Source organism: Aethina tumida, chromosome 7, assembly GCF_024364675.1.
Source record: "Aethina tumida isolate Nest 87 chromosome 7, icAetTumi1.1, whole genome shotgun sequence".
NCBI lineage: Eukaryota > Metazoa > Arthropoda > Insecta > Coleoptera > Nitidulidae > Aethina > Aethina tumida.
In genome coordinates, this window is record NC_065441.1 from 14,153,579 (window position 1) to 14,410,931 (window position 257,353).

Sequence of the window (257,353 nt, forward strand, 5' to 3'; positions counted from 1 at the left end):
GGAGGCAACATGTTGATTAAGTTTATCGCGAAAAGTAATTGTATAGATCCGAAAATGTATGTTTTAGATTGCAGCAATAATATATTTGTAAATTTGTAAAAAACGCCTAATTTACTTTCTTTCAAAATTGCTTGTGACTATTGTTTATATTAAACATAATCAAGCAAATTTGTGTATTATTAAGACCTAAGAATGTACATGGGGAAACCAAATAAATAAAACCACAATATAAAGTAATTTTTATATTTAAAAATTATTAAATATTAACTAACAGTTAAGTGACAAAATTGACATGTTTGAAAAGAATTGATGAGATGGAACAAATTAAATAAAAATTGTTCATTTTACAGGCGCCACCTGAGATATTTTCTTATTGACTAACCATCGGTAATTTTAAAAATATACCCTACAACTTTAAAAGACTCGCTTCACTGAAATTCATAGCCGTGATACGCAGCAATAGCTGTACACCAAAGTAATAAGTTAAAATTAAATAGTTCTGCATTAATACTAAAAAACACATGGAACCAAGTTACACAGGACAATTTACGACGTGACTACATCTTGACCCAAAACCCCGCTTTCTTTTTCTTTTTCTCCCCACCGCCCGATCCGTCATGTTTTCTTTTGTGAGAGCTTTTGTGTGAAACCTGTGTGGGAGTTCCGGAGGCTGACGACGACTTAGGATTTTTCTTTTTCTTTTCGCTCTTCTCCTTCTCTTCCAGTTCCGCGTTTTCCCTTTCAATTAAAGTAATCAGAGTGTTGCAACGTCTTTGCAATTCCATGGCAGTTCTGGACTTCAAAAACCAGTCGAATCTGAATTGTGGTGATGCCCTTACTGCAGCTCTCAGCTCCTCATATACGTTTTCCCTGTCAAAGCCCAATTTGTGAAGCATACATACCAAGAATCGGTCTTCATCTTCCATGTAGTTTTTGCCTTTGTTCGTTCCGTAAGCGATTCTTAGTTGATGGAAGGGAGCACGATATCTGGCCATTTTCGCATCCAAAGCCCGTTTAATGCTGGCTCTTCTCTGTATTTTAGCCTCTCCACGTTCTATTTGCGTCATTATTCTGTCGATGTCCTGTAATTCGTGGCACCTCTCCCAGAAAACGGCCGAATATTCAACCACTTCCTCAGGTGTTTTGCCCTCGACTTCTTTAGCGATGTTTTCAATGTCGTCCCGACCATATTTCTCATTAGCCTTTATGAACTGATTAAAATCCCTTTTACTCCAATTAGTGAAACCTTGATTAAGGAGATTGTCTTTTTCTGATTGTTCTTGTTCGGTCAACGGTTCGGACTCATCGATCTTCCTTTGTTCTTCCTTTTGTTGCTTGGTGGCGTCCGGTCCTAATTCAGGATTTTTCGGCACCTTGTAACCCAGAGTTTTACGATAGTGATAGATTTCCTGGTCAAGCAGTTCAAACAACCTAGGAGGGAAAAACTGAAAATCTTGAACGATTGGTTGTTTTGGTGGTCTTGGAGCCTATAAACAGAAACAGATATTAATCAATGTAAAAAACATTTTCTAACAATAATCTTACGTTAATCTTCGGTGCTTTAGGTTCGGACACTCTTAACGCCTCCCTAAAATACGCGTCCACAGCATAATTAGCCTTCCTCTCTCTTTTCGGAGGCTCGATCCACGAACTCAAACCCATAGTCTTTTGCTTCTCTCTGTAATCCTCGCCTTCAAACTTGTACACCGATTGTGTAGGCGTGTCCATCGTGAAGTTACGCAACGAGGATTCACCGAGTGCTTCGTATTTTTTGGTTAATTCGGCAGTTTTAGCCTCGCCCCTTTCAAGAATAGTGTCTATGTCGTCGTCGGTGATTTCGGAGTCTTTGGAAGCGAAAACGTGATTCGCACCGTGTCTAATCATGTTTAACATTTCGTCTTTGTTTAAAGCTTGTTGTTTTGAATCCACCAGTCTACCCTGTTGTATGACCAACTTGTCAAGCCTCAATTTAACCTCAGCCCTTTCAACAATTTTTTCCTCAACAGTATTTTCAGTGATAAATCTGAACACTCTCACTTGCTTCTTTTGACCAATTCTGTGCGCTCGGTCCATCGCTTGTAAGTCCATCTGGGGATTCCAATCCGAATCGTATATTATAACTACATCGGCCGTTGCCAAGTTGATACCCAAACCTCCAGCTCTTGTCGATAACATGAAAATAAACTTCTTGCTGTTCTCTTCATTGTATTCATTAATTTGCCGTTGACGGTCCTCGTGCGGTGTCTGACCGTCCAAACGACAGTACTGGAACTGCCGCCAATGACAGTAATCCTCCAGAATATCCAACATACGAGTCATCTGGGAGAAAATAAGAACACGCGACTGTTGCTCCTTGAGTTTGGGCAACAATTTGTCGAGAAGTACCATTTTTCCGCAGTTGTACACAAGATGTTCGTCTGTGGTGTAGGGCGGGCCGGGCTCGGCCCCGTCGAACAGATACGGGTGGTTTGTGCACTTGCGCAGTTGCATGAGGATGTTCTGTAGTCTCATTTTTTCCACCTGTAATTAATATGCGATGTTAGTACGTCTGGAGGACAATTACATCCCACAAATTAACAAATTTAATAGTTATTACCTTTCCAGCACCGTTGACAATGTCGATGTCCTTCATGAGCACCTTGGTGTACCATTCCCGCTGCATTTTGCTCAGTCCCACGTACACTTTGACCTCCTTTTTCGGCAACAGCCTCTTCTCCACCTCGCTCTTGAGACGTCTCAACAGGAACGGCTTAAGCACCGCATGCAATCTCTCCACCAGCTGATTGTCGCCGAGACACTGATTCGTGTTGAACCACTCGTCGAAGTCGTCTGATGAATTGAACACATCAGGCAGCAGGAAATTGAGCAACGCCCACAATTCGTGCAGGTTATTCTGGAGCGGCGTGCCGGTCAATAACAGTCTGTTCGATGTTTTGAATTCACGTAGGATTTCGGACAGTTTCGATTTTTCGTTTTTGATACGGTGAGCCTCGTCGATCACCATGTAGCGCCAGTTGAATTTTTTGAATACGGACTTTTCTTTTATGCACATCTCGTAGGATGTGATGCATACATCCCATTCGCCAGGCATCATCACGTCTCGTATAAATGCGCTCTGAAACAAAAGCATTTATGAAAAACACTAATTAGTAGATGGGATTATAGTATACCCTAGCTTCCTGGTCACCAATCAAACAGACTGCCCTCAAAGAAGGACACCATTTCTGAAACTCATTCAGCCAGTTGGCCAGAGTAGATTTGGGCACAATAACAATGTGTGGTCCATTAATGTTTTTATAGTGCTTCATAAAACCTAACAATGAGATGGTCTGCAAGGTTTTACCCAGACCCATCTCATCAGCAAGAATTCCATTAATTCCATTTTCATATAAAGAAATCATCCAGTTAAGACCTCGAACTTGATAGTCTCTAAGTTCACCTCCTTTGATGTAAAATGGGGAGGCGTCAAATCGTATTGTTGGTTTTGTCTTGACATTGGTCTCAGCCAGTAGTTCCTCATCTTCTTCCTGTTCTGTTTTACGGTGTCTGTGACTAAAACAATCAACAGTTTGTTAGTTTTTTTAATCATAACACAGTATTGAGACTTACTCTGCAATGTCTTCCTTTTTTTCTTTTTTGGGACGTCCAGATTTGGGCTTGACGCCGGATTTTGATTGGTTCATAAAATGTGAAAATATCTCGGTTTGTTTCAACAGATAATCGAACCTTTTGCTGCGATCCGTTTCTAGTTTCGCCTCGAACTCCTCACCTTTCGACATCGTGTCAGAGGTGGATTCATTCTAAAACACAAACAAATCAATGTTGCCGCAAAACGTGCCATAAACAATGGGTTAACGAATAAAGGTTAAAATTGTATACACACGGTACTCACGGAATTTTCACCGGTGTCGCCAGTTTCCGTGCTGTCTTCCGGCTTGGACATTTTCGGGCAGGTGTTTTAGTATTGTATTAGCCGAAAAGCCGAATACAAACGCGAAAAACACGTATTCAGTTTGTATGCGTCTATCAGAACGTCAATGGCCAAACGTTAATGCTTCGCCAGCGGAGGCGCGAACTTTTTAGGGGAGTTTTGAATTTGAACGTTGGTTGAAGATGGCATGTATTACGGAGAGTATATGTAGGTGTAAACACGGCGAGTTCAATCGGGGCGCATAGTTCGGTTGAGATTCATAAGAAGCGGGAACGTTTGTTCAATTTAAAATTTTAAAAATATAAAACTTGTTCTTTATATATTCAATATATTCAAGGAGTTTCTAAAATAAGTGGTCAAAGTTGGGGAACAAGTAAAATACGTCCAACAATGAAGAAAATCTAAATAATTCTTTTTCTAAAATTTCTCTAATAGTTACGGAAATATACAAAAAAAAAACAATTTTTGAAATTTAAATTTGAGGGGCTGTATTTTCATTAGGAGAAACCTTTGAAAAAATCTTCTGACATATACTTCTTACTCCCAAATTTTGGCCACCTATTTTATAAATGATAGAAACAATTAGTAATAAATACATTATTCCCAAATAAGGAAGATATGATTAGTGTTTTAATCAAATAATTAATGTCAAAATTATAACTTCTTACCTAAAAAAGTCCATGTAACTATTGTCTCTTTTATGGTAACCATGCGACTGTAATGTTCAAAACTTCAGAAAAAACATTTGAGAAACTCCACTGTCAATCACGGATATGTCTGATAATGAAAACAATGTCATCAAAATAAATTAAATATATTAAGAATTACCAACTAGAAAACGGTTTACATTTATTTAAAATAAGATTTTTCTCTTTAAAATATGATAATATGTTAATTAAAGCAAGATATTCAAATTTGTTTGATAACTACTAGGCATGCGTAACGTTTATTCCATCACAGCTACAGTAACGCTACTGCGGTTGAACTATCATATTATTTCATAAACTTGTTGTTATACATATATCTTTTTTCGTGAAATTTCTAGTGATATTAAACTATGTTGATGTTTGATTTAAAGTTAGTATTTATCGACAACAATATGCAAAAAATAAGTAACTAATATAAAATTCACTGGTGAATATTTCTTAAACAATATTAACAAATTATATTCGAAATCTATATGACAGTAATTTTATGACAGAAGCTGTCAAGTTTATCGTTTGAAATATCGACAAAACAATTCTTATTATAAGGAAACCAGAAATGGTAAGCTAAATTTTTATTACTTTTTTCAATTACCCAATTTGACTTATACAAAATTTTTACTACTAAATAGTTTATTCCTCCAAATTAAGAATTTATTCTCTTATTCCTGTGTTATTTCAGGCAACCAAACCAAGTAGTGGCCCAACAAGGAAAAAATCCGGTCCAAAATTCGAACTAACAACAGATCAAAAGAACGACATTAAAGAAGCGTTCGACCTATTCGATACCGAACATTGCGGGAAAATAGACACCAAAGACCTGAAAGTGGCCATCCGCGCCTTAGGATTCGAACCGAAGAAAGAGGAAATTAAAAAAATGATCGCCGACATGGACAAAAATGCGACTGGCAAACTGACATTCGACGACTTTCTCCAACTGATGTCCACGAAAATGGCCGAGAAGGATTCGAAAGAGGAAATACTGAAAGCGTTCAGGTTGTTCGATGAGGAGGACAAGGGCAAAATCACTTTTCGAGATCTGAAAAGAGTGTCACAGGAATTGGGCGAGAACTTAACCAACCAGGAGCTCCAGGAAATGATTGATGAAGCTGACAGAGATGGTGATGGTGAAATTGATCAGGAAGAGTTTTTAAGAATCATGAAAAAGACTAGTTTATATTAATTTAAAAACATATCCAATTTTAGGTGTGGTTTTTTGTATTTGTCTGCACAGTAAGATATTTATATTTTTTTATACAAATCAACAGGAATTGTGTTAGAACATACTACAATTCAATGTATATATTATCACATTCGTATTATATTCTAGTCATTTAATGTTAAAGAGTTTTTTATTGTTTATGAAATCTCAATAAACAGCTGATTAATTTAATAAGTGTTATTCTTCCAGTAAAACACCAAATTGCAAAAAATAAATGTATTAATTCAAAATAATTAACAAAGATACATCAGTTAACAATTTGTTCTTTTATTGTGCCATCGGCCATTCCAAAATAAGCCTTGCAAGCCAAATTAATGAACAAACCAGTTTCCACAACACCAGGTATTGAAATAATGTCAGCATTAACTTTCTTCCAGTCAAGATTTTGATCATAATCAACCCAATCCAAAATAAAATTGCCATTGTCAGTGACAACAGGACCAGCCTTGTTTACAGCCATTCTTAGTGTCAGTCTTCCTCCATAGAGATTATGAATTTTTTGCTGAATAGGAGCATATGCCATTGATGATACTTCAATAGGAATCCCCTTTTTATACTGTTCACCTAGTTTTTGTGAGTTTTTGGTATAGTCAGCAATGACAACCATTTTCTTTGAGCAACTGGCGACAATTTTCTCTTGCAACAAGCAACCTCCACCACCTTTAATCAAAGACAAATTGGAATCCACCTCGTCAGCTCCATCAATGGTAATATCCACTTCGGGATGCACTTCCAAATCAGACAGAGTCAAATTGTTGCTGATTATTAGTTGGCGTGCTTGAAAAGATGTAGGAATGCAGATGACTTGCAGATTTTCTTTGGATACTCGTTCTGCCAGTCTGTCCACGGCATAAACGACTGTTGAACCGCTACCAATTCCGACGACGTCTCCGTTTGAAACATGATTGTCTACGGCTTTGTACGCCGCTAATCTCTTTGCACTTTCCACAGTCATGCTGAATTTTCGTGTTGGTAGAATTAAAAATTTTCTTACAACTTGAGTAATTATCATAGAAAATATAAATCTGATTTTTTCCTCAGACCATATATACCATACATATATCTAAAGTTCGTCAAGAACAACAAGATAGGTTAGTTTATGAAATTTGAACTGGCGCATGAGCAGTGGCTATCACTATTGATTAAATATTTCCTTTATAAACAATTTCTATCAATTAATTGATAAAATTAATTTTATACATATATTTTTTATTTTATCTTTATCAGTATTTCTATTTCATAACCAAATAAATAATGACATGCAAATAGTACTATAAAAACTACGTACTACCAAAGATAAAAAATAAATATCTTTGTAGATGTAATATGTATTAATATAATAAATAATGTATTTACTAATTTATGGTACATATAAGTATACATTCAACATGTATAATTAATTTGTTTATTCATAATTCCAAATTAAAATAGAAAAACATTTAAAAATGTTTACATGTCAAATCATATATCATATCATATCATCATATCAACTTATATCATATATCGCATCTTAGCATATTTAATTATATTTAATTATATTAAATTATGTTATATTATATCATAATAATAATATTTAAATTATTTACATAATACATGCATGTTTGTTTTTAAACAGTATAAAATAACATTAGTAAATACATAATGAGTAGTTATTATTCTTTGTAAAAACATAATTTAACAAATATTTAGGTTAATTGACTTGACAAAAACAATGGGAAATTTGAGGAAAAATTCACGAGCTGAAAATTATAATCATGCAACAACTTGTGTTTTATAATTCAGGGAAATCATGTAATAGTCCAATAAAGTGAATTGGATTGGTGAAAGTTTGAACGGATTGCGCCAAAACGCCTTGTTGAAACAATTTTGCGACCGCAAATTTGATGCACTGATCACTCAAGTGGTAACTGTAGTGGTGTATCGTAACAATAATTGTACGAGACAAATTGATTAAAATAACTAATAGATCGGCTGTTTTTACGCGATCGGATATTATATGGATCATAATGGTGCAGTGGCGTCAATCGAAATCTCTCTAAAGGCTTAAAAATTATGTACACATACTATTGTATATACATCAATTCAATTATAAACGAAAGAGAAAATATTTTAAATAATTCCTTCTTTTTACGTTCATTGAACAAACAATTTTATATTTTCAATTAGATAAAGAACTATTCGAAATACGTTTTTTAATTTAGAACATAATATATTTGGCAGTTATATATTTAACTTTTTTTAAATTAATTAAATTGCATATTTTAATTAATTTGAAATCATTTTCTTAATCCAATACAAATTTTTATGTTTTACTGATAAATATAACATAACGTAACTTAACTTTTTGCGTTTCCTTTAACAAAAACTCTTAAATGTGTCCTTTGAACCGCCACTGTTGTCCAATAGGTGAAACCAGCAGTATATATACCAAAACCAATAAAATTTAAATCACAGTAGTCGTGAAATTGTGTAGTGCATAGACCAAAAACTCGATCTAATATTTAATGTGGTCTCCGATCATTCGCAGCATCTTGCTGCAAATCTCCTTCCTATTGCTCGCCGAACACATCGACGGTGGCATCATCCATAAATACGACAGTGCGGTCGATCTGCAACCGGAAGCTGCGGAACCCAGACCCATATACGCTTATCTGGAAACAAAACCTGAACCTTTACCATTGACAAGCGATTCATCCGATGAGGGGAGTCAAAAAGTCGAGAAGTATCTAAGGAGGCCGATAGCTTTTTCGTATAATCAACCAGAGGACAAAAAGGATGATAACGTAAAAAGTGAAACAATAATATATCCGGAAAAACAGCAATTTGAAGACAAAGAAGAGCTTAATCAAGAGGAGAGTGAAAAACTGGAGGAGGAAGAGCATCCTTCGGAAGATATACAAGAATCTCATGAGGAAGATGAAGCGCACTCAGCTGATTTACAGGAAGACAAAGCGGAACACAAAAAGAAGTCTGATGGAGGTGGGGGTGGTAAAAAGAAACAAGCGAAACCACATAAAGAAAAACATGCCAAAGGTGGCGGAAAAAGTCATCATTCCGATCATCATAGTAGTCATGGTGAAAAGGGGGACAAAGGTTATAAGGGACATCATCATCATGAAAAGGGTGAAAAGGGTCACCACAATAAAGAAGGACATAAAAAAAGTTACAGTAATAAACAGGGAAAGAAATCAGAACATCATCATGACGATGGATATTCCGCTGAACATCACCATGGAGAGAAAGGGGAGAAATCACATAAGGTAATTTTTATTTTAATTATCATTTCTTCATTGTCATTGTATTGTTTCGAAATATTTAGTACAGTGAATCTGGAGAACACAAAAAAGGTCACAGTACCAAAGGTGAACACAATATTCACAAGAAGGATGAATATGAAAAGAAACAAATCTTCTTCGATGAAGACCATGAAGATGGGGAAGAAGAAAAACACGGAGGATTTAGCATAGAGCACGAATTTAAAAAGGTTTGTAATAAAAAACATAATTTTATATGAATTTAAATTTTGTGGTGTTTAGGGAGGGTTCAAAAAAGGTGGACACAAACAAGGTGGTAAACATGAGGATCATTATGGAAAGAAAGGTTATTCTGAAAAAGGTGGACATTTCAAGGATGAAAAGGGACACAAAAAAGCTAGTGGTCACGATGAACATTATCATCATGGGTCTAAATATGGCAAAAAAGGAGAAAAAGAAGGTGGCAAGAAATGGACTTTTAAAAAAGGATCAGGAGGCGGTGAAGGAGGACATAGTGGCGGAGGAGGTCACGGAGGACACGGAGGCCATGGTGGTGGTGGAGGAGGACATGGCAGCCACGGAGGTCACGGTGGTGGTGGAGGACAACACAGTGGCCATGGAGATCACGGAGGCCATAGTGGTGACGGAGGGGGACATGGAGGCCACAATGGTGGAGGAGGGGGACATGGAGGCCACAGTGGTGGAGGTGGAGGACATGGAGGCCATGGTGGCGGAGGTGGAGGACATGGAGGCCATGGTGGCGGAGGAGGACATGGAGGCCACGGTAGCGGAGGAGAACACGGAGGTCATGGAGGACATAACGGTGGTGGAAGCGAACATGGGGGCCACGGTGGTGGCGGAGGAGGACACGGAGGCCATGGTGGTAACGGCGGAGGCCACGGTGGAGGGGGACATGGCAGCCATGGAGGTCACGGAGGCCACAGTGGTGGTGGAGCAGGTCATGAAGCCCACAGTGATCACGATGACGGTAGCGGCCTAGGAGGTTATGGAGACCACGGACACGGAGGTCATATTCAAGAACAGTATCAGGTTGTCGAAAATCCTTCTAATTCTGAAGAAGAGCATTCAGGATTTATTCAGAAAGAAGCTTTGTCCAAGTTAGAATACCAGGATGAAGAAAATCCTGTAACCCAAGAAGAAGATTCAGGGCACATTACAGAGGACTCGTTGTCAAATTTGGAGCACAGAGATGAGAGTCCAGTAAGTGGCGCCGGTCATCAAGATGTAATTCAGTCTAGTCCATTTATTCTATACGATGAACATATAAAGAATGTTCCTTCCAAAATACATTTAGGACTTCTTCAAGATGATTTAGGTAAGAAGGAACATTTCGACAATAATAAAAACAGTAATCAAGAATTAAAAGAAATCTCCGAAGTAAAAAGTAAAGATAGTAATGAAGGAATTCCATTTGAATCTTATATAGATAAAGCAAAGGATGGAAAGGAAACTGAAGAACAAGCTTCCTATAATGAAGCTGAGGAAAAAGATGAGTACGAAGAAGAAGAAAAAGCAGATTTGGAAGCGCCAGAGGACGAAGCTGAAAATCAGGAGGAAGTACCAAAATCTGTAAATGAATATGAAAGAGAATATGTGGGAAATGTAAAAATTGTGAGTAATCCCGAAGAAGATGATGATAAATTGTTAATTGTTACCGAAGATATTCCAGAAAATGGAAATATAAAAGAAGAGGAAAGAGAGGAGGATTATGAAGACTAATTATTTAATAATTTATTATTTGTTGATTTTAAATAAATACTCAAAATTATTAATTGTTTTAATTCGGCAAAATGTGATTCATACTTTCTTTTTTTGTTTCTCTAATTTACGATATTTAATCAAAATTTTGTAAATAATTAATTTAATTGATTCTTTATACAAACTAATTAAAAATTAAATATTATATTGTGGAAAGTTATTGTTGATTCTCTATTAAAATTTTAACGGCGGTCCTTCAATTACGTCATACCCCACAGTAACTCCTAATCCCTAATCTTTGAATAAGCTGCGTTGCCATTTTATCATTTTTAATTTTTTTACTTAAAATAATTTGTAGAATATTTGGAATTATATACTGGGCTTCTTAATATATAAATTTGAAATAAAAAAATAATTAATAATTAATTTTATTTAATTTAAAATTCAATACGTGACCAATTTGTACAACGTTGAACGAACGAGAGGCTTCGGGCGGTGAAATTGCGGCGCCTGCGCATAAGATTTGTGTCACGGTATTGTCAAATTGTATGTTTACAAATTCAACTGAAAATATTATGTTTTTATATAAGATTGACGTTATGTTATTGAACTGATTGTCTTAGTTCATAAGATGAAGTATTGAATCACATGAAAATAGTAAAACTGCAATGGATCATTTAGCTCAAGACTTGTCTGTGGCTCTGGAAGAGTCAGAGTCCTGTGGTCCGATGAACATTGAGAACTACAGGAAATGTGGCATGAGAAGGAGGACCAGATCAGCTGGAAATTTGCGTTAGTACAAGTTATTAATATACGTTTTTCTTGTACAATTTCATTAATGTTGTAGATCTCTGTATAAATAAGTCTGGCGATAATCCGACAGATGAAAGTTCAAGCAGTAACTCCGAGGGTAGAAATAAAGTTCATAGTAAAATTTCGAGTTTTCATCAGTCCGATTCTGACGATGTGTCTTTCAATTTTACAGTGTCCAAGGTGATTAATCAGAGGACTTCTCTCAGAATGAAGCATCCCATCAACAACTTTCTCCGAGGTACATTAACAAGCTTCAAACACAAACACTAAGTTTATAGAATTTGACATTTTTTAGGGGTTAGTCACAGTTTGGAAAGTGACTCTTTGAATGAACACTCTCCGGCCCGTCCAAATTTGAGGAGAAAAAGAAAATTGAAGAGGATGAGTATAGATGAGACTCCTATACCACCATGTGGCAAAAGAAAGAGGTCTCAAAGAATGGAATTTGTTGAAAATTCCAGAGGTTTAAAGCACTACAACAAAATTAAACCATTGCATCAAAGTATAGTTGACAAAATTGAGAAGTTCTGCCATCCTAGTAATGAAGAAGTAAGCTATATTTTTCGTTATTTTGCCAGATATCTCAGTGAGATATATAAAATTATTGCTCTGATTATTCTTTGATAAAAAAATTATAATTCTCAGGTGAACAAAATGGAAATAGTCGACGATAGCTGTGAAGTGGCTAGCGAAAGCAGTATTAGCTGGAGTGGCGGAGAAGGACACGAAGGAGACGACGAACTAACAGACTGGGCGCCCACAATGGACAATTCCAATGTCAGCGATCCTCTTCCATGGAACGAAACCGATCCAAGAGAAATACGTGCAGGTAATTCCGATATCTCAGTTGCAATTTTGTTTATCTGAACATAATAAAACCATTGCAGGTTGTCGTCGTATAGGTAGCGAACGGCCGGGCTTTAGCATAAGCACGGGCGCTAACGAACGTGTCGCCAAGTTCCTGCAGGACCAGAGCAAGGCGGAGGTGCGGGTGTTCGGGGCCGAGCGCGAGAAACTCTGCCAGTTAGCCGCCCTGTATTCACTGGAGCTGTGGTTCGAGGGTCCGAGCGCGGTGCTGCGCAAAACGTCACGTACGCCCTCGATGCAGCCCGCCCAGCGGCACCACACGGGACACAGCGCCATCCACAAACGCATACGGACGCACCACGTGCTCTCGTAGACGGTGTGAGTGCTGTGAATCGGTGGCGATGATTTTGATTGGATCCGTTGATGGTGGGGCGGTCATACTCTTCATGGTTGTGTTTTTGTTAATTTTAAGGGGTTGATTAAAATCATGGTAGCTCTTTTTAAACTTAAGGGTGTCATAATTAATTAGTAGTAATCATTTGTTATTTATAAAATGACAAGACATTTCAAAAATTTGTTCATATCATGAAAGATTTAGATTTAGATTTTATTCAACCAAATTTTAATATTTCTAATTCCGCTGTTTAGATCCTGGTACTGTTATTGTACTAATTTTTTACATTACTTTAAACAATTTTATCTATTCAACTTTAATTAAAGCTAAAGTGTCATATTTTTTTTAGATTCCAAAGAGCATTTAAGTAATTTATTAAATTCCATGGTCATATTAAGAGGATTTAATTTTTATTCATGAGAAACACTTTTAATTTACTTATTATTTTATTAATCAGCAAGATATGTTAATTTATACTTTAGATTTTAACATTTAAAAGTTATGAACCGCTCCATTTTTTAACAAATTTTCCTCTACTGGAGTAGTTCTCAATTTCATTCAAGTGATTTTTCTTCCATATTTCACTATCATCTGTCACTTATTATTAAACATCTTGTTAGTTCTTTGTACATAATTAATAGTATATATGTATGTAAAAGATCTCGCAAACGCGTTTCAAAAATTAATAAAAATGTATCATAATTGTGAAACGAGTTTGTGAATTATATTCGAGCACAATTTATTGTATTTAAAAAGCAACCCACAATGTACAATATAAAAATATAATTATTTATATTTTTTAAACGATTCTGTCCTTAAAGTGACCTGAGAGCTGCTTATAAATACATTGTAGTACTGTTTTTGTTGCGTCACACTTGCCCATTTTAAAATATTTCATAATATGTCTTAATATTTCATTATTTAAATTACGTTAGTAATTGGCGAGCATTGGTAGAAGTGGGTTTTGAGAAAAAAACTACCTCTCTATACTTTGTGTTATATTGAGTTATCTTTATATCAGTTATCTGTTCTTCCAGGCTCTTCCACGTTTTTTGACTTAAACCACTTTTCGCCAACGTCAATCATTATACCAAATTATTGGCATAAATCTATTTCTGTTGGTTAAACTTTTGAATCTGAATTTCAAGTTGACCATTGATTTGCAAATAATGGTTTGGTTTATGTTAATAGATTCAAATGTACTGGAGTCTTGTTCCTGTCTATATTTCATTGGATGACTTGTAAATTTAGTTTATAAAATAGGATATGTAGTATTTTTTGCCATTATATTTCTCTTTATTACACGTTCATGTATTTAAGACAGTAGAAACTAGCTAGTGTTTTGTTATTTGTATTTATTTTAAAACCAAGGTTGTTTATTTTTATTAAAAATTATGGAGAAAATTTGCCGTTTTCTTCCCACGAAACTCCCCCGACATCTCTAGTGAGACTTGCTAATTAATACAAGCGTATAGCCAATCAGTTAATCATTGAAATAAATTGTTTTATGACCCAATTTAATCTACATATATATTTATTGGTAACAAAACATAAGCAAAGATAAATTACTAATCGCAGTTCAACAGTGCGTGCTTTGTCTCGAACGAATTCAAGTATGTACTAATTCTATTAAATATACATAAAATTTAGCAAATTATTTAATTTTTAGATATTCTACTCAATGAAGACTTATCTGATTTTCATTTTCTTAATATATAGAGCGTTTGCATCTGAGCTTAACACATGCGAATTGGATGAAACGAAACGACGTATAATTTGTAAGAATATACTGGGCCAGTTTCCTTCCTATCCTCAACCATTTTTCGGCGGCGTACTAGAATGTGCCAGTTGTGATTTAAGTGTATTTTCACAAAAAACGTTCCCTTACGAAAACCGGATATCAGCAGTTAACCTTTCGTCGAGCGGAATAGAATTTGTCAGGAGTAAATCGTTTTCGGTGTTCAAAAATGCACATTTCTTTTATTTGCAAGACAACAAAATTACGAACGTTTCCAAATCCGCTTTTTCCGGTTTGAGGCAGGTGTATGAGTTGCATTTAGAGAACAATTACATAACTTATTTGCAAGATGGATTTTTGGACGATTTTGAAGTGTCTTCGGTGGCTCTCAGTCACAATAAGTTGAAAGTGTTGCCGTCGAACATATTTAAGGGCGTTCTGGGTTTGCTTTCCTTAGAACTACAAAACAACATGATCAAAACTCTTCATCCTGAAACATTTTCCGGCTTGGAAAGCCTTGAATATTTAATTCTGGAAAACAATCAACTGTGTTACATTCCTTTGGGAACCTTCAGTCACGTTAAAACTTTGAAGCATTTGAACCTATCAGGGAACAAATTTACAAGATTCCCTATTGGTGTATTCAGCGGTCTGAAGTATTTGGAGAGTTTGTCGTTGGCCCGTAATAACTTGGCGGATTTTGATGGATCATTTTTGGTACCATTTAATCATCTGTCCAAACTGGATGTTACTGAAAACGGTATTTATTTTTTTGATGCGGTTAATGTATACAAAAATGTGCCAACCATCAGGAATATTCATTTAGGAGGAAACATATTTTCTTGCAGCGTTCTAATGAACGTTATGCAATATTTTAAAAAGTATAATGTTGAAGTCGTGAACGATGCTGAGAGGTTTGATATTCAGAATATTAATGGTATCGTGTGCATAGATAATATTATAACTACTCCAATTTCATATGAATACTTTTTGAATGTGGCAAAGGAGGAAACCAAAAATGGTATTTTATATTGTTAATATTTAGTACTGGTGTAGTTTATATAAATTATATTACATATGTAGAAGTAATTTGTTTAATGAAATAATTGAAAATATATTTTTTAAAGTTTAATATTTATAGGCACGTCAAATTTCCCCATTTCCTGCCTAAATGGCACCTCTCAAATAAACTAGCAAATTACTACATAATATTCATTCTATTAAATATATAAGTAGTAAGTGCACATAAAATAATTAAAGTGCCTGTCGCACTGTGTCTGGTGGTAAGTAATTATGTTTATAAAATGTATAAATACTTCACAATTTCAAGTTGTATCAAATGATAAAGTTTTTAGATATTCTACAAAATCAATCAATCAATAATCAATTAATTGATTTAGTGGATGTGACTTCCGTGAGGATAGGAATTTAGTTTGCAAGAATATATCATCACAATTTCCCTTTTTGGGAAATGCTTCTTCCTTTTATTGTTTAAAGTGAGTCGGTTGTCAAATAAATGTTTTTTCAAACAAAATATTTCCCTATCAAAACCAGATACCTGTTGTTGTTGTTTCCTCGAAGGAAATAGAATTTTCTGGGCGATTGTGGAGTGAAGTACATGGATCTTAGTCGTAATAATATGGAAGAGTTGCTGTTAAATATATTTAAGTATATTAACGGTATTAAGATTAGCAAATAACAGTATTGAAACACGATTCATTGTGATTCATTTTCTGGTTTCGAAAGTTTGGAATATTTAACTCTATTTCCTTTAGAAACCTTCAGTTACATTGATAGATTGGACTAGTATTAAGATTATTTTAAATATATAGCTTAATAATTATTAACAGATCAGTTTAGAGTTGAAATAAATTTTGATGTTACGAATACTTTAGGTCCAAATCAGTTTGGCAACAATGTTGTTTAGGACAGTATGGTAAATTATCAGTAAACTGCTCTATTGGTCACATTCGTAAAGGCATTCGATTGGTACCACTCTTTTAAGTCAAAGTTTATAAATTTGACAATTTTTAGTATTTTCATTTGATTTTATCTGAGATTTTCACGAAGATATTCTGTCCTTTTATATTCAGTAATTTCCTAATTGTTGTCTCTGTGTTCTTTAGTTTGTAAGTGTTATTTATTTCTATAAGTCTTTAATTTTCATCTGGATTATTTTATTCAAAAATCAACCTTTTTGTCAAATTTAGTTAATATTGCTGATGATGTGGTGTGTATAAATATATTTATTAAAAATAATCATAATATTATAAATAAAGGAGGAAAAACTATCTACTCTAACAGATAAATTATAAAAAAATGTTTCAAAATATTTTATTTAATATTAAAATTAATCATTAAAAACGTCTTCACTAATATTAATTTTACTAGTTGCTGAAGTCTTGATGTTGGCTGGAGGACGCAGCTCAGAGTGCAGGATTAAACGATTGATTAAAGTTTCCAAGTGGAAATATAAAGGTAGGTAATTGTGGGGCGTCACCGTAGATGTATAAGTACTTATGAATAATCCATTGCAGCCTACTTGAATGTGCTCTTACGCCCGACTGGAGGACGCAATATTCTTTATATTCACGTCTCCTTTTGTGGTTAAACTTATATTACGGACAAAACAATAAAAACACGCCACCCCGAGTGGGTATGGCGCTTTTGATATTACAAACTTGTAACCATAAGCATTTGAATTTTACACGGCATTGTGTGCCACTGGATTTTGAACGCTCGAATTATTTTGAAATTTAACGGGACGCTAAAAAGTTAAGTAATTAATTCGACCATTTGAAGCGTTCCATCGTGTACGTCATAGATGTTCTTCATGTGTTGCAATAACGTCCGCAGATAAATGTGTATCGCTTGCAACGATTTCCCGAGCCAGGCATTTTAAATTAAATTTACAACCGAAGCTCGATGCACAGGGTCTCCTTAGGATTGGGAATCGGGTCAAGGGAGTCTTGGAAGACACTGTTCCAGTCCAGTCCAATGTTTGCGGAGTGAATTGGTTTTGGTCTCGGCGATATAAATTTTCCCTCTTCTTCGGGTTCTTGAATTAATTGCGTTGATTGGCTACGAGCTAAAAAATTCAAATCAATCGATAAACACTGTTACAATAAAAACAGAGTTCCATAGTTTTTAATCAGACGTCCTTTGTTGGCGCACATTCAGATAATTGCTCTCAAACGTATCCGTTTCGCAACCTTTCCCGGTCCTTTGTCTGTTTACTTTTAATATGTCGCGAATAAAGAGCGGGACCGCAGATCGATTAAAATTTGAATGCGAAATTACAAAAGAATGCAATCGCTGTGACGTTATTGTACTTGCTGTATAAGTACTCATGAATAATTACGGTCCTCTTTCAGCGGGGGTGTTGCGCCGCCCTCGTGCTCAACAATAATTTCGCCAGTTACGTTCCGGGAAGCAATTTCCGAATTAAAAGTGCGCATTCATTGTTGCGGAACAATGCGTTATTGGTCTTTCGTGTTCTGATAGATTTCGATTTTCGGCGGTGTGATAATTAACAAAAAACTGTGGATGTAATGAATCGAGAATGGTTTGCGGAGTAAATTTATTAACAAGTAAACAATTATGTTAATCTGTGCGATGCATCCTGATATAGTTAATACAATGTAAGATAGTTGGTTTTGAGTTCCCCGACTGAAATTTCACTAAATACTTGCAACTAAATATTATTAGATATGTCTAATATTGCAGTTCCTTAAAATATTCGGGCCATTATCGCAATAAAGCTAAATAGTTAGGCTAATTGTAGAAAGTTGCGGTTCTGCAAGGAGATAATAATAAAGCAATTCCGCATAGTGTAGCTACTTCTAGGACGAGAGGTTCGGGATTGCATTCAAATGGATATCTTATCTGTCAGTTTAACATTTCGCTCGTTCTACTCGGATCCCGGTCTCTATTAAAACGCTCGGCTAATTAAAACCAATTAAATTATTCTTTATGACACCAACAAGAAATACAGGAAGCCGTTTAATCTTACGCCGAATACTAAAAGAAAATAGTCCGACCCAGTTTTTAGCACTGATGTGTCCAAACAACTATCTGTTAGTTGTCTTTTTGTTTTCCAAGAAAGTCATAGAAGTTTTTATGCATTAAATATGGATGAATACCAAATCAATATCTATGCTATGAGGGAACTTATTTTACCCCCATTGATAATGTTGAAGCCTCAAAATTTTGGGTTAAACTACACTAACGCTCATATGTGGATCTTTTTTTAAAAGAACAATTCTTTTTAATTAACTAAATTAATTTAATTAAACTACACTAATGCTCATATGTGGATCTTTTTTTAAAAGAATAATTCTTTTTAATTAACTAAATTAATTTAATTAATTATATTAATTGAATTTTATAATTAGTGTCGAAACATTTTGTACCTCCTTTTATATATAGATATCTTTATTTAATTAGTTTTTATAAAACTATTTATTTCGAGCAGTATTCATTCATAAGCAACATAAAGCAACCAAACCGTATATTCAATTCAATAGTTTATTTTAATTTTATAGTTTATTTATGTGTCCGACATCATTCCTTGAAGCCCAAAAAGCTTAGAGGTGTCCATTTATTGATTTATTGAAGCAGAGTACATATGAACAATTGGGCAATGGAAAATAATTTTGTTTTCTGATGAAAGTCGGTTCCAATTATTCAAATCTTTCAACATTTCAATGGGTGAGAAAACAAATTAATGAAAGGTATAACCCTAAGTATATTAGATCTACTGTGAAGCATCGTGGAGGAGGCGTTATGGTTTGGGGATGTCTTTCTGAGTTTGGTATGGTTAAGATAGACGGGTAAATGGATCATTTCGTTTACCGTGACATTCTGGAGAGTCATATGTTTCCATTTGCCTAATATGACATAAGTTTAAGGTGACCTTCTAGCACGACAACAATCTAAGTTAGTTAAACAATGGCTCACTTCTCAAGGAGTACGTGTAATGTCTTGGCCAGCACAAAACTCAGACCTCAATCCAATTGAAAACCTTTGGGATGAAACTCTACGAAGAAGTTCAAAATCAGAAATATCAAACGATTATTTTGAAAAGCTATACTGAAATCGATGAAAAAAGGTGTTCAGAAGTTATTATAAACAATGGATATGCTCTTAGATATTAAATAAAGGAAGGCTAAAGTTCATAAGGTTTTTTTTTTATTTTATATATATTTATATATTGAACTTTTTTCAAAATTTTAATAAATACTAAAAAACTAAACCCATTAATAAACAATTATATTGCCGTATTGTTGTCATCAAACATACTGCACAACTGATAATAATATGGATATTTAGACGTACACTTTTATCAAGACAAGTGAAAATTTCTAAATTGCTCTACATATGAATGACTGGATATGTATCGACCTTGATCGAATTTTGGTTATCACTTGACATTTTCAAAATATTCCGTTAAATCAGATCAGAATATGTTTGATGAAATTCTAAGTAGAGCTTAAGTGAAAAGGTTAAATGGCATCGTTTAAAATTGACCTGGTCATCTGTAAACAACAACGACTCATTTAACTAAGACGATATATGTACAATATATAAATTATAAAAGTCATACCACTTTATGTAAATTTTATTATACTTATTATTCTATTTAAACAAAACAAGACAATTAAAATTATAAACAAACATTCTTGGCCTCTTATATATGTCCAAGGTCACCTGCAACAAAATAAAATAGGTTAAGTACAATACGTGTGGCATTAAATAAATAAAAAACACACTTTCATACCAATTTATGTTAGATGGTACGTTCTGTATCCACTTCCGTAAAAGTTGTTGTAGGTGTTGTAGATTGGTGTCTGTAACATGGATCTTTGCCTGGTTCATGTTGGTGTTCACTAACTAAACTTTTCAACTTGTGAAAACCACAATGAATCTCATCTTTGGCTACTTTCAATCCAGTTTTAATGTCCTCTAATACCTCAGCCTTGGAAATCACAATAAAAATTGCAAAAATTGCGAATATTCTAAGACGACGAGACATTTTGAATTGTTTCTCAAGACTGAAGTAAGAATGAGATCATTTGCTGTTTATATTGACCCAGAAGAGATAGCCATGAAATTCCTGTTTTTTTATTTGAATGACAATGAGAAAAATAATTACACATGTAGAAAATTTTAATTTTAATTCTGGTAATCTCGTTAAAAAAAATATTAAACAGCTTATTATAATTTAAATTCAGAGATTACATAAAATTAATCTCTTGAATCCGTCGATTACTGACCATTTTACAATTTGCGTTCATACCAAACTACAATTAAATCGGGCTGTATTTTAATCCATTTAAATCATTTCAAAAATCCACTAAAATCGCTGTAAAATAATCAAACGATTTATTCAGCAGTTTCGTTCCATTTGAAATACATTTGTTTAGCAAACACACATTTAATCAGTTAATTAATTTAAATCAAAGCTTGCAAACGCTGCAACAATACACCCTGCATTTCTGCATTGTTTCTCACGGCAATTTTATTTAATTTACTGAATTTCCGGACCCAACCACACCAATATTTATAAATACGTACCTTTTTATCTTCATAACGGTGCTATATATTCTAAAGGTTTATGGCATGGGTCATCACCAAAGCCGTGCTCGTGTTTGTACACCCAGTTCTTCACTTTGTGCAGTCCGCAGTGTATTTCGTCCTTTGCCTTCTTCAGTCCCGATTTAACATCATCCCCCAAGTCCGGACGGATTTCGGTCACCAGCAGCAGGATTGCCACGAAAACGAACAGAAATTTTGCTGCCATTTTGTTATTAACATAAAAATGCTTGAATACTATGTCAAAACAACTTATTTATAAGAAATTAAGTTTGATAACATTGAACCGGAACAAGTGGAGCAGATAATACGTAGTAATAAATATGCGTTTTAATAAATTATTATGAATAAGTGTTATTTACAGAACCCGCAGGCGAAATCAATCGACTAACCATAAAATAATTGCAGTTGTTTCCCATGACAGTTTTTTTAATTGAATGTTTTTATAATCCTTACATTAACAGCAATCATCTGAAATTGTTACTGGTTTAGTTCTATTGATAATCAGGGTTTATCTAGAATTCTGTGTAATTTAAATAAACTATTTAAATCGTTGTTGAAATTCGTTAGCTTCACATTCGTTGTTATTGTTAAGATGAAGTTATACGCCGGTATAATTTTGTGTTGTTTTGTTGTTATACAAAATTCCGATTGTTTGATACTCAAAAAAGTGAAGGAGGAATTGAGTAATTCCGCTCAGTTTGTAGGCTGTAAGTTTCACAATTTAAGGGAACATTTCAGACATGGAAGTAACTATGAAAATTGTACGAGGAGGAGGGAGAATCCTACCGAAAGTCCGGCAACAGAAAAATCAGGTATTTAATTTTGCTTATTTGGTTCATAATAAAAGCACGTCAGTTTCAGTGAAAACTGAAATTGAAAACGCAGTTAAGTTGGTTAAATGCAAACTTCACAATATAAAAGAAGAAATCTTACGTGACCATAAAGAAAATTGCACTGAGGAAGTATCGGCTACTTCCACGGAAGTAAATGAATCCAAACAATTAGGTTGGAATTTATTGATAAACTGCCTACAGACAATAAAATTATTGTTTTAGAAAATTTAAATGTTGACCTAAGGGAATATCCACAAATAGACATAAGACTAGGAGTACCAGATTCTCCTTCAGTAGATGCACAACCGAAAGGGACGGCAGAATCGGTTACAACACAAAGACCAATGACAAATCAAACTTTTAGGATGGAAGGAAAACGAGTCATTTCTGTAAAAGCTAATTGTCCTTCGGGACAACAGGATGATGGCACTGGAATTTGTAGAGAAATATTTTAATAGACTGTTTAATAATAATTAAACTGTAATTTATAAGATTGTTGTTTGATTAACCTAGTAATAATATTTATGAAAATGAATAGATACAAATTTGCGACCATTTTGCTAAGAATTGGAGAATATTCTTTCTGCAAAAATGTTATTTGTAACACAAGACTGTTGATAACATAAGCCCCAACAGAATGAGTGATAACACTTTGATGTATTATTATTTAAAAGGAATGCAAGCAGCTAACATTAATGTAAACACAGTTTCAGTGTGTTTTTACTTCAGTTTTTTATGTCTTCCATTGGCAACATTTACAAAGTCTACATTTGTTTGTTATATTGTCACGAGTGTACTTGGAAACTGCTTTGATAAATTTACTAGATCTAAAATTTTGTGCTCATTCAAGATATTTATATAATGAAGTTAGTTTCAAGTTTATTTTTGTTTTGTTTTGTGGGTATACACAATTCCGATTGTCTGACTTTGGACAGAGTGAAAACTGGATTGAGTAATTCTGCTCAATTTGTGGGCTGTAAGTTTCACAATTTAAAGGAACGTTTAAACCATGGAGGTGATTATGAAAATTGTACAATGCCTGAAAAAGCAGCAACAGAGAAATCAGGTAGAAAATTTCATGAATTTAATTATATTTCTTATCTGAATAAAAATAATTTTAGGAGTGAAGGTCAAGATTAATAATGCAGTAATGTTTGTTAAATGTAAAATCCACAAATTGCATGAAGGAATTTTCCATCACGACTCAAAAGATTGCATTGAAGATGTTTCCAATACTACTGAAGGTGTAAATGAAGCCAGACAGAGTGATAATGGTTAACTTATTGTATAGATGTTAGAAAAAATGTAAACATTTCTTATTTTAGACGATTCACATGTTGTCACAAGTGAATATCCATTAATAGATATTAGATCAAATTTTTCTCCCGAAGACGCACAACAAAATGCAATCATAGAACCAGTTACCAAACCCAAATAATTGTAATAATAACAAATTTGATTAAGAAAGTTTTAATATGAAAACCGTCCACCTGGACACTATGACTATGGTACTTGTAAAGATTATTTAAAAGCTGTATTTGAATAAAAAAATAACAATATTGATATTGTTTAATTTTTATTTTTTGTAATCTTATTGTTTTAACCTAATGTAAATAAAATACACAACGACAATATATTTTAATAACATAAAATCAGTAGTATAATAATTTTAAAGTAACCAAGAGTTTATATTATTGGGTTCTTCGCTCTCTGCCGTTGTTGATGGTGCTTCGGTGCTTGTGGTTATTTGTTCAGTGGTAGGTGGTTCAGTCACTTCGACCCCGTTCACGATATTTAATTTGTAATTTATGGGCTTTTGGGGGTCGTAATTGTCGTTTTTAAATTGCCTGACAATTGTGGTTGTGAGTGGTTTAGTCTGGTAGACACTCTTCTTGGTGTACTTTTGGGGGGTTGAAGAATACGACGATGTATTACTGACTTTTATTATGTAATTAGGTTCGTTAGCAGTTGGCAAGACAACTGGGATGTTTCCTGTTAGCGAGTACCTTTGAAGGTAAGCGTTCATTACCTCTGGAGACACTTGTATGTAATTAGCTTTAACAAATGCATAAGGGTCGGACTGCTGTTGTACCGATTGTGGTTGTTGTACTTGTGGTTGCTCCTTTTGCTGTTCGGTTGGTTGAACTTGGTTTTTTGATTGTTGTACCTGTTGTTGTTGAACCTGTTCCTGTGGTTGTTGTGCTTGCCCCTGTTGTTGTGTTTGTCCCTGTGATTGTGGCCACGGTTGGGGTCCAGGATTTAGTCGCACAAATTGTGAACCTGATGGTTGAACAGGTGGTACGGAATACGGATATTGTGCGGGATATCTGATGGGACCTCCTAGATTAGAAGGAAATCCGGGAATCATTCCTTGATAGTAAGGTTGGAAATTGTATGGTGCATATGGGTATGGTGCTGGTTGCACATACTGCTGTTGGTAATACTGGGCACTCACTAACACGAGGAGAAAACAGCAACACACGAATTTTATGTAGCTCTTGACCGTCATTTTGAAACTTGTACCAAGCTTTAGCTTATGTAACTGAATGTTAAAATTAGAATTTATCTTTTATATAGGCTTTTTCAATTTAACTTTGATAAGATGTCGTTGTACTTGCAACATAAAACACATAAACTGGGACGTTTAAAAATTTTAGTCAACATCTTGGTGCAGTACTGACAAAGACTTAAAAATGCACGTGTTCAGTGATTAAATATTAGAATTTCTTTCATTATACGTAATGTTTATAATATTAATTCATAAATATTTGTTAGATATATTTATCAAAGTCTCTATAATATTGATTGTGACAAATTCTTTTGATACATGTATCTAATTTTTGACCTACATTTTAAAATCAAACAAAAAAATTATTAACAACTAAATAAATGACAATTTCAAATATCTATAATTATAAATTATTATAACAATTGAGATATAAAATTAAATTTTCTATCATTTAGATAATATTAATTAAAATTTTAATGCAAAATATTATATAGTACATCCCTGTATTGTTCGTGTTTACAGAAATAAGAAAGTTATCATTTCTAGTAAATTCCCCTAATCATATATGATTATAATTATGAAATACATATGATACTATAAGCAGACAATTATTGCAAGATGAACTTCATAGTGTGTTTTTTCATCATTTTTCTCTTAGGTAATTGTTTTGCGAACAAAAATGGGAGAAGGATGTTTGATGTTCCAGAGGGTTGTGGTGAAGGAAGTGCCTCTATCGGTAATGAATGTGTTTCGTTCTTCAGGGCATCTATATCATCGAATGCTACAACTCAAAGGTTAGTTATAAATTCTTATGTTTAAAAATGTCTATATATCCATGAAGAGTTCAATAATAAAAAGTCTAAGAATGGGACATATCAAGCTACCATATGAATATCTCCTAAGCAGTCAGCATTTTCTTTTATCGAATCCTTTACTAGTGATGTGCTATAAACTTTTTACCTTCGTAATACCTCAATGATCATTGTAATAATATTTAATGACCCTTAGTAGTTCTTAAATAACTCTACGAAAACAAATTACATATTTAAATATAAAAAATATCAGATGTTTGTTAATTTTAAAATAGGCAACCCATCATACACATGCAATATTTAAATAAATTATTTGTTATATTTTATTGTATAATTAATATAAGAAATATACTGGTGGATAAGTTAAAGTAAAATATAGATATTTTTAGGATGACTATATTTTAAATTGTTGGCAACATATTGTATTTATAAAAAAAGAAACATATTTCTAAAGGTTTGACAAAAACAAAAACAGTAATTTTAATTAACAATACAAAAAATATCAATATTTTTACACTAACAAAAATAAAGATATAGTTTTTTGTTTATTTGAAAATTGAACGGAAGTATTCAAATCTAAACGTTTTTGTAAATTAAATATCGTAAGACTTTAAATATTAATAGATTAGATATTAATTTTTATGTTTAAAATCGTAGAACAGAGTACATTTTTTAAACTCAAATTCAAATGTTATTAATAAATAATTATGATTTGTGGTAGCACTTTAATTTTTTTAATAAATATTTAATGAAAACATTAACAACATTAATACTGAAATTAATATTAACACACTATAGGCGGGTAGCAAAATAGTCCAAACTAAGTTGTTGAAAGATAACAAAAAATAAGAGATAATTCTTTCAATTCCGTATGTAAACCAATAGAGTAAAATTATCTCACCCCGCTTATAGTGTGTTAATATCAACGTATTTTTAACGTTCTTATATAAACTAATATCAATTCTAAAATTATACATATAGGCAGACATTTCAAATTATTATTTTATTTTAATATTTATTAGTTTTATTATATAATATTCATCTATTCAATATAATTATCATTTATTGATGGATAGATAAAGATGAAATCAGTCACAATTATGAGGAGTTATCTTTTCACGTCACTATTACAAAATATTTTTGCATATTAGTCGAATCATCTCTATTTTCATCACCGGTATATTTTGGATTTCAAAGAAACCGTATAGAATATCTTAAATCAACAAAACTGTTTTTTTTTATTCAATTTTCAAATAATTGTCATGATAAAAACACCTTTTTAAGGTATAGTTGTGTGGGATTACCCATGAATTATATCACAATAGATAACGTCGAGATAAGAAAAATATTTGCCATCAATTGTTACTACAGTCTATCACCTACATCAACACGTTCTTTTAAAATGTACAAGGCAATTTTTGTGGTAATCGTTTGTTTATGTCTGATGTCAGTCAATTGTGAATGGATATTGTTTGAAAAGTATTTTGATAAGTTCTCAGAAGCTAACATCATTAATACTAAGCCCAATTGTGGACACAGTGAGGTTCAATTGTTACCAGGTCTTTGCCGAAGCATATATAGACGAAGTAAGAATATTTGTTTTATTATTATTTATTTCCAATATGTTTGATATCACTCATATTAATGGAATAATAAAAACTAAAATTTTATTTTGCTTTAGTTTTAAGTTTTAATTTGATGCAGTTTAGCAGTAAATAAAGTCATAAATTTGGCAATCGAATTTAATAACATACGATAATTCAATTAGTAACACAAAATTATATAAATATAAATTGTAGAGCCCTAATAATTTAATTTAAATTTAGTTACTATTTTTTAATTTTTGGTTGGTTAGAAGAAACTTTTTTGAATTAATTATTTGGTTTAAAAAATTGAGTAATAACAGAATATGTATCTTGAGCAAAAAATAGAAATTTAATTTAAATATCTAATCAGATTTGATGAACATAGTTAGGTAATACTTATTTAATTATGTAACTGTATCTAGAACATTTGGTACAAATTCTCTCTTGAGACAAAGAGGGACAAATTAACAATAACATAAGAAAATATCACAAAAATATTTTCACAAAAGATCCAGACACGTGCTAATTCCGTTTCCGATATTTAAAATTAATAGCTCTGTTTACTTCTTGTTTTGGTACATTGAACTGCAATATCAAAACTCAATAATAATATTGTTGTTTTATATATAATATTATTGGCTCCTTAAGGATAGCGCCTTTCCTCTATGTTTACAACTCAAAATCAAAACATGACTTATCAAAACTGGAAGTACATAAATACCTAAACTTTAAACTGAGAAACCAGTCAAATTATTTATAAACATCATGAAGCTACTTTTCATTTGTCTTTGTGTATTTCTTCTGATATTGTCTAGTCGAGGGGATAATACGGAAAAATCGTTTTTCATTCAAGCCGGATGTAAATTTGGATACGTGAAATTTGGAAAACTTTGTTTGAGAAGTGGAGGTATGATTTGTGTTTTAATTCGAATTATTTTTAGTTGTTGATAATAATGTCTTTTGTAGATGTAATCTGATCGAGTCTGAATTTTTCTTTCACCTCAACATTTTATTATGTACCTGATATTTTATTTATATTGAGTTATGTATTATTTTATTTTGTAAAGAAAATATATGTAGTCTAATTTGCTTTTTAATTCGCTGTTTTCTTTCAAAATGATTTTATTTTGGTGTATTTTCAGTGAGACTCACAAATGATCTAAATATCTCTTGCTGAGATTGAGATTTGACCTCATGATTTTTATTCAAAAAGGAGTTTGAATTAAATAATCCACATTGTGTAAATTATTTGAAATTTGTATTGTTGTAATATTTTTTCATAAATTTTACACTATATTTAGTTCCACATTTAATATTAATAATTATTATTGATGTATTCTATTTGGTGTTGGTGTCTGGTACGAAAATTGATGTGTTTTCATTGATGGACTCCGAAGGGTATTTATGAAAGTAATGGAAACTATTTAAATATTTTGATCATTAAACTTCTGAATTATTGTTTATGGTTAATTATGAAAATTAGAGTACGCAATTTTTACTTCTTAAAAATTGATGAAATTTGATTAGAAAAAAATTACAAAATCTCGTATACATTTGAAAATTACGTAGACGGCCTTTAAACCGTTTTAATCTCTCTTTATCGTGACCTTTCGTAGATAGTCTCTCTTAAACAGAGTGTTGTTTAGCATTGAACAGCCATTTTGAAAATGGTGCTTAAATTCTGGTGTCTCATTTGTTGTTTAGTACTTGTAATAACGACAGTGGATATATTTGCCAAAAGTACAGAGAACCCCCTAACGAAAATGGCATGTGTAATATGCCCCTCCAAATGTATGCCAGGTTACAAACGGATTGGGGGGACCTGTCGTAGAGTGTTTAATTTTAATAAATTTGGTTAGTTCTGTGACATTTCCTGGAACAATATAACCAAGTTAGTATCTTTTTTAATTTTAATTTAATATTGAATTTGCATTGATTAAATTTTTATCTAATAAATGGAAGGGGTAAGCATAAATGATATGCATTGTTTACAAATATTGTGAAATTAGTATTATGTTGATTTTTCGACAATAGACTTTCTCATTTAAATTGTTTGTTGAACCACTTTGAAAATGTTTCCAAAATTCTGGTATCTAATTTGTTCTTTTTTATTTATTTTAACGATAGTGGATGTATCTGTCGGAATACGAATTGGGGAGTTTCCTTGGGAAATGTAACGAAGTAGTTTTTTAAATTTTAATGGATTTATCGATTTATTTTACTGTTGCATTATTTATATTTTATTCAAAAGCAAATATTTAAGTTATAAAGTTAAAATGTCAGCTAACTTATATTAATTTAAGTAATGATAGTATGAAAACAATTGAAATGGTAAGTTGGGTTTTAATTTGGTGCCCACATTAGCCAAATGCTTATAAACGATAGTTTAAGAAATATTCAATTAAAATACACAATTATCATATAAGAAGATCTATTTTTTAAACAATAACCTAAGAAAGTTGATATTTATACATCTAAAGATGAAGGACCCACTAATTTGAAAATTAATGAATGTAATAATTTATTTGGCATATTTTCTGCACTAAAAAAAATTGTGGAGTATACGTATTGATTTTAAAGGTAAATTTCATCTATCTAAAAACTTAAACAATGGATTCTACAAGGTTTTTTTATGGGAGTTCCAATAAGTTCCAAGAGTATTGAAATATTTCTTATATCATAAAATCGATTTCAGAATTAGGGTTGACAATGGAGTTTCTCCACTACTTTTTTCCTTCATGTCATGTACAAAAGATTACTACAAAAATTAGAAATTAAGTAAATTTAAATTGAGTTATATCAAAATAAATCAGGTTTCAAATAGACATTATGATTAACATCTTTGATGTAGTTGAATAAAATCAGTTGGAAATACATTTGCTAACGTGTAAAAATAAATTTAAATTTCAAAGTCACGTTGTAATTATGTTTAATGAATATTAAGTAAGAAAATCATTTTATTTTTCATTGTCTGTTTATTTGCGGTTTATTAATATGACCGTATTTTTAATGACATCATCCCATGCTTCATTAAGATTTCAATTAGAAAACTTTAAATTATATTTAACAGAGTTGCCGACATTTTTAAATTAGAAAGTGTATGTGAAAATTAAGAGATAAGCGTTTATATATCAATAGTATTCTATAAATCATATTTATCATACTTATCTCTTTTGAAAAATACCTGAATTTAATTTATCTATTATATAAGTGACGGTTAAAATACGTTTATGAGAAAATTGGCAACCATGATATCAGTAACTTTAATATAGTCATGAAATAGATTGTACATTGTTTTACTGTTGTTTCGTTAAATATGTGGTCCTATGTAGTGTTCCTTTTGATAATCGGTGCATGTTTTGATCTGTCTTACGGGAAAATTATTACTTTTGAAGACTACTTTGACCAAAACAAAATCCGCGAGGCAAATATCATAACGGTACCCTGCAATAAGGGTTTTGTTAAAATAAGTGGTGTTTGCAGAAAAAAGTTCACATTTGGAGGTAAATTTTAATTCCTTAATTTTGAAGATACGACATTCTTTGATAGTTGACATTTATGCTTATTCTTAATATTATCTTACAATTAGTGAAGGAAATGTGTTGTTTTTAATTATATGGCTAAAGATATTATTTAAATTTGAAACAATTTGATTAATAAATAGAGATGTAGATCTTATTGTTTGTTTAGAACGAGAGATTTAACACAATAATAATGAGAAAATTTGTCATAAGTGAATCATGTTTCTATTTTACATATATGAGTAATTTGGCAATTACAATAGCATTTTTTTTTGTTTCAGGGCAATAAGTTCCACAACAGCGAAAAACTTTCCAACCATAATGAGAAAACTAAAACCCTCGAATCATTAGTGATATAATTGAGAGAGTTAAAACTCTCTAAAATATAGGATAAACTAGTAATTGTAACTACAACTGTAATGTCTGTCTTTATGTGGTAGTTTTAAGAAATATTTATAAATAAACTAGATCATAATATTATTGAAATGGTGTTTCATTTACCTTAAGACACTTTATTTGTTACTAAGTAAATTTATTTTGATCAAATAAATATGTAAACTGTGTTTTATATGTTTAGTCGACATTATTATAGAAATAATTAAGTTTATCTTTATGTTGATTCAGAACCGGTTTATAAAGAACATTTTAACCGTGGAATCAATATCCAGTTGAATTAAAATTTAGCAGCAAAGGTTATCGGAAGGATGTGGTCAACATTCTGGTTGGTGTTGGTGATCTTTGCAACTATCAATGGGGCACCTCAAGTTCTTACTTATGAAGAGTACCATTCGCCTAATAATTTACCTGTACATGGAGCCTCAATCGTTCATTCAAAGAATTGCATGAAGGGGCATGTTTATGTCAATGGAGGGTGTAGATTAACATTCAAACTTAGAGGTAAGGTTTCAATTAATTATTTATTTGAATATATTGGTTATAAAGTATTATCTTGAAATGAAAGATTATCATGAGAATTAAGCAATGACTTTAAATTATAAACATTTACATATCGAATAGTGTTGTTCAACATGTGGACCTTTATAGTAATATTATTTCTATTAAGTGCGAATTTTGATCTGTCTCAAGAGAAGTGTATAACATTTAAGGAGTACTTCAACAGTACTGAGGTGCATGAGTCCAATATTGTTAAAGTTAAATGTAATGTAGGATATGTTAGTGTTAATGGTGAATGTAGAAAAAAATTTACATTTAAATTTACAAAAAATAAACAGGGGTAAATATATTTGATGTCGTTGTTGTTGTCGAACATTTTTATTAATATAATTTTTTTTAATTTCAGGTAAATAAGCCCACTACGAAAATGGCATAAGCAACTGTTTTAATTTTTTTAAATGTAATTTAATAATAAATTAATAAACAATTTAATATATTATTTGTATTTGTATTTCCTTCGTTTAGATAAATTTAATATATAATTTTAGAACGCAGAGAAAAAAAAACAATAATTAAGATATCGTTCAAAATATATTGTTAATAATTTGCGACATCTGTTAAAGGGAAGCTTTGGTTGTAAATATTTTATCTTCTCAATATTAGCAAGTATTTATAAATAATAATATTTCCGCTTTTTTATTAATAGATGGTGCTAATACCATAAACTATTTAATTTCTAATTATGTGCCCATATGTTTAGATCTTTGAATCGTTAATCCTGAATTTATATTAAAAATATAAAAATATGCTTAATGTACAAAAGCCGTTAATTGACCCGTCAGTTAATTAAGTGAGTTAATTATGCTTTTAAATTCATATTATTTATCTTAATGCACCCAATCTTAAATGTTAATAATAGGGTAAGGATGAATGACAAACACTTATAAATCATTTAATTCAAAAATAACTATAAAAATAATACAATGTATATTCATTGTATAAACAAAAGCAAATTAACATACTTTTTTCCCATTCATAATATCAGTATTTTGTGTTTTTTACAGTTGTTTAAGGTCAGAAAACGATTATAATCCATTATCGTCGGCCGTTTTTTTCCATTGGACGTCAGTACGTCAGATGAAATAATAAATAGAGCTCTAGTTTTTTTTTAATTGGAAAGGAAGAATCCATTTCAAATGATAAAAGTGCTATTATGAATGCACATTCCATTGAAATCTTCCGTTAAAAATCCGGAAATTTTAAAAATTTGAATTAAGAGTTCTTGGTTTTTTCAAACTCCGGGGTGATGTAATTATAATGTAACAATGATTATTCTCAGAACAGATTCATTTTTATCTTAATTTAATATGTGATTTAAACATATTAGATATCTAAATGTGTTTGTTATAATAACATGTTGTGTAAAAAAGTGTTAATAGATTGATAAAACCACGTTTCTCTTTGTATGTATTATTACTGATGATCTAATTCAACATTGATTGATAATAAAATTTGTACGCTTTAGTTGGCTGGTACCACACTTAAACTGTTACAAGATAATAGGCTTTAAAAAATTAATGCGTGTCATGTAAGCAGCTGAAAAATTTCGAGTCAATCAGGAGAATCAGAAGTTTTAAAAATATGCAAAATGAAACGAAACATGTGTTTTAAATAATGTCACATTTATGTGTTGCGAAATTAGTCGCCTATGCTAGAAATAATACTGCGAAGAATCACGTCGATTCATAAATATTTGGGAAATTGTGTCACGACCTAATAAAGAAAATAAAGCATTTTTGTGTCTGTTATCGTTCGAAAGTGTCATTAAATCATTGCACTAATGAAAATAGATGACGATCATCGAATAATATTTTGTTATCTTTCATTAAAATGCATAATAAACATGTGTGTGTGTGAGTAATTTTTCATTTGACTTATCTGCGTATTAAAATTTTGTGTTTATGGTATTTCTAAGTACACTTTTGTGTTGTGATCAACATCGTGGTGTATGACTAATATTTAATTAGCCTGACTGATATTTATTTTTGTTTGACTGTTGCTAATAGTTATTTTATTTTTTATTTTAATTAATCAAGTTCCTTGTAAATCGGCGTCAAATGTTTGCTTGATAATTATGCAAAATCTCCATTACTTAAAATATTGTTTAAACTTGTATTTAGGTCATAATATGTAAATAATAAACATACCTACCTTTATTATATATAAACAAAGTCATTAAAATAATAACAATTAGTTGCATATAGGACAGCTTAAAATATTTATAATTATATTTTATTTCATAATTTTTACATTTTTAATGATCAAAATATTAATTAATTAGACAAAATTAAGTAAAATAAAATTTACAAAAAATAAAATTAGGTTTTAAAAAATCAAAAATAATCAATCAATTGTCTAATTAATAATTTCTCATGTATGAAAAAATATATATTTAAAATTATGTAATTATAAATTTTAAAAATACCTATGTTATTTGATAACAGTTAATTATTGTTGGAAAGGAAATATTAAAAAATTTAAATAAATTTTTAATATGTCCAATTTTACCTAATAACAACAAATTTATGCAATTTTTTAATTAGTTAATTTGAAACTCTTAATTTATGTCCTGTAAATTCCATAAATATTTTATAATATTTAATTAACTGGTGCAAAAAATACATTTTGTGTTTAAAAATATGTTGTTTAAGAGGCTTGTTTAATATGAAAACTGAAATAAAAAGTGAACTAAATTTATTATGAATTATTAGAATTTTTTTTAGAATTTATATTTTATTTAGAATTATCGAAATAAATAATTTCTATTAATTCATTAGTGTTCAAATTTAGTTAATAACACAATAAAATTTTTATTAATTAATTATAAATTTGAAATAAGAAATTGGCATTTTGTTAATTAAATTTGTTCATACCATTATTCAAATAAAAATACAATTATTAACAAATATTACATTTTTTGTGTGTAGTTATCGCAAATATTTAAAAATATATTTTTTTCTGTAAACGTATATATTTAATCTTTGGTTATAGTGAAATTGAATGAAATATATTTGGTTTATATACTTTGTAAATACTGAAATCTGAAATGAAAAAGTAAATTAACATATATTATGTATGATAAAAATATTATTTGAAATTATAAAATTGTCATTTTAGAATTATTTGAAAAATACATAATTTATTATCTTCAAAAATCACAGAAATTATTTCCTAGTAGTAATTATTAATGTTTTTAAGAGTATGTTTAATTAAAACTCAGCAAATTATTTAATTTTTTATTTATAAATTCACAACTTATGAATTGTAAATTTTGAAATAAAAATGTTTTGTAGTATTTAGTTTCTTAAATTTTTAAATATTCATATTCAAATAAAAATACAATTATTAAAAAATCAATTTTTAGTCTGAAACGTATATATTTATATATTTTATAAATATTAAAAGTTGAATTGTAAATTAAATTTGATAAGAAATTAAACATATCTTTTGCATAATAAAAATATTTTTTGAAATTATAAAATTGTTATTTTAGAAATATTTGAAAAATTCGTTACAAATCTTTTTGTTATTTATGTAATTGATTATTTAATTTCAGTATACTGTTATTATAATTTATTGTATTAATAATAATATATAATCTATTTATTATAAAGCACAGACATTATTTGATAGTATTATTTATTAATGTTTTTAAGAATATGCTTATTTAAATCAAATAAAAATACAATTATTAACAAGAATACAATTTTTGTGGGTAGTTTTAGCAAAGATTATTTATATTTAGTCTAAAACGTGTATATTTAATTTTGGGTTATAGTGAAACTGAATGAAAGACATTTGGTTTATATACTTTATAAATATAAAAATTTTAAATGAAAAAGTAAATTAAATTTAATAAAAAATTAAACATATCTTTTATGATTAAAATATTATTAGAAATTATAAAATTGTTATTTTAGAAATATTTTAAAAATACACAACAAATGTAATTTATCTAATTGATTATATAATTTCACTATACTGTTATTTAAATATCAATTCATAGTCTTCAGAAATATCAGAAATTATTTATTAGTACTATTTATTAATGTTTTTAAGAGTATGTTTATTGAAAACTCAGCAAATTATTTAATTAATTATTTGTACATTCATAATTTATGTGTTGTAAATTCTAAAACAGAAATATTTGATAGTGTTTATTTAATTAAATTTGTATTTAACATTAATCAATTAATTAATTAGTGGGACAAAGATAAAAATGATAAGAACTAATGTATGAAACATCAAAAATAAATATTGAGCCGTCCTTTAACTTAAATATTTTAATTATACTTGTGTATTTTTCTTACGTGAAATACTGTGTCTTTGATTGTCTAATAAAATATATGAAGTCTATGAATGATTTTGGGGGAGTGTGTCCCCTAAAAGCTCGTATGTCTGGCAGATAATTACATCACATTGCAGTATTAATTTATATGTTTATAAAAAATATTTGTAATTGTATCCTAACATGCGTGTGTAATTCAGCGTTAATTATCATTAATGGCCGAAACTCGAGTTCGATCACATGGTCGGATACGTATGCATTTAATGTGTTCAAGGAAACCGTTTGATTATCAATTTGGCAAACCTGACATAAGCGTTATAATAATACTGTTTGTAAATATTGACATGTCCAACCATCTGGCAGCCATAAAGCTATCTCGTAAAAAAAAAAATTATACTAGTTGGCACGTCGCGGCGGAGAGCGGCTGCAAGCCACGTTATTTCATATCAGACAGATTGCCTTCAAAATAAGATTAATGAAACTTTGATCCCGTGACCTCGGGATAAATTATTTAATTGGTAGAATCGGCCACATCGTATTTCTTTTGTTTCAATAGTCGAGTTAGCAGTAACTATGGGTAGCGTGGTGAAGTTGTTGGCGTTGTTTGTGCTGTTACACGTTGGATTACTGCTCGCACTGCCTTTCGAACAGGTCAACTCCACGCGAACGGAGAACGTTGTCGTTACGAACAACACATGCATCTACGGATTCGAGCTGGTCAATGGCAAATGCACGGAAATTTTCTAGGATGGTGAGTTACCACTTACTCTCTATAAAAAATCAAAAATTATATAATATATAAATATTTTTTCACATGTTAAAATGTGACTTCAAAAATGGGGTCTAATATTTTTTAAATGCCTATTAAATGCATAAATTTTTACTTTAAACAAAAATTACAATTTTCATTAAAAAAAAAAAAAAATTAAGCTATACTTACTTATACTCTTAAAAAATACTTAGAACTATTGAAAATTTTATCATAAATGAAATAAATGAAACATTTTTATTTAAAGTATATTTATAATTTTAAATAAAATTATTTCTATACAGAAATTTAATTAATATGGTTTTAATATTTTAATCAATGTTAAACAAATATTTTTTTTTTCAAGATAAATAGAGTTTAAATGTTTTTACTGATTTTTTTATTAAAAAACTTAAAAATGTGTTTCCATCGATAATTTTATGATTAAGAAATATTAAATTAAAAATTGTGGTCGTCTAAATATTTATAATTTTGTTAATATCATTGCGCAAAAATTTTTGAATAATTCAAAATGATTTTAAATTAAAATTTCTTTATTAAAAAATGATTTAAAAATTTTAAAATAATCATTTTTAGTAGATATTGTATTTAAATTAAACATTGTTGTTAGATGGCCAATGACAAATTCACAGAAATTTTGTATTTTGTTAAATTAACTGTTATTGTCTATAAAAAGTACTAAATCAGTGATAATATTTTATTTTATTTCTAAATTTTTTTCAAATTTGAAGTTAGAAAAATTAGGCTACAAAAATGAAATATTATTTAAAATATTAAATGGACTTCATAAAAGGGATGTTAGTTTTTTATTTAAAGTAATGAATTTAATTTTTAAAATCTATATTTCTTTGTACAATCTGTAGTTTTAATATTTTAGTACATGTAAAATTATTTTTTTAATAAATTTAAAGTTTAAATGTGATTTTTTATTACAAAGCATAAAAATGGATTTTCATAGATAATTTTAAGATTTATTAGATACATTTAAAACTGATATTTAATTAAAAATTGTGGTCGTTTAAATATTAATAGATTTTTTAATATTATTCCTGTAAAATTTGAATAATTCTATTGGTTTATGATTATAAATCAATATTTACGAGTGATTATAAAAATTATTTTAAATTAATATTTTTTATTATTAAATGACTTGAAAAACTTGAAAATGGATTTACATAGGTAATTTAAAAATTTATTAGATATTGTATTTAAATTAAAATTTGTGGTCATTTAAATATTAATGAAATGTTTAATATCTCTGCTTAATTTTTGAATAATTTCACAATAATTACATATTAATATTTATGATTGATTATAAAATTGATTTAAATCTAAATAATAAAAAATACTTTTATGGAAAGAATCATTTTTAACCAGTTTTTTATATTTATATTATAAAATAAATAATTAATATATTCTACAAAAAAAATTAAAATCTGGATTATTGTTTTATTCGTATAATTTGTATTTTATTAAAAAAATCTGTCGATATATTAAATTTAAATTTTTCTTTACAATGTTGTTTCTTTTATTTTAGTTCAAAATTTAATAAGTAAAATAAAAAATATATTCTGAAAAATAGTATATTAAAATTTATTTTTATTTTTTAATTAATTATTTAAATTATGTTAATATACTTCAGTTTTTAAATAATATTATATAATTCTGCAATTCACGTATCTATATATCTTGGAGATATATTTTGGATAAAATTACTTGTTCAGTATTTAATGTGATTTTTTAATAAAACACATACATTTAAAAATTAATAAATATTAATTATAAAATTTAACATATCATGAATTTAGGTCAGCAGACACATTTTATTCCACTAAAACAACACGTGTGTCAATTTGACATATTTACCCCAAATTATTTAGGACAAGTTTCGACGGAACACATTTTTTTTCGAATAGCTGATAACACAATACAAAGAATCGCTATGACGGCGTTTTACACAAGAAATGTTTTGACGTACAGTTCAATATATCAATATTTTTATTTTGTCGAATTACGTCGTTCGTGCTCATTAATTTCGGTTCTGTTGCAATCCGTGGAAAACTTATCGAACCCGACCGAAAACGCGAATTATGTTTGTTTACGATTTACGCATCTCACGAATTTAATTTAGAGTAAAATCTTATACAAATGTTGCATCATTTCATTTGTTATAATTTGATAATCCATACTTCCTATTCTTTGTATCTAAATGGATAGTACACGATGTTTCATCTATTGGAAAATAGAGGTCATTACCTTAGATGGAACAATATTAGGCAATTACTTTTACACGTAGTACTATTACTGATATTCAAATTTTGATTATAACAAATTTTATCATATCTAATGCAACATTTTATCATGTGAGTGCCTATTCGTTTATTTTTAATAAACTGATGTCACTCTGCATCTTCTCCGGAGAACTTTCCATTCATAGAGGTCATTTTTTTAGTGATAATATTCATAAAAAATTTATCAATCAATTCATAATTAAAATAAAACAATTTCAGCCTTGAACTGCTATGATATCAAGCCTTAGATTTCCGTGACATTAATGAAGACGTACATGCCATAATCATTATTACAAAACAATGATATCCTATTCTTTATTTTTAGGTGTCAAACCAGAGAGCTCAATTATGTACCATCGAATGGAGGAAAGCACGATGAAACAAGACTGAAAACGCAAAGCTTTCCGTAATCTCAAAAATCATCAAACATTTTATACAATTTCGGAGGAGCCAAAAATTACGGGGGCCACATACAAACATTTTGTGGAGTGTGAAAGTTGCTTTTTAATGTATGTATGATGCGGGAACGAAGAAAAAGGGGACTTTGAAGAATTTATAATTGTCTGGTGACTGTACTTACCTAAAATATGTAGCCTTTTCCTTGGAGATTTTAAAATCACAGTTTAAATAATTTTGATTTAAAATTCATTATGTATTAACTATTGATTATTATATTTTATCAAACACATATATATTTTAAACGTATTTTAGAAACATACAATCTAATTTATGCCACTTAATAAATTCTATTTTAATCATAAAACTAGAAAATATGTTCCAGACATGTTTATTTTTGTTTAGTCTATTTTGAATTATACATTGTGATATAAATCTCGAATAAAATTAAATTGCGCTGAAAGATATACAGATACGATCTGTCTGGAAATTGTTTGAAAAACGAGGAAATAAATATGTTTAAAATAGTTTAGATCAAAGATTCACAGGAACTAAAATATAAATAAACACACACTAAAATATATAGCAGTTTTACACTTGACATTTGTACGATTTGGAAAATTTACAATTATTTTATTTTTGTGCAGTATTCAGGTTCAACCAATTTTCGTTAACGAATAAATCGTGTTATATTACGCATTAGTTTATTTTATTATGTTAGTTGTAGCTGTTGTAAATATGTATTCTATATTATTTATTGAATTATTTATTTTAGATTTGTAATTAACATTTTTGTTTTAGTTGCAGTGTACTTTTTTAATGTTAGTATGTATTGTTAGTTTTTTATACAAATTGTTTTTGTAAATTAGTATTAGTGTAGTATTTTGAAATTAAAATTATTTAAAATGTTTTTTAGTGTTGTTTATACACCCCCTCACGAAATCCAGATAATTATAAAGAAACTACAACGATAGGTAACCAAAAACTTAAATTACAATGATTCACTACAATACTTATTTGTAGAGCTGGCCCAAACGTGTAGGTAGAGTTCATTCATCTCTTGAGTGTCCAGGCAAGGAAATTAAAACGTGACTAAGTATAACTATTGTAGACACGAGTCATTAAAATCTTGTACTAGCAAATTGAATCAAATTTTGACGTCACATCGAATGATTTGGAAATACACCGCAACCGTTGTGGTCTGGTGCGTGTGTAAGGATGATTCGTCAATTAAGGTATATTCCATTGTTAAATCGAGATGAATTATTTCGTTTGGTTTTTATTGGTAAATTACTACCGTTGGATGGACAGAGCACGTTGAATTAGCTTCGAGTACACTTGGAGTTCTGGTGAGACGCGGCAAGTGCCGGATGGAATTAGACAATATTATAATATTGGTGCAATTTGTGGGTTTTAATTAAATGAGTTGGTATTTATTTAGGATTGGATTGTTTCTAGGTAACGATTTAACTTTCAGCATTCCATTTAACAATGGCATTAATCATTTTAGTCCTATAGATTCAATTCAAATATTTTCTGATATTTTAAGTAGATTTTATATTAATAATAAATAACCTTAATCAAATAACTTTATTTTCATATTTTAAATTCTTTTCATTTAAGTTAATAATTTAGATTTTTTTATCAATTAATATTTCTTTTTTTAATTAATTTGTAAAAATATTTAATATTAATAAAGTCGAATAACATTTATTAATGAATATTAATTGTCAAAGATCGATTTTCTCTTTTATAATATTAGTCTCTTTAACTACCGAAAAATAGAGGGCAACACCTTCTTAAGTACAGTATTATGCAATTAAGGTAACAACATTGCAATTTCTTATCTTTTACAATTTTTTTCTTACTTTAGATAGGGTGATACACGTAATTTATTCACTTGAAATTTATAGACAATGGGAAAAAATATTGATTTGATATTTTATAGCACTTTTAACTTGACCTAAAACTACTTTTCTAATTTTATTTGAACAAATTTTCATATCTGATTTCATGTCCCATATCTAAATCCAATAGTTTTTGAATTATTAATATTTAATAATATTAATATGTTCTAATTAAAATAACTGTAAAATCATCAATTTTTATAGTGGAAAGTTCAATTTTGGCATACATGGTAACAAGGACCTTTAGGTGATATTATTACCAAGATATATACACAGTGTTAGATATGTACGGTTAATTGTTTGGTAAATTCTCTGTTACTATTAATTTGATGTATAAGAAATGCTTATATCAATCAAAAGGTTTCTTAATATTCAATACAATAAATGTCAAAACTTTTTGAAAAAAATTAATAACTAAAAAATTATTGAGTTTTTATTTGTTTTTATATATATAAATTTTAAAAATTTATAAATATACAGGGTGATCTATTGAAAATAACGAAGTTGTAGCCACTTCCGGCAAAACGGGAAATGAAATTTTGTTCAAAATAAATTAGAAAAGTTGTATAATTATCATACAAATTTCAAATCAGTATCTTTTTCCGTTCTCCATACTTCCAATGTATAAGTTAGGTGAATCACCCTGTGTATATTATATATTTTTTATAAATGAGAATTAATTACATAACAAAATATTATAAAACATTACTACACAAACACAAGTCGTATTACAATTTAAGTTAAATATACTTACCTAAAAATAACAATCTCTAAATTCAGGGGGTAGTTTTGAGAATTTTTGTGGGTCTACCCGTTCGCAAATTGGTGAGCACGGACCGAAATATTTTCGAAACAAACTTGCAAAACGGGAAGCGTCGCAAATTGGAAGTCGAGGGTGGGATTATGTCGGGCATTTATCGCCGGCAAAACTTCCAACGCGTTGATTTCATTAAGTGCTAGGTAAGCTAATATTGTAAACAGATATAAATTACTAAATACACAACATTAACTATTTACTCGCCCACTGAGTTTTACTTCTTATTGTTATCCCATTTCTCGTGCTCCCACCGAACACGGCTAATTATTAGTTTTACCTAAGGGCGAAATTTACTTTATGTGAACAATAATAAACCGACAGATATTAAAGTATCACATTCAGCTTGTAACCGTATATTAGATGGGGCGTAACTGGTTGAGGGGCTGATCCGATTTCGCGACTGATCATTTTGCATTTCATCTAAATAATAAATATAATGGGGATGGATTTTTCGTTGTACGATCGTTAGGGGCAGATTGATTTAGTTTTCGTCGAGGATCGCGGCCCCCGATTCGTCAGAATTAAAAGAAAAAGACTGCTTTATGCCGGCCGAATGGGACAAGTTTGAAATTGGTTTCAGACGAGCCAATGTTGCGAAATCAACCGGAAATGACTAGTGGACGGAATCAATCGCACAATGACGTCAAATCCGAATATACACAAACTTTAATGGGATCACAAAACAGGAAATTAAAGTACGACCGAACGTATATACGAGTATGCACATGTCTATAAAACCGCTAATAATGATTTAATGTAACCAAACTATTGCGTGTCATAGTTGTGGTTGGATTATATTTGAATTGATTTAATTGCAACGGGGTTATTTCATCAATTAACACCAGGAATTATATTGTATTGTGGTTTGGCTGATCGGGTTAATTGATTAATTAAGAATTTATGTCCCGAAAATGGTTGTTAACGTGTTTTATTAATTTTATACTGTTCATTTTGTGTATTTGTGTGTTTAATACAAAAATTATTTAAATTAACATAAAATTTTTCACAACAAATAGTTCAAAACCTTTTTTAACAAAGGTTATAAATGTAAGTTGTTCCAAGAAACTAACACACCACACCAATAATAATAATTATTAATATTTTCTGAAAGTGTACACACTTTTTGTATTTAAAAATAGGTTTTATTTATAATTGTTACAAAAATGTTTATAAAAAATAAAAATTTGAACTTAATATTGGGTATTTCCATTTCTATTATGGATCAAAGCCTCACATTTTCTGTTCATATGAAAAATCTGGGTTTGAATTTCATTTTAGTCCAAATTCTTCCAAATTTTGGGTTAATTTCTTGGAACAGTGTATTTGAAAATGACATCAATGAATAATTTATGGAAACCTTGAATTTTTATTTAATAGATGGAAACATATTAATAAACTATATAATAAAACTGAATTTTATTTTTTTGAAAAAATTTATTATAGGTTTTTGTTTCAATTTTAACTTTAATCATTTTATAAACATATTAAATATAAAATATATTATGATAATAAATAAAATGAAATTAACATTAGGTAGTACGAAAGGATTAAACATTACCCCATTTAGATTTGAAATTTATTTTTCAGTGTTTTAAGTAAAAACAATTATAAAATATGTACAAACTTGTGTACTGACTCGAGGCCACCACTAAATTCCTTAAAATATATTTTATAACATTATATAAAAGTAACTTAAGGCGATTAATCAAATTTTTAAGCTTTATAATAACACTAAAATATTCTTAAAAAGCGTTTAATATAAACTTAATGCTAGTAAAATTAAACCCTTATAAAATTCGATGGATTAATTCGAAAGAAAATAGCACTCCACCGTCGTCCCATAATGTTTTTAATTTCGCCTTTTATTGCATTTGTTCGGGAAGTAAATTAAAATAATAATTATATTTGAATAATGGCGCAGTAGTAAAATTTGATATCCTCCGAAAAGAAATTTATGTGACAGATTTTTTCCTTCGAGAACGAAAACTAACATCTGTGCGACATTAAAATTTTCAGGCTGTAAATAAAGTTGGCAGGATTGTAATCCTGAATTATGATAGAAATATACCCTTATATATACGATCTTCAGATCTGTATTTGGAGATAAAGCTTTCCTTTCACGTCTATATAAAATCCCCTGGAAATCTGGCCTACATTTTTTAATACGTGTTAGCCTAAAGACAAGATTTTTTTCTGTTTCATCATAAATTGTAACAAATGATGGACAAATCACGTTCTGTTTTTTAATTCACCTTTAAAGGTTAAAATAACCTTTTTATTTTAAATTAAATCCAACACGATTAGAACACCCCCTGAAAAAAAAAACTCATTTTTAATGCATTCCCTGGACTGAGACTAGTTGCTTTTAATTTAAACCATGGCATAAAGTTAAATGAAGTCGAATTAAAGAAAGCTCGCGAATAAATCTAAGGTAATAAACACCACGTTTAGTAAGCTTATAAAGCTTCTTCATTTGGAAGAAATTTAAGCTTGCGTTGGTGTGATCTCGACTCGGGGAAACTTATTAGTAATTATCACAGTTTCCATGACAATTTAAATTTCAAATTTAAGGCTGGATGTTACTTCATTAACTTGGTAGAAATTGTATATACAACTAGTTTTTATTATGTTAATCTGTGTGCTAAAAAAACTGAAAAAACAGTTACATCGAATTGTTACAGTAAATGGAGAAAATGTTTTTGCATCACTAGTAGCCTGTAAATGGACTACAAACCTACATCAGAATGCATGTAATTGATTATCGATTGATACATATATTAGTTTGAGCGTGGGGAACGAATGATTGACTTGATTGAATTTATGTAGTTAATTCAATGATTTAATAATGATGTTGATTCATGCGCGTTTCCAAAATTGTATCGCATTCCTCTGTGGATTACTGATAAGGTTGTTTTAATTACCGGGGTTTTCTTTTTAAATTATCTCACCGTTATGGAAATTTAAATGAGTCATTAAGAAGTAATAAATCATAAACCCTGATACTTATACAAAGAAAAATCAACTTAGTTTTAAGTCTAAATTAATGCACTTTTAGTTCATTCAAAATTATTTATTGAATACAAAATACATTTCAGTTCTTGCAAGTCATTCCTTTGTAAGTCACTGGATTTTTACTTGTCCCTCCTGGAACTTCGACATTCTTCTTTTCAAAACCCTCCACAATTTTCCTCAAATCGCCACACTTGAATGAATTTATATTTAACCTGATTACTTTCAAGGACTTCAAATCTGTTGTCAGTGATTGGGTGTCCAAAGAAGACAAATAGTTAGCTCTCAAATCCAAATCTTCTAGCTTGATCAGATTTTGGAGACTGTGACTGTGTAAGTTCGTTATGCCATTATTGTTCAGCCTCAGATTTAGCAACTTTCCAAGATTTCCAAAACTGTTAGCCGACAGAGTGACAATTTTATTTTCATCCAGTCTCAATTTCTCCAACTTGCTCAAAGATTTAATTGCCTCTGGCACTGCTGTAAGTTTATTGAAGGACAGATCTAACTCCAAAAGGTTTTGTAAAGTTACAAAAGCGGCTGAGTCAATTTGTCTGATCTTATTCAAGGACAAACTTAACTCCTTCAATGTTGGACAAGTGAAGACGTTGTTTTGTATCGTTTCCAATTGATTAGACTGCAAACTGATAGTTGTTATCTTGGACAAACCGTTCAATGCTCCAGGTTGTATTGTCCGAATTTTATTTGCTCCTAAATACAAACTTAAAATATTTGGAACTTTTTTGAATGTGTCCACTTTGATTTCTTCTATGGAGCCTTTGCTGAAATCCAGTAAATTATTGTAGTCCTTCACAGTGATTGGGGCACTTAGTTTTTCATGTTTGCAGGTCGTGACGCCAGGGGTGTTGATACATTCTTGTTGTGAGTGTATTATTAATAATATTAACAAGAAAATTGTAGGCTTGATCATTTTGGCTGGATAGTTTATTTGAAACTGACTGGTAAACATTGACTTGACATGTATCTTATCGTTGTTTGTATAAAAGCCCCAATTAAATTTGTTTTTAAATGTTTAGGTTATCATATTAATATAATATGGAGGTCATTATACCGTCTACTAAATTACAATTGCCATTTTTTATTAAAATAATTCGAAAGTGTGTTTTAGTAAGCTTCATTTGGAAGAAATTTAAGTTTGCGTTGGTGTGATTTTGACTCGGGGAAACTTGTTAGTAATTATCACAGTTTCCATGACAATTTAAACTTCAAATTTATGTCTGGATGTATATTTATTTATAACTTGGTAGAAATTGTATATACAAGTAGTTTTTATTATATTAATCAGTGTGATAAAACATTTTCGATAACTCTTCATTGATTTTTTCCTTAACGTGTTCAGTGAACTGAAAAAGCAGTTACATCGAATTGTTAGAAAGAATGGTGAAAATGTTTTTTGCCTGTAAATGGACTACAAACCTACATCAGAATGCATGTAATTGATTATCGATTGATACATATATTAGTTTGAGCGTGGAGAACGAATGATTGACTTGATTGAATTTATGAAGTTAATTCAATGATTTAATAATGATGTCGATACAATTTCCAAAATTGTATCGCATTCCTCTGCGAATTACTGATAAGATTGTTTTAATTACCACGGTTTTCTTTTTAAATTATCTCATCGCTATGGAAATTTAAATGAGTCATTAAGAAGTGATGAATTATAAAGTTTAAGCTGATACATATATAAAGAAAAAATAACTTAGTTTAAACTCTAAATTAATGCACTTTTAGTTCATTCAAAATTATTTATTAAATACAATATTTTGTACTCTATTGAGTTCAATTTTTGTAAATCATTCCATTGTGACCCAATGGATTTTTACGTTTTACTGCTGGAAGTCCATCACAATTCTTTTCAAAGCATCACACTCGAATGAATTTATATCTAATCTGATTTTTTTCAAGGACTTCAAATCTGTTGTTATTGATTGGGTGTCCAAAGAAGACAAATAGTTACCACTTAAATCCATCTCTTTTAGTTTGACCAGATTTTGAAAACTGTGACTGTGTAAGTTCGTTATGCCATTAATGTCCACATTTAGATACAGCAATTTTCCAAGGTTTCCAAAACTGTTAACTGACAGAGTGACAATTTTATTATTATTCAGTCTCAATTTCTTCAACTTCCTCAAAGATTTAATTGCCTTTGGCACTACTGTGAGATCATTGAAGGACAGATTTAATTCCAAAAGGTTTCGTAAAGATTCAAAAGCGTTTGAGTCAATTTGTCTGATTTTATTCGAGAACAATCTTAAGAACTTCAATGTTAGACAAGTGATTGTCCGAATTTGATTTCCTCCTAATGCAAAATTATAATATTTGGAACTTTGAATGTGTCCACCTTGATTTCTTCCATAAAGCCTTCGCTGAAATACAGAATGGTTTTGTAGTCCTTCACAGATATTGGAGCACTTAGATTTTCATTTTTGCAGCATCGTGATGACATGGATGTTGATACATTTTTGTTGTGAGTGTATTATTAACAATATTAACAAGAAAATTGTCGGTTTGATCATTTTGGCTGGATAGTTTATTTAAAACTGACTGGTAATCATTGATTTTACATGTATCTTATAGTTTGTACAAAATTATAAGGAAATTTATTTTTAAATGTTTAGATTATCATATATTCGATAACCTTTCATTGATTTTTTCCTTAACAGTTGCATCGAGTTGTTACAATGAATGGTGAAAATGTTAGTTGCATCACTAGTAGCCTGTAAATGCCATTATTGTTCACTCTTAGATATAGCAATTTCCCAAGGTTTCCAAAATTGTTAGCCGATAGAGTGACAATTTCATTATTATTCAGTCTCAATTTCTTCAACTTCCTCAAAGATTTAATTACCTCTGGCACTACAATAAGTTTATTGAAGGACAGATTTAATTCTAAAAGGTTTCGTAAAGATACAAGAGCGTTTGAGTCAATTTATCTGATTTTATTCGAGGACAATCTTAAGTCCTTCTATGTTAGACAAGTGAAGACGTTGTTTGGTATCGTTTCCAGTTTATTAGTGTACAAACCGATAGTTGTTATCCTGGATAAACCGTTAAATGCTCCAGGTTCAATTGTCCGAATTTTATTTCCTCCTAAATGCAAACTTAAAATACTTGGAACTTGTTTGAATGTGTCCATCTTGACCTCTTCTATAGAGCCTTCGCTGAAATCCAGAAAGGTATTGTAGTCCTTCTCAGTTATTGGAGCACTTAGATTTTCATTTTTACAGGTCGTGATGCCAGAGGTGTTGATACATTCTTGTTGTGAGTGTACTATTAATAATATTAACAAGAAAATTGTCGGTTTGATTGAAAATTTTGGGTGGATAGTTTTTTTAAAACTGACTGGTAATCATTGATTTGACATGTATTATATCGTTGTCTGTACAAAATTATAACGAAATTTATTTTTAAATGTTTAGATTATCTTACTAATATAATGTGGAGGTCAATATACCCTTTACTAAATTACAATAGTAATTTCAAAAATGTATCTTTAACAAATATTATAATTTTTGAGGTGTTATACAATCTGAGGAAAATTCAACATGTATACAGTAATTGAATTTGAAATTAAATTAGGTGTTTTATTGGTGCGCCTCCATTTCCACAATAAAACTGAAATTCGGTTCATAACGATGCAATAACAGAAACAGGCAATGGAAAAATTTCCCGCCAGTTGTTTTATAATCGCGAGCAAGCACCGAAGAAAAAAAAAACATAATTTATGATCACCCGCTGGTCTGGATATTAAATCTTGGCAAGTTTGAAATAAGGAAATAAATTCGGAATTCCTTAAAAAACATTACACATCATATAAAATTCCATTCATGTTCACGGCAACGAGTTTCACAAATGAGCTTTTGATTTCCAACTGCTGAGGGATTCAAAAAATAAACGCTTTATACCCAGCAGGAAAATCCATCAGAGAGCCGGTAATTACCCTTAGGTTCTCTTATTACGGAAGATTCCCTTTTTGATAATAAAACAGCCCGCGCGTCCTCTAAATTTCTTTTCACCTATCAACAATCTTATGTGTGTAGTCAATTTTTCCATTCAGTCTGCGCGACTTACGGCTCTCTGGGGCATGTACACAGGCCGTGGAAGACTGTAAAACTAAATAGGCTTTCTCCAGATTATAACACTTTTTTTGCTTATATATTTTTCCTCCACACTGTATCGGAAAAACATTCCCCCGCCTCCCATTTTAATAAAAATGACGGAGGGCATTTTCTATTGAATTTTTTCTACACAATCACAGTGCTAGCTAATTTATTTTACTGGCGCAGTGCTTCAGGAAACTGGAATTGAGTTCCCATCTTTATTGACAATAATGTTTTGTATACACAGAATATTTTATATTAATAATATTTTTATTTGTTAATTTTTATCAATTTTAATTCGAATATACACTTTTCCAAGAAATTAAAGTACTACTCCAATAATAATTGATTATTATTAATATTTTCTGAAAACGGAAAAATTAGCGTATACACTCTTCGCATATTTATTTAAAAATAGGTTTTTATTTATAATTGATACACAAAACCTTGAAAAATATTCTTTTTTACTAAAAAAAAATTATAAAAATTAAAAATTTGGACTTAATATAGAGTATTTCCATCTCTACTATGTCTGTTCCTACTCAAAATCTAGGTTCGAATCTCATTTTGTTCCAAATTTTCCCAAATTTCGAGTATAAGACGCTCCAGATCCTCTAAGTTATTCGGATGGTTTGAATGGTCCCTTAAATGTCTCCCAAAAATGTCCCAGATTTGTTCTCTTGGGTTTAGGTCTGGGCTGCGTGCTGTCCAGGTCATAGCATTTACCCCAACTTCAGAAAGATAATTTCAGACAACATGGGATGCATGTGGTCATGTATTATCCTGCATTGGTAAAAAATTTAGACCTTTAAAAGGAGTATAGGACACGACATGTTCTTCTAGAATATCTAAAATGTAATGCTCAGCATTAAGGTTCCCATTAGTTATCACCACCAGTCGGTAGGTACTGTTGAAGAAATGACTCTCTACATCATAATTGAGTCTTAATCAAATAAAGTGACGATAGTTGTACTAATTTACAAGAGTTGATATATTTTAAATAACAAAAAAACTTGTAAAAACATTTACACATCTTTTTAAAAGTCAGAATCGGGAGTGTTTCAAATTTAGTACAATGTATTATTTATTTAAATAGAAAAATTTATTATAAAATTATAGGTGGCGCGTTAATTTCTTCGAGCAGTGTATTTTAAATTTTGTTTTAATCTATAAGATCTTTAAATAAGCTAGAAAATCTGAAAAAAATAATAATAATGTAAATATAATTGCCTAGCACTATTCAATATGAGTTGCTGCCATCTATTTTTCAATAGCTTAATTATTAAAATATGATTTATGAGAAAACTTATTAAATAAAATATTTGCGTTAATACGAAATTCAATAATAAAACATTAACACAATTAAATTTTAACTAAACAATGAAAACAGTGGTAGTAATAAAATAAACGTGTGTTACAAAATGTAAGTAAATATGAGTAACCGCCGGCGTTTAATCCGGCACGTATCATTGTCCCCGGACTCCACGAACTTCCCAGGGACATTAGAACAGAAAAAAGTCTTCCCGCAGGAGACACCCGTCCCGGTCGTTTTATTCCCGCAAATAAATAGAATAACAAATGGCCGTATAAACAATGCGGGGACGAGGACAGCTGAGGTGGCCGGAATACTTCCAGCCGTCGTGACGTTAAGCATAAGTTATGACAACAGTGAACCTTAAGACGGCGGGCTTAGGCCCCGGTTATTATAACAAGTGAGATGTTCCGGTCCAAGGACGTATAAACAATACCGTAACCGCAACGGATTACCGTGTCAGCAACTAATAGATAAACGGACAATAATTATTACTAACTGCCGTCTTTCCGGTGCCGCGACTTTCATTCCGTCCGGACCGTCCGGAGAAAATCCGATGCTGTGCGTTATGGTGACACTTATTAAGTTATTTTCCGGACGGAGTTTTTTAATGAAACGATGTCTTTCTTAATTTCTACCAATGCTGCTCCGGCGAAGGATTTGGAATTGAATCTTTTTGGAAATATTCTATTTCTCATCCCCTGCGTACGTACGCCAGATTTCCACTTTATATAAAATAAATTTACGCAGACGTCTACTCAACATATATTCTTAAACATATTTTTTCCGCTATTCACTTTCATGTGCCTCCCTTCAGACTCTTGTCACTCCTCACTCGGCTTTTAATATCGTTTTAAAATATCGCGAAAATGGCTTTTCGGTTTTTTATAATGTGCGCATAAAAAGCCGCGTATTGAAACGTTTTAATAACCGGTAATGAAGCCAAACAGTATTTTTTATATGTTGAAAGAAAATCACACATTTTATTTGGGCAATAAACCCGCCCTAAACATAGGTGTGGACAGTATTCCGATAATGAAAACGTCTACTATATTTTTTCATGACCATTTTGATTTATTCCGGGGCATAAAAAACTTTATTACGGTCACGGTTCTCTCCAGCTTTATGAATTAGTTTCTTGCTCATACTTATCTGTGACATTTACAGCGTAAATAACGACTCCATATATAGTAAATTACGTCTTCAAGACGTCCTGCGAACGAAAATGCTATCTAACTTTAATTAATTTGTTATAAACATCAATATATATGCGACAGTTAAGTGCAAAAGTATATTTGAACATTTAATATTATGGTGGTTTTATTTTATTTACACATTACCAGCAGTCAAGCTTGCTACACTTTCATGAATAATAAAAATGAATAAAACTTTTCTCACCTATCTTAAGTTTGTTGGGTGAAAGTCACATTTATCACACCATATTAACTATAATTAAAGATGTTTTATGTTGTGTAAAATGCATGTATTTTTAATTACTTGGAGTAACACTTTAATTAAAAACTGTTTGAATCCCAAATAGGCGAGAAGAAAGTATGTTTTATAATTTCAAAAAAAAAGATATTAATGGTCGATCAATATTTATACACATTCATTCGTTCACAGAATGGAAATAGGGCAGCCGATTTGGTTTTGAAATCGGCACCTAAACACAAAAGCACATAAATTAAACGAAAAATAATTATATAACCGACGGCGGCGTCCTATTGAAAATATAATAAATCAAGGGAAGTCACATACACAAATCGAAGAATTCAATAAAATCCAATACATTGAACGGGATGGGAGAGCCGGTGACACCCATATCTCATAACTCATGGCCTGAATGCATTTTCATTTCTAAATCATTTACACTCTGTTGAGTCTTCTAAACCATTGTCATATTTCGCCCTCTAAACTAGTCACATTATTTCATTTCAGGAAACTTTATATTTTATTATTGTAAATCGAATGAGAAAGACTGTCGAAACGGCTCGCAGGAATTTCATTTTTCATCAGACAATCCTCCTTTGTTAGCGTATATGAAGGAAATAGTTTTCTTAACTGGCATTTTAATTGAATCGGTCCCATTAAAGTTCCGGTTACGTTTTACGTCCTCATGTACAGACATCTAAAGGAAATATATTTTTATAATTAATAGTACTACCCCAAATTACTTTTGTTTTATTACCCAAAACGAAAAATATTATAATTGAAGGATTACAATTATTGTCCAATAAAAATGATTTTATTTGACATCTTAGTTTTTATTAAATACTTAAATCTTCGTTATTTTTATGTTTCTCCTGTATAATTAAAAAATGAATATTTTACAACCCAATCAAACATAATATTGGTTAAATTAAAATTTTAATTTGAAATGTTGGACTTGGAAGTTTTAAAATCATTCAAATATTTTTTATTTATCTTTAATTTTATTCAATATTTAAAGAGGTTTTGGCTTATTTTTTGTGTAAATTATGTTATTCCATATTTTTAAAGTTTAATTGATATATTCTTAATTTATTTACATTTCTATTCCAATATTTTCAGATTATTATCAAAGGGTTATCATTTTTTGTAATATTATAGTTTAATATATTTAAAAATACTTTTAATATATATTTTTTTGATAAAACATCTTTTTGAATGTCAATGACATAGTTAAGAATCATCTGATCTAACCTATTCTAACCTATCCTATGCTAAAATAGGATAATATATTTTTATATCAATAATACGCTGCAGTTCTTATTAAACACTTTAATCTTCGTTATTTTTATATTTCTCCTATGAAATTAATAAATAAATATTTTACAACTTTTTAAAAATTAAAATATTTTATAACTTTTTAAAAATTATTATTTTTTTAATCTGTATATATTATATTATATAAATTTTGGATTACGTAGAAATTTTAAAAACAATATTATACTATTTAACAATTTAAATTATTGAAACTGAGAATACATAATAAATTATATTTTTTATTTAATAAAATATACTTTTTATTAAATATTCGAAGAGGTTCCGATAATTATTAAAAAAAAAAAAATTAAATATATATATATATATATATATATATATATATATATATATATATCTTTAATATATTTTAAATAATTATGTATGTGCGTATGTACTATTAATTAATGGTTTATTCTTTGTATAAATTATGTTATTTCATATTGTTAAAAATCATCGATCTAACCTATTCTAATCTTCCCAATGCAAAATTGAATTATGTATTTCATAAAAAATGTGTTTTATATCAATAATATTTAACGTTCTGGATTATTGGAAATAAGGTTATTGAACAATGAGAAATATTACTTAATATAATGTATTATTATTCTTTTGATAACCTCAATATAATCAACACTCTGCTAAATTGGCATATTTTAATATATATAAATGTGGTAATGTGTTTAGTAACAATAATATTTAATTGTTTCGATTATCATCATCAATAAAATGTATTTTTTAATTAATTTCTTTGTTTTTCTTAAGATATTTGAAGTTAAACTTCTATTTATAAGTTTTGACAATTTTTAATATTATTTAAAAATATTTTTTAAAAGTATTATTTCATTATGATTAATTAATATGTTTAATTAACTTATTTTTTACTTTTTTGTGTATATTTTATTGATGTATTTATTTTAATAATTAGTTCCAAATATTCCAATTTATTTTTCAAGATTAGAATCAGATGTTTTTAATACTCTCATTGCTGTAACAAAAAAATTCAATACGTCCAATATCAAATGAAAAAACTGTACAACTTGCCGATCAGTTTATATTCGGAATTGAAAAATAGGAGCATCAGATCGAGCTTCATTAAAATTAAACAACAGACAAAAAATGTTTACGTTAATCAGCGGCGAATGTATGTAAAATACGCCGATATGTAAATGTCGTTGGGTCCGAAATGTAGTGCGAATGTAGATTTGCGAAAATAAAACGCGAGAGAATCACCTTTCCTATCGGAAATCCATTCGTTGGGATTCGGTCTTGGATTTTGCACATAATTTTCAATATGGTCCAATTACGTAGCTACGTATCGTATTAGGCATATTGCGGACTGTCTTTTTGGCGGCTTGAATAAGAGACGGTGTATAGAATAAAATTTTTTATTGAAAAACCATTGAACAAAAATAAATTACAAATTTTAAGCATCGTTTTCCATATCGTTTTAACGGTTACATAAATCATATATAAAAACGCTATGCTAAGTTACATAGGTTATACTAAAATATTCTAACAGGAATCAGTTTATGAAAATTAGCGTCATTTAGGCCTTAAACGAAACCATTTCATTTAATCGTTTAACAAAAAGAAACATGACTCTATCTAGAGTTTCACTATTCTAAATTAAAGCATCTCTATTTTAGCTGTCAGAGTGAGAAAAATTAATAATGATCTGGTTTTTATTTACACTTTTATTACGTACATAGAATCCACTATACTTATGATTCAACTATTTTATATTTTTCTTAAATATAATGATTATGGAAAAAAAGTTGGATGAGACAGATTCACAATTTTATCCAGTTCACTATCATTTCTCCCCCATCGACTCCCATTATTAATATACACATTATTTATAATTCAGTCATACATCATATGTATATTTATTTGCAAAATACGATGATATGTTTTAATTTTTATATTTCCCTTTAAAAATTTTCACTAGAACAGTTTTGGTCGCACCATTACTTTGATATATCAACGATATGCAATTAAAGTTTTGTACACTTTTTTTTTGGAAATGTTCGATCTCACACTGCACACTCAATCACCAACTTCAATGCTGTTTCCAACTGTTCGCCTTGTAGTAGACGTCCTTGTACATGCTTGGACACTGCTTGCCAGCCTGGAACAAAAATGTTTTTAATTATGGTAGTTCGAAGACAATCCATAACTGTTAACAATGGAAGAAAACTGGTAAAGTTGAACAGTAGTTGCTTATTAATTATATGAAATTGTGTACAAAGACAATCATTAAATTGGTTACATATAACTTGCAATGTTCCTCATCAATGAATTTTAATTAATTGTTCGAAGTGCTTTGTTAACAACGTTACTTAAGTTCGTGGGGGTGCATTGCACTATTGGGAATTCCCTAAATAGTTTAACATACGAATACATACATACGACATTAGCTTACAATTCCCGTCAAGGTAATACATTAGTATGGTATTGTTGTCATAGCGGCGCACAAATTTGATCGTCAGTCAGTTAGTTAATCAATTGTGGTCTGTGTATGGTTTCAGTGCTGATTATATAAAAAAATTAGCTGTAACCACAAGTCGAATAATAATTTCGTTGCAATCATCATAAAAAGATTTGAATTTTTTAAACGATTTTGGGTTAAAGGTAGATGCGTTGATTTTTGCATACATAATAGTATAAATATTTATGTTATGTAAAGTAATTTAATCACCGATTCATATTATATGGTAATTGGAATTTGCAAAATACGGAATCTCTAGCGCTGTTAATTCGAATAATCAATCATTGACGTGCAAATAATTCCCAAGTAGAATTGATTTATTGGTCATTAATTAACAATACAATTGAATGAGCAACACTAATATAATAATATCGTCAAGCCCGAACATACAGGTAATTTCACATTTGAGAAAAGCAAATGTCTAACGACCTATAAAATGTTCATGTGAATTCATCAATTATTTAGTTTAAGCGTTTGTTTACCAATCAAATATCATTTATAAAATTGTTTATCGACTTTTAATGAACAGCACTATTTAATAATTCACAAATTTTTGATATTTAAGCCAAACATATCAGAGACTGAACATCATAATATCAATTTTGTAATAATAATATTACTAGTTTTTTAATAGGAAAACATTAAATATTTTAGTAACTTTTAATTAGTAACTAGTTGGTTAAATTAGTCCAGACAATTTGAACTAAATTAACCCAACCTAAATTATTATAATATTTATATAAAAAACGTACTACGTATATATATATATATATATAAAATATATATATATATATAATATATATATATATATATATATATATATATATATATATATAGTATAATACATAATAATAAATTTTTTATTGGTACAAGTACAAAATAATAGCATATTTTGTACTAAGTTTATCTAAATAATTTAAGTTAATCTTTGGATTTTAATTAAAAAAGTTGTAATTAAACAGAAAAATCAGTAATGTCAATGAACTATTAATTGGTTAAGTTGTATTTTTGTATAATTAAAATAATTCTATGTTATTACCACAGTGAAGTTCATTCATTCATTAATCTATGTTAATGTAATTTATACCACTATATTTTTATAATTATGATTTTATTATCATAGTGAAGTTACATGTTGCATATACCTACGTTACTTAATGATAAAAATAAGATTCTTAATAATAATTCTAATAATAATACTAGGTTTTATACATAATAAATATTTTAGTAACTTAAAATTGTAGATAAATTAAATTAAAATTGTAGATAATCTAAAGTAAATTATTATAATATTTTTAAAAAAATATTGCTATGTATTGATACTTATGCATATTAATACTTAATAATAATAAACTTTCAATTGGAAGTATAAAATATGCTAAATTAGAGTAAATTTATCTAAATAATCTAAGTTAACCTTTGGATTTTTAGTAAAAATGTAATTAAAAAGAAAAATTAGTAATATTAATGAGTTATTGATTGGTTAAATTGTATTTTTCTATAACTAAAATAATATAATTCCGTGTTACTACAGTGAAGTTCATTCATTAACCTAATATAACCTAACCCATTATTTTCATAATTAATTTCTTATTTTTTCTTTTTATATTATTTTAAATAATTTTATGATTCTGATTTTATTTTATCAGAGTGAAGTTACATATTATATATATTTATGATACTTAATGTTAAAAATAATACTCTTAATATCAATTCTAATAGTAATATCAGATTTCCAATTGAAAACATAATAAACATTTTACCAAATTTAATTAGTTCTTAAAATTGCAGATAATCTAGGCTAAATTATACTAATCTAAAATTTGAATTTCAATATAAAATGTTATATTTTTTAAAAATTACGCTGGTTTTTGTATTTATACGACCTATATACAGTAGGAAAAGAATTTGACCCGTCTGAATGTAGAGAAATACATCATGGACGACAGAGACAGTATAACTCTGTCTGGGAGACCGATTGTCTCTCGTACAAGATATCTCTCTCAAGATTCAGATGGATCAAACACTTTTCATACTGTATATAATATTGTTAATAATAATAATAATAATAATTTAGTTACTTTTTAATAACCACAGAAGTTTCTTAAGTAAATTTAAATAATTTAAGATAAATTAATATAACCTTTCGATATCAATATAAAAAAGTTGGTGTTTGTAGAAAAATTTAAATTAACACTCTGGGAATTATTATGTAACAAAACTTTATCATTTAATAGTTTTATTTATGTTGAATACTTATAATACTATCTTTAAATATAAATAAATTGATAGTGTCGTTAAATTACAGATTTTATATAAAATATTGAATTTCTTAAAAATTATATTGTGTATATACGTACGTACTACTTATATACAGTACGAAAAATACTCTCCGTGTCTAGATATTGTAAGAGATGGATGCACGACAAAGAGAGTAAAATTTTGCCCGGTAGTAGGAATCCCCACTCTAAGAGAAAATGCGCCGTGCTAGTGCGCGCTTGCGCACAATATAAATTTGCGAATGCATTTAGTAACTCTCCATATCCGTAGGTTAGGTATATCAAAAACAAAAATAAGTATTCTAAAAATAAACTTCTTTTTTCAAAATAAAAATGTATCCCAAAAATTAAATAAAATAAATAAATGCATAAATAAAAAAACTAAAAACAATTAAATAAAGTGTTCAAAGACACCGTCTCGTCTGCGGAGACGAACTGCATGCTAAACGCAGCAAAACCAAATGATCCCCTCCAGTCAGTCCGGCCCGCCCACATAATTGCATGTATATCTTTCTTTTTTGTTTACAAAGGGGTATTGATGTTCCGTCTCAATACGCGAGTAGACACGTTCATCATTTTTGATACTGTATAATAATACAATACTTTTTTAACAACAAAGTAATATTTTATTACTTAATCTAATACTTCAATTGGAAGAATACAAAATATTTTATTAACAAATTTCTTCCTGTGAATTATTATTTAACATAATGGCTTTCTTATTTAACAGTGTCATGTTGAATACTTTTAGCACAACCTTTAATTATAAATAAACTGATGGCGCCGTTTTTATAAATATATAAATATTTTTAATTTTTAATGTTGCTTAAAATATAAGCTGTCTTAATGTTATCTATTTTATTTATACTCAGTTTAATGTCATTTTTATTCCAATTTATTTTTATAGATTATTGTCAAATATTAATAAGTTTTTTATAACTTTTTATTATAATAAATTTGACACAAGTTTTTTGTAATTTGCTACATTTATTTCTTAGATTACGTACTTACATACACGTTAATCTGTTATTCAATGATCATTAATTTAATATAACTTAATCATGTTTATGATTTTCATATTTGGTAATATTCTTTGTGTAATTCCCTTTGACAATATTTGAGAAACTTAATTTCTAATTTCCAATTTATTTCTTACATTAGGATCAAATAATGTCAAAATTTTATTCAATCAATTACAAATCATTAAACAAATTTATCTTAGCATAACCTAAGCAAAATTAATGTAACATCTAAATTTTAATGTAAAATGCTGTAGCAGGTAAATATTTTAATAATCTTAATATTTAACATCCTGAACTATATCCGCATGGATTATTGGCCCGAACAGTGTTTGCGTATTTATTCAACCCTCCACCGAATTCCCGCTCAATATTTGCTAAGGCCACTTTGATGGATGCTGGCCATAAACGTAACACCGACTTAGCTATGTGTTTGAAGTCTGCGGATCGTAGATACGGTTTGATGAAGACTGTAATAATTATTGACGAGCCGGCATTATATTATGGCGGCAGTTTACACGGCAATATATTAATCGCGTCTTGCGTTATCAAGCTCGCATAATCGCGCTTGTTACTCGACAATAAGATTATCGTAAATCATGGTAAGCCAGCTGTCTAAACATTACTATTACCACAACAAACAACTTATTATGCACATGTATGCAACTCGTCTTCCAACCCTCAAACTGTCACATTAACTTACCAACATTGTTCGCCTCCTTGTTGCGTTCATAATTAAATGTTCTTCGTAATATCATTCTCTTAATAAACTTAACTCGTCTGGTTATTCTGTATAATGAGTCCAAATGGCTGAAGCTACGGACTGGAGAGGCATTCATCAAGATACTTTTACGACATACCCATTGTTAGTAGAAAATAATATTAATAATAATATTTTACAATACCTTATAAGAAAGTTTTGAAACGTGTATCTCTAATAAAAGAGAATTGAGGAGGCTCTTTGGAGCTGCATTCATAAAGATACTTTTACCACACACCCATTGTTAGTAGAAAATAATATTAATAATTACAATATCACTATTATTTTATAAAAGTGTTTTGAGGTGTGTACCTCTAATAAAAGAGGCCGACTAGTTGTTGGTTCACGCGTTATTAATTCTTCACCCCGGCCCATGATACAAAACTAGCGATTTGTTCGTGAATAGCGGGCAGAACTTTTAATCTGGAAATGTCAAATCAATTTCAATAATCGCAGTTAATGCAGTGCGGAGCGCCGTATTCCCGGACGTTGGTTTTCAAAAGTCATCCCACTCGAAATCGTTTCATGTCGTCGTTGTGTTGTAATGCCGTCGGATTATATTTTTAGAATACCGCGTAATTGGAACTTTTATTATTCATGTTTTTATCTATTTTGAATGTTGGCTATAATCATTCGTCGATTCGTGATCGGTTTGTGGAAAATTGCTCCAATTTCCTGTTTTTGTGCATCTATAGGCCATTATCAGATTTTTCTAATTATGCTTAACCTTTTCAACTGTTTTTTCTTTAAGTAATAAGTTTTCGTCATTGTTTTATAATAAGAAACGGTTGAAATAAGTAATGTAACTAATCTAACTTTATTTAGACAACATTATCTAACTTGACCTAACCTAACCTAACTAATTTTAACCACCCATCAACATATACTGGATATTGTATATAGTCATGCGAAAAATGGTCCTAGAAGGATAATTTTATATAACAACAAAACCTAATTTTATTAACCCAGTCTCAACTCCACTCAATTTAACCTAATTTAATCTTACATGACATAACCTAATCTAATGTAAATTAACCCTCCGTTAACGTAAATTTATAATAAAAACGTACATACATATTAGAAGAAGAAAACTGTTTTTAGAAGTTTAAATTTATATTACTAACTTAATCTAAGTTCTAATTAATTCTAACTAATGCAATTTAATGTTCCGTTAATATTAACCCATCTAATTCGATCTAACCTAACGAATATTTAGTTTCCATTCACTTATACTGATGCAAAACTAGAAGTAAAAATAAGTATATACTCAAATATAAAAAAATAATTTAGAAGGATAATTTTATATCATAACTCTATTTTACTAACCTAACCTAACCCAATATAACTTAACCTAATGTAATCTTACTTTACATAACCTAATCTAATGTAATTTAACCTCCTATTAACGTGAATTTTTAATAAAAACGTAGATACATATTAGAATAAATTAGTTTAAATTTATATTACTAACCTAAACCTAGTTCTAACCAATTCTATCTAATGCAATTAAATATTTTGTTAATAATAACCTAATCTAATTCGACCTAACCTAACCTAACAAATTTTTAGTTTCCATTCATTTAGTACAAAAGAAGAAGCAAAAACAACTCTAATTTTACTAACCTAACCTAACCTAACCCAATATAGCTTAACTTAATCTAATCTTACATTATATAAGCTAATCTAATGTAATTTAAGCTTCCATTCCAATAAAAAGGTATATAGTAGGAGAATAAACATAAATTTACGTAATCTAATGTAATCTAAATTAATTTAGTGAGTTACAACTAAATAACTAAGGCAATTTCATTAATATTAACCTAATCTAACCTCATCTAACTTGACCTAATTTAACCTAACTTATCCTAATGAATTGTAAGTTTCCATACACGTATACTAATACAAAAGTAGAAGCTAAAATAAGCACATATTGAAATAGAAAAAATTATTTTAAGGATAATTATTAATTAAATTAACCTAATATTAAGTAATTTTTATTTTTCCTTCATATAAATTTGTATTTTGTACAATAATACAAACAAAACATAGCCTAATCTAACCTAACTAACTTAACCTAATGTTCTATTTTCCATTAATGTAAATTGAAATAAAAACTACAGTATCTACATATTGTAATAAAAAAAAATGTAATCTAACTTTACCTAAGTACCATAATGTATACTAGTACTAAAAGTAGAAGCAAAATATTGTACTAAATACATTTTGTAATAAATAATGAATGATTTTAGAAGAATAATTTTGTATGACAAAATAATATAATTTAATTAATATAACGTAACTCAGTCTAATTTTACAACATCTAGCCTAAACTAACTTAACTAATTTAGGATTGTGTAATTTAATCTTCCATTCCATTTATGTTGATTTGAGGCTGTATTACTTACATACTGTAACAATTTTTTGGTAAGATAATTGTATATTAGAAACTTAAGTACATGATTTAATGTATTAATAATATTAACTGGGAAAAAAAGGAATAGTACTTATATTATACAATTTAAAAACTTAATTTTAGATATTTTTACATAACACAACCAAATTTCGTTTATGTCACCTAACCTATTTTATCGAATCTAATATAACCTAAGCTAACATAAATTAACCATTTGTTAATATAAACCGGTACTAAAAACAACAGAATGTGGAAATTGATTTTAGAAGGGTATTTTAATATTTGATTGTTGAAACACCAGCAATGTTTAAAATAGTTAAAGGTTGCAAATTATATACCTACCCATTAATAGATTAATGCTTTATTGTTGACGTCGATAATTAATATTAGATAGTACATCAATTTAATTATTATTATTAATTTTACTACAGCTTATAATTAGGTTCGAAGTTAACAAGTCACATCGGCTATTGTGGTCCTAAGCCGTGGAGTAAGCTGCAGTTAATTACAATATATTGGTGTTTGTAATGTATTCAGTGCATATTAATTAATTTCAAGGGAATGTCCAATAATTAATCGCGTAATAATTAGAGTTATTTATTTAAAAAATAATCATCACATCATGAAGCTGTAATTTGAGTTCACATTTGCATTGATGTAGCCAGCCGTAACTAAATAGAGCGAAAAAAGGGAAATGGATAATTGTAAAAATGTTATTTTATAATCATGTCCTGAAATGGATTCATATTTTGCATGTCATATTAGATGAGCTGGTTCGCTCAAGGCGCTGCGTTCAGTTCAAAGTAATTTGCTATTTCATTATCTACCTCTTTTGTCTGAGTTAGGAAGGGCCACATTATCTTTAATATTATGAAAATACAATCTTGTGTGTGAGGATTTAAATTATTCACCGCAACAAATTGAATAACGTGTTTGTACCGGTGTTTAGTTTAATGGAAATACTGCAACTGACGTCCTTTGCTTTAAGAAAGTTACTTATACTATTTTAATTAGTAATTCGCTGTAGGTGCTAACTAAGGAAAAACCATCAAAATCTCCTTTGGTGTGAAACCTCAACTGTTTATTCACCAGTCAATCCCCGCTTATGGTGGCAGCCAGTCAGAAATTCATTTAAAAGGCGATTAGCACAATTGGCTTTGACATTTCGACGCGAAAATTTAATCCCAATTCCGTGGACAAACAGCCAAAGAGAACGGAGAGCGACGAAATACTTACATCAGCACGCTGCTTAACATTGAAGTCAATATTTGTCCTCACTGGTCGGTGATGAAGCGGCTGCGGCGGTCTAAAATTGTTTCCCAATGGCGCTTTGGGATGTTTGGCATCTCCCTGCATTAGCCTCCTCAGGCTGTGCATCTGCAAAGAAAGCAAACAATGAGAAAGACCCTTCGCAACCCCTCCTCGCGCCTACATGTTCGTCAGCGTTTTAATTCCCCGAACCTCGTGAACAATTACAGTGGGTCAACATTATGCGGCCCGAGTGATTAATATCAATCCGGATCTGCGATTTTGGTGGTCTCGTGTTGATCCTCGGAGCGAGTGCCGTCGTATCACGCCATAAACATGCTAATTGTGTCGATGGTGTCTTGAAATTAATTGCGATTTGTCTGGCTGAAACGTTGCCAGATTCAATTTTAGACAAGGGTTGATTAGGTGATAATATTCGAAGGGTAACCATGTTCTGGAGTGAAAAAACCTCCTTTGAATTGAAAGTAACTTAGGACAATAACATTTTCAATCTAAATAATGATCTAGATTAGAAATTGTTATAACAACAGCCACAAATAGACTTGAAAATTTTGTAATTAATGAACATGTTCGATAAATGAATGGTATAGGTAGGTTTTGTCAAATATTAAATGATACATATGATTTCATTAAAATCCCACGTAATTATTTGACAATTTGGCGAGCCTGACTAAACTTAATTAGCATAAACATTTGAAACACCTTTATGCAATTATTATGATCAATAATTTCGTTTCAACGTCAGACTGTTGGTTTGTTCATTTGGTTAAAGTGACATTTGTAACATGTAAAATAAAGTAGAATCTATAATATAACAAGTATAATTTTGCTTATTTAAAATATTATACAAGGTTTGTATATCCTCAGGGAACATTCTTGATGCATATACAGGGGCATATGCAGTGGTAATGAAAATATTGTAGTTTTAATAGCAGAAGAGTTAGATGTTTTTAAAGTTGATCAATAGAATACATCTTTGGTAATATTAAAAATTTTTGTAGACAAATTGTTGTCTAATTGTTTTCTTGAAAGTTCATCAGAAATAAAGATGATCCTGAAAAATAGAGTCCGATTCGATCAAATCCGGCCATTGGAGAATTTTTTGAAATTTGAAAAAAGTCAATTTTTTAGTTAATTTTAAACATTTTTATATGGATTTGTAATATTTTGACTTATAAATTGACAATCATCGTCATAAGAATTACGATAAGATTATTAATGATAATTGAGGTGTTCCAAAATAAACCCTTATTGGGATAAAAAGCAACTAAGAAATGAACAGGGTTAAATATTAAAAATGAACTTCCATTCGATGTGACCCCATTGAACTAAACTGGCACGTTTCGGCGTTCGTCTCAATCCACGTCCAAATATTGGGTTTATTACATCTAAGGCCGTCATAAAAAGATGAAATGGAGATTTCGAAATTATGTAAACAGTCTCTTGGTCCCCGTTAAAATTCCAGGCGGCGCAAGAAAGTAAAAGTTACACGGTAACTTATTGTTTAGCCGGTCCCCGTTTTCGCAATCCGGATCGGATATCGGAGCAGTCGTAACAATAAATACGCTAATCCGACCTCGTCCGCAAATCGTACCACTGTGATCGTAATCCGCTATTCAAGAGAGGGCAGACTTTTATGCGGTCTCTCCACGGTACCGCTGCTTCTTCTCCCCCGGCTCCATAAACTCATCTCTTTTATTCACATTCGCTCGTGCGTGAGGCGTTTTTAAGACCTTGTTTTGCGCCTGGTTAACTGTATTGTGATTATATTAAACACGAATTATACTCTACTTATTCATTATCTCAAATAAATTCTTCCCCCTTTAAGGCGATTAGATAAGTTTCGCTTCAGTGCCATTTGTCCTTTTTTTATGTTTTGCTGTTCTTTAAACTTATATAGGAAATTTTTAGATATAAAAATGATTTCAATAAAATTAATACTATATACATTGAGTGACCCATTTAAGATGTAAGACATTTTTGCAAAAGGTATACGTGAGTAAAATCTTGTTTTATGACCTCTATATGTACATTATAGAGGTTAGGATATTACTTTATTTTGATTTTTTATATTTTCTAGATATTAAACAATTGAAAAATATGTTAATTGATTGAAGACAATTTTAAAATAGTAATTTTTTTAATTAATTTTGTATACTGTTTGAAACGCCTTTTTTAAAAGAGATGTACGTGCTAAAAATTTATTGCTCTTATTTGTTGGCACACTATATTCTATATAGGTTGAAACATTCTAGCTTACTTTTACTTTTTTTATAAATTTTCTAGATGTTAAAAAATTTATTAGTATTTTAAGTAACAAGATACTGAGTGAGTCATTTAAGAGGGAAACACTATTGTAATTTTTTTATTCGTAACGTTTTGCCATTGAGGTATATGTGATAAAAATTTATTGCACTTATTTGTCGACACATTGTATATTATATAGGTTGGAACACTAATTGATTTTGACTTTTTTTAGCGGTTTTCTAGACGTTAAAAAATTGATTGATTGATATTATATTAAAATTAATTTGTAATTATCATGTATTCAGTATGTATGCTTAAAATTTGATATACTTATTTAGTAACTTTAAAGGTTGAAACATTCTAGTTTATTTTTTTTTTTTAATTTTCTAGACGTTAAAAAATTATTAATATATTAAGTAAAAAGATAATATTAAAATAATAAAATTTATTTCTAATTACCATCTATACTAGGTGACCCATTTAAGATGGGCACACTATTATATATTTGTTTGTTTGTAACGTTTTGACATTTTTAAAGAGGAGTCCTTAAAATTTGTTACATTTATTTGTTAACACACTGTATATTATATAGGTGAGACACTAATTGATTTTGACTCTTTAAAAAACTGATTATTATATTAATTAATACGATAATGGTAAAATTAATTTGTAATTACCATATATACAGTATATATTCTTAAAATTTGAAACATTTATTTAGTGACACATTGTATACTATGAAGGTAGAAATATTCTAGCTTATTTTTACTTTTTTTTACATTTCTAACACATATTAACATATTACGTAAAAAATAATTTTTAAATGATAAAATTAATTTCTAATTACTATGTATACTGAGTGACCCATTTAATATGAAAACACTATTGTATTTTTTTATTTCTAATGTTTTGCCTTTTTTAAAAAGGGTATACGTGTAAAATTTGTTCCAATTATTTAGTGACACAGTGTATACTAAATATGTGGGGACACTAACTGATTTTGACTTTTTTAGAGGTTTTCTAGATGTTAAAAGATTGATTAGTATATTAGTTAATAAAATAATTTTAAAATGGTAAAATTACCATATATTGGGTGATACATTTAAGATGGAAACATCCTAAATAACTTTTTTATTTGTAACAGTTTGTGTTTTTGAAAGGGGTATATAAGTTTATATACGTTGGGACGTTTTAGCTCATTTGGACATTTTCTAGATGTTATGTAGTATATTAATTAATAAAATACATTTAAAATATATACAGAGTGATTTTTAATTAAAAAAAAACTAAATAAAAGACAATATAAATCTTATTAAAATTTATTCATTATCCGTCTACTAAATATAATTTTTAGTAGTATATTTTAGTTTCATGAAAAAAAAAAAAACAATTTCATCTATAAATAAAAAGTTTCAGGAGTGTTTTCACTTTAAGTATTCTATAATAATAAATATTTATAAAGTAGTTTGTTAAATTGATTCCTTGATTGTGATTATTAGAACAGAGTGGAAAAAATGTCAGTGTAGCAAAAAGTAACCAAAAAGTAAGTTATCAATAAAAACAGGTGGCATAAGAAACAGTACCATTAGCCAAGTAAAAGCCAACAAGAGATGTATTAAATAAAAATACATACAAATAAATGGTTGTGGGTAAACTTAAATGCATTTTTAAAAGACTCGAGCTACCCGAGGGCAGGATAAATCTAATGATATGGTGGTTTATAATTACTTCTGAAAATCTCTTAAATTTACGCCAGAGTGCGACGGCGAACGGGACGCTCCTGCAAACATAAATCCTGCCGCTGTTCAGGAAACGGAAAGGAAGCCTAACTAAGAATTACATTTATAACTTTTGCTGTTTCTGGCAAAATATGAAGTGACTCATTTTATTTGAATTAAATTAAAATTTCATAACTTTAAGCGCATTACTGCTGTATAATTCATCGTACTTACCGGCGGAGGAACGTGAAACAATTTGGTAACAATGCTTCGTACAATGTTATTAATAATTGTGGGCGAAATAAAAAATGTGGCATAGGAATAACGGAATGGAAGGAAAACAGAACAATTTATCGATGAATAAGAAATGAAACACTTGGCTTGGCAAGCGTTCCATCAATTATGAACGGTGCAGGTAAAAATATCGTGGCGTGTAACGAGGGATGGCGATTTTCCCGATAATCAACTCCCATTACATTATCGATGCCGTCCGTTCTCTATTCCGTCGGAATTCACGCGTCGCCGTCGCGAACGAAATCTCGCACGGGGCGCCCCCGTTATCATAACTATAACTCAATCTCTCATAACAGATTCCAGCAGGAAGCGATAAAAAGGCAAGATAAAGTGTACATGTTAATCCAACGCGGTCGTTCGCTTCGATCTACCGTGCCACGTTCTACGTGATTCATTGGTTACGGGAAATAAATTATCTTAGCTCATGACGAGTCGGCACGCAGCTACCAGGAAGCACTAATAAAAGCTTCATTTGCACAACAATGGCGGGCAAAATTATTCTACTCTATTGACGCTGCATTGTGGCCGGTTTCGGAGTGACGATTGATTCGGAATTTTCCAGTCGGCAACACGTAAAAAATAAATATCAATTGTCGTGCGAATTTATTATATAACCGATGGGAACGCTCGACTCGGTGCGTTTGCACAATGTTCACGTTTTGTTCGTGCGACTGCAGCTGAAAACCAAATATCCTAGCCTTTTTTCGGTTCCGTCGAGCACGATTTATAATCCGATGACTCACAAAATGCCATTTGGTAGATCAAATACACGATTACTAACAACAAACATCTCTCACATTTACTAGTTGCATTTTGTGGCCTTTTTTGTTATCGACTTTTGATATAAAGCCAATAAATTATCAAATAAAATAATCAATTAATTTTAATTAACTTTGAAATTGTTTTATTTCCAAGATATAGAGTGTCAAAATCGACATTTTTTTTTTCTTATTTATATCGAAAATCTTGTTGGAAATGGTAAAAAATACTGTGAAAGTTACAGCTCTTAATATTAATATTAAGAGGTGTCGCATCGTAAATTTTAATTTCCCATTTAAATAACACGGGAACAGTGTTCTCTTGGATTTTGAAGTTTTTTAACTCTCGTTGGAGATAATATTTCAAAATGATCAAAACAGATTTTTATAGAAAATTTAACGCTTTACAAAAAATGTCTCTTACAGTTTTTTGATGAAAGATGTAAATTCTTGGGCTAGTGATGAAAGTTTTGAAGAATGTGTGCAATTTTTTACGAAATTAACGGTCGTAAATGATGTGGTGGAGCGTGGTGTTGCATTGATTGAACAATACAATAAGTGTTTCACGAAAAATGAAGAACAATTATAATACTTATTGCTAGTTATAAGTGAATACAGAAAAAAATTGCCAAATTGTAGTAACAATATACTACTTTGATTATAATAAACAATCAATTTCTGTAGTAAAAATCTATTTATTTAAATAAAATGCTTAATTTTAAGCAGTAAAGTAACATTTATTTAATAAAATTTTTAGTTTTCAGCAGGTAACTTATGATCTGTAAAAAATATCAAAAAGTTTTTCGGAGACAAATTATAGGAAATTGAATTCTCTACAAAAAATATCATATAAAATTTTCCCATAAAGTTGATGGTTGAGTCAGGAAATGAGAAAAATATCAAAATTTTAAATCAATCCAACTTTAATGTTAAATAACTTTTGAAAAAATGAATATATCAAAAAACTGTAAGAGACAATTTTTGTGGAGCGTTAAATTTTCTATAAACATCTGTTTTGATCATTTTGAAATATTATCCCCAACGAGAGTTAAAAAATTTCAAAATCCAAGAGAACACCGTTCCCGTGTTATTTAAACGGAAATTAAAATTTACGATGCGGCACCTTTTAATATTAATATTAAGAGCTGTAACTTTCACAGTATTTTTTTTACCATTTCCAACAAGATTTTCGATATAAGGTGAACAAAACTTGGAAGTACCTAAAATACGTCTAATAATGAAGAAATTTAAATAATCTATTAAGATTTTCATATTTTTTGTATAATTTAGAAAATGGTACTCCTGATTATGTTTAATGTGTATTTTATTCAAATATTAAAACTAAAATATCTGAAAAATCTATAGTTTTAGAAAATATTCAGTGGTGTATAAAAGAGGCCGAGAAAGAAAAGAAATTCCAAGAAACTATGCTGCTGTATCATTATAGATTTATTACATTGAATGGTAGATATATATTAGGAAAGTAATGTTGCTTTCTTACATTAAATTCAAACGAATAAAGTTTTATAGTCTTAATTTATAATCAATAATAAACATGGTATGTAACTTCTTTCATACAATTTTGATATATTTTTAGATCAACAAATCAAAAATATAGTTTTTTGACTTTTATCATTGTTCTTATTCAATTCAAATAACATAATAAGATTAATTATGATTAACATTCACTCCTTAGCAAAACCACATCGAAATATTCCAAGAATTTAATCATTATAAGTTGCAAAACCATAATTACCTAATTACCAGCGACAACAAAGAATATAATACGTCGCGAGCTCCGGCAATTTGTTAAGTGCCCCTCCATATGAGATAAACATCGCGCTAATAAAGTATAATTATGCAAGCAAACCTTTCATTAGTTAAAAGCATCTTATTTAAGTTTAAATTAAGTCCGGGGATGATTTACGCGCGTTCCATTCCGATTTTTTGCAATTAGCCGTCCCCGGTTTTTAGAACGGGCCGGTTTGTCGACCGTAATTCCCAACAATTGCTACTTTAAATCAGTCATTACGCGAAATTTATACGGCCGGGGCTCGAGAGGCGGACAACGCACCCGAAAATTAATATCAATGGGTCTGGTAGTATTCCAGAGAGGATGAGGGTCACTTAAAAAAAATATAGGGAAGAGGAATGAAATAAGAGTGATTCATACATAATTTATTTAATTATTCCTTATAGGAGTTAAGCTATGTGATGAAGAACTTCATAATTAAAAATAGGAACAAAAAAATTAAGAATAAAAGACCCTAAAAAATTTGAATAACCAAAAAAATCTGGAGTACATATGGAAACTATAGAAACAATATAAAGAACCTAAAAAATAAGCTCAGAATTAACTAACATATAAAAAGTATGAAAAAATCTAAGGTATCTAATATAATCTTACTTCAGGGAATTTAATGAATATAGAAAATTGAAAGACTTTAAATTTAATAGTTCTAGAAGAGAAATAGTAGAAGAAAAATACAAAAAACGGAGAGATAAGCCGTGTATAAAAAGTTTTAGACAATTTAAAGTATCTATAAAATTGAGAGACTCTAAAATATTTAAGGAATTTAGAAGACAAGTATTAGAAGGACTAAATTATTACATAACCTAATCTAACCTAGAAAATTGAAATATATAACAAATTTAGAAAAATAATAGAAGAAAATACAAAAAATCGAAAGAATTTAACTAACCTATGAAATGCATGAAATAATCTAAATTTTCTAACTTAATCTAACCTAACCTCAGAGATGTTAAAGTATTTAAAAAATTGGAATACTTTAAAATAAATAAAATAGAAATAATTGAAGAAAATACAAAAAACATAAAATAGTTAACTAACACATAAAAATCATAAGAGGTTTTAATTTAATATAATTTAATTTTAAAGAATTATAAAGCAAAGAAATCAACTAATAAGCAAATCTGAAGAATCAAGAATTTGAAAAACTCAACTAAAAAATCTAGTAGTGAAGTAGTTCAAGATAATTCCACCTAGATAATTCAAATATACTAATTAAATTAAACAATCCAGTAAAAAAGTATTAAAGGGAATTCAAAAAACTTAAGAAGTATAAAGAGACTAAAAAATTTGAAAGATAACTAAAGAGCCTTAGACAATTTAAAGTATCTATAAAAGACTTTAAAACCCAAAGAAGTTAACTGACATCCAACCTTAGAGAAGTTGAAGTTTTTGGAAAATTGAATGATTCAGAAATATATAACGAATTTAGAAAAATAATAACAGAAAATACAAAAAATTTTACTAATCTATAATCACATTAACATAAAAAGAACTGAAATTAATAAACCTATAAAAAACACTAATCTAAAATATCTAACCATTACATATTTTACCTCAACCTAACCTTAAAGTTAAAGTTTCTAGAAAATTGAGACTAAAATAATTAACGAATCTAGAGTATTAGAATAATAATACAAAAATCTGAAGGAACTCAACTAACCTGTATCCTAAAGTATCTAACCTAATATAACCTCAGAGCCTTTAAAGTATCTGGAAAACTGAAAGACTCTAAAATAAATAAAATAGAAATAATTAATAAATTCAAAAAACCTAAAATAGTTACCTAACATAAAAAGCATGAGAGGATCTAACTTAATCTAATCTCAAAACATTACAAATGAAAGAAATCAACTAGTAAGTGAACATAAAATATCTAAAATGAAAAAAAAAAAAAAAACATTTGATAAATTTAGTAATCTAGAAGTAATTAATTCTAAAGATAAAGATAATTGTATCTAGGTAATTGATCTAAATTATTTAAAGACTCTGGTAGAAAAATTTTAGATAGAATTTTAAAGAAAAAAAAAACTAATAGTTAAGAATGAGTAAGAAATAATAATTGAAATGTTTAACAAAATTGTAATAATATATAAGTAAATATATTACTGGATTTCGAATAAAATGTGTTTCACCCACGGTGCGACAAGTGAGATGGTAAAGCCGACGTCGTTTGTCGAGTTCCATACCTGTTGCACGATGTAAATTGGTTTGTTCGAGATCGGGCGTCGCGACGTAGTCTCGCTCTATACGTACGTCAACCTCACCAAGTGCGTTGCCTTAATTTAATAGCAACACAAGGGGGTTAATCCTGACGAAGGTTTAAACGCATTCTTGATGCTTGTGGTTAAATATTAAGGGCCTAAGAAAAGCCGTATTTTCAATAGGTGGTGTCGTCATCTCGTCATGATTTTAGACCAGTAGATTTTTTAACAAACCCTTGGACATCTAAAAGAACTTAAAGGTTTAAAGACGAAGTCTACGGAAGATAATTTCAGAAGTTTTAATGCCAACAACTCCAAGTTATCGAGTTTAAACGTTGCAGATAGTTTGAATTATCTAAAGCGAACAAAAAATATTAGAACATCAGTTATTCTGAAAGTTTCTAGAGAGATCAACTCCCGAACGTTCGACGTCAGTTCATTGAACCGCATGAAACATCCATTAAAACGTGTCTGAGTTAAACAATCAAACAAAACGTTCTGTTGTTAAACCTGTGCCAATAATACCTCTTCCGCATCGTGCAATTACACTCAGCTTTTAGTTATACGGCATCACCCCCTTACATAAACAACGGGGCACAAAAGAGGAAGACGTCTCGAGTGGCTGTTGCCCTGAGAGTTCTATCCCCCTAGTCGCTAAATTGACCGGTCTCCATAACAAGCATTGCGGAGGGTAGAACCAAGACACTCCGACGAGATCATGTGTAAATCTACGTGCTAATAATCACGTTTCCGTCCCAGACCCGCCGCGACGAAACCGTGTGAAACGTGGCAATGCCATTCGCTGTGTATGCGAACAGTGGGGAAAATTACTTTGTGCTTGAGGGGGGGGGTTATGATCATCAGCTTCGCCTCCTAAAGTTAACGTGAGACGTTTAAACTTTTACAAGGATACCTAGAGACCAGACATTGATGAAAATTGTAAATTGAGTATCAAAAAATTAAGACAATACGAGCCATAAAACAATTCATTCAGTGACCCTCAAGGTTATTAAAATGAATGAACGTTACCTGTTGTTTGGTGATGTAGATGGGTTTGTTGAGGATCATCCAAGTGACAGTTTCATGACAGGCGGGCATGGTGGTTGAGCCGTCGTAGGTCATATAATAATCCGTTTCGGGAAGCAGCCCCCTGACCGATAACCTCTTCACTTCCACTTCATCCCCTTTAAAAAAACAACAAAACAAAACGTTCGGGTAAAGTGAATTGTGAAATTTATCGCAAATTACTTACCTCCGTAACGTATTTTGTCCAATTGATCCGTTAATATCCGCAGTTCCGGATTTGATAAATCTCCCAGCTGAAACAGAAGGAGGCGACGATGAAGGAAAAATTGTGTTAATTAAAAATGTATTAGGGCCATTTTCCAATTATATTCAATCGCTTTATTTTTCATTCGAGGCTTTGCCGCTCTGTCTTAATTAATAATTTACTCGTCAAGTTTTCCTTAAGTTATATTTAATAGTTTTGCATGGAGTTTAAAAACTATTCAAGAATAAATGAGTTCCAGATTAAAGAAAAATTATTAAAATTAAATAATTTTTTATTCATTTAAATTTATACAATAGAACAATTTATGAATTTAAATTGGCAATTTATAATAATAAACTTTTTAAAATATTTTATATATACAGAGTGATTGACTTAGGTTATTGATTATAACTTTATGTAGTTTTTGAATTTTTAAATTTTGCATCTTTTTGCAAATAAAATGGTTATACCATGTCATAATCTAAACAAATAAGTTTTTAAATTTTCTTTATTTAATTTTTGACAGATTGATGGTTTAATTAAAATATCTGTGAAGTTACCAATTATGATGATAGAAGAAATTTCTGGCATATTTGCTCCTATAAGAAGCTATTATTAGTATTCCCAAATCGTATACGTAATTTACGTTTATATTTGTGTACACCAAAATATCCATAACTTTGTTTTTTTAACACAATCTTACATTTATAAAATCCACCTAATAAAAATTTTTAATCAAACATTTTATTGCTTTACTAAATTTAATTTTCTTAATTAAATAATTCGTAGTTACACGCACGGAACACAAATTGTAAATTTAATTTATTTATTGGTAATGTGTATATATACATTTTGTATACATCTCACCGACGTTGTGGCAGGGCTGTTTCGTAGATATACAACCTACGCAAGGTTGCCAATGTACTCGCTTCGGCGGTACATATACTAAAATTGGAACGATACAGAGAAGATTAGCATGGCCCCTGCGCAAGGATGACACGCAAAATCGTGAAGCGTTCCACATTTTTTTGACGAATTAAATTTAAATTTATAAAATTAATTTTTAAATGTTCTTTAATTATAAAATAAATTAATAATTTTCATGTTTAAATATATAATTAGTATATTTTTGTGAACGTGATTTGTTAATTTAGTACACGATATAAAAGTATCTGCTTAAACAAAAAAAAAAAAAAATAATTTATTATTGTGGCTACAATATACACTCCTGGACAAAAGTTTGGAAAAATATATATTGAGTGGTCAAGAAAATGGTGCCAGAAAAATAGGAAATACTTGTTTACAATAATAATGTTAACAATGTAATAGATATAATTGTTGTATTTTATTATTTAGCTTACCTAGTGTTGAGCTAAATATGTAAACTCAATTCAAAACACAATTAAAACAGTTAAAACATTAAAAGTCGCCCTCATTAAAAAGGCAGTTGTATGAACTCGTTCAGCGTTAATTATAAACGAAAAAGGCAAACAAAGAAAATAAAGTGTTCATTTGCTCGAATCCCGACTGGAAGATTTTTCTTCGTTGCTTACACACACATCAGAGGACCAAATGGACTTTGGCCTTTGTGTTCCATTCAACCCGTGCTGATACAGAATACGTAAAAAATTCATACAATTACAATTGCAACGTAAAAGACCTGGACCGGAATCGAAACATTAAACACGGTTCGCAGCCGCCGGAGGATGAGGGCGAAGAAAAAAAAAACTAATTTCGGAATTAATTAAGTAATTTTAATTAGTTTCACTTCTGACACCCTGATGAATCTGTAACTACGGGAAAGTTCATTAAATATATAGTATAAGCGACTCTCGATGTTTCTTTGTCCCGTACCGGTGTAAACCGCCAGCAAAATACACAACAGCAAACTTATAATTAAATCCAACGGATACAACCTGAATTATTACCAGTGACACTCAACGCCGATTGTTCGCAGCTACTACTTGAAATTTATTGTGTAAATTATATGCAATGTACAATTTTAAACAATAAACTTTTTTATAAATATGTAATTAGAAAATGGGAGTTCATAACTTTAAACGGAGTGCTGCAAATTATAATATTTAAATTGTGTGTTTACTCACAAACTGTGTAATTACACAGTTAACATAAATACATTTATTTATGTTAAACGGATAAACCGATTTCCTATCAGGGGTTCATGTTATTACAATCATAACTTAAATAAACAAAAATTAAATATCCACATATCCACAAATAATTTTAAATCATTTGAATTATTAATAGTATATTTAGAAAACATTTTCCAGCTATGTGACATCCATTAAATTTCTCAAGTGAACGAACCGTAAGTACCAGCATTACAATTGAATAATTTATTTTCCTGTTTTCTTTAGATTTCTATGAGTAAGCACTAAACAAACATAAAAGACCTTTTGCAAAACCAGTAATTCCAAATGTGAAATTCGATTCCCTGGGTATCTTTTGATCTACATTCGGAGATAAAATATATGGGTTTTATCTCTTTTATTCGATTAATTAAAACGTTTTAAAACGCCAACCACTTGTCAATAAATCGTTTCAATATACATATATTTGGTTTAAATGTGAGGTTTTATTAAATACTTAATTAGAATGCGAACAGAATTTATTGAATTACTTTTAACCCAGGTTTATATACGAATGTATTTTACATACTAAATTTAAACACGACTGAAAAACTGTAGAAAACTGAGATTTTCTTCATTATTATTATTTCTTTAGAAACACCTTGTATAGAATGTATCAAAATTTAAAAATAATATTTAACATTTTATATTTAAACTGAATTTTTGTCTTTTCCTGTTGTATTGATAATTTTGGGTATTTTGTTGTAGGAATGTATTAAAAATAATTTTTAAAATTTTATATTTAAACAGAATATTGTATCTCTACTTTATTGATAAATTTGGGTATTTTGCTATAGAAATGTATTTTAGGATAATACATATCAAATTTAAATAGGTTATTATTGTACAAAAATCTAAAAAAAAAAAATAATTTTGGAAATTAAATTTGAACATCTGTATTGTTTTCAGGAAATATTTTTGCATTATTGGATATGTTCTAACTCTCGCTCAAATTTTGACCTACTATAGAATGTATTAAAATTTAAAAATGTTTAAACTATTATATATAAACAAAACTTTCGATTTTCTCTGTTATTTTGATAAAAAAATAATTTTTTTGACAATTTTTTTCCTTGAATAGAAGCATTAAAATTTAAAAATATTTTTTAAAATTTTATATTTGAACAGAATTATTGTCTTTCCCCGTTGTATTGATAACTTTGGATATTTTGTTGTAGGAATGTATTTTAGGATAGTAACATATCTAATTTAAACACGATTGGACCAAAGGTTATTACAGAATCTGAAAAAAGAAATTTTGGAAATTAAATTTGAAGACCTGTATTGTTTTCAGGAAAAACTTTAGAAAACTTAGATTTACTTCATTATTGGACATGTTCTACCTGCTCTAAAATTTTGACCATCTACTATAGATACACCTCGAGTAGAATGTATTAAAATTTAAAAATATTGTTTAAATTATTATTCATAAACAAAACTTAATTTAATTTTCTTTGTTATGTTGAAAAAAAAATTATTTTTATTCTCAAAAAAATTAATGTCTTTTTACAATTATAAATTCTTTTCCTTTTAATGAGTATTAAATACATCACATCTATAAATTCTATAAAAAAACTGTTGTATATAGAAGAAGATACTTTAAAAATCATTCATCTTAAAATAACGTCAGACGTCAAGATTTGCCGCAATTGTGAAACAATATGACTGTTTAAATTTAGCGACGACTTCCGTTACTTTTATGATTGATGCTGGTGTCGCACACATTCCGAGGATATTCTTATTGTTTTCGCGATGCAACATACAAAATGGAATCAAGCCAATTTTATAAAACTCAAATATATAACGTTTTGGTGTGGGAAAATAAGAAAAAGTTATAATGGAAAAACTTATAGATTTTTTCTTAACCAGAAACCTAGTTTTACGTTCTAGATTTATTTATGAATCAAATATGAAACGTTCACCTTTTAAAATCACAATACACAAACCCGCCGAACGGATGGAAGCAACTCGAGTGCAAACTTGCAATGCACAAGTTCCGCACGAACATTTCGGATTAGTATTGGTAATTTACGAAGTTAAATCGGGCGTGAAATTGAAAACTAAGCGTTAATATTACTAAGTAGATATTAGGCGACTAATTTGGATTAATTCTGCTTTGTATTATGCTCGTTTTCACAAAATTCCGGCCTAATTATGTTCAACTATAAAGAACCGACGATAAAATCGCGTCGCATGTTAATCTAATTAATTAAAACTTGTTTTGTGTGTTTAATAATTGTAAGTTGTAAAAATTCATGTCATAGATAAAAAAATCAGAGATGAAGGCGTGTAATCTGTCTTGAAGAAAGAGGAAAACGTGGTACATAAGTAAATTACAATGTATAATGTATAAGGGAAGTAGGTAAGATCGTCGTCTGGGAGTCTGGGTACAGGCAGCTGTAATGAAAAACACAATTATAATAATGACGGCGGGAGACACGGGCGTAATTTGCATGATTACTTGGCGGCTTAAAGAGTGTTTTAAAAGTTGGACTACAATACAATTTGCATAACAAGAGGATTTCGCCCTACCTCCAGCCACTTTCGTTTATGTCTCTCTAGCCACTTGAACTCGGGAAGATATGGCAAATTGTATCGTAATTTTATGGCGATTTTTGGCTGAAAGTGGATTACAAATTATCCTATGCATATTTACTATGCTTTTAGCTTCTGCAAGGATCGTAGGAAAGCTTTTAAAAACAGTGCATATTTATGAGCAATTACAACCTGCTTTTTACTACACATTAAGTGACTTTTATAATAAACGTCAACTTGTAATTAAAAACAGGATGCGGAAGTATCTATCTATGCGGGAAACCATTACGCGATTTTTCAATATTAACGACTACTTTTCTTAGATATGACATGACTTACACTTTTTTACGCCCTTATATTTTATATCGGTTTTATGTTGCAGAAACATGTTACATTTTTTATAAAGAAATAAATTAGTCATTAGCTTATGAAACAAAATTTAAAAAATATTTCATTATCTCAAAAATAAGTTTTCTTAATAATAATAATAATAATAATAATATTCTAGGTAATTTATTGAACTATTGTAATTTTTTTGAAATTTAATTAGCATATTTTAAGCAAATAAATTTACGGCGCATCCGCCAAAATTTTAACAAGGTCAATGCGATACATCAATATTATTAAAAATTATTATTATTATTAAAAATTATTATCTATATTAAATATCATTATTATTTAATAGTATACTATTTATTTTTTAAATTTAATTAAAATTTCTGTGGTAAAAATGATATTTATATTTAGCAGGTGCATTCGCCAAAATTTTAATAAGAATGTGATAAATATTCTTTATATTATTAAATAAATATTCATTTAGTACAATAGATTTATGTCAATAATATTTGGCTACAATTTTACTAAAAATATAATTAAAAATTTGAATATTGCAAAAGAAAAACCAATACCACACAATTTAGCCTGAAAACTATGTAATATTAATGAATGTGTCTAGAGAATTTTATTATTTTTAACTAAATTGTATTATTAAAAAAATTCGAAGAAAATATTTGAATCAATAAAAAATTCCATAAAATTTGTTTTAAAAATCAAATTCAACAAATAAGTGATATTTGAAATAAAAAAAGATGCTAAAATATTGGCAATATTATATTATTTTAAACCAAATAAATGTTAAACCATAAAAATAAAATGAAAAGTAATTCAATAACATTAAAACTTTAGTATTACAAAAATTAAAACATTGAGCTATATATAATTTATAGAAATTAGGCACAACAAAAAATTTCCTTATATTAATTAAATTCAATATTAAAAACTACAAACAAATTGGTTTAAAAGAATTAATGTACAAAGATTCATAATTATATAAGAAATATTAGTTCAATAAATATTTAAAATAAAATTAACCAAAAATAAATTCATTAATATCATAAATTGTAAAATTTAAAAAATTGAAAACTTTTTATAAATGTAAAGATTGTACTCAAATAATTTCGTTATTCTAGAGCTAAATGATCAAAGAAAAAGAAATTAAATGGTTTGATAAATTTCAATATTATAATTTAATTTAATATTTAATATTAAAATTTCAATAAAATCTTCCTCAACTTCAATACACTTATTCCTACGATGCAATCCAATTTGTGGAGTCCATCTCTAAATTGGTTTGGTTACAAAGCACTCCTCTACAATATGTATTACCTTTTCGTTTGATGAAATTTGTTTTCTATGAAGACTTGAGGTGTGAGAAGAGTCAGGAGTCAGAGAAAGCTAAATGTTGAGTGTTATTTTGAATTTTTCTTCTGTAAAGAGTGTCATGAATTTTTACATTAATTTGATACAAAAGACTACTATAATAATCTCAGATTATTGTTTTACTAGTTTGATAATAACATACCCAACATCACAAAATAACTGACGTTAACAAGTTTTTAGATAATTTTTTAACACTCCCTTTGAAGCTGAAAAGCAGTTCACTCCTTAGATACTTGTTTCAGGATTCAAGTTTTAGATCAAATTCTCATCCGCAGTGATAAAACGATGCACAAAGTCCCTTTTATATTTTCAAAAATGACCCAAATGTTACTGAGAATGTCATTGGAATCTCTTGTCACTTTGCGCAGTGCTTTTGGAGCATAAAAACTTTATTTAAACTGTTTAATAGTGTTTCAATTAATCCTCTCTCTGTTAATCTTTCAAAACTTATCCTATAATATCTTTTCGAGACGATTTCTCATGTGGATGCAGCCTTTGTTCTCTATGTCAGGCACGTTAAGTGCCTGTGTGACGACTTTTAAACAAATCAGTCCACTTACCAACCATTGTTTTTGAAGGAAAATATTCTTCTAATATTAAGCCTTTTTTGTAAATAACTTAATTACTGTAGGATGTTCAGTTTATTTCATTGAAAAATTACTTAGAAAGGTCTTATTAAAGTTTAGACGTTTACTAATTAAATATTTAAATGACGTCAAATTTATTTAACAATTTTGTATAACAATTACTTATTATTCATATTATTTTAACGATTATAATGGCAAAAATTGCACATTTTGGTGCTTATATTTATTCATAATGTATATTGTTTGTTTATTTTTAATTGATAACTAATTAAAAATAAATAAATAAAATCCCAATGGAAAAGTAAACTTGAACATAAAACCATGTACGTAGTAAAAACGGTTTATGAATTTAATTTAAACACGGACAACCACATAAATTTATTCCTGCATAAAACGAAATTGATTTTAAACGGCATTAAGATAGATAATTTGGAGGATGTAATTTTTCTCTAATAGAATTTCACGGCAGTGCATAATGTTAAATCGATATTCATATCGGAGCAACAAATTGGTTGGTACGGTTCGAAAACACCTGTCTCGACAATCAAAGTGTTGTAATTCAATCAAATCAATAGTTCGGGGCGTAAGAAAAGCCCACCCTCAACTTTAATTTCCGCATATTATTTTTCCCTCCGCCTGCGCCAGACCGCCGTCTGCGAACGCGAATTTAAACATTTAGAACGTGGCCCGGTGATTTGGCACGTCATGCACTTAACTTACCCTTCATGATTCCGCCCTTCCAAATAAATGTTTGGAATGAAATTGAATAAAATTGTTTAAAAAACATTAAAATTTCGGTGATATAAAATTCTGCGGAGATGATGTGGCTCCACACATTAAAATATTTTTGGCGTTGTCCGGTGATTTGTGTCGTCACATATTTAATTTTAATTTTAAAATGCGGAATTATCAGCTAAAAGCTTCGGTGCGATTACGAATTTGTTGCGCACATACTTTGTTTGTTATATGTGTGATATAAATTTCGTTTTAATGTCCGAAGTTTAGTTTATTTTGTAATTTTGCTAAATATAGTTTCGCCCCTTTAAAGCCGGCATTTAATTATAACTGCCTAATAAATAAAATTTATTAAATTAAAGCCTGAAATATGTAACTTCAAATGAAAATTATGGCTCGTGCAGAATCTAATGTACTAGACATGGGATTTTTAAAATACAATGAAACGTTTTATGGCAAGTTGGGACATAATTTAAGAGAGTCGCTTCAAGATAACGCGGTCATATTTCGGTTTGGTCCAACATGCCCCCGCAATAATGCAATTTTTAAAAACAAAACGATTATAACGTGCTCACTTTACTGGTTGTGTTTTATGTTAAAAAATGAAGTCAATGGTTTTAAATAGCTGCCCTCAAAATAACAACAATTATTATCTGAATTTTTGTAAATAATTTCTTTTAAATGTATAATCTAATGACTACTGTTGAAATTAACTTATTTTTCAATTATGAATAAATTTAATTTTATTTTGTTAATTAATATAATGAATTTAATAAATTATCTATTTAAATTATTTAATTAAAAATTATTTTATGTATCTATATATTTATTTAATAAAATACTATTGAGAATTTATATAATTGATATTTTTAATTTAATTACATATGTACACATGTATATTTACAAAAAATATTATTATATTTATAAAATTACAATGTGGAAAATTTTAATTGAAAACTTAATTATGCTACGCTGCAAATATATTAATTAATATTATACCAAGAAATATTTTTTATTTCATAATAATTGTTTTACTAGTTTGAAACTAACATACCAAAAATTACTTTTTCTGTATGACTGTTTCTAATCACAAATTTTTAAAAACATTTGGTTTAACTTAATAAAACATAATTAAACAATATTAGTTACTATCAAATAAATTATATACAAAATGTTAAAATTATTAATTTTACAATCTATTTAAAGGTCAATGCGATGTCTGTTTTTTGTTTTAAAAAACAAAATTTCTTATTTTTATTAGTTCTTTCAATGATTGATGGTCAAATCAATTTGAGCTTTTCTGAAAAACTATCGAATTTAATGCGTGTCTTAAAACATCAACTTTCTTCAATCTAATTACACTCAATGTTTTACCAAAAAATGTAAAAATAACACTCATTTATTTACGTGTGCTGATACTAATGATTCTTTTTAACGACATATAAAATAAACTTTAAATAATAAGTGTAATTAATATCGGAAAAAATAAAACTTATACATAAATAATTGGAAATAATTATTATATAATTAATGTTATATTTATATATGTAAAAATAATTCTAAATCGAATAAGTTTTTAATTCTTTAATAATTTTTTGTTAATATTTTTCTCATTACATTTAACCCATGAGATGTTACAATTAAAATTTCAAACCGAAACGAATCCATTACAATTTTTGCAATAGCTATAAAAACCTTTCCAAATTAAAATTCCACAAAAACCGGTACATTTCTATTGTTACTGTTTTTTTATAAATACAGTGAATTCTATTTATCGATATGTTTACTAATATTAAATATTAAAATTTTATATAAATAGTTAAATGTTGTAATTGTTTTTTTTTCTATTATATAAGAAATGATTTTAAAGTAATTTATATTTTTGGGTGCTATTTAATTTTTAAAATATTTATTGTGTTTATTAAAAAATGTTGTATTAGAGCAAAGGATTTTGTATATATTACTGTTTTGACACAACTGGTATCGTGTTTATTTGACGGTTTTTATAAAATGTAAACAAAAACAAACTAAAATTTATCTTTTAAAATTTTAAAAATAGTTGGTTGCATTTTGATTGCTATTTTAATTTATAAAATGTACTTTATACTTGTAAAACAAATTGAAGTTTTCTATTTGAAATTTTATACATGTAATAAACTAAAAAAACATTAAAAATCATAATTACACAAAAAGTTTAATTATTTAATTTCATAAAAACTCTCATAAACTTTCACTAAGTTTACTTAAAATTTATTAAATATATTAAAGAACTTATTTTTTTTTATTCGACTGAAAATTTCTCATACAAACTGAAATATTGTTATAAATTAAAATGATCGGTAAACACCATAAATATAATGAATATTACAATCTTATTAATGTTTAATTAAATATATTAGTTAATTAGAAAACTTCCAGAGCAATATAGATTAATTAAAAGCACGTTAGAGATAAATAAGGTGACGGCAATAAAGAAGTTTAATTGAATAGCTCGTCGATGCGTTAAAGCAAATCACACGTACACGGAAACAAAGCCCCGAGAAAATCGGATCCCTAATCCGGAACGCACCGAGACGCATCAAATCGGGCGCGAAAAACACCTTACCTGCAAGAGCAGCGACGTAACGACGATCCCCTGGGCTTTGTGCAACGCTTCCGAGAAGTTGGTGTACAGTTGCGAGTTGAAGCCGAAAATCTGTATCTGGAACAGTAAAAAAGACGTGCCGGATGAGACTGGGAGGGTAACTGGAGGGTGAGCGGGAATTCGCAGAATGTCGTTTCATTGCCGCCCCACCGTTCCCAATCATCGCTTTATTGCTTTGCCGTTCATCGAATTTTCCGGCCGCCGTCTGTTTCGCAGCCGGCGATTTTCGGTGGGACCGCAACGCAACTTCGCTTCCGCAAAATAATTTTTGGGGTTTAACGGTTTACAAAAACAATGATTCATTATAAGGGGTGAGTTCAAAACTCTAAATGTTTAAAATATATATACTGTGTGCAAAAAAACGCAATAATTACATATAATTGATTTATTCTAATAAATGTTAATAAAGAGTCGGAACCCCCTTTGATTAAGACACTGAATCTGACGTTTTAGTTCATTGGGAGTCCGAGGACGGTCCTGTAAATTCCTTAAACGTGGACCCATTATATCCCACACATGTTCGTTCGGGGAAAGGTCTGAAGATATGGGCGACCAAGGCAGTAAATTCACATGGGAGGCTTCTAGGAAGTTTAATGTATTCTTGGCAATATGTGGACGGACATTATCTTGCTGAAAAAGTAGTTCTAGGTCTCTTCTTATGTAGAGATGAAAATAAGACTCCAAAACGCCATCCAAATGTCCCTGGGACGTCATGTTACCATTGATGAAAACTGAAAAACTCCACAGAAAAGCAAGGATCATGTCTTTCTCCACATCGTTGTCTTACTAATAAACACAATGTGATTTCATTCCTCATCCCACTGTTAACGTTCCATACACCAGTCACTACGTTAACGCCTATTTGTTTGCTGGTAAGTCCAAAAAAGGGTGATAAAACCGTAGGTCAAAGACATTATACGAGTACCAAATGGTTTACCTTCATCGGCAAAAAAAATCATCACTAATAATTTGCGTTGAACTCATCCTGTTCCTTAGGGCCAATAATTTAGTGGCTCTGTGGTAGCTCAGGGTCTTTCGGAATCTCCTGCTCTACTTCTTCTGTCCTCTTTACTCCATGACTGCCACCATCGTATTACAATACTCATTTCCCACTTGTATATCAAATTTAATGAAAATATCTGAATTAGTTTTGGATGTTTTCATCAATAATAAAAGGGATAGATATCTAAATGGAATGAAAAAATAAAGTTACTTTACAGTGTAAATATAAATGAAAAGTGCAAAAGTATGTGTACATAACTTCCATCAATTCCTGTGAAAAAACATGGACGTACAGCAGGTTACTGGACCAATCTGCATTTGTAGCCATATCATTGTAATGTACTTCAGCAGTGCTTTTTGTATGACTGTATTCAAAAATATTTTATTTTTCTACCCCCGTAAAAAAAATACAGACAAGTTAAACTAAGTAATCTACAATAAAATTTTAATTATTTTTTACAGAGATGTATGCATCTTCACACTAGATATTAATATGTAGCTTTTAACAACTTCTTTGGATTTTTGTGCTTTATCTTTTTTAGTATAAAAATATATTATTTTACTTGAAATTTTTGAAATTTAGTAATAAAGGTTACTGTGGCCTCTAAAATTTCAAAACTGTATAAAATATGCCATGTTTAATTAAAATTTTCAAAAATATGATCAATTATCTCAAGATAAATAATCAGATGTCTTAAATGATATTTCAATTGACATTGAAAAACTGATTTTTATGACATCCCAATAGAGATGTTAGTTATTGGTCTCCCACTTTTCCCAGGATCACTTTTATTATTAATCAAATTAGTTAGATTAGTTTTTAAAGGTGACCGACGGCCTCCAATGTATTTGCCCACCCGGTACATCTATCTGTGAACACAAATGAATACTTAATACCTCCTACACACAAACCTAGGCCTTTTAACACGGTTTGAACGTAAATCGTGATGAAATATAGATCGACGTCTATGCCGGGACAGGGAATGAGAGCAAACAATTCAACCCTGAATAAAACACCAGGTCATGATTGTTCTTCTGCTCGACAGACTCGTCCCGGCTGTTCACACGTCGTGCAAATATTATGATTGCTTCAGTCCCGTCCCGAACCTTCGATTTCATATCTGACGTCGTTCACGGACGCCCGGGTCAAAGTAAAACATTATTTATCTACGAGACAAATCCAGGTGGTTGATTAGGATACGGGCTTTGATGTTCTTAAAGCCCGTACCGTGTTCGTTTGCTGCGCTATTTGCTGGCGTTAATAATTCAGGAGTGGATCAGAAAAATTTCGGCACGTTCCGTTTAAATATTTGGTGGTTTAATGGATTAATCTTGTGAGGAGTCATCCCTCTGTCCCAATTATTATCCTGTTCATTATTTAGTGGTATCAACTGGTGACTGATTAATTCAGACACAGGATTTAAGCTGGAGATTATTTGAAAAGCGTTCGCGTGAGAATCTTTTGTGCCCGGGCGATTATTCTGGGGTCCCGGCGCTGCATTTCATTGATACCCACGGGTGTTGCCTGTTTAAATGCTTCGCACAGATGAATGCCATTGTTTATTTAAATGGGAGAGATGCCGTTTCTCGGGTTTTGTTTGGACTGGAAAAAAATCGTATGAATACCGAATACTTGTAGCTTGATTTAAAATAAAAGAAAATTTAGGTTTGCTATTGTTTTTTATTCATTTCGTAAATGGGGGGCGTTTATTAAAATACAGACATAAAAAAATAGGTTACAAAAACACTCAAAATACCTTTCTCAGAAATAACTGAACATTACAGTATTGCACATATTATAAAGAAGAAGAAACCTAATAATGTTATTGTTTAGTATATTAGTTTTAATAACTAAAAACGGAGAATTCAAAAATGTCCATTTAAAATTAAATTCTGGACTACTGGACACTTCCGTCTTAATATGGTGACACTGTATATTTTGTTTTTTGTGCATGCATTATGAATTTAGTGTATAAAACTGCTCCGCCAGTGGTAACACACAAACGAGTTTAGAAATAATTTAGGCAAATCTGGCGGAGCAGCGTGGCGATGAGTGACTGCTGCACCGTATGCAAACCGTACCCCATACATTAATTAAATGCGGTTATCTGCAAGATTCCAATTGCGGGCAAAAGGCCACAAATATCAATTAAGGGTGCACGGAACTGGGGCCTCATAACTCACATTACTGTTTCAGTCGCCTTTAAGATGCCGAGGCCTGCGCCGCCAGGAACCATCGCCTTATGTACACAAAAAACCATTATGTATGAGATGAGCTGCCCGGAATGCAACAAACTTTACACGTAGCAGATTTAAACGGCCACCTTTGTGTCGTGTCGTGTGCCCTCGTTTATATTTAGTTCAGGGATGAGAACGCAGCTACATCCCCTTTTATGAGCTGCTCAAGTGAACTTGCATGCTTTTTTTTTTGAAATGGGAATTCGTTCAGTTTATTGGGAAATATCTGTACTTGTGTACTAGGTATTCACATACATACTCAAGTTTGGAAACATGATGGATAATATTAGGAAATATATTGGAAAATAAAACATTGAAATGTTGATATACAAATTTTAAGAAGTGATTTCTAAAATATCCTGTTCGAAAACATTAAATTTTTTAAATAATTCTAGAAATATAATAAAACTTGCTTGGAAATAGGCTGTAAAATAACATTTATTTAGATCAACTACTGATTTATAAATTGTTAAAGGTAAGTTTGGAAGTTTCCCTCTTAAATAGACAAGTTTATACTTAAATAATTACGACAACAGGGTTCATAATATGTTTGAAAACAACTGAGGCTTTTTTATATATACACCATATATATTAAATTTAAAAGGTAATTTCTGAAATACTTAAATAATTAAGACAATAGGCTTTGGAATATGTTTGAAAACAGTTGAGGTTTTTTATATATACCGTATATATTAAATATAAAAGGTAATTTCTGGAATGGCTAAAGCTAAGTCAAGAAATTTCACTCTTAAATGGGCAATATACTATATACTACCATAGATTAAATTTAAGTCAATGTGTAATTCGTTTTATGTATTGACCGCTACAATCTTAATTAGTTTGAATCAAATTGATCGATGAGAATACTGATTTTTTTTATCGTGTAGAAAATACTTAATATATGTATTATAATTAAAAAAATATTTGAAAAGATAATGTCCAAAAAATAGAGCTGATTCCAATGCTACAGTTGATTTTTGAACAATAGTTTTCTTATTGGGTTAAGAGGATTCAGTGAGTAATAAGAATTTACCCATATTAAAAAAGTATTTGAAAAATGAAGGGCAAAAGAATATTTAATGTAATTGTTGATTTTATCTTAAGCTCTAAAAAGATTAAATATCATTAAATGAATTCTAAAAAATGTAGTTGCATAAAAGGCTTTGCATTCTTTAAGAATAGAGCCAGCTCAGCTTTACAACTGATTCCGTTACAGTTGATTTATGAACAATAGTTTCCTTTCAGGATTTTGAGAATTCATTAAGTAATAATAATTTAGAGACATATTAAAAAATATTTGAAAAACGAATGTTAGAAGAATATTTTATGTAGTTGTTGGTTATATTTTAATCTTTAAAAAGATTAAATATCATTAAATGAATTCTAAAATATGTAGTAATCTAAAAAGCTTTGTATCTGTAGTACTTCTTTAAGAATAGAGGTGGCTCTATGGTTTCAGCTCATTCCAATGTTACTGTTGATTTTTGAACAATAGTTTTCTTATTGGGTTTTGAGAATTCATTGGGTAATAAGAATTTAGAGTCATATTAAAAAAAATATTTGAAAAATGAACGACAAAGGAGTATTTTATGTAGTTTTTCGTACTATTTTAAACTTTAAAAGGATTAAATATCGTTAAATGAATTGAAAAAGAATGTAGTTGGCTAAAAAGCTTTGTATCCACAGTCCTTATTCTTTAAGTATAGAGGTTTCAGCTGATTCTAATGTTATAGTTGAACATTGAACATTAGTTGTTTTATTAAGTTTTGAGAAGTCATTAAGTAATAAGAATTTACTCATATTAAAATAGCTCTAAAAAGATTAAATATCATTAAATGAATTCTAAAAAGTGTAGTTGTCTAAAAAGCTGTGTATTCTTTAAGAATAGAGGTGGCTTAGCTTTTCAACTGATTCCAAAGTTACAGTTGATTTTTGAACAATAGATTTCTTACAGGGTTTTGAGGATTCATTGAGTAAGTATTTAGAGACATATTAAAAATTATTTGAAAAATGAATGACAAAAGAATACTTTATGTAGTTTTTAGTACTATTTTAAGCTTTAAAAATATTAAATATCATTAAATGAAATGTGAAATGGTTTAAGCTAAGTCAAGAAGTTGGGCAAGTTTATACTTAAATAATTACGACAATGGGCAAGTTTATATTTAAATAATTAAGACAATGGACTTTATAATGTGTTTGAAAACAGTTGAGAAATTTTCTATTCAACCATATGTGTTAAATTTAAGAGGTAATTTCTGAAATGATTAAAGCTAAGTCAGGAAGTTTCCCTCTTAAATGGCCAAGTCTATACTTAAATAATTAAGACAATGGGCTTCAAAATATGTCTGAAATGGATAAAGCTAAGTCAAGAAATTTCTTTCTTAAATGGGCAAGTTTATACTTAAATAATTAAGACAAGGGGCTTCATAATATGTTTGAAAACAGTTGAGGCTTTTTCTACTAAACCATATATATATTAAATTTAAGAGGTAATTTCTGAAATGGTTAAAGCTAAGTCAGGAAGTTTCCCTCTTAAATGGGCAAATTTATACTTAAATAATTAAGACAATAGGCGTTAGAATATGTTTAAAAACAGTTAAGGCTTTTAATATATACCATGTATATTAAATTTAAGAAATAATTTCTGAAATGGATAAAGCTAAGTTGAGAAGTTTCCCTCTTAAATGGGCAAGTCTATACTTAAATAATTAAGACAATAAGCTTCAGAATATATTTGAAAACAGTTGAAGATTTTTCTATTCAACCATATATGTTAAATTTAAGAGGTAATTTCTGAAATGGTTAAGGCTAAGTCAGGAAGTTTCCCCCTTAAATGGGCAAGTTTATTCTTAAATAATTAAGACAATAAGCTTCAGAATATGTTTGAAAACAGTTGAGGCTTTTTAAATATAGCATATATATTAAATTTACGAGGTAATTTCTGAAATGTTTAAAGCTAAGTCATGAAGTTTCCATCTTAAATGAACAAGTCTATTCTTAAATAAAACAAGTTCGAGGATTTTTTAAATAACCTCGGAAATAGTTTTATCCAATAATTGGAAGTTTTGCAATACATTAGTGTTTTCCTCGTCCATAGACTAAACTTAACACTATCCATTATTGTGATTTAGCTCAGCAACATCAAAGAAGCGAGGAGTTATCGTTGAACAAAAACAAATGCGAAAATCCCATTTGGCCGTTTCTGGTGCGCGCAAACTTTCAACGAGTTTGATAAATGCATCGATGTGGTATCCATTAAAACCGTTGAACTATCCGAATTGGCAGTGGTAACAAATCGATCCGGGTGAATGATATAGGACGCAATGGGCGCGTTAAGTATCTGCGGTCATACCTAAAGTTAAATATGGCGATTAAATGTAATCTTCCCTCGGCAGGGACCGAAATGTACTGTGTACTAATGGCCCTTGGCGGCTGCGAACAACAAGGGCACAACTGCTGAACCAACTTAATGCATCCGCCACTGTTTACACACAACGGATGTATATAAGTTTATTTGCGAACTATTTAATTGATTTGTTTAGTTATTTCAAGTGCATAACTCGCCCTCAAAACGTGAACGCTTCCGGGTGAATTTAATTTCTGGCTGTAACATTAAGGGGACGGATTCGCCGGGAATTATGAACCGACGTTGTGCCATGTTTTGGTCCCGCCGCAAAAATGACTGGCTTGTGTAATACGCGTGATTGATGTCTGTGCATAACGAGGAATTTCAGTTGTTTTTAACACTTGAAACTTTGAATTATATAATTTATACTCGTAATGACGAGAGCACTCGTAAACTTTAATTGGATAAGAAGTAAATACGCTTTTGCTAATTAAAAGTTTTCTACTCTTTAAACTAACTCAAATATATATTTTTTTGTAAATCTGATAAATTTTATTGGCTCTGTGCTATTTTTTTATTTTTGTTTTTTTAATTTTCATTATTAACACACTACAAGCACAATTTTTACATTTTTGAATGTACTTACTTTAAAAGCGGGGTGAGATAATTTTACTCTATTGGTTTACATACGGAACTGAAAGAATTATCTCTTATTTTTTAATATAATTCAACAACTTAGTTTGGATCATCACACTACCCGCTTATAGTGAGTTAATATTGATATTGTATATTTTTTATTATTAAAAAGAATTATATATAGCTTTTTTAAAAATTAAGTTTATTTTTTCTATTTTGATATTACATTTTTATTCTAAAATACAGTATTTTTATTCTTTTATTTTAAAATATTTTTAGGTTATTTCAAAAGGGATTTTTTATAAATAATTTAAATAACTTTTTCTAAAACTATAAAATCTTAATTTTCATGTTTTAAAGGGATTTTTGAATTATAAATATAATAATTTATTAATTTTATAGATAAATGTATTTTGTTTAATTAATTTTGTTAAATATATAGAAAATAAAAAAAAACAGACAAATAATAAAAATACAAAAAATACAGAGTGATCACCTTCATTAGAAATTTATTGAGAACAGAAAAAGTTATTGATTTGAAATTTATATAATTGATGATAATTGATTTGAACTACTTTATTTTTAATTTATTTTGAAAAAAAAATTCAATTAATTGTTAGTTTCAATGACACACTCTGCAATAAATCAATAAAGTGGCGGTACCTTGTCCTATACTTAAACAATTGTTTTTGAGTTGTTTATTTTTTTCCAAATATTTTCATTGATGAACTGAAAAATCTATAAAGTGTTGATGTTAGAAAGTTCATTTATTATTATTTATCATTTATTTATTTATTATTTATCATATTTAATAAATAACAAATTAATAATTTTATAGTTAAATTAATAACTATAATTTGTTTAATTAATATTTTTAAAATATGTAGAAATTAAAAAATATAAATATTTAATAACTGTATATGCAATAAATAATTAAATAATTTGAAAATTATTCTTTGTACATATACAAATATTTTTTAAAATTCATTTTTTTCGTAATTATTTAAAATTAAAAAATATATTAGATAAACTTAATATTTTATTAGTTTTATTTATTTATATTTTTTTATTGTCATTACCACTTCTCTAGTTTTTTTTTTTGCTGATAATCTTTGAAAAATATTAAGGAATAATGTAATAATTTATAATTTTTATTTAATTTTAAGGAATTAATTGGTCTTCAATATTTACTTTTTTGGTTTATTGTTATTATAATTTTTATTCCATTCTGGTTTATTAATTTTATGATTTTATTTTAAACAATTTCATTTTATATATATTTATTTTATCAACGTTTATTGAATTATGTTTATTGAAGTAAAGCTTCAAATAAAACATGGTATTTATGCTCATTTCATGAGGACATTAAATTATTGAATCCCTTGGCAATTAATTATTTAAATAAACTGAATTAATTTACTCGGCTATATAGACTGCCGTCTGTCCTAGGAACTTATCAGATTTAAAACTTAATTAGTCAGTACAAGCCGAATTACAGTAAACATTTTAAATTAGATAATTGTATAGCAATTAATTTGCGAATTTAATAATATCTAGTATTAATATCCGGGGCTCGGGAAAAGTTTGTAATAAGACGGGCCGGGGCCGTAGTTTGGCGAAAGCCATCAGAATTCCTAATTGTAGCGGGTTTGAGATTTCCTAAATTCATAAAGATATCAATGAGCCTAATTACTTAGCCGCAAATTTGATTTATGGTTTTAATATAGCGGAATAATCTTTCATTAAAACTTAATTTGTTAAAGCCCTTTTAAAAATTTCATTAAACGTTTTTATGTCTGACGCGTCTCCTGGCTGATGTATGTATACCGTCGGATTTTCCCAATTAATTATTCAATTTGATCGCATTTCCCTTTTACATTTTTGCCTTTTTATTTTAGTTTGAGATTATTGAATCCAGTTTCTGGTCATCAGATGTCGAAAGAGTCAAAAGAATAATTTGTGTAATGCCCCAATTAGGGCGATATATTTTTAGTCGGCCGGCTTGGATGTTTAAAACGTCCGTTTATTTATTCATGACATTCGAGCTGACTCACATTTAATATTCAAAGAGATACATATACTATATATGTATAATTGTATGGAATATATTTTTAAAGGGGGTGGCCCAATTGATATGTACTCTATATACTTATGAGTAATGTAAATAAAATATTAATAAATCGAGGTATTTTTTATATTGTGTTAATTTAACTTTTCATTATTTTACAACTCATACTTTTATATATTTTAATAAGTTATGGATGAATGTTTTAAACTATTTGTAAAAAATAGGGTATAAAATAAAATTATAAAATTTTAAAAGTACTTAAACAAGTTGGGTGTGAGAAAGCTTCCCCAACTACACTTTTAATAATTTATTTGCAGTGAAATCTGTTAAAGTATGACACAGTTTTTCTCCCACACTGCGAAACAAATACATTCTAATAGAGTTTTATTTATTTATAATAAAAGGCCAAGAGCCCGCAATAAAAGTTTGATGGATTAAACTTACGCCAAACTTTGTATTACCCGTTTAACAATTCACCGCTTTTTTCGTCATTTATTCATCCCGTCCTCACTAAGAAAAAAAGAAAAGTTTTCAAGTTTAATGCAAAGATGGATTTCTGATGTTTCCTTGTTACCAGATAATGCAGATGTGAAGGGCACTACTTACCGTGAGATTTAATAAAAACGTTTTTTTCGCGTTGACATATGTTGATATAAAGCTAAAAGCTTTCATCTTATTTCCCTCTACTTGCTTCCAGTTATAAGTTTATCGAGTTTACGGGAAAGGTTAGAATACATTTATTTAAGAAGTTTTCTTCCCTTCCACCGTTTCCCACCCCGGAACGAAACTCAATCGGGGTTCGTTCCAATGCTTTTATATAACGTAAATAGGCAAATTATATAGGTCAATTTGACTCTTATCGATGAATTTAAAGTTATTTAATTTATATGAAAATGATTTTTGGACACTTTTGACGACATAAATTTAATTTGTTATTTTATTCTATATATCCATTTAAACTTTCAATTAAGTTATGTAACTATAATGAATAATAAAATATATTTTCAGAGATAGAATTTAATTATTATTTTAGTGTTTTAATCAATTAAAATTAAAACTAAACATGTGACTGTAATATATAATTAAATATAAAATACAGTGATTCGGCAAATTTATTCATTAGATGTTTAAGGTCAGTAGAAAAAGAAATTGATTTGAACTTTTTATAACCTCACTTAACTATTTTTCTAATTTATTTTGGAAGTTTTTGACAATTGACAAATTGATGGTCTATCTAAAACTGTTTCTAAAGCCACTATTTTTGAAGTTGGAAAGTTCATTTTTGGCATACCAAGAACTGTACTATAATTCCTTATCAGTACCTTCAAATTTTATACAGAATGTCTGTTGTTTACCTTGGTAATTGTTTAGAATCGCGGCATCACCTATTTCTGGTTATAAACAATCGAAAAAACAATCGAAAAAACAATTGAAAAAACCAAAATTAATTTTAATTTTGAACAAGTCTGATTTTTGAGGTTTTTCCTTGAAATTTGTGGGAAAAATTTTTTTATACTTATTATTTTCATCAAAAATAGAATATTTTCAAAAAAGAAGAAAGAAATAGTAACTTAACATAACCTAACCTAATTTAACCTAACCTTTTTTTTAGAAGGTTCATCAAATATATATTTTCAAAAAAGAAAACAAAAATCAATAAGGTAATTTTTTATTTTTAATTAAAAATATTGGTCTAAATTGGGAACTTGCGTGAAATTCCAAAGATATATGATATAAATAGAAAACATTAGAAATTATGAAAAAAATACAAAAATTATTTAATAAATTTAATAAAAATTACAAAATTTTCAAAAACTACTAAAAATTGTAAAATTATGTTTTTTGACAATTTTTTTCCATATGTTGTTGTTAGGCTAGGTTTCTATTTTTTTTTTTTCTAAATATTCTATTTTTGGTGAAAAAGGGCACAAAAATATTGATTTTTTGATTTTTTATGATATAAATTTTTTTTTTTCTCTTTGTAAAATTTTTCTAAAAAATTTCAAGCAAAAACCGCAAAAATCATCATTTTTTCAAATTTAAAATTATTTTTTCTGAAAGAAATATTCATTTTTTTTACTCGATCAAAATATACTCTTTAATATGCTGAAGAGAAGAATATTTTGAAAAAAAAAAAAAATGTCAAAATCTCAATTTTTCGTTTTTTATGGCTGAAAATTGGTGGAGGCATGATTTTAAACAATTACCTTTACTTTTAATTTTGTGCATCTTAAAACATCAATAACTTAGTTATTTTCAGTGGATGTATTTATTTTATTCGTATAAGCATTTCCTAAACTTAAAATAAATGATCAACAGAAATTTTACCACAAATGTAATGTAATATCAGATATAAAACAAATGTTATCCAAGAGACATGAACATCTGTACATCATTTTGTATAAATTTCGAATGAATAAGTAAAATGAATGAATCTCTCTGTATATAATAGACGATTACATTATATCTTTTATTTGATTAAAATACTAAGAAAAAAGAAATATCAATTTAAATAAATAATAATATTATTAAGTATACAATTATAATTTATTTTATTTTATGATTTTTTTTCATAGTAATCTGTAATCTGTCAATTCAACCAACAAATTAAAAATAAAAAGTAATAAAAAATATTTAGCGACGAATGATTCTGTTTTGTGTGACGTTTTAATTAACTTGTGACTAACGTTGTAACTTAAAGTAACTGATTAAAATTTCTACGATGGGACAAAATAAATTTTAATTAAGTTACCTGTTCTATATTTCATTATTTATTCCCACCGGCTAATAGACAATTATCGCGAGCATCGCAGACACAAAGAAACGAAAAAAAAAAACTAGAAATGGACGAGTGTGACAAATAGGTAATGCACGAGGGAACGATGCAGGTGGAAAAACCTAATTGCACTTAATGACATTACAATAACGTCGATTCTAGCCAGCATACCGAAACTATTTAGATGGAGAATGACAGCTAACAATTTGTAAGTAATTGGATTATTCTGAATAACCGCATGATAGTGGTGGGAAAGCATGCGTGACATATTGGATTTTGTTTGATGTACGTGAAAGTCATAGGTATGGCATGTGCCCTATTGCAAAGCGGGGCCGGAGCCAATATTACGCGATGATGGATCAGCCAAGTAAGGTTTCTTTGATTATTGAAATGCCGAATATTAATGCTGGCAAATTTAACCGAGTTATTGCCATACGGATTTTGGTCCTAATATAATGAATTCACAAGCTATTTTCTTATTAAACGTAAAATTAGTTATTTATTTATATCAACAGAGTTAAAAGTATTGGAATTGTAGTTTGTAATAGTATAAATGATTGGATTGAAAAAAAAACAAATCCCTGAGGTTTGTTACAAATTATTACATTTTCATACATACCACGTAGGAGTGATAGTAATTGAGACTATAAAATTAAAATATCCAATTAAATTATAACACATATCCAAAGTACAAAATTGATATGTACATTTTTCCACTTGAGAACAAAAAAATATGTGGTAAATTCGTACAAGATTTCTAAATATAAACCTCCCTCAATAGATTATCGTAATCAAAGTCACTAACAGTTTTCAATTTTCAACCAATTATTACTCATATTACCTGTACATACACAGATGAATCTAAACAATAGAAAAAGTTTCTATGTCGCTGAATATAACTGAAATGACAAATTACATACATGTGTTCTACTTTTTATGCTACTGGGTATAATTAAAATGTTATATTATAATAAACCTAATTAAAGCCAATAAGATTTATCCAATTAATGAAAATTAATAGCAACTTTGAGCCAAATGATATATGAGCTAGTTACCAAAACAAACAATTTAAAATATTCATTCATTTGCATTATGAAGAGAACGTTAATCTAACTCACTTATATTCTCAAAACACATCAAATGTTAATCCACTTCATACGACGTTAATCCCCTTATTATCCATTACGCCCCCTTTAAGGGTGTCTTTTTTTGCCGCGCCTTTCATCAATTACACTAACAAGCGACGATTACGCCACACTTACGTCCCAACCATTTCCATTCTTATTTTACTGCCCCGCTTTTGAAATGGAGCCGTTAACAGCGAAATAAAACTCAAGCCTGACGAAATTTAAATTCAGATATTACGTCGACATATGGCATAACATGAATTTTTACGAAGTGATCAAACCAATTTTTTGAACGTTTAATTAAGTGGTTTTTGACAGTTACCTCGGCCGGGAACGTGTATCCGTTGATGGAATGTTCGCTGCCGAATTGATCGTGCAAACCATAGTGGATGTGGATCTCCTGGAACTGATATTTGTATGACAACGGGCCTCCGGTGATGTTGATGTGGTGACGTGTGTCGTTGTCCACATTGAATATTATGCTGTGACCGGTGTTCATCATCGAACCACTTATCTGGAATAATAAAATATTTATTCAACATCAATATATTAAACAATTTAAATACAATAATATGTTGTGTATATAAAATAATACAAAGTCTGTAAATAAAGATGTTATTTAGAACAGCTGAAACTGTCACTTAAAATAAATATTTTAAATGTAATAAAGCAAATATTGTAAGTAGATGATAATTAGAAAAACTGCTTTTATTCATAAAGATTATTGTCAATAGATTAAAATAAATATAGAAAAACTGAAACGGTTATTTAATAATATTTTAACAATAAAATATAATAAAAATTTTAACTACAATCGTTAATTTAAAAACTCAAATTGTTATTGAATAAGATTTCTAACAAGGTAATAATTAGAAAAATTAAATCATTTATTTAAAAAGATTTCTGCCAATAGAGTGCAATAAATATACTGAATATAAATTCTGTATCATTTATTATTATTCATATGGTAATTAGAAAAAATGAAACTTTTATTTACTGATATTTCTGTGAATAGGATAAAATAAATCTTTTGTATATAATAATATAAATTCTGTAAATAATTCTTAATAAAAAAATTGAACTGTTATTTAATAATATTTCTAACAATAAAATATAATAAAAAATTAAATTACAATAAGATACATATTTTATGAAGTCGTAAATTAAAAATACTCAAATTATTTTTGAATAGAATTTCGAACATATATAAAATATTTAATAATAAATATTTTGAAGGCAATAAAAAAAAAATAATGTAAGTGGGTGGGTAAACTGCCATTTATTGTATATTTATATGGTAATTATAAAAAAATGAAACTTATTTATTAATATTTCTGTCAGTAATATAAAATAAACTTGTTGTATATAATAATATAAATTCCGCAAATAATCTTTAATTAAAAGAAAACAGAAATTATTATTTAATAATATTTCTAACAATAAAATATAATAAAAAGTTTTATTACAATTAGATAAGTGTTTTAAGGAGTCCTTAATTAAAAAACCTCAAATTGTTATTGAATGAGATTGCTAACATTTCAATAAAATAATTAATATAAATAAAGTAAGTCGTAATTAATAAAAAAAAATGTCATTTAATAAAATATTTAATAATAAATATTTTAAATGCAATAAAACAAATATTGTAAGTTGGTGATAATTAAAATTGAACCTTTTATTCATAAAATTTTATGTCAATAATAAATATACTGAATATAAATACTGTAAGTTATTAATTATAAAAACCTGAAACTAATATTTATTGTATATTTATATGGTAATTAGAAAAAATGAAACTTTTATTTATTAATATTTCTGTGAATAAGATTTAATAAATCTTTTGAATATAATAATATAAATTCTGTAAATAAAATAATATAAATAAGAGAAGAGTAGTTAATTAAAAAAAATTAAATTGTTATTGAATATGATTTCTAACATTACAATAAAATAATTAATATAAATACTTTTTAGGTAATTAGAAAAATAGAAACTGTTAATAAATATTTTGAATGCAATAAAACAAATATTGTAAGTGGGTGATATTAGGAATAATGAATCTTTTATTCATGAAAATTTTTGTCTATAAATATACTGAATATAAATACTGTAAGTTAATTAGAATAACTAAAACTGTCATTTATTGTGTATTTATGAAGTAAGTAATGAAATCAGTATTATTATTTAGGAATACTAAAACACAATATAATAAATATTAATACTATTAAATAAATATTGTGAATACGATAGTATAAATAATGTGGGCTTAATTAAAAAAAAATGAGACTGTTCTAAAATACGTCAGTCAATTAAACAGACAGTGTCCTTTACTTTAATGACAATAATAAATAATCAATTGATGCACCTTTTAATCTCATTAAATATTAAACAGTTTTTAATTAATTATTCTTTATTTCCTAAATATACGTTAGCATAAGTAACAGATGCATTACAACCTATTAATTATTAAACGCTTTCGGTCACTCTTTGACAAGCTAAATACTCAAATTTAATTTAAATAGTTTTCGAAATCCCGTTCGTCTAAAAAGTGAAGACAATTAAAACAAAATGATGTGGGACTTTAATGGGACAGTTTAACGCGGGGCGTATGGTGCATGTTTGCAGGGACAAGGCGTCAGTGTTTGGTAAGCTCCTTACCCTGTGTTTATCGATGTGGAGGGGTCGAAGATTGGGGTCAAAGAGCAGCTTACTCGGTTCTAGATTAACCGGGGACTGTCTTCGGCCCTTGTTGCACAATGACCACTCGGGATTTATGAGGCCCCAGAATGCCGGACCTGAAAATTGAAAGCATATTTCGTGTAATTGCATACGGTCAACGGCGTCTAAGGATTTTGTTATTTTGACAATTCAGATTATAATTTAAACTGTAGACACACAAACTATAAAACATGGATTACAGCTTTAATCTATTTGATGTTTTTTTAATTAAAATATTATTGTTATTTGAAGGCTTTTAATTAATGTAAACATGTTGTATTAAAACAAAAGTTACACGTCTGTCATTTTAAAATATAAAATCGAAAATTAAAACATATATCCATATATTTCAATAACGTTAATTGAATAAAAAACATGCAAAAATTAATATGATGTCCATTTTAATACTCAAAAAATTAAAGAACATGTAACCAACCATTTTTTAATTTTATTTATTAAATTATTAAATATGTGCATGCAGTAAATAATATTTATGTTTAAATCAGTTATAAAACATCAAAAGAATTACTTTACAGTATATTTACCCATTTAATGACAGCAATTCATTAAAGCAAAACATTTACAGTTCAAACAGACCATCCAATATAAAATGCAATTTTTATTTCTGCCCATTAAGCAAATGCATTTTTGGACAAATTTCAATTTCTTATATAAATACTGATTACTTGTAGTACAAACAGATGTCACATTTTCACATACGATTCATTGTTTATACGTGTCTAGAGTTCAATATTTGACTTAAATCTTTGCTGCAAACACTTGGCAAATGAATGTTTACAAAAATCTAGGTGAGTGTTGTCTCAAGTTGATTTCACTCAAGTGAAGGTGACAATTTGATACGACAAAAGTAATGAAATTTGATCAAATTTGTTCATACACATCGATTATTTATATTAATTATACCATTAATTTTAATAAATTTTCAGTCTGCAAGTATTTACTACAAAGATTACTTCCACCTATAATTTAGTGTGTTTAATGACCATTAATTAAAATTAATTACAAATTCGACGTGATTTATTTAAACCCATTTCAGTTGCATCAAAACCTTGTGTAAACATGTCCACAATACATTTGTTTTAATGGATGTTTACATGCCTAGAAAATGTAAAGTAAATCTGTGTTTAGAAGTGATTTATGAAGTTTGTAAAACAAATACTTTTACGTGTGCACCTTAAAATATCGGGAAATAATTATTGTAGTTTGTTGTTAAAGGTTGTGGTGGGTTGTATATCAATTAAAACTTTGGCGTACCCATCGATTTTAGCAAATTGAACAAAGCTGCTGAGTTGTTAGACGCCCATCGAATGCCTGATAATGTGCAATGGGCCACACAAATATTTACTTTAATTAGACCTCGAGAGTTCCGACGAAGAAATATCAGATTACGTACTGGGTCAGTGTACAAGACCGGGACGTAGTTAAAGTTGCAAATTTTCGTAGCAATTTATTTTTATTTATTGGGCAAATATCCGGTTCGGTAAATATTTGCTAATAATTTGTTCGGTTGTTGCTGCGCCAGCGTATGTGCTTTTAGTAATGAGCAGATACAATATTGTAAGCTGATACAAAATTATACATATATTAGGCACGTGACTCCGAATGGTTTTAATGAACACAATGTTTACCAAAATTTATTAATGATATTTTAATATAAACTTAATTAATTAATAACTTTTTTGTCATCGGTTTTAGCGAATAAATTTAATATAAGAAAATATGATTGTCAAAATTGTACAATTTAATGATTTTTTTTAGTTCAGTTTTATAAATAATCAATACTGGAGTGGAATTAAGATAACCCCACCTAATCAATTACTAATAGAAGAAGAAAGAACAAGTCTCACAATATTACTTACCTAATATTAATGAATAGGAAAAACAGGAAAATATGTTTAAAATCCTATAAATAAAATATTTGAAATATTTATAATTAAATATATTTTATCCAGAACTAAAAAGTACGAATATTCCATTGAAAAAAAGAAATTCCTAATAATAATTCATGATTCTTAAAAAAAATACAATTATCAACTTTGAACGCAACTGAATATTAATGAATCTTTATGCAAATAACACTCTTTTAACCTAACTTAACGTGGCTTAATCCGACGCAACCTAATCTTATGTTACCTAATACTGAATAATTAAAAAATAAATGTTTCTATTAAAAATGAAGATGTAGATATACAAGATTAATTAAAATCTGTTAATTAATACTGACCTAACCTAACCTAACGTAACCTAATCTCACCTAAAGGATAAAAATATAAAAATTTCAATAAAAGTTGCATAAAATTTTCTGTTTAAAATCTGTCTAGTTTAATTTCTAACTACTTTCAATTAACACTCTCCTAACCTAACCTAATCCTAAAAAAGAAAAATATAAAAATTTCTTTAAAAGTTTTACAAAACTTTCTGATTAAAATCTGAGAGGTATAGATAATTAACATTATAATTCTTACAAAATTTTACAATTCTCAGTCGTCTGAATTAATTTCTAACTTTTTTCAATTAACACTCCCCAACCCTAACCTGATGTAATCTAATATAACCTAATCCTAAAAGAGGAAAATATATATATAATTAACATTATAATATTTTCAAAATTTTACAATTTTCGGTTGTCTTAATTAATTTTTAACTTCTTTCAATTAATGTTCTTCTAACTTAATGTCACCTAATACTAAAAGATACAAATATAAAAATTTCTATAAAAGTTGCACAAAATTTTCTGAATAAAATCTGGGTTATATTTAACATTACAATTCTTACAAAAATTTACAATTCCCAGTTGTCTGAATTAATTTCTAACTTCTTTCAATTAATATACCCCTAACCTAACTAAAAGTAACTTAATACTAAAGGATAAAAATATTTATAAAATTTGTATAAAATTTTGTGATTAAAATATATGTAATTAACATTATAATTTTTACAAAATTTTACAATTTTCAATTGTTTGTACTAATTTCTAACTTCTTTCAACTAATACTGTTCTAACTTAGCCTAACGAAGCCTAATCTCATCTAATACTAAAGGATAAAAAATGCTCCACAATCAGCATTATAATTCTTACAAAATTTTCTAACGTAACTTAATCTAACCTAATCCTAAAATATAAAAGTATAAAAATTTCTATAAAAGTTTAGAAAATTTTGTGATTAAAATCTGGAAAATGCCATATATCTGGATTAATGGATTAATTTCTAACTTATATATATATATATATATATATATATATATATATATATATATATATACACCGAATGTAATTAATTAAATTTACAATGAGTTAATTTTGAAGTATAATCCTCTAAATAAACATTTCAATATTTATACGATAAATAGGACAATTTGAAATAATAAACACTCTAAACAATCCACATGAATGATTTAATCTAGTTATTGCATCACTGATTATTCTTTAATCCGTCGAGAGTTGGTCCATTTCAAAACAGCCGAATATTATTGCTGGCCGAAATCATATTTTAGATGACCAAACTACACATTTTGTAACAAAAAAAAATCCATTTTCATGTTAAAACAGTGACGCCATTAAAAATGTAGCGTTTCCGTTCGTCGCAAGTGAAGGTGTTTGTGTTGTTTCCAATCTATTCCGACGGTTCAACTCTAACGATGTTTACCCGTTAATAAGCCAGTTTTAAAGTTAAAAGTTAATGAGGTCAATTTTCCTTTGAAATTTAATTGCACCATCGACCGTTTACGTGTCGGATTTTTTCATCGTGTTTGCACGAAAAAGGGCTCTATTAAAATTATTATGAATTACAGACGCCAGTTTTATTTAGGTAAGACAAGTAAACATTCCGTCGGACATTCCCGAAGAGCAACGTCTGAAAAACTGCGATAAGCATCGAGTATATGAAATATGAATTTAATTTCCATGAGAGACCGCGGCTTTTAAAAAGGGGCCGCGCAAACTTGAATTGTTTTTAATGCATCATTTAAAAGAGCCGCCCGTAAAAGTGCTCGAGCACGTTCCGTAATAATAATAAATTTATTCTCTTCCATTGCAGACCAGAATTCTTGTTTATATGTTGACACGAAAATAAACACTAATGATATATATTGTTGGGGGCTGAAAAAAAGGCCACTTTAAGGACCTCAAAACACATTGTTGTGCCCAGACCGTTGTCCTGCGATAAATGCAGGTGATAGTTTTATTGATTTTTGCCGGCCACAATTTTATAACGACAAATTAAATTGCGGGGGGATGATGTGCGAGACAAAAAGTTTTAATTGAGGAGCATAGATAATTAGTGGCAGGACTAATTAGCGTATTCTTTCCGATCGCTTTTCGAGTATTGATCCCGATACGATTATGTCGATTTGGCAATTGCCGCAGTAATTTGTTTCATTGTGCTGATTTGTCTGTTCAACAATCGAAGACCTTTTATTATGTTGACATTAGAGGGAATTCTACCGTCATTAAATATATTTTCTTGTTGTTTTGTTGGGAAAGTCGGTTCTGGAAGAAGCAATTATTGGAATTTGGCGGAAGTCGGTGTAAATTATTGAAGTTTCAGTACATACCAACAAAAAATATACAAAGGAAATACTTTGTTTTAATGTAAATATACTGGATCATTATATTATTGGATAAAATGGTTTTATATTTTCATAGCTTTGTAAAGTAAATACATTTAAATTAATTGAAATACATTTTAACAAAATAATACAATTAAAACGATTATTTACTTTACATTACATATTAATTATAAATTTATTTCAAATTAGGGTATAGACGAATATTTTTTAAACCATTGTGCTTCCATCCTACCATTAAATTTTCTTTAAATATACTTTAATTTGGAAGGCCAATTGATAATTAAATTTATTAAGTTTTTAAAATTCAAATTTTTATTTATAAGAGTTAATAAAAATTAAATTTTAAATATTATAAATAAAATAAATATATACAAGGTTATTCACCTAAGTTATTCATTAGAAATTTTTGAAGGATGAGAAAAGATGTTGATTTGAAATTTTTATAGCGCTTATTACTTGAACTACTTTTCTAATTTAATTTGAACAAAATTTTATTTCTGATTTCGCCAGAAGTCATCAACTTTCAATAGAACACTCTGAATATATGTATATATGCAACTAAACCTAATTATTACCAAACTGATATATTAAAAAAGGACCATTTTATAAAACCCACCAAATTACAAACATAAATTTGTATGTTTTCTATTTTAGATGTTTAAATATATTGGGCGTTGATTACTTTTATATACACACATACATTTTAATTATAGAAAATTATATAAAATCAAGAATACTACTTAGTAATAAACTACTGTATTTGCAAACAAAATTTAAATAAAAAAATTTGTGACGTGCAAACAAATGTACATATTGTAAAACCTTTTAACTGTATGGTAATATTTTATTTCGCAATAGATTTTTAAAATTGTTTTGAATAACACGCATTAAAAAATATATTTTTCAAATGAATTAATTAATTAATTTATTGAAGTGATATTTTACTTTTAAATCATGAAATTAAATTAATAAAGAATATATTTACAAAACTAATAAAATTAGTTACAGAGAAAAAATTAATATCAATAAATTAAATTTCCTTTAATCATCTTTACACTTATTATATTATATATAATAATGAATTTTTTCCATAAATTATTATATATTTTATTTGGATGGCTAATTCATAATAAATGTGATTAAATTTATTGAAGACTTTAATTTTAATATGAGATATACAAACAAATGTACATTTTATATAAACTTTTAAGTGCACGATAATAATTTATATCCCAATAGATTTTTAACAACATTGAATAATACAAACTGAAAAAATTATTCTGAAGTGAATAGCAGAATTGTTAATTGATTAATTTAGAACATTTTATTTTCAAAAAGCAAATGAATCGTCCAAATGTTATTCATAATAGTAATAGAGAAAAACATATAAAGTCAATAATATATGTGAAGTTTAAATTAATAAAAAAACAGTAATATTATTTCTAACTAATATACTATTTTGAATTTTAGATGCTACAGAAAAAATGTGATAACAACTAAATGTATATTTGGAAAAACATTTTAACAGTCCAATAATCTTTTATTTCCCAACAATTTTTTTACATCGAACTGAATAATACAAAATGATAAAAATGAACTATTAATTAATTAATTAATTTCAAGCAACAATATTTTTCTTTGAAATAACAATGAATAGTCTAAACATATTATGAAATTTGATTTATATAATATATAATTTATAAAAATGTATATGAAATCAATATTAATATATTTATTTATTTATTAGTCACAACATTTTCCTTTTTAGATATATTTTAATTTATGAGAGTCATTGATAATTTTATTCAAGACTTCACTATATATATTTTTATTTATTAACAATATTTAAATTCAAGATATCTAAAGATTGTAAATTAAATGTGTATTTACAGTAAAAATAAACTGTAATATAACTTGCAACTAATAAACGTATTACTGCACATTAATATTTCAATTTCCAGCAAATTTTTAATTCCGTACTGAATAATACACAATGAAAATATAGTTTTGAAACGAACGGTTGAAATATTAATTAATTAATTAATTTACAGCACCAATATTTTACTTTGAAATTACATATGGATTATCCAAATATACATGAAAGCATATTTATATAAAAATATATAAAATCAATGTAATTAAGATTAGTCGATTTTTATAATTTTATTTATTAAAATTATAAAAATATGAGCGTTATAAACATTATAATTAAAAATAATACATATATATATATATATATATATATATATATATATATATATATAAAATCAATAATGTTTGCTACACAAAAGGTTTCGTTTTAGATTAACCAGTTATTTTTTAAATAGTATATTTAAATATTTTTATTATACATTTTTCTTTTGTAAATATATTTTATTTATGGGTATCTTTGAGAATTTCATATACGGTAAACATTTTTTAAGAGTGGTCAATTTTTATGTTTTTATTTATTTATAGTATAAACATTATAACTAAAAATAAAACTAGTCTATTAAACAAAAAATTTAGTTTTTAGTTAACAATAAAACACATTAAACTAGTGTATTAAAAACAAAAATATAAAAATCTTTTTTGTAAAACTCTTTAACTGGACAATAATATTTTATTTATAGATTTTTAACACAGCACTGAATAATACAAAATAAAAAAATATAGTTCAGGAACGAATGACTGAAATATTAATTAATTAATTTATGGCAGTAATATTTTACTTCGAAATCACAAATGAATCGTTCAACAGTAGCATGAAATTACATTTATATAGATATATTTGCAGTTTGTGACAATTTAAAAAAGTTGCACTTTGTGTAAAATAACATCAACAAACAAATTTTTAAATTATAGATTTTATGATTTGAAACCTCAATTTGATTTATAGTTTTAATCTCAACTGACTAAAAAATATACCGAAAACGTTTAAATTGATGATCACAATTATGCCACTTGAGTGCGACACTTAATATTGCACGAGAAACCCTTAGTTAACGAAAACACGGCGTAACGGCTCGAAACCCCCATCAGGAAAAATCCCGGGGAAAAAACAAAAGCACTTAAAGAATCCCTTAGACAAAGTAGTAAATACGTGTAGTACAACGAGAGATATTGGATCCGGCATCACTTGGCGGTCGCTTAGAAACCCATTAAGTGTTTTTGCGGCCGCGGCCCAGGTGAAGCTAAAGCAGGCCGGCTACATTTTCCACGATGGATTGACCTGGGGGGCGGCACTTTTTTCCGCCTCGGTCGCATCACATGGACCGTTTCTCACGGAAGGCGTTCGCATTCGATGAATATGTACCCGATTTTTAACGGTTTCGCCCCACGGCCCGACACCGGATCCGTTCCATTTCCCAATGGCGGGTTTCCGTGTTTGTTTTGTGTTACACTTTTTTTTTCCGGCGTCCTAGGCGCGACATAATTTCAATTTTTAAATTGGATTGTTAATTAGATGGCGGGAGAAGTTTAAAGTTCGGTCGTCGGTGCGCTGACGGGAACGGGGAAACTAATTTGAATAAAATGAGCGGAGTAGATGCATTTATTAGGGGGACCCGTCTCGACGGCGATATTAAGTTAATAGTTCGTTTTGGTTGTAAGGAGAACTCCGGAAGCGCTGCGGTGCAGACACAGTGTCCTAATCGTCGTCACCTGGGGACTCTCATGGCCTTCGGAAGGGTGGCGCCTTTCGGGGGATTGTGGGGGGTAGATTTTCCCAACGTCCCCCACTTCACATGTGGTCGTCCCTATCAGGGAACAGATAATTTATCTTTTGTTTCGCCGGGCACGGTCCTTGAACGAGCTCTTTGTTAGAGGCACGTTTTTCATCCGCAGCAAATTTAGCCTATCCAAATTTATTGCTATCCTTTTAATTATTTTTTTTTATCAGCAGGTCAATGAATGAGAAACTTAATAGGGTGTTAATCTGGTGGTTAGTAGTTAGATAATTTACTCAAATACTTCAAATAAAGAAATTTTGTTGTGCAATCCATTTTAAATTTCACGTTGATGTTTAAGACGTTTCCTTTATCACGTATCAAATATTCACATTTACCCTTTAATGGAAACATAACACCTTTCCGGAAAATATTTCATTTTAACGTTTGCGCCGAAACTGGAGTGGCTGGCAGTTATCACATTCATTTTATCGGTTATGAGCGGAGCACTTCAGAGATCTCGAAATGTTCAGGAGTTATTTATTACTTCAGATCATGTACGATCGAGTTTCATTTTAACCTGTTAATGACGGTACAACGAATTTATTGAGGATGTCAAATTTACCAGGAATATTTATGATATAGAAAGGATATAATTTCCAACAAACATAAACTCGATTTAAATCACAAAATATCGAATAATACATATATGTATATAAAATATATAAAATTACACTTGATTCAAATTAATGTCAAACTGTTTAATAAAATACAATCAAAACTTTATTAAAACATTACCAAACAATTTAATATAACTAAATTAGCTATGTTCTTTTTGTCTTTTAGACTTATTCAATTTCTTCTAGTTACAGATACTGTCGAAAATTAGCAAATCAGTCAATAAATGTTTGTTTAAAATCTGTCTCAAGAAACAGAAATTCAATTTCTTTTAGAATAATTTAAACTCATTTAATTTCTTTTAGTGTCTTTTGGCCTCATTCAGTTTCTTCTATTTGGCAAATTAATCGATGAATGTTTCACATTAATGAGAATCTGATTCAAGAAATACAAAAGTATAAAAAATAATTTAAATCTAACTTTAAAATAGTTATTTTATCTTCTTTATTTGTTTAGTGTCTTTTGATCTTATTGAGTTTATTTTAGTTTAATTTTTAGGAACTGGCCTTATGATACTGTTCAAATTTAGTAAATCAATCGATGAATGTTTATTTCAAATTAATGGGAATCTCACTCAAGAATCAGAGACTCACTTTCACTAAAAGTTAACAACAAATATTAAAATTCAACCATAAAATAGTTATTTTATTTCTTTTACTTTTTTTAAAGTCTTTTGGTCTCACTCAGTTTCTTTTAGTTACATAAATTTTATACCAATTAGTTTTTAGATACTGCTCCAATTTGGCAGATTAATCGATGAATGTTTCAAATAAAAAAAAATTTAAATCCAATTATAAAATGATTATGTTATCTTCTTTATTATTTTAGTATCTTTTGATCTTATTTAGTTTCTTTTAGTTTCATTTTTAGGAACTGGCTTTCTGACACTGTCCAAATTTAGCAAATCAATCGATGAACGTTTATTTCAAATTAACGACAATCTCACTCAAAAATCAGAAACACAATTTCATAAAAAATTAACAACAAAAATTAAAATTCAACCATAAAATAGTTATTTTATTTACTCTACTTCTTCTAATGTCTTATGGTCTCACTCAGTTTTTTACAGTTACATTCATTTTATACCAATCTGTTTTAAGATATTGCTCCAGTTTGGCAAATTAATCATATTCAAGAAACATAAACTCAATATCATCTAACTATAAAATAGCTACTTTATATTATTTAATTTTTGAATATCTTTTGATCTTAATCAGTTTCTTTTAGTGTAATTTTTAGGAACTGACGTTAAATTTGTAAATTTACCAAATCAATCGATGAGAGTGTGTGTCAAATACAACAACAAAAATTAATATTCAACCATAACATAGTTATTTTATCTTAATTACTTCTTTTAACGTCTTTGGGTCTCACTCAGTTTTTTCTAGTTATATTAATTTTATAGAAAATAGCTGCTCCAAATTGGCAAATTAATCAATAAATCTTTCAAATTAATGAGAAATACAAATTTGTTAAAAATTAACTATAAAATTGTGTTCTAGCTTTTTTACCACGTTTATTGTCTTTGATATTTATTCAATTGGACAAATTAATTGATGAATAATTCAAATTAATTGTTTCAAGAATCTACATTTGTTTTATTTTTAATATTTTTAATCCGACTGTACGTGATTTTGTTTGTGTCCTTATTCTAACTATTCTTGTAATATTATTCAGATATTGTCCTAATTTGGCATATCATTAAATTACTAAAATTAATTATAAACAGTTTCAGTTTAAACGTTAACAATGATTTAGTAAAATTAAAACAGCAAATCAAGTTGAGATCTAATGATATTCGATTTTGCACCGTTGTAGTCATATTTGTCAATCTGAATTCCAAAAACATAGAGTTAATTAAATTTCATTATGATTTAGTGTTAAACGTTGTCCAAAATTAATATTAATAACAGCAGTTGAAGAGTCGAAATGTGTATAATAGTGGGTTGCACAATGCAATTCTATTATCCGTTAAACTATCAAAGTGGTTACAGCATATCAAGAATAATTGAATTTAAATTATCGATTTGAAGTAGGGGATAATTTATTAATAACACCAACTAACTATGCACAAAACAATTGTTGTCGCTGCTTTTGATAAGTTAATTAATTTATTGTTTTAATTAACAGTCAATCGTTGCACATTAAATAATTATAAATTTAAGCAACGTATTAATTGAAGTGAACAGCAATATCCTCCAGGTACTCCCCCTATTAAGTAATCCATGCCAATAATACCATCGAGACAAACTAATAAAACCTCAAGCAATATTTACGGGAGGTCTGTTTGTAATGCTGCTTTTGAACTAATTTAATAATTTCGTAATCAGATCGGCCAAATGACGGCTCATTTAAACTATCTGAGATCAAACGTTTGTGGAATTGTTCTCTTCGGAACGAACGATAATTATCGTGGAGTTGCTTGTGACGTCTAAGGATCAAGATGGCGCTGATTGCGTGGCAGTTAATTTGATCATTGTTGTTCGAGTGCATTTGGATTCAGTCCTTCCCGAACTTATTGCAGAACCTAAAAGTGTCTAATTAATATTTCATTAACTACATAAATAGTTATTTTACTAAGTTAACGATGTTGGAATAGTTTGACAAGTATGAAGTGTTTTCCTCAAAGACTTAATCACTTGTAGCACACAAAGCTCGATCAAAACTTGTAAGCAGGTGTCGAAAACTTTTGTTTGCCTTCAAACAGAGAAATAATACAACTATTGAACCTGTTGTGTATGATAGATAACTCGCCTATGGTGCATCAATTTAAGGGATTAATATTGAGCACATCAAACACTTGAAGACGTTCGATACGCGATAACGAACGATCCTCAACAATTATTAATCCATGAAGTTTACATTAGTGTTAAGTTTACGACAAACTTATATTTTTTTACCGTGCTAATTCCCAGCAAATTGATTTTCATGTTTCGCGTGCCTTTCCTAATTTATTTCTCGTGATACATTTGAATTTATCATGATCGCAATCATCATTAAATCGCACTCACGTTTCGGTATCTGCGAGGGCGGGTTTGAATTATTACGAATAAATTCGTTTCAATGCAGCCATATTTTTTTTTAATAACCGTTTGGAAAAACGTTTTTTCCTTCAATTGACGCACATTTTGTCGGGCACAAAACGTTGGAACGAGATTAAAACAAGCGGGTAACTTGATGTGGCGTCATTTGAGAAAGTGCAGGAGATAATCGTGCAACAATTCGGGGCGTCTTAATCTCTGTATTTCCTAAGAAAACCGCGTCCTGATCCCCGAGCCTGCGAGATCCCGAAACCGGGCAAAATAAAACGAAAACAAACGTCGAACTGTGCCCCCTGAAGATTAAATAAACTATTCCGGCAGTAAAGTTTAAAGACGACGCGCGGTATTGATAAGGAGATTATTATAATTGAAAGAGAGAGTTTCGGCGAGGCCTAATGGCAGTTAAGAGGAGTTTAGGAAACAGTGATTGCGAATTATTGACGCATGGATAGATACTGTGTGTATCCATGGAGACCAAACAATAAGTTTAAGAGGTGACGGAACCAGTTGAGGAGTTAACCTTTGCCGCCCTTATACCCGAACACAATTAGCACCTTACGGGGAAATTTATCTTTGGCCCCGCTGCCACGGCGGTTACTCTTAAACTAAGCGTTCTAAGCGAAATTGACAAGATTAGACGACAAAAGTAAATATTATCGCGGCAAAATGCAATTACAAACAAACTGCCACCCCCAACATTTATCATGACCTAACCAATTATTTTATACTGCCTCTCGTCGAAATTCAACAAACTCAAACAGTTGTGTAACTTCACTATTAACTTTAATTATTCCTTTATCAATATTCACTGGAAAAGGTTTTAGTTCTTGTAATTTATATGGATTATCTATTAATCCTGTATTGATAAAAACTGTCTAATTAAATAACTCTTGAAACAAAGAAATAATTGGTTGCAACTAACAATTCTCGACGTCTCAAATTAAGTTTAAAATGATATATAATTATTTAAATTACTAGTTAAATTATTTAAAAGTTAATAGAAATTAAAATAAAATATCAGAAGAATTTTTTCCCTAGTAAGTCATAAGACCTATTAGAATTTTAATTTAATTCTTTTATTAAAGTATTGGTTCAAGTTTTTAGAAATATTTGACAAAAGAAACAAATATATAGTCTGTAAGATGACGTAAATAAAATCCCTTATTGAAAATGAGTTCAAAAATTGTTTCAGAATTCAATGTACCAAATTTTAATTTTGAAGGTGAGTAACCCTTGTCGGTTATTGTCGAAATGTCGAAATTGATGAAGCCAATTGAATAAAATATTGGATTCAAAATTTACATGATAGTGAAGTGCAAGTGGAGGAACATTTAGATAATTGTGTTAAAACAAATAAGGAAGTTCTGTCAGTTAAATTTAAGTTTCAAAAATGGATGTAACTACTACTACAGGATGGTTGTTCAAACTAAATTAGAAAAGTAGTTCAAGTCAAGTTATAATAGCTATAAAAATTTGAAATCAATACGTCTTTGCATTCTCCATATACTTTTAACCAATAAGTTAGGTAATCAGCCTGTAAACTGTTTCCCAGCGGCACATTATTTAAGCGTACTCTATTGACAATGACTGATAAAATGTGTCTTCCTGTATTATTTCAAAAAAGCTTTAAAAGCTCAATAATCAACATATCACATTTTAACTATGAAGACAAATTACTCTGGTTGGTTAGTGTAGAAATAAATGTCGAAAAAAAAAGAAAATAATGAAAGTACTAAGATAATGTACTAAAACAAGAAAAGCATTTATGACAGCTTTAAATAAATCATAAATTCCAAAAATATACTTTACAGATCAATTTCATTATTGTTGTAACTTCATTAACTATTAAATGAAGATTAATTTTAACAACAAGAATGAGTTAAATTAAATTTAAACTCACAAAACTTTCCTCTTGTGTAAAATCTGTTAAAATTTCATCACATCAATGGCTAAAAGATCTACTACTACAGGATGGTTCTTCAAACTAAATTAGAAAAGTAGTTCAAGTCAAGTTATAATAGCTATAAAAATTTGAAATCAATACGTCTTTCCATTCTCCATAAACTTCTAACCAATAAGTTAGGTAATCACCCTGTAAACTGTTTCTCAGCGGCACATTATTTAAGAGTACTCTATTGACAATGACTGATAAAATGTGTCGTCCACTATTGTTTCAAAAAAGCTTTAAAAGCCCAATAATCAACATATCACATTTTAACTTTGAAGACAAATTACTCTGGTTGGTTAGTGTCGAAATAAATGTTGAAAAAAAAAAGAAAATAATGAAAGTGCTGAGATAATGTACTAAAACAAGTAAAGCATTTATGTCAGCTTTAAAGAAATCATAAATTCCAAAAATATACTTTACAGATCAATTTCATTATTGTTGTAACTTCATTAACTATTAAATGATCATTAATTTTAACAACAAAAATGAGTTAAATTAAATATAAACTCACAAAACTTTCCTCTTGTGTAAAATCTGTTCAAATTTAATCACATCAGATAATAGGGACAATGAAAACAAGCAGGTGGTCCTTAAAACGGTCGCCAGTAAAATTTGCGCCGCTCTCATCATTTTATAATAATATTTGACACCTATACAAACAATATATTAAATTCAATTACCCGTGGCATATGTACCGGTACAGCACATTGATAACTGCCCGGATAATTTTACTATATCACACACAAAACGGCTTTTTAATATCGTTATAAATGATAATCACCGGCGAACAGTCAGCAGTAATTTGAAATTATAACTTTTAATTAATAATATTATTGGTTTCTATCTGTAGCCGGGACACATTAACAGGCGCACCAGCATATGTTACGTAGGTGTGTGTTTATACTATAAATAACTGATAAAATGCGATTTAATATCAATTCGGCGGTCACAGTCGCAATACAATTTCGATTAATTAATTTGTCCGTGTGGTTAAATCTAATTTGGGTTAATTATGAAGAATTGTTGAAAAATATTTCAGTTGGATTGTTTATAAATTTCGTGCGTCGAATTATGTTTAAAACACTCAATTCCAGATTAATGTTGTTGTGAATAAATTTGCTTAAAATATACACAATGTTTGTTGATTGTACAAGCTGTATTGTTTTATAAAATAAATTATGTAAAAATGCAGTTTAATTTTCATGTGTAGTAATTATTTAACGGTAAAATACAATTCAATTTCTGTTTATTTAATAACTGTAAAAGTTAATTTAATTTTTGATTGTTTCTTGGACAATGGAAAAGTTTTCATATTTATATGATAGTTACGAGATATTTGAGTTTATATTTTGACTTGTTTTATGAGGTAAAGTTTAAATTTAAAATTGAAAACCATTAAAAATTTATTTTTACATTGTGAAATATCAAAAAAATTTGTCGTTTTATGTTCAAAATTAATGATTTAATAAATTTTGTTAAGAAACACTGAAACAAGTTCTAAATTATTAATTATTTTAATTTGAGAGAAAATCAGTTTACATTTAGTTTTTAATACAAATAGGTAAAAAAATTATTATGAAAATATTATGCTACAGTTAAGAAAATTGCCGAGATTTTGATAAATATTTCATGAATTTTAAAGAGTTTAGATTAAGTGACAAAGAATTGAGTAAATTTCAAATATAATATTGAGTAACAATTGAAATCAGAAAAGCTTTTCAGCGATACAAATTGTCAATTTGACATAAAACCATTACGAAGAATTCATTAGAAGAATTTTACATAGTTAAAACATGTAAATAAAATTATTAAATATGATACTTAAATAAAGTATGTCCTACATTCAAAGATTCAATTTTAAAACATTTAGTTGAAAATAATTTAGCTATTTTAAGTTTATGTTGCATTTAGTACAAATAATTGTATCTAATAAGCTGTTATATATTTAATATTTTATTCTAGTGACATAAAAGTAATATTTTTATTTTAATTTAAATATTTAGTAAAATAAAACTGATTTTTTGTTAACTTTTACAGAAAAGGATCAAAGTGTGGACCTTGAAGCGCATCCACCAAAATTTAAAGTGGAGAATGTGGTACTTTTTATTACAATTAGTAATAATAAATGTAATTAAAGATTATAATTTATTAAATTGTGCATATTGCATTTAATAAATTTTATTAAGAAACACTGAATCAAGTTCTAAATTATTAATTATTTCAATTTGAGAGTTTACATTTAGTTTTTAATACAAATAGATAAAAATAGTTAATTATTATGAAAATATTATTCTACAGCTAAGAAAATTGCCGAATTTTGATAAATATTTCATGAATTTTAAAGAGTTTAGATTAAGTGGCAAAGAATTGAGTAAATTGCAAATTTAATATTGAGTAGCAATTGAAATCAGAAAAGCTTTTCATTGATACAAATTGTCAATTTGATATAAAACCATTACGAAAAACTCATTAGAAGCATTTTACATAGTTAAAACATGGAAATAAAATTATTAAATATAATACTTAAATGAAATTAATAAAGTATGTCCTACATTCGAAGATTAAATTTTAAAATATTTAGTTTACGTTGCATTCAGCACAAAGAATTGAACCTAATAAGCTGTTATATATTTAATATTTTATTCCAGTGAATAAATATAAAATTTAAAAGTAATATTTTTATTTTAATTTAAATATTTAGTAAAATAAAACTGATTTTTTGTTAACTTTTACAGAACAGTATCAGTCTGGACCGTGGCGCATCCACCAAAATTTAATTAAAGAATAAAATTTATTAAATTGTGCATAATATAATAATACTAAATAATGTTTGTAACATAAGCTCATTAAATTAATTTTGTTTTTATTAATAAATATAAATAAATTAGATTCACATATTAAATTTCAAAATATTTACGTTAAGCTAATTTTATGTTATTAAATTAATATTTTTAGTAAAGCTATTACTTTTCTAAGTAATTAATATAAAGACATTATAAAATAAAAATCTAAATGTTATATAATTTAAATGTTTTATAATAAATTTTAATTTTATTAATATTTTTATTTAATACAATGTAACTAATATTTAAGAAGAGCCACGAACGAAATTTTTACATTTTTATTAATTAATTTAAAGAGGGCAAATTGAACTATTATACATTATGCATTTATTTACAACATAATTACTTTATAATACTATTTATAATAAATTGCTATCATTAACAATACCCCTAAAATTAAAATTTTAATATTTTGAATAAATTGATTTATTAATTATATTTAAAAAATAATTATTAATTAAATTTAAAATTGATAATTTTATTTTGATTGAAATATTTAATACAGTAAATCAGATTTTTATTATATTTTATAATGTTCATGAAATATTGTCTTGTGCATGGACTCTTAACGGATTCGCCAAAATTTTAAGTTCGAAAATGGTAACTTTAATTATAAGTAGTTATAAGAAATGTAAGTAATGAATGTAATAAATATAATTGATTAAATTGTAAATATGGTAATAAAATGGTATTTGTAAATATGTTAGACTAAATTTTATAAATATTGGTCCATTAGTACCATTACCAAGTTTCTTTAAATATGATGTGTAATATTTATATTTGAATTGAAATGTTTAATACAACTACATAGATATTTTATTATTTAAGATGACGATGAAAACCAAAGTAAGTGCGTGACAATGCTGCGCATTCGCCAAAATTTAAAGTGGAGATTATGTTTAAATAGGTGTTTAATTCTGGTTTTCTTCTGTAAAGAAATATCGACTAAAAATGATATTTATTTTTTATATTATTATATATTATAACTGGAATAATAAAATAAAAATATGGAAAAATATATTATATGTTACAAAATATTTAATTTATTTTAAATTTTGTAATTTTTTAAGTCAAATTTATTAAACTTATCAATGCACACATTATGTGCTTCTGATTACAAATCTATTAGGCATATTGAAATGCAAGTTTTGGAATGAATTCAAATTAAATGGGTCAGCGTATTTGTAAGGCGGCAACCACGGTCTAGGAAATTCGATAGTAATAAAACATGTCCTTAAACATGTGAAAGGCACAGAACACAATACGACGTATTACAATGGTTATGAAAAGAAAATACGAGCGCGTCTATCCGTCGGAGAATAGTAAAATTGGAATTAAATGAAATTTTTTACCATCCAACAATCTCATACAAGATATAAACGTGCTTATATCTAATAAAGTTATTTCGGCTGCAAAAACGATGCGATTCCATCCGACACAATTTCACCACTCGCATTCTTACACACACACACACACAATCATACGTCGTACATATCCATACGGCGACACGACGAAAAATATAAAATATATAAGTCGGCTCGTTGGCAATAAACTCGAAAATCTTCCGAAGATCAACTGTCTCTTGTTCGGCGAATGCACAGACGGGACGCGGGAGGCGGAACGGAAAAAACAACGGCGGAAAATCCAAAACCTCTCGGATAATCCAATATGGGAATTTTCCATTTGCGATGCTCTATTTGTTTCCGATTCATGTGTGCGAGTGTGTGTGTGTTTGTGCTCAATAATGTTTGTTCGTTTGTTTATGACATGTCTAAACGATTTTTCAGCATGTCTGTCACGTAGTTGCTCCGTAAATATTTGTATTATACACTGTTGGAGATGACAACGTCTTATAAAAATTCTTGACGCTCCTTAAATATTCAATTCGAGTGGTTTGTTGCGATTTTCTTTTTGTTTCCCGCTACGTTTTCGGCCCTCGCAATTTTGATTATATTAAGACGATTGCGTTCGTTTATTTTTTAAATAATTTTAAATCCAATTATAAAAAATAATATTAGTTTTATTTTCATTTCATTTTGAAGTAATACGGAGAGAAAAAGATCGCTTAACTACCTTACACACTGAGAAACTTTCGCAATTGACCGAGGAACAATCAAAAAGTTATTATGTTTGCTCGTCACGAAATATTGAACTTTGATTAGGACTTAACCTGATTTTGGTTATCTTGTCGACATTGCTCGAATTATTGATGGGGTTTAAGTGTGAAACTTCATTGTTATAAATTTTCTTATCAGGGGGAATTTCACTAAAATTATCAAAATTGTCATTATGTTATTAATATAAATTCAGTGCATATTAACATTTAATCTATATTAGTGAAGTTTAGGATTTAATGTAGCTTAATTCAATAAATTTAATGAAATAATATAAAATTATTTATTATTTAAATAGAACAAATTTAATTCTTATATTATTGAAGTATATAAAAAAAAATAAAATTAAAATTGGTCATTTAAATTTATACATTTTAAAAAAAATGAGCTTAAAAAGCTTAAAATTAATCAATGAAATAGAAACAAAATTAGTAATTTAAATAATAAAGCTTAAATAATTAAACGACAACTATAAAAATAATTCCAAAAATAGTAATTAAATTTATAACATTAAAAAATCAAAATTAACCAATTAAATTAAAAATTAAATTAGTGATATATATTTGTGTAGATTAAAAAATTAAATTTATAAAATTTTGGAATCTAAATTTAAAAAATAAAATTATTAACTAAAATTTAATAAACTAATATTAAAAATTAATATTGATTAACTGAAATTTATAAAAATAATAAAATTGGTATTAAATAAATTAAATAATTAAACGACAATTATAAAAATAATTACAAAAATAGTAATTAAATTTATAACATTAAAAAATCAAAATAAACCAATTAAATTAAAAATTAATTTAGTGATTTATATTTGTGTAGATTAAAAAATTAAATTTATAAAATTTTGGAAACTAAATTTAAATAAAATTAATTGATTAAAAAATAAAATTATTAACTAAAATTTAATAAACTAATATTAAAAATTAATATTGATTAATTGAAATTTATAAAAATAAAAAAAAATTGGTATTAAAGTAAAAATTTAGTTCAGAAATTAAAAAAATAATAATAAAATTTAAAATTCAAGCTTAAAAAATTAAAATAATTAGATTAATAAAATTAATAATAAAAATATGTATTCATTTTAATTCATGAAATTTATATAATTAAGTTTCAAAAATTAAAATGAACCAATTAAATAAAATTTAAAAATTTAATCAAATTTATATAATTATTATTTAGAAAACCAATACAAATAAATTTAATTAATAAAAAATAATTTAATCTATTTTTAAACATATATTTTATAAAAAATTGAAAAAAAAAATTATATAAGAATTTTCTAAAATGGATAACGTGAATTATTATTATTTTTTCATTATTAATATAATAAATTTTATAAAAATAATGTGAATTTATTTATCTATCATATAACGGTAAAATTATTTATTCTAACATTTGTAATGAATATTTTAGATTAACATAAAATTTCTAACGTAGTTTATTTTGATATATTTTATTCAAATAACTGAAAAATGTTTATTTATTATTGTATTAAACAAATTTAATTGTTTAAGATTATAAATTATTAATAAAATTATAGATCGATTTTTGATTTTTTTTTTAATTGTTCATATATTATTCAAATAATTTTTAATCTGAATATTCAGCATAGTCTAAATTTGGACAAAACTCAATATTTGGACTTCAAATTTTAAAAAGATATTTTATAGTAAATTTAAAATATCGAGTGACAACTTTTATAGTGAATAATTCTACATTTTTCCCATCAAACCAATCAATAAACAGCAATATTTTAATTATTTTTATTTTTTGTTTAATCTAATTTAAATACTATTTTATAAATAAGAGAGAACAATTTTTTAAAATAAATTTTATAATATATATACATAATTTAATTTAAAATTGAACAATAAAATAAGCATTAAAGTTAGGAAAAATATTAAGTAATATATTATTAATATAAATAATTAGAACGTCGTTATTAAATTTATCAAAAATTAAAATAAGTTATAATTATTAATTATGTTAATATTATAAAATATATCTTTTATTTACAATAATTCGAATAATAAAAATGAATGTAACGAAATTATAGATAAATACCAATATTTGATGATTTTACTGCTTTTAGATAATTTTAATTGTTTGCGCTTTTATTTGATATATTATTTCATTAAATTTTATATAGGATAATAATAATTTTTATCGTTATTTTCAAGTTTGTTTATTGAATGTAGTTAAAATATAATTTTAATATAAATTTAAAACAAAAACATAAACTGCAAATATATAATAAAAACTGAATATAAAATTATTCAGTATCGAGATTATGTTACATACTGTTAATAATAAACAATGTTTTTAAACCAAAACTAAATAGTTCGAAATAAAATTCACATAAAACTTTAGGCAAGGCAAAAAATTAATAGAAACATTACAAGAACATAAACAATGGTGAACATTTTCCCCTTTATCGGGGTGCTGGGCGGAAATAATTGCGTGCCCGAATGGGTCCCGATATGTTTTAATAAAAAAAGTTTTGCGACGTAAGCGAATCCTCGTGAGATTGGCAACATGTGGCGAAACACAATGGCGCCGGCAAAAGGAACAGAGGCGGAGACGGAGATGGCACTTCAGGTGCCGATATTGCTTGGCTGAAAAAGTCGAACAGTTAGAGGCCGAAACTCGAGAGCGGGAGTAATGGTGTTTCTTTTATCAGTTTGTTGTTGGTAATGGGTAGAAAAGGTAGTTAGCAACTTCTGCCGTCCCCGTCCGCCTCCGTCCCCGCGTCCTCGCGGCGGTGGCCAAATGTTGCACCATCGGCCTGGGCCGAACGTGTCAATTTGTAAATGTAACAAACTGGAAAAGACTTTTGCAATTAAGAAACTCTTCGAGTTCCGGACTGGTTAATTTCGTTCAGACGGAATTTAGGACTGAAACTTTCGAAAGATGTTTTAGTTTACATCTTCAAATGTTGAACATCTAGATTACCTGTCATTATGATTTTACACGGGCGCGTATTTAAGTAAACGAACCCAACTTCTCGCATTAAAACAGTTCATAAATCCGCTTCAGTTGCTCCCGACGTCTATTACGTTTTCTAACTTTTGAATAGTTTCAATATATCTTGACTACGTAAGGAGCAACAGATCAAATGCTTTATTACAACTACTTTTGCCTTATCTATTCGACAAAAACGTTTCAAAGCAAAGACGAACGAATACTCATTTTACACAGTTTATTTCCTATTTCTTTGTCAATGTAGTAATACATTTAATTTTCTCTATTGATCATTGTATTCAAACTATCAAATGGTTAAAATCATAGCCAAATAAAAAACAGGAAAATTTTCATCTTATTAAGGGGTTAAATTTTACGTACAAATAAAGAAAAAATGATTAATAGATTTCGTTATTAAAAGGTGGTTCAGAAGTTTTAATGTTATATGTCTGTTTATAAATGGAGTTGTCGATTTAGTATTGATTGTGAAACAAAAACGGTGAATTTCAGCCAAGAGTATGCGTATTGTATTTCTAAAAGTGCAAAGGAAAAATATATCTGAAACATATAAAATAACATATGAAATAAATATTTACTTAGCAAAAAATCAATAAATATATTATTTAAGATTAATTTAATATTTGCCATTAAAATAATTGTTTTAAATATTGTTATTTGTATAATAATTTCAACAATACATAGAGAATATTCTCGGAATAACTAATGCATAAAAAATAGTTTGTAAATTGCCGATTTAGTGATTTTTCGTCATATTAAACATTTGGTTATTAGGTAATTCGGTCATTTGATAATTAAGTAATTTGGTCATTTCGGATTTTACATTTTACATTTTTGGGTTTTTAAATTCCATATTTTTAGTGATTTTTTGGGATTTTAGAATTTTCTAAATAGTTCTTTTTACAATTTCAGTAATAATTTATGTACTAAATTCGTAAAAAATTACTTAAGATGTAGTTTCTCCAAATTCTTAAATTTATGGTTTTAACTATTTTTCGTCATTTAGTCATTTGGTAAGTTGGTAATTCGGTCATTATGTATTTTGGTCATTAGGTAATTCGTTCATTAAGTAATTCGGTCATTTTTAATGACCAAAAATATAAATTTTGTGGAGGTTTCTCTCAATAATTTTTATTTATATAATTTGAATTTTGAACCGTCCCATTCTACACCGCAAATGTGGTCTCACATGTGTTGTACTTGATGTAAATAATATATTTATTGTCCTGAAAAATGTGAGTTCTGAATTCACTGCATTGAAACATCTCATATTTAAGAACCATTTTAAAATATTCACAAGTTTTTTTTTATACCAGAAAAGTGTTTTTCAGTAAGCAGAATATGTTTAAATATACAACTGATTTTACAGGGAATTTCAAATAGCCATTTTTTAGCGGTTATACAATGTAATTGAATGAAAAATATAGAGATTTAGCATAAATTTGTTCTTTATATCACAACATTGTCAATGTTTATCCAATTAGCCTGCTATGGCTTGAAATGTGTGTTATTGAATAAACCATGGATTAAACATGTAAAACTTGAAATAATGAGAACATTTATTGTTGAAAAACACTAATTGATTGGTAAATGTGACTGAAAATCGACAAAAATTACAGGACATTTGAAATTTCAACAGCAATCGAAAAATTTTCCAGAAAATATTATTTATTTCAATCGAAATTACCTTTTCTATATTTCAAAATTTGAAAGTTGTAATCCAGGCTAGTAGAAAGATACATGTGAGTATATGAATAATTTGTATTAGTATTTGTTAAATGTTTGAACTTTTCTTTTAGTGCAACAGCATAATTTATTGAATAAACAAATACATTTATTTAATTCCTTTCCTCCCTTCAAAGTCAAACAGTTAAAAAAACAACACACCGGTTTATCACAAAGACAATTTGAAAAAATGGACAACAATCGAGTATAATTTTTTGAAGAGACATTAAGTCCAAATGATTAGTGTTGGCTGTAGCTCAACACAACGTAATAACATTGGAAATAATCACCGTAACCGGATAGCTGCACTGCAATAAATCTGATAATTTTTCCTGTACACCGACATGTAGATCGTCTGTTTTTATTTTCAAGCATACAAAATGACACACAAGAAAAATTTATTGCCCCATGGTGGAATAAAACTGTAAATTCAACGATTTGTTATATATGGCAACGCGCACGGATATCCAATCAAATCAAAGCCAAGTGAATGAGTGGGCAATATAAATCCAAACGGTTCAATGTATATCAGCAGCCGCAAGAAAGATGAAGCCATTTCTAAGAAAAATATACTACTGTTTCCACCGTCGTTTATTTCCCGGGGCCCTTTTTTACACCCAGATTTGTTATGTGTCTGCCAATATGTTTTCCAATAACAATATGCTAAATGTGTATCCAATACTCGTAGCCGAAACTCGAGGAAACCGATTTTAAATTTAAACCCCTTTGAGGATTGGAAAATTACTTTGTCTTAATAAAATAAATAAATTATCATCTTAACACCAGTCTACTTATAATCACAATATTTGCATTCTAATTATTATTTTTTGTTAAAGTATTATTGAACGTTCAAATAATGTGCCTACAAATATATATTTTATAATGTTAATAATTTCAATTCATTATAAATTCTAAAAGAAATTTAATGATTTGAACATTTTAAACTGAAATAATAGATGACAGATTAACACGAAGAAGATTAATAATAGTCATTAAAGTATTGGACAATATTACTTTATTTGTCTGTTACATTTTTGAAAACAAAATAATAATAAAATTCTTTGTTAATTTTAAAATTAATTATAAATGTGTAAATTTAAATCCGTATAAATAGATGACAAGTAATACAATCAAGTTTAACTAAGCAACGTATATTTTATAATTTTTTAATAATTTAGATTTTTTATTAATTTTAAAACTAATTCAATAATTTGAAACTGAAATACTACACAACAGATTAACACAAAGAAGATTAATGAATGTCATTAAAAAGAATTGAATTATTAGACAATATTACTAAATTTGTCTGTTACATTTTAAAACTTTTGGAAATAATTGAAAATTCTATATTAATTTTAAAATGAAATTTGTAAATTCAAATTCGCATTAATAGTGACAAGTTAACACAATCAAGTTTAATTAAGTCTGTCATTAAAGTTAAGTTGAATTTTTGAACAATATTATTACTTTTACAGTGTATATTTTATAATTTTAGTAAATAATTTATATTCTTTATTAATTTAAAAATTAATTCAACAATTTAAAACTGAAATATTAGACAATAGATTAACACAACAAAGATTAATGATTGTCATTAAAGTAAAATTTAATGTGTAGTCAATATTACTAAATTTATCTTTTACATTTTAAGATGAATTCAACAAGTTAAAACTGAAATATTAGGCGATAGATTAACAGGAACATGATTGATGATTATAATTAAAGTAAAATCTAATGTTTAGTCAATATTACTAAATCTAGTTGAATGTTTAAGCCATATTATTAAATACATCATATATTTTATAATTTTTGTGAATAATTTAGATTCTTTATTAATTTTAAAATTAAATTAATAATTTGAAACTGAGCGTCATTAAAGTAAAATTGAATGTTTAAACAATATTATTAAATTTGTCTCTTACATTTTACGATTTTTGGAAAAAGTTAAAATTCTTTATTCGTTTTAAAATTACTTGTATTTACAAATTTTTGTAAACTCAAATTCGTGATGACAAGTTAACGTAATCAAATTTAATTAAGTTTGTCATTTAAGTTAAGTTCATTTTTTTACAAAATTATTAAATTTTCTACCTATATTTATTAAAATTAATTTAATAATTTAAAAATTTTAAACTGAAACTAAATAGTTAAAAAATAAAAGAATACAATTTTTTTAAAGTTAAATTTATGTACGAGCAAAATTATTCAATTTCTAAGTATATATTAAGATTTTAAATAAAATGACTGTTTATTTAAATATACACACCACCTATATATCTATAATTATGCTTGAACTAATTTATAGGTTAACATATATTTCGATAAAGCTGTCCATTTAAGTGGATTTGTTTGTTCAAGCAATTATGCTGGATATAAAAAATGAATATTGAATAAATTTTAGATTTAAATTTAAACAAAATTGCACTAGGTTTACATAGCATACATTTAAATTCTTGAATAAATAACACAACCAAAACGGAATGACATGGTTGAACCTCAAAAACCAAACGTCTGAATAATTACGCGTGTCACATTTATTTGCCTTTGTGGTGATCCATTCAGCTGGAACAAAGACAGGGGAAAAGACAGAACGAAACAAATAGAGCATCTGATTGAGTAAGAACCTTTATGTGCTACCGAGAAGACGGTCTTTGTGCAATAATATTTATGTCAGTTACATAACAGTTCCTACTTTATATGTCAACAATGGGATTCCCGGCACTTGGGGCTTACTTAAGGCGGGATTCCTTCCTGTTTGCGCTCTATTTTAAAATGTTTTCCTTTGCCAAACATCATTCCGTGCCGAGACGCGACACATCGGTTAATAATTTTATTAAGCGCTTGATGCGATTTTCAGACGGATCCTCCAGGAAACGCGAAGACTTACGACGATGCAAAAGGAAACGTTTATTCCAATTAATACGCCATATTGAAGCTTCACATTTCGTAATTTTCAACATATAATATTAAATTATATATTTTTTTTTCTAATAAATGAGTTCCTATAAACGGGGCTTTAGAACTTAATTGAAATTTGTAATTTCCTCGACTCTCCTTGCTAAATACCTAAAAAACAAATAAGCAAAATAAATAAGCAGGCAAAAGTTGAGGAATTAAAATGAAGATGTTTGTTTCATGATTTCAATTATAGGAAGCACTGGAGTTACTTATTAAAACGGGAATCAAAGACTGCTTAATCAAAACAAACGAGCCAGCAAACCCTCGATTGGCCTTATTTATTTAAAACTTTTCACTTAATAAAAAAGGCATCAATTAGCAATTAACTTTATTATGTTTACTTAATTTCTTTATCCTCCGAGATATAATCTTTTTAATGATGTTTACCGTCGGTTTTTTTTTTATTAAATCCATCGATTCTTATCGGCAGCAGTTAATTTTCCTCTAAGTGGCTTTTATTTTAGCTGGAATTGCTTTTAAATACACACGTAGGGTTATTTTTAACGAGGATTGAGTTTTTATTTTATTTATACAGATTCATTTATCACTGCTTTGTTATGAACTGAAAAATATTAACTCCACTAATGTAGACATTATTGATTTACCATTAATTAATATATATGTTAACAAGATGTTCCTAAAAATGATACGGGAATTTTTTTTAAATTACATTTACTTTTAAAATTATTACTTTATTATTATTATTTGTTTATTTATATGTATTTAAAAATTTAGCGTGTAGTAAAAAAATAGTAAATTATTTAATTTATGAAAATTATTAAATTAAAAACAGTGATAATTTAATTATCCAAAATAGGGCTTAATTGTGTCTTGAAACTATTTAAATTAATTATATAATTATAATGTTTTATATTATTTTATAATAATTAAAACATGTTTAATTAAAAGTTGAATTATAAGTAAGTGAAAATAATTTTAATTTATTATGTTGTAAGGTATAACATATATTGTTTATTTATAAGTATTTAAAAATGTAATGTAAAGTAAAGTATTGTAAAAAATTAGTAAATTATGTAATTTATGAAAATTATATTTTATTTAAATTAATGATAATTAAATAATTATCCAAAATAAGGCAAATTGATTGTTGATTGAGACAAACGATAATAGATTATAATTATGACATTAAATTAATTAAAATATTGATATTATTTAAATTTTGCTTAAATTTAATTAAAATATTGAAATTGTTTTATTAATTCATTAAATAAAAACAGTATGATAATTAAAATAAGAATTATAATTACAAATATATTAATTTTAGTTATTTAATAGATGTTGAATTTATTAAAATTTTCAAAAATTAACTTTATAGTTAATAATATAATAAAATTATTTAATTTTGATTATATTAATAAAAAACTAAAATAAATATAAAGTATTTGCCGTCTGGTTCCAATTTCAGGGGCAATATATTTGTTTACTGGTATATTTCATATAAATATATTTATATATTTATGAGAAGTATACTTCATATTAGAAGAACTTTATGTTTTTAAATTTAAAAATTCGAATTTATCATTGTAATGATTGGATATTCAAAAATTTGTATTAATATTTGTATAATTAGTTTAAAAGACGATGTACATTATTTTTTATCTAAAATTATATATAAACTCTAATTACTTAATAAAGTAAATTATATTATAAAATAAGTGAAAAGTGACATTTTATTATTGTTCTCAAATCCTTAATGACAATGTACTTATCAATTTGGAATTAATTGTATTCATAAATCAATAACAATAAAAAGGTTATTGTTTAGTTATAATTAAATGGGCAATCAATTATTCTTTAACATCACATCGTATATCTATTTGATTGATGGTCTATTTCAATTAATCTTTCTGTACTTTTAGTAAATAAGTAAGATATTTTATTTAATTTTTATTAGTTTGATTCAGAATTTTTAAAATAAATATTTATTATATTTTAATATTTATTTAACTGGGTCAATATTCAACTATTTAATACTTCTATACTTACTTAATTAAGAAATAAACTATTTTTATATTTATAAAAACCACTCCACACTAATATAATTTGTTATTTTATATCTGAACATTAATTAATGTAAAAAAATAAAAAACAAAATAATTTAATGAAGAATAATATCTATCGAATATAATTGAATTCTTAGTTTAACTTGTTAGGTTTTATCTAAAATATTACAATCAGTAAAATTAAACAATTGAGTAACATTTCATTTCATTTATAAATTTAATAATAAACATTAAATAAAATAATGTACTATTGTGTAAATATATTTAGTATCATTAACTCATTTGTTTTTGCAAAGTAAATTATTTCATGAATTAAGTGGAAAGTAAACATTCTATTATTGTTTTAATCAAATTAACATTCAACTTTGAAAACCTTATGGTCACGTTAAGTTTTCTGCAAACGATGACAATGCACTTAACGAAATGAAAGCAATTATACTCGTAGATCAATAGCTGCAAAATAGGAAAGAGAAAAACCAAAAAATATCATCTGCACCATTACCATGCAATTTTAATCAATCAAAAACGGGCACCGGCTACAATTTATAAATAATTTAACTCCCGCCCGTAACGATGAAACACGGCCCTAATCGACAGCCCCACGAATTACTAGAAATGCCACAGTAATAAACTATATTGACTATAACTCAAAGGGTTTTAGGGGCGAAGGTGCGGTAGGACATGTTACGAGCGGATCGCGTGCCTCGCGCGACGGGACGGCTCAACAGACGACGACGCGGTCGACGGCGACGACGCCCTCGACGTTATTTGCCTGTGAACACATACGCCAAGAGGCACTCACGAAGTGTGAACTATTAAATATGTTTACATGCACGAAAAATATTTATTTAATGCCGGCACAAGACCGAGGCATGTTACCGAACACTTACACGCCGCTAAATTTCATTTGTGAAGCTTATAAGGCGTATGTGAGGGAAATTCGATCTGAGATTTTCATATTCGTTTTTCCAACGACGTTGTTTACATTTTATACATTAATTACACTGCGTGTAAGAAAGCGCTTATTAAATTTTAACGTGAAAATCCTTTGGATTCTTTGAACTCTCGCATTCTCATGAAATATTTGATGGATATTAATATAGAACTAATTACATCATTTTTAACACAAATATCTTTAATAACTATAAATATCTACACTTTCTAATTATTATATTACATTCTTTACATTTGTATTATGTTAATAAAAAAATCTAACAAACTCGTAGTGTTAAAATTCATGAATTCCTCAAAATTTATAAAATTTAGTTAATTTAATTAGTTTTTTTACAATTCACAAAATAATTTCAAAAAAACTTGTATATTCTAAAATTTATCAATTTTATAAAAATGTTATAATTATAAAATATTCAATATAATAACAAAAAATTTATGATATTAATGAAAACCATTTTTCATGTTATTAAAATTAGTAAAATGATTCTAATAAAAAAAAACAATTTCATAAAACTGGTTAAAATTTAAAATATTCGTAATAATGAATAAATTATAATTATGATTATTGTATGAAATTTATAGAATTATTGAAATTACTAAAATAATTGAAAGTAGTACTTATAAAATTTATTTAAAAAAATATAAAGTGATCATAAAATTAAAAAATATAAAAAATATCACAATGTTAAAATTACCAAATGAATGTTGTAAACTAAATTAAACTGACACAATATTAATAAAAATCAGATTATTATACTATTATTTAAAGTATTAAAATAATCAATAATATATAATTAATAAAACAATAAATAATTTAAGACAGAAGTTAATTAAAAAAAATTACATAAAAAGTTAATAAAACTGAAATAGGGTTAAAATATAAAAAATGTTAAATTTAAGGAAAAAAGTCTTTGAATTAGGGTTAAAATATAAAAAAAATATTAAATTGAAGGAAAAAAAGTCTTTGAATTACTAAAACTAAGAAACAAATAGTTTCTTTCATTAAAATTCATTAGTTTTTCAAAAAATGATCATAAACTAAATTAAACAGAATTAATAACATAAAATCAGAAAAAATCACAATAAATGTATAAAATGTATTATTATTCCAAAATTTATGAATGTTATTATTGAAATTACTGAAATAATTAACAATATTAATAAAATTCAGATTATTATATTGATTATTGAAAATATTTAAATAATTAAAATAATTAATAATTTTAATAAAACAATTTACGACAGAATTTAAAAATCCAACTAATCTAGAAAGTACTTAAAATATTTTATTATATTTTATTAAAATTTACTTTTATATTTTATCATATAAATATATCATAAAAATTGATAATTATCCTAAAACTTTTGCTGTAAAAAAAGAATTTATTAAATTTAAATTATTGAATTTCTATAATTGCAAAATAATTTCAATTCATGAATTTCTTTTACAAAAATTCACCAAATAAATAATTTTTATTAAATTGTGCGATTTTAAAACAATTTGTAAAACTAAAATAAGGTATAATAATTTATTAAATTTAAGAAAAAAATCTTAATAAAATTAAATAGAATTCATAAAATTTGTAATATTATAGAAATTTATTACATAAGTGAGTGAATTTAAAAATATTATTATATTAATTTTTATTAATATTTACTATTATTAAAATATTATTATAATGATAAAAAAGGATGTACTATTTAAAAATTCATAATTATTATAAAATTGATGAATGTTATGAAATTTAAATTGATGAATTATTAAAATTTAAAAATAAATAATTTAAATCAATCATAATGTTCATAAAATAACAGAAATTTATAAAATTCAAAATGATAAAATTTAAGAAACTTAAAAATTAAAATGATTAATGATGATATTTTAAATTTCGTGATTTTTATTAAATTAATAACATTTTCATTGAAATAATATTAAGATTATTTATTTATTTAATTTTTAACAATTTGTAATTTAATTTTTAATTAATTTATTATAAAAAATTAAAATTTATCACATTTGTTTATTTATTACATGATTAAAATTTCCATTTTCATTACATTGAAGTTGACAATTTAAGAATGACACTTTAAATTTGTTACATGCACTTTTATAAAATGAATTAAATTGATTCAAATCATGTCTCTTCATAACACGTCTCTTATAGTCTGTATTTCTGAATAAAATTTATGTTAACAAAAATATTACAACAATAAAATATGCTTGCAATGGTTTAACCAGCAGATATGCTAATTTGAGAGTTTTATTTTCTAGTAAAAAGGCTGATAATAGCAGTAATAATCCGTATTTATTTCTGTTGGTAAATGCACATGAAAACTTTTATGAGTAGTATCTCGTAACTCCACTATTCGTCCGTAATCCCTAACTTTCATATTCAAATGAATCTAAAATCGTCATATAAAAATAAATATGATCCTTTTATTACGTTCGCTCATCTCGAGGAACGTATTCGAACAATTCAGTTCATCCACTTTTTATATTTTAATGTTATCGAAGTGGTTATTCTTGTTTTTAAGCAAATCAATAAACGGGCAAAAGTTGGCGAACGCGGGGATTTTTATCCTGAGTAGTAAAACATGTTCCAACAACGATTGGATTGAAAGGCTTAGATGGATTGAAGATGTCGGGAGCTGCGGAGGTCACATAAACAGATTAGGGATAAAAGTATTCGTGAAAAAATAAGACACACAGACTGAGGGGATTCAATCTGTTTTCTACGCTTCTTTAAATTACAGATTCGCCGATACAATCGACGTTTAAGATTGGGGTTAAACGGCACGGACCAGAAAAGAAAAGGAATTAATTGGGTACGGTCCGCTTTAATGTTTTTTTCTCAGTTATTTATGATTTATAAATTAAATTCATTTCGAAACGTAGTGGTTTAATTAAATTTACGTTAATTTGCTTTTGGATATTAAATACCGCCGCAAATAGTGGATAAACAACTAAAACAGATTAGTTTACCTTTGTGTACCTTGATGCTGGTAATTTGGTGTAAAGTTGAACATTTTAACGGCTTGAGTAATTACGTGACGAACTTTCCGCCAGTCCAGGAAAATATCAACATGTGATGTATGAAATATTGGAGAACTTTGAAATTTGATAGCATTTGTCCAGGACCATCATTAGGTGCAATTTAGTGTGACAGCAAAACACCCACTGGCCATAATTATTCCAACTTGAATAAACTGTTGTTTCGTGGCAGTGGGCCTTTAATAAAACAAGTGTTCCCGACCCCAGAGATTTAGTGCGGTTTACTTTAAAATCGTAAAGGTGAAATTACAAGTCTCCGCTGAGTTAAGATATTTATGTAAACCGAGCATTGTTGTGGCGCAGCATTCAACTCGGACAAACGTGAATATGCCAGAAGATATTTCACTGCACAACCCCAGAACCCGCCTCTGTCAAAAGTGTAAATAAACTAAAACCATTAGCGCACCAAAAACAATGTCTTTCGTAATAGATATTGTCCAGATAAAATACAGTTTTGTGGGCAAAATACGCCTGAGAACTTTTCGACCTGAATGCTAAATCTGTTTGCGGGCTCAATTATATTTTTCGTCCCAAAAAAAGTTGAAAAATCAGTGAAAACTTTCATGATTTCAGCGACAAAATATTATTTGAATTTTTAGTGCTGTTTTTTACCTAACTATCCCAAAACTGAAAAAAATATTCGTTAATTAAAACTTTTTAATATTCCTTATTATAATGAAAAAAAATTATAATTATACAATAAAAATTTGAATATAACAGTTTTATAAAAAAAAAATGAATGAAGTTACAAATTTGAAATATTAATATTGTATATAATTTAAAAATACCGTCCGAAAATAGAAAATTTTTATATCTATCCAGAAATTGAAATTTTAATTTCATTAATATTAAATATTGCTGAAATAGTTTTATATTTGAATATTATACATAATGACAAAAAATATATGAAGACCTTATTTAAAATTATTTTTTATTTATTATAAATTTATTAATTTAAACACCAAGTTATAAATTTAAAAATATTAAAATTATCTAAAATTTAATAAATAATAATTAAAAATAAAATTCACCAATAATTTTATCATTTAGTTCAGTGAGAAAATTTAAAATTCAAATAAATAATAAAGTTATATTATTTCTGTTAAATAATTACGATAATAATTTAAAATTGTGAAAATTAAAAGTTTAAAATGAAAGTTATTGTTTATCTTGTTATTAAATATGTTTTTAAGTATTAAAATATTATATTATTTATTTCATATATTAAATATTAAATATAAAATTCTGAAATTTAATAAAATTGTGTAACCGTAGAAACGTTTCAAAACTAAACTTTGATTAAATAAATCTTAAAAATCCTACTAATGATTAGCTAAAAATTAAAATATTATATTACATTTTATTAATTTTATTAATTTTTTATATATTTTAATAAAAAAAATGCGCGATATCCTATTTATTTATTTAATTGCTATATTGAAACACTATATAAACATATACAAACTTAAAATTTAAAACATCTAATTTATCAAAATATTTAAGAACCAAGTTAGGGATTTTAAATATTATTTGTATGAAAGATTTAATAATCTAGCATCATTTATTTTATTTGGAAAATTTAAAATTTAAATAAATAATAAATTTATGTTATTGCTATTAAATAATTATGACAATAATTTAAAATTATGAAAATTAAAAAAATTGGATAATGATGAAAGAATTTCAAAATATAAAGTTTAAAATTGAATAAAATGAAAAAATTTCAAAATATAAAGTTTAATATTTCAAAAATTTAATATCTAATTTAATAAAAAATAGTAAAACTAACGGTAAAAAATTGGGTATTAACAAAAAATGCATGCAGACCCTATTTAAGAACTCTTATTTATTTAATTAAAAACACATTCTAAACATTCACAAACTTAAAATTTAAAATATCTAATTTATTAAAAATTTAAAAACCAAGTTATAAATTTAAAATATTTATTTCAATTAGAAAATTTAAAATTTCAATAAATAATAAATTTATATTATTGCTATTAAATAATTACGATAATAATTTAAAATTATGGAAACTAAAAGTTCAAAAATTGGATAATAATTAAAGAATTATATAGAAAGTTTAAAATTCAAAGAAATTAAGTTAAGTTAAAATTGTTAATTATTTTTATATTTCATTATTAAAATTATAAGAAAGGTGTGTAAATTTAAAAACCATACATTTATTACAATTTATTAAAAATTTAAAAACCAAGTTATAAATTTAAAATATTTATTTCAATTAGAAAATTTAAAATTTCAATAAATAATAAATTTATATTATTGCTATTAAATAATTACGATAATAATTTAAAATTATGGAAATTAAAAGTTCAAAAATTGGATAATAATTAAAGAATTATATAGAAAGTATAAAATTCAAAGAAATTAAGTTAAGTTAAAATTGTTAATTATTTTTATATTTCATTATTAAAATTATAAGAAAGGTGTGTAAATTTAAAAACCATACATTTATTACAATTTGAAAATGCAATATTAAAATATCATAGAAACATTTACACAATTAAAATTTAGAATTTTAAAATAATAAATTAAAATCTAATTTAATAATAAAAAATAAAATCTTGACAAAAATGCATTTTTTTTAAATTAATTTTAAAAAATAATAAATTGAAAAATGTGGAGATTTGAAATCACAAACAAGAAAATAAAAATTTTAATAATATATAGAAATTTATAATTCAAAAATGAAAAATATTGTTAGAATTAAATTAGTTATTTGTAGGGTAGTACATATATTTAAATTTTTTGTACCTACATCACAGAATACGGTAAATATTTATTCAAAAGACTTGCAGATATTCCATACTCGTATGACATACTTGTTAAAACGTGAAGGGTATCGCTTTTGTCGTATAAAACAAACAATAATAATAAAGCAGAATTTTAATTGCGAGGCGAGAAGGGAGGCCGTTCCGCCGTTTCACCGTTCCACCGCTCCGTCATTCTGCCGTTCCGGTCATCCAGCGATAAAGGGAAAAACAAGACGCCTTTATTGTGATTTCTTTTAGTGTCTTGAAAGTGGAGAGAGATCGTATAGGACGTATTGTTAAGTTGGGGGCCATAAACCCGGCCAACAAAGGGATTCCACGGTGACAAATACTTTTATGTGTTTTTATTTCTGCGTTGTACAAGTTCGGTTGGACGGCTGCGAGGAAGTTGCGGAAACAATTGCCGGAACGGCGTCGGGGAGTGGGCCCGGGTAAAGGGGACCCGGAGTTCGTGTAACCGCACCGCCGGTGGTCGTCCTGCAGCGGCATTAATTACAACTGCGAGATCTCGGAAATGAATGTCGTGGCTTCCTTTATCTCGACTGTTATATTGTGCTGCGTTTCGCTCCCGTCGCCGCCGCCGCCGCCGCCGCCGATCTACCGGCCTACGGCCCTGCTGCCGATGCTGCATCTGTGCCTTCGGTTGAGATGTTTTGTCGCGGTTAACCTTTCGAAATCAGGTTGAACTTTTATAAACAGATATTTGGTTTCATTAGAATGTAACTTCGTCCGCACGTATTATACGCTATATATAACCCAAACCAGTTGAAAAATGAGGCTAGTACTCAATAGACACCAGGTTACTCCAACAACCTGTTACATTTGATTAAGTTTAATTTTTAAAAATAGCTGACTTTTTATGTTTTATTTCTTAAATGAAAAATTTTAATTAAAGTAATTAAGTAAAGTATTATATAATAATAAAATAAATGTCTTTTAGATTTTATAATAAATGAAAAGTTAGATCTTGAAAATTTCAAACTGTACGCTTTTAAATTTAAGGGAAAAAATAAATTTTCAAACTTATTCAAAAGATGATAAATTAATTTGATTGAAGAGCGGATTCATGGAAGCAAATAAAATGTGAGTATTACATTATTATTAATAAGATAATTTGTACTGTTTTTGACAGTTCATTCTAAGCTGGAATGATGAATATGAATATTTTTTATGATTTTGTTACGAATTTGGTATATATCCATCAGGGTATAAATTTTGGATTAATTATATTAATAATAATTAATAATTTCCTTTTTTATTCTACACCTTCTAATAAATATAAAAATTTATGTAATATTGATCTTTTTTATATTTTTATTTATTATTTTAATATAATATAAAATACTTATATATTTTTAAATTTCAACATATTAAATTTTAAGTTATCCTAATAAAAACATAAATTAAACTTAACCTTAGTAAATAATTATAATTACTACAGTAAATACTTTAACTTTAACTGATTTTCTAAAATTTAAAAATGGTTTAAATTTTTAAGATTTTATCAAATTTCAGACTTATAAATTAAATTTAGAAGTTTTGGATTTTAAAATTGTGTTTAAACTATTTTTCAAATATCAGTTTTTTAAATTTTAAATTAAATAACAATTATATATTTTTAAATTTTTTCCTAATAAATTTTAAGTTAAAATAATAAAATCTTAGTAAATAATTATAATTATGATAGTAATTACTTTTAATTATTGAATTCTAAAATTTAAATAAGTTTAAGGTTTGTTAAAATTTCGGACTTCTAAATTCATAATAGTAAGATATCTATATTTTTTGATTTACAAAATTAAAATTTAGTAAAGTTTTTGTATTTTAAAATTGTATTTTAACTATTTTTCAAATGTCAGACTTTTAAATTTTAAATGAATGTGTATTCGCTCAAATTTCATACTTCTAAATTTTAAGTAATAATAGTAAATAGTAAAGATAATGTATATAATTTTTGATTTACAAAATTATAATTTATACGTTTAAAATTGTTAATTATTTTTCAAATGTCCCCTACACCTTCGATTAAATATAAAAATATACGTAATATTGATATTTATATGTTTTATTTGTTATTTAATATAATATAAAACAGTTATATATTTTTAAATTTCAATCAATTAAATTTTAAGTTAATATAATAAAACCGTAAATAATTTTAATTAGAACGGTATTCAATAGAATATGATTCCTAATTCTAATATGATATTTTTTATTGTAATAGTTAAAATTATTATTATATATATAGAATTATTATGGGTATTTCTGTTTTTCTTAATCGAATCGAAGATAGATTTTGTTTTCTAATTACAATTTGATGTTTTTATATTAAAAATTCTTTTTGTCAAATTAAATGTTTTAAATATGTCCATTTTTCTGGATATTTATTTTCATTATATATAACATAAATAATATATATATATATATATATATATATATATATATATATATATATATATAATATATTTTTAAAACTTCAACAATCCTAAAATCTCCTATTTCAATTATTTGAATTTACGATGGACCATTTACATTTAATTATTCAAAACATAAAATATCAATAAAAGCATTTTTCATTGTAGAAATGTGAATTTAGTACTGTGAATTTCAAAGTTCAATATTGTTTATTCAATTATAAAATATTTTTGATGTATACTGACTGAATAACCAAAATAAGCAAAACTAAAAACATAAAACAATAATAGTTTTAACCTAGTGATACATATAGAATATACATTTCTAATTTTAGAAACGTGCAGGGGATGATGCAGTGGGTTGTAACACAGTTCTCACACAATTGTAAACTGATCACTGAGCTCTAAGCCCCATTTAATTATTGTGTGAAACGTTGCCTTGAGCATAGATATCTTGTACATTCTATTCCGAAACTGTATCTTTGTCTGTAATGAAAGGGCCCACACAAAAATGGTCACTGTCGAGTTCAAGCACTAACTTAAATTAACCAACTGAAATGTGAATGATTATAATTAAGATTAGATGTTTCAGGAAAGTCTCCGGGGCAAATAAAATCGATTTTCCGCAAAATAAAAAAAGCACCTGAAGTCAAAGTGGTGATGGATTGCAGTCGCTTACCAAGCACCAGTTTATATCATTGTTTTTGTCCGCCCTTAATCTGATGAGTGAGAAGGCAAACCACGAAATAATCACAGGTCCCCGTGAACGTAACTCCGTTTTTACAACCGACAAGATTAGACGATAGGGTGAATAAAAAGTAGTAAAGGTTCAAGTCTCTGATAAAGAGGGACCGTAAATGTAAACGCAATGTCCGGTACCACTAAAAAAACTTAAATACTTACTTCCTAATGTTGTTCGGTATGCTGTGCAGTTAATTTGTATTCATGAATAATAATTAATTTATTAATTTGCATTCAAATCATGTCTGGCTTAGATATTTGTCATTGCGATAAAATTTCTGCTTTATTTAAGGCGTTTAAGGTGGTTAAAATCCGAACCTGAATCATTTATTGTCTGCGGTAATTTACTACAATTTTGTTTGGCTGCTGAATTATTAATAGGATTTATTATTCATTCATACTTTTGACTTCATTTTACCTACTCTAAAAAAGTGAAATACACAAATTAATAATATAGATTAAAATAATTACCAGTTAATTATAATTATAATTGGAAATGTGAATGTTGTAGCATAAACACGACAATGATCAAGATTTATGAGCAGCAAAGGTGTAAACATTGTATCGACATTTACGATGGTTGTGGGACCGATCCGGCAATTATGAAAATCAGTTTGGTGTAGTCTTACGGCCGGTCCCGCGAGGTGACAGGGCCCGTTAACTGTCAAACAAACAAGCAGGAGCGGGTCGCCAATTGCCAACCCTTAACAACCCATAAATGGGATCGTTTCGACGGCAACGATCCCGCCAGCACTCGCACCGAAATTAGCCTAACGCGAATCCCCGAAATTCTGGTCCCGTTGACCGAAAACATGGTGGGTCATAACGTCGGTCCAATTACGAAAGGGTTGCACTAGAATGATGGGAATAATCATTTAAGGTTTGTGCTCGGCTGTCAGATCAAATAAACACTAGAAAACTCTAGTTTTAGATTTGGTTAGGTCAGGCGGGGATAGGTTAGGTTAAATTAGATTAGGTTTATAGACAAAGTCAAGACTTAACTAAAATTAAAATTGTATTTGACAACTTTTATAAAAATAATTGAACTTAAAATGATTGAGAAAAATATGTTGTGTTAGTTTTGATTAGGATTAGATTAAATAAGGTTGGGTTAGGTTAGGTTGGGATAGGTTAGGTTAGGTTACGTTAAATTATGTTAAGTTGGCTTAGGCAGTATTTTTAATCAATTTTAATTTAAATTGTTATGTTGTTATTAACTTTTGTCAATACCTCGTATATTTTTATATTTTTTTATATTTCAGTTTTTCATTGTTAATCATATTGATTTTAACAGCGTTTTGTTTTCGTATTAAATTTTTAATATTTCTACAATTTATGAAGAATTTTTTTACTTGATTCAATTTGTGTATAATATTATATTTATTTATTTACTGTCTAAGTTTCGTCTTTCCTTTCATGAAATGAATAATAAATTAACATTACACAAATACTCAAACTTATAAAAAATAATAAAATTAAAAAAATTTTTGATACTCTTTTTAATTTTTTTATAACTGACAAAAATTTCATCCTTGAACTTTAAGTTTAGGTTAGGTTAAAGCAGATTAGATTAAGTTGGGTTAAGTGGGGATCGGTATTTTTATTTCTGCTCCAATTTTATATAAATCCAAACTTTTTTTTACTGTTCTTTATTTTCTTATTTTTGTTTTGTTCACTTTTATGTTTGTTCTATTTTTTGGTAAATACTTAAATTTTCTATTCAATAGAATTTGATTCCTAATTCTAATATGATCATTTTTATTGTAATAGTTATGATGTTTTCTAATTATAATTTGATATTTTTTATTGTACTATTTAAAATTATTTTTATTATTATCAATTTTTTGATATTTTTTTATATATTATTGGTTTTTTTGGATATTTATCTTCATTTTATTCAAATTTTTTATAATAACTGTATTTGTGTTATATTTGTCACTTTCTAACTCTTTTTTCAATTGAAATATTATAATTTTTTTCTTTATTTCTGTAACATAATACATCAGTGATTGAATTATAAATTCTTTTCCTAAATTTTTTGTTTAATTGAATTTGTTTTCTAATTCAAGTTTTATATTTTTATTGTATTGTTTAGAATTACATCTTGTTTTTTGGAAAATTAAGATTTTAAATATATATTTTTATTCAATTTTTTTTATATTACATTAATTTATATTATATTTATCTATTATATTTAATCTTTTTCGCCCGCTTTTTTAATTGAAATTTTATTATTTTTACTTTATTTATTTCTTTAACAAAATACATGAGTGTATTGTAAATTCTTTTCTGTTTAATTGAATTTGCTTTCTAATTCTAATTATACATTTTTTTTTGTATTTTTTATAATTATATCTAATAATATTATTTTTATTTTTAGTATATTATTTTTTGTTATTAATTTTATTGGTTTTAATAATTCTATTTGGAAAATTAAAATTTTAAAAATATCTCCAGTTTTTTGGAGATCATTTTATTTCAAATTCTTTATATTATATTTATCTATTATATTTAATCTGTTTCGTCATTTTTTTTTAATTGAAATTTTGTAATTCTTACTTTGTTTCTTTAACAAAATTTATCAGTGATTGACTTATAAATTTATACTACAGTGAAATTCAAATTAATATAAAAGAATAACATAAATCAATCAAATAAAGAAGTTTGATAAGATTTATTGTGGGAGTTTTCGTATTTGCTTTTTGATTTTAGCAAATTTAAATAATTTTAAATGATAATTATAAGTTTAAGTCACCTTAAGAAATATTAAATTAAGTTGGGTTCACAAATATAAAAAATTTAGGCGTTAACATTAAATATTTATTATTTTTTCTTTTTAAATTTAAGTAAAGTGTATACCTAAAACAAGTTATAAAATATTACTTTTTGACATATTCTTCCGGCAGCTGCAAAACAAGTAAATTAACACGAAAATATAAATCACAAGCCCACACAAAATTTGCATGAAGGTGTGACGGACGACGTAACTAGAAACGTATTTGACACATCGGCGCGAACGGCGGCATAAATCACAAATGAACAAAAAAAAAATACATCCAAAGTAAATAATTTGTAAGTGTCCGGAATATATCATTTTGTGACTTTACGGGGTTAAAAATATAAATGGTGGCCGCCGGAGCCAACAGCACACGCAGTTCAGAACAACATGCGGCCAAGTGATTTATCATTTGAGGCAAATTGCTGAATTTGGGGTTTGCGGTGTTTTATTTACTCCCGTCTCAGGATTTTCCACCCCCAAAACGGTTTTCGACGGAATGCGACCGGCTCAGGTATTATTCCGTTATATAACCCGGGCATTGTGAGTGGAGCCCGCCGTCCCAGCATTTTAATCGACTCCTTCTGATTTCGTTTTCGGTGAGGGGTAATTATTTCATTTGTCAGTCCTAATTACGTCATTAGCCGAAAATGTGAATTATTCGCCGTGAATTAGGTCTGTTCTCGCAAACAAATGTCCCATCCAGGTCTTTGTTTCGTTCACTATTTTAACGGTAATTTGTCTTTCGGCTCGTTTAGCCGAATCTGGGAGTTATTTCGGGCATTGCGGATAAACGATTCTAATTAGACGTAGCGAAAATTTACAAACATCATTATAAAAAGTACTTTTAACCCCATGACATAAAATCTTTACAAATGGATAACAAGTTATTGTAACTACAGAATAAAAATATAATATGGGGTTGTTGTGTGGACTGTAACAAGTTATTTTCTTTGAACCAGTGAACTCAAAGAAGGCAAAAAAAGATGGATGAGGACTTATTTGCAGTTTAAAACTGCAGACTCGTATAGTATGTAAATCTGACTGCAATTTTCCAGTCGATAGTCCAAAGGAGAAACAAAAAATTGGCTATTGTCCTTGTGACATTTCGAAGTCGCCATATATTAGGGAGACCAGAAAATAATATCGCTTTCTTACATGAAATTCAAACGAATATATTTTTAGTAAGTATTTTTAAACAATAATATAATCATCTAAAAATTAATTAATTTTTGAGTAAAATATCTCGAGACACTTGGACATTCCATAGACGTTCAAATGGATTTAAGTCCGGACTTCTAGCTGGCTAGTTCATCAGTGGAATATTTACGTCGTTTATTGTCATGCATAAAAATAAACTCTTCACCAATAAATGGAGCAAAGGGTACAACATGAGATTCTAGGATTTCCCTTCTATTTCTATCACCCGTTAAATTTCTACCAGCAATGACAACTAGTTCCGTATATGCCTACAAACTAATGTCTTCTCAAACAATTACTGATCCTCCACCAAAAGTAAGAGTTTCATCTATATTACACTCAGTTTCTTCCCAGTGAAGATATTCTCGAACGAAATTCAGTCGATACCCTCAATAAGAGACCTGTTACAGTACGGTACGGGGTTATACTGTCTTCTTTTAGTATTCTCCTTAAGATGTTGTTGCATTAAAGTACTGTTTACAAACTTCTGTCTAAGCTCTTTGATTCTTAAAAAGGTGAAATTATTCTTTTTCACCCTTGTCTAGGTCGTCTTTCATTTTTGTTTAACGGACAAAACCATATATTTTGTCAAAAGTGGTTAAAGTCTGAAAACGAATAATTTATTATATAGGCCTTTTAAAATTTTATTTTAAAAAAAGATATTCAAACTTTAGTGAATATTCCACAATTTTACGACGTAGTTTGTATGTAGTGTTGTGGGCAATTATAATAATTTAATGGTTTAATACTAAATTTAAACATTAGACGGAGTGGTTGTATTAAATCAATGGTTCTGCGAATAATCCTGAAATATTACCACCCAAATAATTCTCCTTTAGGACCGTTAAGGTTAATTTCCTTAGAACCCATTTAACCATCACGTTTATCTTTGTTTGTTAAACAATAAACCAATGATATTATGTCCTTGTACAAATAACTATATTTAACAATGGTTCAGTGAAATGATAATATCATTCCTATATGAATAGTTGCTTATTGTAATTGATCATTACACGCAACAAGCTTCTCTGTTTACTTACTCCGCAATTAGATATTGATTATCAAATGGGCAGAAATAAGCTTTAGGCTATTTTAGAATCGATCAGTTACAGCATATATATTAATTAATAGATATTAATAATTTGAGCCGTATAATGTATGTTACATAACAATAGAGGAACGAGCAAATCCTGCGATTTGCGAAATGGACATGTCGGGGGAAAAAGGTAGATCGATAAACCGATAAGATTGAAATAAGAAACCTCAAAAGAAATACAAAATAATCTGCGTAAGAAATTGTTGGTCCGCATCTGGCGCAATAAAAACGGTTGCCCCGAGGAAAGTTTCGTTATATTTTCCAGTGGAATTAGCTTTGTTTAGGCAACAAAACAAGCTATTTTTACACCTGAATTGCTCCCGATATAATGAAAAAGAAACGAGTTAATTACAACTTTTCCCATTACGGCATCTCATAAAAAAAAGGGAAAATCACTTTACACATCCAAAATCCAATTCTGGAAATGATCCCTTGCCGATGAGATTGATATCCAGATAAACGAGTCGCCCCCACAAAGGCATTCGAGATGAAGACTTCTTCGGGACTCCTTTGTGGAAACGGTGGATACACATGCAATGGGTGTCAGTCGCAGCGTAGGGGGATCTTGTCTCGCCTTTTACACTGATTTCGTAGCTTTTTACCACTTTAGTTGATCCCATTCTGAAACAACAAGCGCAAGCTTTTTGATGTTCACACAAAGTTCGTTTACTCTCTTTGTGATCGAACCGAACACGCGGTCCCGTTTAAAACTGTTTGCCGGGGTAATGTCGTTCGCCATTATTAAAATCCCTCATTTCGGTTTGTGCAGGCGCCCCCTTTGACTCCTTCAAATTGCATAATGCGCGATCGAAAAACGACGCCATCGCTGTAATTAATTGGGACACTGCAGCGTTCAATTACGGAGCCGATCCTTTTCCATGCATATTTTGATTGGAACGATATTTTAATGTGATCAGTCACTATGAAAAGCAGTTAAATTAATTGTTTTGATTTTTCTGGAATGGGGATTAAGATAAGTTTTCTTAGAATTCAAATTTATATTAACTGTATTAATTTTAAATATAGTCGAATAAACAAAAAAATATATAATTCATAAAAAATAAAGTTTAATTTAAGTATGAAAAAAAATTGCATTTATTTATATTATATAAAAAATTGGAAATAAGTTTTTATTATATATTTTATAGAATATTTTTTTCTTCAAATTAATAAAATACACATTTCATAAGTTAATTTTAGAATTATAAATATTATATTACAAAAGATTTGTAAAATATTAAATTTTTATATATTCATAGAATAATCATTTTGTTACACATTTTCTTCATTTATAAAATAAATATTATGTAATTAACTCCAAATTATTTTGCCTAAATAAAAATAGTAATATATATCTTTATATCTATATATTATACAAATATTCAATAGAATATAATATTTTTTTTGTTAAAATTTTATTTTTTATATAAAAAATATGCAAGTAATCATAGTGTTATATAAACTTCAATATAACAATCCATAGAATTCATAAAATTTGTAAATTCAAATTAATTTTTTTAAATAGAATATGTATATATAAATGGCGCATTAAATGGGGTAAATATTATTTTGATGTATTTTCTATTATAATATTAATTTATAATATTTATGTTTAAATAAATTATATTTTATATTTTTAAATAAAGAAATTTGTTACAAAATTTAAATAAAAAAAATAATAAAATAAATATAAAATATATATATATATATATATATATATATATATATATATATATATATATCCTAAATAAAAAATGTAAAATAAAAATATATTTATTATCATTATCCTTCTAATCTAAATAAATAAATACATAAATTAATATATATTATATAATTATTCAATTCACAGGATTAATAGAATAATTTATTTTATTTTTTTAAAATATATAATATAAATAAAGATGCATTTTATATTTTATAATAATTAATTTTATTATTTTTATTTAGTAATAAATTTTATGTAACATAATATAAATACAAATACATAAATATTTTACCTAAATAAACAATAATTTGTATTAAATAAAAATAGAAAAGTTATTGTTATTTTTATTATTTTGATATTTATAAATATGTTAAATGTAAATTTTAATAAAAAATACTTAAATAAATACAAAATTACAACTTATATCATTTGTAATTATTATTTTGATTTATTTTCAATCATAATAATAATTTATAATTTGTATTAATTAATTAATTAGTTTTATTATTCTAATATAAATAAATAAATATATAAATTTATATATAGAAATTATAAAATAATTTATTTGCTTTATTTTTATAACAAATATAAAATATATACATAAAGATACATTATTATAATAATAATTTATATTTTATAATAATTATTTTATTCTTCTTTTAAATTTAGAAATCAATGTTAGATAACATAATATAAATACAAATATATAAATATAAATATTTTACCTAATAAACAATTTTTATTCTTTTCATATGAATAAATATGTTAATATGTTAGAAATTATTTTTTATAAAAAATACTTAAATAAATATAAAATAACAGTTGATATAATTTGCTTTATAGCTTAGAGTAAATATTATTTTAATTTCTATTATAATAATAATTTATAATTTACATTTATTAGTTTTAAATAAGTAATAATTTTTAAATGTAGAAATAAATGTTATATAATATTTTCCAAATTTTGAAACCTACACAAAAAAAGAAAATACATAAAATAAAAATATAATATTTATTATTATTCTTATCATTCTAATATAAATAAATAAAATTATATAAATTTTTCTTTCAAATAATTCATAGAATAATTTATTATAAAAATTTATAATAAAAATATAGATCCATTTTAGTAATAATAATTTATTTTATAATAATTAATTTTATTTTTTTATTTTTAAATTTAAAAAAATATTTTATCCAAATAAAAATAGAATAGTTATTGTTATTTTTATTATTTTAATTAATAAAAAGTAATAACATTTCTTAAATAAAATATAAAAGTTATCATTATATTCTAATATACAATATAATAAAAATACATGTATGTATTCGAAGAATAAAGGAATTATATAAATAAAAGTATTATAATCAATAATAACAAAATTGTACTTAATTATAAAATAATCTATTAATAAATTTAATTTCATAGTTTTATTGAATATTAAATAATAAAATTAATCATTAAATATTAATTATTAATCAACTTTAACACAGATTAATACAATAATTTAATTTCATATGAATTGTATTAAATAAATAACGAATTCATTGACTATTATAGTCAAATACAATTATTTTAAGATTAATTTTTTAATTTCATAATGTCTTATGGTACTAATATCATTATTAGTATCATAAGACATTTATTTATTTTATTTTAATTATTAAATCATACATTTATAATAAATAAAACTTGACTACGACTAATGAATAAAATATATTAAAATAATTCCGAGAATATAATAATAAATTTATATTAAAAAGTTGTTTAATTTTTTATTTTATTAACAACAAAATCGGTCCAGCCATTTCAGGGATTAGCCGGAACAAACTGACAGACAGAGATAAAAAATTGTAAAAAATGTTATTTTGGTGCATATAACGTATTTATATTCATATGCATGTATTAAAAAAGCGGTTATTTCAATATTACAAACAGACCCTCCTATTGTATTTATATGTATAAATAGGGGATTATTCGCAATAATAAATGGGTAAATTAAATTATCGATTAACGAAAAAGAAAAGAAGTGTCTTGAAACTTGAAAATGCTTAAATCCGTAGAGCAAATAATTCAAAAATAAAGCGAATTATCGAACTGAAAGCTGTCATAGGCAGATAATGTTTATTAGATAGGTCCCGGAACGAGGCATCGGTGTCGAATTTCGGAAGCGACGAATTATCCATCGGGTCCCCCTCTGCGCCATTATACCGGCATTTCTCATAACGTGCGGCATCTTTTATTTATATGGGCCCGCGGGTTCATTGTAAAACTAGTCTCGCGTCCAGGATTGATTGTAATGTCCGACGGCGAGAGGCCTTGGAGCTTTGCGGTCCATTTTACACCGGCCTCGGACGCTATTGAAAGGGATTTGCTTTTATTTTATTATAAGTGTCATGACCATATGAAATCATTTGTTTTTTTTTTTCATAAATGTCCAGATTCGCATTTTTCCAATTTCCCCTCGGCCCGTCCCATTTTTATTTCGCCTACCACGCTTTTGTTCCGCATCGGATTGTATGCTAACGAAATTGTGCACACACGATGTTACTGGGTTCCGGCTAAATACAATGTTTCATTAAATTGCTCTAAACCGGGAAAGGAACGCTATAAAACCGAATGATTTTGAATAATCCCATTTAAATTGTTGATACTTGCCCATCACGTTGATGAGATGAAAAACCAACATGCATGTTTTATTTTCCGAGTGTCTAAATGCTTCGCCTGTACATAATAAAATTTGACCTGCATTATTATTCCTTTGTATCCATCATCCGGCAAATGTAAAACTCACGTGGGTGCAGATTGCATTGTGGAAATACAAAAGAACGGTGGCGTGATTATCTGACTTTATGATTGACTGGGAAATCATTTGTGTTTGTGGTTTTCTTCAAACATTAATGAGCTGATAAATGTTTTACCGTATTATGCGGGAGGATTTAGGAAATCATGCTACGATCTGCACCATTCAACATACACGTCTACCCACATTAATGCGACGGGCGTTTAACTAATTAATAGATTACGTATTTGCACTGCAAATAACTGCATTATTATCAAATCGGTATTGTTCTAAATGCAAATCTGATGTATTAGGTATTGGGAATCAATACATCTATTCAAAAAGATTAAAAATGTTCAAGTCTCATTATGATAATTTAACATTTTCAAAAATATATAATTATAATATAATATTTTTAAAAATAATATAATAATTTGATAATTTTGTTTATAGTTTATAATTTTAAGGTATATCTAAATTTTATTATTTATTTCTAAATATTTTAATTATAAAATTAAAGCATTTGGATATAAGTATAAAATATATATTAATTTCAAAAAAAGTTTACCATTAATTTTCTATTTTTTTAAGTTTAATACAATTGTATATTAAAAATAAAATTGATATCAAGAATATATTTAAATATAAAGAAGAAATAATAATAAATACAATTAATATAATAACACATAATTTTACTTAACAATTGTAAAATAAAAAATTAATAATTCTATTGTCCAATCGTATTAATAATTGTAAGAATATTGATAAAGATCAGATAAATTAAATACATAAAAAATTGATATTTATAATACATATATGTATGATTTCAACTATAAACTATATTCAATTTTTTAATACTAATAAAAATATTTATTAAAAATTAGAATATAATTATTTAATAAAAAATGTGTGACATAATAATTAACAATTATAAAATAAAAAATAATAATAATTCTTACTTGATATTATTAGAATATTCATAGAAGAAAATACAAATAAATAAATAATTATAACATTTTTTTGTTATACCGTATATTTTCATTCAATTTATAATACGTATTATGAAAAGTAATAATAAGTATCATTAAAATTTCAAATAATTTATTACTTATATTAATAATTTAATTAATAATAGTTTCTATACAATTTTTGTATTGGTAAAATATATTTTTAAATAGTTTATGAAAAAAATCACCAATTTTTTAAATAAAATATTTATAAAAAATAATAATAAAATAAAAGTCATATCAAAACAAATATAAAATATAAAAATTAATTACTTTTTATCAATAAAAAATGTGTAATGTATAGAATATTATAATATAAAAATGATTTTATTTTAGTTTTTCATTTTATTCTTATAATTATATAAATAATAAAATTAATTAATAAATTAAAATATTGAATATGAAATCAAATAAAATAAGATACATTAAAAAATAATCTAAAATCGTTGATCACATATATTTAAAATGTATAAATAAAAATAATTTGAATCAAAATATTTTAATTTTATGTTTTTTTCTAAATATTAATAATTAATAATTCATACTAATAATTGATAGAAGATAAATTAAATACATAGGAAACTGATAATATATTTTTTATTAAATTTCTAATGCATATATTAAAAAATGTTAATGAAATGGCAATTTTCTTCAATTATAAAAATTATTACAACTATATTTCATTTTTCTTAATGCTAATAAAGATATTTATTAAAAAAAAATAATAGTAATAAAATTACTTTAATAATTAATTATTTATTTTTAAATAGGAAATGGGTAAATTATAATTCTTACGTATTATTATTAGAATATTGATGGATGATAAACCAAATAAATAAATAATTACGTCATATATTTTGTTATACCATATATTTTTTTCTATTTATAATTTATATTATAAAAAGAAATAATAAATATCACTAAAGTTTCAATTTATTTATTATTAATAATTTAATTAATAAAATATTGACCAAATAATTAAAATATTAATAATAATAGTTTGTATACATATAAAAAACAAACATTTTTCAATAGTTTATAATAGTTTTAATAAAAATATTTATAAAAAGAATAATAATAAAATAAAAATCATATCAAAACAATTATAAATTATAACAATTAATGAATTTTTATTAATATAAAATGTGTAATATAAAGAATATTATAATATATAAATAATTTACATACATACATACACAGCTTTGGTATATGAAATATATACTTTTAAATAGTTTATATAAATTCTTGACATTCCAACATAGTTTTCAATTTATTCAATTTAATATTAATAATAATAAAAATATTTAAAACATAAAATTCATACCAAAATAATTATATATATATATATATATATATATATATATATTATAAAATTTAATTATTTATTTAATTAATAATATTATAAAAATATAATATTTTTAATTTTTTATTAAATTTCTAATTAATATTAATATATTAATTAATTAAAATATTAAAATATGCATTTATAAATATTACAATAATTTAATAATATTAATTTTAATATATGATTAATTTTAATTAATGATTATAAAATAATAATTTTTACTAGCAATTTTTAGAAAATTCCTCAGATTTAAATGTATATTATTTGAAACTTTTTGATTGTATGGAAATGCAATATTAATTTATAAATCATCTGTGGCTAATTATAATGTACAAATGGCCCCTAAGTAGCAGTTTGCATTCTCAGAAACAAAATTTACACTTTATTTTAAAAGTAAAATTTATCACAGTTTTCTTGGTAGCGACCATTAAGTATTTTGCGGCACAGTAACTTTTTAATAGTTTGTAAGTAATTTCATTAACGGTAGTAGTAGATCTTTTTTAAACGCTGAAATATACTGGCAAAGTTTGAATATAAATCCAGAGACTGGGCTATTTGCCACTTTCTGACGATAACGATCTATTGCCTCCAGTGCCATTCTTTTTACTAATATGGCACCGGAACTGTATATAACTTATTTCCACTGTCCCTCGTTATATCGCACCGGGAAAACTTATTGCGTCCAACTTCTGCGCTCACTCCCATTCAATTCCACGACAGGGCCCAACTTTTTATTAAACTCAAATAATCACATAACACCACTAACTCTGACCAACCACAATAAACACGGAAATATGCCATCCTCAAATTTCGAAGTTTTAAGGCTAAAACTTTGCCATATTCGACGGAAAACTTTATAACAACCTCCGGGCCACATTTTTAATTATATCGATTAAAAAACGTCGAATGTGCGGAAGAAAATAAATCCGGCTCCGGCTCCGACTCCGGCACCGGCATAAATCAAACCGCAGGCGAAAAAGTATCTTTATCTAAATATTCGCATTAAAATCGCCTGCATTAACATTCATATCAAAGGTATTTTCCAGCTATTTGCATATAAATCGATAATGCTTGAAAAGTTGCAATTTCGCGCTAACTCGGTTTGAACCGATAGCAAAGCTCGATCTGACCATCAGTTTTCAAGCTTTTGTCGGCCTTAATATTTTACACAAACCTATAGAAGTTTGATAATTCGAACGTTAAGTTTACTCGTTCCTATGTATGTGCTGGGTACTAATCAAGATCCTTTTAGACGGAATTGCAATTTTTGAGATCGATTTATATGCAAATGTGCGAGCTTTGAAATATAGGATGTATTAGTGCTACTTTTCGTTTTATATTAAAATTATTAAAGATTGATTTACCTGAAACTCTTTGGGGCGGAATGTAACTAAACCTTCACAATTCTTTCCATTAATACTTAAAACTTGATAACCAAATTATTGTATTCCTTTTTGAAAAGATTAAAATTAAACTCGAGGAAAGTTAAAACTCCTAGAGTCAAAATGTGTCAATATTTACTTATTTTAAACTACTTAAAAGCTTTGAAATATGGGATGCATTAGTGCTGCTTTTTGTTCTATATTAAAATTGTTATACATTGATTTATCTAAAATTGTTTCTTTTTTGTACGAAAGTTAAAACTCGTACAGTAGTACTGTGTCAATGTTTAAAATATATATGTGCTAATTTTTTTTATTAATAAAATTATTAATGTTGAGTTCACCTTAAACTTCCTGCATCAAAATACAACTAAACCTCCAAATTTTTCATATCACTATACTGATTGTTTGATAATTAAATTATTGTGCTACTTTTTGGAAAAATAAACATTAAAGTTCAGGAAGATTGAAATTCTTCATCTTTGAAATATAGGATGTATCAGTGATACTTTTCCTTTTGTATTAAAACAATTAATTTTTGATTTACCTGAACCATATTTTAATTCAAATTTAGCTAAAACATTTACAGTTTTTTATATTACTAGACATAATTGTTGATAATTAAATTATTGTACTACTTTTTGAAAAGATAAACATCAAAATCAGTAAGATTGAGCCCTTTAGAATCAAAATGGGTCAATCTTTAGTAATTTTAAATTTGCTACCATCTTTGAAATATAGAATGTATTAGTTCTATTTTTCTTTTCATATTGAAATATTAATATTTGATTTATCTGAAACTCTTTGGGTCAAAATAAAACCTTCACAGTTCTTTATATTATTATACATAATTCTTGATAGTTAAATTGTTGTGCATCTTTTTGGAAAGATAAACATTAAAATTCAGGAAAATTGAGTCTTTTAGAAAAGAAGTCAATATTTACTAATTTTAAATCTGTTACCATCTTTGAAATATAGGATGTATTAGTTATATTTTTCTTTTTATATTAAAATATTAATGTTTGAATTATCTGAAACTTTTTGTGTCAAAATATAGTTAAAAACATTCACAGTTCTTTATATGATTACACATATTTTTTGATGATTAAATTATTGTGTTACTTTCTGGAAAGATAAACATTAAAATTCAGGAAGATTGAGTCTTTTAGAATCAAAATGGGTCAATATTTACTAATTTTAAATCTGTTACCATCTTTGAAATATAGGATGTATTAGTTATATTTTTCTTTTTATATTAAAATATTAATGTTTGATTTATTTTGAACTCTTTGGGTCAAAATATAGCTAAAAACATTCATAGTTCTTTATATGATTACACATATTTCTTGATGATTAAATTATTGTGCTACTTTTTGGAAAGATAAATATTAAAATTCAGGAAGATTAAATCTTTGAGAATCAAAATGGGCCAATATTTACTAATTTTAAATCTGTTACCATTTTTGAAATATAGGATATATTAGTTATATTTTTCTCTTTATATTAAAATATTAATGTTTGAATTATCTGAAACTCTTTGTGTCAAAATATAGTTAAAAACATTCACAGTTCTTTATATGATTACACATATTTTTTGATGATTAAATTATTGTGTTACTTTCTGGAAAGATAAACATTAAAATTCAGGAAGATTGAGTCTTTTAGAATCAAAATGGGCCAATATTTACCAATTTTAAATCTGTTACCATCTTTGAAATATGGGATGTATTAGTTATATTTTTCTTTTTATATTAAAATATTAATGTTTGTTTTATCTTGAACTCTTTGGGTCAAAATATAGCTAAAAACATTCACAGTTCTTTATATGATTACACATATTTCTTGATGATTAAATTATTGTGCTACTTTTTGGAAAGATAAATATTAAAATTCAGGAAGATTGAGTCTTTTAGAATCAAAATGGACAAAAACTAACTTTGAGAATCAAAATGGGTCAATATTTACTAATTTTAAATCTGTTACCATCTTTGAAATATAGGATGCATTTACTATCTTTGAAATATAGAGTCATTAATACTATTTTTCGTTTTATAATAAAGTTGATATTAAAGAAACATTTCGTTGAACTAATCTTTCCCAATTAATACTACTTAAAACTCAATAACCAAATAACCTCAGAGTAAGTTGACACTTTCAGTTCCAAACCTTGTTATTTTAAACATGTTCAGTATCCAACATATTTATTGGAAATAAAAATACAAAGTATGATAGAAAAAAACCGTGAGTGGTCGTGATTTGACACATGAATACACACTAATAAGCATGGATAAGATCGAACTTGTTATCAGCAATGACGGCTCCCTCGGCAAGATACATTACATCGTTACGTCTAATACGTATTATGTTTGTGGGATGTCTTAAGTTTCGTCGGAATGCAAAGATATATCGCAAAATACTTGATGGAATTTTTATCTCGCATCGCTCCACACAAAAATGTACTGGGCTTGGATATTAAGGAATAGTTACTGCGTTGTTTTATTCATGAGGCCCTGTGCATGTTGCGTCGCTTGAAGAATAATTAAAGCCAGGCCATAACAAGATTATACATATAGATAGAATGTTTTATATGAGATGCAAATATTTTTCGCACATTATTAATGCCTTAAATCTGTTTTTATTACATCCATCCATGATCCACTGGACATTTTTTTTAGATAACAAGGACGAAACAATTGATTTTTCCATAGGAATGTGGTACGTAAAATTTGAAATGTCATGTCAGATCTTCCACTGCCCCCGTTGCCCTGGATATAGAATGAAACGTTGTCGGTGCTGTTTAAGCCCACCCAGTATTTTAGAATGTTTTAGACATAAATCAGGAAACAACAGTCAGACAAAACGTTCAAAATCATAAACTAGTTGCTCGTATTCGGGAAGTATTATTTACATAAAGCAAAGTCGACGTAGTGCTTATAATCTGTGCCGCCACAATTCATAGAAATCTAAAGGAATATATATTACATCGCGCAACAAAGCTCCGGTCGTGTACCGGAATCGCGGCGTATAAATTTCAAAAAATAAAGAAAAGACAAAACGTGAAAAAAAAAGGGGGGAATCGGGCCGCCAGGAAGTGGAGAAGAAACAGCTGAAGGTAAACGGAAGCGTGGAAGAACACAAAAAGAATCTCATTGTGCGGGAGCCGGGACGTCTACCCAGGAGTAACATTATGCAAAATAGGCTGGAAAATGCACACAGAAAACCGGGACTGCAGCCGTTGTGTACGGTTATATTGCGACGATTATGCCTGGTTACCGAACGACTGGCAGATACCGCCAGCCATTGTCTCGAACAGGTTTCTCTTATTTCCCTCGGTTTTACAGCTACAAGGTATCGCCGTAATGGCAATAATACAAAATACTGCAACATGTGCCCCCGCCGCTCGCTTCACATGATTAATAACCATGTGCGGTTCAAGATCCCGCGCTTGTATTGTTCGATAAATTGGATAAGCACATCCCGCAACTATCCTCATCCCCGGACGCAGCTGCTTTTTGTATTTGCATTCATAAAATTGCCGACTCGAAGAAAATCGCATTATTGTACGTGACGTTACAATGTAAAAATAGACGGATTCTGTTGAATTGGCTCGGATAAGGATAAATATAGACCTAGCGGCGTCGTGATATATATTTTTCGCCTGACATGTGTATGTTAATAAGGTCGAACGAGATCAAGATCATTATCGCGGATGACAGGTCCGCAGGGGGTTGCTACGCGATCGTGCTTTACGTCGGTGACAGCGCCAACTATACACGACATATTTGACGACGCCGGGTCCAACCGTCCGAAACCGACGATAGCGTCGCGATGCGTTCAACACTCCCGCTAAGACTTAACTAAATGGATTAGTTCGCGTCAGTTCTGTGATTAAAATTGAGACATGCCTGTTTGAGACGAATTACTTGGAATTTAACTAAGATAATTGTAATTACACTAAAATGTTTCTCGTCGTTTTATGTTTATTAAATCTCATCCTGAAACGATGATGACAGGTAGGTCGTAAATTTTATACAAACTATTCGAATAATTTTATTAAGACGTATATTGTAAATTTAAATATATTTGTATTTTACATTTTAAACATTATTGAAAAAAAATTATTAAAACTATTTAAACAGCACTATTAATTATATATCTAATTAAATAACATATTAAAGATGAATAACAAAACTAAAAATTTTCTAAAGGTTTAGATTTAATCAAAGAATAAATATTTTGTGAATTAATATAATATTAACTGACTTAATTTAATAAACAAAATTTTGCAATCTTTTAGCCTTAGCCATATTATTTAAAAAGTAATACTGATAAAATGTTCAATATTGACTTAAATTGAAAAAAAAAATATATATATATTTAATAATCACAAATTTTATTATAAATACCAATCTTCGTATTAATTTAATTCAAAAACAACAAAATCTGAAAATTAAAATATTTCCTAATTATTTTCAATGCTATAAAAAATCTTTAAACTTATTATAAAGAGTCAGTCTGTTTTATAATAATAATCAATAATTATTTAATATAATAAAATGCTGACAAAAAATAATTAATTAAATACAAAATACATATTCTTGGGACATTTTTAGAAAATTAATTAATTAAATATTTTACTATCATTTAATATTTCAATAATTATATTAGGAAGTTTTATAATTTATTAAAGTAACTTAAATAAGTCTATTTATTAAATAAAATATTAATTATTATTATACTTCAAAATCTTTTTCAGAGAATATAGTATTATTTGTAAAATTATTATTCCTATTTAATAAATAAATAAATTGTGATGAATTAATTTAATGAATTAAATATAAAATATATATTTTTGCAATATATTTATTAAAATATTACAAAAATACGTAAGAATCTAATTAATTAAGTATTCCACTATTTTTTTTTTTCATTATTGGAATTAATTATTAGATTTAGAAAACTAATACTGAAAATTTTTCATAGATTAAAAATCATAATAAGAATAAATAATCATTGTTTGTGAATTTTTAATTATTTTTAATATTTTTTTAAAATATTTTCTAAAATTATGTCTGAAAATTTTATAATTTTCGAGTTTTTATTAAAAATATTTCAATATCTAGAAAAATTCATAAAAAATACTAACTAATATTAATTTAATTATATATTTAATACAGAAAATATTAAATATTATTAAAATTAAATTATTTTTGTTTACAATTTTTAGTCCTATTTAACATTATATATAAATTCTGACACTGAATATTATTGTAAAATATTTATTTCAATATATTTTTATGAAAATACATAAGTATGTATTCCACTATTTTTTTCATTATTGCACCTAATTATTACATTTAGAAAACAAATGTTGAATATTTTTCATAGATTAAAATAATATTAATAATAATAAATAATGATTTTTCTAAACTTTTAATTATTTCTAATATTTTTCAAAAATTTTTTAAAAAATTATGTCTAATGTTTTATAATTTATGAGTTTTTATTAAATTTATTTCGATATTTAGAGAATTCTTAAAAATATTAACTGGAAATAATATAATTAAATCTATTTAATACACAAAATATCAAATATTATTAAAATTAAATTATTCAAAGAAAATATTAAGTTTTTTAGTATCATTTAACATTCGTAATATAAAATATTACATGTAATGTATTTGATATCTTTAGAATTACTTTTACGAAAGTAATATTTTTTATAGAAGTTGATTAAAATTTTAACACATATCTTATTTTCAAATAAATATTTAAATAAAAAGTCTATAGAGTTTGTACTGTTTATTGTTGTTTTTAATGATTTACAATTCAAGTTATCTTAAATTTAGTTTAAATTAAGAAAAATAAAAAATAAATAACTTTAAAAAAATTAAAAAATTTGTAATAATAATAATATATGTATTAATATGTAATAACGTATATATTATAGTAATATTAAAATAATTAATATTAATTTTAATATATTTTAACAATAACGAAAACTAATTAAAAAAGGCAACAAATGTAGGAAATTTAAATATTTATTTTTATTAAATATTAATATAGCGTGAATCAGTTTAGTAATAAAGTAAATTTATAATTAATTTTCAAATTACATATTCTTGGAAAATTATTGGAAAATAACTAATATTAATAATGTTTTTATAACCATTTTTAATTTATTAACACTGAATTTTTAATTATTTTAAATAATTTTCAAAAATGTTTTATAAACTTACAAATTAATTTATCAATTGTTAATCATTTTTAATAAATAACCTCAGATTAACTTTACTATTATTATTATTACTTTTTTATTTTAAAATGAGATTATTTACACATTTTTTTTTGTTTCTAAATAATCAGCACCCAATTTCTCTTGTTTTAAGTTTAATTGACATTAAGTTATAAAAAAATTATTAAACTAAACTTTCGTCCAGATCTATACCGTACGAAAAATGCTCTTCGTGTCTGGATGTTGTAAGAGATGGATGCACGACAAAGAGAGAAAAGTTTTGCCCGGTAGTAAGAATCCCTACTCTCAGAGACAATGCGCCGTGCTGGTGCGCGCCGGCGCACAATGTAAATTAATCTTTGCGAATGCATTTAGTAACTCTCCGTATGCGTAGGGATGTAGTTCGAGTTCTTCGGATGCTCCATTTAAATTCCGTAACTTTGTATAATTTTCAATCTGTAAAATGAAATATTTTTTGAGGGTATATCAAAAACAAAAATAAGTATTCTAAAAATAAACTACTTTTTTCAAAATAAAAATGTATCCCAAAAATTAAATAAAATATACTAAAAACAACGTCTGCGGAGACGAACCGCATGCTAAACGCAGCAAAACCAAATGATCCCCTCCAGTCAGTTCGGCCCGCCCACATAATTGCATGTATATCTTTCCTTTTTGTTTACAAAGGGGTATTGATGTTCCGTCTCAATATGCGAGTAGACACGCTCATCATTTTTGATACGGTATAGATTTTATATTAAGAAAAACCTATTACACAACTCACAAACTAAAAAGTAATTGCAGGTCGCGCCACGCAAACGGAACCGTGCAAAAATGCCGGCAATCCATCCAGGACGCAAAACATCCGTGAAAATGAGATGTGAACGTGTAATGCGCTTATCCGACGCTCGTGCGGAGATACCGACGGGTCCGATTGCATGTCATGGTAATGTTGAAATGAGTTCCATCTTTCGGACCGCCACGGATACGGCTTCATCCTCTAATCCACTTGCAGAATGAAATCGATCCGACGACTACACGGCCGAAACCGCATAAACTGAATACTTCGAATTTCTGCCTGCCATTCGGATAATGCCCCCCCCCCTCGAAACTGGAAACTGGTATTTTCCAACGGCAGAATTTCCGATTTTGGCCTCTGTCAAATATTAGCTTCCGTCTTTCTTTTTCCTGGGTTTTTCTTCTGCTTCTAGTGTTATTTTTATCAGGGAAAAAGTGATATTAATTGTGCGAATTTGTAATTTAAAAAAGTATTTTTTAATGGTCTCAATGACATAGAAAATAGAACAAATATATCTAGTGACTCAATTAACTCCTTTCATAAGGACAAATAATTTTATTTTGATGGTTACTTGTCGAAGAGTTTTTGTGCTATTCTAGTAGTAACATATTATAATTTTAGTTATATAAGTGGCTTATAGAAGCCGAATTATTGGTTTAAAATAGACAAGATAGTGTGTGGAAATTGCCAATTAGAGGAACTGGAGTTGAAACTCTGTTTGGAATTGTTGGAGAGTGTGGTCAAAAGAAGCTCGTGAACAACGTGAGAGAGGTTCAGAAAGACATTAAGCGAACGTCAAGTATAATTGCCAACCAGATGTTTATAGAAGAAGAAATACTTTTTACAAAGAATAGTGTGGTGCAGAGAACGACAGCTTTGGTATATGGAATAAGGTAGAATTATGATTTTGGGAACCATTGTGTATGGTAGTCGGTCATCTTTAGCTTTTAATTGAGTTTGGAGTATTTCTAACATTATAATGTCACCTGTCCATGGTAATGTATGATGATACTGATCAAAATATTCAGTATTTTTGTTTGAATTTTTAATATTTTATATACTTTTAATTACCCTAAAAAGTACAACAAAAATATATTTTCCATCTCAGTGTTTTATTTAATAATTTAAACATTTTTCCCTTAATATAATTTAAACATTTATTTTTCAATATTTTGCTCTTATTTCAATAATCCTTTAAAAATATTGCAATGCATAACAATGCATAATAAATATTTTTATTTTATTTCCATTAATTTTATTTGGTTTAAATTTTATATAGATAAAGAGAAATGTATAATCTACGGATTAAAAATATTTTACCTCATAAAGCTTTTAAATGCCTATGAATATTACATACAGTAAGTACTTTATAAATAAATTACTGTAAAATAAATTTAGAACAAAAATATAAACTATTAATTTAATTAATTACAATAATAATAAAAATAATAATATTGACTATATTATGTATTACACATTTTATACCTTTCAAAATGTTATTATTGATAAGTAGGGTACTTTAGTACCTTTTGTACTATTTTAAATCATAATTTATAATAATTATGATAAACACACATTTATTATATTCATAACTTGCTATGTATTTAATTTAATAACTCGAACATTTTTTGTGGCAAATCATGGTTCTAGTTATCGAAGTTCGACTTTATTTCAGTTCCATCAAAGCACAATATCACGGCCAAAATCGACCGGCCGATTTGAAACTGAACGGGCCAACGATTAAAAATGCCCACTCATTTAAATGGTTCATAATTGGATTGCACCGACGTGCCGCCCAGCGAAAATTCAATTAAACCTAATTACCCCCCGAGAACGGCAATTAAACTCGGGCCCGTGATGACGATAAGAGCCCACATCGGCCACATTTAAATATGGCGAAGTCGGCCCACGACACATCAATCACCGTTTGAAAGATAGGAAATGAACAAACTCGGCTCCCGATTTCATATACGGGTTTCATGTGCTCCTTTTGTTCCGCCGTTGTGATACACCGTTGATTGACTCGCACGAAAACGTACCGCGCCGGTATCGGAAGTTTTGGGGTGTTTTATGGGTTTTTTTTCGGGGCGATTTCGGTTTATTAATGGGACGGAGGGAGTGGGGTTGATGGAGTCGCAACTCGGTTTTGGTTTACTTAAAATGAAAATAAGAAAAGATAAGATCATTTGTGGTGTCTCTTTTAGGGCTTGAAATGCTGTGGATTATTTATTGATATATTATAGTAGAAGCTGTAAATAATATTATTTAAATTTTTTTCTTACTATCACAGTTATATACCTTGTACTTTGATAATAACTAATTTATTTAGATTTATTTTATTTAATTATGATTTTTATGGCATATATATAATTTATATAATTTAAATTCTTTAGACTTTTCTTAATAAAATACTAATTTTCCAATAGTTTTTTAAATTCTTTTTACATTCCTTTCGAAGTTTTTTTAAGCTTTTTTAATATATTTATTTACTAATCTTAAAAATATAAAAAGTGTTTACAACTTATAAAACATAATTTTTCAAATTAATTAGGTTTTACATATGTTAAATACCTTGGATTTTTTTAATTGTTTGAATTTTTTCGAGTTTTTAAATTAAATTTTGATATTTAAAATTTTTTGCTAGTGTATTTTAATATTTTTATATATTTTATTTACATTTAAATTCGATTATTGTAAAATTTGGTACTTACTTACCTATATTTTATTTTACATTTTTCTCTAAACATTTCTAAATTAAATTTATAATTTTATATATATTTTTATTAACCACCATTTTAAAATAATTGCATACAGTTATGAACTTAATTATACTAAAGTTGTATTTTATACTTTTAATTAAGTTTTTAATGTATTCTTTAAATACATATCGTAATCTATTTTGTTTTTCTAGCAATAACATTAAGTGTTACAAAAAGTTTATTATATTTATTATCTATACATTATTCGTTAAAACCAACTAGAAAATATACATATAGATATATAACAAATAGTAATTATAACTTGATTGTTTGAATTATTTGGTTTTTTTTAAATCTTTATGTTCTTCAGATTTTTACATTTTTTTAAATTTTTGTATTCTCTCTTCAGATTCCTCAGATTCTTCAGATTCCTCAGATTCCTCAGATTCTTCAGATTCTTCAGATTCTTCAGATTCTTCAGATTCTTCAGATTCTTCAGATTCTTCAGATTCTTCAGATTCTACAGATTCTTCAGATTCTCCAGATTCTTCAGATTCTTCAGATTCTTCAGATTCTTCAGATTCTTCAGATTCTTCAGATTCTTCAGATTCTTCAGATTCTTCAGATTATTCAGATTCTTTAGATTCTTCAGATTCTTCAGATTCTTCAGATTCTTCAGATTCTTCAGATTCTTCAGATTCTTCAGATTATTTAGTTTATATAGTTTATATATATTCTTTAATTTCTTTACATTTTTTAGATTCCTTGTTTTTTTAGTTCAGTTTTAGAATCTTTATATTCTTCAGATTTTTCAGATTATTTTATTTAATTTTTTAGAAACTTTAGTGTCTTTGGATTTTTGGATTCTTTAAATTCTTTAGAATCTTGAATTTAGAATATTTTTCAGATCTTTCAGATACATAAAAAAAATTCAGATGCTTTAAATTTTAAAATTCTTTAGAACTAATTAAAAACATGAACTATAATATATACAAATTGATATATAAAAATTAACCTTTTTTAATAATAATTATTAGAAAATATTTATAATTATGTTATTAAATCAAAATCAAATAAATTACCTAAATAAAAATATTACTGTTTGTTACTCGTTACTAAAAAGAAGGAAATAGTTTAATTTAAAGTAACAAAATGGATAGAATAAATCATATTATAGAAATATACAGAGTGATTAAACTAACTTAATGTAATAATTTAATGTATATGGAGGATGAAAAAAATAATTTTTTATAACAATTTTAGGATTACTTTTATAATTTACTTTGAAGGGGCTATCATGTTATTTTCACTGGAACACTCTGTGTATCTCTGGATTTTTAAATTTTAAATTCAACTGCAAATAAGATGGTTTAATCATGTTCTATACCTAAACTCAATAGTTTTTGAGTTATTTATTTTAAACTTTTGACATTTATTTCCTAATTAAAATATCTGTAATACCATCAATTTTGATACTAGATAGTTCATTTTTGGCGTCATTTGTTTTTTGTTTCGCTATTTAATTTAATTTATTGGTACCATAAACCAGATAATATATAAATATATAATTAAGAAATCAAGTCTTTTCTCGTAATAATTTTTAGAAAATATTTCTAAGTATGTCTGTAATTTAAATATACAATTAATTACATAAACAAATATAAATTTAATGTTCATTCCTGGTTACTCAAAAGAAAGAAGGAATTTAATTAAAACGAGCAAAATTGAAACGATAATTAGAATATATTTATAAGCCAATTAGTAATTTTAAATTAATTAATTGCCTACAAATATTCTTTTATAAACATTTATTACCTCATAACGCGTTACATATATTTAAGTAATTTTCTTGTACATAATTAAATATAATATTTTTTTTAAACGTTTATATAAATTTTACAAATCAGTCATAAATATTATTGACAATTGGATTAATTTAATCACAATATATCCTTTAATATGAAATTAAATTATAATATATTTCTGTTTAGTTAAATTTACATTATAAAATAATAAATTTCCTAAACCATATCACAATTGGTCCATGAATACATTTATATTTAAATAAACTATAAATTATAGGAGAATTGGTTTAGCATTATGAAATAGTTTATGCCGCATTTGAACACGACCTCAAATTTCATTTCGCACAGCTTTATTGCATAATAACAGCAGGATCAAAGTTAAAGTTCTTATATTGAAAACTACCCCGTACCACTTCCATATTCCGGCCGCCATTCGGAAACTTTGATTTATGACCCGATGGAGTAGAATCGAACTCGAAAATATAAATATTATCCGAACACTTTTAAAGCGGTCTGACATATAAATTAATATTCCTTTAAGATTAAAGCATTTCGGTAGTGCGAAAGCGGAAAATAAATTTCCGTATTGACATTAACTACCCGGCAAACTAGAGTTTTCAAGTTGGAACATTTATTATGTATTAGGTTTTTCAACTTACGCAGTATTTTCAACTTTTTAAATTGATAAATGAACTGTTATCTCCTTCTTAGAACTTTTTTAAAGTGATAGTTTATGTCTTTTCAGACACATCCGTAACCCACGCACCATTTATTATTATTTTATTCTTACAATTTTTTGTCGAAAAAAATTTTGTTTTGTGCTACTTAGAAATTTATTAACTTACCGGATATGCCGTCGTATGTCCACCATTCCTCCCAGCTTACTGCTTTGGTATCTGAAATAAAATATAAAAATTAATATATTATATTGTTGGATATTTTTAATTTCCTTCCAATATTTGTTACCTAAGTTATTTTTATATTATTTGTACTCTAATATCTTTAATTTGAATAAATTGTTAAAAAAATATCCTTTAGATTCTTTAGATACTTTAGATTCTTTAGATTCTTTAGATTCTTTAGATTCTTTAGATTCTTTAGATTCTTTAGATTCTTTAGATTCTTTAGATTCTTTAGATTCTTTAGATTCTTTAGATTCTTTAGATTCTTTAGATTCTTTAGATTCTTTAGATTCTTTAGATTCTTTAGATTCTTTAGATTCTTTAGATTCTTTAGATTCTTTAGATTCTTTAGATTCTTTAGATTCTTTAGATTCTTTAGATTCTTTAGATTCTTTAGATTCTTTAGATTCTTTAGATTCTTTAGATTCTTTAGATTCTTTAGATTCTTTAGATTCTTTAGATTCTTTAGATTCTTTAGATTCTTTAGATTCTTTAGATTCTTTAGATTCTTTAGATTCTTTAGATTCTTTAGATTCTTTAGATTCTTTAGATTCTTTAGATTCTTTAGATTCTTTAGATTCTTTAGATTCTTTAGATTCTTTAGATTCTTTAGATTCTTTAGATTCTTTAGATTCTTTAGATTCTTTAGATTCTTTAGATTCTTTAGATTCTTTAGATTCTTTAGATTCTTTAGATTCTTTAGATTCTTTAGATTCTTTAGATTCTTTAGATTCTTTAGATTCTTTAGATTCTTTAGATTCTTTAGATTCTTTAGATTCTTTAGATTCTTTAGATTCTTTAGATTCTTTAGATTCTTTAGATTCTTTAGATTCTTTAGATTCTTTAGATTCTTTAGATTCTTTAGATTCTTTAGATTCTTTAGATTCTTTAGATTCTTTAGATTCTTTAGATTCTTTAGATTCTTTAGATTCTTTAGATTCTTTAGATTCTTTAGATTCTTTAGATTCTTTAGATTCTTTAGATTCTTTAGATTCTTTAGATTCTTTAGATTCTTTAGATTCTTTAGATTCTTTAGATTCTTTAGATTCTTTAGATTCTTTAGATTCTTTAGATTCTTTAGATTCTTTAGATTCTTTAGATTCTTTAGATTCTTTAGATTCTTTAGATTCTTTAGATTCTTTAGATTCTTTAGATTCTTTAGATTCTTTAGATTCTTTAGATTCTTTAGATTCTTTAGATTCTTTAGATTCTTTAGATTCTTTAGATTCTTTAGATTCTTTAGATTCTTTAGATTCTTTAGATTCTTTAGATTCTTTAGATTCTTTAGATTCTTTAGATTCTTTAGATTCTTTAGATTCTTTAGATTCTTTAGATTCTTTAGATTCTTTAGATTCTTTAGATTCTTTAGATTCTTTAGATTCTTTAGATTCTTTAGATTCTTTAGATTCTTTAGATTCTTTAGATTCTTTAGATTCTTTAGATTCTTTAGATTCTTTAGATTCTTTAGATTCTTTAGATTCTTTAGATTCTTTAGATTCTTTAGATTCTTTAGATTCTTTAGATTCTTTAGATTCTTTAGATTCTTTAGATTCTTTAGATTCTTTAGATTCTTTAGATTCTTTAGATTCTTTAGATTCTTTAGATTCTTTAGATTCTTTAGATTCTTTAGATTCTTTAGATTCTTTAGATTCTTTAGATTCTTTAGATTCTTTAGATTCTTTAGATTCTTTAGATTCTTTAGATTCTTTAGATTCTTTAGATTCTTTAGATTCTTTAGATTCTTTAGATTCTTTAGATTCTTTAGATTCTTTAGATTCTTTAGATTCTTTAGATTATTTAGATTCTTTAGATTCTTTAGATTCTTTAGATTGTTTAGATTGTTTAGATTGTTTAGATTGTTTAGATTGTTTAGATTGTTTAGATTGTTTAGATTGTTTAGATTGTTTAGATTGTTTAGATTGTTTAGATTGTTTAGATTGTTTAGATTGTTTAGATTGTTTAGATTGTTTAGATTGTTTAGATTGTTTAGATTGTTTAGATTGTTTAGATTGTTTAGATTGTTTAGATTGTTTAGATTGTTTAGATTGTTTAGATTGTTTAGATTGTTTAGATTGTTTAGATTGTTTAGATTGTTTAGATTGTTTAGATTGTTTAGATTGTTTAGATTGTTTAGATTGTTTAGATTGTTTAGATTGTTTAGATTGTTTAGATTGTTTAGATTGTTTAGATTGTTTAGATTGTTTAGATTGTTTAGATTGTTTAGATTGTTTAGATTGTTTAGATTGTTTAGATTGTTTAGATTGTTTAGATTGTTTAGATTGTTTAGATTGTTTAGATTGTTTAGATTGTTTAGATTGTTTAGATTGTTTAGATTGTTTAGATTGTTTAGATTGTTTAGATTGTTTAGATTGTTTAGATTGTTTAGATTGTTTAGATTGTTTAGATTGTTTAGATTGTTTAGATTGTTTAGATTGTTTAGATTGTTTAGATTGTTTGTTTAGATTCTTTAGATTCTTTAGATTCTTTAGATTCTTTAGATTCTTTAGATTCTTTAGATTCTTTAGATTTTTTAGATTCTTTAGATTCTTTAGATTCTTTAGATTCTTTAGATTCTTTAGATTCTTTAGATTCTTTAGATTCTTTAGATTCTTTAGATTGATTCTTTAGATTTATTAGATTCTTTAGATTCTTTAGACTATTTAGATTCTTTAGATTGTTTTTCTTTAGATTCTTTAACTTCTCTAGATTCTTCATGTTCTTTAAATTCTTTAGATTATTTAGACTCCTTAGATTCTTTAAATTCTTCAGATTTCTTAGATTTTTCAGATTTTTTAGATTCTTTAAATTTTTTAGATTCTTTAGAATCTTTAGTATCTTTCTTTAGAATCTTTAGGATCTTTCTTTAGAATCTTTAGAATCTTTAAAAGCATTAGAATTTTTAGAAACTTTAAAATCTTTAGAATCTTTCTTTAATATCATTCTTATCTTTAGAATATATAGATTTTTTCTATTGTTCAGATATATACTAATTTTTCAGTTACTTACAATTTTTTATTATTTGTATAATTATATATCATATTATTTATATTTAACTGATTTTTTTATATGTTTTATATTTATTTGATTCTTTGAATTTTTATTTAAGATTTATTTGAGTTCACTGCCTTTAAAAGTTAAATTACATTAATTTAAAGTGAATATAAAATTGAAACAGTATACAAAAAATATTCTAGTTCCTCAAAGTTCAACAAAAAATAGGCATTAAATTAGTCCTCATTAATTAAATTTCCCTTATCCCCCGTTCATTACCCGCAATCAGTCCGTGTTTACACACCGCCGAATCGCATAAAAGGACTACGCAACAAAATTAACATTCCGCGAGGATTTCGTCGTGTCGTCGTTAAAAAGCTGTTGTGTCTGGCGGCGGGAAAATGCGAAGCCGCGTTTCAATTGATCGCCGACAATAATTGATGCATGGCTGAGTTAGTCCTGTGTAAGCCAATATTTTACAGGCTTTGCAAGGATTACTTCCGACCGCGGACACCCGTCACTCGTTCCAGCCAGGCACGTATCTCATTTTTAATCCGGATTATCTCTCAACTCGTCTGTTTTTTTCCGTTTCTATCCAGGCAACGCTCGTATTTGTCAAGTAGCTACACCGACTAGGCCTGAATCCTACATGATAAATAGTTGTAGTGCGGCCAACGCCGTCTGTACTTGGGTTACATCAATTTTAATAAGGTTTCCGAATTGGAGGCGGGAAAAATTCTATGGCTTATTCAGTCATATATCTTTGTTCGCCGGACATTCAGTTAACCCCCTTTAAATTCTATTCCATTTGATGTAATAGTTTTTCGGCGAAATGCTCACTTCACAATCCCGCAAACAAAATTCGGCTACGTCCCGTTTAAAATTAACAAAATCAATCGTGACAGGCTCAAACATACAGAGATAAAAATTCGGAATCCAATCAAATACACACGCACACACGGATTGATTCGCATCGATGTCAGTCCGTTATTAAAAAATTCATAGCGTTTAATCGTGGGCCGTAATGCAAACAAAACCACGCTCCAAAACCAATATGAGATTGTAGCGTATTTTTCGATTGGGTGCAATTAAAAGTGTCGGCCAACAATGGGACTAATGAAATCTGCGATGTCTCACGAGTGCCATCTGAAGGGTCGATGTGTGATGGCGAGATGAGAGATGGCAGTGGATAAAGGAGATAAAGGATGTCACGGAATGCCACCCTCGAGGCCATCGTTCGTCGCTCGACTTCGGATACATGAAAAATGTTTCAATCAAATTAATGATCGTGTTGCCCAACACTTGACCACACTATGCTAATTTTTGATGGTTGGGTTTGTTGCCCATCAAATGGATGATTGTAGACATAACCCTCTTCTGATCTGATTTGTATGTAGTTTGTCTGCTGTCTCATTATGTTTTAGTACTAAGCCTTGTTTTAGAATACAACTCATTAGAATCCTTAGTTTACAAAGTAGTATACAGTTGTAAGAAACTTATTATGTAGATATGTTTGATGATTTCTTTTTAATCTAATCACAATGAAATAGGAAACAGTTCACATATTTTTTGAGATAACCATATATAATCTTGTACGCATTATTTACACACTGCAGTATAATTTAATGTTACAGAAAACTTCTTTATTATTTTTAATGCATGTAGAAAAACTAAAATAATTGAATTTATCATAAAATGCTCCAGAATAGACTCGTTTAATGTGCAAATAACACTGTCCATACCGTGCTGTGTCCTGAAGAACGATGTTCTTGGAAGACCTTTTGTACAAAAATGACATATTTGTGGAATCGGTGCAGAAAAATTGGTATCAGTCATACGAGATCATATATTGCTCGTTAGAGACTGACTACTCCTCGAGAAGATCGACATTTGGTTATTTCAACAGCGAACAAGAACAGCTTGCCGGTTTGGAAACCTTCACTTTATGGCCACAGGGACACATTTATCTACTCAAAGTAATGCAGCACTTTGAACTGAAAATAACAACAATGAACAATCAAGATTTTAAAGAAGAGTAGAAAAATTCTATTCACTGATGCTTTAAGAATCTTCAAAGTAACTCTTTAAAATCATCCTGATCACCTCATCACTAGACAATTGTCTCAAATATTGTGTGCCCATGCTAATTTTTATGGGTCTTTTTTGGTTATCAAATGAATGATGACAGTGATAAAGCCTGGTGTGATCTGGTTTCTATAAAATTTATCTGATGACCCATTGTGTTAAAGTATTAGGTCGGGCCTTAACGGTTATAGTAAGTTGAAATAAAAGTTGACGCCTTAATCCAGTGCTTCAAGACCGTCGTCTGAGATAAGGAAAGCCATTGAAAAGCTCGTGGAATCCAGCGGTGTCGTATCATTTCATTAACAGTCGGAATTAGATGGAAAAAGTTGGGGACATAAATCCGTTCCTTTGATGGGGTGATTTTCTATTTCGACTCCGCGCTGATGATAATATACGGCAACGGTTTCGAAAAGTACTGGGGATACATTAGGAGAGCGACTCTCTTCGGGGACGGGCTCCCGCCGCAAACCTGTGGACTTCACAGACCCATTCTTTCCTATAAACGGGGGCCGAGCCAGTATTTTCGCGTCACGTCTTTATTATATCCCTCCCGTGGGTCGCACAAAATGTTACATAACTTCTTGTATAAGTCGAAACCCTTTAGCCTCTCGGGATAATAATTTGGCTTTCTGTTGATTTTATTTTGCCCCATTGATAGACGTGGGCTCTTCTTACTCGTTACGTTGCACCACCAACGTGCGACTATTTTATTACGGCCTCCGTGCAACCTACAAACTCTATTTTATTATGGCTGTCTTCGAGGACTTTAGATTTTTGCTCTTATTCTTGTTTATTCTATTTTATTTTTATAACTAGATGAGCATGATGGAACCTTGCATTTTTCCTTAGGATAAATTAGGTCGAGGTAGGTTAGGTTAAATTAGGTTTGGTTAAATTATTATAAATTACTAAAATTTTAATTTAATATTATAAATTAAAATCATATACTTTAGATTCATTCTATTCTTTGGAATCTTTAGATTACTCATATCCTTAAGATTCTTTAAAATTAGATTTAGAACTCTTTAGGTTCTTTGGATTTTATAAATACTTTAGAAGTTCCTTTACATTCATCAGATTCTTTAAATTCTTTAGAATCTTTATACTCTTTAGATTTTCATATTTATTATATTCTTCAGAGTCTTCAGATTCTTCAGATTCTTCAGATTCTTCAGATTCTTCAGATTCTTCCGATTCTTCAGATTCTTCAGATTCTTCAGATTCTTCAGACTCTTCAGATTCTTCAGATTCTTGAGATTCTTTATATTCTTCAGATTCTTCAGTTAATATTAATAATTAAACTTAATTTATTTTAACTTAATTTTAATAATTAATATTTTTTCTGTAAAACAAAGAGAATATATAAATTAAATAAAAGGCAAGTTTCATAATTACTTCGATTTTGGATTGATGATATCCTATATAGTAAATTTTAAAGTATATAAATTAAAGTTGAATAAGATTTAGAGGATATTAAGTTGTAAAGTCAAGGTCAAGATCAGTGTCATATGTGAGGGTAATAAAGAAGATTTAACGTTTCTTAATGTCGTAAAGTTTTATATTGGAAGTTCAGTTTAAGTATGATAGAAATAGTTTATAAATGTTTCATTTAAGTAAAAAAGTAATAAAAAACTTTAAATTACATTAAAATATAAAGTGTAAATGACAAAATAGAAAATTATAAGGATATTCAATAGACGGTCTACAGACTAGAAATTATTTTAAATCATTTATAATTTTATTAATTGAAAGTAACTTAATTTTGTCATCAAAAAATTACTTACTATTGTTTAAATATACTTTAAAAATGAGGATTTTTAGCAAAATCTATCTAGAAATTTATATCTATGAAATTTTGGCGAGTTTTAAAAAAATGTTTAAAAGTCTGAATTTTTAGTTATTTTCTGTTCTCCAATTTTCTATGTTATTGAGAATATGCTATAAAATAATTTTGTCAAACAATTATTTATTATTGTTTAAGTATACATTAAAAATGAAACAAATTTTAATTTAAACCTTGTATTAAAAAATTGCAAAAAAAATAATTTTTAACAATAAATATTAAAAAATATATTTTTGTCCCTTCAAAATTTATTGCTATGACCAGCAATATATTCAGACTTATCACTCACTAAACAAGTTTGGCACAACATAGGCTCATGGAATGAGGAAACTTAAGACAAAATTGACTACCTCATGAGATTAATGCCATAGTGATAAAAAAAAATAATAAAAATATTTAATATTTTAATGAGAATTTTTAGTCATTTTCAATTTCTTTCAATTTTCTATGTTACTGATTATATTTCATTGAATTTAATCATGATATTAATTATTTTTTATTGTTTAAATATTTATTATTGTTTAAATTTACTTAATATATTTAAACCAAAATGAAATGAAAGACTCTACAAAGCATTCTTGATAAACACAATTAAAACTCACCCCAAACTTCGACAGATTTTTATCAAAATACTTTATTAAAATCACACAACCCAAGCACAGAAACCACCAAATACTACACGACACGTTCGTGCTACTGACGCCATAAAAATCTATTAGATCCAAACTTGTCTTTTAAAACAGCACCGTTGGTAACATTGCATGTGTGATTCATTAAATTAAAAAAATAATTACAATTTTAAATTACAAATTATGTGCGCTATTAATACCAATATAATATTAAAATTCGGTCAAAATAATGCGAATCAATAATGTAACTCGTAAAACGTAAACACAATAAAACAATCATTTTCAGGAATCACATGTGTACGTTGGTAACCCGTATTTATTGCCCGAAATGCTTAGACGGTTAACATTATGCAGTTTTGTGCACAAGACGCGTCCTCAATTTTTTTTCGGTTTTCATGGATTTTTCGGTTGTTTTTTGCAAAAATGTGCCGAGTGTTGTTACATGTGTCGTTTGACTGATTTGTGTATTGTGTACGAAGTATTTGTCGAAAAAACTGGTATGTTTTATTGAGAAATTTCAAACACGCAACATAGTTGGCTATGCATTTTTAATGAATTAGTGAGAATAAGACGCGTTTGTCCGACGTTTTGTCAAAGGGTTTGCAAATATTTATTGATATAAATAATAATAAAGTTAAAATTACGTCAAAATAATACGAATGAATAATGCAACACGCAGAGCCTAAACAATATAAAATTATCGATTTTCGTTTCCAGGAATCACACGTGTACGTTGGTAACCCGTTTTTATTAGCAAAAACGCTTAGGCGGTTAATGGCATGCAGTTTTGTGTACAAGACGCGTCATATGTTTTTCGTCGGTTTTCATAGATTTTTATATTGTGTTGGTTGAGAAAATGTGTTGGGTCATCTTATACGTGTCGTGCGAATAATTTGGTGTTTTCTTAACAAAGAATTCATCAAAATTACCGGTAGTTTTACTGAGAAACTTAAAACGTCTGACATGTAATCAAGTTGGCTTTGAATTTTCAATGGCGGAATTTTTGATGGTGACAGATTTTTCGTCGGTTTTCGCTGTTTTTGTTGTAAAAATGTATTGTGGACTAATTTGTGTTGTTCGACTGATTTATGTGGTTTGAATGAAGGATTTATCAAAATTACTGGTAAGTTTTATTGAGAAATTTAAAACACACATAATTTACAGTAGGCTATGAAAATTTAATAGGGAATATTTGTAAACAAATGGCGTTCTTGATTTTTCGTCGATATTCACAGATTTTTCTATTGTTTGTTGCGTAAATGTGCGGTGTGGTCTGATACGTATTGTCTGATTTGAACGAAAGATTTGTCGAAATTACTGGTGAGTTTTACTAAGTAATTTAAAACATACAATTTAATAGTTGGCTATGAATTTTCAATGGCGGAATTTTTGAAAGAACGTCGGGTATACGATTTTTTGTCGGTTTTTACAGATTTTTGTGTTGTTTTTATTGTAAAAATGTGTCTTGCGGTCCAATATGTATCATTCGACTGATTTGTGTAATTTGAATGAAGGATTTATAAATTACTGATAAGTTTTATTAAGAAATTTAAAACACACAATTTTACAGTAGGCTATGGGTTTTTAATAGGGAATTTTTGTGAACAAGTGACTTTCTTGATTTTTCATCGATTAACACAGATTTTTCTATTGAGCTTGTTGAGTAAATGTGCGATGTGGTATTATACGTGTTGTTTGACTTATTTGTGTGATTTGATTGAAGGATTTGTCGAAATTACTAGAAAGCTTTATTGAAAAATTTAATATATATTTTTTACATTTGGCTATAAAATTTTAATGAACTAAAATGCATTTAGAGAATGATTTTACTTCTATGTTAAAGTGTTAAGTGAGGCCCATTTGAAAGCAGGACACCTCCATAAAAATTGTACTTTTTGTCCGAGTGAAAATATGTATAGTCAAAATGTCACGTTTTTGAGACAAAATCATATTCTTAATACATACTATTTATTCCATAAGTTAGATTTATTATAAAAAAAATTGCTACTATAATTTCTTCAATTTTTATACCTAAAAATTACCCTGTGAGTTTCGGTTTTGGGCCAAAAAAGTGATATTTTGTCTAGAACATATGTAGATATTTTCATGCTTTACAATTGAAAAAAAAGTTTGTCAAAATCGGATAAAAAGTACAAATTTTGGGGGTGTGTCCCACTTTCAAATAGGCCACACTGTATATTATATTATAATATTATACTTGACTATGAAATTTTAATAAACAAAAGTTCACACAATTATTTTATATCTATGTTCAGAGACAAATAATAATTGAATATTTTTTAACTTTAATTATAAAAAGAAATTCTGTCTATTAAATATGTTATGTTTTGTAAACAAATATAATTTACATATGAAATATTTAATTTACCATTACATCATTCAAAACCCAAAAACAAACAAATTGCATGACATATTTAATTAGTTACTTTTACACCCTTAAACACTCCCTAATATCACTCATTTCTATTCATTTATGCAAAACCCTATAGCTAATTATTTGTCATTGAAACCATCGATTAAATTTAGCCAGTGTATGTTGGTTACTTCATTTTTTATTTTAAATTACATGATATTACGTTATTAAATAATTTCAAAAATTATTTTTTTATACACACAGTAGTAGGAACAAGTTTTCGTTCATTCACTTAAAATTTAAATTCATTAAATGGTGGTGTATATGAAAAAAGTATTTGAGGCTCAAAATAGTTCTAGCAACATGAATACATACATTTACGTAGTTGTCGATAGAGTCAACATGTCACAATGGGGAGGAACGAAATACTTCAAGTTAAAACCGGAGACAGTACATCCAACTATAGTAAACAAATTCCTTAGTAAAGTTCAAATGTACGATAACAAAAGGAGCGGGGGCAATAAATTAAACGGAAATCGGAATTTTTGAATGGCTGATAAGAACCGGGTGCCGTTTAGATATCTCCAATTATATCAAATAAGTGCTAGTAAAGTTGCTCCCAAGCAACTAAAAGTTAAAGCCGGGGAAAAGTCGAGCTGGAAGTTGGCCTCTGTTAATTGCATTACCTGCTGATATTCCATCTACAATGAAAGTGACCGAGAAACGAGCTTACGAGGCTCCCTGACTTGAATAATCCTTACCAATTTTACCGTCACTAATGAAATGCTCCTAAAAACCCGAACAAACTAATTCCAACATCGAATAACTTTTATTTAACCGGGACTTTTTCATGTTTTCCCATGTTTCACTTTAATTATTTATGGACGGTGTTACTGCAGGTGATTTTATCCTTCCTTGTTGCAATTTGTTTCGCACCCGTTCGACAAATTAACTTTTTTATCTTTCCCTTTCGTTGCCCCGGCCGAAAATCGGCAAACGAAAATGAGACGTTAATTTTCAATGGATTTGTTGCTTTCGTTGAACGTGAACGGTGGGAAGTAGTCACTCAAATAAAGCAGCATGACCTCAGACCACTGCACACAACCTGAATAAGATTAGGAAAAAAGTCAGTTGGAAGTTTTATATGGTTATTGGTGGGCTTGAAAAATTAAACGTTATTTATGATTGGATTTTGTCTGGTAAGTTCTATGAATATTGTAGTAGCCGATGTATCACTTTCAGTTGAAACGTGAACAATGGCAGAAATATACAGTTAAGTAGTGTTCTGTGTGAAATTTACTGGTAAATATTTATTTACTTGTGAATAAAAAATTCAATGGCAAAAAACTTGTGAACTTCTGAGACATAAATAAACGATGGAGAAAGTTTTCCTTTCGTTACACTCTTTGACTACCAAACGACTAAACTTATTACTATCATTAATGTCTCTAACGAAATGATTTTTGTCAGGTTTCATAACGTTTATAATCCTGTCATTAATTGCCAAGATATTAAAGTTCATAAATAAATCAAGGGGAGAAAAGTTAGTTGATTTATGAAGTTTTTAACATCTACCTATAAAATAATATTCTCGTTATGTGGAAAAACTTTGCTCAATTATTTTTAACGTAAAAGTAATTTGATATTTTTGACTGATAGCGTTGAAATTTAAAACTAAACTATATTTATTTTTTATATTAATGTCAGTTTGTTAAAATTTAAGCTTAATTTAACTATATTTTTTTAACCTCGATACAGCTTTTAAGGTCATAATTAATATCTTACAATTCGTAAAACCTAATTTTTGCATTAACATTCACAAGCACTAACATTTAATAACTTTTACTTAACAAACTTCATGTATTTTTATCACACCTTATTGAAATTTGTTTAATATTCGTTCAACAAATTAATGTTTTTATCTTTACTTTTCCCTGCCTTGTTCGAAAATTCACAAACAAATTTGTAGGCATTTGTGTACACATAACCTCAATAAAAAATCAGAAAAAAGGTCAGTTGGAAGTTTTATAGGGTTATTGGTTGGCTTAAACAATTAAATGTTATTTATGATTGGATTTTATTTGATAAATCCTACTGTAGGCAATTTATCACTTTGATTTGTGAACAATGGCATAACGATACAGTTTTATGGAAATTTACATGTAAATATTTTTTTATTGCAAATAAAAAATTCAGTAACAAAAAACTTGTGAACTACTAAGACATAAAGAAACGATATCAAAAGTTTTTTTTTTATTACACAATTATGAAATATTCACTCCCATACGATTAAACTTATAATATCATTAATTTCTAACGAAATTATTTTTATCACTTTTTATACTGATTACGATAATAAAGTTTATAAACATGATTTATGAAGTTTTTATTAACTACTTATAAAATAAAATATTTCCTGACAATTATTTTTTATAACTACCAATTTATTAATATTTAAGCTCCTCTTTTTTTATTTTTTAAACCACAACAAAAATATGTCATTTCAAAAAATTTAAAAACTGTAATTGTGTTATAATTGTTAAAAACTTTAAATTACTCCTAATTTTCACAATTCTTTGCACCTTTTATTCAGCTTTCTATTCCAATTTCACTTTAATTATTTATAAATGTTATTTATTTCAGGTGATTTTATCCTTTCATGTTGAAATTTACTTTGTGCTCGTCCAACAAAGTAACTTTATGATCTTTACTTTTCGCTCTCTTGTCCAAAGATTCATACACAAACGAAAATTCAATTCAATTGGTTTGCTACTTTCAGTAAATTTGTAGGGAGAAAAATGATCTCCCAACTAACGGATATGGTTGAAACTAAAATCTCTGACCACTGCACACGACCTGAATAAAAGATATGGTTATTGGTTGAAACTTGAATATATTAATATTATATTAATATTTATTTATTTGGGAATAAAAAATTCAATGGCAAATTCTTTTAGTCGAAGGTGACCAACAGTTAATTTACACAGATCTAACTAACGTAAATGGTTAACAGTAAGGACTATGACCTCATACAAAACTGTACATAAACTGGATAAAATCAGCAAGACAGTCAGTTTTATATGGTTATTGATTGGCTTAAACAATTAAATGTTATTTATGATTGGATTTTATTTGATAAATCCTACTATAGCAGACAATTTATTACTTTGGATTGAACCTTGAACAATATATAGTTAAGTAATGTTTTATGGAAATTTACATGTAAATATTTCTTTATTGTAAATAAATATTGACTTCCAAACGACTATAAACTTATTACTATCATTAATGTCTCTAACGGAATTATTTGTGTCAGTTTTCATACTGTTTATAATCTTGTCATTAATTGTCACGATTTTAAAGTTTATAAATATATAATCTAGTAGAGAAAAGTTCGTTGATTTATGAAGTTTTTAATAACTACTTATAAAATAAAATCCTTCTTGACATAATTATTTTTTATACTCACCAGTTTATTAATATTTAAGCTTCCATTCAGTTTTTATAGTCACAACACAAATATGTCAATTCATCAGGTTTAAAAACTGTAATAGTGTTATAAATGTTAAAAACCTATAAAGTACACCTAATTTCCACAACTCCCTACCCCTATTATTCTCCTGTCAATTCCAACATCGAATAACTTTTATTAAACGGATTTTTTATGTTTCCCCATGTTTCACTTTAATTATTTATGAATGATATCATTTCAGGTGATTTTATCCTTTCATGTTGAAATTTGCTTTTTACTCGTTGGACAAATTAACTTTATCATCTGTCGTTTGTACTCCTTTGACAGAAAATTCATAAACGAAAATCAGAAGTTAAGTTCCAATGGATTTATTTGTTGCTTTGAGTAAATAAATTTACGGGAAAAGAATGATCTCTCAACTAACGGATATGGTTGAAACTAAAGTAGTATGACCTCAGACTACTGCATACAACCTGAATAAAAGATCAGGAATAAAGTGTGGTGGCAGCTTTATATGGTTATTGGCTGGCTTAAAAAATTAAACGTTATTTGTGATTGGATTTTGTCAGCAGATAAGTCCTATAAATATTCTAGTAGTTGAAGTATCACTTTAGGTTGAGACGTGAACAATGGCACAAACATATAGTTATAAATATAAATATAAAATTCAGTGACGAAAAAACGACGACATAAATAAAAGATTATTCGTTTAGTTTTATGACACGAGTAAACTTATTGGTATCAAGTAGCTAATAAAATTATTGTTGTCGGTTTTTATAACGTTTATCATTAACTGCCAAGTTGTTTAAGATCATAAATAACTCAAGTGAAAAAAGTGCTAAAAAGCACATACTCTTTAAATTTATTTTTTAACTTATTTTAAACGTTTAACACAGACAATGTGGTACAAATGAAAATAAACCCAAACTTACACCATAATTCAGCCATATTATTAAATTTTGTTAATAATATAGTTATGTGTTCCATTTCAAAGTATTAATATAACTGTTGAAGACAAAACTAAACAGATTTAAGTAGCATTAACGAAGAAACAGACGTGGAAAGTAAATTATCGCTAGATAAGTTAGTGGGCTCATAAAACAAATTGCCCAGTAAAATATTTAAGGGCGAAGATGGATATCGCAATAATTTATGATAATTTGCCACTATGTGCACCAAAACTGTACAACACTAACAAAATTATATTTGCTCACTCAATTTCGTGTACAAAAGCTTAATTTACCTCACAGGAGCAATCATTTATATACCCCCTTGTGCCCCGTAGGAGTCTATATTATAAATGACCAATTTCCGCAGTCCTACTTCACATAATTAACAATCCTCCGTGACTAAATTTAACTCATTAACGGGTCGCAATTCGGCTCAATCATGAATAATCATATCAAAGTTTGCGCGACCACCGTCGATACGTCTCGTTCAAAGAACTGTCCTTCATAAATCCTTAACCAGGATCTTAACGTGTAAATTCAAATGGCAAACGGCCAAGTTATACGAGACAGAGAGTCGACCGTGAAATATTCATTAGCCGTGTTAATTATTTAACTGCGTTCATCAAAGGTGTGTGTCACGGATCATTATGCGGTGTTATGGGGGACGGAATTGGTAATGTGCCGCAGATCGAATCGCTTTCCTGTTCCTGTGTTCAATTTCGCGGGGTCTGTGACACTATCGATTCAATCTATAAGATAATTATGCATATTTTTGTTCATAATGTTAATTAATTAATAACATTTTCAGTGGACCATTCTCCTTTTATTCAATTATATGTTTAACACTACTTGAAATTATAAAATTTCTCATTTTCAGGACTCCCAGGAGAAAGAAATAATAAGTATTTCTTATTTTCATTAATTTTACAATATTTATTAATAAATTGTCTTAATTGTGGTTTTATTATTAACATAATTCATATATTATTTATAATTTTCAGAGTAATAAATTTAAAACATAAAAGATTAAATTATAATATTCTTAAAATGTAACTTTTCTGAGAGGATTCTCAGGAAAAAACATTAATAAATATTGCTCAACTGTATTAATTTCACAAGATTTATTAATAAATTATGTTAAATGTAGTTTTATTACTAACATTATTCATATATTATTCATAATTTTCAGGATAAGACATTTAAAACACAAAATAAAAATATACAATATTCTTAAAATATAAATTTGATTTTATACTATCTTCTCCGAGGAGATTCTCAGAAGAAAAAATTAATAAATATTTCTCAACATAATTAATTTCACAAGATTTAATAATAAATTATATTAAATGTAGTTTTATTACTAACATGATTCATATATTATTTATAATTTTCAGAGTAATACATTTAAAACACAAAATAAAAATTTATAATATTTTTAAAATATAAATCTAATTTTATACAATCTTCTCTTAAGGGAAACCATGAGAAAAAATTAATAAGTATTTCTCAACATTATTAATTTCAGAATATTTATTAATAAATTATGTTAAATGTTGTTTTATTACTAACATAATTCATATATTATTTATAATTTTCAGGGTAATACATTTAAATCACAAAATAAAAATTTATAATATTTTTAAAATATAAATCTGATTTTATACATTCTTCTCTTGGGGGAATCCCAATAGAATATATTAATAAGTATTCCTCAACATTATTAATTTCACAATATTTATTAATAAATAATGCTAAATGTAGTTTTATTACTAACATAATTCATATATTATTTATAATTTTCAGGGTAATACATTTAAAACACAAAATAAAAATTTATAATATTTTTAAAATATAAATCTGATTTTATACATTCTTCTCTTGGGGGAATACCAATAGAATATATTAATAAGTATTCCTCAACATTATTAATTTCACAATATTTATTAATAAATAATGCTAAATGTAGTTTTATTACTAACATAATTCATATATTATTTATAATTTTCAGGGTAATACATTTAAAGCACAAAATAAAAATTTATAATATTTTTAAAATATAAATCTGATTTTATACATTCTTCTCTTGGGGGAATCCCAATAGAATATATTAATAAGTATTCCTCAACATTATTAATTTCACAATATTTATTAATAAATAATGCTAAATGTAGTTTTATTACTAACATAATTCATATATTATTTATAATTTTCAGGGTAATACATTTAAAGCACAAAATAAAAATTTATAATATTTTTAAAATATAAATCTGATTTTATACATTCTTCTCTTGGGGGAATCCCAATAGAATATATTAATAAGTATTCCTCAACATTATTAATTTCACAATATTTATTAATAAATAATGCTAAATGTAGTTTTATTACTAACATAATTCATATATTATTTATAATTTTCAGGGTAATACATTTAAAGCACAAAATAAAAATTTATAATATTTTTAAAATATAAATCTGATTTTATACATTCTTCTCTTGGGGGAATACCAATAGAATATATTAATAAGTATTCCTCAACATTATTAATTTCACAATATTTATTAATAAATAATGCTAAATGTAGTTTTATTACTAACATAATTCATATATTATTTATAATTTTCAGGGTAATACATTTAAAGCACAAAATAAAAATTTATAATATTTTTAAAATATAAATCTGATTTTATACATTCTTCTCTTGGGGGAATCCCAATAGAATATATTAATAAGTATTCCTCAACATTATTAATTTCACAATATTTATTAATAAATAATGCTAAATGTAGTTTTATTACTAACATAATTCATATATTATTTATAATTTTCAGGGTAATACATTTAAAGTACAAAATAAAAATTTATAATATTTTTAAAATATAAATCTGATTTTATACAATCTTCTCTTGGGGGAATCACATGAGAATATATTAATAAGTATTTCTCAACATTATTAATTTCATAATATTTATTAATAAATTATGTTAAATGTAGTTTTATTACTAACATAAATAATATATTATTTCTAATTTTCAGGATAATACATTTAAAAAACAATGTAAACATTCATAATATTCTTAGGATGCAAATGTGATTTTGTTATGTTATGGAGATTCCCAGGAGAAAAAATAAGTATTTTTTAACATTGTTAATTTCGCAATGTTTATTAATATATTATTGTGCTTTTTATAATAAAAACACAACTTCAATACTTTTCATAAACATTACTGGAATACATCTAAAATATAAAATCAATAACTTATAAAAAATTTACAGTATGGAGTGAAGAAAAAAAATTTTTTAAAAACAGTGACACAAAAGCAAAATTATGTATGTTTACCTACATTTATAAAACATCAACAAGAAAACCCGTCTGGAAAAATATCCGTTAAAGGGGCGCCGCCTCGCTTGGAAATTGGCCAAGATTTAAATTACATTAGCGAAACTTGAACTTGGGCTATAAATAAGAAAATATACAGAACAATTTCCAGAGAGCGAGATTTTCCAAATTATTACGCGAGACGGCACATTGCGCAAGTACAATTATTGCACCGGTTTAAATTTAAATTTCGACCGGGATCGTCTCCCGACTACCAATTAACCGAATAAAAGAAATCGATGGAAAACAAACTGAAAATGTAACTAATCAAATCCTGACAGGCCAAAGTAAGTTTATCAACCGGTCAAAATTAAATAAAACGCATGCACCGAAGTCGCATTAGAGATTTACAATTACATTTTGTAATGTTTACTTGTTTGAACGGGGAAAATTAATGCTGCAGGCAACGAGATTTCGGATTAAAGTCGTTCATATTGAAGTGGCAGTGTTTGTTTGTCTGTGTGTCATATTCCGCTTATCGATTCACAGTTAGACATCAAATCCACTGATTTTAATTTAAACGCGAAAATATTGAACGAAATTGCTTAATTACGGATTAATTTTAATCAGATAAACCAATTCATTGTTTGTTTTCTCCGAAAATCTCACGAAAAAATATTATCGTGTGGTCATAAAATTTTTAAATCACAAAATAATATAACCATTTATATACAGTCAAACTTCGATAATTCGTAAATTGGTTAGCAATGGCGTCCAGTGTGAAAATTGTGTGCTATTTGACTTGATAACTCGAAATTTGATTACTTAAATGTCTTGATAACTGGAATAAAATATTTGGCACAACTTTCGATAAATCGTATTTCTCTTGACTTAGGTAAATTATCAGAGATTTTTTCTTTTCAATGATGGCAGTGTTATACTCAAACGGCATTCTTTGTCGACTTTGAAAGTTTTACATATTTTATAGATTTCAAAATTGTTTAAATATTCTTAATTATTTTTTAGATATTTTGAAAAACAATCCTGAACGTGATTATCGACTAAAATCACCAAAAATCAAATATCTCCAAAACTAATAATGTTTGTATAATGCAATATGGGGTTCAAAAGACTCTAAATAACCTGTTCAATCACCCCTTAAAATTAATTAATGCATCTTCTTCTTTTGTTTATATATTAAATAATGTATACTTACGAGGCTGATTTTTCATTTATTAAATAATAAAACATTACTCCAATTTCTTTCCTACTAAATGTGTGGGACATAAATGAATTAGTTTTGAAACATTTTATTTATAATATAAATTAGTCACTCTAATTTTGTTCGGTACTGTATATATATATATATATATAAATTTAATTTTGTTCATATCAATTTATTCATAACCTTCACAATATTCATATTTGTATATACCAAACTAATTTGTTTAATAAATAGCACTTACAGACTAATACAAAATGTAATATTGTTTGGTAATATTAATATTTGAAACTTTAATGTTTCCTGATATGATTATAGTTAATGTATTGAACTGATTATCGTGTGTTATATTTCATTATCGATGAACCGAACTCAATTTACAACCAACCAACTATCAATTTAGTCCAAAAAAAAATCAGTTCCATCGTCAAGCAAAGGTTTATTTATTTATTTAATGACTTAACTTGTCTATATTTGTATTTATTTCTTGTGCAACTTGACCTGAAGTTCTGGAATCATTAGACAAAGTGACTCTGGACTTTTATTTGGGTGCTGCTGAAAAAATCGTCTGCCACTAAATTGCAGGATTTACGTTATCAGTTGGGGCTTTATCTAGAAAAACAATGATACATTTGACGACAATTTATATCACCACTGTTCTCGGAACTTTTATGCTAGTAAGAGCACAAAATTAAAACAATCCACATAATTAGTAACGTTTTATATGTAATGAAAGAACAGGTTTACAACCGTGCTGTTAATTTTGTAATGATTACATGTTTGAACTGCCAAAATTAATACCTAGGGCTATGGATCTCATACTAGGTTTATTAATATTTAAATGATCATGTGCCAGTAGACATGTATGTTAAACTATGCCTGATTGATTATTACATTGCAGATTGAAATAAACAGGAGTTTCCATTTAACTGAATAATCGTAACGTGGTCTTGTACCTATAGATAATCGTGTATGTACGGTACGACCCATTTTGGATGGAAATACGGGTGTCTGACATAAATTAAAGTATTTTTTTAAAAAAAATATATTATATTACCAACTCTCTAAAATAAAATAAATTTTTAAATAATATATTTTGCTTGCACAATGAGGATTTTATTAATTTTTTTTATAATATCCGTAGAATCCCCAACAAAATGTCGTTCCATCTCTTATAAATTTTATTCGAAAATATTAGACATACCGGATCCATAAACGTATTTTCATTTATTTGCATAAAATCTTCGTTGTTCGTAATAGATTCATTCAAAAGCCGTACATAGTGTATAAAATGGATGCACCAAATGCTGCATTAGTGATTTACAATTACAATTCGTAATGTTCACATGTTTGAACGAGAAAATTTAATACCTCAGGACAAGAGATTTCAGATAAAGCATGTTGTGTACATTGAAGTGTTATCTATCAGTCGTTGTACTGGATGATTTGAATTATTAGTAACTAAATAATATTTAGCACAAAGGCAAATGTCTCAATTTTCAATTACAAACGTGCAAAGGACTAAGTGAAACAGATATCCAGTTAAATATTACAAAATAGTTTATTCAGGAACGGGATGAAAAGTAACGTAGCAATTTCATGTTAGCAGGTAAGAAATTAATACCGCAGGCTAAAATATTTTAAATTACAGTTTAAAGTATCTCTTTTTGGAAATATTGGGGAGAAAAAGTTACTTTAAAGAATAAGAAAAACAAAATTCATTCTTCTTTTGGTTATATTTCTATTTAAACTATCTAATTCAAGGGAAACAGATTTGTTAAATAAAATGAAACTCTTAAATTTGTCAAAATTTTATTTTTTGTTAAAGAAACATTTTCCGTACATAAATGTCACTTGAAAATAGGATATAATTTTTCGTTATTAAAATTACTGACATTAATGGAATCCCAAAATGTTTATTTACCTTTTTTAGTTACTCAATAAATTGTTTGAGAGAATCAAGGACAAATTAGATGAATATGAATTATTTTAAATGTTTTTATGTCAAAAATATTCGGGATTTTTTATACAATGAAATTCTTTCGAGTATTGTAATTTCCAAAATAAAATTGATATTTAGCACAAAGGCAAATGTCTCAATTTTCAATTACAAACGTGCAAAGGACTAAGTGAAACAGATATCCAGTTAAATATTACAAAATAGTTTATTCAGGAACGGGATGAAAAGTAACGTAGCAATTTCATGTTAGCAGGTAAGAAATTAATACCGCAGGCTAAAATATTTTAAATTACATTCGTTTGTGCCGTAATGCCTTCAGTTTTTTCTAATTTGTTACAGATTTATTCTGCTCCTGGCAGATCAAGTTGTATTGCGAAAAATAAAAATACCACGGGCCAAGATTTAAACGTTTAATTCTTAAATTACAACGGCAATTGTCTTTTTCGGTTTGACTTAATGAACCGACGTTACAAATTAATGATTCATCAAGTAACCGAGCTTTATGGATGGAAAAAATCGTCTGCAAGTCAATAGAATAATGGGCATTGCCCAGAAAAAAATAATCAACGAACCTTGTCACATTTAACTCGATTATTTTATTTTATTAATTACACATTAAATTAATACTGTGTTATTATTTAAAACTTTTTAAATTGACTTTATAAAATCAATATATTTTTTGTAGTGGTAAAATGTAACAGTTTGAATAAACGGTAATATGAATGTAAATATTTGCTTTCAAGTGGAGGCGAAAATTTTGTATGCAAATAAAATTTATTTCCACTTCATTAAATACCATTAATTTAAAAAATAAAGTTGAAAAATCCTTTATTATTCATAATGTTATAATGTCTGAAAACACATTTCAGTCAGTATTAGCTTTTGGGAAGTGTCAGTGTTTTGATGAATGCAACAAACAATGAATTAAGCTAATTAAAATCTTGTCTAAGTTTGTGTAAAAGTGCAATAAATAATCCATGAAAATAAGTCACGCTTTCGTGCCAGTGTCAATAAGCATCAAACAATTATTAATTAAATTCCCACCTGAAATTGAATGATATTTCCAACATAAATAACGCACGTAGTAATTTCTGACATCATCAATAAATACTTTAATGTTATTGGCGTTGCTTTGATTATATTGATTTGGTTGAAGGATGTTTGTGTTTGTTGCGATTTGTATTTAAATAAGCAATATGCTGCATTAGTTATTTGGGAGCATAAACATGAATTTACGTAAATACTTCAGTGTAACCGAGTGAATTTAAAATGAACGTTGTTTCTTTATTATTGTTAATCCTGCGGCACATTTCTTAACTTTGTCCATAAAAGCAATTACAAGATAATAGTTTCTTGTTTAAGGTATGTTGAAAGCATCGCCTCTTAACATCGGGGAAATTGAATCGTTTGCTCGAAAAAACTCGTTATGTTTCGTTGCAGTTTCTTGCAGGCATAAAAGGAGAGATTGAAAACCATTATTACCGCCCTTTCAGGGCACAATCAAATAAGCATTGCAGTGTACATTCAGTGTGAATTTCTTTTTAAGTAAAACCAATTCTTTTATAATTTTTTTTTTTTTCTTTCTTATCAAACAAGTGCGAAAACAATTAATCTTCATCACTGTTCTTAAAAATAATTAATCAACTTTTTCAATATACGTGTTTTTTAAAACCAGTACGAAACATTTCTTCAAGTTTCACGGGTCCCGAAGAGAAAACAATTTGGAAACGGAAGTGGATTTATGATGAATCATTCACTGTCGAATAAAATAACTTTTTTAATACTGTGAATTTCCAGCAATAGAAAACCATGATAACTCAAACTGGGCAAGTAATTAAATTAGAGTTTTGCTGTATTTGTATCTCATGCAAATGCCATTTTATATCGCATGCACATGTATGAATAACGATGAAGCTTTATGTAAAAATTAATAGTTAGATGATACAAATGCAACTCTATTTTAATACTCTGTGACTGGAACCACATAATTATGATTGATTTGTACGTTTGCATGTTGCCATTTCTGTTCATTAACTAATGCTCAATTGTCGATCAGGTTTTGGATTTATAATTGTGTTTTTCATTTTGTTTTAATGGCCACTATAATTTTTATATTGCGTGTGTTATTAATTGTTTTGTGGAGGACAATTAGTCATATTCCAATTCAATTTGATCATTCATTTTGGTCAGGATTTTACAATTTGATGGAATTCAATTTATTGTGTCATTGACAAATTAAATATGTTTTAACCGAAAAAACTATCGTTCTTTTTTAAAGTGATTAATTTGATTAAAAACAATGATTTTTTTAATGTAAAGAATAAATTACTCTTTAACCATACTGTAAAGGATAATGGGATAACATTTTTTTGTATAGTTAATAGTGTATTATGGTTTAATTCATTTTTTTTCGTTAAAATTTTACAAATGTGTCAATTTAAAATTTTTTGAGTACTAAAATATTATTTATTAATATAATATTATATATTACGTGTTAAAATTAAAATCGAATTAGACGAACATGAATTTTTTATTTTAAATCTAACATCCTGGAAGAATTTTGCATAAAGAAATAGGTAACCATACTATTTTCCAAAGAAATATCTAATTCACCATTAATGTGAAACATCCTGAATAGTAAAAATGTTTCATACAAATCACTTTTAGTTTAAAGTATCTCTTTTTGGAAATATTGGGGAGAAAAAGTTACTTTAAAGAATAAGAAAAACAAAATTCATTCTTCTTTTGGTTATATTTCTATTTAAACTATCTAATTCAAGGGAAACAGATTTGTTAAATAAAATGAAACTCTTAAATTTGTCAAAATTTTATTTTTTGTTAAAGAAACATTTTCCGTACATAAATGTCACTTGAAAATAGGATATAATTTTTCGTTATTAAAATTACTGACATTAATGGAATCCCAAAATGTTTATTTACCTTTTTTAGTTACTCAATAAATTGTTTGAGAGAATCAAGGACAAATTAGATGAATATGAATTATTTTAAATGTTTTTATGTCAAAAATATTCGGGATTTTTTATACAATGAAATTCTTTCGAGTATTGTAATTTCCAAAATAAAATTGATACTTCTCCTATGGTCATATCAATTTATCAATGAATTTATCGACAATTAAAATAAAAATTATCCAAAAATAAAAATGTCCTCAAGATTTTATATAAATAAATGTTTTTTTTGATTTTTTTTTCATATAACATAAATAATAATAATTGAAAACATAAATGGTTATTTTATATGAATTAATTTTGTTAATTCAAGTGGTCAAGTTCAATCAAAAAATGAATTTCTGAGAGTAACAATATCTCCAAGATGGGTGAAAAAAGTTTTCAGTAAAAAAATAATGTGTCTAGTAAGATTTCTTATAGAAATTTATATTTTAGTTTCATCAAAATATAAAAATATAAAATCATGAGCACAATAGACTAGAATGGAAGTAAAGTAAGTATTAACGTGTTCTTGTTCGCCGTTGAATTTATTTTAGAAAAATATATAACACATGCACAAATCCGGCGACAAGGAACGGCAAATTAGCAGCGATGCATCAAAGTCGTCCTTGCACATTACGTCGGAATCCTGCGAGACAAACAAAATAAAACGACAAGCAGACGGGGGCAGCAGGATGCAATTAGGAGAATTAGCAAATAGTAAATTGGATCGGTGTCAACCTGATGGGATGACGTCATTTCTCATTACCTCCGCAATCGTTAACAAAGAAGGTAAATAACTAATAGTGTGCCTCGGATCCCGAGGAGACCGCGATAAGATTGCGAACTGCTCGCGTTACAAATTAGGGGGCTCACTGCCGTTAAATCCACGGATTTGCGAAGCTCCAGAAAAATTAACCCATTTATTATTAACAGACAAAAGAAACAAGTTTCCGCTGCCGGGAATTGTTTTACTACTTCTGTCTTCCGCGGAAGAAAATGATATTTTATGTTGGCACGGTGGAAAAAACATAACGTCTCAACGAGAATAATCTGCTTGTGCCCGTTAGACAAACGAATTTCTTTTGCCTCCTTTATAATGCATACGTTAAGTATTTTAATAAATTATACGGGCTGCATGATAATCTAAACACGATTTATAGATTTCTTGCCTCCACCATCGCCATGGAGTCGAGTAATAAAGTTTAATTATGCATTCTCTATTATTTTCTCAGTTGGGAGGAACACTGTAATACTTGCTAAGTACTTTATATTCTTACTGCGCGATTAATTCATAGCATATAACTTTGCCGCCATGCAACAAGCCTTTAAAATTACGACTTCTTCATACGTTCAGAAATTGTGCTTTAGTTATTATTACAAAGCGTCTTCTTGTAAAAACAATTGATGCGTTCCTCACTAACATCACAATAGCATAGTAAAATACTTACTAACAAAATACCCTGTTCTAAGAAATTAACTCATTACATCAATGATAATTGATTATTATTAATATTTTCTGAAAAGGAGAAAAATATATTTATACGTACACTCTTTGAATATTTATACTTTTATTCATTATTGTTACAAATAATTTTTATATTGGGTGAGTTATTTGTGTTTGTGGAGGACAATTAGTCATATTCCAATTCAATTTGATCATTCATTTTGGTCAGGATTTTACAATTTGATGGAATTGAATTTATTATGTCATTGACAAATTAAATATGTTTTAACTGAAAAAAAAAAACTCTTGTTTATAAAACATAAAGTAATTTCCTTTTGTTCATTTTTTAACGTGATTAATTTGATTAAAAACAATGATTTTTTAATGTATTGAATAAATTACTTTTTAACCATACTGTAAAGGATAATGGTTAACATTTTTTTTGTTAATAGTGTATTCTGGTTTAATTCACTTTTTTCGATAAAATTTTACAAATACTTATACTTTTATTCATAATTGTTAGGAATAATCTTAAAAAATATTGTTTTTCTAAAAAAATTAAAAATGAGCAAAATTTGATGTTAATAAAAAATAAAAATTTGCATTTAATATGAGATATTTCCACCTCTATTGTCAATGACACTCTCACATCTTCTGTTCATACTCAAAATCCGTTGTCTCGAAGTTAAAAGTCTCAAAAAACGATCTTGAGCAGGATTTGTCGCACGATTTCTACCCTGACCTAGTCTCTTGGTATAGTCACCAGTCTCTACATATCATTGTAACATACGGGATATAAATGGACGTATAGCATATACCAAACCTTTCAGCTATTACTACTATTTACTTAAATATAAAAAATTATTTACAAAATTATGGGTGGTACTTTAATTTTTTGGAATTTACTTTGATAATATGCTCCTTCAACATCCCATTGTTGTGTGCATTTTCAAATATGAAAGAAAGTGATGGTGCTCAATCGAAAGTAAAGCGGGGCATTTATCGAACAAGCCAGATCTGTTTATTATCCAGTTAAGTCGAAATAGAGAATCACGTCCTCAAAAGGAGGGATTTATGTCGGAAAGTTTTTCGATTTAATTCGGATCGGTTAATGAAAGGATAAGGCAGATTCTTGCACAGCCCGGAGAGGCATCAGATTGTGAATAATCGCCGATTGCCGACCCATTAAATACCAGTCTCGCATTTCCCCCGATTGACTTTACGCAAACTTTGTATACACAAAAAGCAATTGATGCACGAGAGGAGGTAATAGAAAATGAGATCGAATCAAAGGCACAAAACGACCCATTCGATTTTTTTCACTTAAGACTTTTGAATTTCAAATAAAACGGGGAGAGAACGCTCTATAAACGGACTAGTTGAGATTGCATTGCTAACATGAAATTTGCTGCGTTCCTCTGGTGAAATGCAATTACGGAACCGGCATGTAGTACTGCATTTGCCAACGGGGTGAGTGCTTTCTTAAGCTGTCCAATTTAAAAACATATCATATTTTTAATTGCAATTATAAAATACGTGCACGCATTTTAAGTTATTTACAGACTTTTATTGCGGTTAACATTTCATATACAAACACAACAATGACGTTTATATTCATGCTTGTTATGCAAAAAAACAACGGATGAATGAATATCGAATACACCAGCAAAAACTGTTTTTTGTATAAACGTTTAATAAAATTCATTTATATGCTCTTCACCGGAATATTTTTTGCCGGCAGTTAACCCATGAAACAACAGTATTCCCCACATCCCCCAGCACCAATTTATTAAATTTAAATTCATGCACACTTTTTTTTTATGGGGAAATGGGGAAAAATCATAAACATGTGTTTTTTATTGTTCGATTTTCTTTATGAATTGAAATATTTTTCCTTTGATGTCGTTGGCAACAATTTATGACTGTCTTTTGTGTTTTTTATCTGTATACTGAAGTTACGTCAATTTAAGAATATATTTTTTTTTTACTTTCGTCCAGTACGTTTCAAAAAATTAACCAATTCAACAGTGGTACATATTATTCTTTTCTTTCAGGGATCACTGTTGTCGCCTGTTCTTCTTATTAAATAATGAATTTCGTCTAAAAATTTCTAATAATACTAGTACGGTGAAACATCAGCAATAAACAATTATTGAAATTCACAACCATACAGATAAAAAAATATGTGTACAAATACCTGTGTACAAGTTACTTCTATTTTATTTAATTTTTTACCCAGTAAAAATTTTTAATTTTTGTGGCTTAATAAATAGTTGTATGACATTAAAAAAAATATATTAAAGATGTTAAATTTGAATTAATATGCTTAAAGAAACATAATAAAACAACATATTAATTTATTAAATTTACATAAATCAAGATATAGATGGAGACACTTCTTGTTCCACGCTGTAGGCAACCATGATGACATTATTTCTATGTTGATATTTTAGCTTTTTATCTGTATACTGCAGTCACGTCAATTTAAAAATATATTTTCTTCGTTACTTTCTTCCAGAACGTTTCAAAAAATTAACCAGTTCAACAATGGTACATATTCTTTTCTTTCAGGGATCACTGTTGTCGCCTGTTCTTCTTATTAAATAACAAATTTCGTCGAAAATTTTCGAATAATACTAGTACGGTGAAACTTCAACAATAAACAAAATTTGAAATGTTTATAAAATTATTGAAATTCACAAATATTTTTTCAACCATACAGATAAAAAATATGTGTACAAAAAACTGTGTACAAGTTACTTCTATTTTATTTTTTTTTTATCATTCGACTTTCTTTATGAATTGAAATATTTGGTTTTTGATATGGTTTGGAACAATTTATTACTGTTTTTCACATTATTTATATTTTATGAAGTTAAAAATTGTCAAACCACTATGTATACAAATCATATTTACTGTTATTTTTTTTATTTGATTTTCTTTGTGAATTGAAATGTTTTCCCTTTGACATCATTTGCAACAATGCATTTTATATCCATATTGAGGTGAAATTAAATATTTTTTTGAATGTTCAGGAAGCGATGTTGAAATGTTTATATTTGTTAAATTATTAAGCAATTGTCCACAAACTGTATGCTTTATTATATAATAAAATCTATGCAACATTTAATGAGGGTAATAAAACATTCAAAAACAATATTTCCAAAATAAACCCCATAAACACGGTTACAGACTGCGGTTGGTTTTCAGCAAATTCGTCCCCCAATTCGTACACATGTTCCCGGACATCCCGCTAATCCGCAAGTTGAGCGCCGGTGGCGGCTCATGTGCGAACACCAAATTAAATAGAGACGGAACGTGCCGCCGATAAGGCCGGTCATTTTCTATTACATAATGGGCCACGACTCACGTCCCGTCCCCTCGATTATTTATACACGTGCAAAGAGGCCGGCAGAGTGATGGGCCGCTTCATTATGTGCCATCTTTCGGCCCCCCCAAAATATTTTGAATGCCCACGGTGGCACGGAAGAAACGCGGCCGATGATAAATCACGAAGGTGCGAGAAGGTTGCAGGGAGGAAGTGATTATTTGAATCGATAAGTGGCGTAATGGCCAAGCTGTTATTTATTATTTTAATGTTCGGGGGAAATGGAGGGCGCTGCTAAATGGCGGTGATAATTCTCGACGTCGTGACTTCGGGAAAATTTTAGGTCATCGTCGGTCATTCTACTAACAAAATGAAAAAAGTGTACACATATTTATTGCTCACTCAATGTTTAATGCAAGAAGTTTTATATATTTATTATGTAAAGTGGAGAATGCTTGTGTTAATACCCATATATTACTCTATTACAGCAGTGTAATCTTTTAAGGCCCTCTTTTTTAAATCATAAAAATTGTACAGATTTATTATTAAGTGCCTGACTAATAACTTAGTAGGTTTCATTTTCTCTTTGACCTGAATGAAAGCCAGACACATCACATGAATTATTATCTCTTCTTGAAAAATACATTTTCGACAGTCAAAATACGGTTTAATAATTGAGCCACTTAAATAAATAAATGTATTTTCAATATGTGAATTAAAAATTTTATTTCACAAACACATTTCCTGTTATGAACGTCATGTAACATTGGATTTATCAATTTAAAATCAGTTCAGAATTGAATATATTTTAGGTATAAAACTAGCTTCACTATAAGTATATTTAAACGAGATGAAGATATTTATACATAAATCAGAATCAGAATATAGACTTTTTAGTTGTTGTTATTAGGCAATCATATTAATCGTTAAATTTAACATTTTTCACTAATATTAAACAACGACAACATATTATTTGGAAAACCTAACCTAATCTTAACATTAAAAGAATCAGAATAGATAGATGGTAGCACAGTTTGTTTGATGTCGTTAGGCAACCCAGTTAACATTATCGTTTTCGTTTCGTGATTGTGTATTAATCATCAAATTTTACAGTTTTCGCGGCTATTAAACTAGAAACGGAAATAATGCCCCGATTAAAACAGCGGTGTCATAAGGGACATTTTTAGTTGACATATATTTTGCGTACTGTGATCAATACGCCCGAGGGTGACATTAAACAAATAAACATTTCAATTCCAGTCCGCGTGGTTCGCTAACTTTCCACCCGGCTACTTCGACAATTGCATACACACACGGTGGAATAAAAAAAAAACGTTACACACAAGCCGAACAAAACACAAATTAATATTTGCTCAACAGTTTGTTTGTGAAACGGATAAATTAAATTGTGAAAAAAATTAATTACGGGGTTGATTGGAAATTTAAATTGCAGAAGTTCAATGAGGCATGCTTTTGGGAACGGTTGAGCATCGCGCACTAGACGCCATGTCGAACTAATAGGTGGAACAGTAAATCTCTCAAAGTATATTAGCAATTACTTGCTTTAAATCGACCTGCACCACCTGGCCCAGCGAAATTGCTATTTGCAACATCACATCTCCGAGACTTTTAAAAATGACGACGATATTTTCACAATTAATGACTTGAAAAAATCGACTAAATCTTCAGACAGTTTCGGCGAGTTTTCTGCTAATAAATCAGTTTATTACGCCCTTTTGTTCGTTTCGCAACTGTTAATATGAACATTTTTGGATTTTATCTCTTCAACAATGCTTTTCTGTTTTAATACCTCTTATTCTTAATAAAACATCTCTGATTTATTCAATTTTTACCTAATTCAGAATATAGATATATATAGAATTATTATTATTTGAATTAATATACTTAAGGAATAATAAAACAACTTTATTAAACAATTTATTAATTTATTTAATTTACATAAATCAGGACATAGATGGAGATACTTCTTGTTCCATGCTGTAGGCAACCCTGATGACATAATTATTTCTATGTTGCAATTTACCGATTTTGTAGCTTAATAAAAAGTTATGTATTCATAGAATATCGAAGTAGCTTTTTTACGATTTTGAGAATACCTGTCAATAGTTTATCGCCATTTCCCTTTAATGACCGCCTATAATTGCAGCCTAATATCAATTTCAGGAACAATTTCCGTTGAACTCGTTCGATTTTCCCGTTAAATTTGAATAAAGGCCTCCGACAAGACATATTGGATTACATGCTCGATGTTTTTAAGCGAAATTATGTAACGCTGATGAGTCCCTCGCGTGCTACGGTTTAATTAACAGGTTCGTTAGTTTATTTAACGCTACTGGTAGCACCAGCGCTGGAAAAGATTAAGAAATTTTCCCTGCGAATAACAATCTTTAATTACGAAAGTGCATTTTCACTTTGGGACAAAAAGAAGTAAAAAGCCAACAGTTTGCGTGGCTCTCAATTTGGGACAAAACAAACCATTTACTTGTAGCCTGGGGAAACAATAATTTATTCGCAAGAAAAAAGAACAAAGTACTTGCTAATTAGAACTAAGTTTGGGACGACATTACGCTAAGCTTCTCAATAATCCTAATTATGAGGCAAGTCAAACTGTTAAACTGTATAAATTCAAAATAAACAAGGCCCGAACCAAATCGGGAACTCCGTTCAACTTACTCCGGCCCCAAGAATTTAAATGCGGACCGGTCCAACCGAAAAAGAAATATTCTGCCGATTTGGTCGCGGAATAAAATTGAAAAAGCATTTATATTGACACAGTTAACACTTGTAGTTAAAGTCGAAGTTTATTTCTCGGATAATCCAGTCAAATGTTCGACTTTTTATTTCCGCAGTTCGTTTTGATGGCCGGAACGGCTGACATCTCGTCTCCAGTAACGGCGTGACGGCGCACCGAACCCCCTTCGAGCACGTCAAGCACCGTCACCGTCTACGGAGACAAAGTCAAACGCAGTCGAAACATTTTGAATTAAGCGAGTATTCGAGGGATTTTCCAATTTTATTACCTGTCAATTTTGCATGCGTTTGGAACGAATTTCCAGTCGGAACACGGAGTTTTTTTTATTAATAAGATTTGTGTCGTTTAAAAAATACTAAACGAATTGATTTGACGTGATTCGAAAGGGGATGGTTTTGGGTGTGATTTATTGGTATTTTATTTTGAAGTATTTAGTACAAACGTTTGTATGAATACTATTTTTTAAATAAAACAGTTTCACAACTTCAGATATCAAATACTTTATTTCTAGAATTATATATGAAGTAACGTTGGATTTAGTAGTCAGTAGATTTATTTAATTCATTAATTAATATTACAAATTTATATAAAGCTTCTGGTTATTAATTCCATTCAGCTATATAAAACAAACTATCAAATGGTACAATAAACACCTCAATCAAATTTTAACACAATTGTATCGAATTTGTTCACCATAAAGCCGTTTATTATATAAAATTAATTTTAGTATAATTCACAAGTCCAAAATTACTAATTAATATTGTTGGAAATTATTATCTAATATAAAAAATAGATGGTGCTTTATTATGTACTTTGGAAATAGGCAACCTAGTTTACAACATTTTAATTAAAGCCTTAAAATACAGTAATACAGCAGTTGTCAACAGGAAATGAAACAATCGAAAACAAATAAATGTATCGCATTAACGCCCTTCAATCCTGCGGTAGAACGGTTAAAGCGGCGTGATAAAAGCCGTGCATCAGACAGTTTCAGCATAGTGGCAATTATTAAGCTCCAGTTCAATTTAAGAAGTCCATCATCATTACACATGTGCCAAACGCTCGAATGGACTTAACCCAAATAAGTTTATTCACTGTTTAGCGTTGATGAAGTTTCGTATCAGGGGCAAAGATAAACACTTTGCCGCATTCGCGACGTGTACAATGAATTAGTTCTGTCTATTGTGTGATGATCAGGATCTGATTGTTCGGAGTCGTGATATAAAAATATTCAATGGTCCAATCGTTTAAATTGCAGAGACAGAACTAGAAGTAAAGAGATAATTACTTGGAGAGGGTGCAAAAAATTAAAATAGCTATTGAGTTTAGTATTTAAGTCTTGGCTAATTTAAAATTCTTAACTTCTTATAATCTGGCAGATGCATTATTCATGTCCTTTGTGTTTTAAGTTCAGTTAAACATTTTTTAATTTAAGTTTGTCAACATATTCGAGAAACAGATGACATGATATTTAAATTGCAAACGTTGCATGACGGGCTTGCCTCATTTATTTTTAATTTGAAATATTTTCGCTCCTCCACTTAAATCCCGTGTTTATTTACTGCGTTATGCAGTATACAAAAAGTTATTGCATATACAGCCAGTAAAATTGAAGAAATATAACCAAGATAATACGTATTCGAGTACTGTATTATATAATTTGGCGTTCGCTTGTAGATTGAACACCTATTTATACTGTCTGCTGGAGTAAAGGATGGGTGTACGAACACGGGTGGTACACTACAGAAATGCACTTGAGTTTGATAGGTTTATTAATCACTGTGATACACATGGAAGCTGATCCAGACGGAGGAGTACGGACGAGAGTTGACTGAGAGACTGAGAGTGACTGAGAGTGACTGAGAGTGACTGAGCCGTGATTGAGACGGATGACAGACTGAGAGATCGAGTCAGGGCGCTAAGGCTATTTAAAGGGTGTCCAGGCACTTCCACATCTGGTGGGTCTTCGTGGAACACGCACTTTCTAACGCCACACATGTGTGCCTCAAAGGACAGCACTTTCTACATCTGGCAAGTCCTCTCGGTACTCCACATCTGGCGAAGCTTCCCGGAATACAGAGTTCAAAACATCATAAAATGTAACAACGCTAAAGAACCCAGCAAAACACAATTCGAGAAATTTCCGTGGGGCCTGGGCCCTACATCACCCCCCTACCAGTGATGAAGTTCACGAAAATCCGGCTTGGTACCTATCTACGAATCGAACTCTTCTGTTCGATCTGCGTAGACTTGTTCCTGTAGGTACTGGTAACGCATGTTGTTGGTTTGGTTCCTGTGGTGTGTCCTGATTGGAACCGGGCTGCGCTGTATCCTTGTTCTTCTTGGAATTGTCACTGGACGGGCCTGGTTGGGCCGTATTGTCCAGTGTTGCTGGTCTATCTGGTACAAAAATATACGTATTCCCCACATCGGTATGCACATATTCCTCTGGGATATTCTCTGAGAGAGTATGTGCTGGTTTAAGACGATCTACATTCACCGTGACATGACGTCCGCGGATGTCCAAGGTGAATGTCTGTTCATTCCGCTTAACCACCTTGTACGGTCCCTCATATGGCGGTTGTAATGGTGCTTTAGGACCATCATTGCGTAGGAACACTTGGTCTGCCGTGTGAAGGTCCTTGAAGACGAAAATCTTCGTATTACCATGACGGCTTCCACTCGTTGGATTAAGGTTACGCATATGTTGGCGCAACTCCTTAATATAGTCGGAGGCGTTTTCAGTGTTTCGCTTCTGGAAGTCTCCTAGGAACTCTCCTGGTAGGCGTAACGACTGTCCATAGACTAGGTCGGCTGCAGTACCTTCAAGATCGTTCCTCCATGCAGTGCGGATCCCTAGTAGTACCGTTGATAGTGCTTGGGTCCATGTGCTATGCCGATGACACATGATCGCTGCCTTTAACTGTCGATGCAGGCGTTCTACCATGCCATTTGCTGCTGGATGGTAGGCAGTTGTCCGTAGATGAGTCGTACCTAGTAAACTATTAAGGTGTTTAAATAGATAGGATTCAAATTGTCTGCCCTGATCCGTTGTTATACGCAATGGTGTACCAAACCGCGCGATCCATGTGTCATAGAACACACGAGCCACCGTTGAGGCTTCCTGATTAGGCATGGGCACAGCTTCCGGCCAACGAGTGTAGCGATCCACCATAGTTAAGCAATACCTGTTCCCCTCGGAATAGGGCATGATCACAATATCCAGATGTACGTGTTCGAATCTTTCTGCCGGTGGTACGAAATTACCAACTGGTCCTGACACGTGCCGGGTAACCTTCGAACGTTGACATTGCTCACACGTACGAGCCCATTCTCGACAGTCAGCTTTGATGGATGGCCATACGAATCGTTGAGTTACCAACTTAACCGTGGCCTTGATTCCGGGATGCGACAATCGGTGAACTGTGTCAAAAGCAGTTCGACGGAAGTTCTTCGTGATGAAGGGCCTTGCTGTCCGTGTCGACACATCGCAATATAGTGTGGCCGATGAATTAGGAATGTTTACCAATTTAAGATCGAGTCCTGATTCTTTATCTTCGAGGTAACGACGGAGTTCCGTATCATCCCGTTGTTCCGAGGCAAGAGTTTCATAATCTAAGATACAGTGAACCTCCTCCACTCGCGAGAGCGTATCTGCGACAACATTGTCTTCTCCCGAGATATGTCGAATATCGGTGGTAAACTGACTTATGTAGTCTAGGTGACGAAATTGACGTGGCGAGCACTGGTGATCCTTTTTTCTGAACGCGAAGGTGATTGGTTTGTGGTCAGTATGGATTGAGAATTCTCTTCTTTCGACCATGTGTCGAAAATGCCTTACGGCTTGGTAGATTGCGAGCAATTCTCGATCGTAAGCGCCGTATTTCATTTCAGCAGGGCTCAACTTCTTCGAGAAAAATTCTAGTGGTTGCCAGTCATCACCGATTTTTTGTTGCAAGGACGCACCAATCGCAAAATCCGATGCATCAGTGAATATTGTCAATGGTGCACCCAATGCAGGATGAGCAAGGAGTGTAGCTTGCGCTAGGCACTCCTTTGTATCTTCAAAAGCCTTGATAGCCTCTGGTGTCCACTTAACAGGCGTCTTTCCCTTCTCGTTACCTTGCAGAAGTTGATTTAGCGGTGCTTGAATATGTGCCGCTTTCGGCAGAAACCTTCTGTAAAAGTTTATCATGCCGAGAAACTGCCGAAGTTGCTTCACGGTATGTGGCTGCGGGAAGCTACGAATTGCGCTAACCTTCTCGGGTAATGGACGAGTGCCCGTGTCTGATACTAGGTAGCCGAGGAATCTCACCTCGGATTTACCGAATACACATTTTCCCGGATTTATAACCACTCCGTAATTCTTCAGGCGTTTGAATAAGATCTCCAAGTGTCGTAGGTGCTCCTCGTGAGATGATGACGCTACAAGAATGTCATCAATATAGGCGAAACAAAACTCGAGACCTTGGAGTACTTCGTCGATGAAACGCTGAAAAGTCTGCGCTGCATTACGTAGTCCGAACGTCATAAAATTGAATTCAAAAAGTCCAAACGGTGTGGTGATGGCAGTTTTCGGAATATCTTCTTCCGCGACTGGTATTTGGTTGAACGCTCGCACAAGATCGATGGTCGAAAAAATAGTCTTGCCGCTGAGTGTTTGAGCGTAATCTTGGATGTGTCTCACCGGATACCTGTCAGGGCAGGTTTTCGCGTTGAGAGCACGGTAGTCGCCACATGGTCGCCATTCGTCTCCAGTTTTTGGGACCATATGAAGAGGCGAAGACCACGGACTTTTAGAAGGTCGAGCGATTCCAAGATTTACCATCGTCTGGAACTCTTTCCGAGCAGCCCGCAGTTTGTCCGGGGCAAGTCTTCTTGGCCGTTGCGCGACGGGAGGCCCTGGTGTGGTTACGATGTGATGTCGTGTGGAATGCAATACCTCGCTCGGTGCTCCTCTGGGGCGTGTGATTTCTGGATACTGCTGCAATAGGTCGTGGTACGGTGTTGAACCTGCAATAGTTTTGATGCTCGGTCCGTTGTACTCAGTTACCTCTCCGGTTGAAGTAAGCTGGGTCACTTGGTCTAGAAGCCTTCGATGTCCTATATCCACTAGCAGTCCAAAATGCGCTAAAAAATCAGCACCGATGATAGGCTTGGAAATATCAGCTACCACAAAACTCCAGGTGAAAACTCTCCTCAGGCCCAAATTAAGAGTCAAATCCACTGTACCGTAAGTGTGGATTACTGTTCCGTTCGCGGCTGTCAGTTCGTACGTGGATCTAGTACGCGGCTCTGGCAGATATGTACGTGGATACACACATAAATCCGCCCCTGTATCGACGAGGAACCGTTTTTGGGTAGTCCGATCCGTAACGAATAAACGGCGCGAAGTTGTAGGGCTGATCTCGTTCGGCGCCATTAACGAGTGCCCGAGGCGTTTCCCGCGCTGTGGTACGTGCACGGCTGCTTGCACTTTCTTGCATTTTCGGCAAACTTCCAATGATACCAACACACCCCGTTAGCATCTCTCGGTCTACTGGGACTTCTTGTTCGCGAACGGGATCTCCCACGTCGATTATCGCGTCTCCTCGATAGATCATTTCTAACGTCCAGCTGGTTAATTTGCTGTGATGCCAACTTCTCTTCGACCCGGATTAGCCTTTCAAGAATACGACCCATCATGTCCATACTATTTGGTAAGCTGGCGCTCACTGCCCTCGAATTCGAGGCTTTGATGATGTCAAAGGCGCGATCACCGGTTTCCGCTGCCTTAGAAAGTGGCACATTGGGATCCATGCTAACATGCATACGAACATCAGAAGGCAAACGGCTCTCCCAAATCGTTCGCAGAAGCGGCTCGGGTACATCAGGGCCTGCCAGACTTTGTAGACGCCATAGGAATACTGACGGTTTGTCGTCACCTATAGTTTCTGTTTCCCGAAGTTGCCGTATCCGATGTTCGTGTGATAAAGTAAGGCGACTTACCACTCTCTCCTTCAAACGTGAATACGATTCACTGTTTATTGGCGGCTTTATAAGGTCTTTTGCCAATAGAGACACGCTAGGGCTTAGTGCGGCGAAAGCCTGTATAAAACGTTCTACAGGATCGTCTAGGTGGGCTGCATCAAACCTCATTTCCAACATGTCGAACCAAAATTCGGGTTCACTTTCCATAAATGGTGGTAAGGTGATGGTTCGGGTCGTACGGGCGTCACCGGTGGTTTCGGCGCTGTTAGTGGCATGTTGATCGGCATTGGCTGGCATTTTTCACAAAATTTTTACTCACAACAGATCACGTCGGGGTCACCAATTTGGCGTTCGCTTGTAGATTGAACACCTATTTATACTGTCTGCTGGAGTAAAGGATGGGTGTACGAACACGGGTGGTACACTACAGAAATGCACTTGAGTTTGATAGGTTTATTAATCACTGTGATACACATGGAAGCTGATCCAGACGGAGGAGTACGGACGAGAGTTGACTGAGAGACTGAGAGTGACTGAGAGTGACTGAGAGTGACTGAGCCGTGATTGAGACGGATGACAGACTGAGAGATCGAGTCAGGGCGCTAAGGCTATTTAAAGGGTGTCCAGGCACTTCCACATCTGGTGGGCCTTCGTGGAACACGCACTTTCTAACGCCACACATGTGTGCCTCAAAGGACAGCACTTTCTACATCTGGCAAGTCCTCTCGGTACTCCACATCTGGCGAAGCTTCCCGGAATACAGAGTTCAAAACATCATAAAATGTAACAACGCTAAAGAACCCAGCAAAACACAATTCGAGAAATTTCCGTGGGGCCTGGGCCCTACAATAAAAATATTAGTTTGCGTTCTTTGATACTCTTTTCCTTTATTCTTTTCTTTGCGAGTACATCGGATGTACTAAAATAAAGCATTCACACAAGTTTACTGGTTCTTTCTTGTCGTGTTTGGTTTTAATTCCTAAAGAGAAACAACATAGAATAATAGTGTCACGTGATTCAAACTTGTGAAGCGTATGTGTTTTAAAATAACGACGGTGAATTATGGAAATCAAAAAAAAAAGCACCAGAAGTATAAAGTTCAAAGTAAGAACAGCTCGATACGCTGCACTTTAATTGTATCGATTCGTACCAGCTAAATCATTAAAAATAATCACATCGTTAAATACCCACACAACCAAACTAAATTTAGATAAAATAGGAAGGACATTTTAGTTGCAATTATTCAATCCAATTTATATATAAACTGCTTCATCAATATTAATACCTTTTCTGTGGTTTGGTTAGTTTATTATTTAGTTTGTCTTATATTTAAAGAAAATGAGAACTAGGGCAGAGATGGCAGCACTTCGTGTAGTTTAGATTAGGCAACGCAGATTACGCAATTTATGAAAACTAAATAAATCGTTTAATATTTAATTATAAATTTTACTTTTTTACATTTTATGACACATTTATTTATTTTATGTCCATTCTGTGTTTATCACAAATTATACAATATTATCAGTCTAGTACACGTTTTGTTAATAGTTTTAAATTGATAACGTTTTTTAATGAACTTGGAATAGTTAATTAAGAATCTAAAACTTATATTTTTATTAATAAAATTCGAATTACTTTAAAATCACATTTTTAAATTGCTTAAAAATAATCACATAGTTAATTAAACTAAATTTAGATAAAATAAGGACATTTCAGTTATAATTATTCAATATAATTTATATATAAACTTCACATAAATATTAATACATATTTTGTGTGGTTTAGTTAATTCATTATTTAGTTTGTTTTATATTTAAAGAGAAGAAGAAGAAATAGGCCAAAGATGGCAGCACTTCATGAAGTTTTAGAATAGGCAACTATATTACTTCGAAATCACATTTCTACATTGTTTAAATTATATATCTACTAATAAAATTTATTTGTTATATATTTGTCAGTTAATTTAATTTTATATAAAACATAATCCTATTCACCATTTATATATTTAATTTGATGGAAATTAATTCGATACAAATATATTTTTTAATACTACATTGCAAAATTATATTTTCATCAGTTAAATTGTTTTGTACTGATGAAACAACCATTTAAAATTAAAACAAAACAGCAAGTGGTAAATATATAAAATTAAAATGAACACAAATCAAATAAATAAAGTTATAATTTATTCCATTGGTACTTTGCCAGTGACTTATTAACAGTGGAACAAATCGCAACGAGGCATACTTCGATGACACGCCACTGCATAATTGTGATTTTTCCTAATTCCGTCCGAACTAAAAATACCAAAGTACATACGCTTGTAAAGCAAGAAGTGTGTTTCAATTATATTTGTTTGTTGCTACACGAAAATTATAGTCGAACACGCGAAGAAGTTACTATTGCATGCCCGCCATCGAAAAATCACTGCTAGTTGCCGAGTTGATATTATTTTTATAACGGTGGATATTGTTGTTGACGCCAATTAACAGTAATTTAAGATGCGTAATGTGTGCCGGAATGTTTTTATGTAAATGAGGGGGTTAATTTGCAATTTTATGCCGTTAATGTTAATAATTGATAAGGGTGCAATTAAAATGTTATGATTAATGGAGCATGAATGCGATATGAACAAAAGGAAACGGTCAATTATTTCCGAATTAATTTACTTATTAAATCGTGTTGAGATTTAATAAAACTGTTTTGAGAGAATAAACCTCTTATCGCATTATATTTGATGAATGGCCTTTAATATATTATGCTGAACAACATATTCACTTTTATCCAGATGATGTAAAATTCAACTTTGACATTAGGAAAAGAAAAAAGGCAAGAGTTAAAAGACGCTCCTCAAAGGCAACTTCAATTTGGTGTGCACAAAGGCACAATTATAAATAAGTATTTAGAAATGAGTATACTCACAAATTAATTAATTCAAGTGAAACGGTTGCACGTACCTGGAAATAAAAGTTTTAATTAAAAAGCTTATATTACGATTTTCAGATTTTACCTAGTCACATTTTCAAATAACAATGCGATTGAAAACGTTTAAAAATAATTGCTGAATTATACTTAAAATTTAATTAAATCTCAGCGGTATAACTTCTACAGAAATACACGAAACTGGTTATTAAAAAGTCCTAAAAGATGGCAGCATATTGTGTGCATGAACAATAGGCAACCAAGTTTGCTCTATTCGTTGTTGTGCATGTTCTATTAAATTTGCTTATTAGTTAATGAATAATCTATGTAATATTTGTTAGGTTAATTAAAAGTTACTATTAGTATTCCATCCATTAAATCATACATGTTATAATCAATATAAAATAGACAAAAATAAATATTAAAAAGAAAGTTATTATCTTATAAAATATTTATCAAAGTGTGAAATTAAGAGAGACGTGATAAAATAGTTATTTACTGAAACTGATAGTTGAATCCTTAAATTCGTGTTGTAATATATGCACCGGAAACTTTGCTTGAAACCAAAGGCACGGAGCGCAGTAACGAACCCGAACTAAATAATTTAAACCGCGTTTTTCGCCGGGAACAATAAAATACGCAAATTGGCCGGGAGACCATGGAAGTAATTTAAGAATTAGAAAATTTGTTTTATCGAAAATTTCCTTCGCAAGTGGGAAGTTTTTCGTCGTAAATTGAGTTTATGGCCGTTAGTTGCCTCCGTTTTATCGGTTTATTCCATTCCGCGGGCGCGGGAGACAGCAGCGCGCGCGTCACCCTTAAACGCTAAACAGAGGACGGATATTGTTATAAATTTCTTAAAACAAAACCCCCCATTTACGGTGGATCAGGTGGCCGCTCATTGCCCTTTTTACTTCATAAGCGCCACAAGCAACACCTGCAATTAGCTCTTAAAATGTAGCAGTTTTTATGCCTTAAAAATTTTGGTAAATTGTGCTTAAAATTTTTACAAGGGACTGCAATTTTAAAACGGTGGGACATAGATGGCAGCGTATTGTGTGCCTCGCAGTAGGCAACCAACATGTTCAACATAGTAGTTGTTTATGTATAAGAAAAGCGGCTTTAATTGTTGTTGAGCAGTGATTGTCTTAAATAAACATACTGAAGTTTTATTACAATTCATAAGCCGATTAATCGATTTTTATTTAATTTTTATTAAATATTTATTAATCGTGACTACAGCAGAAAATCCGTTCAAAGGCTAACGTTTCATTTCCCGTCACGACTAATAACAGACAATAACGTGCCCTAATTAAGAATGACATTATTTAGTCATCTTGTTCATTAAAGGACAAATAGAAACTATAAAATGCTTTTACCCAGAGATCTGTTAATATAAATATGTCGAGGGCATTTAAAGAACATCACAATGAAATGTACACGATACAGAAACGCTTTGAAAATAAAGTGTAGATAGAAAACCAATTCTGTTGAGTAAGCTGGGTGTGTCTGCCACTATACCATCCGGAAAGGATCGAAAAAGTAACACATGACAGTAGTGCACCGTTTTTGTATTTTGCCCTTTTCACTACCGTATAAGTCGTATTTTGCTGTTTCTTAAATAGTTTGCATTAATTTAATTGCCTTCGTATGTCATTTCTACTGTAATATGGTTTAATTAGATAAGTATTCCCACATCAAAGGAGGTTGCAGTCCGTCCGTGTAACCGGAGACATACGCAAATGATGGTAATTATAAATGTATTATCAGTAATTAGGCGTCAAACGGGTCTATATATAACGAATATCAGTAATAATGATCGCCAGCAGCACTTCACTAAATTATATTCCGTGCTAGTGGCGCCTTCATATTGTTTCGGTATTTATATGGCAGGCAAGTAATTTGCACATCTCCGAGGAAAACTGTGACTGTTTCCCATGATGGTATCTAATCATGGGTCGCACGCACTGCCCACCACTCGTAAATTAACCAGACTTTACGTCAAAAAGAAGCTCCCATTACGTGACTTCCACCACTATATACTAGGTGTGGATTACTCTCCATACTGATATAACCGTCCGGCATAATCGACTTTTTCTACTAATTATTCTTTTAATAGGCCTGATAAACTTTGCATATATTAACCTTTTTAAACATTATACTATCTGATGCTAAGCTGCCTATTGCTAGCGTACACAATGTGTCGCCATATTTGTTCTAATTTTATTACCAGTATAAATTCAACATTATCTTGTTGATTTTTATAAGTAATAATATAAAACGTAGTTAAAGCAAATGGTTTTTATTTCAAGTCAAATTTATTATTTTTTAAGATTCGAAAATATGGAGAATTTGGAAAATTAATCCTTGAAGGATCATTTGTATTTTGGGTTTAACATTTTTTATTATTTTTATAGGCAACATGTGCGTAAGTTTAATAAGGGTTTTGATGGCCTTAACGCTTCTCGCACAGTGGGACAATTTTATGATAATTACGCAAAACAAGATAGAAAAATAATTTTTATTCAATTTTTATTATGGATTTTAAATAATTTAGTAAAGTATAAGTCAATTTTTTTGTCAAGTTTTGTTATATTTATTTTAATATTATAAATGGATACTGAATTAATTTTGAATAATTAATTTGTTTGTATTATGTTTTTAGTGACTCATTACATATATATTTTTATATTAAATAATAGATAATGTTGTAATAAATAAAGAATCGAAAATATGGAAAATTTGGAAAATCAATAAATAAATTAGTTCTTTGAACGGCCATTTGTAGTTTGGGTTTAACTTTTTTTTTATTGGAACAAAGAGGGGGAAATCTATAAGACGTAGTGCCGGATTTGGATTTAACATTTTTGATTATTTTCATAGGCAATATGTGTATAAATTTTTTGGTGGCTTTAATACTTGTCGCACAGTGGGTCAATTTTATGATAACTATGCAAGATAAGATACGAATCGTTTAGGAAAATAATTAATAATTTCAGTTCAATTTCCATAATGGATTTAAATAATTTAGCAAAGTATAAGTCAATTCTTTTTCTTTTGTCGAGTTTTGTTATATTTGAAGAATAATACAAATGGATAATGAATTAATTTTGAATATAATGTATGCAAGTCCAAAAGTTTTTACACATTCATGATTTATACAGTATTTCTTGATCAAAGATCTTTTCATACTCTTTACATATTTTTATTTAACTATCTTTGTTTTATGTGTCATTTTTCCACTTATTGATTTTACTTTGAGTGAATCGTTTCATAAAAGTCTTTTGCCAAAAGTAAACATTCAATTTAATCATTTTAATTTGTTTCTTATGCATTTGACTAGTTTTGTTCTCTTCTTTAAGTTATTATGTCCTGTAACTTAAATTAAATGTATATATTGAGTATTTGTGTGTCTACTTTCATCTAAGGAAACTGAATAGTTAAGTACTGTTCCATTAAGTTTCGTCGAGTCAAAAAAACTTCAGGTACTAACTTCCAAAAAGTCCACTTTGGTACATATTTCATACCCATTACACATATATTAACTTTAGTTGTAAAAAATTGGTTAGAATATTTTTAATGAAAACGCAGACAAGAATTTTCAGGACGTCGCCACATATTTAGTTGTCATCTATAAATTGAATTAAACAGTTTAACGTTGCAAATATATGATAGACGATGTAATATGTATTTATAAACAGGTCGTTATGTAGTTATTGTAATCCAGTACATAATTCATTAATATTCGTCGTCAATATACAGGTGTAACGTTTATCGATTGTAAAACGGTCTTAGTGATTAATGCCGCCCATAAAGTCCTCCCCGTTTTCAGGTGGATTGATTAATGAAAATTTATATAATCATTGCGAAAAACGATAAGGTGGTGTTTTTCGGGGTGAATTGATGGGTGTAAATCACCGGTTGGCGGAGCGAGCGGGCCATCGTTACATTACAAATGACCACCATCCATCTGAGTTCGTCTTCCGTTTACTTCTCCAGCTACAAATTGTGCCGATATCGAGTAACCGGGCCGGCCCCCGGGGGGACGCCGCCTCTCACACGGTCGTCCATTTGATCCCGAGCTTCCGGACGCCAGTAACAGGTTAATAAACTATATTTTCACCCCTAAACCAATTATGTTGGCGGCGACAACTTTTTCGGGTCCTGTCTGATACTTCCTGACGCTGTGGACCCTTGAATGAGGTCATTAATATCGCACCGGATACATTTATTGGACGCTGAAACGTCGGTTTTATAATAACTGTATGCTAGTTGTATTTAATATTAATTAGTAGCAATTTTTCTAGTTTGAACAACATGAGGATGTGCCAGTTAATGCACTACAACATCCACGTAAAACAATGTAAACGTTTCGCCCATGGTGCACAATCACCCCATTTTTCTCCCGGGTTCATAAATCACATACGAAACCACATACGTTATATTTCCGTCGTAGATCGCCATAAACAACGCCAGAAATTAATAGGTATGCTTTTCATTAGAAATGGAATACTAATAGTACAGTCGTGTACAACAGTAATTCGATGTAAACACAGAACAAACATTCGCCAGCTTAATATGCATAATTATATCAGCGAGGCTTGATTTTTTATTTTGGTGAGGCATGTTAAACATTCCTGATGATTCGAACAAACAGTAATCAGAACTGACTGGCTGCGAAATCAATCAATACAGAGTCCACACTTAGGCGGAAACAAATCAGAAGAACGAATCCAAGTCCAATTTCGAACAACATAAATCACGAAAATGTAAAATGCTTTTGACGTAACCATAATTCATGTATGCATAGTTTAATTCTCTTCCCTGCCATTTTTTTATTAATACCGTGTTGCGAACAATCGAACTTAATTTACAGGAAGCAGTTTCTGGGTTACACCCTCGACTAATTCAGTGTGTTTTCGCCATTAAATCGGGTATTTATTGGTGAAATGACTGGCGAATCGATTTTTGTCAAATGACCAGGCGGAAAAAGTGTTAATGCAAGTTTGATTACAGACTAAGTTGATCATTGATTTGAAATCTGGGCACCGTAATTACTGGACGCTTCACAGATGACCATATTTAAATCACATCAATTTTATTTTGCGTTACTCCTTGATTGTTTTTGGATTACGTCATTGGTGAGAAATGGGATTAATAAATGTTAAATTAATTTATTTATCAATCTAAAATTTATATTATTAAATCATAAACTAATATATTAAAATTAATCAATAAATATATTAGAATTGTCTTAATTCAAATGTATATAATATTGTATTTTTTTTATTTTTTGATTTATTGACATATTGCCTGATTTCATACCATTTTAGTTATTTATGACAGAAGATCACCTTAACATGGACAGAATATTTGATATAATTATATAAATTGCCTAAAATGATTATCATATTTATCATGTATGTTGTGTATTGAAAAGCTATTTACCCAATGACATAGATGTTAATTACAAGCTCAAATAAATTAAAATAATTGATACAATATGACTGTATTGGAAAATTTGTCACTCATAAAAATAACTGCAGTATTAGTTATAAATTTTAATTAAATTAAAATAGAAAAACAAGTTTAAAATTTGTGTTTACTAATCAATTTTCGAAAATATGGTAGTAGAATTATTTTTCTATTAAAAAATACACTATAATTATATGAATGTCACTGAAAATTTATTATATCTATAAAATTTGTTTACTAAGTCCAATTAAAGTCTACCAGATTCAATTAAAATTCCACGAAGTTGTCTACCCTAATCGAAGTACATGAAACTGATTAAAAACGTCAGAAGATGGCAGCATATTATGTATAGAAACAATAGGCAACCAACTTTGGTCAATTTCTTATATGTACATACATACAAGTTTGCTTTTTATTTAGAATATAAATATATGTAGTACTTGTTAAATTATTGTAAAACTCTCCTTAATTAATTATAACATATTCATATTTATAGAATTTAATTGTTAATTAATAATTAATTAGCTATAATTATAAAGTAAATAATTTTTGGTAATTAGTAAAGTTAAAGAGTAAAACCAAAAGAATATTAATTAGGGTTATTTATAAACAATTTCATTAGCATGAATATTAAAAATATTATATAAAAGTAATTAAAATATAAAAATACTAATTACGCAGGATTTTTTCTTTCAATTTATCAAAAAAATATTGTATATAAACAAATAAATCAGTAAAAAAGTTAGTATGTCCATATTTCAAATGTAAATAATATTGATTTGATCAGAAAAGTAAAGAAAAATATTGACTTTTGATTTACTATCATATTTGTTTTTTATGTTGTTTTTATACTATCTATTTTAGTTTTATTACCTCTACTTAGATGAAATATTACATATAATTATGCAAATTGCCTAAAACGATAAATATGTTGGCATACACATCTTGATAAATTCAAGATATATTCGGAAACATTTTGAATATCGAAAATCCATTTATCCAATAGACAAAATGTACCGACCATAACGGAAATATTTATCTTGAAAATAATCCTAGAGACATTATTTCAAACAAACAAACACAAGTATTTTCTAGTCCGTACAATAACGACGCAATAAACTTTGAAAATACCTTAACAAGCCAATTTACTATGGAGCAATAAGAGAAAACTTAGTTTTGTTTATGTGCACTTTTCTGTTCTCCTTGTTCAATTTGACCCCCACCTCCGTGCCACATGATATTTTCCTTAGGTGAAATAATTAACTTTACGGGCTTATTTCCTAAATGTGTCTGCGTTGATGGTTCGAATATATCAAAGAAGTTTCGACAAATGTTCCCGAACACGGAAACCACCGAAATCGATGGTATTTTATTTCACATGTGGAACGACACTAATGAACACATTTTCGTGCAGATTTATCGACGTTTGTTCACGTAACACCGAAATACTTTTCCAAACTGTCCACGAACCGACAAAAACTAAAAATAATACATATCAACTTGCTATTACCCACCAATCTTTACTGCTTAATATCAATAGATGCAACTGACGTCAGTTCCATTAATCAAACACCGTGCATCCAAAAATATGGGCCCGTCCGTCAGTTTAATTGTCGCAACATTTTATTAATTCGTCACGAATTTCGCTGCAACCGTGCTTCAATTTTACCCTTGATTGACTGAATAATTGCAACAAACCGCGGAATATGCAAACATCATTGCCTGATTGATTTCAAATTTATTTTTTTTTTTCGCAACCGTATCGCCGGGCTATTTATTTTTGGCGCTGCCAAACTCAAACCATTTTTGTTCGGCTGAAATGTCATTTTCGATATATACGTTGTAACATAAATTGTTTGATAGTCGCCATGAATTTTGATTTAATGAAAATATTCGAAAGCTATCATCACATCGAATAATTGGATTATAAATTGAAATGTTTCCACAATTAAAGCCCAAATACAAAATCGAACGCAGCAATTCATTACTTATTTATAACAAACTATTTTTAATAAATGGCTTTTATTAAAATTAATTTCCACGCATTCCAACGCAGATATTTTAATTTTCAGCATTGGCGTGACTGTGATTTAAACATTGTTACATATTAAATACCTCAAATGATTATTAATCAAGTGCTTCCTATTATATTTATCAAATAATTTTAGTAGATATTTATTATTATTCGTCGTTTTTGAATATTAATTCAAGTTGATCATATTGCTAACAGAAGAATATGTATTAGAAGTTAGATTACTATTTAAGTAAAATATTATATAAAATAATCCAAAATTGTAAGGTAAACTAATAATTTTTTAAATATATAATATCATAACATTTACGTACACTTTTATTCAGTTATTCAGGTTAATTCTATCGTAAATTTGAACAAACATTAATCCACATTTACTGAATAATCCAAAGTTAAGTGTCAGATTTATGCTTACAGATGTCGTACGTAAATTCGTCAAATGTTAGGCAACTATACATACTATTGTATACAGAAACAACAGTCACTAATTAGTTTTTTATTCTTAGAAATCCGACGAATCAAGGAAACAAATATGACGTTGACAAAAAAGGAGTATTGCAGTTGTATAGACAGCGTCATTTAAATTTAAATTAGACCACAATGTTTGTGTTCATGACTACGTTTAAAATCCGGAATCTCTTTGTGACTTTAGTATTTCAGTGATGGCAGACATTCATTAAGCTTGCCAGGTTTATGTTAAAACTATTTAAGTAAAATGTATCTTTTCATAATCTTTAAAGTGATCGAGAAAATACTTTATAGTTAATATGATGTAATGAAATTTTATTAAATTAATAGATAATAGGTGCAGGCAATATACGAACTATTCTCTGTTGAAATTTCAATTTTCGTAGATTATTTATGAATGTTTTTATTAATCTTTCACCGACAATATTCACAAGCTGTTTTCAATTCAAAAAGCACATCAATTCATCCACTTATGAAACGGTATGGTTTCGTTATTGTTTGTCAGTTCCAATTATTTAGGTATTTCCATTGGTATTTTTATTCAGTTTGCGGCATTTTAATTCATTCAGTTCTGTCGTAAATTTGAACAAACATTAATCCAGGCTTGATTAATTTGCAGCAAAAATGCCCACGAAACTAAAAACCAGTTTTTAATTATTTATCTGTGATTTTTCAGTGTAGGTTAGATAATTATGCATGTAGTATACAAACTATTCACTGTTGAAGTTGTTTTACTAGTTAAATCAAATAAAATTAACAACTTTCGATTCTGGCTTTCATGCAAATACCTGCTAGGTTTATCTGGAAGAATTATTTTAGTATGTTTTAATTAACATTCCATCAAATCACTTGTTTTTATTACATTGATAACATTCGCAAGCAATTTTTCATTTAAAAGAACATCAATTCATTCACATATGAGAGATACAGTGTCGTTATTGTTCCGCAGCTCCAATTATTTAGCTATTTCCATTGGCATTTTTATTCAGTTTGCGGCATTTTAATTCATTCAATTCTCTCGTACATTTGAACAAACATTAATCGGGGCCTGATTAATTTGCTGAACAAAACTAAAAGAAACAAACAATTCTTTTTTGCTAAATTCACAGAGAATTTTTCTGCATGAGTTGGTTATTTATGAATTAAAAAAAGTGAACTACTCTTTATTGAAATATCCCTAATAAAGTACTGATTCAGTCAAGTGAAGTTTACACTTTATTATGTTGAGAAACGGAACTTAATCCTAATAACACGACCTGTATATTTTTTTAACTGTTACAGTTCTAAAAAGTGAACTAAAGAAACATATATTTCATATTTCTCTTGTAGGTGGTTTTTATGCAAATCTGTATTGATGTATCTGGAAGATTTCATTAAATCACTGGTCTTGTTTTACTGTTGACAGTCGCAAGATATTTTAAGTTAAAAAAGCACATTCATTAATCCACTTTTGAACGATATGCCTTCTGTTATTATTCGGCAGTTCCAATTATTTGGCTACTTCCATTGGTATTTTTATTCAGTTTTCTGGTAAATTTGAACAAACATTAATTTAGGTCTGACTAATTCTCTGAATAAACAAAGAAACAATAATTTTTTTAACAAATTCTCCCACAATATTGATTAGTTAATTATGCATACCAAATACTCCCTATGGAAGTTATTTTACTAATAAAGTACTATTAACTAGTTCAGTCAAGTAAAATTTACAGCTTTCGTAGCACGTTTTCATGCAAATGCCAGATAGGTATTTTAGCTTTTAATTAAGCAAACATAGTTTGTAAAACAAAGATGCAGCACTTTCTATAGATCAACACTTGTTACTAATCTTCCCCTTAATGGTTGCATAAAATCGCTTTTAAATTTTTTAAAACGCACCAATATTGCACCGGGAATTCATAAAATTTATAGTGGACAGTAACTTTTCAGCATTCCGAAATGTTGAATAGATGTGTCAATCTATTACGCGAATATATTGAAAGGAATGTGATGCTTTCGTTTTTATTTTTTGGCGGCAATGCGTCGCTTATGGTATTTAAATTTATGCAAAACACCACTAAATTTTGGCAACCATTGTACTGGCACGATAAATTCACTGGACGCAATGCATTGTTTAAACATTTTAGTGTGCGCACAGACAAAAAACTGACGTGGACATAAATATGCATGCGATTTATCGATTTTTAGTAAAATACGTTTTGTTTGCGTAAATTACTTTTAAAGATAATATTTGGTTTTATTCATTTGCCCTACTTCAATTGTCACTTCAAAGATGGCAGTACTATGGGTATTTAAGGACTAGGCATCATAGTTAACACTGGGACCTTATATTTACATATCAAATTTTTAATTTATTTTCGTGACGATAAAATTTATAATTAATTGTAGCTTTTATATTATTATTTAAAATTTAGAAACGAAATTGTTAATTGAAATACACATATACAACAGTTTGATAACTTGAAGCAAATTGGTTGGAAATGTCCAGGGTGAAAATAATGAGTAATTTTTACTTGATAACTCGAACTTCTATTACTTGAATATTTTGATAACTCGAACTAAATATTTGGCATATTTAACCTTCGAGTAGTCGAATTTCTGTTATCTCCGGTAAATTCCTCGAGGTTTTTCTTTTCCGGCATTCCCAGTCGGCAACAATTTTAAAATTAGAATAATGTAGAACACTCCTACAATTAACTTTATGGTGTTTACATCATAAATTTTATGCAGTACATACTTAATAGATTTCAAAATGTTAATTTTGATAAGTTGTGTACTTTAGAATCTTTTGTAATATCCACCTTAAATCAAATTTACATTATAAGTACACATTTAAACTTTCTGTGTATGTATTTTATTTAATAACTCGAAGTCATCAAAACTCGATTTTTTGGCAATTCATTAATTTACTCATGTTGCATTATACTCTATTCTAAAAATAACAATAATATTACTAATTTAGTAATTAGAAGTTTATAGAGAACTTAAATTTCATGAATAAAAATGACATTAATTCAATTTTTTTGAAGTAAGGCTCTATTCATTGGATTTTTAAATTCTACGTCAAATTCTGGACTTATTTCATTTTGGGTCATTTACCTGCCTTCATAAAATACTCCTTATCAAATATAAAATGAAGTATTTAGTATTTCTTTTTCATTTCGTAATATATCATATATTTAAAATAAATAGGTCATGTCTCAAAAGTATTGTAAAAGATTGAATGAATCAAAAGTTAAAGCTATTTTCGATTAAATGGTTAAAATTGCAAACAATCAACTATTGTTTTCCATACAAATTAATCAACAATAAATTTAACAAATAAAATGGCAATTGTAATGATTTAGAATAAAATTATTAATTAACATACAAATGAATACACAAACATACACATATTATGACAAAAGTCCATTAAAATCCGAACTAATAATAGCCGAACTACCTCTTCTAAAGGACGTTTATTATTAACAAGTTATTAACTATTCTATTCCAGTAAAACGTATAGTCTCGTTACATTCATTACTTCTTTTTCATCGAAATACTACAAAATTTACGCTTTAATTAAGCTGAAACAGTTTCGAAACAAAAACAACGAAAATAAAAAACACCGGCCAATTTTCAATGGGTTAATTTCTAGGCAAAGTATTAATATTTCACGTGGTCGCTTTCACATTCTACTACGTTTACCTAAAAAAATATAAAATTTTGATTTAAAATTTTAATATTCTTGGTGAAATTGAAGTATGTCGGTGTAAACCTGGTTCAGTGAAGTTCGATTGGATTTTTCACAGACAAAATTAATTAGCTAACGAGACGGCAAAAAAACCGTGCAACTATTCGGACGCAGTTTGCGGAACGCTTAAGCATCGACGACAACGTCAGTCCGGACGTGATCCTTATTATGCAGCGAACGGCATTTAGGCCGCATTAAAACAACAAAACCGCATCGGACATTTTTCGCGAGCGAGCCCGTAAACAAGAGCGCGGGGCTCGTAAACGGGCCCCCGGACGCATTTTCCGTAATTAATTCCACTTCGTTCGAATGCGGTCGTCCAGCAATTCTTTGCATTAGCGGTCGCAGGCGTCGACCGACGCGACCGCACGGGGCGTCGAGTGTTGTTGCATTATGAACAAAAATTTGCACACGCCGACGTTGTGTCGCATCAAACGCGTTCGTTCACACGTCGCTCCACGTTCCGATTTTGGATGACCGGATCGATTTCATTAGCGTAGTGCGATTTGCGGCTGCCGATTTTTTTTTTTTTTTTTTGCGTGTTTGATGTTTGATTCACGCAAATTTTATTATTAGGGAAATGGTGGATAAACAAGCTGATCAAATTGGGCTGGTTTTAAAAATTGTGGTAACTGTTTCCGATATGTGCAAGCAACGCGGACTTACAGTTACTAAAAGCTTTTTTTAGCTTTTCAAATTCAGTTTTACTACTTATTTTTTTACCATCCCAACTATGTGGAAAATTGCCAAAATTACCCCAGTAATTCATAATAAATCAATACAAAAATTAATTTCGGATAAAAAATATTTTTTTGTGTTATAAATGAAACTTCACGTGTTTTGGTCGGAAACCAAAACTTACAGGGTAATTTTATAGGCATGAAATTTGAAGAAATCGTACTAGCAAATTTGTTATAGTAAATATAACTACACAACTAGATTAACCACCTCCTAAAATCAGTATTTCATTCACAATTGTGTAAAAATATTAAAAATCATATTTTTTTTATTAAATTGTCTATAATAATAAATTAACAAAAACAGCATGAATTACAACAAAATTATGTTTAAACTAATACACTCAAAACTCAAATTTTCGTAAATTCATGGTAAAATTAATGAATTATGTGTGGAAATTACTAAAGAACAATTGAGAAAGATAACCACGAATTAAGGAAAAAAATATAATAAATGCATTGAATTGAAGGGTAGATTGGTGGAAGCAAATAAAGAAGATTGAAGTTAAGTATTATTAGCATAATATTCCAATATTGAAAAATAGAATAATTTGAGTTATTTTTGACAGTTTTGATTAAAAAATAAATTCATAAGAAGAACCTGATTTATAATTTTTCCACAGAATTATGAATATGCTTAACTTTTTTATGAAATTTTGGAGTTTTTAAACCAGTGAGTAGTCCATAAAATACAAATTTTATGGGTGTGTCTCGCTTTCAAAAACGGTCATACTGTATAAATGGAATTAATTATACGAGTGAATAAGTTAAATGGCATTAAAGTCAAAGCTTTTTTATTATTATAAAAATACACTAAAGATGTAACTACTTTAAACTGGATATATATGAACAGAATTGTACGGATAAATAAATTAAATGGCAAGTAAAAGCTTTTTATTTAATTAAATAGTTCAGATCAAGGTTTTAAAAATAAATCATGATTATTCAATAAATTCCATTATCGAAATAGTCAAAATTTTCAAAAAATACTTCTAGAAAATATATCATAAAACACATTTTAATTGTTGTAATATTTAATTACAAAACAACACTCACATTGTTTACTCCAATATTACTTTTATTTTTATTACACTCATCCAATTAAAACCATTTATTAAATGACAATGTAAAATCATTCTTATATAATAAAATTAAATGTCTAAAATTCTAATTAGTTACTTAGATTAGAGATACTATTTATTAGAGATATTATTTATTTATTATTTATAGATCAACAATAAGAAAATAAATAGGTTTATAAATTCCAGAATGGAAATACAATTGTCAAAAATATTCCTGGAAGGATTATTTTAAAATATCTTTTAATTGTTAATTTCTGTAAATTTAATTAAAATACTACCCTTATTTTTATAACACCCAAGGTATTTAATTATTTTATTGTTTTTATAAAACTTTAAAACCACTAAATTATATACAAAACATCAGTTTTGGTTTTAATTTAAACCAGATAGTAAGGAATAGAATAAATTGTACGAGTACATAAATAAAATGCAAATATAAGCTTTTCACTTAATTATCATAAAATATATATTCCAGATGGTCGTTGAAAAAGATAAACCGTAGTTGGAATAATTATTAGAAAACTTTTTAATTAGGTGTGGTATTATTTAAAATCATGGAATCATATAAAAAAGTATTTTTTAATACTTTTTGTAATTATCTTGTTTTACTATCTGATTTTGGTATTTATATTTTTATAAAAATTATAACACAGAAACAAGATTTACGCCAAAGAAATCAATAATTTAAAACGGAAATTGGAGATGTTGAATTGTACAGACAAAATGACAAGTAAAAGCTTTTTATTTAATTAAATGAAATAACAAATTTCATATCAATGTAAAAGGAAATTACAATGTCAGAAATTTTTCGAATAATACAGTTTTGTAAACTTACGTACAATTTCCAAGTTTTTTAATAATATTTAAGATTACTTAAATGATATTATGATATCTAGTTAAACTTTTAAAAACACATTGTGAACCTATGATTTTTTATCAGAATTGAAGGAGAGAAAAATAATGAAACCCCTTGAATGAATGTTACAAAACAGTTTTTAATTGTTGCCATATTCAGATAAAAGAATACAGCCACATTCTTCACACTTTGTATTTCAGTCCAACCTTACTATTATTTTTTATTAAACTCATCAAGTTAAAAGCATCGACTGATATAAAGAAATAAACTTAACCTTTTTTATGTTCTTTCACTAAATATCATTAAATCGTTAGATCATTTATATCTTTGTAATATTTGTAGAAACTTTTGTAGACAAAAAAGCGGAATTTAACAATTAATACATCTTTAATTATTTTAATTTTTTAGTTAAAAAGAAAAAAACAGCCAAATTGTTTAGGATCTGTATTTTAATCCATTACTCCAATTATATTTATTATACTCGTTAAGTGAAAACCACTGAACATTAGGGAGAACTAAATTGATCATTTTTTACACCATTGTTTTACTGTTTGATTTTTTTACATTTAGAAATGTTCTCATTGTAATTATAACGTCGATACTAGTTACTAAATTCTCTAATTATGTTGTAGATTAAATTAATTGAATAAATATATAAAATATCCAGCAGAAGCATTTTATTTAATTAAATAAAATATCATATTTTTTAGAATAAATTTTATATTTCATTTGTATGTATTGTAAAATGATATAAATGTAATTGTTTTTAAAACGCCAGAGTGGAATTATTCAAAATTAATTCAAATAATGCAATAGTAACGTAATAGATTTTTTTTATAAATTTAAAAATTGTTTTATATCGTATTGTATCCACAATCTGCTTTTGTTGTATTTATGATTGAAACATACATTTTATACTATTGTAAACAATAAATTGAAAGTAAACAACATACATCTGCCTCTTTCATTCAAAATTCAGTGCATTAACATGGAAATACAATATAATTTACATTAGTTACTATGTTAGTGTTGGATCATTTTATTGCAGCGTATGGAATAAAAGATGGCACAAAAGTGCTTTTAGTATTTTTTCCGCGTTGTCTAAGAAAAGAGATAGATGTTCGCCTCGTACCGGGCTTAATGCATTTTAAACTCGGCATAATCCAAGTATTCGTAGTGTTTAGGCATCGGACCGAACGTGTTAGGACGTTAGCGTTCCATCATACAATATTGAGAACATAAATAAAATATAACAAGAAACTAAACTCGGGTATAATACAAAGAAAACAACGTAACGTGCTTGAGGATCGTATTGTCAATGTATTTCAAGAATACATTAAATGCAAGAAAGGTTTTACGGGCAGTTTCACGTTCCTCTTTTTATACAGCTCGAAACTGACCCCCCTATTCATGGTCCTTTTATACTTTGCTCCCGTTCCTTTCCGCAGTCCGCGATAACACCTCTGGGATCCATCGACTTTAGTCCCGCAACAAATGCCTCCGTTTTGTCATTAATTCCAACGACTAAAACGAAATTACTACCATCCCGTTTCTCACGCTACATGCTTTGATTTTTCAATCATCTTACCACATTTTTTTTATTCAACCGTTTCCGATGCAGTTCCTGCGATTTAATTTATTGTAACGTATCGGGATCATGCGGGAGTTTGATTGAAATGATCAGTTCGGTCGGTGGTTAGGTCGGTTATTTTGGTGTGCTTTTGATTAACGTTGGCGCACTGTAATTGCATATATCGTAAATAAACGTGAAAGCATTAACTTCATGTCGAAATTGAAATTATTATAGATGCATGCCGTTGTGGGTTTATGAATGTTGAATTGAACTTATTCAGCAAAAATATCCACGAACAACCGACTAGATCGGTCGATGTTTCATGCAAAATTTTACGGAAAAATTTATAATATTTTACGTTAAATCAGTGCACAATAAATCATCTGACGGCGCTTCCATTTAATAGGAAAAAATTCACCAACATTTTTCATCAGTATTTAATAATAGTAATTTAAACTAATAATATTAATATATATATATATAATTATGTAATTTTTTTTTTTTCATTTTAAATAAATTAATATTTAATTTCTTTTCATATTTATATCAAATTTTTTACATATAACAATTCATAAATATATAAAACATAAAACAAATCAATGACAAATTTGTTAATAGAAATATTTAAATTGTTACAAATTTGAAAACATTTAATAAAGTTTTCATAAAATATTTGTATTTAATTCAATTAATGTCAAATTTTTCAAAATTTAATTATATAAATATTTAAAAATTCTCTAATTTAACAAAATTAATGTAAAATTTAATTACTGATTCTACGTTTTAAATATTATTACAATATAAAAATAAATTATTTAATTTCTTGTCCTTTTATTTGTTTGTCTTATTTAATTAAATCTGAATCATGCATTTTATTTCCATCAATTAATAATAATAAGTTCAAAATTCTTTGATTTAGCAAAATTAATGTCAAATTTAATTGTTGAATCTACGTTCCAAGTGTTATTACAACAACTTCAACAAAATTATTAAACATTATATAGTAAATAAAATAAAATGTTTGGGTGTTATAAACTTAGAAATATTGAATAAAATATTATTTTTATGAAATATTTGTTTTTAATTCAATTAATTTTTCAAAACTTCAAAACAAACTCTTTCAAACTTAAAAAATTCTTTAATTTAACAAAATGAATGTAAAATTTAATTATTAATTCTACGTTTTAAATATTATTAAATAAATTACTAAATTTCTTGTCATCTTTATATATATTTGCACAATAAAAGTGTATATTTTTAAGTAGTAAAGTAATTGCTAAATTTGTTAATAGACCTTAATTTTCAATAATTAGTTAATTTTATAAAAAAATATATTTTAAATAATTAAATAAGAATTATTAATTTTATTTTCCACAATTAAGATTTAATTTTTTTTTAATTTAACAAAATTAATTTAAAATTTAATTGTTGATTCATTTAGTAGTATATTTTTATGTATATTTACATATTAAATACAAATTTCAAATAATTATTATCCATAAAATTATTAAACATAATGTAGTAAATAATTACTAAATTTGTTAATAGAAATATAAAATGAAATGTTTGGTGTTATTAATTTGGAAACATTGGATAAAATATTATTTTTATAAAATATTTCGTATTTAATTCAATTAAATAGAATTGATTATATAGTAATTACTGATTTTAAAAATAATTACATATAGAAATTTTTCTCGATATAATGATTTACACAACAGAAAATTTTTCAAATAATTGCTTGATTAATTTATTTATAAATAAATAAAACAAAATGCATAATATATTATAAATTTGAGGAAAATATTTGATATTTAACTCAATTTAGCAGAAATCATTTATCGTATTATTGTTTTCAAATGTGGTGAATATTTTATTGGTTATCATTTATAATTATCATATTGTTACAATTAAAGTAAAATAATTTTGCGTCATTTGAACAATACCTCCTTCATATTGTTTAAAGTTTCAATAGAAATGTACATGTTTAAGAGTTTAACAAAATCTATTTTATATCTTATCACAGTAATTTCTGTATAAATAAAAGAAAGAAAAAAGATAATTGTTACATTTTTTAGGAGGAAACGAATAAACAAAAAATCGTATAAAATATCAAATTTAGAATTTTATTTTATATTTTATTCCTCTGGTCTTTTACGTCTAATTCTAGATAAATTAAATGTAGTCCAGATTTACATAAACTGCTCAATAATTTATTGCTTTTATTTACAGTTATTTATAACGGTGGATTTGTTATTATTAATCATCCCGAACTCAATGGCTAAACTTTAATTGAAATAATTTATTAAAATACATCGCTTTATTTTACTATTTTACTATGATTTGTTATTTAAAATTTGCAGGGATATAGACATTAACAATCAATAGTACTAAATTATAAAAGTGTAAAAATTATTTAATTTATAGACCGCTTTAGAATGTTATTTATTCACTTACCTTGACTGAGGAGAAGGACGTGGATGAAAACCACCAGGAAAACGCAGCTCGACATTTTCATAATTAGCTTCATTCTGCTCGTTGTTTTATTTCCTTAAATCGGGCATCGTTCGTTTATTACATCACTGCAAACAAAAAAATATTAAATCAATATTAATTTTTAATAATTGCAGTTTGTTTTCAATTTTTTTTCGGTACCAAAATTTGTTTGAAAATAATGAAACCCTTTGAATCATTCAATTTGTTTCTGTGCGCGCGTAAATTTTAATTAAATCAAAAATAATTAAACCGGATGTAATAAAATACTGAAAACATTTCATTATTTTGTTCAGCACGGAATAACAGTTTTATAGCAAAATTTGCGCCACTACAACTGAAAGTTTGACGTAATATTCCAGCGTCACTTAAATTACAATAATTTTGTGCACACATTAAGACATTTCTCTAATTGTTATCAGGTGTATTATCGTCCAATAAAATTCTCGCATTGTTATGTTATTAAATTGTATATAATTTAGCCATAAAAACCCAACCCTTATTCCTGTAGCAGACATGCTATTTTTTGTTCACAAATGGTAAAAAAAGTAACAATAATTGGATGAATTTTAGTTCTTTATAACGTTGAATAGAAATTAATTATTTAGAAACAAAAACTTTAGATTAAGTTGTTAATAAGTAATCCAGTGTGTGGGAATAATCTTTCATAAATAACTTATGAAACAAACTTCTAGCCATAAATCACATTCAAACTAAACTAGTGTTATATTTCACAAGTAATTAATTTTTTATCACGTTTTAAAGAACGAACTGTCAACTACATTATATATTTTTCAACAGCTTATTTTTAGGTTACAGATTTAAAATTATCAATGTTTTTAATGCTGAATTATCGCCGTTAACATAAAACCAAATTTATGGATATCAAAAATTATTAGGGGAAGAACAATAAAATTTTTATTTCAGGCCGCCTAGAGCCGGAAGATTATGTATGTAGATTGGGCGCCTTCTCCTGAGGTCAAGCCACTTTCACCCTTTATAAATAAATTTCATTTTTCAGTAAATTGTTTCCGCCGCATTGTTATATCTCACGAATATACTAAACTTTCTTAATACTCCATCTGGAAAACTATGACTTGGTACACTAAAAAAAAACAATGTATAAATTTCGCGACGTAAGTAATAAAACAACTTTGAAGCAAATTGTAAAGTTCAAAAATTTAATTAGGTCTCTAGTATGTCAAATGTTTTGCTGTTGATAAAATTTAATTTAAAAATACTCCGTGCCTTTATAGCCGGATAGATTGTTCTTATAAACGCGTACGCGACACGACGTATCAAACCAAAAATGATACGAATAAAATTAATTTGCTTTCGTGGTTCTGACGCTTTTTAGGGAATTTAATTGTCCGATGTGGCTCATAGTGATTTTAAATATACTCATCGATTAAAAGTGTATTTGATTGTACTGATTGGTAATATAAAATTAAAATACCGTTATTTCAATTCGATTTTAGTTAAAAAAATTATTTTACAAATAACAACATATTTTTTAAAATCAGTTGTTTTCATCGTAATTTATGATTATTATGATATAGAACATTAATTAAATAAACAATTAAGCTTTATTATAAATAAATTTTTCTATTTTATTTTAAATTTATCACAATTTATTAAATAATACAATTTCAATGTTAAATTAAAATAAAATAATTATTTTACAACATTTAGAAAATCTATTAAAAATTTATCAACGAATTTTTACATTTAATGTTTGATGTTATCAGTTATCAATTATTAAAAAATAAACAATGCTTTAAGTTTCATGACTTTGATAAGCACGAATTGACAAAATGATTTTTTTATTCGAGATATTAATATTTAATATATTTTTTATACTTGGACAATTAAACCAAATAAATTATATAAAATGACCTTTTAATTTTTACTTATTTTTTTTGTCAATACTTTAAGACGTTAACACATAAAAAATTGAAATTATTTTTATAAATTCAAAATAAGTATTTTATTTCCATTTTACTTTTTACATAAAACTTAAAATATTTCCAAAAATATATAATTTTGAATAAATGCAGACATTTTAAAATTTTCATGTAAGTTTAGTAATTTTAATATACTTTTGGTGTATTGTTTATAAATTATTAAAAAATTATATTAACTGATGATTTAAAACTAAAATTTTCGTAAGTCTGATACATAATTAGAAAAAATAAAATGACAAGACTATTATTTTTATATTATAGATTATCAAAAAATAAATGATGGTTAAAGTTTCATAACCTTGATAAACACGAATTGATAAAATGATTTTTATTCCAGATTTTGATATTTAATAGATTTTTTTATACTTGGACAATTAAACCTAATTAATTATATACAAATTATATAATGACCTTTTAAATTTTATTTAATTTTTTGGACAATATATTTTAGACGTCAATACATAAAAAAATGTCATTTAAAAATGAAAATCGAAATTATTTTTATGAATTTAAAATACCTATTTTATTTCCATTTTTTTACATAATACCTATTTTTTACAAAAAACATTTTACATTTTTTTATGTAAATCTACTAATTTTAATATATTTTTGGTGCATTATTTATAAATTATTAAAAAATTATATTAACTGATGATTTAAAACTAAAATAAAAAGTTGATACATAATTAGAAAAAAAAAGACAATACTACTGTTTTTATATTCTAGATTTTAAAAATTTAATAATAAAAATAGTAATAATGTACATTCCGAACCTTCTGAAATGTTTTTACTTATTTTTTTAATAAGATATAAATTATATTAATGTAATAATGTTTTATATACATTTCAAAATTAATAAAGGAATATGTTATATTGTTTTTATTATATTATAGTAATTAATACTTTTTTAAGACATTAATATATTTTCATAAATACAAATGTAGAGTAAATTTGGATCTTTTACAATTTTTTATAATTATATCTTTAAAACATTTAGACATAATTTTTATTTAATTACTTCATACTATTTTATATAAATTAATATAATTAATTAAAAATTTTATTTAAAAAATAATAGTTACAATAATAATTTTACAACTTACTGACTGGAGCAAGTCTCCTTATCTCGTGTATCATAACACTATTGTCACGTGCTACGTCTATCATAAATTTATTCTATTTATTTACCCCCAAACATTTACCCAGTTTTGAGGGTTTAATACCACCAATCAGACAACCAATCGCAAAGTACGGTAAAAATTTACCTCAAAAAGTTCAAAGGATAAAATGTAACTCCGGTTCGGTCAACGTGTGCGAGAATAAATCTCGACGCGTCGCCGAAATTGTAGTAACACGTCGCGACGCTACACAACCGCACCGCACGGCGTCCGACGACCATGTGGAGCGTCGCGGCGCCCCAAAACCCGACTCGGAGTGCACCGCATAGAGGCGAAGGACCGATTGGTGGGGGTACGCCTGCGGTCGACTTTGATGCCTCCCATTCCCGATTCCCGCTACCTGTGGGAAATTACGACGAGCGCTCTTGATTGTTGCAGCTTCCTGCAGGACTTTTCGTTCTCCGGCGACTTTTTGTCTGAATACGTAATTTCATACGACACTCTTCCGGAATTCATAATTTCCGACAATTACAACGGCCGTTCCGCGCGCGACCTCGGTGCCGCGACGCGCCTCCTCCTCCCGCACCAGACGGATTCTTTGTGGGCTTTTTGCGCGCCCGTTAATGGACGTGCAACACTTCCGAATACTTTTGGCCTTTGTCAAATGTTCCGGCAAATTGTTCCTTAATTACCATTTTGCACAAATAAGGAGGCGCACCGTTTCAGTTCTTGAGATAATGTTTCATGTAATAAGACTTTCGTAGTTTTCTTTGTTAAAGGTCAACTATGTTGATTTTCTGGTCAGTGAATTCAAATTTTATTTAGTTAGTTTAATTATCGGGAATAAAGATTTTATAAAATGTTTTAAAATTTAGATGCACATAAAGGTAAATAAACATTTTATAATAAATTAATAATTTAATTGAGATGATTATTTTTTTACTAAAAACATTAACCTCAGTCGGTCCACATAATATGATTAAAATATTATATTTAAAATACGGATACGTTTTGAATATTTAATTTGTAATTGGTCTACATTATTATTTCATTCATTGTGATTTTATGATAAATATAACATGGAATATTAAATTTCATAGTTTTAATTAAAATATACTATAATCATGTATGCATGTTATAATTATAATATATTAATTTAAATATTTGATAAAAAAGTAAATTTTTTAGTTTCTATTTTATTTAAGATATAACCTGTATCGAAAATTATATATTATAAAATAAAATAAAATAAAATAAAATTTCAGATGATTTACAAATAATATTAAAATTTTATTGGATTTTATTAATTTTGATTTTCTGTTTTATAAAATTTGTAATGTAATTGTAACGGTCATTTAAAATAAATATTTTAATTTGTATTTGTAAAACTTGAAATTTATTATATATTTTTAAGCTGTATAGGAATAAAATTTACACAAGTAAATGAAAAATTTACATTATTCTAAAAAACGAGTTTTTCATTGTGTATCATTTTTATTATGATTTTACACTTTAAAATAAATAGTTATGATTCCGTATTCTGAGTATGCGCAAAATTGTATTAAATATCTTTATCTTTATTCATTTTTAAATAAAATATGTCAAATGTATCAATATGTATTTATTATGAAAATATGAAATTAAAATAATAAACTTTTTAAATTATTTTTTATTATCTGTTAAAATATTAAATTTATACTTTTTACATAAACTTTGTAACTGTATTGATTTTTCATTTAAAATGAAATTGTAGTACAGATGAGTTTTAGTTGTAGAATATAAATGTACATAAAATACGAATCTTGAATGCACAATGAAATGTGACTATATAAATATATTATTTTTATCATGATTTTATGATTAATCTGGAATATTTTATTAGTATACATTCTACACTTTTAAATAATATATATTGTAATAATCATATTTTATTATATATTTATGATTACAAAATTTAACTAATTAGTTTATTTTAAATATCTTTATTAATTTTATTTAAAACATCAGTTTTATCAAAATTTATTTATAAGAAAGAAAAGGTTTAATAAATATTAAAATTCTGGATAATTTTAAATTTGATAATTGGAATGTTATATATTACTTATTATTAGGTTCTATGTTCAATATAAAATTTAAATTAAACATTACATTTTGTAGAAATTCATTATAAACTAAAATAAATAACAGTACTATTACCACAATTTAATATAACACGAATTATTTATTTATTTTGATTAAAGACAGATCTGTTTGTTTGCGATACTCAATCATCGTTTATTAACAACATTCCAATGACCCAGATTCACCACGAATGTGGGTAAAACGCACGCAATGCCGAACAATGAGTCTCGGAAATATTTATCTACGTTGTAGTAATTACGAAATGAATCTATTGTTACATGGGGAATATTAAAACAAAATAGTAGTTGCGCCTTTAACTGACATATTTTACTTCCCCCTTTATTCATCAACAATGAAACACAACAATCTAGACATTTCTTTTTTTTTCATTTCTGTAGAAAATTAAAAATCGCGGCATTGCGTTTTGATGATTGCCTCCAGGATAAAATAGCAATCATCACCAGCCATGATAAGCTTCTGTTGGCCTTTTCTGCCGCCGTACTCCGTCCATGGTCGAGAGCTGCTTTCCAGATACAATTTTCATTCTTGATTTCCTTTGAAATACGAACCTTAGTAATTTCCCTACGAAATTTTCTATTATCCAGATTACGATTTGCATACGGAGAATCACTGTTCCTCCATATACGTATATCTACGCCGATGGAATTGCTTATTTCGTTTAATGATTCTCCGGTATATGGGATATTGAAAATTATTTTTTAAATCCCATGCACAGATAAGAGTTTCTATTTATTTTATTATGTCATTTCGAGAACATAAATGGAGAAGAATTATCACAATAGTAAACAATCAGTCAATTATCAACAAGTAGAATTAAATTTACAGGAGCGTCTAATTAAATAAAAATAATATTGGCTTGTTTTCCTTAATTGTGCAGTGAATTAATCAACTTTGACGATAATTGGTCGTGCCTCAGCGCAACAAACATCTAAAATTCATATTGGCGCTACAATAGGAGTTAATTGTGAAAAGATTATTGTTTGTTGACAAAGTTTCAAGTGGGAATATGCAAATGTAAGTGATTCTAAAGCACCATTACACGCTCTTAGCAGGAACTAATTTTGACGCTTGTCTTCTTTCCTTACTGGGAAATTTAATTTTAGGGTTTTAAAGTTTTTTCTTAAATTTGTGTTAATATATTAGGTTTAAAAGTAATTTATATTATTTCATTTAAAAATGGGAAATACTTCAATATAATATTATTAAGCTGTATAAAGCATAATTTATACATAATATTTTTATATCTTCTGACATTACCTCATCACCGTTTATATACTTGTCAATTTTGTTATATTTAAGGGGCACTCGTGAGTGCACTTTGAAGTGATCTAACGTCATCTCAATCATGACAAGAAATTTTTATATTCATGTCTTCCAATAATATCATAAATATTCATTGATACTACAACCAACTTATTAAAATAATTTTTTCAAGTTATAATCAATAAATCTAACTAAAAAATGCTACAATTATTATATTATATTTTATCATAAAGTGGCGTCCAATGAGTTATTTTCTAATACTTATTATCCTTTATCATGAAATACGAAATATTTCCGTTACGAAAATGAGGGCGATTTTCTTTCAGAATCTTACCTGTTTTTTTCTCTAGTGAGAGTATCCCAAATATATAAAAAATGAATAGTCTGTTCTTAAATCACCTCATTATATTTGATAGCACATTATCTTATATTAATTAATAAAATTACACTTTTTCATATTTTTATATCTTATATTACTTTAATTAGGGTCAAGTTGCGATAATTGAACTGATTAAAAATAGGAAACTGTAATAAAATCTTCTGTTTTAATAAATTTTTATTTAAAAATGTCTATAAAAAAATTCAATAATATTTGTGTAAATTAAATGCATGAATATTGTTTTGTGTTGTAAACGTCAATATATGATTAGGGAAAAAAATTCTTGACCAAAACCGAAAACTCACAGTGCGTTAAAATAAGTTTTCCTAAGTAATATTCCAAGTGTCACTCTGCATATCATAAATGTCAGACCTTTCTCAGGCGAAATATTACCGTTTTTTGAAGTTAAAAGAATTCAACAAACGTTTGAGAGACATCGCTTGCCTGATCTAGCGTCGATTTTCGACAATCCAGTAGAAATCCCCGGCTAAGGATTGTCAGATGCCGCTTATCCTTATTGATTGATTGAGCTCTGTTCCTTTTGCTAAAGGCACAATAAGTTGAGGATTTTTAGGCGAGCAAACGAGAATAAAACATTACCATATAAAAGAAACATACACGGGATTTTCTCACATATATCATGTATTTTTATCTGCTGATCAGACATCAAAGGCTGATTCACATTGTGTATTATAATTATTATTGTAATTATAATTAGGGTTTGTTTATAATATTTTATCGTGTGAGACTCTGAATAAAACGTCTGGGAGCACAAAAGGCTCAGACACAACCAATTATGTGTTAGTAACCCAAGCACAGGAACAAAGAAACATTTGCGGACGATTCGAACGTATGGCTGGGGCCTGGTCGATCTCCTTAACTGAATAATTCGTGTGTAATTTTCAGGAATGGACTGGTGCATCCAATATTTAGTCTGCACATTTACCGTAGGAGCAAACGCGGAAAATTCCAAGTTACGTTACGTAACTTCATTATCACATCTCCGCGCGAATGTGTGTGTTCATGTAAACAACATTCAATTCCGTTTCCGTAACAATACATATGTAACAGGGTCGACGATTCGCCCTAATATTTTACAATTCAATGCGCCTACATGAATATCTCATGCACTCCTCTCCCGTGCCGTCGTTCCGCCTGATTGCCTTCTTATTTATATTTCGGAAGTAATCATGGAATCGGTCGAATAAAACTACCTACAACAGACTTTTTCCCTAGATTGTGTTAGCATCCTAAACGGCACCGATCTCTTACTCGAGAATGTGACCTGCCTCAGACAATGTTAACTCGATAGGTCTAAACTCCAATCGCATACCGAATCAGAATTTTAACTGGACTTTTTTTCTTTTTACTCAATCACATCATAAACTTTAAATATTTTCATCTCCCTTTTTTATCTCATTATAAAATTATTCATTGTGTATTATCATTGATTATATCCCTAATAAAATTGTTCGTATACTCATCATGCCATCTACCAGTAATAAACATAATCAAGAGTTTATCCCTATAGAAAATACAGGAAACTGTAATAAAATCTTCCAGGTCTTTTTATTTTATTATAAATCAATCTATTGTGAGTGCAGTAATCACTTTTAGAAAATAAATTCATGTGTTTATTAATTTTTATTAAATATTCATGTTTTCATTATAAAATTTTTTCTTAATTATTCTTAATCTTCAAAAATTATTGTTTTCTCTTTCAGAAAGTTATTACGTATGGTCATGCCATCTATTAGTAATTAATATAATTAACAATTTGTTTCAGTAGAAAATACAGGAAACTATAATAAAATCTTCCAAATCTTTTTATTTTATAACTAATCAATTTATTGGATTGTGGTAATTTTTTTAAATATTCATATTTTCATTAAAAGTAAGTTTTCTGTTTTCCTTTTATTCTTTATTACTCTTAAACTTTTTCATTAATAATATCATAAAGTTGTTACGTATGCTCGTGCCATCTATTAGTAATTAATATAATTAACAGTTTGTTTCAATAGAAAATACAGGAAACTGTAATGAAATCTTCCAACTCTTTAATCCATTACAAATCGACTTTATTCCAAAGTAATTTAGTTGAAAATTGTTTATAATGTTTTAATCAGTAAAGAAATATGTTGTTATTCATGTTTATATTAAGATAATGACGATTTTATGAAACAGAGAAAGGTGGAAATCAAAACTGTTGTGACTTCGTTAGAACTGCCCTATTTATAATTGTAATAAGCAATTTTTCAGTTTTTTAGGACAAAGGGAATAATGGCGGTTGAGTTCCGTTGTAAAAAAAACTTCGCATAAAAGTTTCCATAATGGGGTAAGTTGCGGAGACACCTTAGTCATATCCGTTGGATTCTAAACGACTTGGTTGCATGCTCCGGCACTGTGAAAGCAACTAATTTTATGGTCCGCACCCCCGGCCCACGAGAAGAAATGGAAAATATTACATTAACCGTGTCGGCCAGAGAAACGCATAACTCTTGTTTAAGCATCTCGTACAATATATATTTTTCTTTGTTTCCTCACTTTTGTAATCGGCGACGGTTGTTTTCGTGTGCAAAAACCGCTGACCGGCATCGATTTTTCAATTTAAATGTGAAACATTAAATTGCACGGGAAACGGTAAATCTGGTTTGAACGTGAATTTTGTCTCGTAATAATCCGCTGCGGTTCAACACACCAGAAAATTTGGGGTGGTGCAAATAAGCCACATTTCATTCACCTTCAACTGTTACATTAATTGTACCATTAAGGTTGTCTTGTTGTAAATAATGTTTCTTATATTATTAAATGATTTACCTAGATTTGAATGGCAATTAAATATTTAGCATCATCACTAAATATGTTTAATTATAAAAGCATAAATTAATGAGTATTTGAGTGTATTTTTTTTATTTACTGGTAACAGAAGTGTACTATATTTTTATGAGTATCATTTAGTCCACAAACATTATCGATTCTTCAATTAAAAAGGAAAAATAAAATTGCAAATTGCACAAGCTACAGTTAAATCGTGATCATAATTTACCAGTTTGCCCGTTATAAATATTTAGCAATGCTTCTGTGTAATAACCATAAATTTTATTCTATTTTCTTGTAATCATCGAATGTTATTGTTACATTTTTAGTTTAATAACCAACCATTATACTGTAGTTCGTGGATGTTTTTATTTAAGAGTAACTGTAATAAATGTTTTATTAAACATAAACACTATAATAAAACATAATACAACATAATATTAAAATAACTAAATTCTTGGTTAGGTTTAATTTTATTTATTTTTAAAACCTATAAAAATTGGATAAGAAATAATGTTATAACTAAATGTTTCAATGTCTGATTAAAATAAATTATGTTAATTAATATTTTTCTGCTAATTTTTACATATTTTTTAACTATGATCATTTATAGAAAATTATTTTTTTTTAGTTTGTAATTTAATTAGAGTAATTTAAACCTAACCTTTAAAATAAACCTTAACTAAAATGAGAAAAAAAAATACTCTTATACATAAATATTTGATGTACTCCCCACAGTTTACAGATTATTTTTATAGCTAACTAATATTTAGAAACAAATTTTATAATTCAGTTCATTTGAAATAAAATAATTTATTTTATAATTCAATATGGAATGTTTAAAAACCTTATTAAAGCTATATTTAAATATTATACTTTAAATTTTGTCTAATACACTGCTCCAATAAATTAACGACCAGCTAGATGGGGAGCGTCTTCAGTTTGAAAATTGAGCAATTTGAACTCAGATTTTAAGTATAAACAGAAGATGTGAGTTCGTAGTATTAAAGATTTTTTGTAATAATTATAAACAAAAACCTATTTTTAAATAAATATACAAATAGTTAGAAAATTGAAATACAATACGTCTCTTAAAATTAATTTTTTACACTCACACTTGATGTAAGATGATATAAGGTTTCATCAATCGAAAATGGTCAGAAGCAATGCCTGTAGATTTTCGTTGGTCAATTCGGTGCGAATTTCCAGATGTTAACAGTTTCGCAATTTGTTTTAGAACTAGCAGGATTATAAAAAAAGTTCATTATTGTAAAAGTAGGGAATGGAGCAGTAAAAAAGTGCAGCATACTTTTGCATTTATTTTGTGACGCGCGAAATCACGTAACGAAAGTTTTAACGACAATTTTCGAATCTGGCATAGTTGCCAGGGCGAACGGTCCCCAATTAAGCACAAGTTTATGCGAAATTCACATGCTGGAAATTTATTCGGGAGTTTCACTTAATAACTGCGAAAGGCAAAACGTGCCTCATTATTTTAAGTAGTTTTCGGTAAACAAAGCCCATTAAAGTTAATCTATTTTTTATGGTACTCACACACACACACACAGAGCAATTTAGTAAAATGTTCAATGTAATAAGTAAATAAAGTACAATAATGGCGGAATAGCTTCAGACAAGCGCCCCCGAACATTTTACGAGAGTGATAAAATTTAGCGGATAAAATTTACATTTTCACAAATTTTACGGCCAGTCAGATCTCGAAGCACATTTTTATTGTTACTGCGCCTGACTTTGCACGTTATGCATTATTTTGTTATGATTTCGTCAAATATTATTATACCTAATGCTTTATGGAATAAGGAAATCCGTGCCACGATTTCAGATTTCTTATTTCGTTGCATTTTTTTCTGTCTTTTTCTTTTCGCGACCTTATCAAATTACCCAATGGAAGGTTCGCTACGTTTCCCCAGAATCAATCTCATTGCTACAATACGATTTTGCAGATGCTGTATCCTGGCCCGGATCGTTTTCTTACTTGGCTATGTAACTGTCCAATTATTTACAAATACACATTTTCGATTTTTGTCAGAGAATATAAAAAACATCCTAACAAGATTCGTACACAGCAAATATAAAATAAAATAAGATAAAATGTTTATTTCTACAAAATTGTTAGTTAAATTACACCGAGACATTTATTAAAATTGAGGGCAAAGTAGACGCTGACTAAGGGTTAAGATGTGTCCAAATCAAATATTCAATAACGTCAACTTATAGAAAAAAACACATTGAAAAATTCATGTTCGCAAATTGAATTTATTATATAAAGTTTGGTAAAAGGTTGGCGGCTGAAAGTTGCCGCAAAACTGCCTACGTGTTTGACAGTTGCTTTATCAGAATGTACTCTCTCTGGGGGAATTAAACACGTGGCCGGCGACTTTCCATTTAGATTTCGCCTACTAAAAGACCCACCGCCCCAAACCCCATCCGACAATGGGGGACACGCGACTAAAATATTGAACTTCACTCTGGCCGACGACTTCGCAAGATTTCGGCCCAGACTGCACGACGACGACGAATTATTGCGACCGTTTCGCGGGGATTAAACAGCACGGCCTCCGGGCGTATCATTATTCAAGCGGCTCCGGTGAGGGAGAGCGCGACGAAAAACTACACGAGACGTTCAAGTTGCCCCATGCGAGACGGCGACGCTGGAAAACTGACGTGTCTCATGCAACCTACACGTGCTTCTTTATTCTTCTTGGGGACAGTTGTGATTTGGATGTTCACTTCTCGACGAAACAGTAAAACGCTGTTTTTGGCAGTGAAATATCATGACGTTTCGACTTGCAAGACTGTAACACATGATTCAAATTAGTATTTAAGCTTAGGGGGAAGAAGTAAAAGATTCTGTTGTATTTTTAAAAATAAAATATATATTTAGAAATAAAAGAATCAAGAATATGTAGCTTCATACAGTTTTCTAAGAAATCAATAATCCAATTAATTTCACTTAAAATAGAAACAGGACTATAAGAAGGCGAAATATGTGTATATATTATGTTTTCCGAATTTTTTTTTTTTTTTCAAAACCGACTTCAAACTAATTTTAAAATGATTTTAATCTATTTTATTTTTTTAACTATTAATTGTTATTAATTAATTAATAGACATTTTAGTCTCTTTATATAAATTTTAATGAAATCTCTATACGTTCACAAAACAGTCGTCAAAACAGTACAACACACTTTTTAATGTTGAAATATTATGATATTTCGATTTCAAAGATTACATATAATATAATATTGAAAAAATAATAAATAATTTGAAAAATAAATTTATCTTAAAAATTATTCAATTATCTTGACTCAAGTAATACATATTTAACTTATAAAATGAATTTTCATTGCTCTTTTTAACCTTGGCCTTGAAATAATAGACACAAATAACTTAACTTAATAACTTTTTAACATTAACCTTGACGTTGAAATAACAGACATAAACAGTAAAATATATAATTTGAAATTTTTTAACTTTATAATTTTTTAACAGACACTTGTAATTTAATTTTGTCATGATTTTATTAACTTTGTTCTGTGACTCAATAATCTTGGCCTTGAAATAATAATATTCACTATACAAAATAAATAATAATAAATTTATATTGTTATAACTTTTTATCGATGACCTTGATATTGAAATAATAGACACAAACAGTGATATAAATAATTTGATATGTTTAATCTGTATAATTTTTGAATTGTAGAAACCTTGAAACATTTAAATTGTCATTACTTCTTAACAAAAACCTTGACCTTGAGATAACAGACACAAACAGTAAAATAAATAATTTGATATGTTTTAATCTAATAATTTTTTAAATGATACTTGTAATTTAATTTTGTCATGATTTTTTTAACTTTGTTCTATTACTCAATAATCTTGACCTTGAAATAATACAGATTCAATTTATAAAATAAATAATAATAGGTTTATATTGTTATAACTTTTTATCGATGACCTTGATTTTTAAATAACAGACCCAAATGGTAAAATAAATAATTTGATGTCTGCATAATTTTTTCATATTGCAACAACCTTGAAATAATAGGAATTCAATTTTAAAATAAGTAATTATACATTTAGATTGCCAGAACATTTTAACAATAACCCTAACCTTGGGATAACAGACAAAAACAGTAAAATAAATAATTTGATATGTCTTATAATTTTTTAATCGACCCTTACAATTTAATTTTGTCATGATTTTTTATAACTTTGTTCTATGACTCAATAATCTTGACTCTGCATAATAAATTTTTATTTGTATAACTTTTTATGTATGACCTTGACCCTGAAATAACATATAAACAGTAAAATAAATAATTCGATGTTTTAAACTGTATATGATTTTATAATGAAAAAATTTTATCATTATTTTAAACTTATATTTTTTAACAATGTCATAGACCTCAAAATAATACACAATTTAAATAATTTGACATTTTGACATTGCCATACTTAGGTTAGAAACAGTTAAATCAATGACGTGACTTCCTGATCTGTCATACTTTTTTCATGTATGAACTTGACCATGAAACAAGTTGAAAATAAACAATTCTATGTTTTATGTGCTCTATTAATTTTTAAGTAAAACTGTTCGTGGAATCATATTTGGAATCTGCTGAACTAAAAATATTAATACTAGTACTTAGTACATGATTGACTTCGAAAACATATGTTCACAGATGTAATACTCTCACATAATTTAAATTATGTTGATGTCAGTTTAGAGACAATTATAGCATCGTTACTCATGGATTATTCACAACATTTTGCGTTCGCCTTTCAGCCCATTATCGATTGGTCGGTCAGCTAAAATCATTAATGAAAACTTTATGTAAATATGGTTTTCTATATGTGGCAGAATGACACTTTTATTTTCAAGAAAACCCATCTATCAGACCAAGGATATCCACCCCCGCCATATTTTAAACCCTTGCCGTAATTCGGTTGCTGGTTCTCGACTTCATTTCCACTCGAATTCCGTATAAATATATGGCGACTGGCCTTTTTATTTAACTCGATTTAATATCGTCGTTTGGAAACGGGACCAAGTGCAGTTTTCACATGCAACACACACCAGGACACTAATATTCATGAAGTTTGTTCCGCTAATCTGGTCGGTGAACTTTCGGACAACTTTTAAATGTACCACCACACTACAAACTCACACGGTTTATAAAATTTAGTTTCTCGACCGAAACCACACCGATGCATTTGATTATGTTCCTAAAATTAATTAATATATCAAGGGTAGGTCCAATTATTATAACAAAAAGTAAGTGTAACAAAATTTAATTTATATGTAAATGTCGGTGTGCTTTTTTGTAGTGCACAACAGAATAGTTGATTGCTTAAATCACGAATGCGATTCTTCTTTACCCGGCTATTGAGGCCCAAGTATTATTCATTGAAAACACCCACGACAATATCGTGCCGGCTGTCGTAACTCACCTTTAATTTATTCGGATTAAATTTCACGTCTAAATCTGCAATTAACATTTGCATTGTATATTTCAAAATTGTACACCGGGAATTTAATGGTGCTCCGTTATTATCGTATATTTAGACGACTATTAGAAACGAAATAGGATTTTATATATAGTAAGGGATTATTAAATGGGACGGCGATTAAATTAATAATTTTGGGCTGAATTTGCTAACCCAATGTCACGGCAGTTCAATGTAAATTATTGATACTGTCACGGTTTAAATTAAATATGAGTTTTACACCAGTATCTTTTGTGCAACGTGTCAATCTGTCACGAAATAAAAATGTTATAGAAATAAAATTCATTTGTGGATTTAAAATAAATTTTTGTAACAAAATGGATGTTTAAAATTGTGCAATATCCATTCAAATTTCTGTTAATACAATTTTCCATGCGTGTTTTCCAAACCACTTACATACAAATATAAAACAGATCGAATGCAATTTTACAAAAGGTTTTGCTAAATTAAAAGCAATTACACGTGATGGTATCTCTAAACACGAAACTAATTACAATTTTACGTTATCTGTGCAGGGCTAAAATTAACAACTACTCTAATTTTACGACGACCTCATGAAACAAAAAAGATTCCAATGTTGCTAATTAAAATGTTTGTGATTTTTTATGCTGATAAAAATGATATTTAAATGTAAAATGATTTAATGTTAATTGAATCAGCTAACGTAAATACAAACCAAATTTATATTAATTTGTAGGACTAATTACAATACATAATTTATACAACACAGCAATTATCTAAACATTATTGACTTAATAAAATATACGCCAGTAAACCAATTTAAATGAAACCATCAGATAGATTTTTTTTTAAATAGAAACTTTTCAGAAACGTCGACGAGTCATACGATAATTGAAATTGAAATTTGTCATGGCGAAAATGCAATAAAAATAAGAAAACGTGAGTGCCATGCTTCTTTAAAGTTTTACTGAGTTGATGTTATTAATGAAAAAAATGATTAAATTTAAAATATTAAACGTCAGTTTCTTAAACATTACTTATGTACTTTAAAGGCTCTTATTTAAAACTAAAATCAAGTTTTTTTCTGCAACTAATTAAAATTTTACTTCATCCAAATTTATGTCTGCCTTACAATAGAAACTATTTCAACACATCATTATTAATTAAAATGAAAATTATTTGAGAAATTAATTGAATACAGATATTTATAAAAATACAGTTGTTTAACATAAATATTTGTTTAAAAACTATTGTTTATACTGAATTAAATCAGTAAACATAATAATAACAAACAATCCAAATTTATACCCTAATTAATAGGGTTAATTAGAATTGATAATACTAAATATTATGTTTATCTAAACAGTTAAATAATGAAAAAATATAATCAACTAAATTAGTTTAAATGAAACTATCAGATAACTTTTTAAAAAAGAATTTCACAGCGAGGCATATAGGAATTGAAATTGAAATTTGTCATGGCACAGAATGCAAGAAAAATACGAAAACGTGAGCTATATGCCTCTTCAAAGTTTTATTTTAGCTTTAAGTTTATAAGTGAGAAAGAAAATCACGATTTAATTTAAGAAAATAATCATTATCTGTCTCAATATTTATTCGTACACCACGTGTAATTGATTTATGTTTAAAAGCAAAACCAAATTTTATTCTGCAACATAATACTTAATAAACTTAGACAGCATTAACATATTAACTTCCTAACTTAAATTGACTTTGTTATAATGTACTCGTATAAAGTGAAAATAAATACCAAGATTCACGTTACATAAACATAATTATGTAATAATGTTCGGAGAAAGTATATCGATACATGCAAATAATTATGGAGTTTGGGACTTTGGAGGATTGCATGAGCATATTCAATCTACTTATAAAAGTATTTTTAAATCTTAAGTTAATTGTATATTATAAATTTTATTATAATATTGGCTGCGCCCAATTTCAATAAATGGTGAACGCGACAAATTTCAATAAATGGCGAATGCACAAATTTTCAATAAATGGTGAATGCGCAAAATTTTAATAAATGGTGAATGTGCCAAATTTCAATAAATGGTGGAAGCGTCCATATCCAAAATGGTGGATGCGTTAAAATATTTTTTAACATTTAAAAAGAGAATATATAAAATCAATTAATTAATTAATTTTAATTGTATATTGTATAAATTTATATAATATTGTAGATAATTTTTAGTGGTGAAAATTAAATTAATTAATCAATTCTCAACTCAACTCTTCTCAACTATTGGATTATTTATCTTTTCTTTGCAATATTTTCTTAATTTTTGTACACTAGAAATAGGGTACTTAAAAATAAATACGCTTTTCAAAACATATTGAAAACATTGGTTTAATTTGCATTTTCCCTGTATACCCTATTATTTTTCACATCAGTGTATATTGAATAATATAAATAAAATTTAAATAAATGGTGGATGCGCAATAAAATAAAATTAATTCAAAATAAACATGAATAACTGTGGATAATAATATATATGATTCAACAATTTTATAATTTTAATAATGTTTTAACTGAATTTTGCTGGGCGTTTTTTGAAATTTAATAAATTAAACAAAACATAAACAAATTTAAAATGGTGCTTCACTCATTGAAGTGTTTAATGCAATTAAACGTAACAGAACGAAACCCATTTAATTCTGATTTCATCGTAAATTAAAATTCGCATTAAAACAGTAAAATAAATTAAATTTGCACTCTTAGCATCAACTTTAGGGAATTCACGTGCAAAACGTCAGTGCTAGAGACTATTTTCACCAAGTAAGCCGCACGTATTGTTTCTCCGCCCACCAATCCTGCATGCAAATCAATCATGCCCCAATGTAAATAAACCGGCAGCACTTTTTCCGTAGCCCAGCGAAAGATTATACCGTAAATTATGGATGCGTCCCCGATGCACGATTCCGTACAATGTGTTTCTTAAATTTGTTTTATGTGCAGATGTAGTCGTACATTACGGATACACGGAGGGCCGAGGCCGGGCCTCCGCGACCGCATCATTTTTATTTGCATGAGCGTTGTAAAGCTGTCTCGTGGAGTTAGATAGAGTGTCGCACTGTCTGGTTTATGATTTCGACGTCGCCCTAAGCTTATTTCGATGTTGCGTGCGTAATACATTGGCGATTCGTCCCCGCAGTACCGCTTTTAATCGGCTGCGAATGTATCCGGGAATGCTGAATCCATTTTCGCCCAGCGACAGGCTGCCGATGATAAACATCTGCACGTCCGCGGACGTTCGTTTGCGTATTTTAATTTTGGGTAAATAAAACTCGTTCCGATAAAACGCGGAGCTCACAATTAAATGTTTATTTTGTTTTGTTTTGTCAATATACTAAATAAAAATAATGGAAATAATAGATGTTTTCAAGTGTAATTTTTATTATTTCATGTTCATATGTCGCTCTATTGTTAATTTACTTAGTGAGATTCCTCCATTTATTGTTTTATTTATTTTTTCCCATTTTACAACAATCATCCAAAATGAATAAATGAATATTCAAATGAATGTAAAATGTCAAAAAATTCTATATTTAATACTGAATAAGTTCTCCTCTACTTCTTCGAAGTTTGGCGCAACCTTGAGGCATTGATGGTATCAACCGGCAGTCTTTAGGTACATTCTTCCTTTCTCTCTGAAGATGTTGAGCTAATTCTTGCAGGATATTTGCGAGTTCCAGATTTATTATGCATCGCTCTAGAATGTCCCAAAGACCTCTGAAGATGCTACCCACTAGTGCTATCGAAACGTCAGAAAATAATTCCAACAAAGGTCGACCTATAAACCCGAACTAATATAAATATGGAAACAATGGTCACAAAAGCCTTACATATTTTTGTTAGTTATAACGTACATTTTTTTATACTCAATTTCAGTGTTTGCTTTTACATTTCTCAATTTCTAATCTGTAATTAAATATGTTTGTGGAAGTTCCCATTAAAAACCTGTGTCATGAAATATTATGAATAATTTTGAAATTTAATAACACTAGAATACTTATAGTGAGTTTTTTCATCATCTAAAATTAATAATTATAAATATACACGGTAATTTTTGTAAATTATAACTTAATAAATAAATAATTAATAGACAATTTTAACTCAGTTATAAATATCTCAATCTAGTCTAAACTTAAATGTACACTCAAGAGCTTTTTAAGTAAATATGCCTTTACTTGTAAATGAAACTTGTTATTCCATGTTTGAATTTCCGCCAAAATTAATTAAATAATAATTGAACTAAAGTACATAAGTAAATATTCAATAAGTAAGAAGACCTAAAACCTTTCAACCTCAAACTATTGTATTTTACAACTTTGTAATTCAGTATAATTAAATTTTACATAGTTTTATGAAAGTAATAAGACTTATTTACTTTTGTGAATTAATTCCGTAGATTTTATATCTAGGAAATTCGTATTTCTTCCACATATATGTCTAAAGTTCTCCCTGAAAAGCCCACGTAAAAATTTAAATTTGTATTAATTAAAATCTACGTTTATATTTATCTTTAACTGAATGTCAACGATGTGATTTCAATAAAGCAGAGAGACTCATAAAAGGGTCCGGGTCAATGTTTGTCTTTGCATTTCCAGGATGACAAATTTCAATTTCGATTAGGTCATGCTACGACGATGTTTCTGAAAACCCCCACGTAAAAACCTATAATAACAAACATTTTAACTCACAGTGCCGCAATGTACACAAAGGTGGACTTACAAATTAAGCTAGTTTTTAATTTAAGTCATTCCCGGACGGCATAAAAGAGTAATTAGTGGTGTATTTTGCTGATGGATCACGTGTAATTATTTTTATTTTGGACTGTGGTTTAGTGGTTTAGTGTATCAACAAACGGTTCAACCGGATTAAGAGATACCCATTTTGTTAACACAAATTAAATGTGCAGTTTCCATGCAAATTTGAATCTAATCACTCAAAGATTCGTTCGATGAGTCAAATGCGCCTGTGTTTGTTTTTATTTTTACATTAAATATCAATAAGGCAGAGTCAATAAAAGTTTGAAAGTGCTTAAATCTACTTTTATGTTTACCTTTACGTTTTCAACGCTGGAAATGAATTGATAAACAGAAATATCAATTTCAATTCGCTTACGCTGTTAAACTAAAGAAAATAATTTAAAAATACTGAATAAAATTATTAATTATTATTAATTTCAGTTCCAGAAAAATCCCTCACTACAGTAGTATTTTATGTATAATTCTAAAATATTAATGATTTTTATAAAATAAATTAGTCACATTTTTCAAAATTACAGAAGACTACAGAGCGGTATTTTTTATAATACTTTTCTTTTTAATTGGAGAAAAAGGATACACGAACATTTTAAACCATTATACAATAAATATGGTGGTCCAATATTTATGTTACAAGTGAGGGAATATGATATAATATATTTTTTTATTCTTCTTTTTCATATTTTCCAACTTTCAAACATTAAAAATAACATAAAACAAATGAAAATCAATACTCTCTTTGCTTCAATGTATAGACAACCCTTTCACGAATATTTGAGGCTATGGAAATGTATAGCATAAATAAGGCTACTTTACTGAAACAGACTCTTATACTGCTTTTTGTACTTGTCTTTCTTTACCTTGTGTTATAACTGAAACTAAACAAACTAATTGTTTGATTTTTTTATACATATTGTCACATAGGGACGATAGGACACATAAATAATCCTTAATCATCAACATACGAACATTGCCCCTAGTGCGATTATTGCTTTCGCATAATGTCTTGATTGGCATTGTCAGCACCAACACATTCCGCTGACTTGCCAAGACTCAGCGGTATATCTGGGTCACGCTTTACTAGTGTCAATAAACTATTGTAATGTTTTGTAATAACAGACTATAAATAAAAGCGCGTCAAAGATGACAGGGGACAGAAGTGTGTGAACTAGAACAGAGGTCACGAGTCGCCCGGTGGATACCAGTGAACCCCAAGAGCAGCCCTGAAGATGGTCCCTTACTTATTACTGTAAGTTAGATAATTCGTAATGTGTTTTTTTTTTATATATAAACTATGAATAAAATTGTATTTACTCTGTACTGGTGTTTATCTGAGCTACTCCCCAACCCCCAATAAGTCACGGGTGTGACATGTGGTGGAGGCGCCTAAGGTTTCGGTTGGGGCTAATTCTCCATAATTAGTTCCCGGCCGGCACACTCGTAGGAAAATTGTGGTTGTGTTGTCTTTCTTACAGGGAAAATAGTAATTTAGGTTCCAGCAGGAGCAGCAGCGCTTCACAAACAATGCCAACTCGCACAATCTAACCTCCCTTTCCTGGTCGGTACTTAACATTTTTTTTTATGGCAAACAAAATAGTAACCCGAGCCACCTCAGCAGCTTTGAAAATACCAGTTCTCATAAAAATATCGTAGCGGAAATTGGCGTACCGCAAAACCCCTTTGAAAGAAGTTCAAGGCTGTCCCGATCACCTAGTAGGGAAACCGTAAATACTCCAACAACGCGGGAGCGAATTCTCGAAACTTGTGACGAATCAGCGGAGGAAGTAGTCCAGAAGGAATTATCAAAAGGAGAAGATCAGAACCAACATCCAATAGCATACATCAGCAGAAGTCTGTCCAAGGCGGAAAAGGATTACACAATCACGGAACTGGAAGGGCTAGCAGCGATATGGGCACTAGGATACCTGCGACATCTGATATACGGAAGACCAGTAAAGATAGTTAGTGATCACCACGCGCTATGTTGGATAAGGTCATTGAAGGATCCCACAGGAAGATTAGCGAGATGGTCACTGAAACTTTCCGAATACGATTACACCATCGTACACAAAAGTGGCGCTAAACATCAAGATGCGGATTGCCTATCTAGAAACCCGGTCCTAACACCAGAAGAAGCAGAGGAAAACATCGACGACATCCCAACGTTTTTACTAATGCCTACGGACCTGGCACAAGAGCAACGGAAGGATGTTGGACTGAAAGAGATCATATCAGCAATAGAGGATCCGTCAAACAGCCCTATAGGAACAGCAAAAAGAGCAAAAAACTTTCGGTTAGTGGATAACGTACTATACAAAATCAACCCCATGTCAACAGGCCAGGAAAATGTGTTGGTTATCCCGGAACACCTAGTGGGAGAAATATTGCATTCCCACCATTCGGAACCACTGTCAGGACATCTAGGAGTAGCAAAAACGCTACATAAAATAAGAAGTAGATACTACTGGGAAACCCTAAGCAAAGATGTAGAAAAGTTCGTCAAGGGATGTCCAGACTGTCAAGCGAGGAAGGGCCTAGAAGGAAAGAAACCCGCGGGACTTTTACAGCCCATACCGGTGGAAACACCATTCGTAAGAGTAGGGATCGACATATTGGGACCATTTCGAAAGAGCAAAACAGGAAACACCGTAATAATCGTAGCAACGGATTACGCCACAAGATGGGAGGAGACACAGGCACTACCGGATGGTAAAGCAAGGAACGTAGCCAAATTTATAATGGGAAAAAGTACACGGAGCGCCAAGAAATCTTTTAAGCGACAGGGGGACCAATTTTAGGTCAGAGTTGGTGAGGGAGGTAGTCAGCAGATTAGGAACGTACAACCAGTACACGACTGCTTACCACCCAAACTGTAATGGACTGACAGAAAGATTGAATAAAACCCTAGCGAATATATGTATACAAACACACAGCAACCAATTTTAGGTCAGAGCTGGTGAGGGAGGTAGTCAGCAGATTAGGAACGTACAACCAGTACACGACTGCTTACCACCCAAACTGTAATGGACTGACGGAAAGATTGAATAAAACCCTAGCGAATATGTTGTCGATGTATACAAACACACAGCAAACAGACTGGGACGAATACTTACCCCACGTGACATTTGCGTATAACACAGCGATACAGGATACAACAAGGTATTCACCGAAGCGAACCTGATGGAACCCTGCAACTCAACTGATGCGGAACAAATTAGGGAAAAGGCTCTTGCGGTGAGGAGTGAAGCGGTGGAAAATATTAGGAAGAGATCGAACTTTGACAAAGGGAGGTACGACAAGGACCACCGACATGTGGAGTTCTCAATAGGAGATAAAGTTAAAGTTTTCACACCGGTTAGAAAAGTCGGTCGAAGTGAAAAACTACTGCTGAGATGGTTTGGACCGTATTATATTACTAAGAAAGTGTCAGAAGTAGATTACGAGGTTAGGAAAGGTGAGGCTAGTAATGCCAAAAAAGAGGTGATACATGTAAGTAGGATTTTAAGCTACCACGACCCATGGACGCCGAAACCGAAAGAAAGGGAATTTTTTCTTATTTGTTTTCAGAGTAAGTTTACCAAATTCTCCCTCTTATTTTGTCATCAAGTTTTCATTCAATTTGACTAGTAAGAAAAAAGATCAAGGTAAGTTTATGAATGTTGTAAATCCAGTTTTTATCGAAGTGAATAGAGTTAAATTAAATGCTCTGCATATAAATCTTGACCTAATAAAAAAGTGGCTATTGAACTGAAAAACATTGAAGAACGGTTAATAAAGGGTCCTCAAATCCGTAAGTTCATTCACAAATACAACGAATTTGTGCAAGAAATAAATGAAAATATTTGTATAAGAATCAAGAATTTACTATTCTCTAAACTACATTGTTCTGGATGTCAATTTGTCCATAAAAATATGATCTGCACTTTTATCTAGATTATTTGTAATTTGCGAGCTGAAAATGATGATTCTCAACTTATCCATTTTTTTCAAACTATACCAAATTATTCAGAAGTATGGAATGAAATGAATGGAAAACCAAACCCAATTTTATTTAACTCATCAATATATCCAAATATATTATTGTATCTCTGTTAATTGCAATTAAAATACACACACATATTACTTTTTAGTAAAGCACACGTTACAGGAACTAAACATCGAACGTAATTATCGATTTCGAGCACAGAAACACTTAATTTGCGCGAGACGACGTTTTAAAGGACCCGATTAAATTTTAAATGGCGAAACTTTGTTATATGTGTAAACAATGTGGCCCCGAAGCGAAAACCATCTACAATAGGAAAATTCCCATTCATCCGCAGATGATGCGATAGAAACAAAATATAAAACGATTTTACACAATAAGCGTTCGCCTTTGTCCCGGTGTATCGGACGGCATCGCCCAATCACGCGACTCGATTTAAAGGGGTTCGTGTCCGGGGGGGATGAGCTGAGTCAGCCGCACCAAGTCATTGTCCCATTGAATTAATCGTTTAAATTATAAAAATTTTCGCGCGAGTCCGCACGATTAAAATAACAAATAGGTGGCCGGCATCGATTTCCGGCCGAGGCGGTGAATAAAATTTAACAGGTTTGGATGCCAGATACAATAAATACAATTTTGATGCGGCTGTCAATGGTTTTGTTATGTTTTAATGAAATGTGGGCCGGATTTAATCTATTGTCGAACTTAATTAGAACCAACAAAATAATTTCATGAATTAATCTCATCATATTTAAAACAATTAATAATTAATTTATGCTATTAATAAAATTATAATTTGACAAGAATATTAACGTAATGAGATTAATTATTGTTTACAGCTAGTTGTGCGTGTAATATAATAATTTAATATATAAGCAGCGTTCTGGTCCAGTTTATTAAAAAAATATTTCAAATCAATCAATTTCAACACGATCATAGAGAATCTTAATCTATAAAGTAATTAACTTGGATAATTAATTAAATGGATATTAAATGATCTGTTGGTTTATTTATTATGTACATACAAAGGTATTTGTTTAGCAAATATTGCAATCAGTAGCATTCATCAAAAATAACTAAATAGTGACCACCCACAAACATAAATTTATTCATATTTGTACTTTACTAATTAATTTCATTTTTAATAATTGTATAAATAAAAAAATATGTGTTATGTTTATTAACTTATAATTTCAACCATTTTAATTTTAACTATTAATTAAAAATATTAAAATAAATAATATAATAAGTATATAATTAATATAACATTAAAATAGTTATTGTTAATTTATTGTTATCATCAGTTATTTTTTATATATAAATAATAATAATATTTAAATATTATTATAAAAATGTATTACGATAATAAATAATTCATTATATAATTAATAAAACATACAATATTTTTATTAATATTTATTATTCTTAATATGACATTATTATTTATTTTAAAATATATTAAGTATAATATATATATATATATATATATATATATATATATATATATATATATATATATTAATTATCAAATTAATAAAGTATGTCTCTTTTAGTTTATATATATTATTATTCCAATGTTTAAGAATTAATTAAATATTAATTTTTTATATATTATTTTAGTATTATATATAATTTATAAATTGTAAATAAAAAAGGTGATTCAAAACAAAAAATATGTATTAACGAATAATAATTATATAATTTAATAAAAGATATATTTATTAATATTATATAATATATAAATATATGATTTAAAAATCTTGATTGCTATTAGTTAGTATTTATTAATTTGTCACTATATCAATTTCAATATTTAAATATTAATTAGAATATTAATCAGATGTTTAAATATAAATTTTTAACCATATTAAATGTAAATTAAAAAATATATTATTGTAAATAATTATTTATAAAACTTAATATAAATGGAAATATATTAACAATATATATAAATAAACATATATATTTTATATATAATATAAATGAATATTTATTTAATTAATAAAATATTAGTCTTTTATTTTATATTTATTATTATTCCAATATTTAAGAATTAATATGTAATTTATAAATTATAAATAATAAAGGTGATTAAAAACAAAAATTATGTATTAAGAAATAAGTAATTTATATAATTTAATATATATTTATATATTAATTAATATTAAATAATATATAATTATTTAATTTAAAGATGTTGATTGCTTTTAGTCAGTATTTATTAATTTGCCACTATTATCAATTTCAGTATTCAAATATTAATTATATGAAAAAAATATTTATATATTATATTATATATATTTAATATTATTTAAAATTAGATTATTCTAAATAATTAATCGAAAAACTTAAATTAATTTTCACATTAATAAATTATATTATATATATATATATATATATATATATATATATATATATATATATATATATATATATATATATATATATATATAATATTTCTTTATTAAATATAAAATATTTTTAAAAAATAAAACTGACTAGAAAGTTAATTATGAAATTAATAAAACATGTAATCTTTTTGTCAATATTCACATGTTAAAATAAAAATTGATTTAATTATAATTAAATATAAAACAGAAAACTTATCCTTTTCATCAAAAATATTAGTTATGATTAAAAAAGTAACTAAAAACTAAATTTGTAATAATAATGCAATATCTACTCATATTCATTAATTTATAATCAATACCTCTTCCAATATACATAGATAATTAATTATTTGATAATTAAATATGTGCTTATTAATTAATATTCAAAATTTAATTCATAAATAAAATATTTAAAAATAAATAAACAATTATGAAAAAGAAAATTATACAATTATAAATAATTCATTCATATTTTAAATATATATTATTTTTTAAATATTCTATAATTTTATGAAATTTATATCACCTTTCCAATGGAATACATCAACTTTTTTATAAAAAATAAACTGGTAGAGATTAAAACAGCTACTCGGACATTTTTAAAATCGTCAGAAATTCCGGCTTAACATAATTAATAATTCAGTCCAACATTTTGTCCATTATCACGAATTGAAAGAGTGGAGTAAATAAAAAGTAAATTATGACAATTCCAAGTGGTCTGTTTGCAGAACAACAAAAAGCGGGACATGAAATTTCACGGGAGAACACCCCAGATGAGCGGAATTTAAAACAGCACCGTCACGACATTACTGTATATTTAAAGTGTCCCACAAGCGTATGCACTAAATCTTATGAGAATAGGTAATTTTTCTGCTTTCCATACGACAGGATTATTTAGCGAGATATATGAAGCCATATTTTAAAGTTTTCACCATTAAGAACAAACAAAAACGAGTTGCAAAATAAAAAAAAAAACGTAATATAAATATACTCGCAGTGGTAAGCAGCATTGCATAATATAAATCAAACGGAATCCGTATGTTGTGTGTTTGCATAAAGTTTTGTTTGAGTTTTGCTTTCTATGAAAATTAATACAAATTATCATTCGTTTTAATCTGCCTGTCGGATTTTCAGAAACAAACAAATTGTCGCGTCCGACGAACATGTTTTCTTTGTGATCGTATTTTTCAATCGATTTTGCATTTAATATGGGCAAAAGTGATGAGTGATGGTGATTGTGAGACATATTTCAAGTTACGCTCACGAATAATGGCGTCGATACATTAAAACAGTGAAATATTATTATTCGATTATAATGAATGCTGGTAATGTTTTTAATGAAGTTTTACGATGAAAAATGTTATCACCTTGTGTCGAAATATTTTTAGGGGAACGAACGATATTAAAACAAAATAGATGTCATCTAATTATTGGATCTTTATATGAACAATTTATGGAAATTGATTGTAAGCAATTTATAATTACTACTGAACATACTGAACAAAAAATATATTTACTTAAAAACTTACTTAATTTAATGCGAATTAATGAAAAAATATAAATAATAAAATAGTTATTTATGATATTTAGTTTAATGATAATAAAAAAGTAATTTTTGATTTTAATATGAGTAAGCTTCAGAATACATCAACCATTTAATTTTAAATTTTCAGAAGCCAACAAAAGTTCGACCTTTCAGGCCGACTCCTTTGTGTGCCCCATAAATATACAAGAAGAATTTCAGCACACAATTTTCATTACACCAATATGTCATATTTTTTTGCAAACGATTTGAAAAAACCTTTCTTCCTGGCAACCGTAATTTATGCCTTTGGAGAAATTCGATATATTCCGATATATATATATATGTTGTGATGGCGCGCACAATTTTTTCCGTCTGATAAGAAACTCCAATATTTCACATGCGTTACTTTCATTGGCATGAGCCATCAGTCGCAGGTGTTTGGAATCACCCTACGGGCAAGCGCTCTGTTTAAATTCATATCTGCATATCAGGCAAGGTCATAAAGTCGGATAAATGTGTCATTTGCTACACGCTCTCTTGTCTGCCGATGCCCATCCTGGACTCAATATTGAATTACCCACCCTCCCATGCGATGCAGTAAGATTGCTGCAGGAATTGTCTCCGCTGGTACGGTTGCAACTTGTTTTATAATCTAAATCTGAGAGGACTAATTTTACTATCCAGTTGTTTTACTGTTGCACTGTCGTCACTTCGTTTTATAGCAGGATATTTAGTCCAATTTTCAAGGGATCATTAACTGTGATCACACAATCTTGTTTTTATTACATACATAAAAATATTCTTAGGCCAATTAATTAAAATTCTAATTATAAAGCATAAATATTTAATGCTATATTTTTCCTTGCAAATATATAACACTAAAAATTATTAATTTATCATGTTCAATAAAGGTTAAATAATGTGTTTTTAAATTAATTTTGGCTATGATTCTTATTGCATATAAATTTTATAGCTTTAATGTATAATTTTAATATTTTATTTTATTAATAGTTTCTTATACTATATTTGCTTTTTTATGATTTTATTTTGTTATTCTTATAAGGGTAAAATAAAATATTATAACAAGAAACTCTTAATTTAGAATGATAATTAATAAAAAATACTTATATGAGATCAAATTTGATATTCTAATTAATTTAAAATTATAAATTAAATTGTATTAAAAACGATATTTAATAAGTTAAGTAGATTCAACATTGTAACTCGTTTTTATGTCGAAAATTATAAAGTATATACATTAAATTGCATTAAAATATTTCCCTTTTTCAATCCAAGTTGTCTATTTGATCACATTTTCAGGTTAATAGTGACTAATAATATTAAATTGGAACTTTTATTAGATATAATTAATAATTTATAACAATAATAATAATTTTTATACAACTTAATTTTATATTTAATCCTGAATAATAATTAATAAAAAAAATAATGTACGAGGTCAGATTTAACATTGTAATTCGCTTATAAGTATAAAATAAAGAGTAGACAGTAATAGAAAAGATTAATTATCCACAAAAAGGAAAAAGCCTTAAAACACCACTCTGCACTTATTTTTATTCACCATTAAGAGTTAACAATAAATCAGTGTCGTTAAGCTTCCCATTTTCTCGACTCCGCCGAAAATTGTAAGCAAAGATGCACACGGGCTCCAGACGCTAAGCACACCGGGAATTAAACAGTTATTTTAACGCCCAGCCGTTGCACGAGTCAAAATGAGGATGTTTCCAGATCTATACAATTAAATTTCCACCTTAATAATTAATAATTTTTAATTACTAATCTATATTTAGTTACAAAGGGTGTTAAAGTTCGATCAAAATTAGAAGCTAGAACCGAGTTTTCAGTTATGCAAAACCATTGGATAGAGGCAAAATTAAATAGTAGTTTCATAGAGTAATATTTGGACTATATGGTGGATGACACTTTGGTCAATTCAGATAAGTAAATTCCATCGTAGTCCTCCATACAATCAAAAACATCTTGGGATAAGACTTTTCTAAATACCGTCCCAGCAGGTTTTCCAGCTTCAACCATCCATTATGCAAACCAATAAGAATTATCCTAATGAACTGATTTTTTGTTGTAAGAATTTATCAATCAAAGACTCATTTCCAGAGTTCATATGGAATCTGAGAAACATCTTTATTTAAATAAATAAATATAATAAAAATATTATAATAATTGACTTATTTAAGTAACATTAAATCTTCCCCGTATAATCCAATTAAACATAGGAAATGGCATCGCATCGATAAAAAACCCGGATAGATTTGCAACTGAGATTAAAATATAAATGGAGAAATCGAATAATAAGTTTAATAAAACAAGCTGTAAATTCTCAGCCAATGGAACAAATTGACGCGATCGTTAAATTTATGTAAGCAATAAAACGCTATTTATTCCCACTTTGAGACAATTTCAGAAGCAGATGATAGCGCTGGGATCTATTTTATTATTGCTTGTTTACCTGCCCAATTGAATCTGACGATTGGGAAATAGTGTTCGGAAAAGAAACGACCGAACTATCTGAATAATGGCATTTATTAGGTTTTATGATTCTATCTATACACAATCCGTTTTTAATACTCGGTTTGTTTCATTTCATAATGTAACTCAAAGGTTTTTGAGTTATGCAGAATGTAACATAACCGGAAACCAATTAAAAAATAATTAAATCAACATCATGCATGTTTATGTTAATACAATATTTGTTTAAAAACATTTCTGGCTATGTAAATATGTAAATGGTATAAATAAAGTTCAATTACACAGATTTAAATTCCTCAACTAATTTCAATCCAAACCGCCAGGGGCATGTTTTTCTTTCATTTTATCAGTAATTCCGCATTTGCTTAGAGTCAAACGATTACATTTTGTATGTGGGAATAAAACAGCGCAGTTTTAATAGATTTTTTATTAAACAGTCGGAGACCAATGTGATCAAAAATGTATATTTTTATCTCGTGGTTGAAATGAAACAAGGAAAAAAAATTAATTGGAATAATTAAACTTTTAAATGATATTAAACAGTGGATCAAGCTTCAACTTTCTCTTTTAGACTGTCACAAACAATTGTAAAAGGTAAAACATAACGTTAATTAAATATTTTAATTGAAATGGCTAGATGAACTAATTAATTCATGATGCATCATTGTTATAAGTTTTCCTTTCTGACCACCACTTTAAACGATTTTTAATCTTATGGATTTTCTCATTTAAACATTTTCTTTATAATGAAACGTCCTTTCATAAATAATTTAGTGGCTGAGGTGATGAAAAAGGACTAAAGGAAGAAGATAATTAATGATCACTTTCTTTAATAGTGATTGGGACGAATGATCCGGCATGTCTATTAACTCGTCGAGAATACTCGAGTCAAGCTCCAGCGAACTTTGATATCTGATTAATGTTTCAATCTTAGTTCATCAAGTACATTAAATAAGTTATAGTGATATATAAAGTTATAATCTACAAGACTCTGGACAAACTAAGTTTGTTTAAAGTTGTCATCATTATTGCAGAATTGTAAGAACAGTCTCCGCGGAGTAATGTAATGGTAGTGCGGCATCCTTCGCGGGTTATAAATTATTTGGCAGGTCAGGCGATGATAATTAATAAAAAGGGCGTCCGATAATGGAGGAATCAACCGTCGGAGACCATCAGACATAATATTTCTTTTAAAAGGATTAATGATCATTTGCCTTAATAGTGATTGGGATGAATGGTCCGCTATCTCTATTAACTCAGCGTGGATGCGGCAGCGGCGGCGGCGGCGTCCAAGGTTTAGGTGGCGTGCCGGTTTCCATCGAGCTTTATCTAGGGCTTTGCCGAGCTTTGCCCGCGGTCCGTCAGAGCGTGAAACAAGCCTCCCGCTCTCGACACAACTACGGCTTACTCATCTGCTCCCGTTCCCATGTTGTATACATCTTAGATTTTCAACTTGATGCGCTCTTAAATATTTTACTTTGTTACGAAAATAATCTTACGTCGCACACCTAAGTGCATTATAAGGGATAGTTGCGGAAGAAACTCGAAAGTTTCGCGCCACCAAGTTGGCTTGTGTCGTTTATTTATAAGCCAGACGTATGTTGAATACCATGAATATTCACTAAAGGGTAATTAAACTTAAAAAAATATATAGTGAAACAATTTCATAATAATTAACTCCTTAACATAGTAAGAATTACAATTATAAAAATATTATTAGGTCTCTTCTCTTCTCTTCTCTTCTCTTCTCTTCTCTTCTCTTCTCTTCTCTTCTCTTCTCTTCTCTTCTCTTCTCTTCTCTTCTCTTCTCTTCTCTTCTCTTCTCTTCTCTTCTCTTCTCTTCTCTTCTCTTCTCTTCTCTTCTCTTCTCTTCTCTTCTCTTCTCCTCTCTTCTCCTCTCTTCTCCTCTCTTCTCCTCTCCTCTCCTCTCCTCTCCTCTCCTCTCCTCTCCTCTCCTCTCCTCTCCTCTCCTCTCTTCTCTTCTCTTCTCTCCTCTTCTCTTCTCTTCTCTTCTCTTCTCTTCTCTTCTCTTCTCTTCTCTTCTCTTCTCTTCTCTTCTCTTCTCTTCTTTTCGCTTTTCTTCCCTTCTCTTCCCTTCTCTTCTCTTTCCTTCTCATCCCTTCTCTTCATTCCATTTCTCTTCCCTTCCTCTCTCTTTTCTTTCCTTCCTATTCTTTTCTTTCGCTTCTTTTACCTTCTCTTATCTTCTTTCCTCTTCCGTTCTTTTCCCTTCTTTTCTATTCCCCTTATTTAACAGTGTTTAAAACTATATATAATCCTATAAGAATTAAAATTTGAAAATTATTATATTTTTGGGAAAAAAGCATCATTTAAAGCTTTTAAACTGATATATAATTTTGGAGTAAACCTTATATTGAAACATAAATATTCCTTGACAGCGTTGTCCTAATGCACGTAATTATTAGCAGCAATAAAACCCCCGTCGTCCGATATGCATTAATGCTGGCGTAAGTTTTTTCTGCGGGCACGGAACGAGAAATTACGTACTCAAAAAAGCATCAAGAATTCATCAAACAGTAAAACAAGCGGTAACATGCCGGGTGGGAAGGCCCAGCTAAAAATCCAATATTCAGACATATTTTGAACGTCGTTCTGCCCGCTTTAAAATTGTACACACGACTAGAGCTCATTAAGCTAATGACGTAAGCCCTCGAGGCGCCTTTGATATATATTTTATATAAGTTAATGTCCATTGAGCAAATGATTTGATTCCGCGGCGCAGATACCTGCCTTATCGGACTGCATCTCTGCTACGACGAAAATGTTTCCGAATTATCAGATCTTAAAACTTGGTCGACGTCATCTTGTCACGGTACGTTTGACTTTTAGGTTTTATTTAAGGAGTCGCGTCTTGATTTACTTTATGGTGATGAAAGATTGCACCTCCGATTTAAATGTTTACAAAAAGGCTTTTTATGTACGAACAAAGTTTTGAGTTTGAAGACTCTTTTATATTTTATTAATTAGGTAAAGGGTTTTTCGGGCAGGTTTACAATTAGCTTCATGAAAAGTGAGGAAGCGTTTTTATTATTTTATCTCAGATCATAGATTACAGGCAAAAAAATTATCATCCCTTTCATTCTTTTTCAAACATTTTTTGTTCATCTTCTGTTTACTTCCTTAAATCTATATAAGGCTGAGAATATAAACTGACAAAAATGCCTTTTAACGTTATTTATTTTTATTTCTTCCCACACAAATTAATTTGAACGTGCCCCTACTCGTTAACTGTTTATTATTAATCCCATGGATCATTGTGCTCCGAAAGCGCCATTAATACTGATCCCATAATAAATAGCGCATCTTGTGTGTTTATAAAATATTATTAAAGCTTTTTAAAAGATACAAGTAGAAGTATCTGTTCGTGCTGGTCGCATTTTTCATAAAAATTGAACAGGTGGCGTAAGTGATCGGTTCTCCCACAGTATATCAGATCGGAGCTGATATTTGTTATCGTCATGTTTGGAAAACCCAGGCCATCTATAAGTAAAGAGCTATTTGACAACTGATCATATTTTACTGGAGTTTTTAACACTGATCAATCTGCATGTGAGTTTTAGCTGGATAATAGTGAAGTGTTGAATTTTTTACAAAGCAAAAGCGCCTATGATTTATTAGAATTTGTATTTACATCCTTTTAAAAATACGACCATAATGTCTAATATTACTTTTAATAATAAAAATTCAAATAGTTTAAAAGACAATAAAAACTGATTGAAGACCGCTAATATTTAATATTTTACTATTTTATATTTTTTAGTATAACTTGAAATTATTTATACCACAACTTATGCATTTTTTCCAATCGATTTTGATACAGAATTTTATAAAATTTACAAGCGACAAATACTGCGAATAAATCAAATATTGTTAACAATTACAGTGTTTGCTTAAACATGAATCAAATTGATTTTTTTTATTTTCATGGGAAATAACAAACATGTTAATTATTTTAAAATATTCTACCTCTATTTTAACGCACATGTAAAAATAAAACATGATTATCTGCGAACTACTAAATATTTTATTTCCATTGGAATTGTTTACCAATTTAATAAAAAATTATAAGTGCTAACTAGGTACATTTTTGGTAGTGGTGCAATCGAGAAGATTGGGATAAAATTTTATGTGTGCACAAATCAAACGAAATCCAATTTT

General features: G+C 28.4%; 9 protein-coding genes, 5 long non-coding RNA genes and 1 other non-coding gene across 17 annotated transcripts; 9 read left to right on the forward strand and 6 right to left on the reverse strand.

Moving 5' to 3' along the window:
- Nucleotides 1-229: 229 nt before the first annotated feature.
- LOC109595444 (chromatin-remodeling complex ATPase chain Iswi) lies at nt 230-4,667 on the reverse strand. Of its 2 annotated transcripts, none has more exons than XM_020010792.2 (6): nt 4,600-4,667; nt 3,610-3,800; nt 3,171-3,552; nt 2,597-3,115; nt 1,546-2,520; nt 230-1,487 (listed from the first exon to the last, which is right to left on the reverse strand). In XM_020010792.2, exons 2-6 carry the CDS (start codon nt 3,777-3,779, stop codon nt 558-560), a joined length of 2,976 nt encoding a protein of 991 aa, XP_019866351.1. In that variant the 5' UTR covers nt 3,780-3,800; nt 4,600-4,667; the 3' UTR covers nt 230-557. The 2 variants fall into 2 exon arrangements, with proteins under 2 accessions (XP_019866351.1, XP_019866350.1); XM_020010791.2 differs by lacking the exon at nt 4,600-4,667 and adding an exon at nt 3,893-4,077.
- A 287-nt stretch (nt 4,668-4,954) lies between these two features.
- LOC109595428 (uncharacterized) lies at nt 4,955-5,980 on the forward strand. The gene is made up of 2 exons (XM_020010775.2): nt 4,955-5,197; nt 5,318-5,980. The coding sequence occupies exons 1-2, from the start codon at nt 5,195-5,197 to the stop codon at nt 5,816-5,818; spliced, it is 504 nt and encodes a 167-aa protein (XP_019866334.1). The 5' UTR covers nt 4,955-5,194; the 3' UTR covers nt 5,819-5,980.
- A 78-nt stretch (nt 5,981-6,058) lies between these two features.
- LOC109595427 (ribose-5-phosphate isomerase) lies at nt 6,059-6,944 on the reverse strand. Its single transcript, XM_020010774.2, has one exon. The coding sequence runs from the start codon at nt 6,867-6,869 to the stop codon at nt 6,105-6,107; it is 765 nt and encodes a 254-aa protein (XP_019866333.2). The 5' UTR covers nt 6,870-6,944; the 3' UTR covers nt 6,059-6,104.
- A 4,405-nt stretch (nt 6,945-11,349) lies between these two features.
- On the forward strand, nt 11,350-14,242 carry LOC109595433 (G patch domain-containing protein 2). The gene is made up of 5 exons (XM_020010777.2): nt 11,350-11,622; nt 11,678-11,881; nt 11,939-12,192; nt 12,289-12,472; nt 12,531-14,242. The coding sequence occupies exons 1-5, from the start codon at nt 11,499-11,501 to the stop codon at nt 12,821-12,823; spliced, it is 1,059 nt and encodes a 352-aa protein (XP_019866336.2). The 5' UTR covers nt 11,350-11,498; the 3' UTR covers nt 12,824-14,242.
- Nucleotides 14,243-14,388: 146 nt separating this feature from the next.
- On the forward strand, nt 14,389-15,714 carry LOC109595434 (insulin-like growth factor-binding protein complex acid labile subunit). Its single transcript, XM_020010778.2, has 2 exons — nt 14,389-14,457; nt 14,514-15,714. The coding sequence occupies exon 2, from the start codon at nt 14,526-14,528 to the stop codon at nt 15,618-15,620; it is 1,095 nt and encodes a 364-aa protein (XP_019866337.1). The 5' UTR covers nt 14,389-14,457; nt 14,514-14,525; the 3' UTR covers nt 15,621-15,714.
- A 4,472-nt stretch (nt 15,715-20,186) lies between these two features.
- LOC109595430 (uncharacterized) lies at nt 20,187-21,485 on the reverse strand. The gene is made up of 2 exons (XR_007548654.1): nt 21,159-21,485; nt 20,187-20,291 (listed from the first exon to the last, which is right to left on the reverse strand). It is a non-coding gene; the product is annotated as an uncharacterized LOC109595430 (long non-coding RNA).
- A 102-nt stretch (nt 21,486-21,587) lies between these two features.
- Nucleotides 21,588-22,503, forward strand: LOC109595429 (uncharacterized). Of its 2 annotated transcripts, none has more exons than XM_049969590.1 (3): nt 21,588-21,991; nt 22,035-22,184; nt 22,235-22,503. In XM_049969590.1, exons 1-3 carry the CDS (start codon nt 21,772-21,774, stop codon nt 22,465-22,467), a joined length of 603 nt encoding a protein of 200 aa, XP_049825547.1. In that variant the 5' UTR covers nt 21,588-21,771; the 3' UTR covers nt 22,468-22,503. The 2 variants fall into 2 exon arrangements, with proteins under 2 accessions (XP_049825547.1, XP_049825548.1); XM_049969591.1 differs by having other exon boundaries at nt 21,591-21,991; nt 22,041-22,184.
- Nucleotides 22,504-22,639: 136 nt separating this feature from the next.
- On the forward strand, nt 22,640-23,571 carry LOC109595435 (uncharacterized). The gene is made up of 3 exons (XM_020010779.2): nt 22,640-23,078; nt 23,134-23,286; nt 23,338-23,571. Exons 1-3 carry the CDS (start codon nt 22,874-22,876, stop codon nt 23,448-23,450), a joined length of 471 nt encoding a protein of 156 aa, XP_019866338.1. The 5' UTR covers nt 22,640-22,873; the 3' UTR covers nt 23,451-23,571.
- A 1,522-nt stretch (nt 23,572-25,093) lies between these two features.
- LOC109595431 (uncharacterized) lies at nt 25,094-31,830 on the forward strand. The gene is made up of 3 exons (XR_002191298.2): nt 25,094-25,315; nt 30,722-31,337; nt 31,741-31,830. It is a non-coding gene; the product is annotated as an uncharacterized LOC109595431 (long non-coding RNA).
- On the forward strand, nt 27,362-28,016 carry LOC126266193 (uncharacterized). Its single transcript, XR_007548656.1, has 2 exons — nt 27,362-27,826; nt 27,886-28,016. It is a non-coding gene; the product is annotated as an uncharacterized LOC126266193 (long non-coding RNA).
- Nucleotides 31,831-35,851: 4,021 nt separating the features above from the next.
- LOC126266192 (uncharacterized) lies at nt 35,852-40,048 on the forward strand. Its single transcript, XR_007548655.1, has 2 exons — nt 35,852-36,433; nt 39,068-40,048. It is a non-coding gene; the product is annotated as an uncharacterized LOC126266192 (long non-coding RNA).
- Nucleotides 40,049-44,953: 4,905 nt separating this feature from the next.
- On the reverse strand, nt 44,954-45,802 carry LOC109595423 (leucine-rich repeat and immunoglobulin-like domain-containing nogo receptor-interacting protein 1). Its single transcript, XM_020010771.2, has one exon. It carries the CDS (start codon nt 45,800-45,802, stop codon nt 44,954-44,956), a length of 849 nt encoding a protein of 282 aa, XP_019866330.2.
- An 8,624-nt stretch (nt 45,803-54,426) lies between these two features.
- LOC109595441 (carbonic anhydrase-related protein 10) lies at nt 54,427-226,164 on the reverse strand. The gene is made up of 10 exons (XM_020010789.2): nt 226,026-226,164; nt 222,761-222,885; nt 164,061-164,111; nt 99,809-99,945; nt 97,473-97,664; nt 83,916-84,011; nt 73,567-73,633; nt 73,344-73,498; nt 63,251-63,391; nt 54,427-55,183 (listed from the first exon to the last, which is right to left on the reverse strand). The coding sequence occupies exons 2-10, from the start codon at nt 222,831-222,833 to the stop codon at nt 55,115-55,117; spliced, it is 981 nt and encodes a 326-aa protein (XP_019866348.1). The 5' UTR covers nt 222,834-222,885; nt 226,026-226,164; the 3' UTR covers nt 54,427-55,114.
- LOC126266335 (U6 spliceosomal RNA) lies at nt 74,506-74,612 on the forward strand. Its single transcript, XR_007548752.1, has one exon. It is a non-coding gene; the product is annotated as a U6 spliceosomal RNA (small nuclear RNA).
- LOC109606853 (uncharacterized) lies at nt 194,906-204,450 on the reverse strand. Its single transcript, XR_002192129.2, has 3 exons — nt 204,436-204,450; nt 204,348-204,382; nt 194,906-194,994 (listed from the first exon to the last, which is right to left on the reverse strand). It is a non-coding gene; the product is annotated as an uncharacterized LOC109606853 (long non-coding RNA).
- Nucleotides 226,165-257,353: the final 31,189 nt, after the last annotated feature.

What these genes read in the sequence shown, in the direction of transcription:
- LOC109595435 (XM_020010779.2), top strand. Translation starts at nt 22,874, where the DNA reads ATGAAGTTAGTTTCAAGTTTATTTTTGTTTTGTTTTGTGGGTATACAC. An exon ending in AGCAGCAACAGAGAAATCAG is followed by an intron (nt 23,079 to 23,133) that starts GTAGAAAATTTC and finishes AAATAATTTTAG; the next exon opens with GAGTGAAGGTCAAGATTAAT. An exon ending in AGCCAGACAGAGTGATAATG is followed by an intron (nt 23,287 to 23,337) that starts GTTAACTTATTG and finishes TTCTTATTTTAG; the next exon opens with ACGATTCACATGTTGTCACA.
- LOC109595441 (XM_020010789.2), bottom strand. Translation starts at nt 222,833, where the DNA reads ATGAAGCTAATTATGAAAATGTCGAGCTGCGTTTTCCTGGTGGTTTTC. An exon ending in CGTCCTTCTCCTCAGTCAAG is followed by an intron (nt 164,112 to 222,760) that starts GTAAGTGAATAA and finishes ATTTTATTTCAG; the next exon opens with ATACCAAAGCAGTAAGCTGG. An exon ending in GACATACGACGGCATATCCG is followed by an intron (nt 99,946 to 164,060) that starts GTAAGTTAATAA and finishes TTCAATTTTCAG; the next exon opens with GTCCGGCATTCTGGGGCCTC.
- LOC109595434 (XM_020010778.2), top strand. Translation starts at nt 14,526, where the DNA reads ATGAAGACTTATCTGATTTTCATTTTCTTAATATATAGAGCGTTTGCA.
- LOC109595423 (XM_020010771.2), bottom strand. Translation starts at nt 45,802, where the DNA reads ATGATCAAGCCTACAATTTTCTTGTTAATATTATTAATAATACACTCA.
- LOC109595427 (XM_020010774.2), bottom strand. Translation starts at nt 6,869, where the DNA reads ATGATAATTACTCAAGTTGTAAGAAAATTTTTAATTCTACCAACACGA.
- LOC109595444 (XM_020010791.2), bottom strand. Translation starts at nt 3,943, where the DNA reads ATGTCCAAGCCGGAAGACAGCACGGAAACTGGCGACACCGGTGAAAAT. An exon ending in GCGACACCGGTGAAAATTCC is followed by an intron (nt 3,801 to 3,892) that starts GTGAGTACCGTG and finishes TTTGTGTTTTAG; the next exon opens with AATGAATCCACCTCTGACAC. An exon ending in TTGTCAACGGTGCTGGAAAG is followed by an intron (nt 2,521 to 2,596) that starts GTAATAACTATT and finishes TATTAATTACAG; the next exon opens with GTGGAAAAAATGAGACTACA.
- LOC109595429 (XM_049969590.1), top strand. Translation starts at nt 21,772, where the DNA reads ATGAAGTTATACGCCGGTATAATTTTGTGTTGTTTTGTTGTTATACAA. An exon ending in TCCGGCAACAGAAAAATCAG is followed by an intron (nt 21,992 to 22,034) that starts GTATTTAATTTT and finishes AAAGCACGTCAG; the next exon opens with TTTCAGTGAAAACTGAAATT. An exon ending in AAATGAATCCAAACAATTAG is followed by an intron (nt 22,185 to 22,234) that starts GTTGGAATTTAT and finishes TTATTGTTTTAG; the next exon opens with AAAATTTAAATGTTGACCTA.
- LOC109595433 (XM_020010777.2), top strand. Translation starts at nt 11,499, where the DNA reads ATGGATCATTTAGCTCAAGACTTGTCTGTGGCTCTGGAAGAGTCAGAG. An exon ending in CAGATCAGCTGGAAATTTGC is followed by an intron (nt 11,623 to 11,677) that starts GTTAGTACAAGT and finishes TTAATGTTGTAG; the next exon opens with ATCTCTGTATAAATAAGTCT. An exon ending in CATCAACAACTTTCTCCGAG is followed by an intron (nt 11,882 to 11,938) that starts GTACATTAACAA and finishes GACATTTTTTAG; the next exon opens with GGGTTAGTCACAGTTTGGAA.